Source organism: Bufo bufo, chromosome 6 (assembly GCF_905171765.1).
Source record: "Bufo bufo chromosome 6, aBufBuf1.1, whole genome shotgun sequence".
In the NCBI taxonomy this organism is placed as follows: domain Eukaryota; kingdom Metazoa; phylum Chordata; class Amphibia; order Anura; family Bufonidae; genus Bufo; species Bufo bufo.
In genome coordinates, this window is record NC_053394.1 from 299,227,602 (window position 1) to 299,515,959 (window position 288,358).

Sequence of the window (288,358 nt, forward strand, 5' to 3'; positions counted from 1 at the left end):
ATGAAGACAGGCGTGCAGATGCTTATATGGAGGACAGGGAGTTGCGCAGGCCATTTCCTGAGGGCGGACAGTTTGCTACTGGTCCTGACACCGTGGAAGACAGAGTGCGTCCCAGAGCCATTCCTAACGCACCCAGCAGTGATCCGCCTGGGGTGCTGCCGTCGAACAGCGCAAGTACCCATCAAAGGAACGTCGTGGATCCAGGAGTCGTCCGTCAGGAATCAGGACCTGCGGCTGCCGGGTTCACAGCACCCGGGCAGTTAGGTGAGACATCACTGGGAACACTGTTATCTATATTTAATGTGGCGCCTGGGGCGGGGGGGAGCAATAGTGCTATTATCGGTGGTTTGGGGCGCTTGCTGTGTGGTTTAGCTGGGGTTAGTCAGGATAGGGGGGCAATGGGGGCTACCCCCTTAGCAGCGTGGGGGTTGGGGGCAGAAAATAGCAATGTACCGGCGACCGCTAACAATAGTAATGTAGCAGTGGCCAATAGCACAGGTGTAGCCGAATCAGTGTCAGTGCAGACGCAGGCGGGAGGTGAGGAGGATAGGCCCAGATTAGATGACGCCGCAAAAGGGGAGGTGTATGTTTGCTTTGAGGGTCCCCTGGGAGCGCATTTGAAAACGGAGGTGCGTGAGAAAATTTGGAAGGGAGAGTATATAGAAATTTTTTCGCTGCTTCCGTTGGAGCGGTTCAACCTTGATGTGGTAAAAAAGGACGGAGTAAGAAAGGAGGATGATGATAAGCGTCGCTATCGCCTTATCCCTAGGTCATTTAGTAATTGGCTACAGGCCTTTGCTATTTTGGCAAGTGTGATTGGGGAGAAGAGTCCGGAATGCTGTTCCCCTTTATTTTGCTATCTGGATGCTATTGGGGAAGCCTATAGAGTGTATGGGGGTTCCGGGTGGTTACGGTATGACGAGCAGTTTCGTCAGAGGAAAGCAGTCCGTCCTAATATGAGATGGGACCATAAGGACATTGCGTTATGGATGAGGGTGACAGCGCCAGGTAGGAGTGGTCAGTCCTTTCGGAGTGAGTCAGGGGTTGGGGTACAGCAAGGTACAGGGACGCCCCCAGTTGGAAGAGGATACTGCTTCCTTTTCAATGAGGGAAGTTGCAAATTCGGCCAAAAATGCAAATTTAGGCATGAATGTTCCGTGTGTGGCGGGGGCCATGGGGCTAGCAGATGTTTTAGAGGGGGTAGACAAAGGGGGGGGGATAGTTTTGCAAAAGGGGCAGACCCCAGTGCGAGTGGAAAGGATGGTGGGGCATCTAAATAGATATCCGAACCAGGAGTTAGCTGAATTTTTGTATTCAGGGTTTAAGTTCGGTTTTCATATACCTTCACACCCGTTACCAGTCTTAGAGAAGCGGAAGAATTTGCGCTCGGCATTGCAGTTCCCAGACATAGTGACAGGAAAGTTAGCTAAAGAGGTTTCCCTAGGGAGGATGGATGGTCCGTTTGTTACATCACCCATCAGTAACTTGCGAGTTTCCCCTTTGGGTTTGATCCCTAAGAAGGAGCCTAATAAATTTAGGCTCATCCACCATTTATCATTCCCTAAGGGTGCGTCGGTCAATGAGGGCATTGACCCGGAACTTTGTTCTGTGGTTTATGCTTCCTTTGATGCGGCTGTGGAATGGGTAAGGAAGCTGGGTCCGGGTACCCTGTTGGCAAAATGTGACATTGAAGCGGCATTTCGGTTGTTGCCAGTTCACCCGGATAGTTTGTATTTACTGGGTTGTTTTTGGAATGGCGCATATTTTGTGGATAGGTGTTTGCCAATGGGCTGTTCAATATCGTGTGCATATTTTGAGCGTTTTAGTTCTTTTCTGGAGTGGGTGGTGGTTCAGGAATCAGGTTGTCACTCTGTCATTCATTATTTGGATGATTTCCTGTGTTTGGGGCCGGGGGGATCTAGGGTTTGTTCGTTGTTGTTATCCACATTACAGTCTGTTTTTGAGTGTTTTGGAGTCCCGTTAGCGGTGGACAAAACGGTGGGGCCGGCTACTGAGCTAAGCTTTTTGGGTATTGTCATAGATACACAGCGGATGGAGTGTAGGCTACCAGTAGACAAAGTGTCAGATTTAAGAACAGAGGTGGCGGCGGCATTGACAGCAAAAAAGATTCGTCTGCGGGACCTGCAGTCTTTGTTGGGCAAATTAAATTTTGCATGCAGAATCCTACCTATGGGCCGCATTTTTAGTAGGAGGTTGGCTTCGGCGACAGGAGGGGTGGTGTCTCCCCACCATTTTATTAGACTAGGCAGTGAGTTGAAAGGGGATTTGAAAGTTTGGGATTCCTTTTTAAAACAGTTTAATGGCAGAGCATTAGTTATGGGGGGGGTGGTTGATGCGTTTGATTTCGAATTGTTTACGGATGCTGCGGGTGGAGCGGGTTTTGGGGCGTACTGTGAAGGGCAGTGGTGTGCGGGTCGGTGGCCTGAGTCCTGGGTACGAAAAGGGTGGGTAAAAAACGTGGCATTGTTGGAACTCTTCCCCATTGTGTTGGCAGTCACGCTCTGGGGGGAGAAGTTTCGGCACAAGAAGGTTCGTTTCCATTGTGACAACTTGGGAGTTGTGCAAGCCATCAACAGTGTAACGGCTTCTTCCCCCCCAGTTATTTGCCTATTGCAGCAGTTGGTTCTCCGGTGCTTGTCCCTTAATGCTTGGGTGTTTGCGGTGCATGTGCCTGGTTCCTCTAACTGTATAGCTGACGCACTTTCTCGTTTTCAGTGGGAGCGGTTTCGCCAGCTGGCCCCGGAGGCGAGTCAGGTCGGATTGGTGTGTCCAGAGTCGTTGTGGGAGATCCTGGAGGTACCGTAGCTTGTCTGTTGCAGGCATCATTGAGTGAAGGCACGTGGAGGATGTACGATAGGGCTTGGAGTAGGTGGCAGCAGTGGTGTAATGACCTAGGGGTCGAGGTACTGGACGGGGAAATTCCGTTGTTACTGTTCATTGGCCACGTGAAGGATCAAGGTTGGTCGGTTGCCAAGATCAATGGTTGCATGGCGGGCTTGGCTTTCGGATTCAAGTTGCGGAATTCCCCGGACATTACTAAGTCCTTTTTGGTCCGACAAATTTTGAAGGGTTATAGAAGGTTTCAGCGTGTCAAAGATTCCCGCCTACCGGTGTCCTTTTCGTTATTGTTACAGTTAGGGGAGCAGGTAGCTGGAGTGTGTCGCTCGGCTTGGGAGGTGAGCTTATTTAGACTAGCCTTTGCTCTGGCTTTTTTCGGAGCCTTTCGTTTAGGGGAGTTAGTGTGTGCAAGTGTGCAGCGGGAAGGGGGTCTGAGGAGTGAGGATGTAACGTTATATGACGACAGGGTGCTGATTTATCTGAGATTTTCAAAGACGGATCAGGAGGGGAGGGGTCATTTAGTCTCATTGTTTGAGGTGCCGGGATGTCTAGTGTGTCCAGTACGGTGTTTGCGTGATTTTCAAGGAAGGGCAGGGGTCGCGGCAGGCCCGATTCTCAGACATGAGGATGGCTCCTTTTTATCGCGATTTCAATTTATAGCGGTATTCAAGAAATGTTTGCGTAATCTAGGAATGGACTCTGGCAAGTTTACGGGTCATTCCTTCAGGATAGGTGCTGCCACGGAGGCTGCTCGCTTGGGGGTGCGAGATGAAGTGATTAAGCGTATTGGGAGGTGGGAGTCGGAGCGTTTTCGGCTGTATGTGCGTTTAGGGGCAGTTTAAGGCTGTGTCTAACCATGTTTGTCTCGTTCTTTTTTCAGGTGATGCCCCGTTATTAGTTTGGATCCTGGGCCATTCGTTCGTGTTCTGGGGGGCATTACGAGCGGATGTTCGGCAGAATGGGCGGCAGCTGGGGTTTGATCGGGGGACAGCCATAGTAAGATGGATCGGACGCAGAGGTATGGTGTGGGGTAGTGTTTTGCAGGAGGTTCATCGGCAAGCCAGGTTAGATAGAGTCCCAGATATCTTGGTGTTGCATGTTGGGGGAAATGACCTAGGGGTCCGACCTTGCAGAGAGTTGATCAGGGATATACGTTTTGATTTTTTGCGTTTGTGGTCCCTCTTCCCGTCAGTTGTCACTGTGTGGTCGGATATTGTCCCCAGGAAGGTCTGGAGGGAGGCGAGATCGGTTGAAAGGCTGAATAAGGCTAGGATTAAGCTGAACAGGGTGATTGGGCGGTTCTGTGCCAAACATGGGGCGGTGGTGGTGAGGCACCCCGAGTTGGAAGCAGGAACAGGAGGCTTTTGGAGACAGGATGGAGTCCACCTCAATGCGGTGGGCATTGATTTGTGGTCACTGGACTTGCAGGGAGGTATTGAAACAGCCCTCCGGGTGTGGCGGAACGCGCGAGCTTAAGGGCTGTCAAGCTGCGCGTTGTTGGCGGGGGGAGGTCATAGAAGCTGGGGCTACTGGATGGTAACGGTGAATGAGAGGGCCTCAATGGTGGGGCTGGACTCTCAGAGTTGGGGCACCTGGTTGGCTTGGTATGGCGTCCGTCAGTTGGTGTCCCCGAGCTTGTGGTACGCGGCTGGGGGCAAGATGGAATTGCCGTGGTGGTTTGTGGTCGTTTAAGGTGCAGTTAGGCGGCTTCTAGGACCTCCCTCGTCAGTTAGACATGTATATATTTATATATATATGTCATTGTTATATCAAGTGTTATGTTTATTCATGTTATTTATATTATTTAATAAAAGACGGCTGCTGTGGCCGATTTAATCCAAACAGTGGCTGTGTGTGGTTATTGGGAGAGGAAATGGGGAAGGTTAGTTAGCTAAATGATGGGGTAGTGGACCCGAGCGTAGCCAATAACCCTACTCAAGTGAGGCCGGACGAAGCGGCACGCTTCAGGGGAGGCCGGCATGAGGGGTTTTGTGAGCAAGGGTCAGGGAAGGTAAGGGTTAAGTGGATGAGTGCAGGAAAAGGGGGGAGGAGCTAGAAAGGGGCGGGGAGCGGCAGGCTGAAGTAGTGGTGAGGCAGGTCAGCGCCCGCCATTTTAGGAGCAGAGAGCCAGCATCTCCCTCCCTCCCTCCCGTAGTGTGTACTTGGATGTTTCAGGGCGGCAACGGTATATTATAGAGGGGATGCATATAAAAAAAAAAAAAAAAAAATGTGTATTTTATAAATAAATAAATGTATAAAAAAAAAAAAAAAAAATGGACAAGGGGTGGTGGACGGAGTGTGTCGTTAAGTGTTGCGTTTGTCGCAGCAGTCGTGGCGGGGGGAGGTCATAGAAGCTGGGGCTACTGGATGGTAACGGTGAATGAGAGGGCCTCAATGGTGGGGCTGGACTCTCAGAGTTGGGGCACCTGGTTGGCTTGGTATGGCGTCCGTCAGTTGGTGTCCCCGAGCTTGTGGTACGCGGCTGGGGGCAAGATGGAATTGCCGTGGTGGTTTGTGGTCGTTTAAGGTGCAGTTAGGCGGCTTCTAGGACCTCCCTCGTCAGTTAGACATGTATATATTTATATATATATGTCATTGTTATATCAAGTGTTATGTTTATTCATGTTATTTATATTATTTAATAAAAGACGGCTGCTGTGGCCGATTTAATCCAAACAGTGGCTGTGTGTGGTTATTGGGAGAGGAAATGGGGAAGGTTAGTTAGCTAAATGATGGGGTAGTGGACCCGAGCGTAGCCAATAACCCTACTCATGCATATTACTAAGAGTACTGAGGCTCATAAAATATGTACTTTTTTCTTTGGGTCATATATTGAGATGATTGAATTTTTAAAAAATTCGATTGGCCAGTTCGCCAAATTTTTGGGGAAAAATTTGGTTTGTTCAAAATAAATTTGCGGCGAATTACGTAAAAAAAAACAGCTATTTTCTGGCTGCTGAGAGTCTTTATAGTGGTGTAGAACACTGTGGCTTGCAGTAACACGCATCGGGAGTCTGCTTTGGCAGCGAAACTATACTGTGAGTCCTTATGACATGCAGATGACTGGCGTCGCTCTTAGAATCACTGCACACTTCACTTATTTGGGCAGTCACTGGGCCACAACTGGCCAAATAACCCAAGTATGAACTCAGCCTTACAGGTCGATGTTAGCGCCAAGAAGAAGCGCACTCCTTTTACACCGTCGCCAGCTGATTCCACATAGATGTCTACAGAACCTGTTCTATTAAACGCTTATACAAGTAGAGCCCCCCCAGACAGAGTGGAGAGGGTGTCAGCAGTAAGTTTATGTGGATGTCACTGATTATTTTACTCTTCCTCTGATCCGTCAGAACAATAACCCACAAAAAACTGATCCTGTATGTGGAGCTCGGTCAGCATTTGGTCAGTAATCCATCAATATTGCTAATGCCAAAAAAAAACAGGAGTGGATCCAAAACAGAGATGACACGTGAACGGAACGTCTCCTGTATTTTGTACCCACTCCTGCTTTTGGATACCAAATCACGAGCCAGTTCTGATGGGACCATACAGGCCTTACAGCTGCTACACAGATAGGATCCGTTGTGCGTCTCATTTTACCTTCCTTCTGACAGATCAGAGGAAGGGTCAAATAAATGATGATGTCAGCCAAGCCAAAAAGGCTAAATAGTGGCCCAGTCAGGAAGTGGGGAGTGTGGGAGCAGCATGAGAAGTCCACAGAGTTGCCCTATGACATAGTGGTGAGGTGGAAGCAGCATGAGGAGACCACAGAGTGGCCCAATGACAGAGTCTGTAGGTGGCGGTAGCATAAGGAGGCCGTAGAGTGGCACAATGACAGAGTGTCTAGGTTGCGGCAGCATGAGAAGACCACAGAGTGGCAAGGTGACATAGTGGTGAGGTTAAAGCAGCATGAGGATACCACAGAGTGACCCAATCACAGAGTTTGTAGGTGGCGGCAGCATCATGAGGCCGCAGAGTGGCACAATGACAGAGTGTGGAGGTGGCGGCAGCATCAGGAGGCCGCAGAGTGGCACAATGACAGAGTGTGGAGGTGGCAGAAGCATCAGGAGGCCACAGAGTAGCAAGGTGACATAGAGTGGAGGTAGGAGCAGCATGAGGAGGCCACAGAGTGGCTAGGTGACATACTGTGCTGGTGGCAGTAGCATCAGGAGGCCGCAGAGTGGCACAATGACAGAGTGTGGAGGTGGCGGCAGCATCAGGAGGCCATAGAGTTGCGCAATGACAGAGTGTGTAAGTGGCGGCAACATGAGAAGACCACAAAGTGGCAAGGTGACATAGTGGTGAGGTGAAAGCAGCATGAGGAGACCACAGAGTCTGTAGGTGGCGGCAGCATCATGAGGCCTCAAAATGGCACAATGACAGAGTGTGGAGGTAGCTGCAGCATCAGGAGGCTGCAGAGTGGTACAATGACAGAGTGTGGAGGTGGCGGCAGCATCAGGAGACCACAGAGTGGCAAGGTGACATAGTGTGGAGGTGGGTCGCAATACCAGTACCCGCTGAATATGGTGGGTGAAAGAAGGAGAATTTGGCATCAGATGGGTGGCAGCATCAGAATAGTAGCTGAGGCAGGTAGCCAGAAGAAACCAGCCTCTTTTTTCAAAGTGTTGGTGTGGCACCATGGATGATCTAGTCTGATGCATCAGGAATTGGTGGTTGGAAGTCCTGGCTGATCCACGCCTGATTCATCTTGACAAAGGTGAGTCTCTCCACATTTTTGGTGGACAGGCGAGTTCTTCTTCTAAACACCCGCTCTGATGTCACACTACTGGCCGGGCAGGACTGCTTTTCCAGGGTAAACTCGGCCAGTTGCGACCACAAATCCAGTTTGGCTGCCCCGTAGTCCAGCGGATCTTCAAGGTCAGCTGGCAGGGTGCACTCCAAGTATGCCACCACCTGCTGGTTCAGGTTCTGCTCTATGTCTAGCTGCTGGTGAGTAGTTTCTTCACTATGCGGGTAAAGAAAGCTGCTCATCAGCGACTGTAGACTTAGGCTGCTGCTGATGGAGCTGGTACAGCTCCTGCCACCCCACCCCTCTCCAGCAGGCATGGCAGTGGAACGTGAGCGCAGAGGGCCCCCCCGGTCAGACCTGTGAGAGGATGGACAGTGGCCAACTGACTACATAGGATGTCTCTATAGTAGTTCAGTTTGTTCTCCCTCTCAGCGGGTGTAAAAAAGGCCCTCATTTTAAACCAGTAGCGAGGGTCCAACAAGGTGGAGAGCCAGAAGTCATCCCTCTGCCGAATTGTGAAAATTTGTCTGTCACTACCCAAGCAAGTGAGCATGCAGCGGGCCTTTTGCGCAAAAGACTCGGAAGGATTCCCTGCCTCAATCTCCACTGCATACTGCCACGGTGTGTCTGGGTCCTCTGCCTCATTTTCCTCATTGCCCTGTAGCTCCTCTGCTGCTCCTGCTCCTCCTCTCCTGTCACCTGTGAAGCAAAACCACCCATTTCACTAGACATTGTTTGTGCTCCAATGTCCTGCTCCAGTTCACCCCCACAAGGCTCATGTGGCCGTGAGATCTAGGCGCCGCGTCTCCAGTCCCTTAACCAGTCATATTTACCAGCATCTGATCCAGGACACGAAGCAGTGGAATGACATATTTTATCCCGTAGTCCTGGCGACTGACAAATAATGTGGCCTCCTCAAAGGGCCTGAGCAAATGATGTCACACATGAGCTGCCACAGGGGAATACTCCTGTCCGCTTGGATCATCAGGAAATCGTTGATGGCCTTTCTCTGTTCGTACAGTCGGTCCAACAGATGGAGGGTGGAATTCCATTGTGGTGGAAACAGCCTATGTTGGGGGATGCTGTTCTGCCGCTGCAGCTCAATTGTGTGCTTTGCTGTGTACGAGTGGCTGAAGTACATGCAAAGTTTCCTGGCCATTTTTAGGATGTCTTGCAGATGGGTGGAAGACTTGACAACCAGATTAAACATGTGTGCCATGCAGGGCGCATGGCTCAGCCCTCCTTGTCGCAGCGCCGACACAATGTTCTTCCTGTTGTCTGTCACCATGGTTCCGATATTCAGTGGTCGCGGAGAAAGCCAGGATTCCTCCCCTGTGTGACTCTGTTCGCCCAGGCAAACGAGGTGCGGAACAGCATGACACCGCTATGCCCTGCACATGTCGTATGCTGGAGGGGCACTGTGCATTGTCCCTGCAGTGGAGGCTGAGGACACGGTGGAGGATGAAGAGGCAGAGGCGGACATTGTCGCTGGACCAACAGCGTGGCAACGTGGAGGCAGAAGCGGCGTCACGTGGCCAAGTTGCTGGTGTGGCTGTGCAGAAACAACATTCACCCAGTGGGCCGTAAAGGACATGAATTGTCCCTGACCGTAGTTACAGCTCCACATATCGGCGCTGCCGTGCAGTTTGGCAGACACTGACAGGCTCAAGGACTGGCCCACCTTCTGTTCTACATGTGTGTACAGGGCTGGTACTGCCTTTTTTGCAAATAAATGATGGCTTGGAACTCTCCACCTCGGCTCGGGACAAGCCATCAGTTCTTTGAAAGGTGCAGATTCCGCCATTTGAAAAGGGAGGGACTGCAGCTCCAGCAACTTGGACAGGAGCAGATTAAGCTTCTGCGCCATTGGAGTGCACACATATTGTTGTCTCTTGGCAATTGCTTCGGTGATCGATTGCTGACAGAATGCGTGATGAGAAGTAGGAGGAGGAGGAGCAGGAGCATCAGGACCGGCAGATGATGGGAAGGACAGACAGCTTCCTTTGGCTGAGGTGGTGGAGCCGTGACTGCCAGAAACCGGGTGCATGCCAGTGGGTGATGCAGCGATTGCTGCGGCAGGCTGGACCACCACATCGGAGCCACAGTTCTCTCAGGCTACTTTATGGGGACGCTGCATATGTTGACGCAGGGCCGTAGTGCCAACATTGGCACCCTTGCCATGCTTTACCCTCTGCCCACAGATTCTACATATGGCCACGTTCACCTCCTCCAGTGGCTTAAAAAAAAACTGCCACACCGCCGAGTAGGTGACTTTACCCCCAACACTACGCACTGACTGACTGCTACAGCCGCTGCCTTCTTGAGCCCCTTCACTGCTAATTCCCGGGCAGGTAGGCTTCCGCGAAGTGGGTGGTCTACCCCGACCTCCCACTGCTGCCACCTAGCTGACTCTCGGCCACGCTAGCGACTTGCTGGCTCACAGGCAAGCTGCCACCCTCTTCTCCCAATGATGATGAAGCCCCTTCGTCACCTGGCTCCCAAGTGTGATCAGCTACATCATCATTATCGAGTAGTGTCTGCACGTCACTGATGTCCTCCTCAACCGTCTCTGGGTCAGGAGCCTGACCGCTCTCAACACCAGCTCCCACGCCACTCTCCTCATGACTACTTGCCCGCCTAGTGGTGGAAGCGGCGGATGTCCCCTCCACATCTTGGCTGGGCAGTAGCTGCTGACTGTCCTCTAGTAGCTCTTCCTCGCTAAAAAGTCGAGCAGAGCCTACAGCATATAATACTTCTCGCGGTGAGGGAACAGTAAAGAACAGAGGCAGATTGAGGTCAGATGAGGGCACAGGGCCTGCTCCCGGGCCATGCCAACTAAGGGTTGTGTCTGACTAACCCACTGACTCTTGACTGGGGGTGTCTGATGTAAGTTGCGACGAAGTCGAAGATCGAGTCAATCATTCAAGAACCGCTGGGTTGCTGTTCACGACACGACTGTTAGCTGACACTGGCTGGAAGCTCAGGCCTCTCGAATTGACCCCTGCTGCCACGGCCCCTTACTTTGCTGTGACCTGTGCCTGTGCCTGAAACATTTAGGCCTCTGCCACTCCCCTGTGCAGGGCCTGGCACTTCTCTGCCTGACATACTGTTAGATCAAATAACCAAATGTTAGATCAAATTATTTTTATTTCGCCACTAATACACAGCAAAACGGGCTTTAGAATATATCACTGCACCGCTAAACGGTAAATAGGCTCAAATTTTTTTCTATTTTTACACAAAAGACTTTTCAACAGATAAGTGCAATGATGCAAGGCGAATATATTTGTATTTTGCCAGTAATACATGGCAAACTGGGCTATAAAATATCTCACTGCACCGCTGAACGGCAATTAGGCCCACTTTTTTTTCTATTTTTGCACAAAGGGCTTTTCAACAGATAAGTGCAACAATGAAAGGCGAATAAATTTGCATTTCTCCAGTAATACACGGCAAACTGGGCTGTAAAATACCTCACTGCACCGCAATTAGGCCCACATTTTTTTCTATTTTTACACAAAAGGCTTTTCAACAGATAAGTGCAATGATGAAAGGTGAATATATTTGTATTTCGCCAGTAATACACGGCAAACTGGGCTGTAAAATATCTCACTGCACCGCTGAACGACAATAAGGCCCTAATTGTTTTCTATTTTTACAAAAAAGGCTTTTCAACAGATAAGTGCAAAGATGAAAGGCGAATATATTAGTATTTCGCCAGTAATACATGGCAAACTGGGCTGTAAAATATCTTACTGCACCGCTGAGCGTTAAATATATTTTTCCTTTTTCCACTAATACACGCAAAAAAAGGGCTGTACCGCTAGGTGGCAAAGATCTGTTTTAAAGCGCTCTCTTGCGTGTATTAGTGGAAAAAGGAAAAATATATTTGCCACCTAGCGGTGCAGTTATCTGTTTTAAAGCCCTTTTTTTGCATGTATTAGTGGAAAAAGGAAAAATATATTTCACGCTCAGCGGTGCAGTTATCTGTTCTAAAGCCCTTTTTTGCGTGTATTAGTGGAAAAAGGAAAAATATAACTGCACCGCTGAGCAGCAACTATATTTTTCCTTTTTCCACTAATACACGCAAAAAAGGTCTTTAGAACAGATAACTGCACCGCTGAGCGGCAAATGTATTTTTCTTTTTCCACTAATACACGGAAAATGGACTTTAGAACAGGTAACTGCACCGCTGAGCGCTAAATATATTTTACTTTTGCCACTAATACACGACAAAAAGGGCTGTAATTTTCGCACTTCACCACACAACGGCTAATAAGCCCTTTTTTCCCCACTAATACAAGCTAAAAAATGCTTTAGAACATATAACTGCACCGCACTAGGGCAAATAAAACATAGAAATATTTCCTTGTAATAACCCCTGTTAGGGTACTTTCACACGTTGTAAGGATCCGGCAGGCAGTTCCGTTGCTGGAACTGCCTGCCGGATCCGGAAATCCATATGCAAACGGATATCATTTGTAAACGGATCCGGATGCGCATCCGTCTGACAAATGCATTGAAATTCCGGATTTGTCTCTCTGGTGTCATCAATAAAAACGGATCCAGATTTTTTTTTTGCCTGCACCTGAGGGGTTAACTGCCGCTGATTGCAGCACCCTGTCAGAGGCAGGGTGCCGGCTATGTGATTCTGCTGCTGGCACCTGCCTCCTGTATTAAAGAGGACCTTTAAACATTGTAAACTAACTATCAGGATATGTAGAGTGGTGCCCAGGGATCTCACTGAACTTACTATTGTTCCTGGGCGCCGCTCCGTTCGCCCGCTGTGGCTTCCAGTATATTCTCCAGCTCTGTATGCTAATTGCTAGCATCGGAGCAATAGGTAGGAGACTGCCCTTTTTCTCAATGGGCATTCCTTCTCCCTGGCTGTAGCGCTGTCCAATCAAAGCGCAGAGCATCACAGCCAGGGAGAAGGTGAGTTTTTTTTTCTCTCTGGCTGTGACGCTCTGCGCTTTGATTGGACAGCGCTGCATCCAATTCTTGCTAATAATTTATAGGGTATGTTTTTAGTGAGCGTTCTACACTGAACAAAAATATAAACGCAACACTTTTGGGTTTGCTGCCATTTTGCATGAGCTGAACTCAAAGATCTGAAACATTTTCTACATACACAAAAGACCCATTACTCTCAAATATTGTTCACAAATCTGTCTAAATCTGTGTTAGTGAGCACTTCTCCTTTGCCGAGATAATCCATCCTACCTTACAGGTGTGTTATATCAAGGTGCTGATTAGACAGCATGAATATTGCACAGGTGTGCCTTAGACTTCCCACAATAAAAGACCACTCTGAAATGTGCACACAGTGCCATAGATGTCGCAACGTTTGAGGGAGCGTGCAATTGGCATGCTGACTGCAGGAATGTCTACCAGAGCTGTTGCCCATGCAATGAATGTTCATTTCTCTACCATAAGCCGTCTCCAAAGGCGATTTAGAGAATTTGGCAGTACATCCAACCGGCCTCACAACTGCAGACCACGTGTAACCACACCAGCCCAGGACCTCCACATCCAGCATGTTCACCTCCATGATCGTCTGAGACCAGCCACCTGGACAACTGCAGCAACAATCAGTTTGCATAACCAAAGAATTTCTGCACAAACTGTCAGAAACCGTCTTAGGGAAGCTCATCTGCATGCTCGTCGTCCTCATCGGGGTCTGGACCTGACTGCAGTTCGTCGTCAGAACCGACTTGAGTCGGCAAATGCTCACATTTGATGGTGTCTGGCACATTTGAGATGTGTTCTGTTCACGGATGGGTCACGGTTTTCACTGTTCAGGGCAGATGGCAGACAGGGTGTGTGGGGGTGAGTGTGTGAGCGGTTTGCTGACGACAACGTTGTGGATCGAGTGGCCCATGGTGGCAGTGGGGTTATGGTATGGGCAGGGGTATGTTATGGACAACAAACACAGGTGCATTTTATTGATGGCATTTTGAATGCACAGAGATACCGTGATGAGATCCTGAGGCCCATTGTTGTGCCATTCATCCACGACCATCACCTCATGTTGCAGCATGATGGTGCACGGCCCCATATTGGAAGGGTCTGTACACAATTCCTGGAAGCTGAAAACATCCCAGTCAGGGCCGGTGTTAGGGGGGGCAAACAGGGCAATTGCCCAGGCCCCCCTCTCCGAAAGGGGCCCTCTGCTGTTAGATACTTAAGTGAGCCGAGTGTGGAATTTTTTTATTATTTTTTTTTGTATTTAATTCCTTTATTTTCCTCCTCTGCATGCACTACCATGCTGCAGCGCTCCCTGTAAGAACAGTCACCACTGCTGTTCCCCTCCAGCTCAGTCTCCCCGTCTCACCAGGCCTCAGTGACAGCCCAGCATGCTGTATTATCCACAATCCTGAGCGATGCCACAGACTGGCATCAGGACGTTCTGTGTGGGCGGAGATAGCATAGCTCCGCCCCCATTCTTTGCCTGAACTTGCTCCAGGCTGGAGGCCTAAACTTCATACTGGGATGACTGGGCCTTCTTCAGCATCCGACCACCAGACTGGCCTCGCCTTCTGGACTGCAAGGGGCTCCCAGGACCCTCTTATCAAAGCACCCGGCCTGTTCCCTCTCCAGCTGGTAAGTCCATGGTGTAAAAGGCATGCAGCAGTGTCTGTGGAGGAGGGGGTGCAGGGCTGTTGGGGGGAAGGTCACATTCTCATAGTAGCAACCCTGCACTGCCCTCAAGTACTGATGGTCACTGCCATGTGAGTCCCCACTGTCAGCTCTGTGCTTCCCCTGTGGCCCTCCTGTGCGCTTCCTGTGCCCCCTCCTATGTGCTCCCTGTGCCTGCTGTGTGTGCTCCATGTGCGTGCTGTGTGAGCTCCTTGTGCCCCCTGTGCACTCCCTGTGCGAGTGGGGGCTACACAGACATAAGGTATAATGAAAAGATCTGCTCCTGTTCTGTGTTTTTGACTCACACTTGGTTTTGGCTCACAATAAGGCCTTTTTCACACGACCGTTTTTTTTATAATTTCAATGGTTCCGCAAAACAAACGGAATGTACTCCGTATGCATTCCGTTTTCCCTAATTCCGTTTCGTTGAAAGATAGAACATGTCCTATTATTGCCCGCAAATCACGTTCCGTGGCTCCATTCAAGTCAATGGCTCCGCAAAAAAAATGTAACACATACGGAATGTACTCCGTATGTCTTCCATATCCGTTCCGTTTTGGCGGAACCATCCATTGAAAATGTTCGGCCCAGCCCAATTTTTTCTATGTAATTACTGTATACTGTATATGCCAGTGTTTCCCAACCTGTGTGCCTCCAGCTGTTGCAAAACTACAACTCCCAGCATGCCCGGACAGCCTTTGGCTGTGCGGGCATGCTGGGAGTTGTAGTTTTGCAACAGCTGGTGGCACACTGGTTGGGAAACACTGGTATATGCCATACGGAAAAATGGAACTGAAACACAACGGAAACAAAAAACAGAACAACGGATCCGTGAAAAACGGACCGCAAAATACTGAAAAAAACATACGGTCGTGTGTAAGAGGCCTAACTGATAGAAATAACTGATAAAAAAAACTGAGGTTTGAACAAGGTCTTACAGTGGAAAGGCTAAAGAGAGATGATGTGGAATTCTGCAATAAGCTACTGTGGTTGCAACCGCTGTCTGTGCCTACAAAGTTCTGTCAGACTGCTAGTCCAATATTTCAGGATTTGGGGCTCCACTTTCAATTTTGCCCGAGGCCACACTTTGTCTAAAACCGGCCCTGATCCCAGTTCTTGCATGGCCAGCATACTCACCGGACATGTCACCCATTGAGCATGTTTGGGATGCTCTGGATCGGCGTATACAACAGCGTGTTCCAGTTCCTGCCAATATTCTGCAACTTTGCACAGCTATTGAAGAGGAGTGGACCAACATTCCACAGACCACAATCAACAACCTGATCAACTCTATGTGACGGAGATGTGTTGCACTGCGTAAAGGGCAAATGGTCCACTCCCCTCCCCCCAGTAAGGCAAAACTGTGCACATTTCAGAGTGGACTTTTATTGTGGGAAGTCTAAGGCACACCTGTGCAATATTCATGCTGTCTAATCAGCACCTTGATATGCCACACCTGTGAGGTGGGATGGATTATCTCGGCAAAGGAGAAGTGCTCACTAACACAGACTTAGACAGATTTGTGAACAATATTTGAGAGTAATGGGTCTTTTGTGTATGTAGAAAATGTTTCAGATCTTTGAGTTCAGCTCATGCAAAATGAGAGCAAAACCGAAAGTGTTGCGTTTATATTTTTGTTCAGTATAGAACGCCCCCTAAAAACATACCCTATAAATTATTAGCAAGAATCGTGGGATCTATCAACATGAATCTAATGTGTGAGGGACTTCAGGATGGCCCAACAAACATTGGCATAGTCTTTAGCGAGGACTACTATCATAAGCATTTCTTATGCAAAGAGGTTTGTAGCTTGCCACAGGGAAAATCTCTATACTGAGCCATGTATGGCAGCTATCATCATATGTAGGTAGATAATGTTTATGCCTTGACTCATCTACTCTGTAAAGTCACTAATCTTGTAAACTATAGCTGAGCGCTAGTGTAATGTCTGGGGCTCTCTGATGTAAACCACACCGTATAAATCACAGTTTAGTGGTGGGGAGAAGGCAGTCATTTACCAGTAGTCATTCGCACTACAATCCCATGACACCAACTCACCATTAACCCTGATCACAGTCCAGGAACGTGCAGCAGATAACGTAGGAGGACAGAAAACCACCTAAAATGCTTCTGGGAAAGAAGAGCTTCTGCACGTATGAACCCCAAGCATCTAATGATATTAAATGTTTATCCTTTGATTAAATTAGACTAATACAGAAATAAATCCAGCATTTGGTTCTTGTTACTGAGTGTTATGACCTCAATGTTATGTTTATGTCAGTGCAATCAACTCTTGTATGATCCAGGATGGAATAAAAGTGCAAGCATATCAATGGTGCAACCAATATAAAGCTTATCATATAGCTGTTGCCAACAGAAAAAATGAGCCCATGGAATCTACCCCAAGCAAGTAGAGTTTTGTAAAGACAAATCTTCAGCAAGACATCAATCATATCACTACAGGAACTAAAACTGGAGAGAGGGGCAGTGGAAGGGCCATGGGCAATGAGCGCTTTTATTGTGGCAAAGGGGTTAGGTTAAGGGGGAAGGGGGGGGCGCCATTCCAATTTTCGCCTCAGGCAACAGAAAGGCTAGGTGCAACCCTGCAAAGGTACCCATGAAAAAGGAGGCCTTGGCAAAGACTTTTCTTTCCAATAAGTGCCAGATCCGCTCTTTGAAGGCAACGTACTGTAAATCCAGATTTACATGGGGCAATTGTCTGGACAATTATTGGGAATGAACGTCAGTACGAATGCTCGTTCTCAATTATTGGCACATTTAAAAATGCTTATTCCTCAGGTGAAGCCGCACATTATATAATTGTTTCTGGTCAGTAGATTGTACTGTGTGAAGAGCAATCTGCTGCCCAGAAACAATGAAGCTGTATGAGGTGACAGCAGTAGCCATCACTCATCCCCATATGGTGGCGATGATCGTTGCATGTAAATGCAGCTCTTAACCTCCACAAAAGGGCAGACAATTATTGGGAAGGAAAAGTTCCTTCACAATAATTGACTGCTTAGTCAGCGTGTCTAAATGTACCTTAAAGGGATTTTTTTTTTACTGATGACCTATCTTCTGGTCAGTATCCAATCAGTTGTTTGTGAAGGGAGCAGCACATGTGTGAGCACCACAGCCTTCTCTCTGCTTTTCCTAGGCCAGTGATGACATGTTAATCAATCATGTGGCCTAGGAGCCGAAAAGCCACAAGGCCAAGAGAACCGTAATAATGTGCACATCCATATAATGTAAAATCAATAAAGCAATTTTATTAGACTACAAAGACATACAGACACTTATTTAAAAATTGTGTACAATAAATCATGTGCTGATACAGGTAAGAACAGACACAAACACAGCATCCACCAAAGTCCACAAATAAGGACACAAAGTGTATAGTCCGAGACAATATCAGATATAAATCCAACAATAAATAAATAATATGACATCAAATAACATAGAATAATATCAGAATTGCAATATAAGGCTCGGACTATGTGGGTGGACCTGAGTCAATGAAAAAGAGCCCTAAGTGTATCGCCGGTAAGGTCCAGCTTTCCCAGCTTCCTTGATGTCATATTATTTATTTATCGTTGGATTTATATCTGATATACACTTTGTCCCCTTATTTGTGGACTTTGGTGGATGCTGTGTTTGTGTTTGGGCTCACCCGTACCAGCACATGATTTATTGTACACAATTTTAAATAAGTGTCTGTATGTCTTTGTAGTCTAATAAAATTGCTTTATTGATTTTACATTATATGGAAGTGCATATTATTATGGTTCTCTTGGCCTTGTGGCTTTTTCTTAGTGTCTTAGTATCATATTCGAACCGTTAGTGCACTCCTTTTTACTTGTAGTGTGCCCCCTTCTTTCATTATCAGTAGATCATTCAAGGGAATGGGGTTGAGCTGTAAATACCAAGCACAGCCACTATACAATGTACAGCGTCGTGCTTGGTAAGCTGCGAGAAGGCAGCTCACAGGAGCACTGCTGCCTTCTAAAAGCAGCTGATCGGCAGGGATGTCGGACCCCCACCAATCAGATACTGATGACCTATCCAGAGGATTAAAAAAATCTTTGAAAACCCTTTTAAGCAAACTAAGCAGGAGACCCCAAGGTCAATGGTCATGCAGACCATTGGGTGGTTTGGAAGGAGAACATGTGTGGAGAACGTCTAATCCTGTAAAGAAGCTAGGTGTGAACCATCACTAGGATTAGCATCCTTTTGCTATGTTGCTAATTCATGCAAACTGGAGCCTATATTAATACTGTATGTGGCAAAAATGGACTCCCCAGTGTCTCTCTCTATGAATAATACTAATTACAACCCTATAGTAAAAAGTTAGTAAGCACATGCATGAAAACATGGTCGGAGTGGCCCACTAGGATACAGACACCCATAAAGCCCAGCAGACACCCCAGATGAAGATCACTGTAGAATGGATTACTAGAGAAAGGTTTCTCATTAAAGGTTTGATGCATAAAGCAATGATCGGGAGCAAACTCTTCATTCCCGATCATTGCCCAGTCGTTCAGCTGCAGTAGAGTTGCATTTGCATGCAGCAATCATCCCCATACTCCCCATACTACGATTCTTCATCCCCATACAGTTTCAGTGTTTACACAAGGTGATGTGGTGCTGACAAATGACAATTTTAGGTGCTGCTTGCATTAAAGATACGATCAGCCGGCAGCACTTTTACACGGGGTAGTTGTATGAACATTCATCCTTAACAATTTCCCCGATCCTCAGTCCTTCTTTGTGCATGGGTGCTTGATAACACAATTCCTTGATATGACAACCGTTCCATTATTTGACAGGATGGGAATCTGTACATTCTTCTGCAATGAGCCATGGCTACTGATAAAACGTTGTGGTTTGTAGTAACTATCAATTAGTGGGAGCAGGCAGTGATGTGCTGCTCTCTACCATGCACAGTACATTGATCTCTAGACTCTGGGTTAATATTTACCGAAACAGCAGATCATTATGCCCATGCATAATGAGCTCCGGCAGTCACTTATTAATGGAGCTGATAAGATGGAGGTAGGGTTGGGAAATTGAAGTAACATAATATCTTCATTTCCTAGAAATGACTAGAATTGTGTGAAGTGGCAAAGTCACTTAATTACTAAAACACTATAATCATATCAAAAAAGGGATTATAAGGCTCAATGAGAATAGTTGAGCTAACAATAGAAGGGCATGGTATATACACTCACCTAAAGAATTATTAGGAACACCTGTTCTATTTCTCATTAATGCAATTATCTAGTCAACCAATCACACGGCAGTTGCTTCAATGCATTTAAGGGGGTGGTCCTGGTCAAGACAATCTCCTGAACTCCAAACTGAATGTCAGAATGGGAAAGAAAGGTGATTTAAGCAATTTTGAGCATGGCATGGTTGTTGGTGCCAGACGGGCCGGTCTGAGTATTTCACAATATGCTCAGTTACTGGGATTTTCACGCACAACCATTTCTAGGGTATAAAAAGAATGGTGTGAAAAGGGAAAAACATCCAGTATGCGGCAGTCCGGTGGGCAAAAATGCCTTGTGGATGCTAGAGGTCAGAGGAGAATGGGCCGACTGATTCAAGCTGATAGAAGAGCAACGTTGACTGAAATAACCACTCGTTACAACCGAGGTATGCAGCAAAGCATTTGTGAAGCCACAACACGCACAACCTTGAGGCGGATGGGCTACAACAGCAGAAGACCTCACCGGGTACCACTCATCTCCACTACAAATAGGAAAAAGAGGCTACAATTTGCACAAGCTCACCAAAATTGGACTGTTGAAGACTGGAAAAATGTTGCTTGGTCTGATGAGTCTCGATTTCTGTTGAGACATTCAAATGGTAGAGTCCGAATTTGGCATAAACAGAATGAGAACATGTATCCATCCTCTGATGGCTACTTCCAGCAGGATAATGCACCATGTCACAAAGCTCGAATCATTTCAAATTGGTTTCTTGAACATGACAATGAGTTCACTGTACTAAAATGGCCCCCACAGTCACCAGATCTCAACCCAATAGAGCATCTTTGGGATGTGGTGGAAAGGGAGCTTCGTGCCCTGGATGTGCATCCCTCAAATCTCCATCAACTGCAAGATGCTATCCTATCAATATGGGCCAACATTTCTAAAGAATGCTATCAGCACCTTGTTGAATCAATGCCACGTAGAATTAAGGCAGTTCTGAAGGCAAAAGGGGGTCCAACACCGTATTAGTATGTTGTTCCTAATAATTCTTTAGGTGAGTGTATATACCTATGTACTGGCCACTAATACATAGGGAACATCGCAAATTTTCCCAGGGTGATTAAATTTTGTAAAGATTAGATTTTTCTCTGCACAGGAAAGGGAATTCATTAGATCGCACCATGTACAGGTAGTCTTGAATCCATTGAGAACATTGATGGTGATGGTTAAAGGGGTTTTCCAACACTGTAAGGCCTGTTTCACACTGCTGTTAGGAGTTCTTTGCCAGGTAGCGACCAGATCTCTGCCAGACCCCATTACAGTCATTGGGGCCTGCACGCATTCCGGTAACATCCAGCAATGCCGGATCCAGAGAGCTCCAGCAGGCTGTTTTCTGCAATCTTCCCCATGACTGTGTAGCCTACTGAACAACACCAAGGGACCATGTAAAAGCTTAGGAGATCTTTGCAGGTGTTTTGTGTTGATTAGCTGATTAGAGTGTGACACCATGAGTCCACAACATTGAACTTTTTCACAATATTCTAATTTTCACTTTTGGGTTTTCATTAGCCATAATCATCAACATTAAAAGAAATAAACACTTGAAATAGATCACTCTGTATATACAATCTATAGAATATATCAGTTTTACTTTTTGAATTGAATTACTGAAATAAATTAACTTTTTAATGTTATTCTAATTTATTGAGATGCAAACATACAAAGATATTCTTAAAGGGGTTGGCCACTTTCTGGCTATTTTTGACCAATGTGTTTGTAATATGACTATAGGGCATTTGCTAATATATACTTTGTTGATATTCTGCACCATTTTCTATTTTCATAAGATATTCTCTCTTATTGGCCAAGTCCCTTGTGCTGTCCACAAAGATATCCTGTCCATAATATGGCCACTGATGGAGGATCATGTGACAAGGCAAATCACCTCCATGTGATGTCTCCTCCATTCAAACACACTGCACCTGCAGTGAACTCCCAACATGTGCAAGTGCAGTGTATTTAAATGGAGGAGACATCAAATGGAGGTGATTTGCCTGGTCACATGACCCTCCATCAGCATCCATCTTATGGACAGGGCCTCTGTGTGGACAGCACAAAAGGCTTGGTAAACAAGTGGACATACCTTACAGAATATAAAAAATGGTGCAGAATTTCAACAAAGGCTATATTAGTAAGTGTCATATAATCATCTTACAAATACACTAGTCAACAGTAGCCAGAAAGTGACCAACCCCTTTAATGAAAACTTGATCCAGAGTGTTCTTACCTCGGACTGGGTCGAAGATTTACCTTTCAAAAAATTCAATGATCCTAAGCACACAGCCAAGACAACACATGAGTGGCTTAGGGACAACTCTGTAAATGTCCTTGAGTTGTCAGAGCCCTGACTTGAACACAATCGAACATCTGTGGAGAAACCTGAAAATGGCTGTTGACCAACAATCCCCATCCAGATTGATAGAATTTGAGAGAATCTGCAGAGAAGAATGGTAGAAAGTCCCCAAATCCAGGTGTGCAAACCTTCTGGCATCATACCCAAGAAGACTGGAGGCTGTAATTGCTGCCAAAGCTACTTCAACTAAGTCCCGAGTAAAGTGTCAACTTATGTCAATGCAAGATTTCAGTTTTTCTTTGTCAATAAATTAGCAAAGGTTTCAAACATTCTGCTTTTGCTTTCTCATTATGGGGTATTGAGTGTAGAATGATGGGGGAAAACGTGATTTTTTTTTTTTCTTCACAAGGCTGCAACATAAAATGTGAAAAAGTGAAAGGGTCTACAGACTTTCCGAATGTGTTGTACGTAGGGAGTGCTTCCTCGTCAACAATTAAGGGGTCACAATGTCACTGACTCTTTTATTCCCCTGATCGTCAGGGATGTCAGAGGTTAAACCCCCACCAAGAAGCCATCAATATTACAGTACAGAAACCCCCCTATATACCACTTCCACTGATAGCACATGAGATATTAGGGTATAGGATATACCCATATCTGTTAATAGGATTAGGTATTTATATGAATAAAACTTTAGTTTAGCCTTAAAGCGTACATCCTGCTTTGAAATAATTTCCGTTATTGTCCCAAAGCATATTCAAAATATTCTACCGCTCTTTGTATACAACACGTATGCAGACGGTTCTGCCTCCATTGTTACAACCAAAAAATAACCAGCTTGTGCAGTCTGATTCTGCAGTCTTGTTACTCTTTTCCAAATGATTTGGCATGAAATTCAAATTACATTCTGTTATTTTTAGTGATTTAAGGCAATATAGGCATCTTAGAGGGTGGAAAACTGCTTTAATACATTCTTTGAAATTATTAATAAGCCGGTCCTGGTGGCTGATGCTGATGCACTGCCTACTCAATCCCCACATTTGTTGTGAAATGGCTCCATTACATCATCTTTACATTATGTCTGCCATATAATGGCAGTACTACATCTATGTGGTCACCATACATAGTACTTACATCTCTCAAACAGTTCTGCAGCTCTAAGCTTGTAGCTTTCTGCGTGGCCCTGCTTAAAGATGACTCAGTGCCAGTGAAGATGTCAGGCTAATGAAGACACTGTTTATATCTTGCAGATTTTTTGCTGGGAATATACGTCCAGGAGGCCCAGATAGGGAAGCATTATAGTGTTACTGTCTCAGCTCACTTTGAATTGAGATTTATGCTCCTGTTGGACATATTGTTCCTGATACATTGAAAACCATTTCTGTTTAACGCCAAATCTATAGTTATTTAGAATTATGGCATTTAACCCCATGTAACAGTACATTAACCTTTTTGGGGAAAAGTTTTAAAGAGGTTGTCAAGAATTTGAGAACCTAGAACCATTTTTCTCAAGAGAAAAAAAAAAAAAACTACAACCCTACACCAGAGGTTTGATCTGATACTGGGGCACAGCCCCATTCACTTCAAGAGAGCTGAGCTATTGTACCAGATATAACCCATGGATAGATGTGGTGCTGTTTTTAGAAAAAGGGAGACATGTTTTTCAAATCCTGGACAACATGTATATAGTTTGTATTGTTATGTATTTTCGTTATTTGGCCATATCTTCCAGTAGGGAATGGATGGCAATCATTGGCAAGGAACACAGGGCTAACCACCTTGTTCCTCCCCTCTTGCTCAGAATGGGCTAGTCCTGCTTCCTGCCAGAAGGGGGAGTTCTTGTATAGCCACAGAGGGAAGAGGAAGCAACCTGTAGAGCTCCTGCTCCTAAGAAGAAATCAGCTGCTATTGAATATATTTGATGTTCTACTTTGCACTCAGTAAGGGCTCATTCAGACGGCCGTAAAAAATAGGGCCGCAAAAAATACGGACAGCACACCGTGTGCTGTCTGCATCCGTGGTTCCGTTCTGCGGCTCTGCGGAAAAGATAGAACATGTCCTATTCTTGTCCAGAGAATAGGTATTTTCTATTATAGTTGCAGCCATGTGCGGTCCGCAAATTGTGGAACGCACATGGCCGGTATCCGTGTTTTGCGGATCTGCAATTTGCGGTTCCGCAAAGCACTACTGCCGTCTGAATGGGCCTAAAAGAAACTTTTATACATTTAATTCTGGCCTCATTCTTTATTACAACATTTCCACTGGACATTTCCCGAGGTAGCAACAGCCTGAGGGAGTACACCATGACACAACACTTCATCAGCACCAGCTTGTTTGGGGCTCACTGCATACCCATCTCAGAAGGCCTCTTCCTGTTCCATACAGCCATAGAATACCAGTCATGACCTGATATTGCCTACTGCATTATAATTGCCTTCCCACAAGTCCCTAAGTCCCTGTCCACAGTGGGGCTTACCGTCTAATTTCCTTATCTCAAAGACAACCTAACAGTATGTTTTTTGCATGTGGGAGGAAACTTAGTACTCATGCAAAAACTCATAGATCATTCAAACTCCATTTATATCTTGTCATTGGTTGCATTTAGTCTTTCAAGTTGGTTTCAACAAAGTAAAGACTCTTAATTGCCACCAAGTCTGCTTTAGCTAGAAAATGTCCTTTCTTGTGTTTGGGTCATCAGGCTTCTCACCAAGTCTTCTTCAATTCCCAAAAATATACTGTCTTGTGTTTGGGTCTTCAGGCTTCTCAATCATATTTTAATAGTATCTATTCATATCATCATCTTCTTCTATTAACTTCTTATGGTGTTAACGTTTGCACTTTATTCTAGACTTGTATCTTCAGTTGCTTCTCAGAAAGTTGCCTCTTCTGCCAAACCATTGACCTTGTCTTTCATAGAACATAATGATGTAGACAAATAGTGCTGTTTTTATTATTTGAGAAAGCTGAGAATATTTCCATATTTGCAGAGCTTTGGATATAGGCAATGGAGTGCAAAGGTGTAAGGTGGAAGTCTTCTGGCTCATCCTTCCCATACAAACAGCTGGCATTAGATCTACAAAACTGGTTACAATACCACAGATAGAAAGCAGCATGAAAGTGAAGTACAGCCATTATGAAACTGGGTCTTGACCATTGTATGAAAGAATGTGAATTCCTGACAAAAGAAAAACATCCGCTTCAAGCAATCTCTAGACAGTGTTCTTTGGCACAAACTCTCTTTAAGACATAGAACACGATTTTCAGAAGTTCTTAGGAAGGAATCAAGCTGTGGCTTGGTCATAGCTTCAGGGACTACTGACAGTAATAGGTACAAAGGTGGTAGTCACGGGAAGGGTTTGCAGGAAAACTGTTATTACCATTGAGCTTATGAGGAAATGACAACACCACAAACTCTTAAACTTTCAGAAATTCTTCTTCCAGTCTTTGGACAAGACAATTACAGAAAACTGATCTTTGATCTGCCATATAAATAACATGTTCATGGCACAAATGTTTATCCTGATACAAAAATCTCTTGCTAAAATGTTCCTTTAGATTTTTGGGGGGGCACTTTTAACTGTCACGGATCAGCGGGTGTGAACCCACTATGCCACTAACTGGCTATACTCTGGAGGGGCATGTCTAAGCAACTACATGGTTTTCACTAGAGCCTCAGATGGTGAGGACAGACTTGAGCCGTTAGGGTAGCTGTCAGGGGCTACTCCAGAGGAATCTCTGAGTCAGTGGCAGCTGGTCCAGGCGGGCCAGGAGATACCTGGGTAGGTACCAGAAGTACACATGTAATCATTACCAGGAGCAACAGTGCAGTACCGAAGGATGAGGCAGAGGCGTAGTCAGACAGGCAAAAGGTCAAGGCAGGTACAGGTCAGCAACAAGAGAGACAATGCAAGCAGGCATCAGACGATAAGCAGAGTCCAGGAATGAAGTACAAATCAGGAGCACACGAGAGTATCAGGAACCAGCAAACTCAAGAACCTTGACACCTAGGCAGCTGGGAAGAGGGCCGAGCCACTTAAATACCTGCAGGAGAGCCAGGGTTGGTCAGCGAGGTCACCTGACCTAACCCACACAACCCAGGGAGTGATGCGGTCCGCCCTTATAGCAGTGTAATATGAAACCAGCCGAACTCAGGCTGTGTCCAAGGCTGAGTGGAAGCTGTGGAGCGGAATCCTCAAAAGCAATACCACCTACAGACACAGAGCCCAGGACCGCAGAGGTGAAATTGGAAGCACCGACCACAGGTCACCGGTGAGCACAGTGCCTGGGGCCGTGGCGATGAGCGGGGGAACAGTGGCATACAGCAGCCGCTGTTACATTAACATTATCTTGTTCAGTGTGATTGCATGACTGAATGGCTTTTCAAAAGTCAAATCAGGCAATGACTTCATACCACCATAAAGATCTAATATTCTGATGTAACACAAGCCATGAATAGCCGAATATATGCACTAGTACAATGATAGGACTCAGATTCTCTAATATGTTGACATTCTGCAAACTATTAAGAAAAAATGAAAGGATGGTATTGACATGTCAAGAGGTCTGATGGTGGTTTAATGACCACCTATATTGATCACATATGGTGACCAGGACATGCCATTACAACCAGTTCATATATCTTTGCTCTTTAGGGAGGTGGTGAGCCCAACTAAAACTAATCTCAAAGGAGAATGGTGTACAATTTACCTTTCATAGAGGCCACACTGCAGACTTCTAAATTTTCCAAAACTAGCAATGGGGGGACATTTTAAAATGATTCAGGGTAGCTGCCTAGTGTTAGGTCTTCTTAATTGCTTCCAACATATCTAAGACTGGTCATCAAAATTACCAGGGTTTACCATATTATAAAGCAGTATAGATGGAATCTATACCATATTTTGATAGAGTTGACCGAAACCCAATTACTTTTGTGTCATTCCCTTATATCTCAGGCTGCCAACTCGATTGTTCATTGACTGCCAGGGTGACCTAATAAAGAAGGACCCTCTAAATCACAAGGTGACAGTTAAGATGGCTGACAAGAAGTAGCAGTCAACCAGCTACTTCCTGTCCCTAAAACTGAAGACAGGTAAGGCGTGGAGTGAGTTTATCTCAGAAGAGAAGTTATTGCACAGGAGCAATGTGAATAGAAGTTGAATTCTGCTTTATTACCTGGAAGTGACTTTCATTGAGTGGGATTAATTCAATTCTTTATTTTAACCATTCAAGGATCTCTGCATGAGAGCATTATTTTAGGTTTGACAATATACTCCCCAATTTTTTTTTTTGTTATATGATGGAAGTTGTATTATCTTTGAGCTAGGAAAACAGACATTTCTTTATGGAGACACCAGTGTATATATGAGAGTCAGTGGGTTGAAGAATGAACTCTGAGCCTTATGTAAACACTTGTAGTTCTACATGCAGAGCAGTCCTACCATGAAGCAGTAGACTGAGCTTGTATGCACATAGTAAGATGTCCCTTTAAGGGAGGTGGGGTCAGACAGAGCCTAAATATCACTTCATCCTGATACTGTCCAGGGAAAATGAAGTGAAAGTTGCTCTGAAAGCTCCAGGCTATAAGCGTGCACTGCTGGGAAAGGCAAAGTTTTCCGTCATGTATACTCTAATATGTAGGTAAGTCCAGATTTTGAAGAGCCAACAGAAGATCACAGTTTGGGATATTTATTGGAACATATTGTGCTAAGTATTGCAGTGTCAGGAATGGACAGTATTATAAAACTGCTGTTTTATATAGAGAGGTTATTGAACTGGTGTCCCTATAGTTTACATGCGTGGTTTCTCTGTGTAGTTGGAGATATTATTGTGTGGAAACAGATGGTTAGTACATTTGTGCCAGTGTAGGAAATGTATGAATCTAAAGAAGATTGTTAAATTATACAGGGGTCTGTAACACAAGAAAGTGAAAGAACATATCGTGGGGTGTGTATGTGTATTAGACAGAAGGTAGGGATATGTATCTTGTGTAGTTTGGGTATTAGGGAGAGTAAGAGGTATATATCTAGTGCTGATACACGTGAAGGTGAAGAGCGGTATTTATCTTGGTGTTGATTTGTGTGTCTTGTCTATGTATTAGGAGAACTGAACATATCATTACCATTTATCTCTGTATAAGGTGGAGAGGCATGTATCCTGGTGTCTGGGTATTAGGTGGAGGGGTATGTATCTTGATGCTGATGTATTAGATGGAGAGGTATTTATCTTGTTGCCTGTGTATTATAACAGGAGAATTACCATATTATCTTGTCTATGTATTAGGAGAAAGAAACATATATCTATCATGGTGTCTATCTATCAAGGAGGAGATTTATGTATCTTGAAGGCTCTGTGTTAGGATGAGATAAGAGCATATATAGTGGTATCTGTGTATTATGAGGGGATATGGATCATGGTTTTATGTATCCTGGTGGCCCTGTGTTAGGATGACATGGGAAATGGTTATCTTTGTGCATGTGTATTATGAGGGGACATGAATGTGTCTTAGTGTGTGTATTAAAAGATGGGGTGGTGTAACCATTCTGGTATGTGTGTATTGGGTTGAGGTAAGATATTTGTGTATTGGGAGAAGGTTAGAACTGGTTTAGAAATCAAAATTATTGTTACATTGTGAATATCTTCATAAGAATAATCTCCGAGTGAAAAAGCTCAAAACTATCAATGATAACAGTTTCATTGTTGGTAAATTTGTCTTCCATACATAAAACCGATCCCTATGGTATTATCTAGTGGAAGGAGAACATCATGCTAGTGGTCATACTGGACTTTTTTAACGATAGGATTGAATATACATAAATTCATCTTTAGAGCAGTAAATACCAAACTTATTACCATGGGAAAATCCCTGAATTATTACTACTCCTGGGGGATTCCTACCTCTGAGGAGCAGGAAATGATCCAGTCAAATAGTTTCTCCAAGATTTGTTTCTGTTTTGCTTGTCCCTCGAAAACTTTGAAAAGACTAAAATCCGCATGTCAGGGAACCATGCTTTGGAAATATTACTTTAGAGGTCTGCATCTTAATGTTTTTGTATTAGGAATAAGTATGTATTTTTTTGTCTGTGTATTAGGGAGCGGTATGTACGGTATCTTGGTGTCTGTGAACTAGGAGAGGTATCTATCATGGTTTTTGTCTATTAGGAGGAGAGGTATGTATCTTAATTCTTGGACATTAAGTAGAGGTATGTATCTTTGATAGTGTCTGTATATGTGATGGAAAAGAGAGATACGTATCTTGATACTATAAGAAGGTGGTGAGTGATATATGATCTGGTGTCAGTTCACTAGAAATGGCTGATAGGTATGTAACTTTGTGTCTGGGTATGAGGCTACATTCACACGACTGTATACATTTTGTGGTCTGCCAAATACGGATACCATCAGTGTGCTGTCCGCATCTGTATGCCCATACCACAAATTATATATAATATGTCCTATTATTGTCTGCAAAATGCGGACCAGAGACCCACTGAAGTCAATGGGTCCAAGAAAAAAGCAGACGGCTCACAGACGGTATCTGTATTTTGCGGATCCGCAATCATGTGAATGTTGCCTTAGGAAGAAGTATGTTGTTTGCATCATGAAGGGTAGAAAGTTTTATCCCAATGTCTGTGTATTAGATTGGATGTGTATTTTATTCAAGAGGTAAAACGTATCTATCTCGGTTTCTCTATTATGAGAAAGGAAGAGCTATGTATCTTGGTGTGTCTGTGTAAAAGGTGGAGGGGAGAAGTATGTAATGTCTGTGTATGAGAAAAAGGTGTGAAGTATATATCTTAGTGTTTGTGTATTAGATAGAGAGGTATGTATCTTCATGTCTGTGTATAGTATCAGGTGGTGAGGTACCGTATGTAAAGTATCTTGGTGCCTGCATTAGATGGAGGTGAGAGGTATGTATCTTGGTGTCTGTGTATTAGGTGGAGAGGTAAGTAATTTATCTTGGTGTCTATGTATTAGGTGGAGAGGTATGTATCATAGTATCTGTGTATTAGATGGAGAGGTATGTATCTTATTGTCTATTAGGTGGATAGGTATGCATCATAGTGTCTGTGTATTAGATGGAGTGATATGTATTATAGTATCTGTGTATTAGATGGAGAGGTATGTATCATAGTGTCTGTATTAGATGGAGAGGTATGTATCTTGGTGTCTGTGTATTAGGTGGATAGGTATGTATCATAGTGTCTGTATATTAGATGGAGAGGTATGTATCAGTGTCTGTGTATTAGATGGAGAAGTATGTATCAGTGAGGTATGTATCATAGTATCTGTGTATTAGATGGAGAGGTATGTATCTTATTGTCTATTAGGTGGATAGGTATGCATCATAGTGTCTGTATTAGATGGAGTGATATGTATTATAGTATCTGTGTATTACAGAGGTATGTATCATAGTGTCTGTGTATTAGATGGAGAGGTATGTATCATAGTGTCTGTGTATTAGATGTAGAGGTATGTATCATAGTGTCTGTGTATTAGAGAGGTATGTATCATAGTGTCTGTATATTAGATGGAGAGGTATGTATCAGAGTGTCTGTGTTAGATGGAGAGGTATGTATCATAGTGAATGTATATTAGATAGAGAGGTATGTATCATAGTGAATGTATAGTAGATGGAGAGGTATGTATCATAGTGTCTGTGTATTAGAGAGGTATGTATCATAGTGTCTGTGTATTAGATGGAGAGGTATGTATCATAGTGTCTGTGTATTAGATGGAGTGATATGTATCATAGTGTCTGTATTAGATGGAGAGGTATGTATCATAGTGTCTGTGTATTAGATGGAGAGGTATGTATCATAGTGTCTGTGTATTAGATGGAGAGGTTTGTATCATAGTGCCTGTGTATTAGATGGAGAGGTATGTATTATAGAGTCTGTATATTAGATGGAGAGGTATGTATCATAGTGTCTGTGTATTAGATGGAGTGATATGTATCATAGTGTCTGTATATTAGAAGGAGAGGTATGTATCATAGTGTCTGTATTAGATGGAGAGGTATGTATCAGTGTCTGTGTTAGATGGAGAGGTATGTATCATAGTGTCTGTATTAGATGGAGAGGTATGTATCATAGTGTCTGTATTAGATGGAGAGGTATGTACAAAGTGTCTATATATTAGATGGAGAGGTATGTGTCATAGTGTTTGTATATTAGATGGAGAGGTATGTATCATAGTGTCTGTGTTAGATGGAGAGGTATGTATCATAGTGTCTGTGTATTAGAGAGGTATGTCTCATAGTGTCTGTGTATTAGATGGAGAGGTATGTATCATAGTGTCTGTGTTAGATGGAGAGGTATGTATCATAGAGTCTGTATATTAGATGGAGAAGTATGTATCATAGTGTCTGTATTAGATGGAGAGGTATGTATCATAGTGTCTGTGTATTAGAGAGGTATGTATCATAGTGTCTGTATATTAGATGGAGAGGTATGTACCTAGGTTTTTGTGTATTAGTTGGAGATGAGAGATATGTATTGTAGTGTATGTGTATTAGGTAGAGGTGAGAAGCTTATTAGTTTATACTGAGTATATGACACTGATTAACCATTTAACTTCCAGTTTCCAACATCATCTTCTCTACAGTTTACCCGCCATTGTCCCCACCAAGTGAAGGGTGGACAAAGCTGTGCTTGATGCCTCAGCAAGACAGTTGAGAGGTATGCGCTAAATGTAGACTTTCTTATCTTGTATCAGTCTGGGAGAGTGGGACAGTGCTGCACAACTACAACATTAACCCCTTCCAAACCACAGGGATCAGCGAAGCATCACCTGCTGCATCCACAAGCTGGGATGTGGATAACCATTACTGAGACAATCACATGTAACAAGTTCCTTGTAGAGAGATAGCCAACATACACCTCTAACTATAATCAGACATGTACTAACAACTTTTATAATGGTGCACATATGTGAAACATGCTAATTCACCTGAATTGGCATTCAAAGATTAAAAAGTAAAGGGAGCCTAAAATTCTAACCTCAGATCTGAATTATAACCAACATAGAAATGCATTATAACATTTACTGTAAAATTCGGGGTCTTAACTGATTCTATTCTCTTTTGTATCTCTGTATGTATGGTCTTTATGATAGATCTCCATGCAAGCCAGAAAAGGTATATATACACTTAAGTAATGCTCAAGGTTTAAATCCTATTTTGTGGGCCACAAATGAAAATATATCTTTGGGGTATGTACAGAAATGAACTTGTATTTATAGTTTGATGTGAAAATCATAAACTATGACATTATATATATATATATATATATATATATATATATATATACAGTACAGACCAAAAGTTTGGACACACCTTCTCATTCAAAGAGTTTTCTTTATTTTCATGACTATGAAAATTGTAGATTCACACTGAAGGCATCAAAACTATGAATTAACACATGTGGAATTATATACATAACAAACAAGTGTGAAACAACTGAAAATATGTAATATTCTAGGTTCTTCAAAGTAGCCACCTTTTGCTTTGATTACTGCTTTGCACACTCTTGGCATTCTCTTGATGAGCTTCAAGAGGTAGTCCCCTGAAATGGTTTTCACTTCATAGGTGTGCCCTGTCAGGTTTAATAAGTGTGATTTCTTGCCTTATAAATGGGGTTGGGACCATCAGTTGCGTAGAGGAGAAGTCAGGTGGATACACAGCTTATAGTCCTACTGAATAGACTGTTAGAATTTGTATTATGGCAAGAAAAAAGCAGCTAAGTAAAGAAAAACGAGTGGCCATCATTACTTTAAGAAATGAAGGTCAGTCAGTCAGCCGAAAAATTGGGAAAACTTTGAAAGTAAGGGCTATTTGACCATGAAGGAGAGTGATGGGGTGCTGCGCCAGATGACCTGGCCTCCACAGTCACCGGACCTGAACCCAATCGAGATGGTTTGGGGTGAGCTGGACCGCAGAGTGAAGGCAAAAGGGCCAACAAGTGCTAAGCATCTCTGGGAACTCCTTCAAGACTGTTGGAAGACCATTTCAGATGACAACCTCTTGAAGCTCATCAAGAGAATGCCAAGAGTGTGCAAAGCAGTAATCAAAGCAAAAGGTGGCTACTTTGAAGAACCTAGGATATGACATATTTTCAGTTGTTTCACACTTGTTTATGTATATAATTCCACATGTGTTAAATCCTAGTTTTGATGCCTTCATAGTCATGAAAATAAAGAAAACTCTTTGAATGAGAAGGTGTGTCCAAACTTTTGGTCTGTACTGTGTATATATATATATATATATATATATATATATATATATATATATAAAAATATATAAATATGCTAATAAATATATATATATATATATATATATATATATATAATTTTTATTTTTGTACATACTCCCAAACTACATGTTGACTAACACACACAGATATTTTAATATGTTTTTCATGGTTTATTCACTCCATGTGTGTTCATATTAAGCAATTGTATTTTAGAAAATAGATTACTAATGGTACCGTCAGAAATCTATATGTTGGGGTGATGATATTTCATCTTGGTGTTCACCTAACACAACACTGTGTTTCTTTAGAATTCCCAGTTAAGATATAAAAAATAATAAAAATAGCATTCACTGGCAATATCAGTGTTGACAGTATCACTGAAATCAATGCATTCTAGTTCATCAATTTGCAGCTTCCACACAACATGTGTATTTTGTGGATGTGAGATCTACATATATGGATATGTCCAGTTGAGAAACCATTAAACTACTACTGTATTTAAGTAATTACAGTTCTATATTGATGTGGGAAATAGAGATTTAGGTCTTATTACTTTAATCGTAGTATAATGATAAAATTATTTTATTATTAACTATATAAATAAAATATAAAAATCTAATAAATACATTTGGAATTGTAGATCAATTTAAGGTTATAATCGCAGCCATCGAAATATGGTCTTTGTTCTGGTGGATAATATCAGCTCAGTTTCTGGGAAGTAAATAAAATATAATATATAAAATATTAGAATTGAAAGAATTTGCAAATATAAAAAGATGTATTAATACTGTTAATGTCATTTTGTCCTCTGCAGAACAAGCATCCAGAATAAGATTCGACATGGGGGAGTGGGGCTTCCTGAGCTCATTGTTAGATGCAGTGCAGGAGCATTCTCCCATGGTGGGACGATTCTGGCTGGTGGTGATGCTGATTTTCCGCATACTGATTCTGGCCACAGTGGGCAGCGATATGTTTGAAGATGAACAGGAGGAATTTGTGTGTAACACTTTGCAGCCTGGTTGTCGGCAGGTGTGTTATGACCAAGCTTTTCCCATCTCGCACTACCGATTCTGGGTCTTCCACATTGTGCTGCTGTCAGCTCCAGCAGTGCTGTTTGTTATATATTCCATGCACCAGAATGCCAAGATAGGAAGAGATGCTGCTGAAGAAGAGGAGGCTCAGCATGGACGACAAGCCAGTATAAGATCTAAATTAAAGTCTGAGCAGCGGGGACGCCACATAAGGACTTTTTACATCATCAATGTGGTGATGAGGATACTGGCAGAGGTGGGTTTTCTGGTAGGACAATGGCTTCTCTATGGGTTTAAAGTATCCCCGGAGTATGCTTGTGTGCGCTTACCCTGCCCAAACACAGTAGACTGTTTTGTATCCAGACCAACAGAAAAGACCATTTTTCTACAATTCTACTTTGTGGTAGGGATCATCTCTGCAATTCTCAGTCTGTCTGAACTGCTGCACATTCTGGTGAAAGGAAAATGTCGCTCCAGGGATGGTCTGGGACCTACCCCACCTCCAGCCTATGAGAGGGATAACTGGTCCAACAGAGAACATGAGAGGACAAATCATTTTCTTTTGCAGAGGCAAACTAATGATGAGCGACGGGCTAGCGGAGCTGGTGGCCACCGGCTTTCCATTGCATATCCTCCAGGCAGTGCCTACAAGCTTAAAGTGACCCCTAGCACAGCTATCAGCAGTAAGTCATCCAGACTGATCAAAGGGGACTTAACAGTATAGAGAAGGCATGAAAGTAACAGAGGCACTCCGAAAGATACCATCATAGTGGAGTGATGACCACCATCTTGTCTGTCTGGATGATTTGTGTCCTTGGTTCCGTACACAGGACTCTAAAAACAACTCTTACAGTATTTTGTGTAACCAGTTCAAACATTTAGAGTGTAATCGACTTATATTGTAAGAGAGAGAGACTATTCACAAGGTGCCTTTTTGGTTTTAGAGTCTCATTGTGTGATCTTTATTGCTATTTCAGTAGACAGATGCAAATCTAAACCCTGGTCGTTGAAACTGTCAATGAAGCTAATGAGGCGTAAAGTGGTAGAACACTCAAAAATGTGGTCACCTAGCTTAAAAAAGAAAAAGCACTATAGTTCTAAGCTATAACTGCCTGAAACAAAATGCTGGCAGAAAGCAGCATTATATCACTAATACAGCCTTTGGAAACGCTCAGATTTCCTATACAGAGCAGTATGAATTCTGCACGAGACCAATTGCACTAAACTAGGCAAATAAACTTACTTCACTGGCATCGCCCACACAGATTATAAAAAGGACCAGATCTAATAAAGTGTCAGGATTTATGGTGGGCAGGCTGGGATTTGTATATCATAAGTCTCTATACTTCAGTGGAATGTGTACAGAGAATTCTACCGCTGAGCCTGAGTATCACCAGCACAAGACAAAGATACCATCCGCGTCTCCCTTAAATGGCAAATAAATGGAAAAAGTCAGACGGCTTGTTAAATAGACACATAAAAGTAAAAGCCTTCCACATAAGCAAAAACCGTCATGACGTCTGTATCTTGTACCTTCTCTGTAGAGGGAAACAAGGTACACAAATAAGACATACTCACATACACAGTATAGTTACAGCAAATAGCTGATTACTAGTTAACTGCAGCTTGTTAAAGGGTCCTGAATCCTCTTCTCTAGCGTCCTCCCTGGCATTTTACTAGAGAGTCATTTTACGGCAGTCTATGATATCCCCTGCACCTAATTTATGGCAAGATGCAGGACTCATCATCAATTAGACGTATCCTCCGGCAGTCCGCGCGCCTATACGGAAATCTACGGCAGCTCGTAGTTGAGTTAGATTTCAGTCTTCTTTTACGCCGAAACTGGTATAAAAGAAGACAAATGCGCCGGGCCGGTGGCCCTGTCCCCTTGCCACGCCCCTTCCCTAGATTTAGGTGCAATGGCATTGACACGGGGTTTGCAAGTTTTTTACACCAGAAAACTGGCAAAGAGGGAATGATACATTTCCACCTATGCCTTTGTGAAACTAAATGGCATAAAAAAATAATAATAAAATGATGCCACACCTGTCCACAAATTGTGTGGTATTACAACCCACCCCCATTAATTTCAACAAAGCTGATCTGCAGTGCCAGACACAACCCTTAGACAAGTGTACAGCGATCGACTATTTCCAGAACTGCCATAGAAATGAATGGAGCGGCCTCGCGCATGTGCGACTTGCCGCTGTGCTCATTTCACGGGGGCTGCAGAGGGTACGCAATAGATGTTAAAAGCCTCCTCTCTGGGGTCCTTCCTGGTGTTTCACTAGTAAATAAAGATAATGGGGGTCATTTATCAGAGACCGGTTTTGTACGCCAGTCTTTGATAGCCCCTGTGCTGCTGGAGGAAGTGCCTAAGGCCTTGTCCTAAATTAGGTGCACCTCCGGCAGTCCATGTGCCTGGAGTAGTGGCCCTGGCTGGAGTAGTTTTCATTCCTCTTTTAATACCTGTTTCTGGGCATAAATGTTAGTAAATTTGTGGGGCTGATGTTCCTGTCCAGGCCCCCACCATCGTCCGCCACTCTCATTTGTGAACTGAGGGATTTAGGGGGTCATTTACTAATAGATATACGTCACCTTTTATGCCTGTTTTAGGTGTAGAAAATGGTCTAAATGTTAGACAGCAAAGGAAGCTGGCATAAATTTAGACAGGCGGTGGATATGCCTAAATTATGTAGAGGCCGGAACCACTACATAAATTGGCACATCCACCGCCACCTAAAGGGGTATTAAGACCAGCGTCTAAACTGCCGGCCTTAAATAACCCCCTTAGTTTACAGATGCTGGTGGGCATGGGATAGAGCTTAGGGATCTGTGCAGCCCCTCCTCTGTCGTGTCATCCGCATTAGTGAGAAGAAGTATAATCTAGGGCAATCCACCCCATCCTCACCAGTTATCGTGAAACTACTACTCCCGGACTTGGAGAGCTACGGGTTGGGGACCACTAACACTATTATGCTGAGAAGTCCCCTACTAAAAGTTCTTTTGCACTAAAAATTGATAGATTTGAAAGCAGCGTTTCTAAAATTGCACGCATTGTACATATGTATATATTAGCAGCACAACATTAAACTGGATAGTGTGAGGAATAGCTTGCAGACACGAGGAGCGTAGGACAAGCAATAGCGTTTCTTAAGACTCTGTCATATGAGATTGTCGGTCATTGTGTCTTACTTTGTGATTATTGGCTTTTTATGCAAATACATTTTTTTTTGTAATGTGTTTCAGTATGGAAATCTTTTACAGCAGACACGTAGCAGACATAGGAGTTACTGCATCCACTAGTTATGGCTTCCAATATCATGGGATAACGCCACAATACATATTCTGTAGTAAAAGTATTTAATCTAATCTAATCTGGTAACCACTATTGTTAGGAGATTGGGTGATACCTAGTCCATTCATTACAATCCCAAAGACATGGACATTATAAGCATCACTCTTAGGGTCCATTCACACGTCCGTTGTTTCTTTGCTGATCTGTTCCGTTTTTTGCTGAACAGATCTGGACCAGATCTGGACCCATTCATTTTCAATGGGTCCTGAAAAAAAATCAGACATTGAGCTGTCCGTTTTTTTTCAGGACCCATTGAAAATGAATGGGTCCAGATCTGGTCCAGATCTGTTCAGCAAAAAACGGAACAGATCAGGAAAGAAACAACGGACGTGTGAATGGACCCTTAGGGTCTATTCACACGTCCGCAATTTCGTTCTGCATTTTGCGGAACGGAATTGCGGACCCATTCATTTCTATGGGGCAGCACGATGTGCTGCTCGGACACGGAATTGCGGATCCGCACTTCCGGGTCCGCACTTCCGTTCCGCAAAAAAATAGAACATGTCCTATTCTTGTCCGCAATTGCGGACAAGAACAGGAATATTCTATTAGTGCCGGCAATGTGCGGAATGCATATTGCCGCTTTCCGTGTTTTGCGGATCCGTGGATCCGCAAAACACGTTGCGGACGTGTGAATGGAGCCTTAAAGGGGTTCTCTCACTTCAGCAAATGGCATTTATCAAGTACAGAAAGTTACAAGGCACTTACTAAAGTATTGTGATTGTCTATGTTACTTCCTTCACTGGCTTGATTCATTTCCAGAGGTTATGACTACCCTGCAATCCAGCAGAGCTGGTCGTGCTTGCACACTATAGGATGAGATATAGGCTTTGTCCTATAGCGTGTATGCACGACCATCACTGCTGGTTTGCAGGGTGGTTGTAACCATCAAAATGAGCAGTGTATAATGTGATGGAAAAATGAATCCAGCCAGCAAAGGAGTCAATATGGACAATCACAACACATTAGTAAGTGCCTGGTATTAACTTTCTCTACATGACAAATGCTGTTTGTTGAAGTAAGACAATCCCTTAAAGAAATTACTGTTTTATATGTTGATTTGCACAGTCACGCCCCCTTGTAATCCTCTACATGGGACAGTACAACGGGGATGTCGGCATGTATGAAAAAAGGAATCATGGAAATATCCTTCCCCATATAGCTAAGATTTGGAAAAAGATCTTAATCTTCTGCTGTCCTGTGCTTGGGGACCAGATTGTATAAGAACAAACAGGGTTAAAACATGACTTGTCCTGATTATTACAGAATACCTCTAAAGGGGTTGTGCCACTTAATAACACATTACCTATTCACAGGTCAAAGATCAGACCCACAGCGATCACGAGAACAAGGGTCCACAAGGGCCTCTTGGGCATGGAGCCGTGGTGCGCATACGTGTTCACCACTACATTCACTTCTATGGGACTGCCGAGTACAGTGCTCACAAAAGCCCCATACGCATGCGCACCACCACCACCACTCCATTCTCATGAGGCAGTTTAGCGGCACTTGAGGAGACCTGTTCTAGTGATTTCTTGGGGTCCCAGAGCTTGGACTCCCAATGATCAAAAATTTATCCCCTATCCTGTAGATGGAGGATAAGTGTTATTAGTGGCACAACCCATTTAATCAGCAGCTTTTCCTGACATGTCTGTTTGAGCAAACACTTGCATTCATAACTTGTACAGCAGTTCTGGAACATCTTAACTTAGAAGTCTTCATTTTGCCATTCCTCTGTTATGCCTCCTGTAAATGTATGGTTTGACAACTGGGCGTTACCATTCCTTTTGTCAATGGTGAGTGTCACTACACAGACTGACATTGTCGAGCCAGCGCTGATAATTGTTAACCATTTAAAATCTTTTCAGCATCAGGAACATTAGCCCTGTGTTCGGACACAGCGCTGAGTGTCGGACCCCCTACCTCTGGATAGGTCATCAGTATCTGATCGGTGGAGGTCCGACACTCAGGACTCCCGCCGATCAGATGTATAGCAGCTGTACTTGGTATTGCGCTCAGATCCATTGAAGTCCATCCATACCAAGCACAACTGCTATACAATGTACAGCGCTGTGCTTGGTAAGCACAGAAAAGGCCGCGGCACTCTCAGGGGCGCCGGTGCCTTCTCAAACAGCTGATCAGCGGGGGGTCCCAGGTTTCGGACCCCCACAGATCAGATACTGATGACTTATCCTGAGGACAGGTTAACAGTATCAAAATTTTGGAAAACTGGAGGAATATCTTAATTACCCACTTTACATGACTTCTATGTAAAAAAAAAGTGGAACAAACACTTTATAAATATGCCGCTCATAGCAAACACCCTATTTCTCAATGTCTTTACACCAGACAATTGGCATAAGCACATTGATAAATCCCCTCATACAGATCTGCGCCTCTGCCTCCTCATGCAGTGTGTCTGCCTGAAGCCACCATGTGGAGGAACTTGATGCACAGTAATTTACACAGTTACCGTTAAATGCAATGGAAGCTGCAAAATCTCTTTGTACTGCGCTCTCTCTAGTGGCAGCTGCCAGAAAATGCTGTGTTTTCATGTTGGGAACAGAAGGAGATTGGCGTCCCCCCCCTCCCAGGCCCCATAGCAGTCACGTGGTCTGCCTCCATGAAAGGTACACCACTGGGAGGTACTTTGATTAGGTATTCTTGTCACTATGGGGGAGATTTATCAAAACGGATGTAAAGTAGAACTGGCTGGAGAAAATGAAATATGGAATCTGATTGGTTGCTATGGACAGCAGTTTGATAAATCTCCCCCTATGTGCTGTACATGAATTATTTTGGCATCGAGGAAGTGTTGTCTCTGTTCCCGGTAGTGGCCGGGCCATGCCATCTTCACCCGCTTTCTCTTCTCTTTTGTATATTCATGTTGGGAGATATTATATGTGTAATTTAATAAACTTGGTTTATTTTGGCTAATGTTTGGACAGTTTTTACCCTGTTCTTTCCATGTCTTGGTTGAACTCCGTGTAGGGGCGTCTAATCTATTTAAAGAGGAATGGTAATACCCAGTTTTCAATGTATTCATACATTCCCAAGAGGAATAACAAAGGAACAGCACAATGCAGACCTCTAAGAAAAGATGCACCAGGATCATTATTTCATGGGGAATGCACGTGTTTAGTAACACAGATGTGAGGAAAGCTGACAGGTCCCCTTTGAATCTGTCTTATCAAAGAATTATGAAATGTTATCGTTTTCTATCTATGCACCTTACTTATTGTATGTTATTTCCATGTTTCCGGCTGTGGAATATTTCCTCAGGAAGCACAGACAGAAAACAGGCACAAGGAGTGTTTAATTATCTCTACTGCATTTCCTTAGCTCCAACGGAAACCACTGGGATTTTTTATCACATCAATACTGCTCTAACTGCTTACGTCATGAACAGGGGCGTAGCTAAAGGCGAATGGTGCAAGAGTTCACCTTGGGCCCCTCCCCCCTTCACTCAGCGCTGGTGCACCTAGCTTTTCTGCTGCCCGAGGCAAATATTGAAATGCCCTCCCCCCCTTCCCTTCCCTCCAGTCCTACTGTTAAAGGGGTTGTCCTCTTTTTACTACTGATGTCCTCAGGATAGGTCACGGATATCAGATCAGCCGGGGTCCTCCGGCACCCCCATCAATCAGCTGTTTGAAGAGAGGGCAGTGCTCATATAAGAGCTGCTTTCTCTGTTCTGTTCACCTGCTCGCTGTAGCATTTGCAGGTATGAGCAGGTAAACAGAGCAGAGAAGGCAGCGCTCATACAAAAAAAAAACTGACAACCCCTTTAAAGACATACTTGGAAAACATTACATACAGCGCTACAGAACATACAGGGTCATACAGCCCCACATATATACCTCTTACATCCAGTGACTTCTCTTTGATGTAGACATTCTCTTTCCTCTTCTTCTCCTGTCAGACCAGACCGTCATGGTGACTTCTTTCAGCAGTGCCTCGTCTCTGCAGAGTTTAACAGACATCTTACTTTCCTACTTTTCCATCATCCTTCTCACCTTCTCAACACCCCATCCTGCCACCCCCAATACTGTGCCCACTGTGCTCCCCAATACTTTCCTACAGAAACAGTCCCCCTGAAAATACTGGTACCACACAGAAAACACCCCTTTATATTGTGCGCTAGTACAAAAAAATCCCCCCTTCCTTTCAGATCAGACCCCCATTAAAAAACCCTAAATGAGATCCCCCAATCTCAGACCAAACCCCCTTTAGACCTCTATGTCAGACCCCATATTGGACCCCAGTTTTAGACCTCATATCAGACCCCCATTAGACCTCCAAGTAAGACCCTGACCCAATATCAGACCTCAGATAAGACCCCCATTAGACCTCCAAACCCCCATATAAGACACCCATTAGACCACTAGACCCCCATTAGACCTCCAGACCACTATATCAGACCTCCAGACCCCAATATCCGACCTCTAGAACCCCAATAGACCTCCAAACCCCCATATAAGACACCCATTAGACCACTAGACCCCATTAGACCTCCAGACCACTATATCAGACCTCCAGACCCCAATATCCGACCTCTAGAACCCCATCAGACCTCCAGACTCTCAATCAAACCCCCATTAGACCTCTAGACGACCAATCAGACCCCCATTCGACCTCCAGACCCCCATTCGACCTCCAGACCCCAGTCAGACCTCTAGAGCCCCAGTCAGACCTCTCCAGACCCCCCAGTCATTCCTCTCCAGACCCCCCCAGTCAGACCTCCAGACCCCCCCATAGACCTCTCCAGACCCCCATTGAGACCTCTCCAGACCCCCAGTGAGACCTCTCCAGACCCCCAGTGAGACCTTTCCAGATCCACCATTAGACCTCCAGACCCCCCCAGTCAGACCACCAGACCCCCATTAGACCTCTCCAGACCCCCAGTGAGACCTCTCCAGACCCACCATTAGACCTCCATATCAGACCTCAGATCAGACTGTAAAATAATAAAGTAACTTACCTCTCCTGCCGCCACTCTCCTTGTCCTGACTGTCTTCTCTTTTCAGGGCCCATGCTGCAGTCATCTGACCTCCTGCACCGTCAGGTCAGAGTGCGCTCTGTACGTCCTGAAGCTGCAGGCAGCCAGGACACAGCAGTGCCGGCCCTGAGAAGAGTGAGCAGGAGGAGGGGTAAGTACTGGACAGTGCTCACAGCGCTTCTCTCTCCCTCCTCCTGCAGACTAGTGAGCGCTTCCATTATGGAAGCGCTCGCTAGTATTCCCTTTATAAGATGCACTGCAACTTATTATGGGAAAAGTACAGTACCAGTGGAAAGGGGGGCCGCCCCGGCTTAGGGGCCCGGTTGCAACCGCGACCCCTATAGTTACGCCAGTGATCATGAAGAAACCATGATGACACGTTCATAGATTCGTTCTACATGTCATGGGTTCTGTCTATAATGAAAATCATAGCTCACTGCCGAATGTGTTGCACAGTGCATATTGCCGGAACCCAACAGATCATACTGACTTACATTGGGGTCAGTCTGGTTCTGCTGTAGTTTCCATTTATTGGATTTACATGGTCCACCTGTAGGGCAGATTTTCAAGAACGAATGTTCCTGTGAACGCTCATTCCTATTAATCTGCTCATCTAAATGTGCCGCCGATTACCCGATCAATGAGCGAAACGCTCATTCATCGGGCGATCCTGTCGTTCATGCAGGCACCACCGATCATAGTTTCTGGGCAGCAGATCGTGCTGTCTAAACAGGGATCACCTGCCCAGAAACAACGATTTTGTATGAGGACGAGGGACTGCAAGCAATAGTGATCTCTCGTCCTCATATTGTGGAGGAGATCGCTGCATGTAAATGCGTAGTCTCCTTCACTGAACGAGCAGCTGCAGTACGCAGCCCTGCAGGGTATTGCGATGGTGAGGTCACGGTTACTAGGCAAACGAGGGTTGCTCTTGGTTACTCACAGTTTATAGGAAGACCCTGGGCAGGCGTACAGCAGTGATGGAGAGGCTGGCACAGAAGTCCTCTGGGGCACTCTCAATGTATAGGGACAGGCCGGTGGTAGGTAAGGTGCCCTGGATTTTGCAGGTTTAATGTGCCGGTGGCAAGATCCCTTTAAGTTTGTGACGCCAGTGCCGGTAACGGTGGCACACCGATTTGTAATAGGAATAATTGAGGAACACGTTGTTGTGGTGAACCAGAACTTCCTTTTACTGAACAGTTAACTATTTACAGTCTTAAGTTAAGTTCCATATGACAAAAGCAGTCTCAAGCAGGCTTATATAAAATGGCAGGCACAATGTTCTTGCAAGATACACAGAGGGTTAACACACTTACAGAACAGGCTGCACTTTTCCTCAGAAATCCTGTGCACTATTCCTCAGAACTCCTGTCTGTCTTTATCCCAAGGCCCGTAAGGCTTTATCCTTGGTTAGGGAAACTTCCTCAGGTATATATCCTTGCTTTCGATATGAATCCTTCTGCCCTTCAGCTCTCTTGTCTAGCTGGAAACACTTCTGCTCTGCTCTGCACTTTACTTTGTGGGAACTGCAGGTTTCTTCAGGAGATAACTCTTCCCCTGGGGACAACTAGAAGCCTGGGCTGTCTAGCTGCATGTCAGAAGCTCACTTCAGCTGATGCCTAGCTAAAGTCCACACTCACTTCTGACTCTACACACTTCTCCCTGAACAGGACCTGACTATTCATATTAGGGGTTCCCTAGCTCCCTCTACAGTCTTGGAGGTGGAACTACACCCTAACAGGCCTGATACACTGATAACAGGGGAAATATGCACATAAAAGCATAGCAATACACATTAAAATGTGATGTAAAATACAATGCCACTGTTCCACAGGAGGTGGAGAACAACGTGGCCCAATTGACCCTTGTGTAGTGCCCACATTTACCTAGTGGGACACTACACAGCCATCGGCACTGTCAAGAAGGAAGCGGCTGTTACATGGTGCAGTGTAAACCGGCCTTTAGACACATATGTGAACACTTCCTTACACATGTGCAACGCACGGCAATGACCAGGGGTCCCTTAAAGTAAATGTTTTTCATGACGCCAGTTGCAGTGAAGCAACAAGGGCACAGGGCCCCTTTTTAGTGAAGTAGTAGATTGTACCCATGTGTATGAATGCCAGAGTGGGGTAGGGTAGCCTATAATGTCCCTTAATGTTTTGTGCATGTGTCACAGTGCTCCTATCTGGATACTCTGGAACCCAGGAGTTGTCGTCCAAAGCAGAGCAAATAGGGGGAATAATCGAGGGATTTGAAGAAATAAATTGAGTCCAGACCTTGTGATGACGTTCAATAACAGCTTTACTTGAATAAACGTTTCTCCAACAGTTTCAGGCTGTGTCTTGGTTCCCAGCAGGCGTTAGCATTAACTCTGGCAGGCAAAGTCTACTCTGCTACATCTGTTGCTCTCTGGTTCTGCTGTTCTGACAATCTTACTGTATAACTTTGCTTCTTTCTTTATGCTGCAACTTCTCTCTGTAGTCTGACTCTAGCTTAATCCAGGGAACTATACCTCCTGGCTTCAGAGGCTTCAGGCTGTGGCCTCGATGTCCAGCAGAGCTGAAGGTGCTCTAGCTGGCTAAGGCAGGACACGACCAGCAGGGATGTGGACCTGCTTCCTTCCCCAAGCAGGGGGTACTCTCCACTGACCTCTAACTAACTAAACTAAACTCCTCCTTAGAGGGAGAGAAGAGAATGGAAAGAAGGTTCCATCCTCTGGAAATGTAGCTCTACCATGCTTGCTGCCACCTTCTGGTGAACCAGGTACATTACATGAACAATAACAGTTGCATAGAAAGAGCAATGCACATTACAGTGGACTAAAATAAATGCATATGATGACACTGTGTTAGCCCATAGAAGACAGTAGCAGGGTGTGGAGTGGTAATGGCACTCTGGGTCATTACACATGCTAGCCCTCATGACTGGTGTGGATAACAAGGAGTGTTTTACGGCATTGTATTACCTGTGAGTGGCAGTCCTAGTAAAACTCTCCACAATCTCATGTAGTTAGTCTAGGCTTAGTTGCCAATAGTGCTGAATATGCATCAACTGTCCTTAATTTTCAGAGAAATTTCCAGCAAATTTTGCCCAAATAGGCGTAGGCTTATGTAAGTGCCACCCATAAATTCCCAGGGAAGGGGTTGACATGCTCCAATTTAGCATGTTGGTAAGTATGTCTATGCCATCAGTAACAGATTAACGCGATTTGTTGTATTACTGTAATGTGATTTTGTCACATTAAGAGGTTATGGCAGTCATAATAAAGGTGGCTACATCTGTATCTTCTGCTGCCTCATGACCTACAGGCAAAGCCCCAATCTATCTGTAGTACTTGACATATTTTCCTAACCATTCTTAGAATTCTATGTGTGGATATTTAAATGGGCAGGGGCGCGATGCCAAGGACGAGATGTGAGGTCACTGCCTCAGGCGACGTCATCTAAGGAAAAGCGGTGGGCAGCGGCTGGGCCGTGGGCAAGACTATTAACTAATATTAACTAACTTGATATTCAACTGTATCGCTGTCCTCTCCCTGCCCCACCACCGTTCCCTCTCATTTTTTGTACTGGAACACATTATAAGGGGACATGGATTTTACTGGCATACATTATTATGTGTGCTAGTATTAAGAATTATTACTATTGGAGTGCATTATGGTGGGCTTTATTACTACTGGGGGACTAGGGAGAACATGATTATCTGTATTCTATTGCTGTCTGTATAAGTAAGGATAGGATAGGCTAGGACCATTAGGGTAGTTACCAGGTGCCACTCCAGAGCAGTCCCTGAGTCAGTGGCAGCTGACAAGGGGGTCAGAGATACCGGCACAAGCACCCAGGGGAAGGATGTGGTCAGGAAGTACGAAGTAAGGGCAGGCAGCAATCAAGCAAAGTCCATAAACAAAGTCCAAGGTCAGAGGCAGGCGGAAAACAAGCAAAATTAATTTAAATCAAGATGCAGGGTCCGGTACACAGAAAAGCAGAAACTAACAAAACACCTTCCCTTTAGGAACTAGCAGTGGCGACTCTAGGAACAATATATAGGGGGGGGGCACAAAGATACCACAGTCAAAAATGGGGGGGCAAAAACAAAATGAGTATATATAAATAAGATTACAAAATACGAGAGAATTGTGGTATGCAGGGATACATTTATAATAAAACAATTTACTTACAAAAGAAGCTATTCAGTCGTCTGCTGTGCCGTCCTCTGCTTGCTTCCGCGGATTCTTTCCCCTTTCTGTCTCTCGTCAGTGCGCAGGCGTACTGTTATGGTAGATCTGTGGAAGACACACTGTTATGGGGGCATCTGTGGATGACACTTATTATGCCTCTCATTAGCCCTCATTATGCCTCTCATCACTCCCATATCAGCCCCCATGCCTCTCATTAGCCCCCATATCAGCCCTTATGCCTCATTAGCTCCCATTATAAGCCCATATGCCTCATTAGCCCCCATTATTCCTCTTATTAGCCCCCATTATGCCTCTTATCACCCCCATATCAGCCCCCATGCCTCATTAGCCCCCATATCAGCCCTTATGCCTCATTAGCCCCCATTATAAGCCCTTATGCCTCATTAGCCCCCATTATTCCTCTTATTAGCCCCCATTATGCCTCTTATCACCCCCATATCAGCCCCCATGCCTCTCATTAGCCCCCATGCCTCATTAGCCCCCATATCAGCCCTTATGCCTCATTAGCCCCCATATCAGCCCTTATGCCTCATTAGCCCCATATCAGCCCTTATGCCTCATTAGCCCCATATCAGCCCTTATGCCTCATTAGCCCCCATATCAGCCCTTATGCCTCATTAGCCCCCATATCAGCCCTTATGCCTCATTAGCCTCCATATCAGCTCTTATGCCTCATTAGCCCCCATTATAAGCCATTATGCCTCTTATTAGCCCCTATATGCATCATTAGCCCCCATATGCCTCATTAGCCCCCATATGCCTAATTAGCCCCCATTATAAGCCATTATGCCTAATTAGCCCCCATATGCCTAATTAGCTCCCATATGCCTAATTAGCCCCCATTATAAGCCATTATGCCTCATTAGCCCCCATTATGCCCCTAATTAGCCCCATTATGCCTCTAATTAGCCCCCATTATGCCTCTAATTAGCCCCATTATGCCTCTAATTAGCCCTCATTATGCCTCTAATTAGCCCCCATTATGCCTCATGATAAGCCCCCCATATGCCTCATGATTAGCCCCCCATATGCCTCATGTTTAGCCCCCCATATGCCTCATGATTAGCCCCCATTATGCCTCATGATTAGCCCCCCATTATGCCTCTCATGATTAGCCCCCCATTATGCCTCTCATGATTAGCCCCCCATTATGCCTATCATGATTAGCCCCCCATTATGCCTCTCATGATTAGCCCCCCATTATGCCTATCATGATTAGCCCCCCATTATGCCTCTCCTGATTAGCCCCCCATTATGCCCCCAGCAGCCACATTTTTTATAAAATAAAAAACCACTTACCTCTCCTGCTCCTGGACGCCGCCTGCAATTTTCTTTCTCCTCAGTCTACTGTGCTCTGAACTGGAGCGCACAGCGCGAGGTCACAGAGCGCCCTCACGCTGTGCGCAGCCCTGCACAGCCGACAGCCGAGGGCCAGGAAGTGGTAAGTACAGAGCGTTTACCGCTTCCTGGTCCTTCGGTACCATTATGGAAGCGCTCATTAGTATTCATACTGTTATGGTAGATCTGTGGAAGACACACTGTTATGGGGGCATCTGTGGATGACACTTATTATGCCTCTCATTAGCCCTCATTATGCCTCTCATCACTCCCATATCAGCCCCCATGCCTCTCATTAGCCCCCATATCAGCCCTTATGCCTCATTAGCTCCCATTATAAGCCCATATGCCTCATTAGCCCCCATTATTCCTCTTATTAGCCCCCATTATGCCTCTTATCACCCCCATATCAGCCCCCATGCCTCATTAGCCCCCATATCAGCCCTTATGCCTCATTAGCCCCCATTATAAGCCCTTATGCCTCATTAGCCCCCATTATTCCTCTTATTAGCCCCCATTATGCCTCTTATCACCCCCATATCAGCCCCCATGCCTCTCATTAGCCCCCATGCCTCATTAGCCCCCATATCAGCCCTTATGCCTCATTAGCCCCCATATCAGCCCTTATGCCTCATTAGCCCCATATCAGCCCTTATGCCTCATTAGCCCCATATCAGCCCTTATGCCTCATTAGCCCCCATATCAGCCCTTATGCCTCATTAGCCCCCATATCAGCCCTTATGCCTCATTAGCCTCCATATCAGCTCTTATGCCTCATTAGCCCCCATTATAAGCCATTATGCCTCTTATTAGCCCCTATATGCATCATTAGCCCCCATATGCCTCATTAGCCCCCATATGCCTAATTAGCCCCCATTATAAGCCATTATGCCTAATTAGCCCCCATATGCCTAATTAGCTCCCATATGCCTAATTTGCCCCCATTATAAGCCATTATGCCTCATTAGCCCCCATTATGCCCCTAATTAGCCCCATTATGCCTCTAATTAGCCCCCATTATGCCTCTAATTAGCCCCATTATGCCTCTAATTAGCCCTCATTATGCCTCTAATTAGCCCCCATTATGCCTCATGATAAGCCCCCCATATGCCTCATGATTAGCCCCCCATATGCCTCATGTTTAGCCCCCCATATGCCTCATGATTAGCCCCCATTATGCCTCATGATTAGCCCCCCATTATGCCTCTCATGATTAGCCCCCCATTATGCCTCTCATGATTAGCCCCCCATTATGCCTATCATGATTAGCCCCCCATTATGCCTCTCATGATTAGCCCCCCATTATGCCTATCATGATTAGCCCCCCATTATGCCTCTCCTGATTAGCCCCCCATTATGCCCCCAGCAGCCACATTTTTTATAAAATAAAAAACCACTTACCTCTCCTGCTCCTGGACGCCGCCTGCAATTTTCTTTCTCCTCAGTCTACTGTGCTCTGAACTGGAGCGCACAGCGTGAGGTCACAGAGCGCCCTCACGCTGTGCGCAGCCCTGCACAGCCGACAGCCGAGGGCCAGGAAGTGGTAAGTACAGAGCGTTTACCGCTTCCTGGTCCTTCGGTACCATTATGGAAGCGCTCATTAGTATTCATACTGTTATGGTAGATCTGTGGAAGACACACTGTTATGGGGGCATCTGTGGATGACACTTATTATGCCTCTCATTAGCCCTCATTATGCCTCTCATCACTCCCATATCAGCCCCCATGCCTCTCATTAGCCCCCATATCAGCCCTTATGCCTCATTAGCTCCCATTATAAGCCCATATGCCTCATTAGCCCCCATTATTCCTCTTATTAGCCCCCATTATGCCTCTTATCACCCCCATATCAGCCCCCATGCCTCATTAGCCCCCATATCAGCCCTTATGCCTCATTAGCCCCCATTATAAGCCCTTATGCCTCATTAGCCCCCATTATTCCTCTTATTAGCCCCCATTATGCCTCTTATCACCCCCATATCAGCCCCCATGCCTCTCATTAGCCCCCATGCCTCATTAGCCCCCATATCAGCCCTTATGCCTCATTAGCCCCCATATCAGCCCTTATGCCTCATTAGCCCCATATCAGCCCTTATGCCTCATTAGCCCCATATCAGCCCTTATGCCTCATTAGCCCCCATATCAGCCCTTATGCCTCATTAGCCCCCATATCAGCCCTTATGCCTCATTAGCCTCCATATCAGCTCTTATGCCTCATTAGCCCCCATTATAAGCCATTATGCCTCTTATTAGCCCCTATATGCATCATTAGCCCCCATATGCCTCATTAGCCCCCATATGCCTAATTAGCCCCCATTATAAGCCATTATGCCTAATTAGCCCCCATATGCCTAATTAGCTCCCATATGCCTAATTAGCCCCCATTATAAGCCATTATGCCTCATTAGCCCCCATTATGCTCCTAATTAGCCCCATTATGCCTCTAATTAGCCCCCATTATGCCTCTAATTAGCCCCATTATGCCTCTAATTAGCCCTCATTATGCCTCTAATTAGCCCCCATTATGCCTCATGATAAGCCCCCCATATGCCTCATGATTAGCCCCCCATATGCCTCATGTTTAGCCCCCCATATGCCTCATGATTAGCCCCCATTATGCCTCATGATTAGCCCCCCATTATGCCTCTCATGATTAGCCCCCCATTATGCCTCTCATGATTAGCCCCCCATTATGCCTATCATGATTAGCCCCCCATTATGCCTCTCATGATTAGCCCCCCATTATGCCTATCATGATTAGCCCCCCATTATGCCTCTCCTGATTAGCCCCCCATTATGCCCCCAGCAGCCACATTTTTTATAAAATAAAAAACCACTTACCTCTCCTGCTCCTGGACGCCGCCTGCAATTTTCTTTCTCCTCAGTCTACTGTGCTCTGAACTGGAGCGCACAGCGTGAGGTCACAGAGCGCCCTCACGCTGTGCGCAGCCCTGCACAGCCGACAGCCGAGGGCCAGGAAGTGGTAAGTACAGAGCGTTTACCGCTTCCTGGTCCTTCGGTACCATTATGGAAGCGCTCATTAGTATTCATACTGTTATGGTAGATCTGTGGAAGACACACTGTTATGGGGGCATCTGTGGATGACACTTATTATGCCTCTCATTAGCCCTCATTATGCCTCTCATCACTCCCATATCAGCCCCCATGCCTCTCATTAGCCCCCATATCAGCCCTTATGCCTCATTAGCTCCCATTATAAGCCCATATGCCTCATTAGCCCCCATTATTCCTCTTATTAGCCCCCATTATGCCTCTTATCACCCCCATATCAGCCCCCATGCCTCATTAGCCCCCATATCAGCCCTTATGCCTCATTAGCCCCCATTATAAGCCCTTATGCCTCATTAGCCCCCATTATTCCTCTTATTAGCCCCCATTATGCCTCTTATCACCCCCATATCAGCCCCCATGCCTCTCATTAGCCCCCATGCCTCATTAGCCCCCATATCAGCCCTTATGCCTCATTAGCCCCCATATCAGCCCTTATGCCTCATTAGCCCCATATCAGCCCTTATGCCTCATTAGCCCCAAATCAGCCCTTATGCCTCATTAGCCCCCATATCAGCCCTTATGCCTCATTAGCCCCCATATCAGCCCTTATGCCTCATTAGCCTCCATATCAGCTCTTATGCCTCATTAGCCCCCATTATAAGCCATTATGCCTCTTATTAGCCCCTATATGCATCATTAGCCCCCATATGCCTCATTAGCCCCCATATGCCTAATTAGCCCCCATTATAAGCCATTATGCCTAATTAGCCCCCATATGCCTAATTAGCTCCCATATGCCTAATTAGCCCCCATTATAAGCCATTATGCCTCATTAGCCCCCATTATGCCCCTAATTAGCCCCATTATGCCTCTAATTAGCCCCCATTATGCCTCTAATTAGCCCCATTATGCCTCTAATTAGCCCTCATTATGCCTCTAATTAGCCCCCATTATGCCTCATGATAAGCCCCCCATATGCCTCATGATTAGCCCCCCATATGCCTCATGTTTAGCCCCCCATATGCCTCATGATTAGCCCCCATTATGCCTCATGATTAGCCCCCCATTATGCCTCTCATGATTAGCCCCCCATTATGCCTCTCATGATTAGCCCCCCATTATGCCTATCATGATTAGCCCCCCATTATGCCTATCATGATTAGCCCCCCATTATGCCTCTCATGATTAGCCCCCCATTATGCCTATCATGATTAGCCCCCCATTATGCCTCTCCTGATTAGCCCCCCATTATGCCCCCAGCAGCCACATTTTTTATAAAATAAAAAACCACTTACCTCTCCTGCTCCTGGACGCCGCCTGCAATTTTCTTTCTCCTCAGTCTACTGTGCTCTGAACTGGAGCGCACAGCGTGAGGTCACAGAGCGCCCTCACGCTGTGCGCAGCCCTGCACAGCCGACAGCCGAGGGCCAGGAAGTGGTAAGTACAGAGCGTTTACCGCTTCCTGGTCCTTCGGTACCATTATGGAAGCGCTCATTAGTATTCACCTGGGGGAATCAGCGGGAGGGCACCCGGGGTGGCAAAGAACAGCATAGGGGGGGGGGGGGGCGATTGCCCCCCCTTGCCCCCCTCTAGCGACGCCACTAGGAACTAGACAAGCTAGTGACCAAGATTGCTCAGGCGCCTTCCTGGGGCAGGAAGCGCCTTTAAATACTTCCTGCAATCCAGCCATAGGCTGTGGAGATAGAGGGTGTGTACGTGCTGCCTCACAAGGGAGGAGACACACACCCATGCAAGCTCTAACAAACAGTACAGAACTCAAGCAGAAAGTAAGCTCTGGCATGGAGCACAGATACATCAGTTAAGCACGGCGCATGGCAGCAGGAGGGAAAGAGGGAGCCCGGCACCCATGCCCACGGGTAGGGGCAGCACCGCTGGCATGGACCGCTGGGCTAATAGACAATATACTAATCCACGCATAAGGATATGGGGTAGATTCCCATTTGCGTTTAAAACTTCAGGGAGGCTGCTCCAGCAGAGAACAGCCTGCTAGAGTTCACCAGATACTGCTGTTCAGCACCAGATCTCATTTACTATAATGGGATCCGGCGGTGATCGGATGCATTCCGGCATAAGTGCCAGTTTTTGGCTGGACAAAACATTGCATCCAACGGTTTCTGTCTGGCCAAAAGCTAGCATTTTACCAGAAAGTGGAGGGGTCCATGATGGATCTCATTTTTGCTAATGGGGTCTCGCAGTATCCTTCTAGCTTTGAACCTACCCTAAAAAAAAATATGTGTGGAAATTCTTATATTGAAAGTAGTGTTGAGCAAAGCAAAGCATTCGAAGCGGAATTTGGTTCAAGGTTTAGGAAAACTTTGATTCGCAACAAAGCCGAATTTCCTTGTGCTTCATGGTAACGAATTAGGTTTTCGCAAAATGACGGCTGCACGTGTTACAAAGTGAAAGTAAGAAGCTCAGGAATGCAAGATCACCCATAATGCCATGCAGCCATCCAATGCGCATATAGCCATCCCCTATGATGTCACAGCCTTTAAATCCCTCAACCCATGCAGTCGCCACCATTTCACTGTGAGCTGAGCATAGGGAGAGATGTGGCAGGCTCTCATGCACTAGGGACAGTGTTGCTGAAAACTGTTTTAAAAAGGAATAGTGGAGAGGGAGAGTGCAGGGAGATTGTAGGGATAGTTTTTTGAGACTGTAAGGCGACAGCAGAGAGACTGCAGGTTGAGTGTAATGACCGTGTGCATCACTTTGTAGTGCACCCACATTCAGAGTTAATCCCTTATTTTAGTGATACAGTTAGTGTCCCTGAGTATAAAAGGCAGTTGTAATCGCCATGTGCATCACATTCTAGTGTACCTACATTCAGAGTTAATCATTTATTTTAGTGGTACAATAATGTTGCGTCCTTATTACAGGACAATGAAATTGTTTGCCCTGTATATGTGTGCAGTGGAACGAAATTGATTGTAGCAGATGCCTTCTGTTAGCTGTTGAATTACATAGCGTCAGTATTAGGCCATCGTTACATATTTTGTCTTGTACATGTGTGTGCAGTGGAGCAAAGTTTATCACAGCGAATGTCTTCTGTAAGATGTTGGTTACATAGCATCAGTATAAGGCCACGGTTAAATACTTCGTACTGTACATGTGTGCAGTGGAGAAAAATTCATCACAACGAATGCCTTCTGTTAGCTGTTGCGTTACATAGCGTTAGTAGTAGGCCACGGTTAAATACTTCACCCTGTACATGTGTGCAGTGGAATTAAATTTATCATAGCGAATGCCTTCCATTAGCGACACAGTTGCCTGAGTCCTCCAAAGGAACGTGCAGTGGCAAAAATATGCTGTAGCACAGGTAGCAGCAGAAGAAGGGGTAGTGGTAGCAGCAGTCGCAGTAACAGGCCAGAGGTGCCACTGTTATCTAGTGTCGTGTTTTGACCAACAATCCAGCTGTACTAGAATGGGTGACTCGTTCTTCACAATCATCTCAAGTGGGTTCCTCTGACACGTCTCTTAGTTTACATGGCCCTGGAACTGCGCTATGCACTCAACCTGTCCTGAAACTGCTTCTTGCTTTTGATGCTCTGTCTGTTAACCAAGTAATGTTTGTCACCGGCTCTGCTCTGCTTTTCAGCAACAATGACCTTTGTGGGGACAGTCAGCAGGTACAGGCCAGCACAGACTTGGAGGAGAGGTCCACTGCAGACTCCTTTAGGCATGCAACTACCGATGATTGGAGCACATGTGGGAGCATATGCTGCGAGAGGTCAGGGTCGTCTGAAAGAGACAGATGAGGGTGACACAAGTAACTCGCAAACATATGTAGATGATAATGTAGCTGATCACATGTGGGAGCCGGGTGAACGGGGGGCATTGTCATCATCAGGGGGCGAGGGTGGCAGCGTGCCCGTGAGACAGCAGGGTGGAAGCAGTCGGAGATCTGGAGCCAAACTCGTCTGCTACTTGGGAGACAACCTGTGAGGACCACACTAGAAGTGCACGGGTTCATAAAAGCAGTGGCAAGCAGGCATCACGCAGTGTTGGAGGGAAAATGCTATACTCAGTAGTGTGGGAATATTTCACACAGTCACTGGGAGACGTTAGTATGGCGGTATGCAGGATGTGTAGGCAAAAGGTATGGACCAGATAGGGTGCTGATGTTGACACAAAATTTTTGACCGTTTTCCTCTCCTATTTTATCGGTTCGTTGGATCCAACTTCCGCTCACCGGCTGTGCCACGAGGTACTCTTCATATGTAGTTTCAGGATGCACTACTTTAAAACAAATCTAAATTTTCTTTGCATCACCAAGTAAAAACTGGAACTTCACTTCAAGGTAGTTTTCTACACATAAACATAGCTTGAAGCTACTGAAGCCTAAATCAAAATCTACAAGGTTGTTCTGTCTTCATACACGTTCACACAGTGTGCAGTCTGACATTCAGTATAAACCATTCCTGTCTTCCAAATAAGAGGACTGTTTTCTGAAGTCCAACTTGTTTATTGGTGAACAGGATTGTGAGTTGATAAAACTACAAGAATACAAATGACATGTATAAGTATAAGGCATATAAGATAGCATGTACAGCAGAAAGAATAGAACAACATGTACAACATTAACTCTGAGCACATGTCCAAAATGGCTGTCGATACATTGGATTGCATAGCTAACATCTAACAGCTACAACATCTTCCCTGAGTAACACTACAGCTAGCTAATCATCACTGCATAACAGAATATCCCTGAGACAAGGTAGATCTCACTCACCAGATATACTTGCACAAAGATGGTGGAGTCTAAAGGGAATCTGTCACCTAGTTTGACCATATAAAACTGTTAACATAGCAATGTTCAATAAAGTACCTTCATTCCAGCATGGGTCTTCTTTCTTTTATTCAAGTTGTCATTTTGATAAAAAAGCGATTTTTCAGATATGCTAATTAACCTTCAAGTTGCCCAGAGGGGCGTTATTCCTCTCCTCTAGTGCCCAGTAACGCCCTCCCTGCAGTGCCCAGCCGCCTTTATTTCAAGCCCAGCATGCCTCCTCATAAATAAATTTACTCCCACAGCCGAGCCGAGCGGCGCCCCCTCCGCTACATCATATAATTTATTCACCACACGATCCTTGCATCCTCCTTCCATGCCCATGAAATCTCGCGCAGCCGCAGTATCGCCGACTGCCTGCGCCTGTCCTATCGTACGGCTCCTGAGGGCAACAGCCTCAATAGTGTCACTGGGCATGCGCCAAGCCCAGTGACGTAATCAGAGCGCTGTTGCCTCTGCTGCTGCGCAAGATTTCATGGGCATGGAAGGAGGACGCAAGGATCGTGTGGTGAATAAATTATATGACGTAGTGGAGGGGGCAGCGCCGTTCGGCTCGGCTGTGGGAGTAAATTTATTTATGAGGAGGCATGCTGGGCTTGAAATAAAGGCGGGCTGAGCACTGCAGGGGGGCATTACTGGGCACTAGAGGAGAGAAATAACGTCCCTCTGGGCACCTTGAAGGTTAATTAGCATATCTGAAAAATCGCTTTTTTATCAAAATGACAACTTGAATAAAAGAAAGAAGACCCATGCTGGAATGAAGTTACTTTATTGAACATTGCTATGTTAACAGTTTAATATGCTCAAACTAGGTGACAGATTCCCTTTAAGAAGGAGAGCTGCATGGAACAGCTCTGCTGATGTCCTGTAGACTGTATGTAGACTGAAGACTGGGCTTCTCCTGCCCAGAATGCATTGCACTCACCACACTACGATAAACTTTAATAACAAGAAAACAAAACGCAGTACATTTTTTCCACCTCTAGATGGTGCTGTTACCTAACTAATAACTACAGGAATACAGAAATTGCAGCAGAATGAATTAGAACTGATATAGACATGAGTCATGACCTGAAATGAATCTCCCTCTGCTGGAGGCAGAACAAAGGTCATTGATACTGCATCTTAGGCCTTATTCACATACAGAATGCATAGTACAATAGGGCTGGAGGGGTTAAAAAAATAATAATAATTTTTTAACTCACCTTAATCCACTTGTTCGCGCAGCCGGCATCTCTTCTGTCTTCATCTGTGAGCAATAGGACCTTTGATGACATCACTGCATTCATCACATGGTCCATCACATGATCCATCACCATGGTGATGGATCATGTGATGAGCGTAGTGACGTCATCAAGGGTCCTATTGCTCACAGCACAAATGAAGACAGAAGAGATGCCGGCTGCGCGAACAAGTGGATTAAGGTAAGTTAAATTTTTTATTATTTTTTTTTAACCCCTCCAGCCCTATTGTACTATGCATTCTGTATTCAGAATGCTATTATTTTCCCTTATAACCATGTTATAAGGGAAAATAATAATGATCGGGTCCCCATCCCGATCGTCACCTAGCAACCATGCATGAAAATCGCACCGCACTTGCTTGCGTGCACAGCCCCATAGAAATGAATGGGTCAGGATTTAGTGCGGGTGCAATGCGTTCACCTCACGCATTGCACCCGCGCGGAATACTCGTCCTTCTGAAAGGGGCCTTTGGCTTCTTTCACAATGACGGCCTAGTTCCAGCAGGCTGTTTGGGCAGAGAACAGCCTACCGGAGATCTATGGATCCATGATTGCCAGATGTTACTGCAATGCCCTCTGGCCCAATTGACTACAGTGGGGGTCCGTTGCAGATCCTGCCGCTACCCGGCAAATATTCCAGGATTCAGATGAACAAAAACCATTGCAAGCATGTGCACTGCTAGGTCAAAAAGGGAATTTCTAGGGTGTCTCTTAGCAACGGTCTGCGAAGCACGTACTGAACATGGATGGCAAGGGTGCATTCACACCATATTTCTGGTCCACAGCCCATCTGCATTTTTTGCAGATCGCATGTGGCCCATAAAATTTCTATGGGGCCGCAAAAAAAAGAAGATAGCACACAGATGTCATCCATGTACGGTCCGCATCCATGCAAGTCATCCTCAAATTATAGAACATGTCCTATTCTTGTCCATTCTTGACAAAAATATGCATTTTTTAAATGGGGCCCGCGAAAAATGTGGGATGTACACAAACTGCATCCATATTTTGTGGATTTGCGGACCACAAAACTGATACAGTCATGTGAATGCACCCAAATATACTTTATTCGGCATGTTTGGTCCTGAAAAAAATGGTCTGAATATACCCATTGAATTCAATGGATTTGTGTGCTGTCCGATTCACTGTTGCTCCTAGAGGCTGATTTTCATATAATAAAACATAATTTTTCTCAGCAATGTGGGCAATTACTGTATGAACATGGGACCAACACAGATGCCTTCAGCTGCCAAACACACAGTTACAAATCTGCTGACAGATGCCCTTTATGGCAGATGACCACCTCAGGCGCCAGGGTCTAGGTGCAACTACACCCCCATAGTTACACTCATGTTTTCTATATGTACCGATGTCCTTTTCTGGTCCAAGCAAATGCATTATGTGATTCATTTTAGTCTGTAGAACAAAACCACACACTTCAGTGCACCCACTTGGCAGCTTGTCCACTCCGAACCTGATCAGTGATCACATTAGTCTGGCACAAATAACGAATAGGAATAAAGTTTCTGAAGTTAGGCCTCTATATCTATCATTTCTTGGCTACAGACCGGGTCAATTTTTTAAATATTGTTTTATGCCAGTCATGCAGCTGACACTGTCAGTGGCGTCTCTAGCTTTCAAATTTTGGGGGGGGCACACTGGGGCCAGGACAAAAGTAGGGGGGCAGCTATAACAACGATACATTTACACAAGTACGCTTAGGCTACTTTCACACTAGCGTTCGGGTGTCCGCTCGTGCACTCCGTTTGAAGGGGCTCACGAGCGGCCCCGAACGCATCCGTCTGGCCCCAATGCATTCTCAGTGGAGGCGGATCCACTGAGAATGCATCCGCCTGCCAGCGCTCAGCCTCCGCTCCGCTCAGTGAGCGGACACCTGAACGCTGCTTGCAGCGTTCGGGTGTCCGCCTGGCCGTGCGGAGGTGAGCGGATCCGTCCAGACTTACAATGTAAGTCAATGGGGACGGATCCGCTTGAAGATGACACTATATGGCTCAATCTTCAAGCGGATCCGTTCCCCATTGACTTACAATGTAAAGTCTGAACGGATCCGCTCAGGCTACTTTCATACTTAGAAAATTTTCTAAGTTTTAATGCAGACGGATCCGTTCTGAACGGATGCAAACGTCTGCATTATCGAAGCGGATCCGTCTGATGAAACATCAGACGGATCCGCTCCGAACGCTAGTGTGAAAGTAGCCTAAGAAATGCTGCGATATTTTACCCAATACCTAAAACCGCAACAGGGAAGAAAAGTCCTGTTGTCTGTGATTTAAAAAAATAATAAATCACTCAGATTTCAACATGTCCTAGCTGCCTGTGGATGACACTTTTATAGGGAGGGGGATCTGTGGATGATACGTACCGTATATAGCATCTTATGCTATATGTGTCATCCACAGATCCACCCCATGACAGTGTCATCCCCATTTCCCCCTCCATAACAGTGTCATCCACAGATCTCCCTCCCCGCCTCTCACAGGAGTGTACATTTGACATTTCTAAACTGGGGCGGATCCAGAGCCTGGTCTCGAGAGGGGCACTTCCAGATAATTTTCTGTCCGCCACCACAGAACAAGGGTGCTTATAGAACAGACTACACAGTGTAGAGGTATACTGTACATTGTGCGGCACAGTGTAGAGGTATACTGTATATTGTGCGGCACAGTGTAGAGGTATACTGTATATTGTGCGGCACAGTGTAGAGGTATACTAGATATTGTGTGGCACAGTGTAGAGGTATACTGTACATTGTGGGGCACAGTGTAGAGGTATACTGTACATTGTGTGGCACAGTGTAGGCTATATGTGTATAACATAAACCTATTTCACACGAAAACTTACAATTACTTGGCTTGGCCCTTGGGGATCTCGGACGCCACTTCAACACTTTGGCTTGGGGCTCTGCGGAGCTGATGTTGTGCTTTATGCTAATGAGAAAGATTTCATAATAAGGATTTGGAGAAGGGGCAGTGGGTTCACAGAGCAGGGAGAGGCTGGTGCTGCTACTAGGGGGTCATACCATGGGGGAGTAATAAAGCCCACAATAATGCCCCCCCAGTAGAAATAATTCTCCTTATAATGTGACAATGCAAAAAATACCCCCTTGTAATGCCCCCAGTTGAGCTAATGCCTCCATAGTGCCCCCATAATGTGCCAGTATAAAATACCCCTATATAGTGCCCCCAGTAAATGCCCTCAGTGTCCCCCATAATTTGCAAGTATAAAATACCCCTTCTTAGTGCCCCCGTAGATGACTCAATAGTACTCCTCTACCCCTTCCCCATAGTACCCACCATGTGTCCCAGTATAAAATGCTACTGTACAGAGCCCCCCATATAAAATACCCCTTCTTTGTGGCCTCAGTAGATGCCCCTATAGTGCCCACCAATAACGTGCCAGTAATAAGTGCCCTCAATAACGTGCCAGTAATAAGTGCCCCCAATAATGTGCCAGTAATAAGTGCCCCCCATCAAGTGCCAGTAATAAGTGCCCCCATCACGTGCCAGTAACAAGAGCCCCCCATCACTTGCCAGTAACAAGAGCCCCCCATCACGTGCCAGTAACAAGAGCACCCCATCACGTGCCAGTAACAAGAGCCCAGCCCCACATCACGTGCCAGTAATAAGAGCCCCCCAATGTTCCAGTAACAAGAGCCCCCCAATGTTCCAGTAACAAGAGCCCCCCATCATGTGCCAGTAATAAGCCCCCCAATGTGCCAGTAATAAGCCCCCCCAATGTGCCAGTAATAAGCCCCCCTAATGTGCCAGTAATAAGCCCCCAATGTGCCAGTAATAAGTCCCCCAATGTGCCAGTAATGAGCCCCCAATGTGCCAGTAATGAGCCCCCCAATGTGCCAGTAATAAGCCCCCCCAATGTGCCAGTAATAAGCCCCCCAAATGTGCCAGTAATAAGCCCCCCCCATGTGCCAGTAATAAGCCCCCCAATGTGCCAGTAATAAGCCCCCCCCAATGTGCCAGTAACAAGAGCCCCCCTTATTGTGCCTGTAAAAATATTGTAAAAAAACCCCAAAAAACACTTATACTTACCTCCATGTCAGCGATGCGATGCAGGGCTCTTCCGGCCTGTGTCCCGCGCTGTATGGCTCAGGCGGCGCGATGACATGATAGTGCCTCCTGCGCAGGCCTCTGATAGGCTGCCGGCCTAGTGCTTGCAGCCTATCAGAGGAAGGGGAAGGGACACGCCTTTTCCCTCCCCTGCACCGCCGCAGCACAGGAAGATGACTATGGAGATGAGCGCAATGGAAGTGCTCATCTCCCTGTGCCTGACTGCGGCAGTGCGGCGGCGGCTCACTTGGGAGGGGGGGTCATTTTAGTTGGGGTGGGCACAGCGTGATGTAGGGGGGGCCGTGGCCCCCTCTGGCCCCCCCCCCCCTGGCGACGCCACTGGACACTGTTAAGAAGAGATTCATATATAAGAAATAAGATGTAGAATAAACTTGAATCCTTTAGAACACGTAAATTGGTGCCAACTGTGCCCACTGATTTATGAGTCTTAATCCTGTTTAGACGTATGACCACTTCCTCTGGACTTAGAAAATGAGATGTAACAGTAGCAGAATTCACCAGCTAATATCATTCGCTTTCTGTAGATGTAAAAATTAGAAAAATGGATTTGGGTTAATCCTATTTTGGGGTGCACCATGGTTTCAGGGACAGAGTAGCATAGCTGATAAATGACATTTGCATGAAACACTAACACCATGGCATTAAAGGCTATGTGCAGCTTTACTGAGCTTTACATGGCAGAATGTAGGACATTTGGGGTTTGTGTGCTGGGTCTAGAGGAAGACTACACCACTGCTGTGTTATGAGAGGGGTCGGACACAACTACCTGAAGCTTTTTTTTAAATGATAAAATGGTTTACCCGCAGCCCTTACTAGATGGAGCTCACCATACAGAATTATGCAGAGCCTATTGAGTTGACTGCTCACCTATATGCCATGAGCTCCACCTAGTGGTAGCTTTAGGCAGCAAGTATCCTATCACTTTACTTCCATCATCTTACGTAGTAAAGCAGGGGCCCCCTATAAAGATATATCATGAAATTAATCAGCCCAAAGTTTTAGACTTCTTTTTGGGTTATATACCATTCTGAACCTTACTATAGGGTCCTATGATTTCTGTGTGTGTAGGGTGGGAGGGGCCGGGTTATATTTTGCAACTTTGCTTTGTTTACCTGTAAGGATCTTGAGTTACTATATGACCTCTTATCTAGTCACATCATAAGCCACAGCAAAAAGTCTGATGCCGGCCATTTTGACTCACTCGCACTCTTCTGATAAAACACAGCTGAAATTCTACAAGACGTGGCATAATGGTACTTTTTTTTTCACCTTGTGTGGAGACTACATCTTTGGAGACACTGAACCAGCAGGAAGATTTGAGGTCACGCTGCATGAAAGTTAGTGGTAAACAATAAAATTTTGAAATGCAGCTTTGGGGGTGACTAGAGAATAGGGCACGATAAAAGTCAACATAAGTACCATATAAGTATACTGCTACACTAAGATATAGTCAAGATTGCTAACTGAAGATAGACACCCAAATTATTTAGCTACTGCACCTAGGCGAATCTACTGTGCATTGTGGTCAGAAAACGGTATGACTTGTCTTTTTCTAACCATTTATTTCTGTGAGTTTTACATATAACATTATTATGTGGGAGAGGTCCAGTAATGACATACATGGCTTAAAGGAAACATCTACTTGGCACAAAATTGGCACAACTTCATGAGACCCTAATATAGAAAGTCTCTACATGCCTGACTTCTTTCTGCATAGATTAATACTGGCACGTGAAGGAATGAAGACCATTCTCAACAACCTTAACACAGATTTTTATCACCAAGTCTCACGGTTTATTCAACACAGAAAAGCCAAGAAGTTATTTTTATCTTCATCACATTGTTTCCATAGGCAGAGGAAGAACAGTGACCCCTTATAGCTTGGCCCCTTATTACTTCATTACTTCTAGATACAGTGCATTTGGAAAGTCTTCACACTTTTTTCACATTTTAAGTTGTGGTCTTGTGCTAAAATAAAGGAACCATTCAAGTTGTCCCACATGAAATCTGCACTCAATACCCCTTAATGTGAAAGTGAAAACATTTAAATGTTTGCAAATTTATTAAAAAGGAAAAATTCTGACCCTTTACTATGACACTTGATATTTAGCTATTTAGCTCTGGGTCCTCTCATTTCTCTTCATCTTTGACTGGAGTCCACTGGTGGTAAATTCAGTTGATTGGACATGATTTAGAAAGCCCTGTCTATATAAAGCTTCTTTGACACTTCCATTTGCAGTTTCGGCAAGCGGTTTCTGATATTACCAGAATGCCTGCCGGCTCCATTGACTATAATGGAGTCTGGCGGAGATCCAGCCGCTACCCGGCAAATATGTCAGGATTGGGACACTCAAAAAACTTTGCGTGCAGTTGAGTTTAGATATTCAATCTGGATGAATATAAGCTTCAGAAGTTCTTCAGTATGTATGGATTTAGTATGTGTAACTAATTTTATCATATGTTTCTTCTATAATATAATGTTTATATACTCCTTTCCCGGTTTTTGTCAATCACGGAAGCTGAGAGTGGGAGGGGAAAATGTTGCCTCTTCGAGTCTTTTTCCTGTCCATGGCAGAGGTGAGGTCAATCTCAGTGGTGTTGTCTTGGAGAGTTCCAGGAAACCGAATTACCAGTGAGCTCTATTACGCTTGTCTTGTGTCTAAGCAGTTCAGCCTTGTCACTAAAATATCAGTGTAATTAAATATGCCCAAAAAACTGTCATCATTGATGTGAATGGTGACTTTCATTACAACAATAGGGCATATAATTAGAGCACAATTGTCATACTAATAGACACAGTGGAGTCAGATTATTATGACCACCAGCTAATATCTAGAGCAGCTAGACGGGCTGGGGGTGACTCAGTAAGGTCCTGGTAGGTTGTCACAGGTATCTGGAGCCATGCAGACTGCAGTGCATCCCACAGCTGCTGGAGGGTGCGTGGGATCCATAGAGTGAACACAACGATCAAGGTGGTCCCACAGATGCTCAGTTGAGTTAAAGTCTGGGGAATTAGAAGGCCAAATATTGGAGATTTCTAGCTGTGCGACAGGTTGTGTTGTCTTTCTGGAAAATCCCATCCGCCCCAGGGAAGATAATCAGCATGTATGGGTGTACAGAATCTGCAAGGATGGATTTATATCCAAATCACTTGAGAGTGCCTTACTCATGGATGAGTGGGCCCAGAGAATGCCATAAAAACATTCCCCAGTCCATAATGCTGCAACCACCAGCTTGTTCCCTCCAGCAGTAGTTGAAGGGTGTTAGTTCTCTGATGTTCCTCACCTGACCTGCCAATGTCCATCAGTTCGATGAATCAGAAAACATGACGCATTCGAGAAAGCAAACATTTGCCAATCAGTGGAGATCCAATTCCAATACTTCCATGAAAATTGAAGCCTTTTCTGCCGATGCGACTTTGTTAGAAGAGGTGAAATGACTATCCGTCGTTTCATAGCCCCATACACAGTAGGGTTTACTGAACTGTTGTTTCAGACACACATCTAGTCGCCCCTGGTTAATTTTAGCTATGAGCTGGTCCACTGTAGCATGTTGGTCCGTCCTTGTGAACCTTTGTAGCCGATTTTCACCTATTTCATCGATGGCAAGTGATACTCCATAGTTTTCATGTTGCTTTTTCGCATTGGTGCCATTTGTCCACTCATGATATGCTTTAAAGGGCATCTCTCATCAGATTTGTACCTATGACACTGGCTGACCTGTTACATGTGCGCTTGGTAGCTGAAGGCGTCTGTGTTGGTCCCATGTTCATATGTGTCCGCAATGCTGAAAAAAATGATGTTTTAATATATGCAAATGAGCCTCTAGGAGCAACGAAGACGTTGTCATTACACCTAGAGGCTCTGCATTCTCTGCAACTGCTGCACCCTCTACATTTTGATTGACAGGGCCAGGCAGTGAAAACATCATAATCGCTTGACCTTGTCAATCAAAGAGATGAGTGCGAGGCATTACAGAGAGAGCGGAGCCTTTAGGTGTAATGGCAACTCCCCCGTTGCTCCTAGAGGCTCATTTGCATATAGAAAAACATCACTTTTCTCAGCAATGTGGACACATATGAACATGGGACCAACACAGATAACTTCAGCTGCCAAGCGCACATGTAACAGGTCAGCCAGTTTCATAGGTACAAATCTGCTGATAGACGCCCTTTAAGCACAGCAGTCCACAATTGCAGAAATACTGCCACCCTTAGCCTGAAAGCCAATAATCATCCAATTTTACAACTGAAAAATCGCCCCTTTTACCCATGACAGCAATTAGGGCTATGAGTGCAGTCAGCCTATCACACACCTTATATACCCACAAGGCCAGCTCACCACACGTGGTGCACTAATAATAGTATTAGTGGTGAGCGAATCAAACTTCAAATCAAAGATGCGAAGTTGATTCGTTCTAACACTTTTAATGCTGTATGAAAATTTTGCCTCCGTTGAAATCGGGTTTGGTAGCGAGGTACCGAATTCATTCACCGAAGTCTCATGCGACTTCGGGTGAACTGAAATTTGCTTTCATGGAGACAATACATTTATATGCTGTACGGAGACAGGTCTCCTCTGTACATCATTAAAACAAAGTGTTTGAACAAATCGACTTTGGATCTATGATCTAAAGCTCGACTTGCTCAGTGCTAAATAGTATCATATGCTGGAGAACTTCAGAACAGTTGACATAACATGAGGCAGAGCTCTTCTGACACCAAGTGGTAGATTTTGTGCATTGCATTCATCAAAATGTATAGCAATACCAAAGCAAGGATAACATCACATTTCAATTAGTGACCTCAGTATTTTTATGTTAGAATAAAAGATGCAATTAACAATAAACCTGCAAAAAATCGTTTGTCATTCGTTCGCTGCATGTTTACACTCACCAAAGGTTGGGAATGATTGTGATTATCACCCTGTTTAAAAGCCCTGAACACAATAATCATACACCACACCGTGATGTTCCTTGAAAGGTAAATGATTATAGTGCGTTTACCCTCTAAAAACATGGCCTACAAGGGTCAATGCCAACCAGGCTCGGACAGGCCCACGGGGGTAACAGGTGGGCCGATGAGCAAGGTGGGCCCCTTGTCTTCTACCCCCCGCACAAGTGGCACATAAGACAGTAGACTTAATGCACTACATATAGATAGGCAGTGTGCAGCCTAAGTTCATATGAAAAACTGGGGAGAATATTTAAGAAACTGCCCAGTTTATTATTATAGACACGTTCCTAAAGCTGAGATGACTTATAGGAACAAGGGCAGGACAGCCCTTATTCTCCTTTCCCAGAGACCTGCCTTCTCATTGTTGCTTCACGGCCCCAAAATCAATCATCTTTTAGCGTCTTACTGCATTATCACTGTTGGGGGCACTGTAGGGGGCAGTATTACTAATAAGGGCATTCTAGAAGGGAATTACTATTGGTGGGACTATAAGGAGCACTATTACTATGGGGGCACTAATGTTTCTTCAGGAAAGTATTTAGAGGTATTGGGGAGCACAGTGAGCAACAGGATAACACTGTGGGGTCTCCAGGTTGGGGGATGATGATAGAAATGTGAGGAAGCTAAGATGTCTGTGTGTCACAGTCTGCAGAGACAGGGAGCGACTGAAAGAAGTTGTACGGACCAAATAGAGAAGATGATGACAGAGAAGATCTACATCGGAGGAGGCGTCACCTGGGAGGCCCTGGATGTGAGAGGTATGTGCTGCTGTATGGTGAGTATAGAAAAATGTGTTGTGTGTGTGTGTGGGGGGGGGGGGGGGTCGATTTAGAGAACTGGACCATATTCATTGAGGCTTGGGCCCCGGATCTTTTGAGACTCTAGCAACACCCCTGGTGGGCAGGTAATATTTGGAAGTATCTATATGGTAGGCCCCAAAATAAATTTTACTGGTGGGTCCTAGACAGCATCTCTGATGGTCTACAGGTAGTTAAAGGGGTTTATGCCAGCATTAGTTAAAGGCGTTGTCCGGGTTCAGAGCTGAACCCGGACATATCCCCATCCTCACCCCTCCGGCCCCCCTGATATGAGCATCGGAACATTTCATTCTCCGATGCTATCCTTTGCCCTGCGCTGAATCGTGCAGGGCAAAGGCATTTTTGGGACATCCCATGACGTACTGAGCTGTCCATGGGGACTGCTAGGCGGATGTTTCCGCTTAGCAGTGAGCCCGCTGACGTCACTGTCACTAATGGGCGGGCTTTAGCGCTGCCCTAGGCTGTAAAACGGCTAGGGCAGCGCTAAAGCCCGCCACCGGGAACACTGCTGGGCGGAATCCTCCACCTAGCAGTGTGCCAATGTGAACAAAAAAGCCCTTGCTCCGATGCTCATATCAGGGAGGCTGGAGGGGTGAAAATATGGGTATGTCCAGGTTCAGCTCTAATACCTGTCCATGAGTCTAGTGCAGCCAGGCCCTTCAATGGAGGTCTCCAGCAGACTAACAAGTGACAATAACTTTGTATGGCTTTTACAGTACCCAGAAGAGCAGGAACTACTATTATTTTATTCATTTATATAGTGCCAGCATATTCCCAGTACTATACAGAGATTGTCATTCCTAACTGGGGCACACAATTTAATTTCCATATACCGTAATAACATGTTTTTTTGCAGGGAACATTACAGTATATTTGCCCTTGGTCAGAATCGAAGCCAGGACACCCCCTCACGCTGTATAGGAAGGCTTGCTTGGGCATTGGTCATGACCGCCACTCACTAACAGGTTGTATGTTGCTGTTCCTTCAGATTTCAAACCTTTCCACCTTAACATATGGGAGCATGACCTTGGGCTTTCATTCTCCCCATCCCAATTTGAGCTTGCCTACAAGTCCTCTATTGCCAGAAAATATCAAGCAACATGTTATAAGTTATTGCCCCGATGGTTTCACATTCCTTCTAAATCGTGCAACATATTCTCATTGACTTCTCCACTATGCTGGTGACGCGGTGCATACTTCATTTTTTGGGGATTGTCTGAGAGGTAGGAAACATCATACGGTCTCCGAAATTTCTCATACTCCTGCATTTTACCTTTTCTGTCTTTCAGACATCTCCTTCAAAGCATACCGTAAGTGTCAAAAACATTGGGGCAGATTTATCATACGTCTCTCTTCAAAAAGTCACAAAATAGGGTTTTTGCAACTTTTTGCAGTTTTACACCACTCACTCCAGTTTTTAAATATGGGTGGGAAGTGGGCACAGTTAGCTACATTAATGAGTTTCACTCCAGATTTATCATTGAGACTTTTTAAAAAGTCACAAAAAAAGTCGCAATCTCACTTCAGTAGCAGGGTGGAGTAGGAAAACTGGAGTCGTTTTTGTAGGCAAAAGTGTTAGGTTTAAGGATAAGACAAATTTATTAAACAAAACACATCATAAATGTGGCATAAAGTACGCAAGCAAAACTGACTTCAAATGCTGACCGATCCTGCATCCCAGCCCTGTAGAAATCTACCGACAACTTTCCTTGTGGGTTCAAAAGGTTGAAGATATTCAGAAAATGGAGGAGCTTTCTGCATCCCTCCAAAATACCCATGGGTCGCTTGGCTCAGCCTGGACTTTTTGGATCCTCTTTCAGAGCTCCTGAGATTGCCGGGACCTTTTGGATTGTAGATGAGTATCTGGTTGTAGATTGCACGTTCTCCTGTCCACGATGGGACACTGGGTTGGATCCCAGGGCAACTGTTCTGGTATTTAAAAAAAAAAACCACTGACGCAATTTTGTCGCAAGTGACATTTCTACGCCATACTTGCCACTTTACAAAAAGAGGGCGTGACAAGAGGGTCTAGCATATTTATCTTTATTTATGCCAGTATACTGGCTTAAGTAACTACAGAAATTTATAGCAGCTCGGTAGCTACTTTAGATTTCTCTTTATGTGCAAGGATTGCTGGAGGATGTGCCTAATATATGACAAGGCCTGTGCCTCGTCATAAAGTAGGCACGTCCACCGGCAGCACAGCGGATGTTGTAAAATGTCAGTCTGTGATAAATGTCCTCTTTGGTCTTTGTTGATGGTTTTCTTGTTGGGATCTGCTATGTCTACCCTAGCACTGGTTTATCTCTGATGACTGTATCAGTAGTCTTCTGGACACTGTGTTTTGTCCTGTAGGTTTTGCTTCTTTGTGTGCTGATATATTGTTTGTTTTTTTGATTTTTTTTTTAAAGATGTGCCATCACATCAATCAGTAATAAAGGAGCTCCTTTAAAGTTTTCCTAAAATTTCTTCAAGGACAAGAATGGTTTCACGTATATTCAAGCACATGGTTTACTAATATTTGGCAATACTTATGTTTTGCATGGAGCTCCCTTTTAGTTTTTTGCTTTTGGGACATGCAAAACTGACATGTGATTGGTTGCTCTGTGTTACAACAGTTCTTGCTCTTTAGACAATATCATGACACAAGCGCTGAAGAAGCTCCGTAATGTTCCACCTTTATCTCCGACAAACAGGTCATTTTTCCTGCGCCTCCGCCTGTTGACATCTCAATCAGCAGGAAATTGCAGCTCATCACTCTCGATCATAACCCAGGTATCGCAGTAACGCTTTATGTGGAAAGCTGAAAGCACATTTAGTTGGGAGTGATTTTCAGGGTTCCATTATCCACATGACTCATCATACAAGGCTCCTTATGTGACACTGCTCTCATGTTAGCTTAGTAAAAGCAATAAGCAGCTGCTAGGTGAGCCACTTACTCTAACAGGATCACAGGGGCTCATGGTCAAGTGCTAAATTATCCTTCCAACAAGACTTAAAGGGACAATACACTTCAATATAAAAAGATTCATTGTTCTCAACACAAGCGACTATAAGGCTAGGGCTACACGACGACACATAGGGCACAACTACACTGCGACATGGATGTTGTGCGGCAATTTTTATAATGACAGTCTATGGTGGATGAATTTTTTGCTACTGTCGCGTCGCAGCATGTCGCAGTGCGACACCATAGACCAGACATGGCCAACCTGCGGCTCTCTAGCTGTTGTAAAACTACAACATCTATCATGCCCTGCTGTAGGCTGATAGCTGTAGGTAGTCTGGGCATGCTAGGAGTTGTATTTTTTGCAAATCTGGAGAGCCTCAGGTTGGCCATCCCTGCCATAGACTATTATTATAAGAATTGTTGTACGGCACATGTCGTCGCGTTGTCCTAGCCTAAATGCTATACAGAGTTGCGTGCCTTCCTCCTGCTCTTGCTATAAGGGATCACACACATGAACGTGTGCAGCCCGTGTCCGTATTGCAGCCCTTGAATGGGTCTGCAATCCTCAAGATACAGAGCGGAGGCACGGAGCGGAAGCTCTACAGAGCTCTTCCGTGGGATGTTCTATTTTTTTTGCGGTGCGGGCTGAATCTTGCAGATCACAGACCCATTCACTTGAATCCACATTCACAAATGGCGGCCACACAGCTGTTACCCATGCATTGCGGACCGCTATTTGCAGTCCGTAGCACGGGCACACAGTGGTCTGCATGAGCCCTAAGCCAGGGATTGTGCGAACACCCATCATCCTACTGCCATGTATTCATACCTAACAGAACGTATATCCTTTAGTACTAGACCAAGCTCCAAAGCGGTTTATTGAGGATTATCACACCTAACTAAATGTGACAATGGAAACAGGTAGCAGTATAAGGAAGAAAAACAAGGGTGCTTAACTCGGCTCATGAAGTATCTAAGAATTCCTAGTACTGGTAAAAAAAAATCCTATAATAAATGTAAATCGCAAATTAATAACAATTTTACATTGTGTGCGAGTCTTTTTCTGGGGCAGATCACTAATAAAGAGAAGTAGCAGCCTAGGAAATTAAATACAGCCCCATTCAACTGAATTAACTACTGCAGACTATGAGGGCAGAAGTAGCGGGAAGAAATTCAAAGAGGAGTACAGAGGGTTGCCTACACTTGAAACAACTGTAGCAAAACTTCACCTGTGAGAAGTGCTATACCTGTAAGGTATATCTGTAAAGATATACCTTACAGGTAAGACATGGTATACAGATATACCATGACCTGGATAAATGAGAACCTTCACAGATATACCTGTAAGGCCTCTTGCACACGAACGTTGTGTGCCCATGGCCGTATTGAATGGGTACGCAATAACGGAGATGCGGAAGGGAAGCACGGATCGGAATCCCACAGAAGCACTACGGAGTCCTTCTGTAGTGTTTCTGTCCGTGCCTCCGCACCACAAAAAAATATAACTCATTCTATTTTTTTGCGGTGCGGACGGATCACAGACCCATTCAAGTTGAATGGGTCTCGATTCATCCCGGCCGCCGCACGGACGTTGCCCGTGCATTGGGGACCATAAATTGCGGTCCCCAATGCATGGAACGGATGCACAACGTTCATGTGCAAGAGGCCTTAGGCTTTTTAGCCTCTAGCTGTGCAGTTCCCCAGAGGACGACAACAATGGGTTAATTATTTCTAAAAGGGCTAATTTAATGGGCAAGCAAATGGTTAATATTAGCAGACTGGTTAGGTTACCTGATTGATGGACCAGGTCCTCCCCCTGGTTAGATAGTCACTCTAAGCAGAGACAGTCTAAGAGCAGAGCTACAGGAAGGACGTGTGTGTGACAGTTCCTGCAGACCAGGCTAAAGTCCTGAGAATTTCCGTCTCTGAGCCTTCAGGCACCAAAGAAGCAACTTTGCCATCAGAGTACCCCTGAGAGAAAGAGATAAGCCATCTTAGAAGGTCCACAACTAGGGTTGAGCGAACCTGAACTGTAAAGTTCGGGTTCGTACCGAACTTTGGGATTTTTGGACCCCGGATCCGAACCCGAACTTTTCTGTAAAAGTTTGAGTTCGAGTTCGGTGTTTGGCGAGTTAATGGCGCTTTTTGAAAGGCGTTGGTGGCCATTTTGTGCAAGTTCAGTGCACCAGCAAAGCATATGTGCATTTGTGACAGTCAAATACAAGGTTTAAATACTGCAGTTATATTCAGGGTTTAAAAAAACACCCAATTTTTGCAAGATAATACATTTTGGGTCCTTTGCTGAATTTGTTACAGTCAAATACAAATTTTAAATACTGCAGTTATATTCTGGGTTTAAAAAAACACCCATTTTTTGCAAGACCCTACATCTGGGGTCTTTGTTGCATTTAACACAGTGAAATACAAGCTTTAAATACTGCAATTATATACTGGGTTGAAAAAACACCCATTTTGGGCAAAATAATACATTTGCGGCCTTTGTTGCATTTGTGACAGTGAAATACAAGCTTTAAATACTGCAATTATATTCTAGTTTTTTTTAAAAACACCCATTTTGGGCAAGACCCTACATCTGGGGCCTTAGCTGCATTTGTCACAGTGAAATATAAGCTTGAAATACTGCAATTATATTCTGGGTTGAAAAAACACAAATTTTTTGCAAGACCCTACATCTGGGGCCTTTGCTGCATTTGTCACAGTGAAATACAAGCTTGAGATACTGCAATTATATTCTGGGTTTAAAAAAACACAAATTTTTTGCAAGACCCTACATCTGGGGCCTTTGCTGCAGTTGTCACAGTGAAATACAAGTGTTAGATACTGCTGTTATATTCTGATATTTAAAAAAAACACCCATTTTGGGCAAAATAATAAATTTGCGGCCTTTGCTGCATTTCTGACAGTCCAATACAAGAGTTATATACCGCTGTTATATTCTGGTATTAAAAAAACTCCCATTTTGGGCAAAATAATACATTTGTGGCCTTTGTTGCATTTGTGACAGTCAAATACAAAGTTTAAATACTGCAGTTATATTCTTGGTTTAAACACCAATTGTTTGCAAGACCCTACATCTGGGGCCTTTGCTGCATTTGTCACAGTCAAATACTAGTGTTAGATACTGCTGCTATATTCTGGTTTTAAAAAAAACAACCATTTTGGGCAAGACCCTACATCTGGGGCCTTTGCTGCATTTGTCACAGTCAAATACAACCAGTCAATACTGCAGTTACATTGTTGGTTGACAAATTTAAATATTTTGTGACCGTAAAGTAATTGTATAAAATTCGCCTGGCACACTGTTGTGTGACCTCAAAAATGTTTTCCTGTTTATAACACCGGCACTGCCTTACTCTCAGTGAACTTAATTGTTGACTATTGGCGGTTACATTGTCGCCTGACATAAACCATCTGTTAGTTTGGTGGGTGAACGCAAAGAATGAGGAGAGCGTCAAATAAGAAACGTGGCCCTGGTCCAGCTGGCTGCCCCACTCAGATATTGCCTTTGCCACCCACGTGGAGGCGAACATGGGCCTAAGGGCTGATCCTGAAGCAGCAAAGAGGGACTTAGTCAAGGATTCCATCCGAAGGTCTTCAGAGGTCTGAAGGGAGGATCCATCGGCCACAGGAATAGCCGTACTTTTGGCAAGACTTTTGCCACCCACGTGGAGGCGAACACGGGCCTAAGGGCTGATCCTGAAGCAGCAAAGAGGGACTTAGTCAAGGATTCCATCCGAAGGTCTTCAGAGGTCTGAAGGGAGGATCCATCGGCCACAGGAATAGCCATAAGTATTTTTCGGCGGTGGTTTCTAAGGCTTGGGATCATCCAGACATAAGTTTTTCCACCCCAAAAAAGCTGGATGTTCTATATCCATTCCCAGCGGATTGTGTGTGCACGTGGGCAACCACTCTTAAAGAGGACCTTTCACAACTGTAGAAACTAAAACCTAACTAGATCGGTGGGCAGAGCGGCGCCCAGGGGTCCCCCTGCACTTACTAGTATGTTTGGGCGCCGCTCCGTTCGCCCGGTATAGGCTCCGGTGTCTGCGCTCCCTCTGACTGATTTCTTGTATGAGGCGTGTCTTGCTGCAGCGCTGGGCCAATCGCAGCGCACAGCTCATAGCCTATGTCTGGATGATCCCAAGCCTTAGAAACCACCGCCGAAAAATACTTATGGCAAGGAAACATCTTTGAGGCCTGTTTTGGACGGCAAAAAGATACCCCCTGCTGGTCAGTGGGGGGGGGGGGGGGCTAATCATCCTGCACCTGGAAGGTGTCATGGATGGCAGCAATGAGGCTATCTACAGTGGAGACCAACTTGGAAGGCTGCTCCGTATCCATGTCCAAATCAGAATTCTCTACCTCTCCTTCGGATGGCACGTCCCCAGGAGAAGAAAAACCTGAGTGAGATCGTACACGGGGTGGAGAGGGAGATGCGTCAGAGAAAGAGACGCGGTCTACTCTGGGACGCTTTTGTGAGGGAAGTGACCTAGGGGGGTCACCCGAACAAGAAGCCCTGGAGGGTGCATCCGAGGGAGGTGCAACCTGCGCTGGTGGCAGATTCTCAACCAAGCGACCCACTATAGATAGTGCAGATTGGGAGATTGTAGCAAAGTTTTCCACCGCCTGAGGGTTCTGTTCCAATCCGGCAACTCAGATGTCAAGGGGGGAGGCAGCAGTACGGGCTGAAGGGGGGCCCCCTGCCTGGGTGCCTGACAAGCAGTGCAGACAGAATCTGGTTGCCTGCAAGGGAATTTTGCCTGACATATGGAGCAGGCACAATGGACAGCTATTGGCAGCTTAGGATGAGCGCCCGTGGGGTCAGATATGATGGAAATCCAGGAAAGGACACACCTAAGGCTTGAGAGGGTACAGGGACCTGAGGAGAGGAGACAACAGTTCCTACCAGAGCCAGGAGCGAAGTCCGCAGTCCCAGAAGGAGTATCTTGAACGCTGTGGCAGGAAGAGAAGGCCCTGTGATCTCCCGCTCAGCCTTGCGGCGGCGGTGCGCGTGCATGCACGCGCCGAACTGTAACCCCCACATCGGGCTCATCTGGCTGAATCGATGTGTGACAGCGCTCCGCCCGCAGGCTGCCCTGTGGAGCGCCGCCCATCTTGTAAGCGGGAGCTTGTGCCGCTTTCTCATGAAGTCATGCCCGGACCGAGCGCCCGATAGCCCCGCCCCCTCCCAGCCCGAATCTCTGCTGCTACCCTCTACTGCAGTGGCAATGTCTATCGAATTAACCCCCCGTCGTTCGAGTCACACGGGGTTGAAGGCCGGGAGCAGGCATCACTTATCTGTCCTGCCGCCATCTTCACTCTTCCTCTTCTCCAGCAGGGTCACCCCTTCAGCTACTGGCACCGTAGTGGCAGGATGCTGGAAGAGGGACTTGAATGGGTGACCCTTCTGCTGGCGGGATGCAGGGAAGCGAGGCTCCCCTGGTCCACCGTGTCTTCTTGTGGGGGAGGAGGCAGCGTGGCGGCCCAACGCTGGCGTGCTCACCCGGTAGAACAGGGAGGCTAGGCGACCACTGTTCCCCACCTGAAAAAGAAGGAAAAAATAAAAGATCTTCAGGAGGTCTTGCCTATTGACACTAGAAAAAACTGAAGCTCTCTCTCCAGGCTGGAGGGGGTATAGCTGCCAGGGGAGGAGCTAACAGCTTTTACTAGTGTCAACGCCTCCTAGAGGACATAGCTATACCCACGGTTCCTGTGTGGCGAGAATATGGGCGAGAAGTGAAAGAGTCCGAAGATTTTCCGAATACATTGTATGTACTACTATTCCTATCATCAATCCAGTAGAGAAAGACTTTATTTATTGCAACCAACAGGTCTGGTTATTGACTCTACCATCTATTCATGGGCCTCTGCACTCCTGCTTTGCACCCAGCCAAACTGGTCAAAGGCACCCCAAATACCACCAGGCAGGAGACCTAACACCAGGCTGTGACTGTACGTAAGAAAGGGTGCGCCTGGCCTTAGGGAGCTCACCTTCAGGTCATTACAGCTCTAGACAAGAATGTTGACATTCAAGCAAATATATTGAAAATGGTAAAAAAATTTAAGTATATTAGAAAGTTTTATATATAAGTAAATGGTTACTCTAACAAATGACTATCCTCAACAGCACAGTGGCTCAGGGGGTTAGCACCTTGCAGCTCTGGGGTCCTAGGTTTGAATGTGTCCAAGAGCAAAATCTACATGGAGTTTTTATGTTCTCCCAGTTTTGCATGGGTTTCCTCCCACACTCCAAAGACATTTCCAAATGCCACATCTCTCAAGTGCCACTCTTAAGTGCACTGACTGAATTATACCAGAATGTAATATTATGGATTTTGAATCCTCTTTGTCATCACTGCCTACTGACCATCACCCAACTCTCTCATCTCCAGGTATGTCTGCATTGAAGCTAACTGCTACACCCAGCTTTTCCACAGTCTGATCTTGTCCACCCCTCTCATCTCTCCTTCTAAATCCTGGTATATCTGCATTGAAGCTAACTGCTACACCCAGCTTTTCCACAGTCTGATCTTGTCCACCCCTCTCATCTCTCCTTCTAAATCCTGGTATGTCTGCATTGAAGCTAACTGCTACACCCAGCTTTTCCACATTCTGATCTTGTCCACCCCTCTCATCTCTCCTCCTAAATCCTGGTATGTCTGCATTGAAGCTAACTGCTACACCCAGCTTTTCCACAGTCTGATCTTGTCCACCCCTCTCATCTCTCCTCCTAAATCCTGGTATGTCTGCATTGAAGCTAACTGCTACACCCAGCTTTTCCACAGTCTGATCTTGTCCACCCCTCTCATCTCTCCTTCTAAATCCTGGTATGTCTTTTCTGAAGCATTAATGTCTCCTTCCCTGCTAGATTTATTGAGTATTTGTTTGCATTGACTATTTCACCCCTGTATCTGGTCCTCCTTGATTAGGCCATATGTAGCTCCCTCCCCTCTTGGTCACACCTGATTGAACACTGAGTGGTATAAATCTAAGTCCTTTGGTCTACCAGACCTTGGTGTTTCCAAATGCCACATCTCTCAAGTGCAAGTCTTAAGTGCACTGACTGAATTATACCAGAATTGGACCAGAAGGGGATCACAGGTAATTACAGACATAGTTAATGCAAACAATGTTTAAATTTTTCCTCTTACTCTTCCCACTTTTCCAACACCTCCTGAAATACCCACACATCCATTCACCCAGCAAGGAACTATTCATCTCTTCTTACATTTTACCTTCTCATCTGATCGCTTGCACAAATCTGATTGCCAACATAAAACACTTCCTTCCCAAACACACACACACTCCTCATGCCCTCTCTTATTCTCATCTATTAACACTTTCTCTGCTTCTCCTTACTGCTGGTGATATCTCTCCAAATCCAGGACCCCCTCAGCAAATCCCCACTATCACCTCCATGTCCCACCACAAATCTCCTTCTACAAATTTCTCCAACCCCTTAAACCTAATAACCATTCCTCTGACCCCTGCTCCTTTGGTTCCTCTTGCAGGAGCATTATGGAACGCGCGCTCTGTCTGTAACAAACTGTCATACATTCATGAACTGTTCATCTCTCAAAACCTTTCCTTTCTGGGTCTCACTGAAACATGGCTGACACTCTCAGACACCTCCTCCCCTGCTGCACTCTCTTATAGTGGATTTCAATTCACTCACACCCCCCGCCCCGGCTGCAAACATGGTGGAGGAGTTGGTCTCCTCCTATCAGACACCTGCTCCTACAGCCCAATTCCACTGCCACCCTCCATTACGCTCACCTCATTTGAAGTACACTCTGTTCGCATCTACTCTCCCTCCAACCTTCAAGTAGCCGTCATTTACCGCCCTCCAGGCCCAGCCACCATCTTTCTTGACCACTTTAACACCTGGCTACTACACTTTCTTTCTGCCGACATCCCCACTATCATCATGGGTGACTTCAACATCCCTATTGACACATGCCACTCGGCCGCCTCTAAACTCCTGTCACTCTCTTCCTCCTTCGGCCTATCACAGTGGTCTTCAGTTCCCACCCACAGAGATGGTCACACTCTGGATCTGATCTTTACCCGCCTCTGCTCCCTATCTAACCTTTCTAATTCGCCTCTCCCCCTATCCGACCACAACCTACTCACCTTCTCTTCACTGGTCTCTTCTGCTGCTCCCCCGGTCCACACACTAACACACCCCCGCAGGAACCTTAAACATCTCGACTTTCACTTGCTTTCCGACTCTCTTCTCCCACTCTCTACCATCTGTTCCCTCCTAGACCCAGAAGCTGCTACCACCCTATATAACACCACAATAAGTACAGCTCTGGACACTGTTGCCCCCCTCACACACAACAAAACCCGAAAAATCAACAGACAACCCTGGCACACCAACCTGACCAAAAAACTCAGACAAGCTTCCAGGGCTGCTGAGCGGCAATGGAAGAAATCCCATTCAAATGATCATTTCACCGCATACAAGCAATCCCTCCTCATATTTAAATCCTCACTCGCTGATGCAAAACAGGCCTACTTCTCATCTCTCATATCTTCCCTGTCCCACAGCCCTAAACAACTTTTTAGCACTTTTAACTCCCTTCTCCGCCCCCCAGCGCCCCCACCCTCTCCTCTCTTCTCAGCTGAGGACTTTGCCAAATATTTCAAACAAAAGATAGTCAACATCAGAGAAAGCTTCACCACTCAGTCCCCACAGACCCTCTACACAACGGCTCGGTCCTCTTCTCCCAAAACCCGCTTCTCCACCATTACAGAAGAAAAACTCTCCACTCTACTCTCCAAATCTCATCTGACCACTTGTGCACTTGACCCAATCCCATCCCACCTCATCCCTAACCTCACCACAGTGTTTATCCCAGCCCTAACTCATCTCTTCAACCTATCACTAAACTCTGGTGTCTTCCCCTCTGCTTTTAAACATGCTACCATTACACCCATCCTCAAAAAGCCTTCACTTGACCCATCTTCCTTGTCCAGTTATCGCCCCATATCACTTCTTCCGTATGCCTCAAAGCTACTTGAACAACATGTCCATTCAGAACTGTCCTCCCACCTCTCCTCCTGCTCCCTCTTTGACCGCCTACAATCTGGCTTCCGACCCCACCACTCAACCGAGACTGCCCTTACCAAAGTCACCAATGACCTACTGACAGCCAAAACCAAGAATCAATACTCTGTCCTCCTTCTCCTTGACCTGTCCTCTGCCTTCGACACTGTTGACCACTCCCTTCTGTTGCAAACTCTCTCATCTCTCGGCATCACCGACCTGGCCCTCTTCTGGATCACATCATACCTCACAGACCGGACGTTTAGCGTCTCCCACTCTCGCACCACCTCCTCGTCTCATTCCCTCTCTGTTGGTGTCCCGCAAGGCTCTGTCCTAGGACCCCTGCTCTTCTCTATCTACACCTTTGGCCTGGGACAGCTCATAGAGTCCCATGGCTTTCAGTATCACTCCTACGCTGACGACACACAAATCTACCTCTCTGGTCCAGAAATCACCACCTTACTATCAAGAATCCCACAATGTCTATCTTCTATATCATCCTTCTTCGCCTCTCGCTTTCTAAAACTTAACATGGATAAGACAGAATTCATAATCTTTCCCCCATCTTGTTCAACCCCCTCAACAGATCTATCTATCATGATCAATGGCTGCACACTCTCCCCGGTCAACAAAGTCCGCTGCCTTGGAGTGACCTTGGATTCTGCACTTTCCTTCCGACCGCAAATCCAAGCTCTTTCCACCACCTGCCGCCTCCAACTCAAAAACATCTCCCGCATCCGTGCTTTCCTTAACTTTGAATCTGTGAAAATTCTTGTACATGCCCTCATTATCTCTCGCCTAGACTACTGCAACATTCTCCTCTGTGGCCTTCCATCTAGCACTCTCGCACCCCTCCCATCTATCCTCAACTCTGCTGCCCGACTAATCCACCTCTCTCCCTATTACTCCTCTGCCTCTCCCCTCTGCCAATCCCTTCACTGGCTCCCCATTGCCTAGCGAATTCACTTCAAAGTACTAACAAATACATACAAGGCCGTCCATAACCTGTCCCCTCCCTACATCTCTGAGCTACTTTCCAGATACATCCCCACACGCACTCTTCGATCCTCACAAGACCTCCTTCTCTCCTCTCCTCTTATTGCCTCTTCCCACAATCGACTCCAAGATTTCTCCCGTGCATCCCCCATACTCTGGAACTCGCTACCCCAACATATCAGACTCTCACCTACATTGGAATCCTTCAAAAGAAACCTGAAAACCCACCTCTTCAGACAAGCCTACAACCAGTGACCCCGCTGCCTCTATACCGCCATGACCAACTTAACTCGCACCTACTGTGTCCTTCACCCATACCATATAGATTGTAAGCCCTCACGGGCAGGGCCCTCTCTCCTTCTGTACCAGTTTGTAACTTGTCTTGTTTATGATTAGTGCAATTGTCTGTATTATGTATGTGCACCGCTCATCATATGTACAGCGCTATGGAATGAATGGCACTTTAATAATAAATAATAATAATAATACTAATAGGCGATCTAGATTGTGAGCTCCGCTGATGACAGCGAGTGATGGTAATGTCTGTGGAATATGTTGGTGCTAAAAAATAAATTTCATTACTGCATGCCAAATACAGTATCTGAGGAAGCCATTCTCCAATAGCTACAACATAATGGGACCGCTATGGTCTCTGGTAGCGGAATCCATAACGGAATTCTTAGATAACCCGAACCTTGTACGCCGAACTTGAAACACATTTTCACTCAACACTACTCTATGCCATAAACAAAATGAGGTTTATAAAGGCACGAGTATAAAGCTTGTACAGTGGCACAAAGTCCCACTCCTGGGAAGTGTCTCCCCTTTAGAAGCAATGTTTCTAGGGGAAAATATCTCTATACTGGAATAAGGCTCCTTAATATGGAGGCAAATAAGTGCCTACAGACATCTATAGGGGTTGTGTTATAATGTACCAGAACTTGTATAAATTGCTTGTAAATTATTATTCCTGCTAAAAGTTATGACTTAATTACCATCAGGGTGTTACCAGTTAGGGGTGTGTTCCATCACAGTCTGATACTATTCAGTGCTGCCAGTGTCAGACTGTGCAGGGACACCCCCCACCCCACTGGTAACACCCATCTGAAATTTTATTGCAAACTGCTAGCAATTCATTCAGGGATAATAAAAGAATGGCACAACATAGGGCCATAAGAATAGATGCTCCACAATTATTCCATGGAGGATACAAGTAGTTACTAAAATAGACATGTCAAGGGAGATTGCAGGTCCTCTTTAGGTGAGAACTATGAACAGGGTCGGACAGGCCCACCAGAGATCCTCCGGTGGGCCCAAGTTCTGACAATAATGGACCTCTAATAAAACAGGACCCTTAAATGGGTTCTGCAGTTAGTTTTAACTGATGATCTATCCTCTGGATAGATCCATCAGCATCTGATCGGCAGGGGTCCGACACCCGGGACCCCCACCGATCAGCTGTTTGAGAAGGCAGCGGCACTCCAGCAGCGCCGCGGCCTTCTCACTGTTTACCGCAGACCCAGTGACGTCACGACTAGTATCAACTAGCATGGGCAGGGCTAAGCTCCATTCAAGTGAACAGAGCTTAGCCCCGCCCACGCTAGTTGATACTAGTCGTGATGTCACTGGGCCAGCGGTAAACAGTGAGAAGGCCGCGGCGCTGCTATAGCGCCGCTGCCTTCTCAAACAGCTGATCGGCGGGTGTCCCGGTGTCGGACCCCGCCAATCAGATGCTGATGATCTATCCAGAGGATAGATCATCAGTTAAAACAAACTGCAGAACCCCTTTAAGGTCCTCTATACATGGAGGGTGAGCGTTCAGAATAATTTCCTCTGGTGGGCCCAAGGCACTTCAGTCCGTCCAACGCTGAGTATGGAAGGTTGCGACAGGATACAGCTATTGACTACTGTCACTGCAGAGCCACTTCAACTAGTTACCAGCTATAAATATGATCAATACAGGACTACATGCTCTTGTGCCAGGTGTTGGATGCCATGAGCAGCCATCTTAGATCTTTCAAGTGTCTAGATCAGTGGTCTCCAACCTGTAGGGAGGCTGGAATTTGCACAACAACAGCTGGAGGGCCACAGGTTGCCGACCACTGACCTAGATAATACGTCAGCAGCCTCTGAAAGCATAGTCGCTACAATCCAGAAGTCAAACAAACAAGTTTGTTTTAATATAAAGATAAACGTTTGTGCAGAAGTTAGACAGAAACTTGAGGAAAAAACCTTCAAAGTAAAACAAAAAAAACTTTTTTTTCACATAAAAAAACTTTCACATCTCATTTATTTATTTATTTTTCTTTTTTTTTTCCAATTTCGAAGAAAAACACCTCTCCCCCTCTGCTGGTGTGTAGAGGTGTAAAAAAACCTGCAAGTTCTGTGGGGGAGGGGGTATAAGGTGGGGAGTAAGGGAGATCGCAACGTCTAGTGGTTAAAAGAAAATATGTAAAACCAGTGATACTGTGCAGCTGGTGTATAATAACTAGAGATGAGCAAATTTCATATTTTGAAATTCATTCACACTTTATTTGTTGGTAAAAGGTGAATCGCGTTATGGATTCCGTTACCACGGACCATAACGGAATTCAATGACGGAATGCATAACGGAATTCCTTTAGAGGCATTCCGTTATTCATTCCTTCATAATAGAAGTCTATGGGCTGCAAAACGGATACGTCCCGTTTCCGTTATGCAGGGGACGACTCCCCTGCATAACGGAAACGGGACGTATCCGTTTTGCAGCCCATAGACTTCTATTATGACAAAATGAATAACGGAATGCCTCTAAAAGCATTCCGTCATAGAATTCCGTTATGGTCCGCGGTAACGGAATCCATAGCGCAATTCACCTTTTACCAACATACGAAGTGTGAACGAATTTCATAAGCGGAAATTCGCTCATCTCTAATAATAACTATGGATATGGCTTCAGTCCCCAAGGTACCAAAGTAATAGGGCTAGCCATTTAATTGCAGTTCAATCCTTTCGGGTGGTCAGCAGCAGCGGGCTGACCATTGAGGCCCTCCACTTCCATGTCACCCAGTAGAAAGCACTCTGCCATTAAACACACTTTGCACCTGTGTAATGAAAGCGTGTTGATGCTTCCCACTAGGATGCCCAACATCCAAGCGAACAGCCATCATTTTCAGCCTAGATGTGCATACGTACATTTTAAAATATCTTAAAAGGTTCCGGCATGGAATAGACTCAAGGGGTGGGGTGGGGAAGTAGCAAAAATATATATATATATACACAATTTTTCTTCTTCTTCTTTTTTTTTTTTTTTTTTGCACCAATTTATATAAGATCCTAAAATGCATAATTGTCTTTCCAGTTACAATTCCTCAAGCTGCACAGGTATTATCCTATGTAAAGATCCAAAGACTACTGTAAAAACAGCAAAATCCATTTTAAAAGCAGAGTGCTTTTGGGGTGCAAAATGGCAGTGAATGGAGTTAATGAACCAGCATAATTCTCCTGCGTGAAGCGGCTTTTACATGGTCACCTCTTTAGCGGGCTCAGGACATCCCTTAGGCCGCTCCCCCCACCCCAATCACGTGGACACAGTGCGAGATTCTGCTCAATCTTAAATCTATTTTTGAGTCCGTTCTCCATCCAGTGAGACGTGTACTGTCCAGAGGCACAAGGCTGAATCTTCAAGAAATGAGGGGACTGAGGGCTACACGTCCATGCCTGGATCATCCCCTCTCCTGCAGAGACTATGTCCCAAGACTTAATATAGCACAGTGATGATTCCCGGTTGAGGTTTAAAAAGAGTAGAGTGGAAAGTTAAAGTATGGTACAGTGAAGGGGATCCAAGGGTGGACAAAAGGATGAAGGAGATGAAGGAGAGAAAGTAGCGGTTTGAGAGAAGTAGGAAGTGAGGAGTAGCAGAGAAGTCTGTGCATGAGCTGGTGAGTCTCTGTGCCATGTTGCCATGCTGGCTGGCAAAGGGTCAGGGTGACTGTGTAGATGGACTGCTGTGAGTGGAGCTGGGAGAAAGGCTAGGACTGCAGCTCCCTGGGGGGACAGGAGTAGGAGGCACCGTAGTAGGAGATGCCGTTCCATTGTTGTCTAAGCCTTCAGAGTTCTCTAGCATCTCCTGGATGAGAGGAGGCATGGATCCTGGGATTTCCATCTTCAGAGTGATCACACGTTCAGCACCTGCACAGTTAAAGGGAAATGTTACTCACATGATGTATTCACATTACGCTCAGATATGCAGAACTGACCTGACATTATGGGGCATATCTGACCTTCAAGTCATGTGGTTGGATGGGAGACACCTACAGCTCCCTAGCTGCAACAAGGATGGGATTAAATGGGACTAGCTCCAATCTGAAAAGTCAGTGTTTGCTAGTAGGGTCCCAATACAATAAGTTCATCACAGGGTGTAGCACTTCTAGGAGACCCAGCCATCAGCTGTAATCTCTAAGCAAGTTCCCCGTATTGCCAGCACAGGTGAAGTGAAAGGTTCCATTGAAATCAATAAGCTACATGGACATTCAGGTCCTCCAGAGTCAGAGATGGTCTTCTTAACTGCTCTCTGGAGTTATCCTGCTTAGGTCAACCCTCTATTAAGGAAGCCAAACGGTGCTGGAGGACCCATGGGGTACGTCAAACAAGTATAGTCTGATTGTATACTTCTCACAGAGGCAATGGCTGCATAAATTCAAGGCAACACTATGGCTTCTCCCATAGGTCACAAGAAGACTGCACACATAGAACAACTGCACCTATCGTCATGTAATAAGTAGGCGTCCTGTCTGAATGATGGAGCTGCCTTTAACTATACATTAACTTCTAAAATGCCAATATAATTATTGACCATTCTGACCACTCACCCTTGGCACTGATGCTTCGCAAGTCTGTGATCTTCATCAACATTTTGGGGAACATGTGGGGTTTTTTGGGTCTTCTCCTCCTGACATAGATTTTAAGCGCCTCTAGCAGTGGTTCCTGTAACTTGTCCACTTTATCCGGCTGCTCCAGGTCCTGTCGATCTGATTAAAAAAACTCTGCTTTATTCCATGATATCTTATGTACGAGGCCCTATAGTCACAGAAAGCGTATATGTGCTAAATTAAAGAGGATCATGTTAGAACACGAATGCCACAACTGACCACTGGGTGGCGCTAATTACTCACTTACTACCACTGGATTGCTTACAAAAGCTAACCTTGCTATATACTGTATGATAAATCTGCAAACAGATAAATAGGTTATCTATAAAACTTGCCATTTACACCTTTAAAGCCTTAGGCCTTATGCACACAAACGTATATTCTTTCCATGTCCGTTCCGTTTGTTTTTTTTGGCGTCTACGGAACCATTCATTTCAATGGGTCCACAAAAATAAAAAACGGAAGTTACTCCGTGTGCATTCCGTTTCAATATATGTCCGTATTTCCGTTCCGCAAAAAAATAGAACATGTCCTATTATTGTCCGGACAAGGATAGTACTGTTCTATCAGGAGCCAGCTGTTCCGTTCCGCAAAAAACGGAATGCACACGGACGTCATCCGTATTTTTGGCGGATCTGTTTTTTGTGGACCGCAAAATACATACGGACGTGTGCATGAGGCCTTAAACAGAGAAAGAAAAACTCCTTACATTTGTGGGAAAGGAGGCCATTTACCTTTGAAGACTCCTTATAACTCACAGTGTTCATGCAGTAATGCGCCTATTTGTGCTACAGACAAGACTGCAATGGCTCAATAGCTATAATGTGAAGTTAAAGGGGCATGAAAAAAACCACACCTTACAAGTCTGTACAAAATGTCAAGATTCATTGCTTTCTCCTGGTGTTGCTAGTCTACTAGTTTTATGTCTTTTTCTTCATATGGTGACAAATCTGCATTATTATGACTTCACTACAGTTGAGCAGCAATATAGAATTGTGATAGCACTCTGCATCCAGCACTCTGCCCTGCTCCATTCCCTGGACTTTGTGTGGCTGTCATGGCTTATAAACAGGTAGGAACTAGTGTTAGGGACCACTCAATAGAGGCGACCTTGACGTGGTGAGTGGCTTATTACGCTTTGGCCAAAATGTACTCCCAGAGTGCTGGATGCAGAGTGCTATCACATTTGTATTTTCCGTTTGTATATGTATTTCGCCATAGTGATGTGCACCTATATACAGGTTGTGCTGACTCAATCCCCCACATTTTTTCTTTGTAGTATAGAATTGTATAGGATATATTTTATTTCTTACTAGAAATGTAGCTGATAGCTATTACGGATCATGTAAGGATGGCCGTGTACATTCAATAGCTGTCGGACAAACACATTTCCCCGACTACTTCCCGGCGTTGCCAAACATGTATAAGTATTCAATGGGGAGAGGAGAGAAAGCCGCTGTCAGACACCTTTGAGAGTTGGGAGCTCCCCACGCACATTAGACTGTCGGCCTAACCCAACTTTCTTGGCTGGTTCAGCCAACAATACACTAATGTGTATGGGAGCTTTAAGAACGGCTGAAATAAAGTTGAAATTTTAAGGTGGTCTTCATCAAAATGTATTTTCAGGAATCTGCAGTAATCGGAGACTGGTTGCTAGGAATATTCTTTCGGACAACTCAGTGGTTGTAGTTGTCAGGTGTATTCTTAGACTAGTTTCACGCCAGCACTAAAATCTTCCCCTGCCGGAGTTCATTGCACCAGGAATAGTCAGAAACCGCCGGCGCACCACAGCTGTAAGCAACATTTCTTGTCCGGCCAATCCCAGTACTAATGCTGGAAACAGACCGGATTCCCGCCAGGTCCCATTATAGTCAATGGGCTCCAGGGGAGAAAGGTAGTATTTGGCTATTAATTAGCAAAGAGTGCATTTGAAAAATGGATGGGCACTGTGCTGACAGCAGGGGAGAGGAAGCAGCAGTCAAGATATCCCACTTCCCAGAGGCTGCTTTAATAATCAAGGTTTTTATAGAAAGGCACAGAAGCTACAGAGTTCTAGATCTCTTACCTCCAGAGATGAGACAAATAGCGCTCAGGAGACCAGTCTCTGCGTCGTCCATTTCTAGCGGTAGCAGCTGGTTGGCGAAAGCAAAGACTAGATCTGTGAGAGGCCCAAAGCCAGCATTGTGCATCTGTGTCCGGTTAAGTGTCAAGCCATCTGAGAAAGTCATGGTGTCCTGGTCGGGTGTGTAGCGTATACAAATTCGTAGGATCTAAACCAATACAGAATGTGGAAGAATTAGAAAAGAATGGAGAGAGCGTAAATGAAGAGGGGCATAGGACACAAGGTGAAAGCAAGCGAGAGTGTCCACACCACTACTGACCCCAAAGAAGGGAACATTCATGCATCAAACTGTAAATAGTTTATACAAGTGTATCCTCCAAGTGTCCGATAATAGCCCTGAGCCTCAAGAAACAATAGGACTTACGTAATAAGAGAGTGCCAGCAGAATGGGTGCTAGAGCTCACAGGAAACAGATCGCTTGCTCATCTACATTTCTTTCCCTTGACTGGGCTAAAAGCTTATTGAAGATGGTTACTAAGGATGACAGTACAGTTCAGGCAGGCTCTGCTTGGTTTCGTAAGCAACAATTGACCTGATAGCAACCTGATTTTACAACCTTATAATCCTATAAGTGTGCTAGATGCTGACACAGATGCGCTATATGGCATGTATGTGTGTGACTGTGCCCCTATGAGTGCAGATTTCTCTCTAGAGCAATGCCGCCAGCTGCTGCCCACATTATTGTGCATGAGACAAACACAACTTCTCACAATTAAAAAGCTGAGCTGGGTATTTAAGTGTACAGACAGCTTAAAGGAGTTGTGCCAATTAGACAAATTATCCCTTATTCTGGATGAATGTCTGGTCGCCGAGGGTCTGACTGCTGGGGCCCCATCTGATTATAAGAACGAAGGCCTGTGCACCCCTGATGGAATGCAGCAGTGGTCACACATGTGCATTGCTGCTCCATTCAGCTGCTAAAGATAGTTCCCATAGAGTTGAATGGATTGGCACACACACACATGCATGTCTGACGCTCCATACAAATGGAGAGAATGGGTCCCCCCGTTCTTTTGATCGGCTGGGGCCCCAATAGTCAAACACCAAGGCTGGTTTCAGACGAGCGGGTGTCACGCTGCGGACTCACAGCACAGCTCCCGTCCTGAACTTCCAGCACTGCCGGGGTGAAATAGCATTATATTGATTTATGATGTATGTAACCCTTACAGTTGTGGAATGTATTGGATAACACTGACAAACCTCTAAGGGTTACATAGCATCATAAATCAATATAATGCTATGAGACCCCAGCAGTGCTGGGAGTTCAGGACGGGAACTGTGCTGCGAGTTCGGAGCATGACACCCGCTCGTCTGAAACCGGCCTTATCCTCTCTCCTGTAGATCAGTGTTAAGTTGTCTTAATTGGACAACCCCTTGAAGATATGTCGAGCATTAAATGCGAGGCAAAGGACGACCTTTCATTATACTATTCTCTAGTATACAATCAATAGCCATGGGCCTTTGATTCTGCCCGGTCATTGAAACCACACTACAAAAATACAGGTGAAACTCAAAAAATTTGAATATCGTGCAAAAGTTCATTTATTTCAGTAATGCAAATTAAAAGGAATTGCATTAATGCAGCTTAATTAAAGGGAACCTGTTACCAGGATTTTGTGCATAGAGCTGGGGACATGGGCTGCTAGATGGCCGCTAGCACATCCGCAATACCCAGTCCCCACAGCTCTCTGCGCTTTTATTGTGTTAAAAAACCGATTCGGAGGACGCGGGGCGGTGCTGGGCTCCTTTCCGCTTGACTCATCTCCGGATACAGGACTCATATCAGGTCATTTGCATATTGATCAAAAAGGTTTTTTAACACAATAAAAGCGCACAGAGCTGTGGGGACTGGGTATTGCAGATGTGCTAGTGGCCATCTAGCAGCCCATGTCCCCAGCTCTGTGCACAAAATCCTGGTGACAGATTCCCTTTAAAATTAGAATATTGTGAAAAGGTTCAATATTCTAGGCTCAAAGTGTCACACTCTAGTCAGCTAATTAACCCATACCCCCTGAGCAAAGGGGACCTCAAAATTGTGACTTTGGGGTTTCATAAGCTGTAAGCCATAATCATCCAAATTATAACAAATAAAGACTTGAAATATCTCGCTTTGCATGTAATGAGTCTGTCTCATGTTAGTTTCACATTTTAAGTTGCATCACTGAAATAAATGAACTTTGCACGATATTCTAATTTTTCAAGTTTAACCTGTATTATTCAAACCTTGAGTCAAAGTACATGCCCTCATCATCTTACACCTAGACTACTGCAACATCCTTCTCCGTGGCCTCCAATCCATTCCATCCCCGACTCCACTTCCCGTTTAATACACCTCACCCCTTGTTTCCCCTCCATCTGCCAATCCCTTCACTAGCTCCCCATTGTCCAGCAAATTCAATTCAAAATATTAATAATGATACAAAAGGCCGTCCACAATCCCCTCCTTACGACTTTGACCTAGTCCTTGAATACATCCACACATGTAATCTCCGATCCTCCCTATACCTCCTTCTTTGCTCTCCTCTTGCTTGCGCTTCACACAATTTTTCTCCAAGATTTCTCCCATGCATCCCTCATACTATGGAACTCACATCAGCAACCTGAAATTTCCAGGAAAGACTACCACCTACAATACCCCTGCAGCCACTACAATACCATCCAAGTAGTTTCTATCCTCACCTACCGTCTCCATCCCCCTTTACTCCTAAATTGTCTTGACTCTTGCAGTCTCTGTACCTCAGGTAATGTTTATTGTACTTGTTTATAAATTTGTTTTATACTTAAAGGGGTTCTCCAGAAATGTGTTATAATGGCCGCCTGCTATCTAATTGTAGAGCAGAGTTTGATAGAAGTGATGCGACCCATACCTGCAATATGCCATCAGGCTGAGCAGTGTGATGGCGACAGAGAATGATAGGTAGATTTTTGCCGACTGGCACTGTACCATTGTAAAAGAACATTCGCAGGGAGTAGTGACAGTACGGCAAGGAGCCTCGTGTGACTACTACTAACAACGTGGTATAAAACCAGAACTTACCAGGATGTCCAGGCAGGCAGCTTTAAGGAGGGTTATTTGATCAGCTATGGTGAGAGTGGTAAATCCCGGTAACTGTTTGGCAAATTCCACCGTCTTAATTATGCATTTGGTGGACAGCTCACTGAATTTGTCCCATAGATCGATGTCCAGTGAGACTCGCTCTTCTGAGCTGAAATTCTGAAAGACAGAAAGTAAGCAATGACTGCGGAGAATGGAAGGTGTAATGTAAATGAACCGTCCTTCCCTGTAAAGATGGGTGCAGATACTATGGTGGATTATGCCAGTGTTGGACTGGCCCACCTGAGTACCAGATGATCCTCTGGTAGGCCTGGGCTCTGATACCATACAGGGCTCCAAAGGTCCAGGAGACAAAAAAAAAATCATTTGGAGCTTCCTTTGGGGCCATTCACTAGGTGTTTTTTTTTTTTTTTTTTTAATCAAAGCCTATTACACTTATATGGGGGTTTGAACTCAAGAATACATTTCCTCTGGTGGGCCCAAGGAACCCCAATCCAATACTGGATTATGATAATAACTGACATATGCTCTGATAAACATTCATTTTTGTAATATAAGTAGATGGGCATAAGTATTAATTTGCCACTCTTCAAGGGTGTACACCCACAGATTGCGGACACTGTTACACACTACTTATGTGCTGTGGTCCAGTATTCTCACTTTTCATGCTGATATATGACAATGTAGGGGGTGTCCTCTGCTGTAGGTGCTTAATACACTGCAGAGATATTGGGAGATCCCCATAAACAGAGGCTTAACGTTCCTTTACATGGGACGTAAGAGCAGCAGATTGTTGGGAGGGAAGCGCTCCTTCCCAACAATCTGCTGCTCGCTGGTGGAGGAGACCGGTGTATTTACATGCAGCGATCTCCTCCAGAGTATGGAGGGAAGCGATCACTATTGCCATCGTTCTAATCCACACTGACTTGTTCTTTGCCGGCAGCAGAACATGTTTACTCAGCACCATCTGCTGCCGGTAAAAGACGATTTTTTTTGTGTATGCACAAACTATGGAATTACCCGCGTTTCGCTCGTTCATCGGGTAATCAGCGGTACATTTACACTGACAGATAATTGCTAATGAGCCTTCCTATAAACTCTAGGATTCTCTGCCGGTGTAAAGGGCCCTTTAGTATTAGAGGGGAAGGCGTTTGCAATTACACCCAGTCCCTGGTGTCTGAGGGGGACCTCAGCCCCTCTGCCACATAAGAAGATACCAATATTATAAATGTCACATGGTAGGAGTGACAAATTTTGCATTGGGACTTCGAGTTATGTCTCTGCCCATAATATATTTCTGGCTGGACTAGATGATGCAGGAGGAGGGTGCCACTCACTGTAGTGTATTTGCCTAGCTGACACAGTGAAGGAAAGGTTTCCTGGTGAGCTTTCCGCACTTTCTCAATCAGGTTCTCAGTCTCTGGGCTCAGCACATAGCTTTCTGTTACTTCAGGCTTTGGGGGATCCTTCTTTTTCTTGTTCCGGTCGTTGCGTACAGCTGGAGGAGGAGAAGGGGAAGAATTAAAGATCACAGATCTGAAATAGTGACATGTAGATGCATTAAATGTCATCTGCTCTCCCTCCGAATACAGGATTACAGGATGGCAAAATAAGATCTAGGTCTTAACCGATATAAATAGTCACAGCTGGTAATAGAAAGCACAAACCAAGTTCTCCTTCAGTCTGTGTATGAAATGTAGACCGATACATACTGTGCTTTTCACCTTCTGATATCCAGTGTTAGGCAGGATTCATAGACGGTGTGACTACTTGTCTGCCATTAACTCCAGTTTGGCCATCACTTGAAGACCTCACTAGTGTTGAGCAAACTTGTTCGGCGTACAAGGTTTGGGTTCAGCCTATCTAAGAATTCCATTATGGATTCCGCTACCATGAAACATAACATATGGTCCATGGTAGCGGAATCCATAATGGAATTCTTAGATAACGCGAACCTTGTACGCCGAACTTTAAAACAGAAGTTCGCTCATCCCTAGACCTGACCAATGTGAGACTAATCTACAGCCATGGACCAGGGGCTAGGAAACAAGGTCTGTCTTGTTCATGTACACACATACAGGCTGTGATATCTTACTACATGGTCAGCCCCATGTAGTGACTCATACGTGTTCTGAATAGCTGATATCCACAGTGATATAATATACATAAACGTATATGGCAATGGAGATAATACAGACATGTTGGAGATAACAGCTTCTATGAAATGATAAAGAAACTGCTAGAAACTGCGGTCTGTGGTCCAAGTAACGTGACAAAGAATGAGGTCTCATTGCTAGCCAACCCTTCATGCTTTCCACGTCAGGACTGGAAAAAGATTACATGTTGGAGCAGAAGTTATTCCAGCACATCGTGGCAGAGATTAACACTCTTATCTCACACAAACTTAAAAGGATTCTCCAGGATATAAAATGGCCGCCTCCAACCTGTCCTAGAATGCGAGCAGGACTGGCTGCCTACACTTTCAGAGTTGCCTAGGAGGGTAAGGGGCCGGGGCCTCACTGCTCACTACACTACTCTACAATAGGTGGTAATGATGTGAACCTGCCTATGATACGCCATCATGGCTGGGCAGCCTGACAGGAACACCCACCCATATGAAGTATATAGAAGTACCAGAGTGTAGTATGTAGTGAGGTCCTGCCCCTTTACTTCCCTACGCAGCTCTGCAAGTGGTGACAACCAGTCTTGCTCATATCCTAGGACAGATTGCTGGCGGCCTTAAAATGTGTCCTGATGGGTCTAAAAGAGCACTGGTTAACCTCTTAATTTTTTTATAATTTTTCTACACACACAGCTTTGTATATAGTCCATATAGGTCGCACTTGAGGCTAAAATCTGATTAAAAAATCCAGTTTTCATGAACTCTGGTTCAGCACATTTTCCATTAGATTCATCCAAATTATTGGCTAAATGATCCCAAACCGACTGTACTGATGGAGTGGGATTTGTTTGTGGCAGTAGGGTGGTCCACCAGAAACTGGCATCTTGAATTCAAAGAATTAGCTAAGAAGACAATTAAAATAAAAATGGCAGATTGTGTGGGCATTACTGTGACACAGATTAGGATAGTACCCACCAGTGTCGGACTGGGGTACCTAGGGCCCTCCAGTAAAAGTAATTCTGGGGGCCCACTGTAAAGCTATATGCATATACTACCTGCTCACACTACCCAGTTTTTTATATGGGCATAGGCAATGTACTGTATAGCATCTCAGCCAACCTAACTATATGTCAGTCTACTTTGCCATGTGCCACTTGAGCAGGGAGTAGGGGACTAAGTGCCCACCTTGCTTAGGGGCCCACTGGGGGATTCACCTGTTCCCCTGTGGGCCAGTCTGAGCCTGGTACCCACTGCTCTTGATCAGTCAATTGGCATATGCTGTATTTTGACTATGGTGACAGTGTGGACAGGTAGGAGCACGGCTTAAGCTGGCCATACATTTTAGATGGACGTTTTCTGAACCACGACAATTGGGCCAAAATGATCAGTCTGTGCCTTGATCTGTGGCCTTCATGAATGGGATGCAGATCTGTCATTTAGAATGAGAGATGAGAGATATCTGCCATCGGTCAGCGATTGTTATGATGGTCGGGGTGGAAAGTGCTGAAAATCGGCTGTTCCAGCTTCCAGAATGTACTGTGTATGTGTATGGCTACCTTCAGAATCCGTATTGCTGCGATGAAGGTCTTCTATTGTCACCGAGTCTGTGGAGCATGTTAATGAAGTCAAATTTTTGACAATGATTTGTTCCAAAGCTACAGAAGTGGTGCTGGACAGTGTCACAAATACTGTATTATGCAGGTACACCAACCGAACAGAGATGCCTATTATTTCAAGGGTCCCACTATAATGAACTGAGCACAAGTGGGGGTGTTCTGTTTTCACTAGTGGAAGAAACTGACAGGTTCACACCATTGAAATCAATGGGGAGTCTGCTTTTTGGCTAATAGAATGGGAGTCCCACATGAATAGGGGATTCACAATCATTAGTAGAAATGAATGCATCAATCTGCCAGCCAACAGAATACAATGGGTGAATTAGGTCACTCACTAGGATTTCAGACGGTGAAGTACATGCCAGATCGGCTCACCCAGCGTACCCCAATAAAGGGCCGGTCAAAAACAAATTCCCTACGAAATTGACTCCTGTAAAAACTCAGTAATCGGACGTATGTACACTTCACTCACATTCTTTGGACATGCCAACCTCGAAGCATTTCTGTAGCCGGCAGTACTGGCAGCGGTTCCGCGTCACTTTGTTTATGATGCAGTTCTTGTCTCGGTGACACGTGTACACCATGTTTTTCTGTATGCTGCGTCGGAAAAAACCCTGAGAAGATACCGCGACATAAACTGTTATCTACATATAATCCACCTCTACACCAGCAATTGTAATATTAGAAATCACACTCATTTTAAGACATAATCGGCAAACACTTTTTTTTTTTTTTTTCCCCCACTGGCTGATAAGCACAAAAAGGGGGGTTTTCTTAAATAATACCTGAAAATATGTGTGCATGCAGAGCACAGGGCCAGATCAAGGCAGAGCGGAGCTCATCAAATATGGTGTATTCCCCATGAAATTAATATTCTGGAGCATCGCTATAATTCTGTGTTGTGTGGGGTCCGTCTGTTATTCCACCTGGAGAAAAATGAATAATCTGACAACTGGGCGTTACCATTCCTCCTGTTAATGTCCCTACAAAGACTGATATGCCAGTATCGGTTGGCCCTTGTCAGAGTGTGTTGGAACTTGCTTCATTGACAAGTGGAACAGTAACACCCAAGCATCAATGTATTTATTCTTCTGTGGAGTGGCACATTGGAGAGTTCCCAGAAATGATGCTCCAGAATTTTATGGAGAATGCAGTTTGTACTGACAGGTTAGTAGAAATGAGCTCTTAACGCCAAACTCCCCCCGAGGTACTTGCATGTAAACAATGGTAATGCCGTCACATACTGACTTCATAATATTCCTAGAGCTCCAGCCTAATTCCTCTTCTTCTATTATTGGGGTTTTGCTGTATGGCATAGTGCAGCAGATGTCGCATCCAGTAAAAATACCATACACCACATTATAGGTTTGTTTTTTTTAAACTGAAAAAGCCTATGGGCAAAGTATGCTGCGATAGGCCTATTCCATGTCACCTGTTGGGCGGTATACGTGTTCTTGACAAAAAACAACCAACAGTGCAGCAAAATGCCCCACCGTATATTAATACACGTAGTATCCAAGTAATGCAATGTCACACAATGTAATAGATACAGTATATATCACACTACATATACATACGATGTATACATTTCCACCTGCATTTGATGAATCTGCAGGTGCTGAACCGAGACAACCTGAACAAGGCCACCGTGACAAATCTCATTACAGATAACCAGGGGTGTACCTAGCCTTTCTGCTGTCTGAGGTGAGAACTGAAACAGCGATCCCCCCCCCCCCCCCTCAATGCCAATTTCTTAACCTAACCCCTTTGCCACAATGAAAGCGCTCATTGCCCATGGCCCTTCTGCTGCCCCCTCTTGCCCCTACCTGAGGCGATCGCCTCACCTGGCCTCATTGGTGGTGCACCCCTACAGATAACATATGGAGCCATTATGAATCTGTGCACCATTGTGTCCCTATCCTGTGATTCCACGTACCATGCTGAGTGAACATCACTGCAGCGGGAGCAGGCGGACTCCTCCTATGTGGAAGGACCTCTTATCCATGCTGAATAGGACCACAGCTGGACGGTAAGAGGTGTCAGACGTAAGCATCTATAGGTATCTGTACTGCTGCGGGTCACAATACTAGGACGTGTGTGTCACTGGGCATTTAGGAAAGTGATGACCTGGGATTTACGTTGCTCCACTAAAGCAGATCCTCAGCAATCCTTCTTAATAGCCTTAAGGTGCACTGTAAGGAGCCATCATGGCTGATAACAGGGAACGTTAGCAAATAGGCTTCAGCTTTAGTGTCCCTTTAATGTGTATGGGACTTTGTCACATGCTGTGACTGCCATGTAATTACTGTAAATCATTTATGTGACCACCACTCTGCACTGACTCAGTGGTTGCTTACCTTACAACCTTCGCAGGCACTGACCCCATAGTGATAACCAGAACTCTTGTCTTGACACACAAAACAGGGTTTGTAGATTCTGGGGAGAGGTGGTGGGGAGGGAGGGCTGGGGACAATTTCCTCCGAACTGGTGCTCTGGGTCTCAATAGCTGAAGAGAAAAAAAAAAAGAAGACAAGAATAAGAGATTATTGTACATTAAACATAAAAAACATGTATTCTTTGGTTGCATACAGTAAACCTATGAATGGCCCTGTGTCATGACGACAATCTAATTCACCTAGCATATATCATTAAAGGGGTTGTCCCACAAAACGTATTCTATATTTTTCAAACCAGCCTAGATCTGAATACTTTTAGAACTGCGTGTAATTAAAAATTTAGCATAGCCAGTGAGTTATTCAATAAAATGCATTTGTATAGCGCCACCTGCTGTTTGTTCTTTTTATTATTTCTTTGTCCTGCTCACTGAGAAGGCCGCACATGCTCAGTTTCATCCTTCAACTGCCTCCTGAGCTGTGATAGGGAGAGCATGGACACGCCCCCTTATCTGCAGTAGAAAAGACACTCCCCTTGAGCTGTCAGCTTGATATAAATCTACCACAGAAATGAATGAGGAGATCTCTGGATCCATGTGAGGTACAAGGTTGGTTCTAGCTTTATTAGAAAAAGACTGTCATGCACTATGTGATGTCTGATTTTCATACTTTACATTCGTTATGGGATAACTCCTTTAAGAAAAATCATATAGGAAGCCAAATTGTAGTGGAATAGGGGACCCATGAATATATACGGGGTGCCTACCAGTGAGTACATGTTTAAAGGAAACCGTGGACCATAGGAACCATCTATGCTGCTGGTTTTGTATCACTGAACATGATGCCCCGCAACTGCAAAATGAGAGTGAGGTCACTTTAAAAGGAGTTGTCCAGGATTGCAAAGATATAACTGCTCACTTCTACCACACCTGTCCACAGGTTGTGTCTGGTATGGCTGGTTATCTTCACTGAAATGAACGGGGCAGTGATCCTATACCACACAGCCTGTGGACTGGCGAATCTCCACCTCTTATCACTACGTCACTTTTAGGTCCAAAATTCTAAAATATCTTTATAACAGTCAGAACATCGTTTTTCTGATACCGAGCTCCAAACACATTGCATAGTTGTGCAGCTCAAAAATAAATTCTGATTGCCCACAGCCACCACTAGAGGAAGCACAGGAGCTTACTGAATACTAGGGGAGATTTACCAATCAAAATTTGGGAGAATTCTGGCACCAGTTACGAAAAAAATAAATAAAAATACTGTCACACGTGCTTTATACATTTTTTGTTTTAGACTTTTTATGAGACTCGTCTGGCAAGGGAACGTGGCTTAAAGGGGTTATCCGAGACAAAAAAATGTCCCGCATATGCCTGGGCCCCTCAAACTTAATCTACTTACCTGGCTCCCTGCTCTCGCACCACCACTGCTGCTGCTTCTCCCCGTGCACGGATGAAAACATCCGGTGTTGGGGGGAGCAGCCAATGGCAGATGGGGACGAGTCTCCCTAATGTCACCCGCGATGCTAGGGAGGCTCCCCCCGAAACCAGATGTTTTCATCCGCGCACGGGGAGAAGCAGCAGTGTGGGTACCAGGAGCGGAGCAGGTAGCAGGGAGCCAGGTAAGCATTTCTACACCATAACCACACCAAAATCTGCAATTTCAAATTATGGATCTTGGTGTGGATTAGATGCGGTTTTGCCACAGATCTCACCCTTCCATTGAAAAGGGTAAAATCCGCACGGCAGGTCAATTTCCGCAAAGAAACAATCCGCAAAGTGTACATGAGATTTGTGTAATCTCAGATTCTTTGCTGGTAACTGTACTACTACTAAGCCTATGAACGCGCCAACACATTATATACACTGACCAAAAATATAAACGCAACACTTTCGATTTTGCTCTCATTTTGCATGAGCTGAACTCAAAGATCTGAAACATTTTCTACATACACAAAAGACCCATTACTCTCAAATATTGTTCACAAATCTGTCTAAATCTGTGTTAGTGAGCACTTCTCCTTTGCCGAGATAATCCATCCCATCTCACAGGTGTGGCATATCAAGGTGCTGATTAGACAGCATGAATATTGCACAGGTGTGCCTTAGACTACCCACAATAAAAGACCACTCTGAAATGTGCAGTTTGATCACACAGCACAATGCCACAGATGTCGCAACGTTTGGGGGAGCGTGCAATTGGCATGCTGACTGCAGGAATGTCTACCCGTGCAATGAATGTTCATTTCTCTACCATAAGCTGTCTCCAAAGGCGTTTCAGAGAATTTGGCAGTACATCCAACCGGCCTCACAACTGCAGGCCAACCCCTTCCCCCCCCCCCCCCCCCCCCCCCAGGCCTCATGCACACGACCGTATTTTGTTTCAGTGTCCGATCCGTTTTTTTTTTGCGGATAGGATGCGGACCCATTCATTTCAATGGGTCCGCAAAAAACGCAGACAGCAAACCGCGTGCCGTCCGCATCCGTATGTCCGTTCCGTTGTTCCGATAGTGCATGTCCTATTTTTTTCTAGTTTGTGGACAAGGATAGGCATTATTACAATAGATCCGCAAAAAAAAACGGATCCGCCATACTGAACGTCATCCTTTTTTTGCGGATTCGCAATTTGCGGACCGCAAAACACATACGGTCGTGTGCATGTAGCCTAAGGCTAATGCTAATATTCATGCTGTCTAATCAGCACCTTATGCCACACCTGTGAGGTGTAATGGATTATCTTAGCAAAGGAGAAGTGCTCACTAAGGCCTCATGCACACGACCGTTGTTTGTTTCCGCGTCCGTTCGGCCGATTTTAGCGTATCTGATGCGGACCCATTCATTTCTATGGAGCTGTTGAAAATGCAGATAGTCCACTGTTTGTTATCCGCGTCCGTGGTTCCAGTCCGTCAAAAAAATATAACCTGTCCTATTCTTGTCTGCGGAAAACGGTTCACGGACCCATTCAAGTCAATCGGACCGCTAAAAAATGCGGAGGCACACCCAATTGTCATCCGCGTCCGTTTTTTTCCTATCATTTGCATGGCAAACCTGTCTTACACTTTTTTTTTCCTTCCTTTTTTTCTGGTGGTCCTCCAAAAAAAAACGGAAGACACACGGGAACACAACGGAAACGAATCACGGAACAACGGAACCCCAATTTGCGGAACGGAAAACGACAACGGTCGTGTGCATGAGGCCTAACACATATTTAGACAGATTTGTGAACAATATTTGAGAGTAATGGGTCTTTTGTGTATGTAGAAAATGTTTCAGATCTTTGAGTTCCTGCAAAATGGGAGCAAAACCTAAGGTGTTGCGTTTATATTTTTGTTCAGTTTATTAAATCTACATCTGAGACTCAGCGAAAAACGACCGCAATGGAAAAACCACACAAAGTAGCAGATTTGATTCTGGAATAATTTAGCATTGGGGCCGATTGCTGAAATTTGTCCAAATATCTGGGTTTACCGGGTCCCCCGAGTGTCGTAGCAGGAAACAATGAGGCACAGCTATTCTGGACAGATCTGAATATATTCATGAAAACGATTCCTATTTGAAGAAAGGAAAAAGTAAAAAGCCGTCATTTATACCAACGGAAACAGAAATGAGTCAGAGGCAAGTCTGTGTCTCCCCGGCAGCGAGCACTGATTCAGCGTCATCGTCATCTAGCAGCCACCATAACGGTGAATGGGGGCAATAATATGGCGCGATTTTATACTCGTCATCTATATTCTCTGCTGATGGTTATTACAGTGGTCAGCGGTAAATTCGGCATTCAGGACACTGGGAAAGCTGGATAATCACAAGCAATTTGTACTGATGGCCACATTGGTTGTTATCAACCATTTGAGTCTCCTGAATGGCCTATCTGGCTGACTCTGGCCAGGACTCTTAGCTACACCTCTGCTAGATGGTATTTGTATCGGTAATGATGAGTCTTCTTAACCAACCATCCCAGATTCCTGAGCGGCAGCTATGTATAGTTAGTGACACATCTCAAGATCCTTTAAGGGCTCATGCACACAACCGTATGTATTTTGCGGTCCGCCAAAAATACGGATGGCGTCCGTGTGCATTCCGCATTTTGCGGAAAGGAACAGCTGGCCCCTAATTAAACAGTCCTATCCTTGTCTGTAATGTGGACAATAATAGGACGTTCTATTTTTTGCGTAACGGACATACGGAAACGGAATGCACACTGAGTAACTTCCGTTTTGAAATTAATGGTTCCACATAAAAAATGTAAAAAAACGGACACGGAAAGAAAATACGTTAGTGTGCATGAGCCAGAATATGAGAAAAGCTGGGTGACAACCGGTGTGCAAGTGGAGGAGCTAGCGGCCATACATGATAAGCTCGTCTTCTCCCAGCAGAAGGGCGAATAAGGTCAGATTTTTTTGTCAGTTGGGCAAATCCCCAACTTCATTGGGGTCCGAATGGAAAGCAGATGGGGGGCGGGGGAGGGGATGACAAAGTGAGCATTGTTATGTTACTATGCGGAAGGGATACAAAGAGAAGAGGCGCGGCGCGCTCCCACTAATACCAGTCTCCTTATCAGATACACTGTTATGGCAACTGCTCCAAACAATGGGGGGGGGGGCACAGAAATGACGGCTTTACCCATGACGACAGTCAGAAATCTCAAAACGCATCTGCCCACTAAAAAAGTTTGATCTGATCACCATTATCGTGCCGACACATCATATATTTTTATATAAATGCTTCCTATCCATACAGATGTAGCTGAGCTGAGTTGAGCGGTCACAATTTCACGCTTGGGGTCTGTGGCTTCTCATAGTACTGCACTTTATTGCCGCAGACTCAGCTCTGCTACATGACTGGTGGTTCATACAGAGATTTTAGTGTAGATTCTAGGATTCCGAGTACAATCCTATCATTTCCGTCTCGCCGAGTGTAAATGTTCAGTCGATGATAACAGCTTCCACTGTAAAACACGGAGGCTCAGTCATCGCAATCATAATAATTGAACCTTGGGAAAATCATAGCAGGTGAACGCAGCCCAAGTCTCCAGACTAGAATGGGAAGCCATAATTACAGCCGTCTGCTGCTTGACCTTTGCCCTGGAAGCAGTGTGTCGAGATGGCAAATACCACAGCCATACACGGAAATAGGCAGGATCAGTAGATTTACTGACATAAGAAACGATGGGGGCAATTACGTATCCCCCAGGGGTTTCCTTTACTCCAGAGTGAGAAATCTAATTACACAACAGTACATACTTGTGTTCAGGAGTCTGGGAAAGATGGGTGACAACGTCCATAGGAGCCCAATGAGTGTAACTTTCCCAGAAAGAAAGCTAGAACTGCTTAGAATAATTCCATTTAGGGATCCCTTTAAATGTATTTGAAGGGGCAGTATTTTTTGTCAGCTTACTTGGACGTATTACATAAAACACGAGCCATTGTCTAACTATATAGAAGGCCCGAGGTCGTCCTGTGTCCACAGAACTGTTAAGACTGGGCGTGAGGGATGACAAACATGGGCATATTTATGGCTTTGTACAATCCTAAAGGGGTTTTCCGAGAATTTAATGTTGATGGCCTGTCCTGAGGATAGGTCATCAATATCAGATTGGCAGGAGTCCAACACCTGGCACCCTCGCTGATCAGCTGGTTGAAGGGAAGCGCGGCGCGCTCTCTGCCAGCGCTGCCTTCTCTTCATTGTTTAATTACGGTACATCTTCCGTCCCATTCACTTCTATGGGACGGCTCCTTCCTGTACACTTGAATAGGAACGAGCTGTCCCATTGAAATGAATGGGACGGTTTAGGTGTAATTACACCTGCTCACTGCTGCGGATGCGACAGCGAGCAGGTAAACAATGAAGAGAAGGCAGCGCTCGCACGGAGCACGGCCTTCCCTTCAACCAGCTGATCGGCAGGGGTGTTAGGACCCTGCCAGTCTAATATTGATGACCTATCCTGAGGACAGGCCATCAATATTAAAATCTCGGAAAACCCCTTTAAGCACGTTGGTATAATGTGGCATCCATGACAGGGCCCCACTGTACCTATACATGACTCTGATTTTATGGCTGGTTCCTTAGGTCTCATGCATACGATTGATGGCTGTTTTGCGGTATAAAACACAGATAAAACACAGATACCGGCCGTGTGTATTCCTCATTTTGCAAAACGGAACGTCCTCACCTCTATAGAACTGTCCTATCCTTGTCCATAAAAGACAAGAATAGGACATGTTCTTATTTTTTATTTTTTTTGGTGGGGCCACAGAACGGACATACAGATGCGGACAGTACACGAGTGTGCTCTCCGCATCTTTTGCAGCTCCATTGAAGTGAATGGGTCCGCATCCAACTTGCACAAAATTCAGATCGGATGTGGAACAAAAATGTATTGTGTGCATGAGCCCTTATAGGGTATCTTTTGTGTACATCAGCCTAAGGCAGTGCTTCTCAATTATTTTCTGTCATGCCCCCCCTAGGAAGAAGAAAACATTTTGTGCCCCCCGTGCGACTGTAAATAGTATCATTTCTCTATAAAATTGTTATAAGTACACCTCTGCATAACACTGTATCCTTATTAACGTATAAGAGAATAAAAAAAGAAAGAAATGTGGATCGGACACACACTTATGGGGGGATCTGTGGATGACGGACACTTATGGGGGGGATCTGTGGATGACAGACACTTATGGGGGGGATCTGTGGATGACAGACACTTATGGGGGGGATCTGTGGATGACAGACACTTATGGGAGGATCTGTGGATGACGGACACTTATGGGGGGGATCTGTGGATGACGGACACTTATGGGGGGGATCTGTGGATGACGGACACTTATGGGGGGATCTGTGGATGACGGACACTTATGGGGGGGATCTGTGGATGACGGACACTTATGGGGGGATCTGTGGATGACGGACACTTATGGGGGGATCTGTGGATGACGGACACTTATGGGGGGATCTGTGGATGACGGACACTTATGGGGGGGATCTGTGGATGACGGACACTTATGGGGGGGATCTGTGGATGACGGACACTTATGGGGGGATCTGTGGATGACAGACACTTATGGGAGGATCTGTGGATGACGGACACTTATGGGGGGGATCTGTGGATGACGGACACTTATGGGGGGATCTGTGGATGACGGACACTTATGGGGGGGATCTGTGGATGACGGACACTTATGGGGGGATCTGTGGATGACGGACACTTATGGGGGGATCTGTGGATGACAGACACTTATGGGGGGATCTGTGGATGACAGACACTTATGGGGGAGATCTGTGGCTGGCACTGTTACAGGGGGATCTGTGGCTGGCACTGTTACAGGGGGATCTGTGGCTGGCACTGTTACAGGGGGATCTGTGGCTGGCACTGTTACAGGGGGATCTGTGGCTGGCACTGTTACAGGGGGATCTGTGGCTGGCACTGTTATATATGTGCCATCCACAGACCCCCCACCCCATAACAGTGCCATCCACAGTGCCCCCCCAGCCCATAACAGTACCATCCACAGACCCCCACCCCTTAACTGTGCCATCCACAGATTCCGTGTGCCCGCCGCCGCCGTTTAAAGTTATTAAACATGCCCCCCTCACTCCTAATAGTACCGTATATCCGAATTTCTTTTGTATAATACCGGCAGGCGGGCCGGGCGGCCGGCGCGTCCCTCAGTGACGTCACTTGTCTGCGCCGCCTGCTTCATTCATAAAGCAGGCGGCGCAGGCACGTGACATCACTGAGGGACGCGCCGGCCGCCCGGCCTGCCTGCATTATACAGAAGAAATTCGCACACCCCAAAGGCCGGCCCTGAACGAGCCCCACTATTTGAGAATCACTGGCCTAAGGCTACATGCACACGACCGTATGTGTTTTGCGGTCCGCAAATTGCAGATCCGCAAAAAAAAACGGATGACGTTCCGTATGGCATCCGTTTGTTTTTTTGCGGATCCTTTTTTTTGCGGATCCATTGTAATAATGCCTATCCTTGTCCGCAAACTAGAAAAAAATAGGACATGCATTATTTTTTTAGCGGAGCAACGGAACGGACATACTGATGCGGACAGCACACGGTGTGCTGTCCGCGTTTTTTGCGGACCCATTGAAATGAATGGGTCCGCATCCTATCCGCAAAAAAAATGGAACGGACACGGAAACAAAATACGGTCGTGTGCATGAGGCCTTAAGCAGGACACTGACTAGTTAAAAGGGATTATGCCACCATTATATGTTACTTTAATATTACTTATTTAATTTAGTTATTTATAAGGCACCATGAAAACTAGTTATTTTCGGAATTAAAGGGGTTATCCAACCCTATAATACCCCCCAAAATGCCCAGGCCCCTCATACTGGTCATACTTACTCTGCTCCCTGGCACCCCGCTGCTTCTGATGCCCGCGCGGCCGTCGCTGTTCGCCTCGTTGCGCCGTTCAAAACATCCAGCAGCGGTAGGGAGCAGCCAATAGCAGGTCACGACGGGGACAACCCTCCTTAGCGGGGTAAGTATGACCAGTATGAGGGGCCCGGGCATTTTGGGGGGCGTTATAGGGTTAGAATAACCCCTTTAAGGCTAGTTTGACATCTGCAGCTGTCTTCTCCGGATGCAGCATTTCCACATATTGCTGACTGCCTGCTGGACTAGAATGGAGTGCGGCAGAGATCCTGCGGCCACCCGGCAAATATGCACGCAGCGGTTTTTGTCCGGCCGATTCACGCCATTCTCTGCCATAACAGCCTGCCGGAGAGGATAACCACAGGTATGAATCTAGCCTTACTTTGTTACAAAGATCCTTACTTCATTATAAGCTCCCTGGTGTTCAACTGCATACTAATGTGCATGTCCACCTACTGAGCTGGAAGACTATGGTCACACATGCTCAGATCCATCCTTCAACTGCCGCCAGCTGGATCTACTGTGCGTTATGGCGCTGCCACACATTCAGATTTTTTTATGCAGTTTTTGAAGCCAAAACCAGAAATGGATTTATAAAAATAGCGAAGTTGTATTTGTCAGTCCTTTTTTTTATGATCTACACCTAATTTTGGCTTCAAAACTGCATACAAAACCAACATGCGGCAGCACCCTTACAGGGATCAGAGAGGATGCTCCCCCGCGTCAGTTTCCCTCAGAGATCAGCTGCGCCAAATGATTCTTTTTCAGAAAAAAAGAGCTTAAAAAACAGCTTTTCAGCAGCTAAAAAAAAAAAGTTTGGGAGTCATATAGTAAAAACGTATACAAGAAGACTAATTACAGCGTGGATGCAGTCACACAACTAAAGGACGCCACTTCTGACAACAGGGATAACAAATGTGCAGATCTTCCTCCCTAGGCCTCGCTCAATTAAAGAGATGGAAACAAAGGAACATTTTTTCTGATGTCGTCTATAACTTGAGGGTAACACTGATGAGTCAGAGGATGGGTCTTAATTACTGTCCGCGCTAATTGTGAAGCAGAGCTAATCGCATCTGACAAGTGTAATAATATTATACTGCGATCATACCGAATCCACAGGAGCAGGTGCAGGGAAACGGATATCCCTGGGGCATCATGGCCTCTGTTCACATCAGTCCTTGTTTGTAAGTGGCACAAGGGCATCTAACCCCCGGGTGGGGACCGCTTTAGAATTCTAATACCATTAGGTGTCCCTTATGATAATGTCATTTAAATTGGATGTTAATGTCAATATATGCAGCAATCAACACATGGAATGTCCACACATCCATCTATATATTCATGACCTAATATCTATTATATATACTATGTATGTACCTAACATCTATAATATCGATTATATATCATATCAATCTATTATCCATCTAATATCAATAAGATCTATCTATAATATCAATTTATTATCTAATATTTATAATATCTTGATTATCTATCTACTCTCTATAATATCTATTATCTCACATCCATAATATTTAAAATCCATAATATCTATCTATATATCCATCTAATATCCATAATATGTCTCTATTATCTGATATGTAATGTATTATCTGGCTAATATCCATAATATCTATAATATACTGTATATCTAGCTATATTCTATTATTCATCTCGTATCTATAATGTCTATCTATTACCGTCTATCATCACTCTAAAGGCTCACGCACACGGCCCTAGACGTTTTTGCTGTCCGCGCGCAAATTTCCGCAAAATACGGATACCGGCCCTGTGCGTTCTGCATTTTTCAGAAACGAACATCCAGCCCATAATAGAACGCTCCTATCCTTGTCCATAATACGGACAAGAATAGGACATGCTCTATATTTTAGCGGATGCCACGGATAGGACATACGGATGCGGACAGCACACGGTGTGCTTTTTGCATCTTTTGCGGCCCCACTGAAGTGAATGGGTCGGTATCCAAGCTGCAAAAAATGCGGATTGACTGTGGACAAAAATTATGTTCGTGTCCATCTATAATATATATGAGGCGATGTCCACATCACTGCCATTAAGTTCCATCGTTCTGCTCTGTTCTAGATAAGAATGAAAATAGCGGAAGTCCTGGATTCAGCATCGTTTTTCCGAATTTAAACGTCCTGCATGCAAGACTTTTCTTCCCTCGTAATTTTAAATGGAATCTGCAAGGAAGGCCACAGGTGGAGCCTCCGGAAGATGTGAACTCAGCCCAATATCTGTAATATCAGCCCAATATCTAATTTCCCACCTTAGTAGAATCAAACTGTGATATCCCCACCAACTTACAAACTCAACCCTACTGCACCAAACATACTCAGCTCTGCTACATCTGTACACTAGAACAGCTCCAAGCAGAGTTATTATGGAGGCAGCTATTAGGAACCCCTCACACAATACACCAGGATATTTACACAAAACACAATACAGAAATGTGGCCGCCATCTCCCTCCCCCAGCGGATCATATTAATGTCCTCACATAACCTCAGCCCAATTGTCAGTTGATCCTGAGTCACTACCTAATCTCTCAAAGTCCTGTTAAAAAAAGAAGAAGCCGTGACGGCCGACACCCTGCGGCATGGCACATACAGAATTTATAAGGGGAGCGTGACTAGTGCAACGTACACAGTCCTGTACATAGCAGTGATACACTTCACCTAGGACATGAGAACGAGGCCCCTCAGCATACAGTGCACCTATTTATAGAGGTCGGCACACCATCGCTCTATGTGGACCGAATCAGACCCCTGTGCACAGATACAGATCCAAAAAAATTAATCACAAAAATATATAAGTACTATTCATTACACAGAAACACTTGAAGGGCATCATATAAATGCGTACATTTTACAGTTTTACTCGATAAATGAGTTGTAATACCAGCTATGGCCAATGAACAAGGGTGGCGCTATTTCTGGAGACCCCAAAAAAATAACAGACCCACAAACTGAGCATTGTGGTTCCTGGGTATAGATACTAAGGACTATATATATATATATATATATATTATAGCAACGGGCTCAGACATATGGCTATATGGCCGTAATACACACCCGTAGCAGTCTATGGTGTCATACTGTACTTCCATATACAGTTTGCGCTACTGGACAATATTGCAGAGGTATTCTTCCCAGAAACATTGCCTGAGGAGAATATATCTATAATACTGTACAGTAGCACCATATGGCAGCACAAGACATACTCATAGGTGAGCAATTTAGGGGCACATTTATTAAGACCGGTGTTTTAGACGCCAGTCTTCATAAAGGCCCATAGCTCGAGGAACTTCCGCCGAAGTTATGAAGAGGCTCCGGCGTCCCCATAACTTTGACGCTTCCAGCGCCAGTTCTAAATGTAATACTGCTTCATAACGGTCTCACATTTAGACGATGTTCCACACCAGGGGCAGAAAATGGTAAATGAGACGGGCATGTCGACTCTTGCATGCCCATGCCACACCTACAGTTTTAGACCTGGTGTGAGTGGGGAAAAGTCGCAGATAGCGGTGTGAGTGGGGAAAGTGGAATAAAACGATGTCAGAGACCTCTGGTGGTGGCTTATCTACATTGGGAGAAAAAAAATCATTTGGACTGGACACGTTAAACTCCAACAGCCTGATCCTTCCTTCCCTGGAGAGGGAAAGGTGGGAGAACCCCTATACACATTAGATGGTTGGCCAGTGCTGCGCAAAAATCTTATTGTGGGAGTAGGGACTCCGTGGGCCTCCGTATAAAATCTGTGCAGGCATGAATGGGCATAAATCTGGTGATCTCCTAGCTAAAAATAGAAAAATTAAAATCACTGTGTTTTCACCATATCTTATCAATCAGTGAAAGGGGGAGAGATCGCCATCTTCTGACAGGTCAGTAGATAACACTGGAGGGTCACTTTAAGGCCCCTTTCACACGGGCGAGTATTCTGCATGGGTGCAATGCGTGAGGTGAACGTATTGCACCCGCACTGAATCCGGACCCATTCATTTCAATGGGGCTGTGCACATGAGCGGTGATTTTCGCAGCATGTTCTATATTCTACATTTTTCAGGCAACGGAGGCCCCAGAAATGAATTGGGCTGCGTGAAAATTGCATCGCATCCGCAAGCAAGTGCGGATGCGGTGCGATTTTCACACATGGTTGCTAAGGAGACAAGGGATGTATGACCTGGGACCCCATTTAATTAATTTTTTTCCATTATAACATGGTTATAATGGAAAATAATAGCATTCTTTAATACAGAATGCTTAGTATAATGTCAATTGATGGTTAAATAGCAAAAACATAACTCACCTCATCCACTTGATCGCGCAGCCGGGATCCTCCTTTTTGTTCTTCTTGAAGGACCTGCAAAAGAACCTTCGCTGACGCCATCGCGCTCACCATGTGGATCCTCTTCTTTGTTCTTCTTGAAGGTCCTGCAAAAGGACCTTTGCTGACGCCATCGCGCTCACCATGTGGATCCTCTTCTTTGTTCTTCTTGAAGGACCTGCAAAAGGACCTTCGCTGACGCCATCGCGCTCACCATGTGGATCCTCTTCTTTGTTCTTCTTGAAGGACCTGCAAAAGGACCTTCGCTGACGCCATCGCGCTCACCATGTGGATCCTCTTCTTTGTTCTTCTTGAAGGACCTGCAAAAGGACCTTCGCTGACGCCATCGCGCTCACCATGTGGATCCTCTTCTTTGTTCTTCTTTAAGGACCTGCAAAAAGACCTTGGCTGACGCCATCGCGCTCACCATGTGGATCCTCTTCTTTGTTCTTCTTGAAGGACCTGCAAAAGGACCTTTGCTGACATCACCGAGCTCGTGACGCCCGTGTGAAGGGGGCCTAAGACTCTCCAAAAACCGGAACATCCTGCTGCTTGGATGATGCGACACAGAGCAGGCCCATGGCAATTATCAATCAACTAACATACCCGAGCTGTACGATAGCTGGATTATTAGGGTGCTTTCAGGTCACACCGGCAGCACTATACTGGCAGGTGCGGCACACGTAATGCCAAGTCACAAGCTCATTATGGCAACTTAGACATAATATGGCTTTACAAGGGTCAAAGGAGGCGGCATGACATACAAATGTAACCTCTACACATTAGATCAGACCCCGACCATCATGTATACTGGCAGATTTTTTGCTGTTATATTGGCTCTCTCTTCCATTGCAAATGTCAGTCTTCACTGTCGTCTTAGCATTCTATTCCTGAAACAGGAACATCAGGATGAATAGTGCATCTGGATTGGAGTGCGTGCTGCTCAGATAGGCAGAAGTGACCAGGAAATCTCAATGATTAATACTGACAGTATTGACCTGGCATAAAAGTAACACGCGTGATGTGTTGTCAGTGAATGACAGCTATAAACACTAATCGATGCACTATCTCCGCACAATGGTAACAAGAGGAATGGGATGTTTACCCTGATCCTGCAGGATCGGCGCGCTCCCGCTGTCAGGCACAGTTTCAACTTACGTTCAATGAACTTCAAGGAAGTTTTCTGATAAGCAGAGGAGACAGCGCTTTCCTGCAGTCTAATCAACAGCACGAAACACATGATGACCAAATCAGGGCCGCCCGACCTCTGGGCAGCGGTCACTGCAACCAATCAGATCACTGCTTTTAATTCGGCTACATTGGAAAAATTAAAGATGGAACCCGACTGACTCCTTATTTGCTAAGGGCAACTACTCCATTTGATTTTTTTTTACTGAATTAGACCTTATACACAAATACCACCCAGCCGCGCCGAGTTAGGGCTCATGCACACAACCGTATGTATTATGCGGTCCACAAAACACGGATCTGGATGATGTCCATGTGCATTCCGTATTTTGCAGAACGGAACAGCTGGCCCCTAACAGAACAGTCCTATCCTTATCCATTATGCGGACAATAATAGGACATGTTCTATTTCTTTGCAGAACGGACATACGGAAACGGAATGCACACGGAGTAACTTCCTTTTCTTTTTATTGCAAACCCATTGAAATGAATTGTTCCGTACCGTAGAAAAATAGAACATCTCAAGTGAATGGGTACGAACCTGTGGAGCGGGGTGCACACAGCCGATGCCTGTGTATTGCGGAATTACTTCAATGGAGCCGTAAAGATGTGGACAGCACTCCGTGTGTTGTCCACATCCGTTGCTCTGTTCTGTGGCCCTGCAAAAACATAGAACACGTCCTGTTCTTCTCCATTTTGCAGTCAAGAATAAATTGCGGAATGCACATGGGCGGCATCCGTGTTTTGCGGACTGAAAAACACGGCGTGAGGCCTTACATATTTTTTTTATTCTATTTCCTGAAACATGATTCAGGGGCTGCCATCTTGCCCTAACTTCTCTTAACAACCACGTGCTGTCCGCATTTTTTGCGGACCCATAGTAATAAATGGGTCCGAATTCAATCCGCAAAAATTGGATGCGGATCGAAAATACGGTCGTGTGCATGAGGCCTAAAAAGGAGGCTGAAAAAAAGTTAACTCCTTCACAGAAGAGGACAACTGAAGGACTTATGTGATGCCTCACGCTCCTTGTAAACAGCATATAAACACAAACAGTTGGTACACATGGCACTGGCGCCAATGCCAATTTGGAAGCAGATCTGTCTGAAAAGATGAAAACACAGGCGCTCGGCGCAGATGGCAGCCTATACCCTGGCCGCTGCAGCCAACGGGCCCCAGAGTAAAATGTCGATGACACAGGATTTTTCATATGGTTGTAGTACGTGGCTTCCTGCTGCCCACAGGACTCAATGAATAACGCAGTATAAACAGTGAATTCTGGACGCAGCCCAAATTTTATAACCTACGTCGAAACTCGAAAGCACAAAACGTTTTGTCGCTCGCGCTAGATAAACAAGAAATAGTTTGAGCGTGAATAATAACTTATTTCTGGCGCAGACTTTCAGCCATGCAGGTTTGGATCGGTCTGGATGACTCTCTCTCAGGTGATCACATTGGATCTTATTGCTGCAGCGATTTGCATCAGGGAATGTCTTTACTCAAGACGGCTTTCACAGCAGTGCAGTAAAGCGTGAGGTTTCCTTTAAAGTCAATGGCCTGCAGCGAATCCCACTTAGCTAAACATGCTGATCCCCCTCACTATTAGGACAACTTGCTTAGCCCACGTTTTCACACAGACAGTGTTTGATCAGTGATTGTGAAAACCAGGAGCGGAGTATCCACAGAGTAGGGCCAAAACGATTACTCGAATTAACTCGACACCAAAAAATCCTCAATGCAAATTTTTTGCATCGATGAGTCATTTGTGCCATGTGACCACGGAGTGAAGAGCTTGCTATTACTCATGTTCCGTGTTCACCCGCCTGCCCTGCACTGGATCCTGATGTACACACATCATAAGGACACAGTAAGCACGCACTATGACCTGATGCTGTGTGATGTCAGGTCCTAGTGCAGCGCGTGAAGAAGAGGGTGGAAGATCACTGGAGTGTCGGCAGTGCCCCTACAGGTATGGTAAGTATTTTAGTTCACTGGTGCTGCGGCTGGGCACTGATGGCTAGGAGGGGGAGTGGTAGCAGCTGGTGGCACTGGGAGAAGTTCATTGCACTGGGGGGGAGCTAATGGCATTGGGAGAGGAACTGGTGGCATTGGAGGGGGAGCTGATGGCACTGGGAGGGGGAGCAACTGATGACATGGGGAAGCTGGTGGCATTGAAGGGGAAACTAGTGGCATTGGAGGGGGAACTGATGGCACTGAGGGAGTAATTGATGGCACTGGGGAGGGAGACTGATGGCAGGGGAGCTGATGAGTTTTTATAGAAAATGTTTTTTTAATTAGCTTTTTTTGTATTAGAGTACTCAATTAATTGTTGGATTAATCAGTAAAATACTTGATTACTAACATAATCGATAGCTGCAGCCCTACCGCAGAGATGAGGTATAATGGAAAGATTTGCATCTATTCTGTGTGTTTTAGCCATACCTGGTTTTAGATCACAAATACTGATGAAAATCACTGATCGAGCACTGACCAAACACTGACTGTGTGAAAGTGGTTTTAAAAAGGACAAAAAAATTATATATATATCTATCTATATATATATATATATATATATATATATATATATACACTGCTCAAAAAAATAAAGGGAACACTTAAACAACACAATGTAACTCCAAGTCAATCACACTTCTGTGAAATCAAACTGTCCACTTAGGAAGCAACACTGAGTGACAATCAATTTCACATGCTGTTGTGCAAATGGGATAGACAACAGGTGGAAATTATAGGCAATTAGCAAGACACCCCCAATGAAGGAGTGGTTCTGCAGGTGGTGACCTGACCACTTCTCAGTTCCTATGCTTCCTGGCTGATGTTTTGGTCACTTTTGAATGCTGGCGGTGCTTTCACTCTAGTGGTAGCATGAGACGGAGTCTACAACCCACACAAGTGGCTCAGGCAGTGCAGCTTATCCAGGATGGCACATCAATGCGAGCTGTGGCAAGAAGGTTTGCTGTGTCTGTCAGCGTAGTGTCCAGAGCATGGAGGCGCTACCAGGAGACAGGCGGGTACATCAGGAGACGTGGAGGAGGCCGTAGGAGGGCAACAACCCAGCAGCAGGACCGCTACCTCCGCCTTTGTGCAAGGAGGAACAGGAGGAGCACTGCCAGAGCCCTGCAAAATGACCTCCAGCAGGCCACAAATGTGCATGTGTCTGCTCAAACGGTCAGAAACAGACTCCATGAGGGTGATATGAGGGCCCGATGTCCACAGGTGGGGGTTGTGCTTACAGCCCAACACCGTGCAGGACGTTTGGCATTTGCCAGAGAACACCAAGATTGGAAAATTTGCCACTGATGAAAGCAGGTTCACACTGAGCACATGTGACAGATGTGACAGAGTCTTGAGACGCCGTGGAGAACGTTCTGCTGCCTGCAACATCCTCCAGCATGACCGGTTTGGCATTGGGTCAGTAATGGTGTGGGGTGGCATTTCTTTGGAGGGCCGCACAGCCCTCCATGTGCTCGCCAGAGGTAGCCTGACTGCCATTAGGTACCGAGATGAGATCCTCAGACCCCTTGTGAGACCATATGCTGGTGCGGTTGGCCCTGGGTTCCTCCTAATGCAAGACAATGCTAGACCTCATGTGGCTGGAGTGTGTCAGCAGTTCCTGCAAGACAAAGGCATTGATGCTATGGACTGGCCTGCCCGTTCCCCAGACCTGAATCCAATTGAGCACATCTGGGACATCATGTCTCGCTCTATCCACCAACGTCACGTTGCACCACAGACTGTCCAGGAGTTGGCAGATGCTTTAGTCCAGGTCTGGGAGGAGATCCCTCAGGAGACCGTCCACCACCTCATCAGGAGCATGCACAGGCATTGTAGGGAGGTCATACAGGCAAGTGGAGGCCACACACACTACTGAGCCTCATTTTGACTTGTTTTAAGGACATTACATCAAAGTTGGATCAGCCTGTAGTGTGTTTTTCCACTTTAATTTTGAGTGTGACTCCAAATCCAGACCTCCATGGGTTGAAAAATTTGATTTCCATTTTTTTATTTTTGTGTGATTTTGTTGTCAGCACATTCAACTATGTAAAGAACAAAGTATTTCAGAAGAATATTTAATTAATGCAGTTCTAGGATGTGTTATTTTTGTGTTCCCTTTATTTTTTTGAGCAGTGTATATATATATATATATATATTTATATATATATATTATTATGCATGATGTGACATGGTACCCTATGGTATATTTCCCATTAATTTTATTCATTTCAAATAGTTTTTTTTGTGCCTCATACCTGGTGGCACTTTCTCATACGCTCCCATAAAACTACTGCTTCTAGTAGTGAAATGCAAGAAAAAAATAATAAAGGTGTTTTCCAGGATTTTTATACCGATGACTTATCCTCAGGGTATCAGTATCTGATCAGTGGAGGTCCGACACCAGGGATCCCCGCCGATCAGCTGTTTTGTGAGCACCGCAGCCTTCTCAAAGCTCCCCGCCATTGTATAGCGTCTGTGCTTGGCATCGTGCTCAGTCCCATTTACTTGAATGGAGCCGAGTTGCTTCTAGGCCACATGACACATAAATGTGTTGTCACCTGGCCTAGAAAAAGGCGAGAGAAGCCTGCGGCACTCACAGTTCTCAAACAGTTGATCGGCGGGCGTCCCGGATGTCGGCCCCCCACCAATCAGATACTGATCATCTATCCTAATCAGTATAAAAATGTCAGAAAACCTAATTAAATTGCAGGAGGATTTAAAGAGGTGCTCCTTTGGTTATTAATGCATTTTAAGAGCCCCCTTCACATGTCCTTTAATGTCTGTGTACAGGCTGCCTCCGAGTCCATATCTGACTCCATACTACTGATCTCTGAGCAAATAGCATTAGAAGAAGGTATCTGGTAGCACAGGAAGTGGCGCCATCCCATCCAGCAAGAAAAGCCAAGGCACAGCGGCATTTTCCCTTCAGCAGAACGCTGTCTATGGCTATAAATTAGAGCAATGAGAGCGTGACCTCAGGAAGCAGGATGTCACTGGAAGATGACAGCATGAATCCAGACATTCGGACAAATTCATTATAGAAATGCCTCCGGGCCAGGGGTTATCTGTTTACAAGCCGGATCTTCTAAACAGACTTCTTAGAGCAATTCCGAAAAATAAATTGTGTTTTGTGGATCCATTTTTTGGAGAGAGAAAATCTGTTCTTATCTCAGTGTTTTCCATGATGTAGGTCCCTTTTACACCAGCGAGTTTTCCGCGTGGGTGAAATGCGTGACGTGAACGCTTGGCACCCGCACTGAATCCTGACCCATTCATTTCAATGGGTCTGTGTACATAGCTTTGTTTTTCACGCATCACTTGTGCGTTGCGTGAAAATCGCAGCATGTTCCATATTCTGCGTTTTTCACGCAGCCCTGACCCCATAAAAGTAAATGGGGATGCGTGAAAAATGCATCGCATCCGCAAGCAAGTGCGGGTTCGATGCGTTTTTCACTGATCGTTGCTAAGAGATGTTGAACCTTCAGTTTTTTATCACGCGTGTAAAAAACGCATCAAAACGCATTGCACCCGCGCGGAAAAAACTGAACAACTGAACGCAATCACAGAAAAACTGACTGAACTTGCTTGCAAAATTGTGCGAGTTTCACTGAATGCACCCTGAACACATCCGGACCTAATCCGTCACGCTGGTGTGAAAGGGGCCTAAGGCTTGTATGGGTGCAATGCATTTTAATGCGTTTTTAACACGAAGCCCCATTCACTTCTATGGGGCCAGAGCTGCGTGAAAAACGCAGAATATAGAACATGCTGTGATTTTCACGCAACGCAGAACTGATGCGGGAAAAACAACGCTCATGTACACAGACCCTTTGAAATGAATGGGTCAGGATTCAGTGCGGGTGCTATGCGTTCCCGCCACACATTGCACCTGTGTGGAAAACTCGCTCGTTACAATGGCAGATAGTCGGCCAGATCATTCGAAGTAACGCTCGTCAGCAATGATCTGATTACCCGCCGATTACCTGATGAACGAGCTCGTGCATCGGGAAATCCAGATTTTTGGGAAAAATATAAATCATCGTATGCTGGTGGCAGATTGTGGTGTCTAATCACGATCTTCTGCCGGCAAACAATGATTCAGTATGAGGACAAGCGATGCCATTAGCGATAGCTGCTCCCCATACTGTGGAGGAGATCACTTCATGTAATAGCAGTAATTTCCTCCACTATGGAGCAGGTGATTGCTGGGAAGGAACGCTTCCATCCTGACAATTGCCTGCAAAATCTTTTAATGTAATACAGCCCTAAAGCTGCTTACAGATAGATAGACATTGACCGTAATCATTATGTCTATGGAGAAAACTGGACAGATGGAAATATGTTCCATCAGTCACAACGATTGTGCCGCCAAACAATGAAGATCATCAGCTACATATACTTTCATAGTATAGGTCCCATTCATATCAGGTTTTCAGACTGCAACATATCCCGCTGGATCGACATATGGTTGGATATACTGTCTATAAGGTCTCATTGTAAAATAAAAAGAATACATATGTTTTGGGGTGGTCTACTGCGCTATGCCTTCCTTTTATTGTGGACCCGGTGTAGGCCAAAAGGACACTGTTTTGGCCTTGACCAGATAAATGGATATGCCTAGTGTGTAGGTTGGGAGCTTCTCCCAGCGTACACACTAAATGTACATCACTTAGGGGAGCAGGGACTCATCCGCCTCCTCACTGACGCTGACTGATGGCACTGACCACTCATCGTTATGACTGCTCGGAAAGAAATTGTATTAATAATTGGCCAATGTGAATGTGGGTAGTGAGCAGTCAAACTAATACTGGAAGATTAGCTACCCTCATAATATGGGCAAGGACGCTCGGCGGCTGCTGGCTTCCTCACTGCGCCTGCGCCGAATACTGAACGGCGCGAGATTTACACTGCAGACACGGCCAGCGGGAGGAGAGCAGCGCTGCCTGGGCCTGTCAATCAAGAGAAGAAGGACGTTAAAAGAGATGGGCAAACGGAGCCTCTAGGAGCAGGTTTAAACACCCCCCCCCCCCCCCCCCCCCCCGCTCCTTGAGGCTAATTAGCATATTATAAAAGTTCATTTTTCTCAATAAAGGCTTCAGGCGTGAGATGGCACTAATATAGTTGTGTTTAGCTGACATTAGCACATCGCGAATGTCAGCCAGCTTAATACCCATTTTTCAGGTGACAGAAACCCTTTAAGGTCCCTTTACACTGGCTGAACATTGGCCAGATAATCCCCGCAGCCGATCACCCGATGAGCGGGCGAGCGGTCAACAAAATCATTGCTGCCGGCAAACAATGATTCTGGATGGAGATGAGCAATGGCATTAGCAATCGCTTAGGCGTCTTTCACACTACCGTATGGCTATTTCAGTGTTTTGCGGTCCGTTTTTCACAGATCCGTTGTTTCGTTTTTTGTTTCCATTGTGTTTCCGTTTCGGTTCCGTTTTTCCGTATGGCATATACAGTAATTACATAGAACAAATTGGGCTGGGCATAACATTTTGAATAGATGGTGCCGCAAAAAACGGAACGGATACGGAAGACATACGGATGCATTCCGTTTTTTTTTGCGGACTCATTGATTTTAATGGAGCCACGGAACGTGATTTGCGGCCAAATATAGGACATGTTCTATCTTTGCACGGAACGGAGATACAGAAACACGGAAACTGAATGCATACGGAGTACATTCCGTTTTTTTTTGCGGATCCATTGTAATAATGCCTATCCTTCTCCGCAAAATAGAAAAAAAAGGACATGCACTATTTTCTTTGCGGAACAATGGAACGGACATACTGTGCTGTATGTGCTTTTTTGCAGACCCATTGAAATGAATGGGTCCGCATCCTATCTGCAAAAAAAACTGATTGGACACCAAAACAAAATACGGTCGAGTGCATGAGACCTTAGAGTGTCAAGGTGGCATTCGCGTTGCACCCGCGCGATAAAAACTTAACAACTGAACGCGATCGCAAACAAAACTGAATGGACTTGCTTGCAAAATCACACTGTTTTCACTGAACGCATCCACAAAGCATCCGGACAAGCTCGTCTGCAAGGGGCCTTACTGTTGAAGTAGACAACGCAAGCAATGCAATCTGAAAGAGGACAACCACTAGCTAAACAAAGATAATAATAATAATGGGCAGTGGTCAGACAGTCCAATGATCTGGTCAACAAGTGGCCGACTAGATCTTGAATCTGTGACCGTGATTTAGGAGCTGCGCACTTTCTGTCCTGTCATGAAGCAATGAAGATGTGACACCAAAGAAAATGGAGTCTATCCTCTAAAGCAGGGATGCCCAACCGGCGGCCCTCCAGCTGTTGCAAAACTACAACTCCCAGCATGTCCGGGCAGCCTATAGCAGGACATGATGGGAGTTGTAGTTTTACAGCTAGAGGGTCGCAGGTTGAGCATCCCTGCTCTAAAGGCAACCAGCCAGAGACACCCATGCCCATCCTCTACTTGAGACGGTGAGGGAGTCAGTGGTCAGCCCTTGAGCTAGGGTTGCCACCCGTACGGGAATGACCCGGACAGTCCGGGTTTGTAATCCTGTGCCCGGGCACAAGCCTTTCTCAGACCCGGGCACAGCGATCAGCTGGGAGTGATGCGATGCTAACCCACGGCGGCGCTGACTTCAGACACGCCAACCCTCCCTCCCTTCTGTTCGGGTTTGGCTTTGAGAAAAGGTGGCAACCCTACCTTGAGAAATTCAACATGTCAGACGTATATCTGTAACCTCAACAGTATCAGACCCATGTACAGGCGTATTACAGCTCCATACAACCGCCAAATTGTACATAGCCATAATACGGTACCCAACAAAGTCAATGGGGCCATTCTGTGCCATCCTACGCCTCTAATTTCATACAGAATCCAATATTTTTTTTAAAAAATGTCTCCATAATAAAGTGCTGACTGACCATATGGTATACAGGCTCCACAACAATGACACCAAAAAGGATCAATTCAGACTGGTTGCCATGGTAGGAGATCTTTACGTCTAATGCGTCAGCGCTCGGGACTGTGGTCGGGTTAGTCCTGTATAGCAGTGATTTGTCAGATTATGTAACCTGCGCCTCTTGTTCTGGCCATATCTACCAGCAGCTTCCATTAATGCTCATCTAGATAAGCACAGAAGGTCAGAGGCCACACAATGCAGAGATTCCTGTGTTATCTGTGCCTGGGAGGAGAAGATCCTGCATTACAAAGGAAGGAAGAAGGTGGTATCTGGGGAGGAGGAGGGGTGCTGGGAAGAAATGGACATGTGGCTAAGCGACACCTAAAGGGCTATTTTTTTTCTGTGCATAGAAGCTCTTACTGTGCAGAGTCTGTACTGTGCTAATCACTGCTAATCCTATCAGAAAGGTCACATGCTACAACTACACCACCAGAGCTAAGCAGCCTAAATGTATATATATACACACAGCATATATTCTGTATACAGTGCAAGTGAGCCCAGGGGAGAAGAAGACCATTACAATTAAAAAAATATTCTCCATTTTTCAAACCAGTACCTGGATCCAAATACTTTTGTAATTGCTTTAGTATAGCTAATGAGGTATCCAATAACATGCATCTGTATAGCGCCACCTGCTGTTTATTTCTTATTTCTCCATCCACCTCACTCAGGTGGTCGCACATGCCATGTTTAAATTTTCAACTGCCACCAGCCATATCCTCTGTTAGAAGTTGTGGCAGTTACAGGGAAAGAGCTACAGCAGAAAGGACACACCCCATGAGAAAGGATCCGCCCACTGAGCTGCTAGGCTGGAATAAATCTAGTAGAGGGCTGGTCCTAGCTTTGTTAGAAAGAGATTGTCACGATTTCATTTTTTTTACATCAATCATGGCATAACCCCTTTAACGTGGCACCATAGATATGAACCATCTGTGATCATGATCCTACTGCCGGTATGATGGGGATACCTTGGGATATATAAAATGTGTATTAAAGGGGATTATCACATGAAAGGTATTACCATGCAATGAATAGTGCATTTCAAATAAAATATTATTGCAATATACATGCAAGAAAAATAAAGTTCTTTTTAGTGTACATTATATTTTCCTATCTGATAGCGCCCCCTGCTGCTAATCCTTCTGGTCCACCTTGTCCTACCTTCAGAGGTGGACTATCATGCTCGGTAGCAATCTCAAAGAAAACCTGGTGAGGTGGCACAGATAACTTTCATTCATTCACCCATCGCTACTTCTAAATGTATAGAAATATGAAGCTATATCTCTTACAAGACGGTGGAGAGGGACATTGTGTAGGCACCGCCAACCGTCGGTATCTCTGGGGCCAGGCTGGGAGTCCTATTACATTCACTCAAGGCTCATGCACAGGACCGTATCTATGTCTATGGACCTATGTGAGACCTTAGATATCAAATGAGGCACACAGAACTTGTATCTCACCCCTCACGTGTGTTCCACTGTATGCCACGTTAGGCTACGTTCTCAGTAGCATTTGGAATCCAATAGTCTGATCCGGCTGAGGATCAGGCTACCGCAGCTCATCCTATATGACCGCGTACTGCCAGATCCCCTTTGACTATAATGGGATCCAGCAGTGATCCAGCTGCTTTTCTAACATAAATGCAGGGTTTTGGCTAGACGAGAGCCGTTGCGCGCAACGGTTTTTGGTTCGGCCGACAGCCACCATTTGTGCGGGATCGGCATTCCCCAGACGTGAACCCAGCCTTACAGATGAACTTGTTCCCATTTTAATTAGGGGAGAATACAGGGCATGATGGACGCACTATAGAACCAAACTGACTATCTGCTGCTGGAAAGCCTAAAGTAGGATTCGGAACTGCATATTAGGCCTCATGCACACTACCGTTGTGTGTTTTGCAGTCCGCAAATCGCGGATCCGCAAAACACGGATGGCAAAACGCAGACAAGAATAGGACAGGTTATTTATTTTTTTGCAGACCACGGAACGGAGCATCGGGTGCGGACAGCACACGGAGTGCTGTCCGCATATTTTGCGGCCCCATTGAAGTGAATGGGTCCGCATCCGAGCCGCTAAAATCTGCGGCTCGGATGCGGACCAAAACAACGGCCGTGTGCATGAGGCCTTAGGCCTCCTGCACACGAACGTGTGCTTCCTGTTGCCGTATTGCGGACCGCATTTGCGGATCCGCAATACATGGGCACCGTTCCGTGTGCATTCTGCATCACGGATGGGGACCCATTCACTTCAATGGGTCCGCCAAATCCGGAGATGCGGAATGGTGCGGAACGGAACCCTACGGGAGCAGTACGGAATGCTTCCGTGGGGTTTCGCCCCGTACTTCGGTTCCACAAAAAGATAGAACATGTACTATCTTTTTGCGGAACAGCCGGATCGCGGATCCATTAAAGTGAATGAATCCGCGATCCGCCGGGGCTGCCCCACGGACGGTGTTCGTGCATTGTGGCCTGCAATTTGCAGGCCGCAGCACGACCACGTAGCGTGTTTCACGGGCGTGTGCAGGAGGCCTTACCCTCATATAAAATGGTCTGTAGTACGGACGCAACAGCCAGACACAGCATCGATACCTCCAGGGTACTACAGTATATGTCTGGGTCAGCAGAGACAATGATTTTTTTTTTTTTAAATTTGTTTTATACCATTGAGGTCTACACATTATGAATTGACAAACTGATGGAAAACTGAGATTTATTTGCCATCATTGGCAAAACATTCTGCAAAAACACATCTGGGCCCAACGGCTTTCTTTTCATCCCGGCTCTCCGGTTATTTTTAGGCAGATATAAATATCATCTGACAAAGCCGTTTATTATGGTTCTTCAGAGATGAGATATAGCTCTGCTGCCTTAGAGACAATTGTGTACAAGTGACTCCAGACAACAGGAATAAAACTGGTTTCTGTACTGATGGAGACTCATTCCAAAAGAACACAAAAACCACTACTGGCTAAATCAACACTAAACCTAGACGTGACTCATAAAAGTAAACACTAAATATAGTGGCCCCCACCGTTTTCTGCATGATCCTGATAGAAATGATAGAAATGCGGCAGAGAACACAGGGTCTTGTAGATCGCTTCAGTCTTGGGTTGCTGCTTAGCCAAGGAATAACGGCTCAACAATCTTTTCGTTCTCCTCCAAGACAGGGCAGAGAGCGGAGGCTCCTACGGCAGCCAGTTGTCTTACAGTCAGCCACAAGATTGCTCTATACAAAATTGGATTAAGGCCTCGATCACACGACCATATTTCCGGTCCGCATCTGATCCGCATTTTTGGCAGATCACACGCAGACCGATTCATTTCTATGGGGCTGTGAAAAAGGCAGGCAGAGCACTGATGTCATCCATGCGGCCGTGCCACAAACTATAGGACATGTCCTATTCTTGTCCGTTTTACGGACAAGAATAGGCATTTTAGCAATGCGGCCCATAAAAAGTGCAAGGAAGAGATTAGGACTACCTAACCACAGTGCGGCTTATGAGCAGATAACATGCAGCGTATTACAGTACCAGCAAAGTGTTTGCTTTTTGGTTCCATTAGGAAATTGACCTGCTGTGCGGATTTTGAAATCTGCCGTGTATCAATTCTTTGTGCGGTTCTTTTGGGAGGATTTCAACCTTTTCAATGCAAGGATGAGACCTGAGGCAAAACTGCATCAAATTCGTTCCCAAAACCGCGAGTAACATTTGCGGTTTTTGGTGCAGGAACGCACAGAAGACCCTGTGCAGGTAGGTAGCCTAAGGGAGGATGCTCTAGACGTGCTAGAATATTTTTTTGTAAATTTTCTGTGTTTAGTGTTCCTTTAATAAAAAGTGCAGGTTATAAAAAAACTAAACAAAAAAAAAAAAACAACCAATAAATTAAAGAGGTTCTCTGGTCATTTAACCTAATCGGTATTTGTTACTAACCTGTGGAAGGAAAATGTTTTATATAGTAGACCGGTTCCTCGCTCTGCCGATGCTGCTGTCTCCGACGTGCTGACCCAGGATGCGGGCTCTTCCACCCGGGTCCTGACCGGATGTGGCTTCTTCTTTTCCTGTTGCACTGTAGTGAATGCAGCTGAACAGGAAAAGAAGCGGCCAAATCCGGTCAGGACCCGGGTGGAAGAGCCCGCATCCTGGGTCAGCGCAGTGAAGACGATGGCATTGGCGAAGTGTACTGTACAAAACATCTTCCTTTTAAATACCGATTAGCTTAAATGACCAGAGAACCTCTTTAAAGCTTCTTTTTCTATGTACAGCATGATTGGATGGTGTCAGACTGCAAGGACACCTCCAACTGGTAACAACCATCTGGACCTTCACTGACAACTGCTAGCAAATTATTCATAACTTCTAGCAGGAATAATAAAGGGATGGCACATGATAGAGTCACAAGAATAGATGCTCCAGAATTGTTATTAGGCTACTTTCACACTAGTGTTAGACATCTCCAGCAGGCTGTTCCGGCAGGGAGCAGTCTGCCAGAGATGTCTGGATCTGCCACACTGCCAGGCGCTACCTGACACCTGCCGGCTCTATTCACTATAATGGGGACCGGTGGAGATCCGGCCACAATGCTGAGAAGCAGTTTTTGCCCATCCAATGTTTGCCGGGTTGTGGCCAGATCTCTGACAGTCCCCATTATTGTGAATGGGGTCGGACAGCAATGCGGTAGCCTCTGGAAATGCCGAAAAATCTTCACAGCGTAAGGGCGCTCTGTGACCTCACGCTGTGCGCGCCAGTTCGCAGCAAAGCCGGAGGCAGGAGGAAGAGGATCGCGCTGGAGGAGAGGAGCGGCGGCGTCCGGGAGCAGGAGAGGTAAGTGTTTTTTTTGTTTTGTGTTCTGTGACTGATGAGAGGCATGGGGGCTGAAACATGGCAATGGAGGCTGATATGGGGGCTGAAATATGGCAATGGGGGCTGAAACATGGCAATGGAGGCTGATATGGGGGCTGAAAAATGGCAATTGGGGCTGAAACATGGCAATGGGGGCTGATATGGGGGCTGAAACATGGCAATGGGGGCTGATATGGGGGCTGAAATATGGCAATGGGAGCTGATATGGGGGCTGAAATATGGCAATGGGGGCTGATATGGGGGCTGAAATATGGCAATGGGGGCTGAAACATGGCAATGGGGGCTGAAATATGGCAATGGGGGCTGATATATGGATATGGCAGCTGAAATATGGCCATGGGGGCTGAAATAAGGTAATGGAGGCTCACGAGAGGCATGGGGCTCTTATCTGATTGGGGTCATTCACATTAGGGTCTGACTGCTGGTCTGACCTGAGGTCTAATGAAAAAAAAATTATTCTTATTGTCCTCCTCTAAAACCTAGGTGCGTTTTATGGCACGGAGAGTCTTATAGGGCGAAAAATATGGTAGTTACTTAAACAGACCTGTCAAGAGAGTTGACTGACCCTGTTTAAAAAGTTGGCTGCTTTGGACAATCTCTTTTTGTTTGGAGGGTCCCCCAATGATAAGACAGTCATAGTGTGTACCACTGCTTGAATCCTGACAACCCCTTCAACCCATATGGTCATTACAGCTCCCACAGGGTTTCCCACACTGCTTTCCCAGGCTCTTGAATGGCAGTACCACCTGGTTATGTAAGAATGTGGAGTGGGGACATGTACCTGGGAATATATATTTACTCTCTGTAGTAAACTAAGCCAAAATATTTGCATCTTCCCACCAAAGGAAGCAATTTACTCATGTGAGTATAGATAGTTAGCATTACCGGTTGTATTTTACGAGATATAAATGAGGCCAGCATAATATACACTGATAGAAGCCGAAATAATGGCTGGTGACATAAATGATGCGACTGCATTATTTTCAAGAATCCCTCCAGGAATATTCAGCAAAATGCCTGAATGCACATATGCTAAATGTCCCCCAGTAGTGTAAAGTGAAACAGGCTAATTCATTTTAGATGTGGTGTGTTCCCCTTCTACAGGTTTATGTAGAATTGCTTTTCATCTCAGTACTTAGTACTTCCCAGCACGTGCACGCACACCTTATGTCACACACACAACATATGTCATCTCTCGAAACCCGCAGTCCAGGAATACATATTGCAAACGTATTTAAAGGGACAAAAAAATAATTCTATCATATCTCCATTTGATTGTTTGCGGTCATTTCTGTCTGGGAAGAGGCTGACTGCGGCATTCTCCACTCCGATGATCACCCATGTCTAGTTCTGGGAACCTCCAGAAACCTTTCTTTTCATATGTATTAATGGGTCATGTAATTGCGCAAACTGATGCAGAGCCTGAGTGGGCGGAGCATGGCACAGCGATATGGCCATTGACGTTCTCTTAATCTGTGTCATGCTCCGCCTCCTCAGCCTCTACACTAAGCATCACAAAGTATGTCAGCTCTGCTCACGTTGTCCCTTACAAAAGTATCTATGAGCCTTGCTTCTATAAACCTTGATAATCCTTTAAAGTAGAGGTGGAGAGAGGTGGCCACATCAGAAATAAAAGAGGGTTGCCTTTCCTGGTGCTAGTTCATTGCTACTATGTTGCCACCCATCCTCGGGACGTGAGCAACTAAGGCTACTTTCACACTTGCATTTACCGTCATAGGATCTCAATACCGGAGAAAAACGCTTCCGTTTTGTCCTCATTCATTGTCAATGGGGACAAAACCTAACCGAGCAGAACGGAATGCCCCAAAATGAATTCCGTTCCGTTTGATTGCCCTCCCATTGCGATCCGTCTTGGCTATGTTAAAGATAATACAACCGGATCCGTTCATAACGGATGCAGAGGGTAGTAGTATCAGTAACGGAAGCGTTTTTGCTGATCCCTGCCGGATCCAGCAAAAATGTTAGTGTGAAAGTAGCCTAAAACTTTTTTGCCCCCCCACCGCCACCTCTTGTAGGAGAGAAGGGTGCAATGACCCCCTTCCCTAGTTCTCCCTGCCTCTGTGGACAATGGAAGTCCAATGCAGTTGGAGATCCCCCACCATTTTCAGACACTCCCCTATGTTCCTCCAGCATTTCATATAGACTCTTCTTCCTTGCACGTTACAGGCCTTCATCACCCTGTATGGCAAATGTATATATGGTGCATATGGGATGAATTTAGCATTTCTTCTGGTATGCCAACATTTATAATGGCAGCAAGCTACAATAAATATTGGCTTTATACGTAGTGACAGTCGAAGAACGCCGCTCTGTGCATCTCCTCCAGCTCCTTCCCACCCTTTGTCTTGCATTTCCTATACTTGCAAGGCCATTTGGACCAGGGCAGGAATGAGAGTTGCTTGCCCTGGCCTATATGTATATATTGATGGCAATACACAATATGTTGGTGTAACAATAATAATACTAAATAACCACTACAATTCTGCAGTGGCTAGAAGTAGGCAGAGAGTCTCTTTGTATCTCCTTGAACATAAACACATGAAAACAAACACTTTCCAGGAATGCAAAGCCCATTGTTAACACACATGCCCCATACTAAACACCCACCCACAGACAAGTGTACAGAAAGTGCCGGGGGAGGTGTCATTGAGGCCAGGGTCTCCTCTCTGATCTCTTGGCCCCTCTGTGTACACACAGTGGGGGGGGTTAGGGTCAATAAATACTAGTATTTAGAAGAAACCTACTCCTCCTCCTTAGGCCTACAGATAAAGAGATAAAACACAAAGGTAAACCACTTATTTCATCTCTGTCACCCTGCAAGGTAGGTGCTACCCCCTCCACACACAACCGCCCAAAACAAGCTATCTACTGCTCCAATCTGGTTGATAAGCAATTTCCTCCATAGCCACAAAATACCAGCAGTGCAATGTACAGAAAAAACAAACCGTCTGCATGAAAAAAAGTTAAAACCAGTTTGTACCTTGTGTGGACAACGGACCATACCTAAGCTTCAGGATGTGTTAATGTGGTCATAGACTAGCTAAAAGATTATTCACATGACTGTGTCCATGAAAAATGGATCACACGTGGATGGATTAAAAAAAAATTCTCACTGCCACACATTGACTGGTTGAGTCGGATAGGACATGCACCAAGTTTCTCGCATCGGGCCCACAGATCCTTAAAAAAAAAAAATAGTAGTTTGAATATCCCCATTGAATTGTATGTGTCCACGTGCTGTCCATTTTAAAAACAAGGAAGCACAAGGAAGAGTAAAACAGATGTGTGAATAAGCCCTAGTTGATTGTCTACCGACAGCTATTTTCCCCGACTCTGCCATAAGCATGCGTGTTCAGCTCAGATGGCCATCCCTTGTTTCTACCGTCAGGGCACAGTCTTGCTGCCCCCATACACTACCCCCATATTAGTCAATGGGAATGCTTCTCTGCAGTCACACTACAATATTGGTTTCATAAGTAACGCGCCAATGTTATAACAGTGTCAAATTGCAAAAGCATTCCAGTGACCTAAAATTTTTGTGGGCACATTGGGTTGAACATATGTCACTCAAGGTGGTCCTAAGGGATGAAACTTTCACACGAACGTTATTGTGCACCACTAGCCTAACTTAACCTCAAACCTCTCGTTTTTTCAGGACCATAAGTACCAAGACTAACGATCAACCAGAAACCCCCATCAATTCAATACAAATAGCATAAATGGTGAATAAAAACACATTATATTAGAGAATGGTAGATAATGAATATAATTCAATGAGATAATGCGCATTCATTACTGAACGGTGGTTGAATAATGTAAGATTGGGAAATCATCAAATGCATATATTGCCATATTCAACCAGTATTCATTTCTTATACTTAAAAATATTCTTCCTGTGAAATGTCAAAGGATATCCAAGTATCAGCTATAAAACTGTAAAGTGGTTTAATCTGTTTTGGCAGAAAAACCACATATACCTAATGGGCCACAAAAATATCAGCCTCCAGGAGTGAAAGGGTTAAACCCGAGGGCACACTATAAGATCATCTTCCAAACAGGATCTCAGAAGAGAAATATCTTCACTTCTCTCCTATGCCCAAGTGAGGGATCCTTATTAAAGTGAATTTTACCCAGGCCCAAAGAGAGAATGGGTACGCTAATACAAGAGGAAGAATTGTGCTATCCTCTAAAACCCTGGGCTACGAGCCTGTTTAGTGAGGCTGAGAATGTCTTTTATTTCTTACTAGCATAATGGCCCTATTGTGGAGAAAGACCAGGAAAAGTGCTATCGTACTGTAGACGAGAGAGATACTACAATAGCTTCCAGGGTGTGTGGAATGAACTAGTGTTTGGAGAGGACAAAATAAAGAAAAAGAAAAAAAGGTTACAAAAACACTCCCAAGTCACCTTAATGCGATCCCACAATACAATACTATCTACAATATAATAAAGAGCTACATCACAAATTTAGGTTAGTGAGTACCGGACATCTTTAGGACTCCTAGGCCAACGTAAATAAGCTTACGACCAACAGCGAATTAATAAAGTACATAAAAAACTATAATAACACTAAGCTTCTCTATTCTAGAAATAGACGCAATCCTCAATAGCAGATTTTCCAAGTGCCTACGGAAAGCATAAAATCTGACAAATATGCATACATTCACACACACATATAAACATGGCAAAAAAACACCTTTAGAACTAGTGCGACAGCATTTATCCTATGTTTAAGGATCTAGGTCAAGCTTCATGAAAGGAACAGCATCATTTTTTTTCCACCTACGTACAATGGTTGGAATGACTCCAGTGCTGGTTTCGGATCGGTGTCCCAAAAGGATGAATTGTCCCAATTCCTTTATCCGACATGATACAGGCCCTGTTCTGTCTGTAGAAATCCATCATGTGATAGTGCGTTGGGCTGGTACCCAACCCTGGTACATCCACGTTTTCGTACATCGTAAATAATGCCACCGGAAGACCATAAATGTGCTAAAAATAGGTTTCAGATCTTTTTTTTGTTCGTAAAAAAAAATAAAAAATATATGTACAGTATATATTTAAAGGATTAAGAGGATTTAGGAGAAATCCCAGAAGAACAGCATATGGGGTTTATCAAACCAGTGGGAAGAGTAGGGTTGAGCTTCTGCAGACAGATCCAGAGGTAATATCTGATGGGAGATTCCTTTAACTCTCTGCATGGATTCCATCAAATGGCTGAAGAGGGGGGAGGGACATAGTGCAAAGTTTAAAACCCAAACCCCCTGGAGATGGAGGTAGACTGGCTTGTATACAACCTTCTCAGGTTGCCTAATGTATTATAAAATTCCCTTTGCCCAGCTCCACATGGTAGAACCTCTTATATCAGTTTTATCTCAGAGTCTTGATGGCACGGAATCCTCGGAAATCCTTCAGAGCTGGGAATCTACTCCATTAGCAGGAACAGGAGGGGTAGGTCAATTAGAGAGAGTGGCTGTGGATTAAACGGGTTGCCTGGCATGGTCAGCTCGTGTCTAAATAGAAAGTCTTAAATAAGGAAAATCTCTTTAGAGCAAGTGGGTGTCCATCTAATTCTCATGTCAGATGCAGTCCTCAAAGAAGAGATTACATATGGATTTGGGGATATCCAATGCTATGGGAGATACGAAGCTTTTGATGAAGGTTTCCGAGATTTAAACGATTAGGAATCTCCTTTTGATGCTGTCTTTAGTTAAAGCATGCCAGTTGTGGGAGAAGGGAAATCTTTAATAGGTACAATCCCGGATGTAAATACAAAGCGCTGGCTTCCAGGATTCAGTTGTAGGTCAGATCTCCTTATACAGAGTCCAGCAGGATCATTAAGATTTACTTGGATTCTCCAGAAAGGAGGTTGGTGTTGTAGTAACTCTCAATGATATAGAATGGAGAAAGGTACCTGATGTGAGGAGAACCAGGTCCGGTAGCATATGGAGATCCCAGATAACGAAGACAGGCTGGTTGCTGAATTCTAGACTAGAAGATAGGGGATCCTGGATCTCATGTGGGAATGTCGATGGTAGGTGGGTGCTATCGCTGTATCTCTGGAGGCTCCTGGGTGTGCAGATCCTGCGGTTTCCTCCGGTAGTACTGGGGATTCCGGCTTCTTGGATTGTAGTGTCACATATGCACACTGCTCAGTGCTGCAGACTTCTCTGCTGTCTCTTCCCCCCTCCCTTTTCCATTCTGATGGACCGAAGGCAGCTGAGCCCTGGAAGTCAACACCCTCAACCCCCCTCCTCCTAACTCTTAACCTATTCCCTGCCTGTAGTGACACACCAGTCAGACCCAACAAAGGCCTGTCCTTCCCAAATCCCAACCTCATATGTATTGTTTGGGAGCAAGCAATGATCTAAATGCCTTTCCATCACTACCCCCTTCATTTGCCTAATATCATGCATGTGACCTCTCCCTGAACCTCTGTCCTCACCTCCAAATGACCCAACCAGCTTCTTCTCCCAGCTCATGACGTCACAGACTTTCCCACCCCCTACTGCATATTTTGAAATGGACTGACCACTCCTTCCGTGACCCCTCTGCACTACTAGGATACTAGTCTGGGATACATCACATTGATGGTCTTGTCAATTATACACACACAATTCTCAGACTTGATAGATGAGGAATCAGAGATAAGCACATGTAATTATGCACATAAGAAAAAGCACAGATTGTAAGCTCTGTAGACAAGGCATGCATCTGCCCACAATAGTAGATAGCTAATTGATCATCAAATAAGAACCTCAGGAATCACAAAACATGGTGCCTTGTAGCACTGGGGTCCTAGGCTAGAATCCAACAAAGGACAGCATCTGTATGGAGTTTTTATGTTTTCCCTGTGTTGGCATAGGTTTCCTCCGATACTCCAAAGACTTACTGATTGGGAATTTTGATTGTGAACAGCAAGCAATGATAATGTCTATAAAGCACTGCGGTATATGTGAGTGCTCTATAAGTGAGTAAAATACAACAATCTGTAAAGTATGTTCAAGGCATTAGCTACATAAGTGACTTTCAGCAGGTCCTACCATTAATATTACTTGTGAAGAATAATCATAATCTAGGCTTTCTCCCCACTAGGGGCTGACCTGGCATGTTGAGGTACCATGGGACCCTCATGTGGACCAAGGTTCCTACATAGTAATATTCATCTACAACAGAGCCCATGAGATCCACCTCATACAAGGACAAACCCACTTGCGGATCACTTATTTCTATGCTCAATCTCTTTTTAGGTTATTTCATAAAGGGGTTGTCCACATTAGACAATCCCTACTTGTTAGGCCTCTTTCACACTATAGTATGTCGATTTCAGTGTTTTGCGTTCCGTTTTTCACGGATCCGTTTTTCCGTTTTTTTGTTTCCGTTGTGTTTCCGTTTTGGTTCAGTTTTTCCGTTCCGTTTTTCCGTATGGCATATACAGTATACAGTAATTACATAGAGAAAATTGGGCTGGGCATAACATTTTCAATTGATGGTTCTGCAAAAAACGGAACGGATATGGAAGACATACGGATGCATTTCCGTATGTGTTCCGTTTTTTTTGCGGACCCATTGACTTTAATGGAGCCACGGAACGTGATTTGCGGCCAAATATAGGACATGTTCTATCTTTCAACGGAATGGAAAAACGGAAATACGGAAACGGAATGCATACGGAGTACATTCCGTTTTTTTTGCGGAACCATTGAAATGAATGGTTCCGTATACGGACCGTATACGGAACGCAAAAAACGGCCCGCAAAACGGAAAAAAGAAACGGTAGTGTGAAAGAGGCCTTAGAAAGGTCTCTTAAAAATTACTTGATCAAAGAGAATCCCCTCCTGCTCTGAACCCCCGGTATCAGCTGTAATCTATTAGGGTATGGGAAAATGGGTTTTCTACCTAGACAATACATATTTAACTGTGTACAATGATAACTGCATATCAACTTCCATCTCAAAGTCCCATTGATGGGTCTAGTGTATCTCAATCCTGCACTCCTCCAGTTAGAATTAAGATCTCGGTGTGTACTACAATGTTCCAACGTCTGCCACAGAAACTATTCCGCATAATTGTACTTCAAAGCATGGCTAACAAGCTGAATGAGGATGTAAGTGGCTGGAACTGAATGAGAATATCACATGACTCTTGGTTCAAGCGCCAGTCAATTTAAGATTATTAAGTGCTACACTAAGGCCCCTTTCACACAGGCGAGTTTTCCGCGCGGGTGCAATGCGTGATTTCGGACCCATTCACTTCAATGGGGCTGTGCAGATGAGCGGTGATTTTCACGAATCACTTGTGCGTTGCGTGAAAATCATAGAAATGAATGGGTCTGCGTGTAAATCGCAAGCATCCGCAAGCAAGTGCGGATGCGGTGCGATTTTCACGCATGGTTGCTAGGAGATGATAGGAAGGAGCAACCCCATTAAAGTCTAATCACTGTATTATTTTCCCTCATAACATGGTTCGGGTCTGGGTACCACTACCACATTCAGTTTTTTATCACGCACGTGCAAAACACATTGCACCCGCGCGATAAAAACTGAACAACGTTACTCCCACATATGGTCACCCTATTCAACTCCTTTTTAGCAGGAGAACCAATTCCGCAAACTATGCTTCACTCTTCTATTACAGTCATACCTAAACCAGGAAAGATCCCTCAGACTGTGCCAGCTACTGCCCAATTAGTTTGCTAAATTCAGATCTTAAGATTTTTACCAAACTACTTGTGAATCGATTAAGCTACTGGCTCCCTCAGCTGATCCACAAAGATCAGGTAGGGTTTGTCCGCCAGGCGGGGGATAATACACCACGGGTGATAGACCTGATTGATGCGGTTAATGCGGAGTCGACTGAAGCCTTACTCCTCAGCCTTGATGAGGAAAAGGCCTTTGACCGTCTTAGCTGGTCTTTTATCTTTCACACTCTGCAGAGATTTGGGTTCACAGGCCCATTTCTGCAAGCACGTAGAGGACTTTACTCGGCTCCTATGGCACATATCAATTTACCCCATGCCTGCTCCTCAGTGTTCCCTATTAAAAATGGGACCAGAAGGGCTGTCCCTTGTCCCCGCTTCTTTATATACTGAGTATTGGGCCCCTGGCCTCTCAGGTCTCGCCGGTCATAGTTAATATTAATACGCTCCTCAATAAGTCGAGACCCCTGCATATATCCTTACTGGTTCGTATAGCAGCAATCAAGATGTCGATCTTACCCAAATTGCTATACTTGTTTGAAACGCTCCCAGTTAGAGTACCGGCAGGAACTTTGCGCCAAATTCAATCTGCCTTCCTAACTTTTGTATGGCACAACAAACTATACCGTATTGCTAAATCGGTCCTGACCTCAAAGAAGTCTCAGGGCGGCCTCTCCCTACCAGATATAGCCCTCTACTACCAGGCCACACATCTCAGACATTTATCCTCCTGGACTACATTAAATTCCTTTAATAAATGGACAGAAATAGAGAGGCTTTGGTTAGCCCCGATACATATGGGAGCAATGATCTGGGGCCATCCAGCGGATATTACACCCCAGACACTGCTAGGCCCCATGACATTTACTAAAAACCTATGGTTGACCTGCAAAATTAAATTTGGCCTCTCTACATTATACTCATCTCTTACACCGTTTTTATTTACCCCACAACTGAGCAATAGAAGTGAATCAACTATGGCGGGCCCCTGGATCAGAAGTGGACTTTTTCGTCTTCATGACTTACGAAATCCCCTAACGAACCATCTTCTGTCTTTTACAGATTTACAAAATAAATATGATCTACCCCCCCCCCCCCTCTAATTTTCACTACCACCAAATAGCCCATTTCTGCCATTCGTCCATCAACTCAGGATCATTACTACTACATTTGAGAAACTGTGTGTCTGAGGCCCATCAGTCAGAGGTCTCATCTCAGATATATACGATCTGCTTATCACCCAGACTTGCTTACTAGTGTGGTCCAGAGCTTTTACTAGTTCATCCTGCATAACTTATAAAGAAACTCAACTGAAATTACTGATGCACTGGTACCACACCCCGGAGGTGCTACACAGTATCCCTAATGTCTGTTGGAGATGCTCAGCCAGTGGTGCTTCCATATATCGTATATTCTGGATGTGCCCTTTAGTTGTGCCCTTCTGGAGTATGGAAGCCTCTGTGCTGCAGGACGTTCTGGGCCATTCGGTGAGGTTAGACCCCCTTACATACCTATTGAATCTCCCACCTAGGGATGTTAGAAGTCACATATCCAGGCTGCTCTTGCATCTTCTCACTGCGGCGAAAGGTTTGATAGCCCTCTTTTGGAAAAAAAACACTCCTCCATCTAAGGCGGATTATTATTCCCGCATCCAGGAGATTCGCTCATTAGAATATTATACAGTCGTATCGCAGGGGACTGTAGACAAATTTCTGTAGATCTGGTCCCGCTGGGATACCCACCATGATGAGCTGTGCTTGTAACGAAGGAGAGAACTCTGGGCTAACTACTTTCTTTTCCCTCCCCCTTACCCTTCTTTGTTTCCCCCCTTTTCTTTTTACTTTCACCCTTTTTTCTAAATGGAATATGGATCGGTTTCGTCCATTTTCTCTGGCAGCTGATATTCTGTTATTCTGTATTTTAGATGTAATACCAAAGACATGATGTCTATAAAAGTATTTTTTCTTTTGCTGCACATGTTGATATATGGAAAGTGAAAAATGTTTAATAAACAAAGTTGAAAAAACAACAACTGAACAACGCAACGCAACAGCAGTCAAAACTGACTGGAATTGCGTGCACACTCGCGGGGGTTTCTCGCAATGCACACACGGCGCATCCGGAGCAAATCCAGGATGCCCATGTGAAAGAGGCCTAATAAAAACCAGGAAACATTCTTAAAGAGGTTGTCCAACTCTTGACTCAAAATTAAGGGCCAAAATGTGTTTACGAAAAAGTTAAAAGGCCACACACTTCTTCCAAGCAGTAGCATTCCAGCACTGATGGTTCTGTCCCTGCTGCTTACAGCCCCCTGTGGACCAGAAGCGTGACCTCCCATCAATAGTCACATGTACCACTGCAGCCATTCACCGGCCTCAGTGGCTATGTGCCACTTAAGGATACGTCTCCACTGAGGCCAGTGAATATTTGGAGCGATGAACGTGACAATGGACAATATACGTCACACTTCCATCCACAAGAGACAGGAAGCAGCAGGGACATGACTGTAGGTGCTGGAACAGAGCTGCTTGGAATAGGTGGGTGGCTTTTTTAACTTTATTGTAGGCACATTCCGGATCTTAATTAGTTTTGACTTGTGGTTGGACAACCTCGTTAAGCATTTTGTTATGTGAATGTGCTTGGCATACATATCGGGAAAGTACACGCTGCATATACCATCGGGGTGGTATATTGGCCAAAAAACTGGTTTACATTCCTTGAATCACATTTTTTATGTATGTCACACACTGTGTTTGGCTCGACAAGGTGTTTTGCGGGTCCGCAATACACGGGCACCAGCTGTGTGCATTCTACATCACGGATCGTGGACCCATTCACTTAAGTGGGTCCTCAATCACGGAGATGAGGAACAGAGGCACGGATCGGAACCCCATGGAAGCACTACGGAGTGCTTCCGTGGTGTTTCTGGCCGTGCCTCTGCAACGCAAAAAAGTAGTGCTTCCGTGGGGTTCCGATCCGTGTCTGTTCCGCATCTCGGTGATTGCGGACCCATTCAAGTGAATGGGTCCGTGATGCGGAATGCACACAGCCGGTACCCGTGTATTGCGGACCCACTGTATGCAGCCGCAATACGGCCACACGGTCGTGTGCATGTAGCCTAAAGGAAAAGGACATGGCTGAAATGGGGCAATGCGCACCAAAACTGCAACAACCTATTAGTAAAAGGAAAGCCAACCTATGGGTGGTGTTAAAGGGGTTGTCCGGATTCAGAGCTGAACCCGGACATATCCCCATCTTCACCCCTCTGGCCCCCCTGACATGAGCAATGGAGCATTTCATGCTCCAATGCTCTACTTGCCAAGCGCGATACAACAAGGGCTTTTTTATTTAATTTGGTACACTGCTAGGCAGAGGCTTCTGCCAGCAGTGTTGCCGGTTACGTCACCGGCTCTGATGGGCGGGCTTTAACGCTGCCCTGGACGTTTTACAGGCTACGGAAGTGCTAAAGGCCGCCCCCATCAGTATTGATGCGTCACCAGATCTCCTAAAAATGCCATGCTCCGATGCCAAAGGAGACCATCGGAGCATGATGCTCATGTCAAAGGGGCCGGAGGGGTGAAGATGGGCATATGTCCGGTTTGAACACGGACATCCCCTTTAGGAGGCACCAAATTCATCATAGAGTGGTCCACTGTAAAAAATTTACCGCATCTTTAGACTGCCTTGTCTGACCTTACACTAATTTATTGGACAGGATTAGTAAAATCTGCCCTATAGTCCGGAGCATATTTATTTTTTTATTTTAAACACTGAGGCTAATGGACAGCACATAGCCATACATTGGCATGTATTGGATGCGTCCACTGGAGGTATACATTGAAGAATACTCCAAACGTATACATCCAATGTAAGGCTCTCACCAGATCTGAACAGAGCCTAAGCATTTATGACCAATGGGTAGATTTTTTGTAGGTTGGCACCAGTCATTCGGGGGCACCACCTCTGGCTGAAGATTTTTCTCTCATCCACTCCATACACATGTACACTTGGTTCAGCCGAGAGTCTATGTTTTCTCAATGGGGTGTTAAAAGGGTCGTATGAAATAATTAAAAATCTCGGGAAAGCCCCAGAATGGTCCAAAATAAAAATAAAAATGATGTTATACTGTACTCACCTCCCTCTCCAGCACTGTTCTCTGTGCCACTGGTCCGGTCCTCCTACTGCTGCTTACATCATTTTAGAGCATCATTCAGGGGGCCAAACATCTAATACACATTAGATGGCCAGCCGGTCCCGCCAAACTGACCAGAATCGCCAGACCTTAGACTAATGTTTTTTTCATAGATCAAACATTTATCAATAAAAGTAAAAATCATTTGGATCATTAGTGATAATCACTACATCTATAACCAGCTGAAGAAGTTTTAATTTTCTAAAAAGTAGATACAGACATTATTTTCTTAATGACTATCATTAACCCCTTCCCGACAGCCTAATGTAAATTTACATCAGCAGTTGGGTATTAAACACCTGGGGCTAATGTATGCAATCGACAAAAAATTAGTTGTTTCCCCCCCAAAAAAAAATTCTCCAGTATTAAAAAAAAACAAGAAAACCATACATATGTGGTATTGTTGTAATCATACTAACCTGGAAAATGAAAGTTACAGGTCAGTTTTACTGCATAGAAAATGCTCTAAAACCTATAAAACTGTGGCGGATTATTATTATTTTTTTATAATTCCACCCCATTTAAACACTTTTTCCCGCTTCCCACTACATTGTTTGCAACTGTAAATGGTGCCATTAGAAAGTACAACTTGTGTCGCAAAAAACAAGCCCTCATGTGAATAGAAAAATAAGAAAGTTATGGCTCTCAGACAGACGGCTGGGAGTAAAAAAGGACAGAAAATGGTCTGGTCCTGAAGGGGTTAAAGACCACAGTTCAAGAAAATGTTACCATCTTTGGGACAATCTGGACCAACTCTCATGATCTAATGAACTGTTGACAGTTTTCAGGTAATTGTTAGGCGTATATGGGGTATATTTGGGGGGATTTGGACACAGATAATGAGTAAACATTCAGAAATATGTTTTTCTTTATGGTGATTGTTATATAATCCAAACAGCATCAGCTCATGGACCCAGTAACATCACAGTGATCATCTGTTTGGCCGGCTTTGGGCCCAGGATTCATTGTTTATTAGTTTACTCTGTTCTCCAAGATTGTACTCCTCTGACGGACGTCCTGAAGATGTACCAATAAACAAAGGCTATATTTATATAAATGTATGATTACATACACAAACATGTCTACAACACAAAAAACGACAGCAAAGATCAGAGGTTCCACATCCCTGATGGACCTCTTTGGTTTAGGGCTCATGTACATGACCGCATGTATTTTGTGGTCCGCAAACAATACTTCTAATGTCCGTGTGCATTCCATATTTTGCGGAATGGAACAGCTGGCCCCTAATAGAACAGTTCTATCCTTTTCCATAATGCAGAGAGTAAGGCTCCATTCAGACGTCCGCAAATGGGTCCGCATCCGTTCCGCAATAGCGAGAACGGGTGCGGACCAATTCAATCTCAATGGGGCAGGAATGGATGCAGAGTTTTCTGGGACGCGGCTCCGCCAAAAAAATAGAACATGTCCTATTCTTGTCCGCAATTGCGGGCAAGAATAGGCAGTTCTATGGGGGGTGCCGGCCGGGTGTATTGCGGATCCGCAATTTGCAAGACATACGGAAACGGAATGCACATGGAGTAACTTCCAGACACGGAAGGGAACTACGTTCGTGTGCATGAGCCCTAAAGCAACACTCAAAGCTAATACTATTGTGAGGACTGAGGAGGTAGCGCATGAGACTGAAATCCCTGTGTCATAACCATGTCCTACTCATTACGCAGTCTATATTAGTTTTGCCGATTCTGTTCATTTAAAAGGGGTTCTTCTTTTTTTTTCTCCCCCCTGTCAGCAGTATCTGTGGAGAAATCCATAGTCTCCTGCTCTCCAATGCTCTGTGGCTCTCTTCACTGGACTTTGGGCTCCAGTCTGTTAACTTCCATATGGTCGGGGTCACATGCGCAGCTGCAGCCAATCACTGGCCTCCGCGGTGATGTGCTCCCAAAGCCTGGGGGACACAGCACCACTGAGGCCAGTCATTGGCTGCAGCAGTGCATGTGATCAGTGTCGGATTGGGGTTCCTTGAGCCTACCAGAGAAAATTATTCTCAGGGCCCAACCCCTATATTATCCAAAGTCTAATAGATTTTGAATCAAAGAAGTAGACATCAGTGGCAAGTGATTAGCTCTAAAGACCGCCCCAAATGCAACTTTTCTCCTGGACCTTTGGACTAGTTTGACCCCGCACACGATCCTCTCTGTGTTGAAGTTGCCAGAGAGGGGACTGGAAGCCAATGAAGAGAGCCCAGGGGCCGGAAGGGAACCGTAGGGAGCAGGAGAGTATGGCAAATGAAAAAACTAAACACAACCGCTTTTACGTTTATGTGGCAGCCTACACCCTACATGATAGAGATACTCTGTAAATAGTACTTTGAACACAGAATGTCATGTTATCTACATAAGATGTAAGGTACAGGTAAATGAGAAAAAAATATATCACAGATTTGGCTAAACAATAGCAAGATCTACATGATTTATATGCAGATTGTGCTGGAGAATTCACACTACACATTCCAAAATCCACAGTGTTAGGCCTCATGCACACGACCGTTGTTCCGTGATCTGTTTCCGTGTGTCTTCCTTTATTTTTGGAGGATCACCAGACATGAAGGAAAGTAAAAAAAAGTCTAAAGTCAAGTTTGCCATGCAAATGATAGGAAAAAAATGAACGCGGACAATCTTGTGTGCCTCCGCGTTTTTTCACGGTCCCATTGACTTGAATGGGTCCGCGAACCGTTTTCCGTGAAAAAAATAGGACAGGTTATATTTTTTTGACGAACTGGAACCACGGATCACGGACGACAAACGGTGCATTAGCCGAGTTTTCAACGGACCCGCAGAAAATCACGAAAAACGGAACGGACACGGAATAAAACAACGGTCGTGTGCATGAGGCCTAAGGGTACATTCACATGACAGTATGTTTTGGTGTCCGCAAAACACAGATTCTGGCCGTGTGCATTCTGCATTTTGCGCAATGCACACGCCAGGCTTATGATAGAAATGCCTATTCTTGCCTGAAATTGCAGACAAGAATAGGACATGCTCTATTTTTTTTAAACTGAAATGAATGGGTCCACATTTTTGCGGAACGGATGCGGACCCATAAATACGGTCGGGTGAATGTGAACCCGTCTTCAAAATGAATTGACATGGAATGATTTTAAATTTCCACGGATTTTGTACTGGTTGGCTAAAATCTCATCCACTGTGCTGCTACTGTAATGTGCTGCGACATATTCTTAGGGTACATTCACACGAAAAAACAGTTATCTATCCGCCTTTAACGTCCATTAAAAAGGTCGTAGTTCATTAGCCTTTCTTTTAAATACAACCAATGCAATGCCCTCCGTATACATAATGCCCCCATAGTGCCTGGTGGACATCGAATAGCCCCTATAATGCTCCAGTATGTCTCCATGCCCCCACATAGTGACCCAGTGTATCTAAGTGCACTCAACAGTGACCCAGTATATCTAATTGCACCCACCTAGTGCCCCAGTATATCTAAGTGCCCTCATATAGTGCCCCGGTATATAAATGTCCCCACCCCCCCCCCAGTAGAGCTGGCAGATCCTCTAAAAAATAAATACTCACCTTACCATTTGTACATGTAGGTGCAGGACCTGACGCTCCATTAAAATCAATGGGAGGCAGATTTGAGGTTTTCTGAGCCGATTTTCAGGCAGAAAAAGCATCAAAATCGTCTGCAAAAAACTGTATGAATGGCCCTTTAAAGTAAGTCAAGAGGAGGAACTGTTACTAAAAACCACATCCCTACCTCATCCATGTGATTTTTGATACTACAACACCCCAAATATGTATATTTTAAAAATAGTAAAGTATAGTACTATTGACAATGAGTAACTGATATCTTCCAGTCTCTAAAAGAGGTACATCACCCTAAAAGCAGACTAATGGCAATCCTTGTAATGTTGATATAGGAATCTACAAAGACTATGAGGTTAACATCCATGCAGATGAGCTTTAAGGAGCCACATTGCCCACTTGTAGGCCAAAAGCCATATAACAGCTATTGCCGCCTACTATGCCACCAGCCCACAAGAATATTGATGAGAGATGTCATGAAGTAATGGAAATATTTATTGCATATTTAAGTTTTCAATAAAAATATGGCTACTCTTGTGTATGATTTTAACTATTTTGGTTCAAGCAGAGGAGTAGCTAAAGGCTCATGGGCCCTGGTGCAAGAGTTCAGCTTGGGTCCCCCTTCCCTCAGTGCTTAGTGGCCAGGGACAGGGGAGAACATAGCCTTCATGCTGCCTGAGGCATAAATTGAAATGGCACCCCCTATGCCAAATTCTTGACTTAACCCCTTTCTTCTAGCCAGAGGTTTAACTTGACCAGTACGCACTTTCCATAATACCAGTGTCTTCTTATGTGGCACAAGGTTCTTTGGGCCCTCTCAGGCTCCTGGGCCCGGTAGCGACTGCAACCTCTGCACCTCCTATAGCTACGCCCCTGGGTTCAAGGAGATTCATGAATGGTTTCCTCTCTATGATAGGTATGAGAACAAAGAGCAAACAAGCGGTGGACCCTATTCTTCTAGGATAGGAATGTGTAGAGTTGTAAAAACCACACCAGAAGTGGGACATTGTGTTGATTTTTGTTGTGGGGTCCTTACTGCACAATATATGTCCTTGAGTTTCAAGCTATAAATTGTATCCTATTATAAACTTGGGTACAGAGAATATACTCAGCCCCAGGACAAATAAAGCATACGATGGATTTGACCAACTATCTAATCTCATGGTAGTGAATGCAGACTCTAAAATTCTCTAGACCTTGTTGAAAAAGACAAGCAAACAGCCCCCTAAGGTGGGTACTTCCCATGCTTCTTGGAACAATGTATAGTACCTACCATGATATACAGTATATTCTATGCAAATTCCATTCACAGCAAAGACTGCCCAGGGTTTGTGTTTGTTATGGAAAATTACCACTAGGGATGAGATCTTTTTCAGACAACTCTTGGAGAAGGTTACCGGGTAAGGGCAATGGGTGGAGAGAGGGCTTTATATGCACATGAAAGTCCTTTTATAACCCCTATAGAATTAGCTAGCTTTAGATCCCAGGATGAGGGCAGCAAGGAAGCTGGGTAATAAAATAAGGAGGGGATGGGGGATCCCTCCTGGGATGAAGCTGTCCAGGATTTATTACCCAAGCTCAAATGGGACTTCTGGCAACTCCTCCCAACACAGCTGGTCAAGGGAATGAGTTAAAATTTAGCTCTGAGTTATTGTTGGGAGAGTGGCTGCAAACATGTTCTATATGTATTTGTGTTGATGGCCACCATCTAATATTAACTTTCTTTATACAGAAGATGAAACAAATGACATACATGATTAAATGGCTGAGGAACAAAGAAATCGATAAAAGACCTCTTTAAGACGACCACTGGAAATTTAATTGAAAGTGGTCTTCTAGGAGGTGGTTTTCTTAAGGAAGATAACCAATGTGCATGATATATAGCTAAAATGAAAATCTATCACAGCCAAGAAATCTGGTCTGGATAGGGGGGTGGTCTTCTTTTAGAGGTTTCAATGTATATGAAAATGATAGAAACTTGGCATATCCATCCATGACATAAGAGCAATCTATGGGTTGTGGTTCCCAATTCTCTGTTGTCCTCCCTGGCAACGCATGATGACAGAGACGTCGGCAGCAATTCACCCTCTTTGTAAATGATCTGACTTTTGTGTTAATTCAGAGTTACATCTCGTTTTCATCGTCGTTAGTGTCTATTCAAAATTTTGCTTGCTACCAACCTTAGAGATGTCTATTGTGGGAGCTCAATACAATATGATTTTAAAGAGATCCGCCATAAGAAAGCCCAATGTAGTGTTAACGTTTTCAGCTGTTTCAATGCTATGAACTGCGATCCCTATAAATTTGGTCAATGACGTGACATTGTATGATTGATTTGGACCTTTTTGGCTGGCAGCAGTGACTTTTTGTCCATGGTGATGTCACTGCTGCCAGCCCACAGTTGATGTCATTTTCCAGCTTGTAAGGACCAGGACCTTGGAGCAATCTGTATACTGTACTGTTATAGCAGACTGGAGTATTGGGGGGGGTCTTGAAAGGCCACATAGGAAGGCAAATTCCTGATCACTGACCACTCAGTAGCTGCATTTAGATCCAATGATCACTCCTGCATGGGGAAGAATGATCACTCATCCATGTACTGTTTTATTGCTTGCTGGAAGCAAATCCCAAGTGTATTGAAATCCATCAGTATTCTGGCTCTGGATTCTGCACGTATCCCTGAGGATATACCATCAGATTTGCCTTAGAATTCATCAGGATTTACATGCGTATTCTTTCCTCCCTGCATTTCTGATGCACTCCCATAGACTGTAATGTTCGTATGCACAAAACTAGGACATGTTGCGGATTTCTAATGCTGACGGACTTTATACGCCAATGTGAATAGCTCTATTCATTAACATGAGCAGCGGATTCCGGTAAATAAAATCCGGGCCATATATACGCATTGCAAATATGCTGTTGTGAAAGGAGCCTTACAAGGGGAGATGTGCTGCCAACAAGCAACGATTTTTTTGTGTGGATAAGCCAAAACATTTACATGGGCGAATTATCAGGAATGAACATTATTGATAACCGCCCAGACCATCTGCCGGTGTCAATGGACCTTAAAGGGGTATGCTGTTGTCAGGCGAGCCATTTGATTTACCCATTACATTTAGGTTTGGATTAATTGGACATGCCTATAACACCGAGGGAGTATAGATTCTGTGTAATCTAAAGATTTGTGGAAATTCATAAAAATAGAGCAAAGGAAAACACGACCGTTGTTGTGTTCCGTGTCCGTTGTTCCGTTTTCCGTGATTTTCTGCGGACCCATTGACTTTCAATGGGTCAGTTGAAAACTCGGAAAATGCACCGTTTGTCATCCGCGTCCGTGATCCTTGTTTCCAGTCCGTCCAAAAAATATGACCTGTGCGATTTTTTTCACGGACAGCGGTTCACGGACCCATTCAAGTCAATGGGTCCGTGAAAAACACGGAGGCACACAAGATTGTCATCCGCATCCGTGATCCGTTTTTTTCCTATCATTTTCAAGGCAAACTTGACTTGATTTTTTTTTCACTTTTCATGTCTGGTGATCCTCCAAAAATCAAGGAAGACACACGGAAACAAAAACGGAAACGGATCACGGAACAACGGAACCCCGTTTTGCGGACCGTGAAAAAATACTGTCGTGTGCATGAGGCCTTAAGGTGGATTTACATGGCCCGATTGTGGGGCAGATTATCGGGAACGAACATTCATGTGGACGCTCGTTCCCGACAATCTGCCGCCAATCATCTGATAAAGAAGCGAAACGCTCCTTCATCGGGTGATCTTGTCGTTCGTGCAGGCATGCCTATTACCGGTTCTGGGCCGGAGATCGTGCCATCTAAACAGCCATCTGCTGCCGAGAAACAGTGCAGCTGTATGGGGATGAGTGATCGCAATAGCGACCCCTCGTCATACCGTGAGGGAGATTGCTGCACATAAATGCACGGTCTCCTTCACTGAAGAAGAAGCAGACTGTCGGGAAGGAACGCTTCCTTCCGTAGTAGCAGTTGTATTGGTCACCGGAGCGATTTTAGAGTGAGATCCCTTTAAAACGACTGCGATGTGATTTTCGTCTACTTGGCCGTTCTCCATAACACACATACTTACTGACACAATAAAGCATAGCGGTGAGGTGTGTTAGGGAGGGTCACGAAGCTCACATTTCTTAGCTGTAAATACTGTAAAATGACGTCATGTTCCCAGTAAACTTTACTTTGCCCCTTGAGGCACATCATAGATACCAGCTCATACTGATTCTTCACCATCACACTCCTGAATCATGTCCATCACATAGCTGAGATAGCCTGAGCTGTCCATAGACATGAGTCGCCCATCAGATGGATGACTGTACTGTCATCAATCTGTGATAGGGGAGTCTGATCATTGGGGTCACCAGTGATGCCCCAAATCTATCTCTCCAAACTAGGGTGATTTATGTAGTGTACCCATCCTTCTTGGGAATTGTAAGAGCAGCGGAGACTAGACTCCCCAAATTAATCACAAATGAAAGCCCCCCGATCCGCACACACATCAGATATCTATATGTAACATAAGCTTCAGATTACAACCAATAACCAGCCAGAAACCTTCGCACGGCAGCATGAAGTTTCGGCCTGGTGATTGACCTCCACAACAAGCGCCACTACAGGGGAACGCAAAGTTCTACAATACGACAGATTGTGTGGGTGGAAGCAGATTTTTTCCATTCAGGTCTCTAGGAAAGCTGGGGGACACCCCTGAGGGCGTGTGGTGCGGTGGCGATATTGCTTGTCATTCAGCTTTTCCAGAAACAGATAAACTAATGTAAGAAAATACTTTTTAAAAACTTTATAGAAGACGACATTTACTGCTGTACACCACATCATTCTTCGACGGATCAGGTATATAGAAGAATAATATACAAACTATGTACTAAACTAGTACTAAACTGATGTACTTGTGGGAATCACTGATTGGCTGGTATCACATCTGACATGTGGAAAACCCTGTAATATGTGCAGATTTTTAACATTTTTATTTATCCCCAGTACAATAAGATCTGAATTAAAATTAAAAAAAATGTAACCAGCGTCACCTCCCTCTCCAACTACCCCCCCTTCCCCATCTCCGATACTATTCTGTACAGCTCAGCACATAGCGCAGGCCGTGATAAATGACAATACAAGGTTATGTGCTGAGCTGGGGAGTTTTTTCTCTCCCCTCTCTAACTTCTTTATTTAGCAGAACAAAAGCACTGTAGAAAACATGATAAATATATCTTTATAGGAAGGCCTGTTATAATGGGGTTACAAACCCTTTCATCAACAATTCTGTGGACAAAGGCACGACAAATGACACGGGGTGGGGGTTAGCCTAAGCCTGTGTGAAATAATATTTATCTCTATGTAATATATATATATATATACACACATACACAAACACTAATGTAATAAATATAAACATGTAAAAAATAAAAACATATGTTACAGCTAGAAACTTTCGACAAAATGAATAATTAAAAAAGACAATCAATAAATCAATATATATATAAATTGTTTTTTTTTTCCACCTTTGTTTTCTATGTACCACGGGCGATTGTTTCGTGAATAAATGTGAAGCTTTAGCGGTTTACAAAGATTTATTTTTTATAGACGCTGATTTCGTAAAAGGGTCTGAAGCCAGCACCCGGGCAGCGCCTCCTTCTCACGATGCTCCCAGCTATGCACTTCAAAAGAGAGTCATTTATTCTGCTGGGGATATAAGTAGGGGACCAGCTCAGAATAAATGGTGACAGTGTGACACTGGATCCAGAGACCCTCCAGCCGCCAGAGGGGCCCACCACTGCCCCGATAAATGATAGATCATAATTAATCTTTAACTGCAAGAGAGGAGGGGTTGGAGGGGGGGTAGAAGAGAGAGAGAGAGAAGACAAAGGAAACACTGGAATGGAGCTGGGAGTGGTGGGAGAAATTCCACGGGAAGTTGTCCTAGAGAAAGTCAAGGCGGTGCGGTCTTCTGTAGATGAATGAATTGCAAGCTTTGCAGGCCAGCCATAAAACAGGAAATATGTTACTGCAGAACGCTAGGAAATGTATGTCTAATTTACTAGATAAATGTGACTGAAGCCAAGATAACGCTCTGAAATAGTGCAGTAGGCTGGTGCAATGTAGCCCCCACCCCAACATGTGTTTATAGATGATCCAGAACAGCTGGGTGCTTTCTATTAGTGAGAGCTGCCTAATCTCACCATCAGGAGGCCTTAGTGCTATTAATACAGTGTACACAGCAAGGGAGAAATATCCACCAACACTCACTAGGGGCATTTTACACAGAAATACGGATCATGAGGGAAAATCACCGAAACATAGGAATGAACATAAGGCAGATGTACTAATACTGCACTGTCCAAGACTTAATGCAAACTCGGACTAGACAGCCTAAAGATGCGCCAGATTTATCACAGTGGCTGCTGATGGAGGATAAATCTGGCGTACCCTTGGAGAGTCTAGTCTAAGTTTATACCAACTATTAGGAATTTTGTGCCGAAATTCTGGGGCAAATTGAGCACCTTAAATCATTCCCCTTTCCCATTAAGCCACATCCTCTTTCCCCACTGAGCCACTTCCCTCATCCAGGGCAGTGGGGGAAAAAAGTGTATAAAACCCAAAGTGGTGTAAAAATACCCCAAGCGCAAGGGCCCATCATGGCAATGTCATGATGCAAGCAATGCTGCTGCAGTTCATATAGGTAGTGACCCAGGTTTACGCATCATGCATACAAATCGTATTTTGTATCCGTGTCCAATCTGCATTTTTTGTGGTTTGCACACAGACCCATTTATTTCTTTGGGTCCTCTAAAATGTTTTTTTAAATAAAGCAGACAGCACACGGATGTCATCTGTAGAACAGTTCTTATTCTTGTCAGTACGTTTCTAGTAATCGGAGTGAGAAAATGTGGATTGAACACAGAAGGTGTCCATATTTTGAGAATCCAGCTTCCGGCCTGCAATACGGACACGGTCGTGTGCATGAGGCCTAAACTGTCACATGTGGAAGAATGACTAAGGCCCCTTGCAGACGAGCGTGTCCAGATAAGGTCCGGCAAACCCGCGCGAGTAGGTACCCAATTGCAGTCAGTTTTGACTGCGATTGCGTTCCGTTGTTCAGTTTTTATCACGCGGGTGCAATGTGTTTTTCACGCGTGTGATAAAATACGGAATGTGGTACCCAGACCCAAACTTCTTCACAGAAGTTCATGTTTGGGTTCAAGGTTGTGTAGATTGTATTATAACATGGTTATAAGGGAAAATAATAGCATTCTGAATACAGAATGCTTAGTACAAAAAAATGTTTTACTCACCTTAATCCACTTGTTCGCCCAGCCAGCATCTCTTCTGTCTTCTTCTTTGAGGAATAGGACCTGTGATGACGTCACTGCGCTCATCACATGGTCCATCACATGATCTTTTACCATGGTGACGGACCATGTGACGAGCACAGTGACATCATCAAAGGTCCCTTTTCTGTGCACAGCAAAGATGAAGGCAGAAGAGAAGCCGAGCTGCGCGATCAAGTGGATTAAGGTGAGTTATATTATTTTTTTATTTTTTTTTAACCCCTCCAGCCCTATTGTACTATGCATTCTGTATTAAGAATGCTATTATTTTCCCTTATAACCATGTTATAAGGGAAAATAATAATGATCGGGTCTCCATCCCGATCGTCTCCTAGCAACCGTGCGTGAAAATCGCACACCGCATCCGCACTTGCTTGCGGATCCTTGTGATTTTCATGCAGCCCCATTCACTTCTATGGGGCCTGCGTTAGGTGAAAAACGCAGAACATAGAGCATGCTGCGATTTTCACGCAACGCACAAGTGATGCGTGAAAATCACCGCTCGTGTGCACAGCCCCATAGAAACTAAAGGGTCCGGATTCAGTGCGGGTGCAATGCGTTCACCTCACGCATTGCACCCGCGCGAACAACTCGCTCGTGTGAAAGGGGCCTAAAGGGAAGCCAAGTGCATAATAACCATTTACACAGGTCCCTGTTGATAACTGAGCAGCATATTGTCCGGTGCCCAAATTCCACTAGGGCAACATCTGAACTGAGTTTCTGTGTTTCATTCCACGGTCCTTATTCAGGTTCACTGGCTTCCTGTGAAACTGTCCACAGGCTTCTGAAGGGCATGAAACGGACACATTTTAACATCCATATTAGGCCGGGTTCACACGAACGTGTGTGACCCGTGCCTGTGAAGCGGCCCGCAAATAGCGGGCCGCAATGCTTGTTCGCCGGCCGTAGGTCAGCCGCTTCGGATCACGGACCCATTCACTTTAATGGGTCCGCGATCCGGCCGTTCCGCGAAAAGATAGGACTTGTTCTATCTTTTAGCGGAACGGAACAACGGGACGTAACCCCAGGAGGCACTCCGTAGTGCTTCCGAGGGGTCCCGTCCCGTGCAGCCGTTCCGCGATTCCGGATTAGCGGACCCATTGAAGTGAATGGGTCCGCATCCGTGATGCGGAATTCACACGGAACTGTGGCCGTTTATTGCGGCCCGCGATTTGCGGGCCGCAATACGGCCACGGATCACACACGTTCGTGTGAACTTAGCCTTACAGCCGCAAGACCACACAGTTCTGCTGCCCTGAACCCAGATCACCATAGAACCGTATAGGATGGACATCCAAAACTGGTCTTAGGCCTCGTTCAAGTTTCCGTTTGACATTTGTGAAAACAAAATCAGTCCGTGAAGATGTCTGTGTTTGGTCCGTGTGTCCGTTTTTTGCCCTCCGTGTGTCAATAGGTACGTGTCCTGTCCGTGGAAAATTCAGACAACACACATCAGTGAAAAAACTGAAACAAACCGTGGTGTGTTTTGCGGTTCGCAAATTGCGGATCCGCAAAACATGAATGGCGTCTGTGTGCGTTCCGCAATTTGCGGAACGGCACGGACAGCCATTCATATAACTGCCTATTCTTGTCCGCAAAACGGACAAGAATAGGACAGGTTATATTTTTTTGGGGGGGCCACGTAACGGAGCAACAGATGCGGACAGCACACGGAGTGCTGTCCCTTTTGCGGCCCAATTGAAGTGAATCGGTCCCACCGCTCGGATGCGGACCAGAACAACGGTCGTGTGCATGAGGCCTTAGACTGTGTGTGGAGCCATATGCATTTGCTTGGGAATTAAGGCAGTGAGCTCCATCAGTCCAGGGTGTGAACTGGCTAGGTGTAGTTTGCTAGTGGTGCCTATCTTTGGGTTGCATTTTGTAGATCTATTTGACAGGTTCACCGAATAAAGTACCATTGGGTCCTACAATCTGCAGTATTTCGTCCACCCAATGTAATTGGTCTATCAGTTTCATTGAAGGGAATGCCAAAGATTAGAAAAACGTAGCTGATTGCTTCCAAAAAAACGCACCAAACCTGTCCATAACTTGTGCGTGTAATTGCAGCCTAGCCTTATTCACTTCAAGGCAACTGAGCTGTAATACCACATGTGACCCATAGACAGGTGTGGTGCTGTTCCTGGAGTAACTCATGTTTTCCTAAGGGGGCAATCACACAACTATATCCGTTATGTGGTCTGAAAATCACAGAGCCACAAAATAGGATCCACATGCATCCTGCACTTTTTGTGGGCCCCATTGTAACCATACCTATTCTTGTCCACAAAATCTTTTTTGGCAGGAAGCGGAACGAACATACGGATGCAGCGAGCACACAATGTGCTGTCCGCATTTTTTGAGACCCCTTTGAAATGAACGAATCCAATCAGCAAAAAATGCGGATTGGATGTGGAGCAAAAATAAGGTCCTGTGAATGGGGCCTAATACTGCACGTGAATAGGGATGGCATCATGAACGGAGATGACCAGCTGTACCACATCAGATTGAGAGAATAGGTCAAGTAACATGGGGTCGGATCCACCTGTACAATATGTCAGAGATGGCTACAAACATGTCTAACCAAAATGAAGTCCTAAACATGATGCCCCTACGGGTCCTTTGGATCAATGGACCATCATTTTCCTTTTGGCAAAGTGGAACATCACATGCGAGAAATGTCAAGTATTCATGAAGGTAAAATAGGCAGGAGAATCAGAGGCTCCTACCACAGCGCAGCGAGCGCTGCTGCGCGTTTCCTCTTTCCTCCTCCAGCCCCTTAAGTCTTTTACGTTGGGAAATCAAAGATTAGCATCGCACCTATAACCAGTCTTCAAGTGCTGAAGTCTGTGAAAAACATGTCCGTTTCTTCTGTTCAGCTCCCTGCTCTGCAGAGAAACTGCGCCCAATTTGTATTATTTAAGATCTTACAGAGCCAGGAGCACAAACAGTGCGTGAAATTTCATAGAACGGTATCCAGGGCTGCTCTTAAAGGGGAACAACCCTATTTTTCCTCTATGATGTGTATGCCAAATTTTCCATCTTTTCTGATGCTTTGATTTTCAGCGTAGTCCGTCCTGGCTACGCAATACGCAGGTGGTGTGGTGTATTGGCTAATACTGACTGGAGAGGAGTGGGTCAAGTTGTATGAATCGATTCGTTCATCAGAGTTCTTGAGCAGTGAGCGGCTGTCCCCGCTGCTTGATTGACAGGGCTGGACATCGTGCTATTCGGGGCAGTGGCGCAAGCACAAAGGCTCTGCTCCTGCTACCGGCGCAGCAACTGTGCATGCGTCACTACACTTCCTGCAAGTGGCACATGCACAGTTGCTGCTCCTCAGCGCTTGCGATGCTACTCAGAGCAGCGGCACTGGTGCGATAATGTCAGGTCCTGGCGAGATGTCGGGCCCTGTGATTCAAGCGGCAGGGACAGCCCCTTACTGGTCAAGTACTCTGATGAGCAAATCAATTCTCTAATACAGACCACTTCTCACCAGATAGAAATCTGCATTAGGTTTGTATGCCCTCCATACTTGCCCTAGTTCGCTCGCATGAACCTTTTTTTTTTGTATTATGGAGCATTACACAGACAGCCCATTGGTTTCAATAAAAAACTGTGCAATGCTTCATTTGCCCTGTTGAGGCGCTGCAGGGAAGTTGAACACAAGTTGCCAGATTCCCCTACAGATTACAGGTGATTGCTGGGGATCCAGGTAGCTGGATACATTGGGCCAGATTTATCATGACTCTGACAGCTCACTCCACTTTCACATATGGCTAAAGTCAGTTTTAGCCAAGTCAGATTAAGGCCTATTGCAAACGACCGTATGGCTTTTTCAGTGTTTTGCGGTCTGTTTTTCACGGATCTGTTGTTTCGTTTTTTGTTTCCGTTGTGTTTCCGTTTCTACGTTCCGTTTTTCCGTATGGCATATACAGTATATACAGTAATTACATAGATAAAATTGGGCTGGGCATAACATTTTCAATAGATGGTTCAGCAAAAAACGGAACGGAAACGGAAGACATACGGATGCATTTCCGTATGTGTTCCGTTTTTTTTGCGGACCCATTGACTTGAATGGAGCCACAGAACGTGATTTGCGGGCAATAATAGGACATGTTCTATGTTAGAACGGAAAGGAAAAATGGAAATACGAGGACGGAATGCATACGGAGTACATTCCGTTTTTTTTTGCGGAACCATTGAAATGAATGGTTCCGTATACGGACCGTATACGGAACGCAAAAAACGGCCAGTAAACGGGGGAAAAAAAACCTCCGTGTGCAGGAGGCCTTATGATCGGCGCTTTAAGACTGTAATAAATGTGGTTTGACGGTAGCAGTTTATTTGTCAGTAAGCAGTTTTACAAAGGTCGCACGTCTTTACGAAAAAGTCGCATGTTCTATCATAAAGTCTCATAAGATAAGCATGGTCCTCACTGGAGTGAAATTGCACATTTTTTTGCGACTTTTTAAATAGTCGCAATAGTAAATCTGTCTAGAGATTCATTTACATAAGAAAACACGCCCACTTTTAGAAAACTGGCGAGCATAGTGCAGAGCAGAAAAAAAGTCGCAAATTCTTGCGCAGTTTTAGCGATTGCGCAAAAATTTGCAACTTTTTCTCTCCATCATTCTGACTTGAGCTAATGATAAATCTGGCCCCATGTGATCAGCTTATAGTCGGAGAATCCTTCCACAGTGATTTGGTCAGTGATTGGGAGTCAAAACCAGGAGTGGGTCAAAAGCACAGACCAGGAGCAGATCTTTCCATTATACCTTAGGTCTGTGTAGCCTCCACTCCTGGTTTTGGCTCACAATTTCTGATGGAAATCACTGACCAAATCGCTGAAGTGTGAACTAGGCCTTGTGGTGAGCACCCCTGGAGGACAATGCAAAGAACAGGTGCTGGATGGGAAAAATAAATAAGAAGGAGGACAAACAGGCATCTGTGAGGAAAGCAACTGCTGAAGCATAAAAGGTATAAGGTAAGTGCAAGTAAGTGAGTACAAAGTAAATGAAACTGCAGTAATAAATGTGCCATGAGTATACAAGGAGACAATGGAGAACATTTACAATGCTATGCCGGTTTTTGGCATAAAAAAGGCACAAAACTATTTTGTGCCCTTTTTTTAACACCTGTGCAATATTATTTTGTCACACAGGCATTTTTTTTTGCCATGTTCGCCACTTGGGAGTGATGGGAGTGTGGAGGAGCCCAGGGCAAGGACATTGGGACCAACATATTTACCATCTTTCACGCCCGGAAACAGGTGTAATAGCAGAGTGAAAACTACTCCAGTCAGGGGCTTAAGTCATTTTCAGTCCAGGCGCATGGACTGCCAGCGGTGTGCCTAATTTATGACGAGGCCTGAGTCTCGTCATTAATTCGGCGCCTTCTCTTCCAGCACAGGGGAGAAACAAAGACCGGGGTAAAACACTGGTCTTTGCAAATGACCCCCAAATCAGTGAGATACCCTTTGACCGGTATGTTGTTGGGAATCCTTGTAACCAAGGCCTCTTGCACACAAACTTTTTTTTCTGTTTACGTTCCGTTTTTTGCGTTCCGTATACGGAACCATTCATTTCAATGGATCCTCAAAAAAAAACGGAAGGTACTCCCCGTAGTATGCCTTCCGTTTCCGTATTTCTGTTCAAAGATAGAACATGTCCTATTATTGTCTGCATAACGGACAAGGATAGTACTGTTCTATCAGGGGCCAGCTGTTCTGTTCCACAAAAAACGGAATGCACACGGACGTCATCCGTATTTTTTGCGGATCCGTTTTTTGCGGACCACAAAATACTGAAAAATCCTTACGGTCGTGTGCAAGAGGCCCAAAGGAATGGAAAACCCTTTTAACATTCAGTTTTGCTAATGCAGCTTGTTCAAATATACTGATATCCCAATACAAGCGCAGACAGAAAGGTGAAGTGGCTTCCAATTACACTAGCCCTAGTGTATGTATGTGTACATTAGATTGTCAGCTCCACTGGGAACAAAATCACTTAAAAGTGAAGAATAATTAATAATGACAGTGCCACCTAAAGAACAACTAAGGCCTCTTTCACACTTGCGTTGTCCGGATCCGGCGTGCACTCCACTTGCCGGAATTACACTCCGGATCCGGAAAAACGCAAGTGTACTGAAAGCATTTGAAGACGGAACCGTCTTCCAAATGCGTTCAGTGTTACTATGGCACCCAGGACGCTATTAAAGTCCTGGTTGCCATAGTAGTAGTGGGGATCGGGGGAGCGGTATACTTACAGTCCGTGCGGCTCCCGGGGCGCTCCAGAATGACGTCAGAGCGCCCCATGCGCATGGATGACGTGATCCATGTGATCACATGATCCATGCGCTTGGGGCGCCCTGACGTCACTCTGGAGCGCCCCGGGAGCCGCACGGACGGTAAGTATGCTGCTCCCCGCTACACTTTACCATGGCTGCCAGGACTTTAGCGTCCCGGCAGCCATGGTAACCACTCTGAAAAAGCTAAATGTCGGCTCCGGCAATGCGCCGAAACGACGTTTAGCTTAAGGCCGGATCCGGATCAATGCCTTTCAATGGACATTAATTCCGGATCCGGCCTTGCGGCAAGTGTTCCGGATTTTTGGCCGGAGCAAAAAGCGCAGCATGCTGCGGTATTTTCTCCGGCCAAAAAACGTTCCGTTCCGGAACTGAAGACATCCTGATGCATCCTGAACGGATTTCTCTCCATTCAGAATGCATTAGGATAATCCTGATCAGGATTCTTCCGGCATAGAGCCCCGACGACGGAACTCTATGCCGGAAGACAAGAACGCAGGTGTGAAAGAGCCCTTAGTGCATTTTCAAGATGATTAAGACTCACAGATAAAAGCCGAAAACATCAGCAACACAAACAAAAAAAAACAAGATATAAATTGGTGAGTGAAGGATAATTACCACCAGGCAAATACTGTATACAACTTGTTACATTCAGTCTTATGCTTTGTAGAGGCTTCGGCAGCAAAACTTGTCCGTGGACCCTTCTAAGCAACATTTTCACACAAAACATAATATAAACTGCTTTTGACAACTAATCTGAATTCTGCTTCATCCTGCTCCACCATAAAAGGTACCCATACGCTTTAGTTTAAAGTTTATAAAAATTTAAAATTTCATCAAAAATGATCATTGAGTGAAATTTAACAAGCAGACCATCATCTGGCCTTGGCTAAAATTTTCGTCCGATAGCCAGAGGAAAGAGCTTTCATTAAAAGACAGATTGTTCATGAAAAAAAAAGCTGTTTCCTTGAAAGAACATTCCTAGAAAGACCTTTCCTCCATCTCCTGGTTTTATTGAATGTGTATGGGCAGTTTGAACAACTGTAAAGGTCAATGTGGACTAAAATGTGTATGGCCGTGTATGAGAACAGATCGTTAATCAGCCGTCTATCTAATATGTATGGTCACCTTTATGCTTTTTATAATCTGGTCATAAAGTATGTAAAAATAACCGATTACAGGAAAGGATGTGGGTGGGTAGGTCTGCAGATTGCAAAAACTGCCAGACCAAGCAAATGGATAACACGTGGAGCCATAACTTGTTTCATACTTTCATAGAGAGAGGAGAAAGGAATGAGATAAAACTTGAAAGATACAAGAGGGCATGGCCTGCAGCTAGGGATGAGCGAATCGACTTCGGAAACAAACAGCCAAAGTCGATTCGCATAAAACTTTGTTTTATTACTGTACGGAGCAGGAGCTCCGTACAGTATTAGAATGTATTGGCTCCTATGAGCTGAAGTTATTGCTTTGCTAAGTCTCATGAGACTTCGCGCAATAATTTCATTAATTAATTTGTACTGTAAAAAAAACATTTCCCGAACTCGGGTTCGGTTCCAAGTGGTACCTTGGAAGTCTTCTCTATGCATTTGACAGCCAGTTTCTGGGCACATAGCAGGGCAATGGGGTGAATATCAACATACAAATTACTGATCTGGAGGCAGGCAGGAGTTCTAGACATATAATATTTCATTTAAAGGGGTATTCCGGTTTTGCAATTTTCAGCATCAACTGACAGGATGTTAACACTTACTGATAGTTAATGTTTATCTGTAACTCCCCGTTTTCCTCAGTGTTGGTTTGTATCCTGATGACATCACATCTACATCTGAGGCGTGGTAAGACTTGTAAGGTTGTGCCTGGTCGACACAACAACATCAATGACCTTGATGTTGCCTCCCAGGACGGTGTTCCGCTCTTTCTCCTGGACCCTGCCCTGTAGACATCAGCAATGATGTGTCTTGGGGCGGGGTTTTTCCACAAGGGCTCCAAGCAAGCTTGGATCTATCCTATCCGAGCTGGGAGGGTAAGGAGAGTCAAAAACCTGATGCCACAGACACTCCTCCTGAGTCTTGTGTCAGGATGTTAACAGAGGGTGCGGATGACAGATTACAATTATACTGGAGGAGTCAAAATGCCCTCAGAACTTCGTCATCTGAATTATATAATGCTGTAAGGTTGAATGCTGGTGTTATTTATTTTTTGAAACCGGAAAACCCCTTTAATAGGGCTTGCCAATCCCTTTTTGCTAGAAGAGTCTCCGATCATAAGCTGATCACAGGGTGTCCTGCTACCGGGCTCCTCAGGGATCAGCTGTAACCAGAAGCAAATGCTCAATTCCCCTGTAGCACCACCACAAATAAAGTGAAACATTACACATTTCCCAATTAAATTAGAGGGCTGTAGGATTTCCAGGTCCTCCAGCATGATAGATTCTCTTTGTAGCAGTTCTCCTCTCTAATAAAGAAGAATTCTGAATGGGGGTTCCTTTGTATTAAAGGGGTATTCCGGTTACCATAAATATAACTTATGTTTTAGACTAATTCATCAGCAATAATTACCTAATATAATGTAAATTTCACATATTTACCGTTCAGTAGTTATAAAAGTAGTTTTCTTCCTCTGCTACCCACTGTGTTTCCTCATAAATTACCATGGCATCGACCTGTAGTTCTGAGCCTTTGTTAGGTCGAGCATGCTCAGTGTGTTTCTATCAATTCTCTAGCTTAAAGAGGACCTTTCATTACAATAAAAAATCTAAACTAAGTATGCTGAAATGGAGAGCGGTGCCCAGGGATCTCCCTGCACTTACTATTCTCCTTCTCAGGCTCTCAGGCTATGAGCTGAGCGCTGCGATTGGCCAAACGCTACAACCTGGGAGAAGGAGACGCCCAGGAGAACTAGAGCAGGCTCCTCCCAGTTGAGCCGAAAATCTGAAGATACCGGAGCCTATACCGGGAGAACGGAGCGGCACCCAGGGATAATAGTAAGTGCAGGGAGATCCCTGGGCACCGCTCTCCATGTCAGCATACTTAGTTTACATTTTTTATTGTAATGAAAGGTCCTCTTTAATGTCGTGTGAAACAAAGGGATTGTCAGTGTGCTGGTGATTGGTGAGTAGAGGAGGTGTGGCCAGACTGTAATATCAGGCAGCCAATCAATGAACATCAACACTCACAGCAGGAAAGCTAGGGATTGTGGGTATTGTAGTTTTATGAGGGAAGATCAGGCGCCATGATATCTCAATGTGTTACAGGCTCACACAGGAGCTAGACAAATGGATTGCAAGGTAAATTGAAACTCTGGTTATATGTAGAGGTATGGGTTCTGGTTGGGTCACAGCTTGCAGCCTTAATGAAGTTTTTCAAAAATTAAGTTACTTTATTGAAATACCCCTTGAATCAGAATAACCCAAAATCTAAAAGTCAGGGAAACACCTACAGACATGGTCACAAAGGATGTCACCCAGCTGAAACAGATATAACTAAGAACCAGGAGAACAGAATTCTGAGATATATATACACTGCTCGAAAAAATAAAGGGAACACAAAAATAACACATCCTAGATCTGAATTAATTAAATATTCTTCTGAAATACTTTGTTCTTTACATAGTTGAATGTGCTGACAACAAAATCACACAAAAATAAAAAAATGGAAATCAAATTTTTCAACCCATGGAGGTCTGGATTTGGAGTCACCCTCAAAATTAAAGTGGAAAAACACACTACAGGCTGATCCAACTTTGATGTAATGTCCTTAAAACAAGTCAAAATGAGGCTCAGTAGTGTGTGTGGCCTCCACGTGCCTGTATGACCTCCCTACAACGCCTGTGCATGCTCCTGATGAGGTGGCGGACGGTCTCCTGAGGGATCTCCTCCCAGACCTGGACTAAAGCATCTGCCAACTCCTGGACAGTCTGTGGTGCAACGTGACGTTGGTGGATAGAGCGAGACATGATGTCCCAGATGTGCTCAATTGGATTCAGGTCTGGGGAACGGGCGGGCCAGTCCACAGCATCAATGCCTTCGTCTTGCAGGAACTGCTGACACACTCCAGTCACATGAAGTCTAGCATTGTCTTGCATTAGGAGGAACCCAGGGCCAACCGCACCAGCATATGGTCTCACAAGGGGTCTGAGGATCTCATCTCGGTACCTAATGGCAGTCAGGCTACCTCTGGCGAGCACATGGAGGGCTGTGCGGCCCTCCAAAGAAATGCCACCCCACACCATTACTGACCAATGCCAAACCGGTCATGCTGGAGGATGTTGCAGGCAGCAGAACGTTCTCCACCGCGTCTCCAGACTCTGTCACGTCTGTCACATGTGCTCAGTGTGAACCTGCTTTCATCTGTGAAGAGCACAGGGCGCCAGTGGCGAATTTGCCAATATTGGTGTTCTCTGGAAAATGCCAAGCGTCCTGCACGGTGTTGGGCTGTAAGCACAACCCCCACCTGTGGACGTCGGGCCCTCATATCACCCTCATGGAGTCTGTTTCTGACCGTTTGAGCAGACACATGCACATTTGTGGCCTGCTGGAGGTCATTTTGCAGGGCTCTGGCAGTGCTCCTCCTGTTCCTCCTTGCACAAAGGCGGAGGTAGCGGTCCTGCTGCTGGGTTGTTGCCCTCCTACGGCCTCCTCCACGTCTCCTGATGTACTGGCCTGTCTCCTGGTAGCGGCTCCATGCTCTGGACACTACGCTGACAGACACAGCAAACCTTCTTGCCACAGCTCGCATTGATGTGCCATCCTGTATAAGCTGCACTACCTGAGCCACTTGTGTGGGTTGTAGACTCCGTCTCATGCTACCACTGCCAGCAATCAAAAGTGACCAAAACATCAGCCAGGAAGCATAGGAACTGAGAAGCGGTCTGTGGTCACCACCTACAGAACCGCTCCTTTATTGGGGGTGTCTTGCTAATTCCCTATAATTTCCACCTGTTGTCTATCCCATTTGCACAACAGCATGTGAAATTGATTGTCACTCAGTGTTGCTTCCTAAGTGGACAGTTTGATTTCACAGAAGTGTGATTGACTTGGAGTTACATTGTGTTGTTTAAGTGTTCCCTTTATTTTTTTGAGCAGTGTATATTGAGAGAAGATGAGTCAAGGGCTTCAGGTATAAATATCTGTCATTACTAGCTGACTAAAGAAATGGGGAAAACGGAAGAGAATATTTGATTGCAAAAACAAAAAAAAATGGGGAACACGGAGGATCTCAGTTCATGACTTTATGGTTACGTCATTTTATGAACAAAATAAAGCAGTTCCTTATTTCAGGTGAGTTGCAACACCGGAACACAGCGCAACAATGATGCTTCAGAATTAATCATAAATTGTGGTTTGTAATGAAATATCTTGAAAAAAATCCAGGTCATGTAAATGCTGTCGACTGCGAATTACCTCCTACAAAAGACACTGTATGGTATGTAGGCAAATTTATGATATATCCTTATAGCCACCGGGGAACATTTTTCTGATATGAGCAAAAAAAACTAGACTTCCTTCACAAAGCCATAGCGTTAAAGGGGTTTCCGGGATTAGAATATTGATGACCTACCCTAAACACCGCCACTAATTAGCTGAAGAGGTTGCGGAGCTCCAGTGAGTGATGCGGCCTCCTCACCACATACCAATCACCACCACATACATTATATAGCGGTTGTGCTGGTACTGCAGCGCATGCACATACATTTGAATAGGACTGAGCTGCACATAGGCCATGTGACTGATGAACGCAATGTCAATGGCCTAGTAATAGGCCACAGCACTCAGTAAAGCCTCTACAAACAGCTGATTGGCGGGGGTGCCAGGAGTCAGACCTCCACCAATCCTGAGGATAGATCATCTACACCTGGAAAACCCCTTTAAATGATTAAATTCTGGCAGCCTTCAGCTGTCACTAGGGGGAGCTCACTGTAAACAGACTTATACAGTTCCCATATATGTAGGTCTTGTTAGATTATTCTAGGGCCAGTGTCATTGACTTGTTACTACTAGAAATCCATTTTCAAGTGAATATTTACTTAAACATCAAAAAGTTGAGTGACTTTGTAAATACACTGGATTCTCTTGTACTGATCCTGAATTGCAGCCAATATTAGACTCCAGAGCTGCACTCACAAACTCAGTGCTGCACACATCTCTAATAGCTTAGGCTAGTTTCACATCATTGGCTATCCTCACAGTCAGATTACAGCCTGCCAGAGTCCTCTGAATCCGGCATCGCCAGATAATGAGGCCCAGTGGGCAGGTGCACTAACTATAATGTGATTTGACCCTCCCTGGCATATATGCTGGGATTTGGCTGCACAAAAGCTGCTGCACCAGCAGTTTTTGTCTAGTCAATTCTCAGCATTCTCTGCCAGAACAGCCTGCCGGAGAGGACAGCCTTAGATGGGCTCCTATTATGTACTTTAATGCTCAGTAAGTCATTCTGGGATTGTTCTGTTATAGTACAGTACCCAGTATAGAAACATACACTTGCAAACTCAGCAGCAGATAAATGGATATTTAAACTCAGAATTATAAATGCAGCTGTACGTAATGCTACTTATCTTTCCTGACATCTATCGTAGGGAGAGAGTCATCTTAGATGGACAGGAGATCCTACTGAAATCGGCAGATTCATCCGAAATACATCTAATGTCTATGACCAAAGTTGTCCAGCTTTTAGTAAGTGATGACACCCCATGATCAGCTGTTTGGGTGTAGCTCTGGCACTGGAACTACACAGCTCCATCAACAGTATACTGGACAGAGCTCATCACTGCAGCTATCTATGACTTCAAAGGGAGCAGTGCTGTAGTAACAAGATCCGCCTACTACACAGCTGATGTAGATGCTGGAGCTATACTCGAATATCTGATCTGCGGGGCTGCAGAGTGTCAGACAGTGTCACGGACGTTCCTGTGGGAGGTACCAGGATATCGGAGAGACTGGCAACTCGTGGGTTAAAATTGACAAGTTTCCTGTGGATCTTATTGTGTCTGTGTTTTGGTGAATGCCACACCCCTTGCTTCAGGTGTTGCTTGTTGGTAATTTACCTTTCCCATAAGTAGCCGCTTCTCACTCTTGGAGGTGCGGTTTATAGGTTTTCTTCCTGCCTTCTAACTAGCTTGTCGGTTGTACTCTGTGGTGCTTCTGGAGTTGCCAGTTTTCTACTTTCAGCTAAGTCTTGTCTTTTCTTATTGCATTGTGTTTGTTATATTCCCTGTTGTTTGTATCTGGGCCTGAGACAGAGACTTCCATTCGTCCATCTGGGGAGGAATGGGTTGTCTCTGGTCCTAACCTCATTCCAGGGCATTATAGGGATATAAGGGCCTAGTATACAGCTTATGAATATTCCTAACCTCAAGGTCTATTCATATTGATAGGTAGTTAGGGCCCGGATTAGGGTTGTTTTGGAGGTGACCCATTCCATCCCTAGTTTCCAGGCCCAGTTACTGTTCCCCTTCCCTCCCGTGTTCAGTGTGGAGTTTTCCCCCCACACCGATTGTGACAGACCGCCACTGATCATCTAGTGATGGTGAATCCTGAGGATAGGCCATCACTTAATAAAAGCTGGAAAACCTCTGTAAGAGAAACTCCTGCTCTGGTGGACAAGACCAAATGGCCTGTCCACCTACTACATAGTTGGCTATTCACTTGAATAGTAATGTAATGGTACACCTCCCTTGTAGTGGCCACTGCAAGACCTCCCCTGTCACCTGATAATCACTTTCTGTCAACCTAGTCTCAGCGTTCATGAGAATGGTCACCAAGCACTTCACAGATCCTGAATGATATGGGGCCAGCCTTAGGGGAGTGCAACCTCTCTGCGGCTGTACAGAAGGTCTGGCACCTGTGTCTGGGGAACACCTAAATCTTAATATTAATTGTACATTAGAATTATCAATGCTGGGTTCACACTCTGCAGAAGGACTATACCGTGCTGCAGTTTCATTATTAATGGCCGTGCAGTTATGCTCCTAAATTGACGTTTACTGCACAGCCATCAATGACAAAACTGCTTTTAGCTTCAGTCAGTTTGAAATCTGCATTGATCGACATGTTGGACCTGTTTCGGCCGCAGTGTGTCTGCAACTTATGAACCCAGGCATTATACAATTATATGGATTGGTTATTAGGCCAACCTATAACACTGTTATGTGGGCACAACAGAGTAGGGTTCTTACAATTAGGCACCGCATGCCAACTATATAACAGTGCACTATCTGGAGGGCGGCACCAACAGTAAGTACTGCATAGGGCACAGTGCAACACCACTTCAGGTCACTTTTGTTGTACCTTTTTTCCTATTGCTCTAGTATCATAATTCTATGAACCAGGAGGCTCAGGGTGATCAAGTCAGACTGAGTTTTAAACCATGCAACTGCTGGATCTGCAACGGAGATGTAAGCAAGCACAAACAATCAGTTAATACTGCTGCTCCCGGAGCTGACATTCATGAGGGCTTCTGAGAATTAATGTATATTATCTAATTGTCTTTCCATTCTTTTTTATTGTGGCGACACTGGGACAAACACTTCTTCCCACTATCATTCATCTACTGCTGAAACCCAATTCTTTCCCCAAGACTTGTATTTCAGGCTGCGGTCATTCTGCCTCCTGTAGATCTCATCAGTACCAGGAACTAAAATCTAAAACGGATCTCAAATCTCTCATTTCAGAGCTCACAAAGTCTTCCTTTTCATTGCTCTCTCCAGCGCTCACATTCTCTCACACACACTGAACCGGACGATCACTTCCCATTGTAACCAGTGTAACAATCCTCCCCCTGTAATTACAATCCACACAAAACTCTACAAATCATCCCAATTTTTCTTATAAACAATCTCCCGTCCAGGTTGTAAGTAGCAGTTACAGCACGAGGAAAAGCTTTAATGACGCTTAATAAGACTTTAATAATTATGGAAATGGCTAAAGGCTCTTTTATGGGACATCCATATTGCTTAGGTGCCATTTGCGATCAGTAATTAAGGGAAATATAATAAGTGAGTGCTGCATTCTCATGACTTGTGTGTATTCCTCCAAGACATCCACTTTATATAAGAAGGAAAACTGGGGCGTCTTGTCCTTATTGGACCCGATTTCACCTAATTTCATGTCTATAGCAAGGCTGTGGCAGAAATATCGCCACTGAATCGAATTCTACCAAGAACCTGCATTCTGTAATTCTACACAAGGAATATTCCTGGATGTATATAGCACTGGCCTAGTACATACAGCAGTCCTAGGAGCTGGCAATCTAAAATCAACAAAAATCAGTCCATACAGGCCTAGATTCACATGTCAGATTCTGTAATGGCTGGAATTAGACACATAGCACCAAAATGGTCAAGCTATCCTCATAAAAAAAAAATCTGCAACAAATATGGCCGATGAGAAGGAGAGCCCTGTGCAAGTTGACCTAGCCCATAAAAACGGAGGATAAGTCCCAGGTGCAGAGTGGGCTCAACCTTGTCCATGGGCCATATACTATCAGTATAGGTTGCCTCTATGCTACACACACCCTCTGAGCAGGAGGTATGAATGACTGACTGACACCCCTCCACTTACTTTGGTCAAAACCTGGCAATATAGGATAGGTAATACATTTCTGATTGGTGGAGACCCCCACCAGTTACGAGAACAAAGGTCCCATGTCCCCCATGGGACTCTATGGGATTACAGGAAATAGCTGGGAACTTTAGTTGGCAGTCCCACAGACTCTGAACAGAGACTGCTGCTCCATTCAACAAGGTCAACCGGACCCCCGCTCATGAGTCAGACCCAACTGATCACCCTACCCTGTAGGTAGCTAAGCAGTTGCCATTCTGGGATAACCTCTAAAACCCCTTTTCAAACCAACCTATTAGACATCTCTGATCCCTTGTTGAGACCCCCACCGATTAATTGGAGCAGCGAGAAGCTACAAAGAGAGTCTCTCTCTGGAGGACACAGCATGTCTAAGGATTACACAAACAGTCCATTGACTTCAGCGGACACCATTGCCCCTGCTTGCTACAGAGTTCCCCGTAGGTTCCCCGTAGCAGGACAACAAGCTTATTTACAGCGGGCCCCTTTGGAAAAAGCATTCAAAATATGAACAATCCCTTTAGGATCCCAGAAAGTACTATGCTAATCATTGCTACCCTGTGACCTTGAGTGAGATGTCGATCTATGTACTGTACACTAAGCTTTCCTTAAAGGGAACCTGTTACGTTTAACATGGTGTATGAGCTGCAGGCAGCATGTTATAGACTAGGAGAAGGAGCTGAGCACATTAGTTTGTGAGAAAAGAGTCAGTACAACTCAGAACTTATTCATTTCAATTCATGCTCACTCTGGGTGTTTGAGTCAAGAAGGTGGTCCTATCAGTGATTGACAGCCTTCCTTGTATGACCTGCACATAGAGATAGCTGTCAATCACTGACAGGACGGTCTCCTTGACTCCAAAAAACAAAATGAGCAGGAATTTAACTGCATGATATACAGGTTATATTGAATATTTTCCCTCAAATCTGTACATCAATCTGCTCAGCTCCTCCTGCTCTATAACATACTGCCTGTTCAAAGGGCCTTTTACACGGGGAAATTATCGGCCAAAAAGAACATTCCTTGCCGATCACGGGCCTGTGTAAAAGGCCTGCCAATCAGCCGGCAAACAATTGTTTATTTGTCGGCTGATCAGATCTTTTATGCTAGAATAAAAATTATCTTTTGTCTGCAGCTCATGTGTCGTGTAAACCAAAGATGCGCTTCAACAATAATATAAACCAACAAGCATGCAAACAACCTGATCCTTCATGCGGCTGTTCATTCAGGCAACATACCCCTGTGAAGGTATTTAAACAAGCGCTGATCAACATGCTGTTTCGTTAATTGGTGCTCGTCTCACGGATGCCATGCATGTAAAGATATATACGGTGAAGTCTGTTTATTCCATAGCACTACCATTTGACAAGGAACAGGTTACACGCCTAAGCCTCCAGGGACTTGTTATGGCAACAGCACAAAAAAGCCTCTTAAAAACACAATTTTTCAATTATCATTTTGACACCTAAACTTGAAAACGTCTCTCTAGCGAGCTGTCCTTTGAAGTGGGCCTCTGAAGGTCAGTTAGGTAAGTGTTCTTCTCACATTTGTAAGCAAGAGGGATGTGTCCTGAACATCTGCACTTTCCAAGTTGAAGAAAGGGACTTGTCCTTATGTTTTAGAATCAAAAGGGACATATCCTTTTCTATTTCATATCAGGAGATGGCGAGAATTATCCTTGTGTGTAATCTCCTGAGTTAGGTAGGTGGTGATGGTTTGATGTTGGGATTTTTATATCCATGAAGGTGGTCAGGGCCAGATTGGCCCACCAGAGGACCCTTCCCCGATGGGCTGACACAATCATAGCCACTTATATAGCATGGCTCCAGAGATCCATCAGAACATAACTCCTTCTGGAGCCAATCACTTGTCACTAGAGTCTATTTCTCATGGGTTGATTCACAAATAATCTGTAAAATCTCATTGAGAATATATTCTGTGTGTGCAATGATACATTATGTAACTATATGTCCACATGTTCCGTATAGGGGGAGACAGGGGTGTTTGATTAATATCTTCTGGAGGAGCCAAAAGCCTCAGTCTCTATTGGACCTGGCAATCGTGATCGCTGTGTGTTCCTACACATGGCAGAGCTACTATACTGGGTCTTATTGGCTCCCATGGATGTCCCAGTTACAGTGGAAAAGTGAATACTAAAAAAAATATATAGCTCAAGATAGTGGAACCGCACACCTTGGGCTTGTGGGTGATCTAGCGGAATCATTCTCAAATCCACATCTAATAAAAAGAAGAACTGCTGTAAAGTTAGCTCAAACTTATTGTGGATTGCAAGAGAGTTGTGTGCAACTGCACATTAAGTGAATGATCGCTAGGTTATGCTACCATTGTCACATAGGTGCAGGTCCCACCTCTGGGACCCTAACTCTAGAACATGGCTTCCAAAGCAAAGGAGAACACACCGCGCATATTCAGACGATAACGATATTAAGAAATTTATTGCGATAACGATATATATCGCGATAAATACCCATTTTGCTACTTTCACACTCGCGTTTTAGCTTTCCGTTTGTGAGATCCGTCATGGGCTCTCACAAGCGGTCCAAAACGGATCAGTTTTGCTCTAATGCATTCTGAATGGAAAAGGAATGCATCAGTTTGCCTCCGTTTAGTCTCCATTCCGCTCTGGAGGCGGACACCAAAACGTTGCCTGCAGCGTTTTGCTGTCCGCTTGACGAAACTCAGCCAAACGGATCCGTCCTTGCACACAATGCAAGTCAATGGGGACGGATCCGTTTTCTCTGACACAATCTGGCACAATAGAAAACGGATCTGTCTCCCATTGACTCTCAATGGAGTTCATGACGGATGAATGCGGTTGTATTATTGTAACGGATCCGTTTTTGCAGATCCATGACGGATCCGCCCAAAACGCAAGTGTGAAAGTAGCCTAAAAGAAAAAAAAACACAAGGTGACATTATACTGTATGGGGCAGCCACAAGGACACATTATACTGTATGCGGCAGTCACAAGGAGACGTTATACTATATGGGGACAGGGACAGCCACAAGGAGATGTTATACTGTATGGGGGCAGCCACAACTAGACATTATACTGTATGGGGGCAGCCACAAGGAGATGTTATACTGTATGGGGGCAGCCACAAGGAGATGTTATACTGTATGGGGGCAGCCACAAGGAGACGTTATACTGTATGGGGGCAGCCACAAGGAGATGTTATACTGTATGGGGGCAGCCACAAGGAGATGTTATACTGTATGGGGGCAGCCACAAGGAGACGTTATACTGTATGGGGGCAGCCACAAGGAGACGTTATACTGTATGGGGGCAGCCACAAGGAGATATTATACTGTATGGGGGCAGCCACAACTAGACATTATACTGTATGGGGGCAGCCACAAGGAGACGTTATACTGTATGGGGACAGGGACAGCCACAAGGAGATGTTATACTCTATGGTGGCAGCCACAAGGAGATGTTATACTCTATGGGGCAGCCACAAGGAGATGTTATACTCTATGGGGCAGCCACAAGGAGATGTTATACTCTATGGGGCAGCCACAAGGAGATGTTATACTGTATGGGGGCAGCCACAAGGAGACATTATACTGTATGGGGGCAGCCACAAGGAGACGTTATACTGTATGGGGGCAGCCACAGGGAGACGTTATACTGTATGGGGGCAGCCACAAGGAGACGTTATACTGTATGGGGGCAGCCACAAGGAGACGTTATACTGTATGGGGGAAGCCACAAGGAGACGTTATACTGTGTGTGGCAGCCACAACTAGACATTATACTGTATGGAGCAGCCACAAGGAGACGTTATACTGTATGAGGGCAGCCACAAGGATACGTTATACTGTATGGGGGCAGCCACAAGGATAAGTTATACTGTATGGGGGCAGCCACAAGGAGACGTTATACTGTATGGGGTGTAAGAAGGTACCTGGAATCATCGTGGATGGAAGGTAAGTGTCACCGAGGTTCCTGGTCTCGGTGAAGTAAGAGCCGGTATTTTATGTGTCAGCAGCAGCTATTGCTAATTGACACCTTGAGATTTAGCATGGCTGTCATAGCTAAACCGGGACGGCTCTTACTGGGAGTAGTCAAAGTGCTGGGTGGGTGACTACTCCCCATGTTCCGGGCCAGGTTTGCCAGGCATAAAAACCAGCCAGCACTGCCAGGTTTGTGGATTTACCTCCCTCTGACAGTGGAGCTCAGGAGTCTGTGTGCTGTGAACTGAGGGCTGTGCTGGGATTTGAGGTTTGAGCCGGGCTGGAGGACTCAGGCCCCTCTAAAGTCGAACAGGCCGCCTATGGACTTGATGAGGCTGAACTGCTAACAGGGTGTGAATTAACACCCAGGAGAAAAGGTGACTTTTATTGTTTATGGACTTTCCTTGTGTGTGAACAAACACCAAGCCACCTGCGTTTTGTGATCCACCTTATCTGCATTTGGTTATACACCAATGTGTGAATAAACACCACTGTTTGATTCAAGAACTGAGTACTTTGCCTCCATACTGCATCCGCTAGTCCTAACTACCAGAGCTAATCCCCACAGGGGGCAGCTACGTGGAGGCGTTATACTCTATGGGGGCAGCCACAACAAGACATTATACTGTATGGGGAGCCACAAGGAGACATTACACTGTATGGGGCAGCCACAAGGAGACATTATACTGTATGGGGGCAGCCACAAGGTGACGTTATACTGTATGAACAAGTTTTGACCCCCCCTCAGTATAATAATGTCATGTTGCTCATGTATGGAGGACTCATTATTCCCTAATATTAGGCAGGAAGGAAGGACCAGGCCACAGGGCCACAAAAGACAGAAAGACATAGCACCTTTATGTATGACACCTGGGCCGGTTCTATTCTATATTTAAGGTCTCGTCTCTCACTCCTCGCAGGCCAAACTCTGTGTGTGGGAGTTGGAGAGACTTTTCCCGCCTGGCTGTTGCGCTCGCCTCTGCTGTCATCCGATTCTGACGTTGGTGGGCGGAGACATGAATATGGGGAGCTAGAAGTAGCCGGGAGCGGCCTCTGCGGGAAGTAATGTGGTTGTGAGTACTGTTATGCAGGATGCAGGGGAGGGCGCACACAGATTTAGAAGTTGTCAGCGCACATGTGACTGCTTCTATGACGTCACAAAATACTGCGGTTATTAGGAAACAGCGTTTCTTAATACCGCGGTATATCGCTGACACCGGTTTACCGCTCAACCCTAGCGCGGCATGCTCTCCCTTCAATGAGAGTTTAGTAAGGAGCCGAGTGAGCAAGCTCCACTATTTCTGGAACTCCGACAGAAGTAAAGAGAGAGCGCACCACGCAAGCATGGTCTCCTTTCCATTCACCTTTATACAAGTTCCCAGAAATAGCTGAGCATCACTCTCATAGAAGTTAATGGAGGGTGGCGGCACTACCTAGCAATATGCCACCAATGTGTGAGAAGGGCCAACCCCTTTATCTGGTGTGGGATCCGCCAACTATAATGTAATGTGCAGAGGAAGCTCTATAAGGTGTCGATAAAAAAGGATGGTGCCCCAAGGTGAGAAACATATGACCCGCTGTGGGTTTATTAGGAAAAAGATCTGGTACATGTCCTGTTGTCAGTGTATTAGGAAAAGATAAGACGTATCTGTTCTGATGCCTGATCACAGAGCACACTCTGCATCCTGAAATATTCATGCACAGTCATCTGATCCTGGATCAAGGACACCTTTATATACCTGAACCAAAGGAATATAGATCAGGGCAATGTTAAGAGAGTGCAAATGACGCCAGAAGGGTCTTATATTGGGGGTTATTAGAGGAGATATGTAGTAATAGTGTAATAGCTCTAAAATCAAGGGGTTTACTCAGTCCCCCGACACCCAGACCGGTCCCTCTCCCCAGAAGCAGCTGATTATTCTGCTGTGATACACAAGCTGTCAGTAGCAAATGTAATCAGGGACAGGACTGAGAATTTATCATCCACCATTGACCTGCCGCCTCAGGATGGGAAAATAACAGCTACTCTGTAACCCATTGTGTGCAGTGGCAAAATAGTCTGCTCACATTACCTTTATAATGAAAAATATGAAAAATGAACATTACATCAACAGGAAACCACGCAAAAACATAGGGAAAATGTGTAGATGCATAGGATGTAGGATGCCGACACTGTGACCCAAGAATATTCTTCACTACATATTTCCGTCACATTTGGAGCCAGACTGGGGTCACCAGACAAAGCCCTTGTCTGAAGGCCTCATATGTTCAACGACAGCCCCCATGTTATCACTAACATCATATGTTTCATCATTATTTATGTAAAATCAATGCATTCATTTAGAGACGGTCAAGTGCCACCGCAATTATATATTTGTGAACTTTAATATGGCGCCAAGACATCTATGGCAAAAACGCGAGCTATGGACAATTCCATAAAAAAATTTAAGGGTTGACGGAAAATACATTCTCTGAAAGACAGCCATGCAAACAAAGGAACAACAGACAAACTCCACCTAGATGTTGCCTGGTTGGATAGGAGCCCAAGGTCCACTGCAATTTTATGGGAGACCACTTTAACTGTCAGTAAATATCTGGGAAGTAGAAGGGTATTCACAAGAATACAGCCATCAGGCCAACGGTGAACCATAAAGGCACATTAGGCAATGAAAAACACAAATAAATGATCCTAATTATTATAGACATGAAATAAATTCGGATTATTCTAGACACAGGTTAACAGTAACGTGGCTATTCCTATCTGTGATGTAGCATTTTGGCTCACAAATGCTCCATAAGGACCTCGAGGACACAAAGACCTCAGATGGCCAAAAAAGAAACCCATCAATCTTGCAACAAAGTTGCTCAGCACATATAATCCCAAAACATTGCAAATCTCTAAGCATGCACTGAGGAGAGGAGGGAGCAGCGAAGACTTAAAATTTAAGGTACATTTATGAGGCCGCGTTGTTAAAATATACTGCAACACATTTGGAGTAATGGTCTTTCCGAGACTTGAATTTTAATGAAAGCCAGAAGATTTGCACTTTGTGATATGAAGGCCTGTGGAGGCGGAAAAAACTCCTTCCAGCTATCTATTCCATACACCCCCAACCAGAGCAAATGTCCTGGGATCAGGCCCCCTGAGCAGAACAGGTAAATCAATCAAACAGGGAGTCATTCAGATCTATCTCTTGTAACAACAGAGCCATCTGTGTCCATGGGAGGACGAGGACACCCTGAGATCTGGTCCAATCACACAATGTCTCATTTAAAAAAATAAAAATAAGCTGAGATATTGGGAAACAGCCTTTAAAATAACGTAATACAAAGGCATCTCAATGCATAAAACATAATGCTAAAAAATAGCAAGAACAAGAAAAAAAATGTTATAAATGCACATTCATTTTAACAAAAACATACAGACTGCCAATTTAGGACGTTGTCATTTTTTTTCAGATTTATTCACTTGTTTTGAAGCATTGCAATTTAAAATGCAGTTCTATGCAACTTTTAGATATGGTATTTTTATGATGCAAGTTGCATACGTAAATGCAAAGCTAAAGGCGGAAAAGCATAAAATATGCTCCCTGTTCCCACATGCTAATAAAGCTGAGACACGAGGCCCCGCTGCCTTTAACTGTACCGTAACCTGTAAATTATTTAGTAATCTACTGGAGGAAATATAATGAAACCAATATAGTGTAACATTTAAGTGCCGGCCTTCTTTTTTCTCTACGCCACCTGTTTATGTGCCATTGTATATGTATAAGCATGTAGTGAAAACTGGAAGAGTACACAAGGAAAAGTAGTTTTAACACAAGGAGAAATTATATATATATATATATATATATATATATATATATAACCAAATACAGGGAAAATATTATACTTCGGTGCCTATATACACAGAAATACATACGGTAAATACTTTTCACTCAAACTACAAACGGCCCCATGAAGTTTACTGGCTGAATCCGAGCAGTGGCAGGGATGAGCTACATAGACCATTTCTAGAAGTGCATTCATTCTACTAGAAGTACTACTCAACTGAATGTTCTTAAAACAACACACCATTTAGTCTTTGGCATGCTCAAAAGTCCAGCTGGTCAGTTTTCCTACATTTGTGGCGCTTTCCGCCCGCTCATGATCAGCAGCACATTGAATGGAGATAAGCACAGTCCATGGAAAATAGTGGATGGCATTCAAACTTGGCTCAGTGAGCCACAGGAACTTTGCGGCTTGTCAAAGTCTAAGGCCCCTTTCACACGGGCGAGAATTCTGCGCGGGTGCAATGCGTGAGGTCAATGCATTGCACCCGGACCCATTAATTTCTATGGGGGTGTGCACATGAGCGGTGATTTTCACGCATCACTTGTGCGTTGCGTGAAAATCGCAGCATGCTCTATTTTGTGCGTTTTTCACGCAACGCAGGCCCCATTGAAGTGAATGGGGCTGCGTGAAAATCGCAAGAATCCGCAAGCAAGTGCAGATGCGGTGCGATTTTCACGCACGGTTGCTAGGAGACGATCGGGATGGGGACCCGATCGTTATTATTTTAAATAATAGCATTCTTAATACAGAATTGCTTAGTAAAATAGTGATGGAGGGATTAAAAAAATTAAATTTAAAATTAAACTCACCTTAATCCACTTGTTCGCGCAGCCCGGCTTCTCTTCTGTCTTCTTTGAGGAAAAGGACCTGTGGTGACGTCACTGCGCGTATCACATGGTCCGTCACATGATCCATCACCATGGTGATGGACCATGTGATGAGCGCAGTGACGTCACCACAGGTCCTTTTCCTCAAAGACGACAGAAGAGAAACCGGGCTGCGCGAACAAGTGGATTAAGGCGAGTTTAATTTTTTATTTTATTTTTTTAACCGCTCCATCACTATTTTACTAAGCATTCTGTATTAAGAATGCTATTATTTTCCCTTATAACCATGTTATAAGGGAAAATAATACAATCTACAGAACACCTAACCCAAACCCGAACTTCTGTGAAGAAGTTACCAAACATGCAGATTTTTCTCACGCTCGTGCAAAACGCATTAAAACGTTTTGCACTCGCACAGAAAAATCGCACATTTTCCCGCGACGCACCCGCATCTTATCCGGCCCAAATCCGTGACGCCTGTGTGAAAGAGGCCTAAGGACGTGACCTCCCAAGAACTTGCTGCAATGCTGCAGCGAAAAATTCACTGGATTTCTCCCTCTATATTGTGGAAATCCACAATGCTGCAGATTTAAAATCCTCACGGCTGATCAATATACATGGAGGATAATTTTTACACAGCAAATGGAGATTTCTTAAAAATATCGTAAATTCATACCTCCACACGTGCCATGTGGACATTCCCAAAGGGTACCTGCACACTTTGCAGATTACATGCATTTTTTTCTGCACAGATTCTCGGACCGAAAAAACGCTGCATAATACAGGACCATAAAAGTGAATGAGACTTGACAAATCCCATGTACACATGCGAATGTTGTATGTGTGGAAACTGACCTGCTGTGTGGATTTTAAAATCTGCAGCATGTAAATTGTTTGTGCGATTCCAAACCTTATGTACAGTGCTTTTCCACATAAACTTTAATGGGGTTGTAAAAGTAGAAAATCAGCACCAAAAACTGCATTAAAAATGTGATAAATAGTGCGGACTTATGTGCCGCTTTTATCGCATTTTTGGTCCTAAAGGATTCATGAGCAGAAACAAAAGTGTTCTGGATGCGGACTGTTTCAGCAGGGATAAACCACTTGTATCATGCACCACTCTTCTTGAGCCCATGATGTACAGTGCCTTCAAAAAGGTTTCATACCTCTTGAACTTTTCCACACCCACAAACTTAGATGTATTTTAATAGGATTTTATGTGACAGACCAACACAAAGTAGCAAGTATGTGTGAAGTGAAAAGAAAAGGATACATGCCTTTAATAAATAAAAATCTGGAAAATGTGGGGTGCATTTGTATTCATCCCCGCTGAGTCAATACTTCGCAGGATCACCTTATGCTGCTGCAAGTCTCATGAGGTATGTCTCTACCAGCTTTGTAGAGGCTGAGGCTGAAATTTTTGCCTATTCTTCTTTGCAAAATAGCTCAAGGTCAGTTAGGTTGTATGGAGAGAGTCTGTGAACAGCCATTTTCAAGTCTTGCCACAGATTAACAATGGGATTTAGGTCTGAACTTTGACTGGGCCATTCTAACACATGAATATGCTTTGATCTAAAACATCATTCCATTGTGGCTCTTGCTGTATGTTTAGGGTCATGGTCCTCCTGGAAGGTGAACCTTCGCCCCTGTCTCAAGTCTTTCCTTCAGGATTGCCCAGTATTTAGCTCCATCTATGTTCCCATCAACTCTGACCAGCTTCCCTGTCCCCGCTGAAGAAATGCATCCCCACAGCATGATGCTGCCACCACCATGATTCACGATGGATGATATGGTGTGTTCAGGATGATGTGCAGTGTTAGTTTTTCACCACACATAGCATTGTGCATTTAGGCTAAAAAGTTAATCTTTGGTCTCATCTGACCAGAGCATCTTCTTCCACATGTTTGCTGTGTCCCCTACATGGCTTGCGGCAAACTGCAAATGGGACTTCTTATGGCTTCTTAGGATTTCTAAAGGCCAGATTTTTGGAGTACATGACTAAGGCCTCTTTCACACGGGCGTCGCGTGTGAGGGCAGGATAAGATGCGGGTGCGTCGCGGGAAAATGTGCGATTTTTCTGAGCGAGTGCAAAGCGTTTTAATGCGTTTTGCACGCGCGTGAGAAAAATCGGCATGTTTGGTACCCAAACCCGAACCCGGACTTCTTCACAGAAGTTCGAGTTTGGGTTAAGTGTTGTGTAGATTTTATTATTTTCCCTTATAACATGGTTATAAGGGAAAATAATAGCATTCTTAATACAGAATCCTTAGTAAAATAGGGATGTAGGTGATGGATCATGTGATGGACCATGTGATGAGCGCAGTGACGTCACCACAGGTCCTTTTCCTCCTGGGCATCAAGGAAGAAGACAGAAGAGAATCCGGCCTGCGCAAACAAGTGGATGAGGCGAGTTAAATTATAAAAAAAAAAATTAACCCCTCCATCCCTATTTTACTAAGCATTCTGTATTAAGAATGCTATTATTTTCCCTTCTCATGTTATAAGGGAAAATAATAATGATCGGGTCCCGATCCCGATCGTCACCTAGCAAGCGTGAAAAATCGCACCGTATTCGCACTTGCTTGTGGATGCTTGCGATTTTCACGCAGCCCCATTCACTTCTATGGGGCCTGCGTTGTGTGATTTTCACGCAACGCACAAGTGATGAGTGAAAATCACTGCTCATGTGCACAGCCCCATAGAAATGAATGGGTCCGGATTCAGTGCGGGTGCAATGCGTTCACCTCACGCATTGCACCCGCGCAGAAATTTCGCCCGTGTGAAAGAGGCCTAACAGTTGTCCCATAGACGGCCATGTCTTGGTAGGCTTGCAGTTGTTTCATACGCCTTCCATTTTCATATGATGGATTTAACACTGCTCAGTGAGATGTTCAGAGCTCATCAACTTTATCCATGACCTGTCTGCTGTGTTCCCTGGATATTTATGATGCGGTTAGGTCACTAATTTTCTCTAAAAAACCTCTGAGGCCTTCAAAGAACAGATGTAGTTATACTGAGAATAAATTACACACAGGTGACTTTTTACTAAATTAGGTGACTTCTGAAGGCAATTGGTCACACTGGATTTGATTTAGGGGTATCAGAGTACAGGGGGCACATACTTACTACTTTGTGTTGGTCTATCACATCAATCCCAATAAAATACATTTCAGTTTGTGGGTGTAATGTGAAAAAAATTGGGAAAGTTCAATGGGTATGAATACTTTTTCAAGGCACTGTATAAAAGACATCCTCTTATGTAAAACAGTTTATATATATGCATATATTGGTATATTAATCAGCATTACCCTTTTGATTAGTACCAATCTGATTAGAGCCAATGCTCAGCTACATGAGAAATATAGAACATATGAAATATGTTATTTCTATTTTCCGAAAAATCGTTGAGGATACAAATGAATGACACCACGTATGTATGTGTACAGAGAAGCATATAACTAAATGAATTTACCATGTCAATAAAAAAGTGCAGGCATGAACATAGCATTGCAATTTAATAACATGAAATGAAAGGCAGCAATACTCACTTGCTGGAGATGGTGTGCTATATCCACTGAGAGGAAGCTGGTGCTGTACTCCGGGCAAAGCTCCTGGAGGGGACACACCACCAAGCATGTGAGGAAAGAAAAAGGCATAGTGGGGAACAGGGTATCCATTCATGTGACCTGGCCCAGATGGTGGGCAGGGAGAATCGTTACTAGTCATTGCCAGGCACCCAGCCTACCAGACTGGCTCAAGCCCTTCGAATTTCCATTTATGGCTGTCACAAAGAGGGGATACACCCCCCAAAATCAAGTGGAAAGGTGTGGTAGATCCAAGATTCAAAGTTGAGATCCAACAAGAGATTAACACACTTCTAGGATTGCTGGCCAAAAATCCTGGTGAACGTGATAAAGAGTTCTGCAGGCATCCAGAGTCCTATGGACCAGAGGTAGAGCAAGCAGACCGCTTGGTGATGTGATATGTACTTGACACAGCAGGAATCACTGCAAGACAAAACATGAAAATGTTACAGTCTCACTAAAAGAAAAGAACAAACAGAGGGTTCATAGAAGGAAAAAAACTATTGTACTGTGTATTTTTGCATCCTTCAGCCAGTAGATCTTGATCCTTTCGTCTTTAAATAAAAACTGCTATCATCCCTTGTTCCATATCCTTAACAATCGCATCCCAGGACCATCTCAAATGAACTTCCAGGACTTTACTTGTCTCCTGTCACCATCTCAATCTGCCAATAGCACCTCATGTCTATCCCACTGTCTCCATCCCTTAATCACCGGTTTTGTTCCTACCTATGTGTACCACCACACCTCAGCCTAAAACCTATATCAATTCTCAAAACCTTGAAATTTCAAGGACCTGCTCATAAACGAGAACCTTCACAGACAGACCTATAAACGAGAACCTTCACAGAAAACCTATAAATGAGAACCTTCACAGACAGACCTGCTCATGTAATGTATTCCTGTCCCTCAGGTTAACCACTTTATTTAACATTCCCATTATTTTTTTTCATCTACCAATGTTGTGGCTACTTATTCCCCATCTTTCCCTACCTATTGCCTTCTTTCACCATCCCCCAGTCCATTTCTTCATCATCAACCTCGTCATTGCTTTCCCTGTATGTACAAATGGGGACAGATGCCTGCAGTGTGGGATGCAGTGGATTCATCACGCTGATTACATGCCGGCCAGGAAGGGGGATTTGGGAGGATTTTTTTTTTATTCTGGGATTCGAGGGTCGTAAATCTCAGCGCGGCGTGAGAAAAGACCCGTCCTTACAGTTCAATTACACCAAGCTAATGAGCCACCCAAGAAAAATGGGGCTATCGAAGATCTGTACAGGAGTCAGAACAAGAGAACGGAAGGGAGGGGGAGAGATGCACTGCAAAGCCAAGACAAATCAAGAGATTGTCAGAAGAGACATTCGGGAAGAAAAAGCGGGACAGACAGTCGGATAAGGATGCGGAGAACAAAAAAGGGAAAGGACAGAGAGAATAAAACGAGAAAAGGACAAAGAACAGTAAGAAGAATGTAGTGCAGACAGGTAGAGAGACACAAAGCACAAAAGACACCAACTCACATGAAATAGAGAGTCAAATATCAACGGAGTAGATGGGACAGACCTGTACAGTGGCACACATAGAATACACATAGAGAGGATACGAGACATGCACATTGGCACACAGCTAGAGACACACACAGAGAAAAGAGAGACAGAGTGGCATGCAGCTAGAGAAATATACAGAGAATATACAATAAGAGACATGCACAGGGTCATAAAGCTAGAGACACACAAAGAGCAAAGATAAGAGAGAATACATAGTAAGAGACATGCAGTGGCATATAGATGGAGTCTCACATACAGAGAGGATACATTGGAAAGGCTAATTCACACAACAGTCCAATCCAATCACTAAACTGTCTACACGTTGACCCTATAATAATAAATTAATCTATTAAACGTTTTTTCTGAAAAAGACACACAAAGTCGGATGCTGCAAAAGTAAAACCACAGCATGCACCATCAGATGGCATATTGTGGGCGAAAAATTTCCATTGAAGTCCTGTAAACAGAGACCCCAAATAATCACATTGGTTACTCACCCATACTTGTTGGATCTGTAGGAGATCCATAATCAGTGGGTTGGGACAATAGAGTACTGTATTTCGGATCATATCTAAGAATATCTGAAGGTAAGCCAAAGCCAATAATACGCACATATAAGAAGGACAGGTAGGCAGTGAGACACAATAATACGCACACAAAAGACCCGCAAGCAAAAATGGCCAACACACAAGTACATAGAGGATGCTCAGATACAGAGCATACCCCATACAGCATAACCCAGACATTTCAACCATCAATGACTGGTTAGAACTATTATCTACATGTCTTTATGGAGACAAAAAGATAGGTTCTTAGCTAAGGAAATCTACTCTAATGGTCAGAAAACGTAGCAGATTTATAATATGTGAATATTAGACATTACTACCACCACATGGTTTAACAACAGCTGGCACAGACATTCCCACAGAGGGCAATGCGTAAGTCAAATGTCATGGTCAGCAGGATCCTCCCATGGGAAAAACTTTCCTATTGTAACCCAACATCTCTGTATGATGGGTTTAAAAAGAGTCACTAGAGATATGTCATGGGTCTACCATATATGAATACGCGAATGGATGCAAGAGAACCCACATCAATGGGCATGTAAGTACATGCTATATGTAAATGCCAGTCAGGTGATTCCTCTCATCTGGTCAGCACAGAGGAACTTGATGATCTACATAAAGCATGCACTTAGGTAAAGGCTCATGGGCCCTGGTCCAAGGGTTCAGCTTGGGCCCCCCTTACCTCAGTGTTTTGTGGCTAGGGCAAAAAATGTAAACACCCCCATGCCAAATTCTTGACCTAACCCCTTCCCTCCAGCCAGAGCTATAACTTGACCAGCATGCACTTTCTATAATACTGGTGTCTTTCTATAATACTGGTATCTTCTTATGTGGCACAAGGGTCTTTGGGCCCCCTCAGGCTCCTGGGCCCGGTAGCGACTGCTACCTCTGCACCCCCTATAGCTACGCCCCTGCGTATGTCCATCTTTTGGTAGGAGGCTTGTTTGCTTCCTCACGGGCATGGTCACCTGATCTGCTGCAGCCAATTTCTTGCTTAAAGAGGTTCTGCACTTTGGTTAAACTGATGATCTAGCCTCTGGATAGATCATCGGCATCTGATCGGCGGGGGTCCGACACCCGGGACCCCCGCCGATCAGCTGTTTGAGAAGGCAAATATTATCAGTCCTTGGTAGCCCCTCGACAGGACTATCTTCCACAGTTTGTGGCTAAATGGTCCCAAGACCTGGGAGCGAACATCCCCCCCGATCACTGGTCAAAACTCTTCAGTCTGCTCTACAGGTCATCCATAGCGAGTAGGTTCCAGGAGGCGATAATGTCCAGATGGTACTATGTTCCAACCAGATTGCAGAAAATGTTCCCATCCGCGTCTCCTATTTGCTGGCGCTGTGACTACGATATGGGCTCCATGATGCACATTTTCTGGGATTGCCCAAAAATTGGTCCTTTTTGGCAGTTGGTCCATAAGACTTTGTCCTCAATTTTCCGATTTACGATACCACACACCCCTGGTTTCTTCTTATTATTTCTCTCGGATCTGCCAATGAGTGTGCTTCGGAAGTCATGTTTGTGCTCCCTGGTGATAGCGGCTAGGTCATGTATCCCTGCGAGATGGAAGCTCTCTGCGCCTCCGACAATTAGTTGTTGGATCCAAAAGGTGGAGGAGATCCGGAGAATGGAGGAACTCACCTCGCAGCTGCGAGCCAAGCATAAAGCCTTCCTTGATTCATGGGCCCCTTGGTTTTCTTTTCAGGAGTCTCAGGAGTTTCAGGACCTTCTGGCCTAAGCTGCGGATCTTACTCTGTACTCTATGGGTTTACCCCCTCTCCAGTACCCACCCCCCCCTTTAGTGTCTATTGTTTGTGTGTATTGTTTCCCTCCTTCTGTTGTTTATTGTCTAGTGGTTGCTCCTCCTAATCTGTGTGCATTTATGCTGCTTTACTCTTCCTGGTAGCTTTGTTTTAAGGCCAGGATTATGTTTTTACTATTTTAGCCCGATGTGGTTATGGATCAGTCGAAAGGGTTTCTGCTCTGGCGAGGTTCCTATCATTATACCACAAGTGCCATTAGATATTGTTATGTTAGTTGAGGTATAAGGTGATATCGTTGTTGTGCTATATCTTTGATACAATGGATGTACTGTATTGAATTTGCTAATGCACGGTTAGACTTCCGTATTCATTTAAATAAAGAATAAAAAAAAATAAAAAAAGTTAGGTATTCAAGAACAACCCCTTTAAAGGAATGGTCTAATCTTGCCATTACAAAGGCAAGATGAGACCATGCCTTGACCACCAGGTGGCTGGGAAACAGTGGAGCGGGCCTTCACTGCAGTGCATGGGAGCTACAGAAACAGCAAACTATACTGCTGCCCAACTTGGTCTGTTCCTCTGTTTACTGGCCACTTGGTGGTTGGAACTTAGTCTCATCTCGCCTCAGTAATGGTTAGATGAAACAACCCCTTTAAGGCTCCTGTTGTAGTAAATGCATGTTATTGTGTCAGAACCAGGGACTACCAGAGGATTCTGGTACTCACCAGCTGTCACATTTTGTGAGGGGAAAAAAGGATCGACTGGGTTGGGTTTTATGGTCAACTCTCTAAAGTTCTTTCCCCAGGGAAGACAAGCAAATGGGGACCTGTCATCTCAGGGGAGCATGCACAATAAGTGACTGTCGAGTAAAGGAAACCGGCACTACTACTCCAGTTTACATACATCATAGCATCTTAAGGATTCTTCAAATTGCAAGTAAATATCCCGCTGATAATTTTAATTATTGCATATCCATAACCAAGTGATTAAAAAAGCCTCTCATTTACCCCAGGCTTATTACCACTACAAATGATTATTGTTCTGTTTTTATGGTCCGCATCGGACCAATAATGGCTGTGCACGAATGGGCCCTAGGAGACCAACAGACATGAGATGGGTAAAAGACTCCTATTATGATCGATTAGGTTCTAGAAATACTGGATACATCAGGCAAAAGCCAAAAATATTTTCATCAAATTTTATCTTTGTACAATCCTTAGTAAATGTTCTATTAGCTGGCATGAAGTCAGCACACTCTCCAGACAAGTAAGGCCTCATTCACATTTCTGTTTTTCACCGACGTGTGCTGTCCGCATTTTCCATGGACAGCACACGTACCCATAGATTTAAATGTGTCTGTTCACATTTCAGTTTTTTTTTTCCTGACTGTGGGTCAGTAAAAAAAAATCACGGGGACATGCACTACTTTGATCCGTGATACGGACCAAGCACACCCATTGAAGTCTATGGGTCAGTGACACAGTGTCCGTTTTTCACTGAAGACTAATAGGAGATTCTTTGAAAATTTATTTTCAGCTGAGCAACATCAGTGAATTACGGATGACACATGGATGGTAAAAACGGACACACGGACCAACCACGGATCCTTCATGGACAGCTTCACGGATGAAACGTGTACGCTTTTTTTTTACAGACGTGACACTGACACGGAAATGTGAACGAGGTCTAAGGAGTTAAAATCTCATCTAGATAACCTAGTTAATGACATGTTGATATGAAGCCTACAACTACCGTAAGTGCTTCTGCTACTTTCACTTAAAAGGGTGGTCCCACAAAAAAAATATTCAAAATTTTTCAAGCCAGCAGCTGGATCTGAATACTTTTGTAATTTAGATGCAATTCAAAATTTAGTTGTTCAATAAAATTTATCTGAGCCACCTGATGTTTGTGCTTTTCTTTATTTCTATGTCCTCCTCAATACCATCTCTGAGGTGGTCGCACATACTCAGTTCCATCGTTCAGCTGCCACCAGGTACAGGGAGCCGTGTTAGAAGCTGTGACAGGTGTGCTGCTCCCCCGCTCCCCACTACACTTTGCCGTGGCAGACAGGACTTTAGTGTCCTGGCAGCCATGGTAACCATTCAGAAAAAGCTAAACGTCGGATCCGGTAAAGCGCCGAAACGACGTTTAGCTTAAGGCCATATCCAGATTGGTGCCTTTCAATGGGCATTGATTCCGGATCCGGCCTTGCGGCAAGTGTTCAGGATTTTTGACCGGAGCAAAGAGCGCAGCATGCTGCGGTGTTTTCTCCGGCCAGAAAACGTTCCGTTCCGGAACTGAAGACATCCTGATGCATCCTGAGCGGATTTCTCTCCATTCGGAATGCATGGGGATAATCCTGATCGGGATTCTTCCGGCATAGAGCCCCGACGACGGAACTCTATGCCGGAACAGAACAACACAAGTGTGAAAGAGCCCTAACATGGTGAAGTCATCAACATTGTACCTGCCAGAATGTTTGCTCATACAATTGTTCTGCACATACAATTGTTCTGCACATACATAATTATGGTCGGCTGCACATTCCTTATTAAACAGTTTGATGAGTTGCAGACAAAAAAAAAAAAAAGAAGCTGTGACAGGTACAGGGAGAGAGCTGCAGTAGAAAGGACACGCCCCCTGAGAAAGGACACGCCCCCTGAGCTGCCAGCTTGAAATAAATCTAGCTGGACAATTAGAGCAATGAATGGGGAGATCTATGGATACATGTGAGGTACAGGGCTGGTTCTAGCTTTGTTTGAAAGAGATTGTCATGTACTATCTGATGTCTGATTTTGATTTATTTAAATTAATCAGGAGCTAACCCGTTTAAGGCTCCCATGCACATTAGCAGAAAGGCAGATGAACAAGGTAATTTCTACACTGATGAGTGTGGTGTAAAATGGCAAAAGGTAGCGAATTCAATAAAAAAACAAGGCCTGCGCAAAAATTAGAGACTTTTTTCACAACAGAAAGCAGTCAAAGAACGCTTAACGGGGCTGTCTCGCTTCAGCAAGTGGCATTTATCATGTAGAGAAAGTTAATACAAGCCACTTACTAATGTGTTGTGATTGTCCATATTGCTACATTTGCTGGCTGGATTCATGTTTCCATCACATTATACATTGCTCTTTTCCATGGTTATGACCACCCTGTACTCCATCAGTGGTGGCCGTGCTTGCACACTATAGGAGAAGTGCTGGCCTCTCTGGTGGCCGGGACCGTGGGAACACACATAGACTGGTGCTTTTCCCTATAGTGTGCAAGCACGACCACCACTGATGGATTGCAGGGTGGTCGTAACCATAGAAAACCAGCAGTGTATAATGTGATGGTAAAATGAATCCAGCCAGAAAAGGAGGCAATATGGACAATCACAATACATTAGTAAGTACCTGGTATTAACTTTCTCTCCATGATAAATGCTATTTGCTGAAGTGAGAGAACCCCTTTAATAAATTGCCCCTATTATGTATGGGACCATCGACCACGTTGGGCACATTGGAGGTGTCTGATGGTGGCTTATTCCCTTTTGGACACAAAACCTTTCTAGAACTCACCTATAAGTGGAGTCTATACTTTTTGATTAAATTTAGGCGAGTCCGCATTTTTTCACTGCTCTTAATAGAAGTCACCCACGAAAATCTTGTACTGCGTGTAAAAGGGCACCGCAGCAAAATCACTGCATATGAACATAACCTTTACTAGCTTGTGGTTGACTATTGTCGTCTGCCATGACCAGGCAATCACAATTCTATTTGACTGGCCCGAGTAAGGGCTCATGCACACGGCTGTATCCATTTTTGCGGTCCGCAAATTGCGGATCTGCAAAACATGGATACCAGCCGAGAGCCTGCCGCCATTTTTTTTTCAAGTGTCCTATCCTTGTCCACAAGAATAGGACATGTTCTATTTTTTTGGTGGGGCCACAGAACGGACTTACGGATGCAGACAGTACACGGTGTGTTGTCCTCATCTTTTGCGGCCCCATTGAGATGAATGGGTCGGCAAAAAATGCGGATCGGATGTGTACCAATGGCCTCATTGCCTGGGCTGACACCTTCATAGCCAGTGCTAGTTTTTTATGTACAGAGCCCACTACCTACCTCTTCTTGCTGCACTGAGAAGGACAAATCTTTATGTGGCAAAAAAAACAAAAAAAATAAACTAATGACATTTGCAGAAAGAGAGAGAAACATAATGGTCAAGATTTCGCCAAAAAAGAATGCGGGGCTGATCTAAGGAAGGAGGATGGCTCGGATACAGAATACGCGTGGAAATAAATATATAAATGCGACAGGAAGAGAAGCATGTAAAGTGCAGGCGAGAGACGAGAAACTGGAGCAGACGTAAAGTGACCAGGCTGCCACTTTCATACACAATGCCAGGCTGTGCTTGTCCTAAAATGGCCTTGCAAGACACATTTTAATAGGTTCTGCATGAAAGCCGAGTCTGGAAACACAACCCCAATCCTCAACTGCTGGCGCCGGGCCAGCCTTTCCCAGAACACTGCCGTTTAAAGGGATACCAAACTATTTTTTCCATCTTTTACACAGCCTCTTAAATGTAAGAAACCAATCGCTGAACGTTACTAGCAACATTACAAATATGGACGCAAGAAGCCGTGATGACTTGTACGAGCTATAAAAATGCCGATCCCGGGGGTGGGGGGATTATTTGCTGAATTAGCTACAATGCAGGGAAAATACACAAGTGTACTCCAATGTAAAACATGCATCCCCGACACTGGGGTTACAGTCTAGGGCTTTCCCCAGAGAGATGACAGAGTACTAGTTGGAATGTATAATGCAATACCCGAGGACGCTAAACTGAGAGAAATGGGAAAGAGCAGCTTGTAGGAGGAGTTGCACATATTCGGCTTCTGCAAAGAGCGGACACCTTTTCTAACTCCCATCAATAGAAATGACTATTCTCTTCAGTAAGGGCTCATGCACACGGTTATTTTTCTCCTGTGCCCGTTCCATTTTTTTGCGGCCCGTATGCAGAACCATTCACTTCAATAGGGGATGCAAAAAAAACAAAAAACTGAAAGGACTCAGTGTGCATGCCCTGTCCGTAGGTCTGCATGGCCGTTCCGGAGAAAAATAGAACATTGCCCGCATTATGCACAAGCATAGGACTGTTCTATTAGGGGGCGGAATGCAGAATGCACGCGGCCAGTATCATTTTTTTTGTGGATCCGCAATTTGTGGACCTCCATCTGTCGTGTTCATGAGCCCTAACAAGGACAAGAATAGGATATGCTCTATAATTTGCTGAACAGCCACATGGACCCGCGAAAAAAATATGGTGGTCTGCATGGCGTGCATCGCGCGAGTGCAACATGAGCTAACTTGCTATTCCGCATAAACATGGCAGCCAAGGCTTAAAGCTGGCCATACGCATTACATTAACGTCGGCTGAACCTGCATATTTTGGCGGAACTAGCCCACCATCTAGTGTGTATAGGGGGGGGGGGCCTCCTGACTTCACTGACAGCAGATATTGGGGAAGAAAAGGATTGGCAGTGGGATATCAACATGCCCAATCCTATTGTTTTCAGGACAATAAGCCACCAGGAGGGCATGGGGTGGCATCGACTTACTCTACTCTCCCCATTCAGCCAAGCTGAGTGTACTTGTGCATGAGGTGGGGGGGTCAGAAGGAATAGCCGTTCGCCAGACATTAAGCATACCAGGCTATTTTTGGACCTCCTAAAGAAGTCAATGGAGAAAGCCAAGCATGCAGGCCCCCTCTCCAGTCACGGAGGTTTGACACAGGGCCCTGTTCTCAAGATAGGTGCAGGACCCGCATGTATCCGGCATCTAGGACATACCCTGTCCGTTGTAGGACAATAATCACTTGCAGTGGATTTCCCACCATTGCCTTGGCATGACATTTGTCACCTTGACACACATTTTGCTGAAGCCACTGGAGAAACCACGTGGCGGTCATTAATTAAGGGACTTGCGACTATTTTAGAAATAAGTCCTTTTTTTTAACTGACCACGCAGCAATATTTAATCACACGGTCACGGCATGTGGACGGGACATAACGGAGCGGGGGCGTGTAGGGAGGCGTTATGGCGGCCTTGTCATAAATTAGCTGGATCTTTTGGCAGTTCAGGGGAAAATCTTAGTAAATGACCCCCTGTGACTGTAAGGCAATATGGAAATCAGTATACTGACTTATGGGGAGGCTTTTTCTAAACTGGTAGACAATGGCTGATTGGACATGCTAGGACTTGTAGTTCCATCCCAGCTGAACAATGATCATTTCGGTCCCTGGGATTGGATTGTGAGCTATTATGATGCACTGGTTGCCAAGCACCCGGTTACATATAATCATGAAATGGTGTCACTTCCTTTTACGTATAGCCGATTGCACATGTTCCTTTTACTTTATAAGATTTACGCAAGAAGCCATGAATTCTTACACACATCTGACCAATGTAGCGTGATGTACTGCTTGACATTTACTGTACTGTATCGATTTCTCTAATGCACATATATTACCAGCTCACTAGGGGACAAAAGAGTTAAGTCCGTCTGCCTTGTAATACACCCCCCCCCCCCCCCGTAAAATTTAAGGAGATTCCCCATAGACATAGCAAACTTACAAATACATACACTAACTACTCACACAAAAGGGCAGGGAGCCTTTCTTCTGCTGCAGTTTGATAGCACAGACGGCCCCCCCCCCCCCCCGCCCACGGCTGTAACCCTTTCACTGCCCTGTCGGCGGTATGAGTGGAAGAACAGGGCCATGCTTGGCCCAATGTTACCTAAAATTCAATCTGTGTTTAGGAGATGTAAGGAAAGCAGCCAGACATACATACTGAAGGATGGAGGAGGGTGGGCAGTAGAAAGGAGGAGACCCAGAGGGTGGAGAAAGGAGTGAAGAATGGGACCTGGAGAATAATATATTATGAAGAAGACAGATGCTGCAGCCTCTGGAATCTACACCGTGTTAATAAGCTTGCCATGATGCAGACGCTTACATCTGTGCAGTGCAGACGCCTATAGAATATACAGCATATCGTTAGTATACTCATATAGTACACAGTATGAAGCAGTGGTACCTGCCACTAGACCCAATGCAGCATTGCCATTGCAATATGAATTGTAAGCTCTGTAGACAAGTATTGTGGAAAAGAAAATCAGCGAGTCCCCCCCCCCCAGATGTGGAGCCAGATGCATTACTTCCATAACATACAGTTAAAGCCATAAGTGGGAATACATGTGTGCATGATTAAAGCTCCTCTCTCGCCCTCCACCCGTCTGCTCTCTCCCCACTCTCCTTTCTTGTTTTCAGATGTTTGGCCTGGAGATTCTCTCCAGGAAGTTGGTGTTCCTTCCCCTCTAGAGAGAGCCAAAGAGAAGGGGGGTGGGAGAGAAAAAGGCAGAAAGAGAAAAGTGGGAGAGAGTTGGCGGAAAGTGGAGCCGGAGAATAATAAATGGAGACGTTAATAGTAAAGACAAAAGAAGAAGGATAGATGGGGCAGTAAGATGGGGCAAATGTGCTTTATTGGGGGAGTTAATGGGGCACCTGGGGCCTTCGCAGGACTGGCGCCATTTAAAAGATATTTCATTTTCATATTTTAGATATTTCATTAGATTCTTCTGCCACCCACTTTTTCTTTTGTCCAGATATCCCATGGAAGGGCATCTTTTTAGGCTCTTTCCTTTTACATATTTCTGTTATGTTCTGATATAGGCCAGATTTACGGTGGGTTATTTATCATTCCCCCCACGTCCCTTTTCGGTTGTAAAAAAAATAAAAATCTCAAATCCCATGTTTGCAACTTTTTAAATGCAACCGCGACAAAATTTTGTCACAAGTGGTGTCTACACCTCCCTTAGTACTGTCCTGAAAAGAGGACATGGCAAGGGGGCAGGGACAATGAGCCCAGCACATTTATCTTCATTTACGCCAGTTTTTGGGCGCAAACGAAGACGGAAATCTATAGCAAATTTTCTGTAGATTTCTGTTTAGGGTGATGCCCCACATCGCGGCTGTGATGCATTTCTGGTGCATTTTTTTGCCCTTATTGCAACAACCTATCTGCGTTTATTGAGCGTTTTGTTCCAACAAAGGGAAAAACACACAGCAAAACTGAATTACGTTAATTACAAAATAGACGTACATTAAGGTAATTTAAGTCTGCTGTGCGTTTTTCTCTTGGCTTGAAGAAAACAGACCATAAACACAGGAATGCTGTCGCAGAAATTGCATGTTTTTTGGTGGTCTTGGCAGCACCCTACGGCACATAGACTGCTGGAGGATGTGCCTAATTTATGACGAGCCCTGCGCATCTTCTGGCAGCTCAGGGGATGTCATAAACTGGGGTAAAATTCTGGTCTATGATAAATCTCCTCCCAAGACTCTAGGAACAAACAGGCCTTGTTTACGTACGTCTTGTCTGCAAAGCTGTTCCAGACATGAGATACACGTAACGATAGCAATGGACATATCCAGTACGTACAGCAGACTTGTGAACATGGCATTAGCAAATAATTCTTTCCTGCAGTTTTCAAGATAATCAGGAGAGACTATATTAGGATGTGTGATCATGACTGGTGCACTATTATTGGGGTTCCTGAATAACTGGAGAGTCTTCAATGAAAAGAAAAAGACTGCACAAGCCAAAGGTTGGCCGAACCCTCTAATTTTGAAGAGCGGCCACCAACTATGCATGCTGTACCATATTATGGAGATATTTTACCATTGAAACAATGCTTATATACAGTACTTCCATAAAACAACATGCCATATAGAATGGGACATTTTTTTTCTGCTGGACTCTTATTTAAAAAAATAATAATAATAATCTTTCTTTATGCCTCCATATAAATTGGGAGGGCGTGTGTGTTCGCATTTTTTGAAAATAATGAAAACATAGAGAGGCAAAGTACATGCATGAAAATACATAATAAAGATTTTAAATAGTATAAAGATGTCTAAGACTAAAGCTGGATTCACCCATCCATGTTCCAGCCATGTTAACCAGTCATATTTCTTACGACTGTCGCGCCCCGACCTTGGGTTTAACTGACCCAAACTCACAGCATCATTGTGATCCGGCCTTATGCTATATCTGTGGTATCCAACCTGTGGTTCTTCAGCTGCTGTAAAACTACAACAACCAATATGCCCCGACAACCAACAGATATAAAAAGGTGCAAAGAAGAACAATCCATTACAACTTCCATAATCTAAGTTAACTTGTCACTGCAGACAAACAGCAGCACTCAGTAACACTATAGTCGGCACTTTAACCACTCTACAGACGCTCTCACTTCCCTTCTCTCTCTGGTCTCTGTTTCCGCTGTGCACCCACCACCTCCCAGCCAACCAACTCAGACATGCTGTACTACAACCCCCCCCCCCCAATCATTGGCTGACCTCATACTTCCTGGCGTGACTACCAGCTTTGCCAGGCAAAATGCCACTTCCTGTCACTAGTACTCACGGGCAGACAATTCAGACTCTCGCTTCCTGAAAATTACAACCCTACTTTTTGTATTAAACGCACTTTTTCTCATTGACATAAAACTTGAGAATGTTAAAGTCACAGTATGTGTTTTTTCTTTTGCAGGCCCAGGGCTAAAATTTCCTGAAAACATACAGCGTGAAATGAACCTCAATGACTCAAGATTCTAGGAATTCCTCCCTAAAACAGTTGAAGAAAAAAAAAAAGGGCACAGATGTGACAACTACAAACAACTATTGTCACTTCTATAGACTAAGGGGGTCATTTATTATTAGATACAGTATACGCCAAGGGGATTTGCGGCTGAATCTGCAACTTTTCCCCCACTTACACTGGGTCTAAAAAGTGATGGAAGGAGAGTGGAAGGAGGGCCGGCCCGTCTCATTTATCATTATCTACTTCTGTTTCAGGAATAGAAAATTATCTAAATCTACGCCAGAAAGGGAGCTGATTTATGCCAGCGGTGGATGTGCCTAAGTTATGTAGAGGCCTGCGCCTGTACACAACTTAGGCGCATCATGCGCCAGGGGTATTAAGACCGGCGTTTAAGACTACTTTCACACTTGCGGCAGCCTGCTGGATCCGTGTTAACGCTAGCCCACTGTGCTGCCGGAAGTCGGCATGCCGAGAGGCGGCCAGACAAAAACTACAGCATGCTGCGGTTTTTGTCTGACCGTCTCTTGGCTTGTTTGCCGTGCTGTGGCCAGACTTCCGGTCCGCCCCCATTTTAGTGACTTCCGGCAGCATGGTGGACTAGCGTTAGCACGGATCCAGCAAACTGTTCCCCTGCCGGACCATTCTGCCGCAAGTGAGAAAGTAGCCTAAAACACCTGCCTTACTAAATGACACCATAAGCTAGATTTACATGATGTATCTGCCACATCGTTCATACAGGTTTTTTTTATATCTGTTTGGTTGGATCTGGTTGGTATTCACATAAAAAAACTGTGTGATCTTGTCCTGATAATCTTCAGTCAGGAGATCACTGTACATTATATAGAACCCAGCGCTGTGTGATCCCGTCCTGATAATCTTCAGTCAGGAGATCACTGTACATTATATAGAAACCCAGCATTGTGTGATCCTGTCCTGATAATCTACAGTCAGGAGATCACTGTACATTATATAGAGACCCAGCGCTGTGTGATCCTGTCCTGATAATCTACAGTCAGGAGATCACTGTACATTATATAGAGACCCCGCACTGTGTGATCTTGTCCTAATAATCTATAGTCAGTAGATCACTGTACATTATATAGAGATCCAGCATTGTGTGATCTTGTCCTAATAATCTATAGTCAGTAGATCACTGTACATTATATAGAGATCCAGCATTGTGTGATTCTGTCCTGATAATCTACTGTCAGGAGATCACTGTATATTATATAGAAACCCAGCACTGTGTGATCCTGTCCTGATAATCTACTGTCAGGAGATCACTGTACATTATATAGAAACCCAGCACTGTGTGATCCTGTCCTGATAATCTACTGTCAAGAGATCACTGTACACTATATAGAGACCCAGTACTGTGTGATCCTGTCCTGATAATCTACAGTCAGGAGATCACTGTACACTATATAGAGACCCAGCGCTGTGTGATCCTGTCCTGATAATCTACAGTCAGTAGATCACTGTACACTATATAGAGACCCAGCGCTGTGTGATCCTCCTGATAATCTACAGTCAGGAGATCACTGTACACTATATAGAGACCCAGCGCTGTGTGATCCTCCTGATAATCTACAGTCAGTAGATCACTGTACATTATATAGAAACCCAGCACTGTGTGATCCTGTCCTGATAATCTACAGTCAGTAGATCACTGTACACTATATAGAGACCCAGTACTGTGTGATCCTGTCCTGATAATCTACAGTCAGTAGATCACTGTACATTATATAGAGACCCAGCGCTGTGGGATCCTGTCCTGATAGTTTGCACCACGGTGAACTGTATAGTAACCAGCAATGACTCAGGGGCTGGTGCATGGCCCTGGCCCACACACGCTCACACACCAGGACACAGAATAATTTCCATGTTCTCCGCATGTGTGGGGTTTTACTACAAGGACTGTGACTCTATATTTAGGTATAAACATCAACTAGGCTCCAAAAACAGATCTGTGTGCTTCCAATTAACACTTCCAGTGGGAAGATGTAACTCATTTTATGCCACTGTGCCAGAAATCTGCTGGTGAAGGCAGTTCAATGCTTCCCCTCCCCAGGAACCCCCCAAAGTTACAAGAAGTCTCTGGGCCAGACTGCACTCGGCTTGACTGACATTTTCAAGTTTGTCTCCAAGTATTACTAAAAGGACTTGTGGCGGCTGAAATCCTAGCTGACAGCAACATGGAAAAAACCTGTGCGTTTGGTGAGGAGTCACTGCCACCAAGGCGAATAACATAAAGGAAAGGAAATACTGGGATTCTGTTTACTTCCATTACTCTTGCGTGTATGGGGACCAGAAAGGGGGAAATACGTATGTGATCTAGGCAATGCTCTGTGAGCTAAAAGCCTGGACTCCAGAATGATACATTGTAGCAAACTACCAGACACATGAATACAACTGCTGCTGATGTATCTAGTCTTGTATGCAGGTCTCTGAAGGTAGCACCGTTTTCACTTTCAAATGTAAGTATAGGTGTTCTCGTTCACTGACAGCAAACTACTATCTTAGGGCTCATGCACACGACCGTATGGCTTTTTCAGTGTTTTGCGGTCCATTTTTTCCGGATCCGTTGTTCCGTTTTTTTTTTCCGTTCTGTTTTTCCGTATGCCATATACAGTAATTACATAGAAAAACTTAGGCTGGGCATTACATTTTCTATAGATGGTTCCGCAAAAACGGAACGGATACGGAAGACATATGGATGCATTTCCGTATGTGTTCCGTTTTTTTGCGGACCCATTGGCTTGAATGAAGCCAAGCACCGTGATTTGCGGACAAGAATTGGACATGTTCTATCTTTTCACGGTACGAAAATACTGAAACGGAATGCACACGGAGACACTTCCGTTTTTTTTGCCAAATCATTGAAATAAATGGTTCAGTATATGTACCGCATACTGAACTCAAAAAACGGCCAGTATACTGAACGCGAAATACTGTCGTGTGCATGAGCCCTTAGAAAGGCCTCATGCACATGACCGTTCCGTTTTTTCTGCTGTCCGAAAATTGCGGATCCGCAAAACACGGAAGCTGTCCGTGTGCCTTCCGCAATTTGCGGAACGGAACAGGCGGCCCATTGTAGAAAAGGACATGTTATATTTTTTTTGTGGGGCTACGTAACGGAGCAACGGATGCGGACAGCACACGGAGTGCTGTCCGCATCTTTTGCTGCCCCCACTGAAGTGAATGCGTCCACACCCGAGCCGCAAAAACTGAGGCTCGGATGCGGACCAGAACAACGGTCGTGTGTATGAGACCAAATGGTGTGGAATTGAGCCATAAACTATACCGTATTAGCTTACCGTAGTTACTTTCACACTTGAGTTGTTGGATTCCGGCAGGCAGTTCTGTTGCCAAAACTGCCTGCCAGATCCGGATCCATCTGACAAATGCATTGAAATACCGGATCCGTCTCTCCGATGTCATCTGGAAAAACAGATCCGGTATTTATTTTTTTCACATTTTTAAAGGATCCGTCAATGCAGCAATTTTCTTGGTACCGGATCCGGCATTAATACATTTCAATGGAAATTAATCCCGGATCCGGCAAGTGTTCCGGAATTTTGGCCGGAGAAATACCACAGCATGCTGCAGTATTTTCTCCGGCCAAATATCATAAAATGGACAGAACGGAAGACATTCTAATGCATACTGAACAGATTGCTTTTCATTCAGAATGCATTAGGACAAAACTTTGACGGAACTCAATACCGGAAAACTTAAAGGCTAGTGTGAAAGTACTCTTAGGCTATTTTCACATCTGCGTTGTTAATTCCGGTTTTGAGATCTGGAATGAAATGGATCCATGACATTCAATACATCCGGATGCATCTTTTTCGGCTGCATCCGGTTGTATTAAATCAAAACGGAACAAAACATTGAAAGTCAATGGGCGACGGATCCGGTTTTGTTTTCGCTAGGATTCAGGAACCCTTAGTTTAGTTCCTAGAACACAGCAGTTTTACCATAGACTGCAAAGTTAAACCATTGCAGCCTATAGTAGTAGAGAACAAAAAATAATAGAACAAAAAGAACTAAAAATTCAAATCACCCCTCTTTCCCCAATTTACTGATAAAAATAAACAATAAAAAAATAAACATAATTTGTATCCCGTGCCCAAAAATCTCTGCACTATTAAAATGTAAAAGTATTTATCTTGTATGGCAAAACGTAAAAAGGAAAAAAAAATTGCCTAATCAGCATGTTTGGTCGCTTCGCCTCTCCCCCAAAATATGGAATAAAAAGTGTGTTCAAAAAGTCATATACACCCCAAATGGTATCAATAACAAATACAGATTGCTGTGCAAAAAACAGCTCAGTAGACAGAAATAAAAAAAACTAAAAACTAGTGAGTGTCAGAATGTGGCAATACAAAGACTTTTTTTTACATATTAAAACATAAGAAAACTATATAAATTTGGTATCACTGTAATGTACTGACCCGCAGAATAACGTTAAAATGGCGATTTTACCACACAGTGAATGCTGTAACAATGAAACCCATAAACAGCTGAACCGTTTAGTTTTTTTTAAATTTCACCCTATTTATTTCTGGTTCCAGCTTCCCACTACATCATATTGAATATTAAATGGTGCCAAGTACAACTTGTCCCATATAAAAATAAGCCCTCATATGTGAACGAAAACATTTATGGTAATGGCTCTTGGAAGGTACAAGGTAAAAAAAAAAAGGAAATGGAAAAAACAACAACAAAAAACAACTGAAAATGGCTGCATCAGGAAGGAGTTCATTCAAGTCACCAATCTGTTAACAGCAGAAAGAAACAAACTCCATAGTTCAGAACAGATCCTATTATTAACATACACATGACTCCGGGGCACCTTGTTTGGTCGATACACCTCTGCACTCATTTTGCACCTATGCCTCATGTATATTGACTTAGTGCTATACTGTTATTTTGTGCCTGAGGACTTGGTTAGAGTCATGTCACGCAAGTTGTAGGTTATTGTCCACTGTTAGACTTTGCTGACTTTTTAACATAGAGGGTGGTCCCACCTTACTAGACCGCAGGGTCATAGGTGTGCATCTGCTTTTATGTGTTTTTGTACAGTTTGTTTTATTCAGATTACCCAACAAAGATGTGATATTATGAGTACTTTGTGCATCATTTTGGTCAGTTAATAGGTCAAGATGTCTTCTTAAAGCAATTCTCCTCACACTACACTTCTCTAGCTGACTTTTGAATAAACATTCAAAAATAGGGGTGCAACACTTCTCACCATGCAACCACAGGGCGGCCCCCAACCAACATCAGACTAAGCTCTTCACCTTTTTTTTATAGGCTGCTGTAATCACAGCTAAAGTTACTGCAGGTTTCCACTGTCGGATGTAGTATTGTGGGCATTCTGCCTTTTAGGCTTGCCAGAATCCTTTCTCTTTCTGGACAATGTTGTGCTATGAAGTCTAGAAGATTCTTGTTAAGCAGTTTATCTCCACAGGGTTTCTACTCGCACCACCTCTTGACACTAGTAAGCTTTTTGAATATATAAGTTCTTTTCTCTCCACTTTAGCTGATGTATAAGCTTTCTCTGGCTGGCTTTCCCCCAGGGCTGTGCTATGCTGCCTCAGCACACACTACACTGCAGAGACTGTCCACTGTCTCTACACTGAATGTTCTAACCACATCCTATGGGGAGGGTGACAACAGCCCACCTAGGAACTGGTTGCTACGGTCTGTTAACTGTTGACAGCTTTTACAGAATATTACATAATAAATCTCATTTTTTTTATCTTGTTTCATACATTCAAAATTGCACGTAAAACCCACTTGCAGGGGAACCATTGCCTTAGCAGTGGTACATTGTATGTATGTGTATATATATGTGTATATATACACACATACATGTATTTATATATATTAAATTAGCATAAATATTAGGGCTCATGCACATGATCATTGGCCATTTTGGGGTCCCCAAATTCCAGATCCGCAAAGCATGGATACCGGCAAGCCCCTAATAGAACAGTCCTATCATTGTCTGTAATGCGGACAAGAATTGGAAAAGTTCTATAATAAGGAGGCACAGAACGTACATGCGGATGCGGACAGCACACAAATTGCTGTCCGCGTCTTATGCAGCCCCATTGAATTGAATGGATCCACATCTGACCTGCAAAAAATGCAGATCAGATGTGGACCCAAACCACGGTCATGTGCATCAACTGCTTCCCCCTTACTTAAAACACAGTGCCCGTTCAGCTTTTGTCATAGTCGTCAGGTGCCTGCTGTTTTACACAGCACACACCTGAAGCTAATGTCTGTGATGGGAGATAATGCCAATCACAAATATTTAACCCCTCAGATGTTGTGGTCAATTGTGCATTCTGCACTCCAGGGGACCGAATAGCTCCCCGTGCTAAGATTGGGGGTGCCATTCATTTGCGGTGGTAGCATCAAGCCATCTACAGGCTACCATGCCTAAGGCCCCTTTCACACGGGCGAGTATTCCGCGCGGATGCGATGCGTGAGGTGAATGCATTGCACCCGCACTGAGTCCCGACCCATTCATTTCTATAGGGCTGTTCACATTAGCGGTGATTTTCACGCATCACTTATGCGTTGCGTGAAAATCGCAGCATGCTCTATATTCTGCGTTTTTCACACAACGCAGGCCCCATAGAAGTGAATGGGGTTGCGTGAAAAATCGCAAGCATCCGCAAGCAAGTGCGGATGCGGTGCGATTTTCACGCACGGTTTCTAGGAGACGATCGGGATGGAGACCCGATCATTATTATTTTCCCTTATAACATGGTTATAAGGGAAAATAATAGCATTCTGAATACAGAATGCATAGTAAAACAGCGCTGGAGGGGTTAAAAATAAATAAAAAATAATTTAACTCACCTTAGTCCACTTGATCGCGTAGCCTGGCATCTCCTTCTGTCTCCTTTGTTGAATAGGACCTGTGGTGAGCATTAATTATAGGAACAGGACCTTTGATGACGTCACTCTGGTCATCACATGGTACGTCACATGATCTTTTACCATGGTGACGTACCATGTGATGACCGGAGTGACGTCATCAAAGGTCCTGTTCCTGTAATAAATGCTCACCGCAGGTCCTATTCAACAAAGGAGACAGAAGGAGATGCCGGGCCGCGATCAAGTGGACTAAGGTGAGTTAAATTATTATTTATTTATTTTTTAACCCCTCCAGCGCTAGTTTACTATGCAGTCTGTATTCAGAATGCTATTATTTTCCCTTATAACTAGGTTATAAGAACACCGATCCCAAGCCCGAACTTCTGTGAAGAAGTTCGGGTTTGGGTACCAAACATGCACGATTTTTCTCACGCGAGTGCAAAACGCATTACAATGTTTTGCACTCGCGCAGAAAAATCGCGGGTGTTCCCGTAATGCACCCGCACGTTTTCCCGCAACGCCCGTGTGAAAGAGGCCTAACAGAGTGATGTTCTCATAATGAAACTCCCATAGCTGCAACAGTAATTCATTGCAGTCTATAGGAGCAGCGATCAGATGATCGCATGTTCAAGTACCCTAGGAGTAAGAAAAAAAAAAAGGAACATCTTTTTAAAAATATCAAACATTTCAAATATATGAAAAATAAAAGTAAACTGTAAAAAAATAAAATAAAGGTCATAGGTATTGCCAAGCACTCTTACTATTAACATATAAATGTATTTACCGGAATCTTGCATGGCGAGCAGAAAAAAAATAAAAAATACACCCTAAATTATAACAATAAAAACTACAGACCGCCACACAAAAAAAATTAGTCCAGACAGCTCTCTAGACATAACTATAAAAAGGTTACAGGTGTCAGAATATATCAGTTTTTTCAAAGATTTTATTTTTTTAAGTATCAAAACACAAAAACTATGAACATTGGTATTGCTGTAATCCTACCGACCAGGAGAATGATGGTAATAGGTCAGTTTTACCGCGTAGGGAATGCCATAGAAATGACACCATTAAAACTGTGTCAGTAATGCTTTTTTTTTTTTTCAATTCCAACTCATTTGGAATTATTTCCAGCTTCCCACTACATCGTAAGCAATATTAAATGTCAATAGAAAGTACAAGTTGTCCCACAAAAAACAAGCCCTTATAAATCTATGTAAACGGAAAAAGAAAAAAAAATTACGGCTTCCAGAAGGCAGAGAGTATAATGAGTAAAAATGAAAAAGAAAAAATGTAAAATTGCAAGGTCCTGAAAGGGTTAAATTACTTACCATTTTCAAAATATTTGTTAGCTGTCAGTGAATGAGATGGGAACATAGTTTTTTACTTACATTGCACTGCTCTTAGAGGAGTAGTGGATCCTATTGTATTCTGTCTAGGAAACGCCCAATATGCAGGCAGCGTGTTAGGGCTCATGCACACGAACGTATATTCTTTCCGTGTCAGTTCCCTTTTTTTTGCGGACCGTATACGGAACCATTCATTTCAATGGGTCCGCAAAAAAAATGAAGTTACTCCGTGTGCATTCTGTTTCCGTATGTCCGTATTTCCGTTCCACAAAAAAATATAACATGTCCTATTATTGTCCGCATTACGGACAAGGATAGCACTGTTCTATCAAGGGGCCAGCTGCTCCGTTCCGCAAAATACGGAATGCACATGGACGTCATCCGTATTTTTTGCGGACCGCAAAATACATACGGTCGTGTGCATGAGGCCTTATAGAGCAGGAGGAGCTGAGCAAATTGATGTATTGTTTTATGCGAAAAGATTCAGTAAAACATATCATTTACACATTTAAATACCGGATAAGACTGCCCACTTGGCTACTGTGCTCAGAAAGAGATTTATTACGGGAGATTTATCAAAACCAGTGTAAAGGAAAACAGGCTATGTTGCCAATTGCAACCAATCACATATCACCTTTCATTTTTCAGAGCTGTTTTGAAAAATGAAAGACTCGCACTGATTGGTTGCTATGGGTTTTTCTGTGCACCAGTTTTGATAACTCTCCCCCATTAAGTTTAAACAATATATTAATCTGCTCAGCTCCTTCTGTGCTACACTGCATTTCATAGCCACAGGTTCTCTTTAAATAACCCTCCTCCCCTACAGTCCTGAAAACAGCAGCTCTGAAGGTGAACATGTGATGCAGCCCGTGACTCCAGTTCCTTATGTCACATGATCCTTCTGAGCTGTGGAATGTCATAAATCTGTTGTATAAATCTGGAGTTTTCCCATAACAAAGGTATTTTCCAGTCCTGTTATTACGTATATGGGTATCTTCTGGGCCCATAAGAAGCATAATGAAGGCACATAGCAGGTGGGGGGCCCCGTTACACATTTTGCATTGGGGTGATGGCTTCAATTTAAAACTAGAGACAGTCCCAAAGTGACAGATGAAAACTTTGTTATACCAGCCATATACAGAAATGTCTAAAGTTCAAGAAAACAACAGACAGTATTGCTCCATAAGGAAACCTGTACCTGTTGTGTCAGCACCCAGGGACTAACCATGTGATATACATGGGAGCCGTGCATGGTGAAGTATTAAAAAGGTTCTCCTCTTTGGGCAATCTCTACCAGTGATCAGCAGTAATCTGTGGGGAAACCGGACAGTAAATGTTGAATATATTTGTAATCCCATCACTTGGGAAACTAAGCATTGCACGGTGCCCGCTGAGAGTAGTGGGTTGTCTGCGTAATGCAGGCTCTGAAACTGGTCAAGAGGTGAGGATCCTGAACAGAATAACTCCCTCAGTTAAATCCAAATCCCTAATGGGGTATATCACAATGGTTTACCTAAAATGGAGAACACTTTTAAAGGGGTTGTCCAGGTTCAGAGCTGAACCCAGACATACCTCCATTTTCACCCCGTTAGACCCCCTGACTTGAGCATCGGAGCAGTTCATGCTAAAACGCAAAGGCATTTTCAGGAGTTCTGGGGACGAAATGGTCTCTCCATGGGGCTGCCAGGAAGCCCGGGGACGTCACCGGCACTGATGGCAGTAAAATGGTTAGGGCAGCGCTAAAGCACGCCAATCTGAGCAGGTGACGTCACCGAACACACTGCCGGGCGGAAGCTTCCGCCCGGCAGTGTGTTATTGTAAAGAAAAGAGCCCGTGCCCTGCGCGATCTAGCGCAGGGCAAGGGAGCGCATCGGAGCATGAGATGCTCTGATGCTAACATTAGGGGGGCTGTCTGGGTGAAAATATGGGTATGTCCGGGTTTAGCTCTGAACCCGGACAACCCCTTTAAAAGGAGTTGTCCCAGGAAAAATATTCTACAGTTTTCAGACCAGCACCTGGATCTGTATACTTTTGTAATTGCATGTAATTAAAAATGTTGTATAGCCACTGAGTTATTCAATAAGATGTATCTGTATAGCGCCACCTGCTCTCTTTCTTATTTATTTGTCCTGCTCACCGAGATGGCCGCACATGCTCAGTTTCAACTGCTTCCTGAGCTGTGATAGGGAGAGCATGGACACGCCCCCTGAGCTGCAGTAGAAAAGACACTCCCCCTGATATAAATCTAGCAGAGCAATGAATGGGGAGATCTCTGGGTCCATGTGAGGTACAGGGCTGGTTCTAGCTTTGTTAGAAAGAGATTGTCATGATGTCTGGTTTTCTGTTTACTCATGGGATTACCCCTTTAATTACCAGTCACACGTCTGCATGCCCCCATACTTTACACTGAAAACCACAATGACCTAAAGTTATTGCACAACATATAGCTTCTCATAGTCACACCACTATTAGCTGTGCCAAGAGTGTGCAGCAACAAGGGAACAGCACAATCAAATGGTATAATAGGCAAAAAGAGAAACAGCCAGCAATGTTCAAGTGCTGTGTAAAAGGACTATACAATACCATGGCTTCATTGACTATGCACTTGACTATGTCTAGTCAAGGCTGAAAGTGTGCTTCTGTATACTGAGTGCTGTAGCAATAATACTCAGGGAGCTGCTGGGGTTGTTAGCTCTCATGTCTCCACAAATGGGACCCAACTCAAGATCCCTTTAAGGCTCAGGCTTCCTTTAGTGGCTGTCCACTTTAAGATGAATTGGTTGCTGTGATCAGCCATTATTACATAGGAGCAGCAGCCATTAGAAAAACATGTTGCCCACACATAGGTCTATTTTTGTCAAAAATTACACATATCAAGTAGATTGGGTCAGAAAAAACAAGATTTTAGGTCTATATTCTGTATCATACACAAGTGGTACTCAAACTTTCTGACAAGCACTTCCAGGGAAAGTTCTGTCCCTCGCTCTATGTGCAGACCTACTTTGCCAAGCTTCTTAATAAACAGCACAAACACTGGGCACCATGGATGGTAATGTGATGGCACTGGTAAAAAGCATCATGTGAATAGCCAACCAATGACCATGCCATAAATGTATGTCTATAGGTTTATCAATTGATACAGAGATCCTATCCTTCAGTCTATGCAGCTATCCATCCATAGTGAAATCCTGACACTTGAGCTGGATTGGGACAACCGCAAGGTGTCAGATGTCGGACCATCAGCACAACAATGGTGAGAATTAGACCTCAAGTTCAGTGCCTGAAGATGAGTAGAAAGGACCAGAGAAGGTACAATATCATGTCCTGCAGTTGACGTCTGATGTCCCCTACTGAAAAGCCATAGTGGGCACTGTAAAGGTGGCCATACACATTAGTCTAAAGTTGATCAATATGGAGGATTTCAACCAAAACGAACATTTGTTGGCTGAAATGTAACAACAAATTATTCTTTTAGCCAATGATAGACCATTGTAGTTCAAAAAGAAGTCGGTGGTGGTTAATATTTTTATACAATAGTTGGACATTTCATAAAAAAAAAAAAAAAAAAAAAAGATCTTTATTTGAAAGAGCATTCCTAAAAAGATATTTCGTACATCTTCCGGTTTTTATTGAACGTGTATGGGCAGTTTTAACAACTGTAAAGGCCAATATGGACTAAAATGCGTATGGCCGTGTCTGTGAAACAATTATTCACCAGATGATTGATCAACCATCTTCTATGTAATGTGTATGGTCACCTTATGATCAGTCTTTTACAAGTGAAAAAAGATTCCATCTTTCTCATTTGGCCTGCTCTGTTTCACCCATCTTTCCGTGAGGCTTTACAGTGAGTGGTGGAGGGAAGATAGTTCAGGAAACCTGACCATACATCCTACAAGGAAATTTCCTGGTGGGCTGATGTTCAGGGGGCCGCCAATCCCTCTTACGGATGCTGGTTGGGTACATAAAAATCTGATGCTCTCAGCATTAATTAATATTAGAAGCACCAGATACTTATGCCACTGGCCGGCATCTACAGGTGCCCTCTTGAATTCAACTGTATTACTATCTTAAAGACAGTGATTCAGTTGAATACTGCGACACGGGCAGCAGTATTTTATGCTGCATTGTGGTATTTGGTTCTACTGTGGCAGTATTTTATGCTGCATTGTGGTATTTGGCTCTACTGTGGCAGTATATTGTGCTGCACTATGGTACTGCTGCACCACCTACCGGTACTTGTGTTGTCACGCCTTCTTTCAATACGACATGGGCCCCACCACTTTTAGATATTTTTCCAGGACCACTTTAAGTTCCCAGTCCGTCCCTGAGCCTGACGGACAATGCGACATTGAGTCTATTTTGACCAATGTCAGATTACCAGGAATTTAAATTAAATAAATGTAATTATTATATTAATTAGTTGTAATGAAAGCTGGAATCAGCTTCCTAAGGCTCCATTCACACGTCCGCAAAATGTGTCCGCATCCGTTCCGCAATTTTGCGGAACGGGTGCGGACCCATTCATTCTCTATGGGGACAGAATGGATGCGGACAGCACACAGTGTGCTGTCTGCAGCCGCAATTGCGGAGCGCGGCCCCGATTTTGGGTCCGCAGCTCCGCAAAAAGATAGAGCATGTCCTATTTTTGTCCGCAGCTTGCGGACAAGAATAGGCATTTCTATGGGGGTGACGGGCTGGTGTGTTGCGGACCCGCAATTTGCGGGTCCGCAACACACCACGGACGTGTGAATGAAGCCTAACCTGAACCTGTTGTTTTACTGTGTATGGGGGTAAAGAATGGGGAAGCAAGAACATGTAGATGCCACTTTTCCTTAATAATTAAGATCTAAAAAGCACTGTGCTTTTATTCCTTCCACAGAAAACATATCCCTAAGAACCTACTGGTGATAAAACAAATAAGTCAATGACAAAAGTAACATATGTAAAAGGATACGCAAACCAACACCCAGTGAGAAGGTTCAGATCTTCTGTGCCTAGTGGATCTTCCCGCTCTCCCATTTTACAGTGTAAGTCCCTTTTCCACCCACCCTCTCTGGACTTTATGATGAGGGCAAAGTTCCTTGTGCTACAGTATATAAATAGTGCCCTTTTAACTAGTCAATGGCAAGAAGCTTATAAAATACAACACTAACTCACCCATACATACACCTAAGGCCTCATGCACACGACCGTTGTTGTGTTCCGTGTCCGTTGTTCCGTTTTCCGTGATTTTCTGCGGACCCACCGTTTGTCATCCGCGTCCGTGATCCGTGTTTCCAGTTCCTCCAAAAAATATGACCTGTCCTATTTTTTTCACAGACAACGGTTCGCGGATCCATTCAAGTCAATGGGTCCGTGAAAAAACACGGAGGCACACAAGATTGTCATCCGCGTCCGCGCGTCCGTTTTTTTCCTATCATTTGCAAGGCAAACTTGACTTAGATTTTTTTTTTTTCACTTTTCATGTCTGGTGATCCTCCAAAAATCAAGGAAGACACACGGAAACAAAAACGGAAACGGATCACGGAACAACGGAACAGCTTTTTGCGGACTGCAAAAAAATACTGTTGTGTGCATGAGGCCTAACACATATGCATGGCACGACCCCTTGTTTTAACAACCAGGGGAGGGGTCTTCCTGGAACTTTTTCTATTGCAATGCATTTAAAAACTGTATTTAAAGTCAATCAGAAATAAGACTCCATAAAAATGCTGCCCAAGACTTCTTTACAGGTCACATTCCGCCAGTGTCAGGTCAACGGTTGGACACACAGGGTATTCTATGTATTTATTATGTATGTAAATGTAGGAAATGAAAACCAACAATACAACACGAGAAGTGTATAGGAAAGCAGCTTTGAAGAAGAGAAGACCATGTTTTCCACTCTTTCACCACTTCTCAATAACCTTGTGAAACAACCACCCCTTCCCATAAACCTTCCAACTAGTTCCAGGCATTCACCTGTCATTTTTCTCATTATATTGATCGACATTTATATAATTACCATAAGTCCCTGCTCACCTTCCTATCTACTGTATGTGACTCAGTTCCCTTGATTTTGAACTTGATAAACTTCAGGTTTCTCTCCCTTTCAAAGTTAATGTGGGGCACACTGCTCAAAGGTGAGATTAAGTTGATAAAAGTGGATTATAGAAGGGATAGAGAAAAACGGAATCATATGGAGGTAGTCAGGCTAAGGAAGTGCTCCATTCCTACGTTACAATGGGGCATTCTTGTAATGCCTCCACCTGATTGTGGACTTCAAGTCATACACAAGATCATTTAGGCTACTTTCACACTAGCGTCAATATTTTCCGGTATTGAGATCCGTCATAGGGTCTCAATACTGAGGGGAAAAAAACGCTTCCGTTTTGTCCCCATTCATTGTCAATGGGGACAAAAACATAACTGAACAGAACGGAATGCTCCAAAATGCATTCCGTTCCGTTCTCATACCGGAGAGCAAACAGCGGCATGCTGCGTCCTGGGATGCGGAGCAAAACGGATCCATCATGACCCACAATGCAAGTCAATGGGGACGGATCAGTTTTCTCTGACACAATCTGGCACAATAGAAAACGGATCCGTCACCCATTGACTTTTAATGGAGTTCATGACGGATTCGTCTTGGCTATGTTACAGATAATACAACCGGATCCGTTCTGAACGAATGCAGATGGTTGTATTTTCTGTAACGGTAGCGTTTTTGCTGAAACCTGCCGGATCCAGCAAAAACGCTAGTGTGAAAGTAGCCTTACATGGTACAATTCAAGTCTAAAGTATGCAGGACACAGTTCAGCTCCTTCCAAGATTCACCTTCACAAGTGGTTAAAACCTCTTCTTTATCAAAAACAGACCAATGAAAGAGGCCATACAACTCGTTCAAAGGCGGCCATACACATTCAATAGCTGTCGTTCAGCTGACAGCTATGTCTCTCAACTCCTTCATGCACATATGCTGTTGGCTCGGCCAAACATGAAGGTGTATTTGATGGGAAGAGCAGAGAAATCTGCTGCCAAACACTTCTGCCGCAACGTATCTCCCAGGAGACCAAAAGCATCAGGTTAAAATATTTATTTTGTCTAATACCTCTCTCCCCCGACGCCATCTGTCGGGGAAGAGTCAGGAGCTCCCCATACACATTAGACTGTTGGCCAAACCCGCCGTTGACTAATGTGTACATGGGCCTTAAAGGGATTGTCCGGTTTCCAATATTGATGTCCACGGCCAGCAGTGAAATTTCAACTCCTCCGCTTCATTCACTTGAATGAGAAGGAGCCATTGTAGTTCCACTATATTAGCTTACATCCAAACAATGGATCTGCAAATCACCGACCAAACGGGCTCCATTACCACCAAAAAAATAAACTAAAAAGTCTGTAGACTATCACCCTGCTATTTGACTGTCAGTGTGCCCAGTACAACACATGGGTTACTAATATTTCTATACAGTCAGTTGAAAGGCATCTGTAAATAATTGTACAATGCAAATTCTTTTAAACCATGTCCAACACTGGAAAAAACAGATTAAAAGGAATCTCAATGCAACTTACTCCTAGAGAAACCAAAACCACCTTGAGCCACGTACAGAAGATCAACAACACTCAAACACTCTCATGATCGCAGCCACCAGCATCTGAAAATCCCTGAAGAAACCAGTCGATGCTCTTTATTCCCATTCCTAAATGGAAGTTATGAACGGCAAGACCTTTCACGGTCATTGCTCTCTGCTGTAAAGAAACACAAGCATCATTATAGGTAGGTGCCCATGCACCTTTAACGGTGGTCAGCTGAACACTATTCTTCACGAATCCCTTATATACATGCAAGTTCGGCCAAGCATGCATGTGATCTGAATTGGGTGATGGGAGCAAGGGCCGCCACGGCTTTTTTAATTTCAAATTCTCTGTGTATACTGGAATTACCTGTGCCGGTGGGAGAGTGTGCAGCAGCAAATACTGTGGTCATTACAAGCGAGTGCGGTAGTTATGCACCAAGCCAAACGGTATTTGGCGAGAGGCTCTCCTACCACTGAGAATCCACCGGTTATTCCACATATGCGGCTCTCCTATATTCTTTTATAGCATCTACATTATCTGTTGGGAAGAGTCATCCTGTCCTACAAAAATCGACTTGTTCGGCTCATGCGTATGGGCACCTTGAAGGTTTACTTTGGCACAATATCTCAAGACTTTGCATCCATCACCACAAAAGAATACAATGTAAGTAAGAAATTGGTTGGGTCAGTGTCTGTGTAGAAGCAGATCTGATATCGTTCTCTCTGTCTCCTCTGTATGTGATGTTTGTGTCATTTCTTTGTTTACAGTTAACTTTATTAACAACACGACAACATCACCTACAGACCGGCAGCCATTTTACAAATAACCTGGAAACCGACAGCCATGTAAACACACAGACAGTGAAGTAGATGTTGTAATTGCCATAAGGGTCTCCTGTGTGCTGACCCAGCACATATATCTTATGTAACTCTGTTGCTTATTGATTGTCAGTGGGGTGACTGATCCTATGTTTTAGTTAGGCCAGTTTAGTGTTCTCATTAAGGCCTCATGCACACAACCGTTGTTGTGTTCCGTTCCGCAAAATGGGGTTCCGTTGTTCCGTGATCCGTTTCCGTTTTTGTTTCCGTGTGTCTTCCTTTATTTTTGGAGGACCACCAGACATAAAGGAAAGTAAAAAAAAGTTTGCCATGCAAATGATAGAAGAAAAAAAAACGACGCGGATGACAATCTTGTGTGCCTCTGTGTTTTTTCACGGTCCCATTGACTTGAATGGGTCCGCAAACTATTTTCCGTCAAAAAAATAGGACAGGTTATATTTTTTTGACGGACTGGAACCACGGATCACGGCCACGGATGACAAACGGTGCATTAGCCGAGTTTTCAACGGACCCATTGAAAGTCAATGGGTCCGCAGAAAATCACGAAAAACGGAACAACGGACACGGAATAAAACAACGGTCGTGTGCAGGAGGCCTAAGGCCTCCTGCACACGACCGTTTTTTTTCCCCGTTTACTGGCCGTTTTTTGTGTTCCGTATACGGAACCATTCATTTCAATGGTTCCGCAAAAAAAACAGAATGTACTCCGTATGCATTCCGTTTCCGTATTTCCGTTTTTCCGTTCCGTTTAAAGATAGAACATGTCCTATTATTTCCACCAAATCACGTTCCGTGGCTCCATTCAAGTCAATGGGTCCGCAAAAAAACGGAACACATACGGAAATGCATCCGTAGGTCTTCCATTTCCATTCCGTTTTTTGCGGAACCATCTATTGAAAATGTTGCCATACGTATGCCATATGCCATACGGAAAAACGGAAGAGAAACGGAAACACAACGGAAACAAAAAACGGAATAACGGATCCTTAGGCCTCTTGCACACGACCGCTGTGTGCATCCGCGTCCGTTCCGTCATTTTTCACAGTTTAGCGGAGGTCCTATTCATTTCTATGGGGCTGTGATAAAAAACTGATAGTCCTCCGTTTTTTCTCCGCGTCCGTGATCCGTGATTCCAGTCCGTCCAAAAAATATAACCTGTTCTATTCTTGTCAGTGGAAAACGGAGGACGGACCCAGTCAAGTCAATGGGTCCGTCAAAAAAAACGGATGCACAACTGGTATGTCATCCGTGTCCGCGTCCATTTTTTTCTACAAGACCTTGGTGCAATAAAATTACACTTTTCATTAACATTCCTTTTTTTTCTCTGTCAGACAAAAAAAAAGGAAGACACAAGGAAACAGAACTGAAGCAAAATCGGACACGGACCACTGAAGCCAAATCACTGACAGTGAAAAAACACTGTCGTGTGCATGAGGCCTAAGAGAAACAAAATACGAGTCTTGCAGGTCTGATACCTTTCAGGGCTCATTCAGACGACCATATTTGTTTTTGCAGTCCGAAAATTGCAGATCCACAAAACACGGTTATTAGCCGTGCGCGTTCCACATTTTGCGGAACAGAACAGCCAGCCCTATGATAGAAATGCCTACTCTTGTCTGCAATTGCGGATAAGAATAGGACATGTTCTATCTTTTTTGCAGATGCCACGGAACGGAAGTATGGATGCGGACAGCTTATGGTGTGCTGTCCGCATCTTTTTTGGCCCCATTGAAGTGAATGGGTCTGCTTACATTCTGCAAAACTGGATCGACTGGTACCCATTTACCTCTATTGGAGCAATTCTTGGTAGTGCGATTGTTCAGGCACATACAGTTTGACTATAGTTGGCAGGACATCTCTCATTACACAAGAGGATGTTGATAATTTTTACGGCCGCAGAGAAGATGCGATCAAAGACCAACGGGCACCTGTTCAATGTCAGCTGCTTGCTAGACATGTCATGGACAGTGACCAGAAATGAGAGTTTGAAAGTGCGACGGTTCCCCCGATCATCGGCCTATGTAGATGGACAATTCTAGTGGCTCATTGGTACCCTCCTTTGCACCAATGACCAAGGGCAGATCTTCAAGAGAGTGGTAACTTCTACAACACAGCTCTTGGAGGGTAGCAGCCACATGAACACCTTCCGGTTCAGTCCTTTGGTGAGGACCACAGGTACAGCTCTGTCAAGTATCAGTCTTTTTGTGTCTCCTGCTACATGTGACACTGGTAAACCAGTGACATCATCATGACAACAAGTATTTCCCTAGCAACATGTATAGGCCATCGCTTATGCATTTGGGACATAACGCAGTTGATCTGAGCTCTGTTTAGTGGTTTTAGTGTCGGGGAACTGACAGATTGCTGCTGGGATGTCGATAAACCGACCGGCAGCAGAAATTGGTCACTGAGATATACATATTAAAACTTCTTAGAAAATCAAAGTCCTCTTTTTGCCATAAAAAACAATCACAGTGCCGCTTCCATTTTCTAAACCGTGCTGGACAAAAACACTAATTTGATGGATTCTTGTAAGAGGTAAACTGAGGAATATGATGAGTAAGGTATGGAAAAAATGCGCAGGCTGAATAGGGGGCCAAAAAAGACTCTGTAGGGACTCAATGGAGATGTTGCCAACAAGGCTGAGGAACCGATCTGAGGAACAGGCCAGAAAGTGGAAGTTAACTATATGATTGTTTACAATTTTACGATAAATGATCAATTTCAAGACAGAAAAACGATTTATCTTTTAGTCTTTCACCCTATTGCTTATTTTTACTTTTGGTCAGATTGCAGAGAAAACGATCTGGATTGCACTTGCCATGCACTGATATATTGCGCTAAACATGCACACGAGGCACTTTGTATATGTTTTGATGAAAACGCATGGGACCACGACAGGGTGGTCTCTTTTAAGTGGGCCCCTACACTAACTGCGCGCAGCGTCACATGGCAACCACAACACAGCGGGTGGCGATATCATTTTTGTTTGATCCTCACTACAGAATTTCTAGGATTAGATTTCTGTCAGATATGCTCCAAGTTCATGTATGTCAGTGTCATGTCTTCCCTCAGTCCGGTGGGATGATGTCCTACGTGCCCAGTGATATTTTCCAGTCTATGTGGTCAATATGTGCAATCACATGGAGTTTTCATTGCCCCCTATTACATGATCAGTGCAGTACATTCTAGTTCTCCCACATAGTCCAGGTTGACACTCGGGCACATTACAGCAGATCCTGTAAATACATAGTACATAGTCCAGTATGACACAAATTACTAGTATAGTTTGTACTTTCTTGTAGTCCAATCTTCCTGCCAGTAGTATGTAGAACATTTCTTGTGTTATCACATGTAGTCCAGTATTCCATGTATAATTCCTAAATACGCACACGGTGTGATCCCACGTAGTCCAGTCTGGCATGGACAAGTATGTGACAGAGACGCAGAGGGCCATCTTATGCATTCCAGTTTATGTAGTCTATGGATGCAGTCCATACTGTGTTATCTACAGTCCAATCTTGCATGTCACTGACCATGTAATCAAGTCTTGTATGTATGATTGTTTTATAAGGCCTATTGTGTTATCTCATGTAATAGAATCTTTTAAGTAGGCATAATTCATACACCCACATTGTCATATGCCATGTAGTTCAGTCTAGTGTGTAGGAGAGTATACATACACATGCATTGCCATACACCATGTAATACAGTCTTATATGAAAAAAAGTATTGCATACCCATGCATTATAATATCCCATGTAGTCCCGTCTACTATTTAGAAGAGCGTTTCATACACCCACATTGTCATATCCCATCTAGTCCAGTCTTGTAAGCAGGAAAGTATTTCATACCCAAGCATTATTATATTCCATGTAGTCCAGTGTAGTATATCATACACATGCATTTCTATACTCCATGCAGTCCAGTCTTGTATGCAGGAGAGTATTTCATACCCACGCATAGTCATATGCCATATAGCCCAATCTTGTATGCTGGGGTGTATTTCATACGCACACTGTCATATTCCGTGTAGTCCGCTCTTGCATGTATCAGTATTTCGAGCATGCGTATTTTGTTATCCTTTGTGATGTATCAGTATTTAAAAAATCTTCCTTGGTTTAGTTTTTTTTCGTGTAATCCCATTTCGTATGTTCCTGCATTCTCCTATAAACTCCAGTCTCAGGAAGTACCATTATCCTCTGTGCAAAATCGCATAAGGTCCAGTTTCACACCAGTCAGTATTATATCCTGCATGTGCTTCTGTATCATATACAGCAGTATAGGGTAAGGTATGAATCTATAATGCACTACTGTAGTGTTCTGTATATCTGCATCATACATATTAGCACAGTTCCCAGAATGTTTTCCCAAGTAGTGTCATATGTATAACTAAGTACATAACCTTGTAGAAGTATACAGTAATCTTTCTTCAATAGGATGCCATGTCTTAGGTGAAGATGTACCTCCAACATTATATAACGGAGATGATCCTCGATAGATAGATAGATAGATAGATAGATAGATAGATAGATAGATAGATAGATAGATAGATAGATAGATACTGCATGCTACTGTCATCCCTTATTTTTAAACACTATAGTAACAATGATGTATGTACTATATGCAGGAGAAAAGAGCATGTAGCATATACCATAGAGACCTGCAATGTCACAGATGTATATAAGGTGAAGGTTTATCATACAGCTCAGCAGTGCTGCCCATATATACTTGCTGTACACAGTGCACCTAATACAGACCCACACATACTATTGTGTATATGATATCATTGATTATACTGATCAGGGCACAATATGGGCAGGCTTTTCACTGTATTCTACTCCTAGCACATGCCGCATGTACCCATGCCCACCCTTACCTGGTTCTGGGGGTATGCTGCAGCCTTCAGACAAAGTGGAGACAGGCTGAGTGTGCTGGCCGTGTGGTGTCAGCCTCCTCTCTCTGCAGCCATAGCGGGTATATAGTGAAACTTTATCCTACAGCTCAGCCTCTCCGCCGGTACCTCCCACAGCTCCCCACCCCATAACCAGCTAGACCTGCCACCCTCCGGCTTAACCTTTCCACTGCCAGGCAGCAGGGCATACAACGCTGCCCCCTGACAAAGCAGGGGTTAAAACATAAGCTCCCAGCCGTGCAGACTCTTCCAGTACTATAACAGAGACCATGCCACTCGTACAACCATCCACCCGCTTCAAGGAGGGACACCATCTCTGTCAGTGCAAGGGTTAATACGAGGCTTTAACCCATCCATATCTCCAGGTCTGGAGTGTTTGTTATGGAACAGTCCATGCTCAAGTAACCCTTTCAATGGCGACTAATTATCTACATGAATTCGACCGGCGGGCAGGGGCTGTACACAGCTTGATTAATGGCCTTTGTCTTGTTTTGTAATCATTAGTCTGTTTTGCCAAGTCATGGCAACCCAGCGACCCTATTAATTTCTGGCCCCCCTCACCCGCCATACCGTTATGTAAGGCTGGCAAAGATGGCACTGCCAAAAACTGGATTTTTTTTTTGTTGATGTCTCCCAATGACAAGGATAGGTTAATTGGCTTTGCGTGACTTTGACCCTAACGTGTAAGTATGAAAGGTACTTAGATTGTGAGCCCCATATGGAATACCGGTGGCAATCTGTGTGCCGCGCTGTGGAATATGTTAGTGCTATACTGTCAAGTATATCCACTTTATTTATTTTTTACATGTTGCGCCTTAAGCTGGATTTACACAGCCCGATGTCTGAAAGAACGCTTGTTCACGATAATCTGCCCGTCTAAAGGTGCAGCCGATCACTCAAATGATTTGGGGTGAAATGATCTGAGGTGCAGTCGCCTCAATCACCTCTCCCAGGCAGCCCAGGGTAGTAGCCATTGCTCGTCCTCGTACTGTGGAGGAGATCGCTGCATGTAAATACATTGCTTCACCTCCACTGTCGGGAAGGAACGATTCCTTCCCGACAATCGGCTGCTCCACGCAGCAGCTACCTGCGCCTTTACTGGTTACTGAAATCCACGACCTGTATGTCCAAGGCTGCTCAGACTGCCTATAGGCCATAAACACCAAAGGCACATAGCAGTCCTTGAAAGCTACCAACCTGACAAGTTCCTAGAAGTGCAGGAACATAGAAGTCGCTTTCCTGTAATCAGTAGCAAAGTTCACTGCATATTCAATAAGACACCTCATAAAGCTGCGGCAGGTAGGTGGACCTGGAGGTAGCAGCTGCTGGTGGTGGAGGCCTGTAGGGACCACATAAGAAAGGTCATTCTACTGGGTTAATATAGCTGGGCACAAACTGCAAAGGGAAAGACAAGTGTGGGAGGGCACAACGCAAGCATGGGGTAATGTGGAATGTCTGCTGATGGCGGATTGTGGTTTTGCCTCTCAAATCCATGGCATCGCTCTACAGCTATCCACAGACAGTATATGACTGCAAGCCGGTACGGTCCAAGTTAGTGGAAGAATCGTCCTGTTTTATAGTCGGCTGAAAGATCTTTTGGTTGCTGATCCTTCCATGGTAGTGGGATGTAACACATCAGACCAACCAAAGCGCTGGCAGACTGCGATGGAAGCCGCTGAATCATTCGGACAATGCGCAGCGATGCATCACATGACCATGCAGCACCTATAACGTGTACTGATTCTGTAACCAGCGCTTTTATATCATGCCATGTTACAGAGCTATTGCCTCTAGGGGAGTATGTAAAGAGAGAGAACCATCTCCCTATTGCCACCTATTGGAAGTGGCTTCCTATGAGTCAACATCTGACTTTCCAAAAACTTTTCGGATTTGACAAAGGAATATTATAGTCAGACCCTTGTCAAATCCCAAGGCTTCTCAGAAAGTAGTATCTTGACTCGTAGGGAGCCACTTCCAATAGGTGGCGCTAGCTAGATGGTTCTCTTTCTTTGCACACTCATTTCCCATGGCGCACTGACAATAAGTCTCCATACCATGGAGTAGTTCCAGTAAGGCTACTTTCACATATGCGTTTTTGCTGAATTCGTCAGGGATCAGCAATAACGCTTCCGTCATGATAATACAACCGTCTATGAACGGATCCGGTTGTATTATCTCTAAAATGGCCATGACGGATCCGTCACTAAAACCATTGGGGACGGATCAGTTTTCTTTTGTGTCCGAGAAAACAGATCCGGCAACATTGACTTGCATTGTGTGTCATGACGGATCTGTCTTGCTCCGCATCCCATGACAGCTTTTTTCTGTCCGCGATGGGGACGCAACATTCCGTTTTGTTCAGTTTTGTCCCCATTGACAATGAATGGTGACAAAACTGAAGCGTTTTCCTCCACTATTGAGATCCTATAACGGATCCAATAGCGGAAAGGGAAAGCGCAGATGTGAAAGTAGTAGTAGTAGTAGTAGTCTCCATACAGGACTGATCTCTTTAAGAAGATTCAGCACCCTGCCTAAGCCGCTTCTAGGGGAGAATAGAGTGCCCCATAAAAGCACTATATTGGGCAAGTAGACCTGTAGACACAGGGAAGATTTATTAAAACTGATGCAAAGGAAAACTGGCTTAGTTGCCAATAGCAACCAATCAGATTCCACCTTTCATTTCTCAAAGGAGCTCTGAAGAATGAAAGGTGGAATCTGATTGGTTAGCCAGTTTTCCTGTACACCAGTTTTGATAAATCTCTTCCGCTGTGACTATACAAGGCACAAAGCTTTGTTGAGTGCATGAACCCTAAAGTTGCAAAGGAAAGGACTTGTAATTGTAACTTTTTGAATCTATGCATGGAAAAAATTCTGGTGACTGTGCTATTTCCTTGTCATTGTAGCTTTAAGGAAAGCAGCACATAGATTTAATCCTTCCTATCCTCACCTGTTACACAGACAGGGCAGGTATGTGGGCAGGCCCAGAGGCCCCATCAGCCAATTGGTCAGGTTGGCAAGTAGCCAAGCCCTGCCCACCCAGACATGGTTCAGATATCTGGGAAGCTGAGAATACTAACATTACGTTCATACACAAAGTCACGCACACTTATGTAGCTGACAGAAGATTCAGAGCTGAGGTCTGTTCTGTGTTCAACATGGGTGTCACCAGTCATCTCAGCTGCTATAGAAAGATCAACTTCTGTAAATGAAGACATTTTCTAAGAAGCAAAACTAATGTATCTGATAAAGTTTTGGAGTCCCTTCAGTTTCACAACTATGGCGATTAAATCAAGTAGTATTTTCAGAGGAAAGTTTTGTGGAAGACTGACTCCTGTAAGAACAGAAACACAGATCATTAAAGTCTACTCAGTCTTCTCTTAGGCCACGTCCACACCACAACAGATACTTTGTGGATTTTTTCTGCATCGAATCTACACTTCAATGGAAGTCCAAAGCAGCAAGTCTACATCACATTGTGTGATTTGATGCGGAATATAGTGTGAATTTTTTTTACTGTGGATTTTCCATCTGAATTGCAACGATGACGGAGAAAGACAGAAGTCAATGAAGAAAAACAGCAAAAGAATTAGACATGCCAACATATAGAAGGAGTAGGATACGGCACTAACCAATCAAAAACTGAGTTTTTTCATCACTAGACTCACAAACCACGGACATTTGATTCTGATATCACCGTAGAGATATTCTATCAGATCTTACAGTACATGAGTGTAAGACCCCTGATGTAATAAATTAGGATTAGGGGTGCACAACCTGTGGCCCCCAATGCCCATCTGGTCACAGACATGCTGGCCTATGTCTGCTCACACAAATGTTTCATGTCAGAGAGTAGTGATGCTTATTGCAGGAACAGGTAAGCACTAATAGACTGTGTGGCCATCTCTGATAGTCCTATAGATGGACAAAATGGAGGTCATCTGACCGTTGTGTGCCAGGCCAAAGAGGAGTTGATGAAGTGGCGAGGTGACGATGCATGAGACTATCTATCTTTATTATAATATAAGGGAGTAGTGAAATATTCAGTTGTTTTAGTAACTCACAAACTACCATGGAGAAAGTCCAATGAGTATTGTACATGGTTTCTGGAGTGTCAACAGGAGAGAAGAACCTCATACATGTGGAAGTCCTGTAACATATGTGCAACCAGCACCTCAGTCATCTATGGCATATATCTTCGATATACCATAAATGTTTCAGTAAATATCGTTTGGTTGAGGCCCTTGGGATTGGTACAATCTGACAATGTGGCCTTCATACAAGAAAGGTTGGGCATCCCTGCTTTTCTCTGATCAGAGGAGCAGGCAGGGGCAGACTGGTCATAGATCCAACCGAGAAGCTTCCCTCTTCTTGGCCGACAGCCAGGTACATGATGATCTGATGCCCTCAGCATTAAAGACTAAACTTTTATAAAACCTTTCTTTAAAATTTCTAAATAGCCTAAAAATGTTTTTTGTAATATACTTTATTAATCAGAATTATAATTTTGCTGCTCAAATAGACACCCAAGTCCTAGGTGACTATCACGTCTTAAAGTCATTATTCTGATATGTCAGCGCTGTACTGGTGTACGGATTTCCCAGGGGGCCGCAGCGAATGCTGCACAGATTGTAACTCCTGCTTGTGTGCCCCTCAAGCTTGGCTAAACTCTGGCACAGCATATCTGTACCCTGTACAGATGTGCTATGATGGGATTTAGCTGAGAGGGCTCCTGGCTAAGCCCACTCCGCTCAGCTCAAGGCTCTCTATAGCACATTGCTACTCCATACTCCAGTACAGCACCGACATGCCAGCGCTGTACTAGAATAATGATTATAAGACGCAATAGACACCCAGGACTTTGGGTGCCTATTTGGGCAGGAAAACTATATTTCTTATTAGTAAAGTATATTACAAGTCATATTTTTAGGCTATTTAGACCATTTTAAAGGAAGGTTGTAGAAAAGTTTAGTTACTCTTTAACTAATGTCGGCGCATCAGGCACTTATGCTCCTGGCCAGCGGCCACAGCAACTGTATTGATGTCCTCAGGACAATTATACAGTTCCAAACTGTGGCTTAGTGGCAGTATTTAGTGCTGCACTGTGGTATTTGGTTTTGCACAGGTAGTATTTTGTGCTCTATTGTGGTATCTGGTTCTGCTGGGGCGGTATTTTGTTCTGCACTACAGTATTGCGGTCCCCGCCTAATTCTGTTGTCCTGCCTTCAGTCAATCTGCAACATGGAGACACTTTCTAGTTTTTTTTTCCGGGCCCTTTAAGTTTCCAGTGCAAACCCTGAATTCAGTGTTCGGTCTGGGAAATTAAGCCATCAAGCAGTGAACATTTTCCGGACCAAACACTTTTGTGTGAAAATGGCCTTAGATGAATGCTGGCTGGCTGTATGAAGGTGTCTCAACATTCTCCCGACAGCAGATGTCAGGGGAAAGAAGGTTTAGTCATTTTGACTTACTCTCACTTACCTATCGATAATGCACACCTCATACAGCCTGTGTATGAGGAGTCAGGGACAATAGTTGTTGACCAATTGAGCTTTTAGCCATAAACCATCTAAGGTGTATGGCCAACATTAAATTAAAGCAGGTCCCACAAAGTAGAAACATAGAATGTGTCGGCAGATGAGAACCATTTGGCCCATCTAGTCTGCCCAATATACTGAATACTATGAATAGCTCCTGGCCCTATCTTATATGAAGGATGGCCTTATGCCAATCCCATGCATGCTTAAACTCCTTCACTGTATTTGCAGCTACCACTTCTGCAGGAAGGCTATTCCATGCATCCACTACTCTCTCAGTAAAGTAATACTTCCTGATATTATTTTTAAACCTTTGCCCCTCTAATTTAAAACAATGTCCTCTTGTAGCAGTTTTTTTCTTCTTTTAAATATTCTCTCCTCTTTTACCTTGTTGATTCCCTTTATGTATTTAAAAGTTTCTATCATATCCCCTCTGTCTCGTCTTTCTTCCAAGCTATACATGTTAAGGTCCTTTAATCTTTCCTGGTAAGTTTTATCCTGCAATCCATGTACTAGTTTAGTAGCTCTTCTCTGAACTCTCTCCAAAGTATCAATATCCTTCTGGAGATATGGTCTCCAGTACTGCGCACAATACTCCAAATGAGGTCTCATTAGTTAGTGCTCTGTAGAGCGGCATGAGCACCTCCCTCTTTCTACTGCTAATGCCTCGCCCTATACACCCAAGCATTCTGCTAGCATTTCCTGCTGCTCTATGACATTGTCTGCCTACCTTTAAGTCTTCTGAAATAATGACCCCTAAATCCCTTTCCTCAGATACTGAGGTTAGGACTGTATCACTGATTTTATATTCTGCTCTTGGGTTTTTACGCCCCAGGTGCATTATCTTGCACTTATCAACATTAAATTTTAGTTGCCAGATTTTTGACCATTCCTCTAGTTTTCCTAAATCCTTTTCCATTCGGTGTATCCCTCCAGGAACATCAACCCTGTTACAAATCTTTGTGTCATCAGCAAAAAGACACACCTTACCATCGAGGCCTTCTGCAATTTTGCTGATAAAGATATTAAACAATATGGGTCCCAGAACAGATCCCTGAGGTACCCCACTGGTAACAAGACCATGGTTTGAATATACTCCATTGACTACAACCCTCTGTTGTCTGTCCCTCAGCCACTGCCTAATCCATTCAACAATATGGGAGTCCAAGCACAAAGACTAAAATGTATTGATAAGCCTTCTATGTGGGACAGTATCAAAAGCCTTACTAAAGTCTAGATAAGCGATGTCTACTGCACCCAATCAAAAAAATCAATAAGATTAGTTTGACATGATCTCCCTGAAGTAAACCCATGCTGTTTTTCATCTTTCAATTCATGGGATTTTAGATGTTCCACAATCCTCTCCTTAAGTATGGTTTCCATTAATTTCCCCACTATTGATGTCAGGCTTACTGACCTATAGTTGCCCGATTCCTCCCTACTACCTTTCTTGTGAATAGGCACAACATTTGCTAATTTCCAATCTTCTGGGACGACTCCTGTTACCAGTGATTGGTTAAATAAATCTGTTAATGGTTTTGCTAGTTCACCGCTAAGCTCTTTTAATAGCTTTGGGTGTATCCCATCAGGCCCCTGTGACTTATTTGTATTAATTTTAGACAGCTGACTTAGAACCTCTTCCTCTGTAAAGACACATGCATCAAAAGATTCATCAGTCTTCCTTCCTAACTGAGGTCCTTTTCCTTCATTTTCCTTGAACTGAACAGAAGTATTCACTGAGGCAGTCAGCTAGTTCTTTATCTTCTTCCATATACCTTCCTTCTTTTGTTTTTAATTTGTTAATTCCTTGTTTTAGTTTCCTTTTTTCATTTATGTATCTGAAGAATGTTTTATCGCCTTTTTTTCACTGACTGAGCTAATTTCTCTTCTGCCTGTGCTTTAGAAGCTCTTATAACTTGTTTGGCCTCTCTTTGCCTAATCTTATAAATTTGCCTGTCATCCTAGTTTTTTTTTTATAATTACTAAATGCAATCTTTTTGTTTTTAATGATTTTGGTCACTTCTGCTGAGTACCACAGTGGTCTCTTCCCTTTTTTTGCTTTTACTGACAAGCCTAATGCAATTATCTGTTGCCTTCAATAGTGCCACTTTTAAGTAGTCTCATTTCTCCCGGACTCCATTGAAACTGTTCCAATCTGATAGGGACTCGTATACCACTAATCTAATTTTAGAAAAGTCAGTTTTTCTAAAATCTAAAACTTTTGTTTTTGTGTGGTGTGACTCAGTAACTGTACTTATAGTAAACCACACTGACTGGTGATCACTAGATGCCAAGCTTTCCCCTACAGTAATATCAGATACCAAATTCTCATTTGTGAATACTAAATCTAAAATGGCCTCCTTCCGGGTTGGCTCCTCAACTACTTGCTGTCGAGATAATCCCAGTAGGGAATTTAGAATATCTGTACTCCTGGCAGAACTAGCTATTTTGGTTTTCCAGTTTACATAAGGAAGATTAAAGTCTCCCATAATTATAACTTCCCCTTTCAATGTCATTTTAGCTGTTTCCTCAACTAGAATATCATCTAATTCTTTGACTTGGCTAGGTGGTCTATATATCACACCTACACAAGTTACCTTATGATTATCAAGCTGCAAGGTAACCCAAACTGACTCTAAATTGGTCTTGCTAACTTGTATTAAATTCGATTTTATGCTATCTTTCACATACAGGGCCACCCCTCCCCTTTCTTGCCTTCTCTGTCTTTCCTATATAGAGAGAACCCTGGTATTGTTATATCCCAGTCATTACTCCCATTGAACCATGTCTCAGTAACAGCCACTAAATCTATATTCTCAGATGGCATTATAGACTCAAGTTCATTGATCTTATTCCCTAAACTGCGAGCATTTGTAGACAAGACTCTGAGCTTGTCATTTCTTAACCTATGTGCTACTGGCATCTTCTGGCATTGTTCCGGGGGGGGGCAGTCGGACTGCTGGATTATCACTCTTTTGTTCCCCTTTCCTAGTTTAAATTCTCCTTAGCAAATACTTTGAACTGTTCACTGAGGACATTCGTTCCCTTGAGAGAAAGATGCAAACCATCTTTCTTGTACAGTTCTTTTCCATTCCAACGAGAGCTAACATGAGACACAAAGCCAAACCCTTGGTTCCGACACCATTCACCAAGCCATACATTGAATTCATGAATGCGCATCTTTCTGTCATGCTGAAGGTTATGCACAGGCAAAACTGCAGAGAATGAAACAGTTAATGCAACCTCCCGTATATCATTACCAAGTGTGTGAAAAGCTTCCATCACCTTTGTAACCTCATTGCAAGCCAGACCATTTGTCCCAAGATGGACAAAAGCATCCACCTCCCTTTCCTGCTTTGCTTGCCTAACAATATTAAGGATACGTCGTCTATCCCTGCTAGCGGTAGCACCAGGGAGACATCTCACAAAACCATTTTCCTTAAACTTCACACCTCTTATGATAGAATCGCCCACCAACAGCTGCCTACTATTAGTCCTCACCTTATCCTTTTAGTCTTTGGCTGCAGTCTTGCATACTTTAGGCATGGGAGATGATTGTTCCTTACCCACTGTGCCTGAGCCATCCTCCATGTTGCTCTTGCGCTCTGAAAGTGCTGCAAATGAATTATGGAGAGCCACAGACTGTGGGACATGTCTTCTATCAACAACTCTCCGTCTACCAGAACCTGCAGTAAACCATCTTCCATTTCTAGGGGGCCTCTGTGGCAGTGGCATTGCAACATTCCCAGCATAAGTTTATTTAACAGTTAATTTAAAAATCTCAGATTTCAAAAATGCTATTTCCTGCTGCATTATGGAGAGCTGTCTACAGATCAGACGCATCCAAACCTTCGAAGAGATGAACCTGAAATAAAAGCACAACAATTCTTGCACAGAACCAGGTCTGCCATTTTAAAGAGGGGAAAAATTTTAAGCAAACAATTCTTACTTTTTTAGATAGTATCCACCTCCAGATTACCTCCTGAGTATCTCCTGAATATCTCAGATGCACTTATAAATTGAGAATGCTGCAAGCTATAATTAGGCAAGCTAATACTATGTTGCTATATATACACACAAGTATCCATGATATAATCAGAAAATGTGCTCTGAGGATTGCCCTTTACTGCATTTGTGTCTTTTCCACCAGGTTTCAGAAGCACAAACCTGTTACCTTTTAAATTGACTCTGATCTTTCCTTTGTTCCCCATATTCAATCACTTGCTCTTGTCGTCTGCACCTCAAGAATATCGCCAGAATCCGCCCTTTTCTCACGGTGGAAATGGCAAAAACTCTTGTTGTTGCCTTGATTCATTCTTGTCTTGAACTACTGCAACGCATTACTAATCGGTCTCCCTCTTACTAAACTCCCTCCCTTCAGTCTGTCCTAAATGCTGCAACCAGGCTCATCTATCCATCCAAACACTACACTGATGCTGCTAGCCTGTGTCAGTCACTTCACTGGTTGCCCATCCACGACAGAATACAGTTCAAACTTCTCACCCACAAAGCTCTCCACAGTGCTGCACCTCCATATATCTCATCTCCATCTCCCACCCCACTCGTGCTCTCCGTTCTGTTAGCCACTTAAGACTAATAACCTCCATAATTCGTACCTCTCACTCCCATCTTCAAGACTTTTCTCGAGCTGCTCCTACTCTCTGGAATACTCTGCCCCGGAATATTAGGTCAATTTACAACTTCTCCACCTTCAAACATGCCTTAAAAACTCATCTTTTCAGGCAGGCTTAGGCTACTTTCACACTAGCGTTCGGGTGTCCGCTCGTGCGCACCGTTTGAAGGGGCTCACGAGCGGCCCCGAACGCATCCGTCTGGCCCCAATGCATTCTCAGTGGAGGCGGATCCACTGAGAATGCATCCGCTTGCCAGCGCTCAGCCTCCGCTCTGCTCAGTGAGCGGACACCTGAACGCTGCTTGCAGCGTTCGGGTGTCCGCCTGGCCGTGCGGAGGCGAGCGGATCCGTCCACACTTACAATGTAAGTCAATGGGGACGGATCCGCTTGAAGATGACACAATATGGCTCAATCTTCAAGCGGATCCGTTCCCCATTGACTTTCAATGTAAAGTCTGAACGGATCCGCTCAGACAACTTTCACACTTAGAAAATTTTCTAAGTTTTAATGCAGACGCATCCGTTCTGAACGGATGCGAACGTCTGCATTATCGGAGCGGATCCGTCTGATGAAACATCAGACGGATCCGCTCCGAACGCTAGTGTGAAAGTAGCCTTATCAAACTACCTAAAATGACTTTTCCCCGACTAAACCTCCCCCCATCAACTCCTCTGGCCTGAACTCGATCCTCTAACAGTCCCAAACCCGAAGCAGATCCGTCGGCACCACTCCTGTCATTCAATAATGGCTTGAATCCTACTTATCACAATCAACTACCTAATGTGTCATCACCAATTCCTCATAGATTGTAAGCTCTTGCAAGCAGCGCCCTGACTCCTAGTGTTTCAGTTGTACAGATGAAACTCAAAAAATTTGAATCTCATGCAAAAGTCCATTTATTTCAGTAATGCAAATTAAAAGGAATTGCATCAATGCAGCTGAAAATTAGAATTTTGTAAAAAGGTTTAATATTCTAGGCTCAAAGTGTCACACTCTAGTCAGCTAATTAACCCATACCCCCTGATCAAAGGGTACCTCAAAATTGTGACTTTGGGGTTTCATAAGCTGTAAGCCATAATCATCCAAATTATAACAAATAAGGACTTTCCATCCAGTGTTGCATTAATTTTTAACCAAGATCTTGCATTGATGAGGGTAGAGTCTGACTGCTGTGCAAAGCCTTCTCCAGCACATCCCAAAGATTCTCAATGGGGTTAAGGTCTGGACACTGTGGTGGCCAATCCATGTGTGAAAATGATGTCTCATGCTCCCTGAAACACTCTTTCACAATTTGAGCCCGATGAATCCTGGCATTGTCATCTTGGAATATGCCCGTGCCATCAGGGAAGAAAAAATCCATTGATGGAATAACCTGGTCGTTCAGTATGTTCAGGTAATCGGCTGACCTCATTCTTGGAGCACATACTGTTGCTGAACCTAGACCTGACCAACTTAATCAACCCCAGATCATAGCACTACCCCCACATGCTTGTACAGTAGGCACTAGGCATGATGGGTGCATCACTTCATCTGCCTCTCTTCTTACCCTGATGCGCCCATCACTCTGGAGCAGGGTAAATCTTAACTCATCAGACCACATGACCTTTTTCTATTGCTCCAGAGTCCAATCTTTATGCTCCCTAGCAAATTGAAGCCTCATTTTCTGGTTTGCCTCACTGATTAGTGGTTTTCTTACAGCTACACAGCTGTTCAGTCCTAATCCCTTGAGTTCCCTTCGCTTTGTGAATGTGGAAATGCTCTTACTTTTACTATTAAACATAGCCCTGAGTTCTACTGTTGTTTTTCTTCGATTTGATTTCACCAAATGTTTAAGTGATCGCCGATCACGATCATTCAGGATTTTTTCCCCGCCACATTTCTTCCTCGAATACGATGGGTCCCCACTGTCCTTCCAGTTTTTAATAATGCGTTGGACAGTTCTTAACCCAATTTTAGTAGTTTCTGCAATCTCCTTAGATATTTTCTCTGCTTGATGCATGCCAATGATTTGACCCTTCTCAAACAGACTAACATCTTTTCCACGACCACGAGATGTGTCTTTCGACATGGTTGTTTAAGAAATGAGAAGCAACTTATTGCACCAGTTGGGGTTAAATAACTTGTTGCCAGCTGAAAGAGAATCGCCCATGCAGTAATTATCCAATAAGAGGCTCATAACTATTTGCTTAGTTAAATCCAGGTGGTGACTTTTTTTTTTGGACAGGCAGTGTATCTTGCTTTGCATGTAATGAGTCTATCTTATATATTAGTTTCACCTTTTAAGTTGCATTACTGAAATAAATGAACTTTGCACGATATTCAAATTTTTCGAGTTTCACCTGTATATTAGCCAGTTACTTATGTACATGAACCCTATGAATTTGTAAAGCGCTGCGGAATATGGTGGCGCTATATAAATAAATATTATTATTATTATTATTATTATTAAATGATTTTCAAAGCTTCCTCCTTAAGGAGAAAAACAAGGTCATCCAAATGATAAAATATGGCACATAGACCGGCAGGCTTACTTACATAGTAACATAGTAACATAGTACATAAGGCCTGTAACGGACCGTTTCAGCAGACAAGGGGTTAAAATCCGTTTAGGCGATGTGCCCCTTTCTGAGAGACAGGCACAGCTACTGCAGGATACACCAAACTCCCGAACTGGATACAAAATAGCACTCCAAACTGGAACCTCACGAATAGCTGCTAGCAGACGAACAGGAATCAGCTTACACTCCTGGCAATCAATCTCTAAACAGCATACAGCGGATCCCCCCAATAACAAGACAAGGCTCCATGTTGAGGGTCAAGCAGTGGTCTGACTGTACTTCACGTACAGCCTATTTTATTCATAAACCACAAACATAGTACTGCCCACAGGGGTTTGAAATATAACCAATCAGTAATTTACAACACATACAATGTAACTTCAGCAACCAATCGTTCACGCCCCCAGAGGACCAGAATGAAGACTGTGACGTAGGACAGATACAACATATCCCCACAATGCATCATGGTTCCCTCCTCTCTGTCCCGGAGACAACCTGAGGAGCAATCCAATTATCTCTCAAGACAAAGAGAAGTCACCAATACACATGTGCAGACAACAGAACAGACATCACCCTTTAAACACACAATGGGACAATGGCACAATAGAAACACACCCAGCATTTCCTCCCAAGCTGACAAGTTACACTTATTATAAATTGTTACAACTTTGTGAGTTTACATTGGCCATACATATAACTAACATCAATTTAAACAGTATAACTTGGGGACAAACCTATTCAAAATTCACTTGAATAGGTCCAGGGGTTTAAAAGTTAGTATATCGCCCATAATCCAGGGGCAAGAGGCCAGCAGCCAGTCCTCTCCAAAACCCAGTGGCGAGGTTGGTTTCGCCACAAGGCCGAAAAAAGACATCTGTCCATCCAGTTCGGCCTGTTATCCTGCAAGGGGGAAAGACTCATACTTAAGGGAGAAAACTCATTCAAAATGTATTAAACTATCTTGGTGTTTGAGCTGACAAACGACTGCTTCATATCTCCATTTTTCACACATGATCTTGTATTACACAAAAATCTTCAAACAGATATGAAAATATCTTACTCGAAAGCCCAATAAACATTTTCAGACTGATGGTATTGGAGCCTAATCCAAAATGATTAAACGGGTCGGCTACTTTCTGGCTACTGTTGACCAATGTGCATGTAAGATGACTACAGCAGAGCTCACTTCTGCACCAGAACAGCCAGATACCTCCTGTCACTCAGCCCTCTTGAACTAACTACAAAGCTCCAGACCCATAGAAGGGCTCGTCTCCTTCCACCAAGCAGGGCAACATAACTAAAAGGTGTTCCTATTTCAGCTCATGGATTACAAATATCACATAGATAAAGTGCACTATCATTAACAATGGACATTAACCAGCAAATTAACCCATTTGCAGTAGTCCTCTTGGGTACTGCACTGATACAGTACAGCCCATACACCTTTGTTAGCTGTTGATGATCGCTCATTTACACCCCCATACACCAGTACTTGGCCAGGCCAAGCGTGTATGTGCTTTCAGTGGGAATAAGGGCTCATGAACACGGCTGCTGCTGTTTTTGTGGTCCCAAAATTGAGCATCCACAAAACACGGATACTGGCCGTGTGTGTTCCGCATTTTGCGGAATGGAACAACCTGCCCTCTATAGTACTGTCGTTGCCTTGTCTGTAAAACGGGTGTGCTATCCGCATCTTTTGCGGCCTCACTGAAGTGAATGGGTCCGCATCCGACCCGCAAAAAATGCAGACCAAAAATACGTTTGCGTACATGAGCCCTCAAGGAGAAAGTCACTGATGATGCCTCTGGCAGCAGTTTATCTCCCAGAAGAACAAAAGGATCAAGTATTCAAATTCAATGTTGAAATTCAATAGTCCTTCACGAATAAGGTTGGTGAAGTTTTTGAAGCACCCCAGTAAAAAAGCGATCTGCTGCTCGCTGGTGGAGGAGACTGCTGCATTTACATGCAGCAATCTCCTCCAGAGTATGGGGAAGAGCGATCACTAATGCCATCACTCTTCCCCATACTGACTTGTTTGCCGACAGCAGATTGTGCTTACATAGCATGATAGAATGCCCGCAAATGATGATTTTTGCGTACGCACAAAGGATCAGATTACCCAATGAACAAGCAATTCGCTCATTCATTGGGTAATTGATGGTACAATTGCAACGCCAGATAATCACTAACAAGCGTTCCGACAAACGCTCGTTAGTGATTATTTTTAAGATTCTCGACCCATGTAAAAGGCCCTTAATGTGTATGGGTGCCTTAAGAATGGTCTATTGACTATTCATCTGATTGGCCGGCATTTCCCTTTCAGCGGTCACTATAGAACATAACCATACTTCCTCAAGATTAGATTGCTGCTGGCAACAGCTGATCGGACTGCCAGGGCCAGACCTGTCGCAAGTAACTATATTTAAGAGGTGGTCTTTAACTTCTGAAGACAGCATGCTTTAAAGAGTTAAAAATAAAGCCAACTTGCTACAAAAATCTACAAACTGTCATAACAAAATCATGAGTTCTCAGAAATTATATATTTTTTGTATTATACTTGTGCCCTTTCCTCGCTGTGTAACACTACATTTCAGGTGCATTCTTCCTTCAGAATAACCTTGGCTCCAGAAAGACTGCCCTAACCAAATATGTTGTCTGTAGCAACAGAGCAGACTCCAGATTTTACATATAATTCATTGTAATCCTGTCTGTGATGTAAATGAGGTGACTACTGATCTGTACAGAATAGGAAGTGCTTGCCTCTGGCAACTGCAGGATTTTTTTTTATATATATTTTTTTACGATAGGTACAATCACACCTTAAGAGTGAATTCACAAACGGCCAATTTGCTGCATTAAATTTTCTGCAACTAAAAATCCATTCCATTCATCTGAATAGGGTTGTTTCTGCAGCATGTGCACGGCTTTTTACAGTTGCGGACTAGCCAGAGACCCTTTTGCCAGGGCCACTTTAAGTTTCCAGTCCGTACCTGCGGTATGCACGTGGCCGGTATCAGTACTTTGCAGATCTGTGGTTTGCGGGCTGCAAAATACATACGGTTGTGTACATGTAGCCTAAGGCCTCATGCACACAACCGTTGTGTGTTTTGCGGTCCGCAAATTGCGGATCCGCAAAAAACGGATGGCGTCCGTGTGCGTTCCGCAATTTTCGGAACGGCGCGGACAGCCATTGATATAACTGCCTATTCTTGTCCGCAAAATGGACAAGAATAGGACAGGTTATATATTTTTTTTCGAACCACGGAACGGAGCAACGGATGCGGAAAGCACACGGAGTGCTGTCCACAGCTTTTGCGGCCCCATTGAAGTGAATAGGTCCGCATCCGAGCCGCCAATACTGCAGCTCGGATGTGGACCAAAACAACGGTCGTGTGCATGAGGCCTAAGGCTAGGGCTACATGGAGATGTGTGTCGAGCGAAAAAGGGTGCAACTACATTGCGACACGTGGGACGCAGTATACATGTCACACAACATTTTTTATAACGATTGTCAATGGTGTCGCAAGGGGACATGCTGCAACTGCGACACGACAGTCGCACAAAAATGCAACGTGCGTTCAGTGAAACTCGCACCATTTTGCAATCAAGTTCAGGCAGTTTTGTCTGTGATTGCGTTCAGTTGTTCAGTTTTGTCCGCGCAAGTGCAATGCGTTTTGATACGTTTTTCACGCGCGTGATAAAAACTGAAGGAACATCTCCTAGAAACCATCTGTGAAAAACGCATTACATACGCACTTGCTTCCGGATGCAGACCGTTTTTCACTGAAGCCCCATTCACTTATAGGGGGCTAGGGCTGCGTGAAAAACGCAGAATGTAGAACATGCTGCGTTTTTCACGCAACGAAGACCCATCATGTACACAGACCCATTGAAATGAATGGGTCAGGATTCAGTGCGGGTGCTATGCGTTCACTTCACGCATTGCACCCACGCGGAAAACTCGCTCGTGTGAAAGGGGCCTTATTGTTTCAAACAACTCAAGTTTAATTTCTTAAACACAGCTTCTCACATGGTTGCCAAGCAGTCAAAAATACACGCAATGATTTACACCTGTCTTGTGGGTGTGAAAATGATATCTGCTCTTGCACTTTATGATAACTCAACTTACATCTGCTCAGAAGAAATGTGACTGATAAAAAACAATAATTTTAGTATTTGTGATATGAAAAATAACACACTGCGACAAAAATTAAAGGGACATTATGGAGGTCATTTATCAAACTGGTGTAAAGTAGAACTGGCTTAGTTACCCATAGCAACCAATCAGATTAGTCCTTTCATTAAAGGTGGAATCTGGTTGCTATGGGCAACTAAGACCCCCTATATCTGCTAATAAGAAATGGAAACCAATTTATCAGCCATAGTGAAAGGGGTCTATCTACTCCATAATTATCCAAAATGGCTGAAGTTTAACAAGCTGGCAGCATAAAGATAGCTCGACTAGTTTCCCAGTGCAGAAAGAGCAATGGGAGAAGTCTGACTTAAAGGGGTTCTCTGGGAATTAAGAAAATAAGATTACTGAAAATACTTAAAGGGGTTCTGCAGTTTTTTTTTAACTGATGATCTATCCTCTGGATAGATCATCAGCATCTGATTGGCGGGGGTCCGGCACCCGGGACCCCTGCCGATCAGCTGTTTGAGAAGGCAGTGGCGCTGGCAGTAGCGCCCCGGCCTTATAGCTGTTTACCGCAGGCCCAGTGACGTCACGACTGGTATCAATGGCCTGGGCAGGGCTAACCCCTTTAAATATTACTATACAAATGTATTCCCAAATACCCTTCATTAGTTATAATAGCTCGTTTTCTCTGGAAAGCAATCATCAGGGGAAATAAAATGTCCGCCATCCTATTAGTACACACAAAACCTGTCCTAATGACACAGGAGGACAAGTTACTTAAAGGGGTTATACACATAATTTCACCCAGGCAGCCCCCCTGACTTGAGCATCGGAGCAGTTCATGCTCCGATGCTCTCCCTTGCCCTGCGCAGTGTGTTCGCTGACGTCACCGGCTCTGATGGGCAGGCTTTAGCGCTGCCCTAGCAGTTTTACAGGCTAGGGCAGCGATAAAGCCCGCCCATCAATGCTGGTGACGTCACCGGGCTCACTGCTGGTAGCCCTAAGAAGAGCCCGGTTCGTCACCGGAACTCCACAAAATTCCTTTGCCCTGCGTGATTTAGTGCATGGCAAAGGAGAGCATCGTGCAGTGTCCCACTCAGTGATGGTCATGGGTCCCCCTATAATTATAGTATGCCTATTTAATGCATTTCTGTATATAGCTGTAATTCCTCATAACAGGCTGTTAGTATTATTACCTTTATTCACCCTGTGGGAATTTGCTCTGGTAGGCAGCTTATAGAGGCAATCACAAAGTCTTTAACTTAAATGGTTCAGTGTTTATTCACACAAAAAGCAAAACAAAATAACAGTTTGCAGTATTGGTGTATGTTCACACCATGGAAAGTCCACAGAACACAAATGTTCACCTGGTAAGCAGTTTTTCATCAGCCATCCACTGCAGGCTTTAGGGGGCCTGTTTTCCAGCAATGCGGCTCTCAGCCCTTTAGCACGGCACACCTCATGCAGATCCCAAAACCACAGAGTCTCCAAAGCTTCACTGTGAAGTGGAGGATAATCCCCACAGCTGAGACTGCCGGCTGGGTTTTTATATCCCAAACCAAAACCCGGCCTGGAACGTGGGGAGCAGCCACCCACCTGCACTTTGGCTGCTCCCAGTAAGAGCCAGCCTGGATCGGCTCTACAGCCATACTAAATAACAAATAGTGTTAGTCAGCACTAACTAACAGCACTGACACGTAAAATTACCGGCTCTTACCTCACTGAGGCCTGGAATTTCGGTGACACATACCATCCATCATTGACGGACCCTTGCACCTTCCGACATACCTCACCCTTTGTTCAAACCTGAGGGGGTGAACACTTGCCAGACAGTGTACACGGGATAGGGCATCCGCGTTTCCCTGTAACCTGCCTGCCCTATGTTCCACGGAAAACTTAAAGTTTTGTAAAGACAAGAACCACCTGGTGACCCGAGCATTCCTCTGTTTGGCTTGGCTCATCCACTTGAGAGGGGAGTGGTCGGTCACCAGACGGAACTTTTTCCCCAAGAGATAATAGCGGAGAGAGTCGAGTGCCCACTTGATGGTCACGCACTCTCTCTCCACTATACTGTACCTAGTCTCGGCTGGGGTAAGCTTTCGGCTCAGGAAAACAACAGGATGTTCCTCCCCATTGATGTTCTGAGAGAGTACAGCTCCGAGGCCTACTTCAGAGGCATCGCTCTGTACCACAAACTCCCTCTTGAAGTCGGGCGTCACCAATCTTTTAGGTTGAAATTGCCCGAGTCTTTCCACATCCATGACGTCTTCCACAAATCTCTGCTTAAGAGACATGTTGCACCTGTTGTTCCTTCACAGTCCGCTCCGCCGCCGGTACTGGTTAATGATTCCGTGGAGTTTGTGGTTAGAAGAGTCCGTAACTCTTTACAGTACCTGGTGCACTGGAAAGGCTATGGACCGGAGGAAAGGTCCTGGGTACCAGCTAAGGATGTTCATGCCTGTAGACTTGTCAAAAAATTTCATGTGGAACATCCTGCGAAGCTGTCGCCTGGGGCCTTTGGTCCGGTGGCTCCGCGTAAAAGGGGGGGTACTGTCACGGTGTGCTCTGTGCAGAGGCGGGGACGGCCGGGGCGCGCTCGCGTCATCAGCGCGACCGGCGTTCCCGTGGTAACCGCAATGGGGCTGAGCACCGAGCTGCTCTCTAAGTGCTCGGCTGTATTAGAACTCAGGAGTCATGTGACGCTGGCCACGTCACATGACTCCACCAGCGCACTATTTAAACAGGCAATCTGCTGGCCACAGATTGCCTGTTATTGAGGTCCTTCCTGAAATTACTTACCTGGTTTGCTGTTCTCCTGCTCATGTTAGACTTCCGTCCGTCTCATCCCTTGGTCATGGCGTTCCCTCCTGGTTCTGACTTTGGCTTCCTCCTGACGATCTTCTGTTTGCTCCTCTGGTACCTTGCTGCTCTCCAGGTTCTGACTCGGCTCGTTTGACTGCGCTGTTGTGTGTTTTGTCCATCTTCCCTGCACTTATCCTAGTTGACGGTTTGTCGACCAGTTGTCCCTTGTCACTAGGACTTGCGAGGCAAGTAGACAGGGACAAGGATGCGGGTTGAGCTCAGTGGTCACTTCCCTATCCCCTGTGTGTGACACTATTCCTACTTTTTGGCCAGTATACTCGGCGGGCCGCACCAGAGCAGCTCTTACCAGGGACACTAGGCTCCCTGAGTCCAGCAGCGCCACTGCCAGGGTATCTCCTACTTGCACCTGGCACAGGTGACTATTGTCTATTGTCTCGGGGTTACCGGATGCACACAGCCTCCTGGCATACATTGAGGGGCGGTAGCCAAAGTTAGTGTCCATGGGTTCACCCCGATGGGGACAGTTGGCCCTTATGTGTCCAGGCTTGTGACACCGCCAGCAGACCACTGGGGCTGGGTCTGCAGGGGGTATGTCCGCGGCGGTTTTGCCTGGCACCAGCCGCCGGGCATGGGGTGGAGATTTCTGGGGTTTGACTGGCCCCCTCCAGATTTCTGGTGGCCTCGTAGCGTTCCACCAGGTCGACCATCTCTAGGGCATTACCAAGAGACACCTGGCCGATCCAGTGCTGGAGAGGGTAAGGCAAAGCCCTCCAGAACACATCCGCCAACAGGTGGTCCAGCATAGCAGCGGGAGTATGTCAGGCTGCAGCCATTTTTGCAGCCGTTGTAGCAAATCATAATACTGCGGTCTGGCGGGTTCAGCTGGGTTAAATTCCCACTGACGCACTCTCTGGGCCCGGACCAATACATTCACCCCCAGTCTTGCCAGAATCTCACCTTTTACGGACAGGTAGTCGACCGCTTGTTCAGCTGGTAGGTCGAAAAATAACTGCTGGGGTCCAGATGCCAGGAACGGAGCGATGACCTCAGCCCATTGGTCTCGGGGTAACTTCTCCCGCACGGCCATCTTTTCGAACACCACCAGATACGTCTCGACGTCATCCGATTGGGTCATCTTAGGGATCGCCGCACAAACAGCTTTCCGGGCATCGTGGACATTCTGGGACGCTCCTGACGCTTGTAATGCCATCACATGCTGTAATAGCAGCTGGTTGGTTTTCTGCTGCTGCTTGTTTGCCTCCCGCTGCTGCAAGTTAGTCTCCATGAGGGCTTTCACGACCGCCTCCATTTTGTCAGGGGATACGAGTCGTAACCTTGCCGGCTTGATAAAAGACATATACCCGTGCCCGGGGAAAAAAACTTTTCGGCCTTCAGGACAGCCTCACTGCATTTGTCCGCATCCTCCACCAAATGTGGGGATTTGCTCTGGTAGGCAGTTTAGCGGACGCAGTATAGAGGCAATCACAAAGTCTTTAACTTAAAGAGGACCTATCACTAGAATAAAACATCTAAACTAACTATACAGACATGGAGAGCGGCGCCCAGGGATCTCCCTGCACTTACTATTATACCTGGGCGCCGCTCTGTTCACCCGGTATAGCCTCCGGTATCTTCATAGTTAGGCTCCACCCAGGGGAACCTGCCGGCGTCTCATTCTCCCATGCTGTAGCACTGGCCAATCGCAGCGCTCAGCTCATAGCCTGAGAGAAAAAAAAGCCTCTCAGGCTATGAGCTGAGTGTTGCGATTGGCCAGCGCTACAACATGGGAGAATGAGACGTCGGCAGGTTCCCCTGGGTGGAGCCTAACTATGAAGATACCGGAGGCTATACCGGGCGAACGGAGCGGCGCCCAGGTATAACAGTAAGTGTAGGGAGATCCCTGGGCGCCGCTTTCCATGTCTGTATAGTTAGTTTAGATGTTTTATTCTAGTGAAAGGTCCTCTTTAAATAGTTCAGTGTTTATTCACAAAAAAAGGCAAAACAAAATAACAGTTCGCAGTATTGGTGTATGTTCACACCATGGAAAGTCCACAGAACACAAACGTTCACCTGGTTAGCAGTTTTTCATCAGCCATCCACTGCAGGCTTTAGCGGGCCTGTTTTCCAGCAATGCGGCTCTCAGCCTTTTAGCACGGCACACCTCATGCAGATCCCAAAACCACAGAGTCTCCACAGCTTCACTGTGAAGTGGAGGATAATCCACACAGCTGAGACTGCTGGCTGGGTTTTTATATTCCAAACCCAGGGCCGACGCTTCCATATAGGCAAGGGGGGCAATTGCCCCCGGGACCCCGAGTGCTTAGGGGCCCTCAAGCCCACCACCTGACAGCTGCGCCGGCCCGCAACTAACGGCAGGTCACAGGGAGCTGAACACTTCCATTGTGGAAGCGTTTATCTCCATAGTCATCTGTATCGCCGTCCCCAGGACAGCGATACAGATGGCTGTGCTGTGGGGCAGGGGAGGGAGAGGCGTCTCTCTTCCCTGTTCCTCTGATAGACTGCCGGCACAAGGCCCGCAGCCTATCAGGCCGGTGCAGGTGGCACCATGATGTCATTGCGCCGCCTGAGCCGTACGGCGCGGGACAGAGGCCGGAAGAGACCTGCATCTCATCGCTGTGTGATGGAGGTAAGTATATGTTTTTATTTTATTTATACCGGACTATCTGTTACTGGCACATGGGGGTGGGGGGTGGGTTTGGCACTTGATACTGGTACATGGGGGGTTTGGCACTTGATACTGGCACATGGGGGGGTTTGGCACTTGATACTGGCACATGGGGGTTTTGGCATTTGATACTGGCACATGGGGGGGTTTGGCACTTGATACTGGCACATGTGGGGGTTTGGCACTTGATACTGGCACATGGAGGGGGTTTGGCACTTGTTACTGGCACATAGGCGGGTGGAAGAAAGGCACTTGTTACTGGCACATGGGGGGTGGAAGAGAGGCACTTGATACTGGCACATTATTATGGGGCACTCTGAGGCCACAAAGAAGGGGTATTTTATATGGGGGGCTCTGAAAGGAGAAGACGAAGACAGAGAACATCTACATCAAATGAGACGTCACTGGATGTAAGGGGTATGGGGCGCTGTATTTCTGTAGTGATGGGGGGGACGTTAAAGTCAGCATCATGTGGGGGGGGCCCTTATGGTTTTTTGCCCCAGGGCCCCATTTCACCTAGAACCGGCCCTGCCCAAACAAAAACCTGGCCTGGAACGTAGGGAGATGCCACCCACCCTGCACTTTGGCTGCTCCCAGTAAGAGCCGGCCCGGATCGGCTCTAAATAACAAATAGTGTCAGTCAGCACTAACTGCCGCTGACACTTAAAATTACCGACTCTTACCTCACCGAGGCCAGGAATCTCAGTGACACATACCTTCCGTCAATGACGGACCCTTGCGCCTTCCTACAACCCCTAGGTGGTGCTGGTATATATATATATATATATATATATATATATATATACAGGGAGTGCAGAATTATTATGCAAGTTGTATTTTTGAGGATTCATTTTATTATTGAACAACAACCATGTTCTCAATGAACCCAAAAAACTCATTGATATCAAAGCTGAATATTTTTGGAAGTAGTTTTTAGTTTGTTTTTAGTTTTAGCAATTTTAGGGGGATATCTGTGTGTGCAGGTGACTATTACTGTGCATAATTATTAGGCAACTTAACAAAAAACAAATATATACCCATTTCAATTATTTATTTTTACCAGTGAAACCAATATAACATCTCAACATTCACAAATATACATTTCTGACATTCAAAAACAAAACAAAAACAAATCAGTGACCAAGATTGCCACCTTTCTTTGCAAGGACACTCAAAAGCCTGCCATCCATGGATTCTGTCAGTGTTTTGATCTGTTCACCATCAACATTGCGTGCAGCAGCAACCACAGCTTCCCAGACACTGTTCAGAGAGGTGTACTGTTTTCCCTCCTTGTAAATCTCACATTTGATGATGGACCACAGGTTCTCAATGGGGTTCAGATCAGGTGAACAAGGAGGCCATGTCATTAGATTTTCTTCTTTTATACCCTTTCTTGCCAGCCACGCTGTGGAGTACTTGGACGCGTGTGATGGAGCATTGTCCTGCATGACAATCATGTTTTTCTTGAAGGATGCAGACTTCTTCCTGTACCACTGCTTGAAGAAGGTGTCTTCCAGAAACTGGCAGTAGGACTGGGAGTTGAGCTTGACTCCATCCTCAACCCGAAAAGGCCCCACAAGCTCATCTTTGATGATACCAGCCCAAACCAGTACTCCACCTCCACCTTGCTGGCGTCTGAGTCGGACTGGAGCTCTCTGCCCTTTACCAATCCAGCCACGGGCCCATCCATCTGGCCCATCAAGACTCACTCTCATTTCATCAGTCCATAAAACCTTAGAAAAATCAGTCTTGAGATATTTCTTGGCCCAGTCTTGACGTTTCAGCTTGTGTGTCTTGTTCAGTGGTGGTCGTCTTTCAGCCTTTCTTACCTTGGCCATGTCTCTGAGTATTGCACACCTTGTGCTTTTGGGCACTCCAGTGATGTTGCAGCTCTGAAATATGGCCAAACTGGTGGCAAGTGGCATCTTGGCAGCTGCACGCTTGACTTTTCTCAGTTCATGGGCAGTTATTTTGCGCCTTGGTTTTTCCACACGCTTCTTGCGACCCTGTTGACTATTTTGAATGAAACGCTTGATTGTTCGATGATCACGCTTCATAAGCTTTGCAATTTTAAGAGTGCTGCATCCCTCTGCAAGATATCTCACTATTTTTGACTTTTCTGAGCCTGTCAAGTCCTTCTTTTGACCCATTTTGCCAAAGGAAAGAAAGTTGCCTAATAATTATGTACACCTGATATAGGGTGTTGATGTCATTAGACCACACCCCTTCTCATTACAGAGATGCACATCACCTAATATGCTTAATTGGTAGTAGGCTTTCGAGCCTATACAGCTTGGAGTAAGACAACATGCATAAAGAGGATGATGTGGTCAAAATACTAATTTGCCTAATAATTCTGCACGCAGTGTATATCTTAGAGTGTGCCAAGGCAAGGGAAGAAGGAGGAAGTTAGCTGGGAGAAGGGAGGAAGTTGATGGAGGAGCAGAACAGCATAAGTCCAGTATGTAGCTGCCACTTTACCCCTTTGGCCCTGGCCAAGCTGAGGGAGTGTGGACAAATTCCTTACAGCTACCTAGCATAGACCAGAGAACGAATGTATGGAATAGAGAAAGTCTAGTGGAGATAGAAGCAGCATTAGCTTATGGACTCCACAGCACCAGTGACCGGGAGAAGCCTAAAAGCACCTGCACAGCCGGACGACTAGGCGCAAAGTTGTCTATTACCAGATGCCTCTATGGACATTGTGGACAAGAGTTTATGATAGCATCCTGTACAAATAATGGAGCAGAGGATTTTGCCTGCCGTTAGGAAGACCATCCCGTGGATTGCTAATTACAAGTAAGAAGTTATTTTATCCAGTACCTGGCTGCTGGAGTGTGGACATAGTGTAGACAGATATATGAAGGAATCTCTCCCACCAGTTAGAAAGGAAACTCTGCAAGCTATTTCTGCCAAGCCTGTTACAAGGATTACAGCTGAGCTAATATTTGGATTATTACTTTTGCTGATTACAAATGAACTGTACTGACTACCCTGAGACAACTGATTAAGTAAAAGTTCCGTTGTTCACAACCATTGACTCCTCATTAGAGTTGAGCGAACACCTGGATGTTCGGGTTCGACGAGTTCGGCCGAACTTTCGAAAAATGTTCGGGTTCGGGATCCGAACTCGACCCGAACTTCATCCCGAACCCGAACCCCATAGAAGTCAATGGGGACCTGAACTTTTGGGCACTAAAAAGGCTGTAAAACACACCCGGAAAGGGCTAGAGGGCTGCAAAAAGCAGCAAAATGTAGTTAAATCCCCTGCAAACAAATGTAGATAGGGAAATGATGAGTTAACATAAAATAAATAAAAATTAAACAATATTAATTGGAGTGAGGTCCCATAGCACAGAATCAGGCTTCAAGTCACCCACCAATGGAGAAGGTCACTTACTATTATTTTGACCACAGCACCCAGACAAAGGAGAGAGGTCCCACAGCAGAGAACCAGGCATCATATCACCCACCACAGGAGTAGGCCACCATTTAGTTACTTTGACCCCTACACCCAGACGGAGGAGAGAGGTTACACAGCAGAGAATCAGGCATTTAGATCACCCACCACAGGAGTAGGCCACCATTGAATCAGACCCCGGCAACCATGTCAGATGGCACAAGCATAAGCTTTATATCAATCAGCACAGGAGAAGGCGACTTTGACAGACTTTGACCCCTACACCCGGACGGAGGAGAGAGGTTTCAAAGCAGAGAATCAGGCATTTAGATCACCCACCACAGGAGTAGGCCCCAATTTAATGGGACCCCGGCAACCATGTCAGATGGCACAACCATCAGCTTCATATCAATCAGCACAGGAGAAGGCGACTTTGAAAGACTTTGACCCCTACACCCAGACGGAGGAGAGAGGTTTCACAGCAGAGAATCAGGCATTTAGATCACCCACCACAGGAGTAGGCCCCCATTGAATCAGACCCTGGCAACCATGTCAGATGGCACAACGATCAGCTTTATATCAATCAGCACAGGAGAAGGCGACTTTGAAAGACTTTGACCCCTACACCCAGATGGAGGAGAGAGGTTTCACAGCAGAGAATCAGGCATCATATCAACCACCACAGGAGAAGCCACCATTTAGTTACTTTGACCCCTGCACCCAGGAAGAGGAGAGAGGCACCACAGCACATATTCTGGCATCATATCAGCCACCACAGGAGAAGCCACCATTGAGTTACTTTGACCCCCGCACCCAGAAAGAGGAGAGAGGCACCACAGCACATATTCTGGCATCATATCAGCCACCACAGGAGAAGCCACCATTGAGTTACTTTGACCCCCGCACCCAGGAAGAGGAGAGAGGCGCCACAGCACATATTCTGGCATCATATCAGCCACCACAGGAGAAGCCACCATTGAGTTACTTTGACCCCTGCACCCAGGAAGAGGAGAGAGGCCCCACAGCACATATTCTGGCATCATATCAGCCACCACAGGAGAAGCCACCATTTAGTTACTTTGACCCCTTCACCCAAACAGAGGAGAGAGGTTCCACATCAGAGAATCAGGCATCATATCAACCACCACAGGAGTAGGCCACAATTTAATGGGACCCCGGCAACCATGTCAGATGGCACAACCATCAGCTTCATATCAATCAGCACAGGAGAAGGCGACTTTGAAAGACTTTGACCCCTACACCCAGACGGAGGAGAGAGGTTTCACAGCAGAGAATCAGGCATTTAGATCACCCACCACAGGAGTAGGCCCCCATTGAATCAGACCCTGGCAACCATGTCAGATGGCACAACCATCAGCTTTATATCAATCAGCACAGGAGAAGCCACCATTGAGTTACTTTGACCCCCGCACCCAGGAAGAGGAGAGAGGCACCACAGCACATATTCTGGCATCATATCAGCCACCACAGGAGAAGCCACCATTGAGTTACTTTGACCCCTGCACCCAGGAAGAGGAGAGAGGCCCCACAGCACATATTCTGGCATCATACTAACCACCACAGGAGAAGCCACCATTGAGTTACTTTGACCCCTGCACCCAGGAAGAGGAGAGAGGCCCCACAGCACATATTCTGGCATCATATCAGCCACCACAGGAGAAGCCACCATTGAGTTACTTTGACCCCCGCACCCAGGAAGAGGAGAGAGGCACCACAGCACATATTCTGGCATCATATCAGCCACCACAGGAGAAGCCACCATTGAGTTACTTTGACCCCCGCACCCAGGAAGAGGAGAGAGGCACCACAGCACATATTCAGGCATCATATCACACACCACAGGAGAAGGCCTCTTTCAGTTATTTAGGCCTTTGGACCCAGACAGAGGAGAGAGGCACCACAGCACATATTCTGGCATCATATCAGCCACCACAGGAGAAGCCACCATTGAGTTACTTTGACCCCTGCACCCAGGAAGAGGAGAGAGGCCCCACAGCACATATTCTGGCATCATATCAGCCACCACAGGAGAAGCCACCATTTAGTTACTTTGACCCCTGCACCCAGGAAGAGGAGAGAGGCACCACAGCACATATTCTGGCATCATATCAGCCACCACAGGAGAAGCCACCATTTAGTTACTTTGACCCCTTCACCCAAACAGAGGAGAGAGGTTCCACATCAGAGAATCAGGCATCATATCAACCACCACAGGAGTAGGCCACAATTTAATGGGACCCCGGCAACCATGTCAGATGGCACAACCATCAGCTTCATATCAATCAGCACAGGAGAAGGCGACTTTGAAAGACTTTGACCCCTACACCCAGACGGAGGAGAGAGGTTTCACAGCAGAGAATCAGGCATTTAGATCACCCACCACAGGAGTAGGCCCCCATTGAATCAGACCCTGGCAACCATGTCAGATGGCACAACCATCAGCTTTATATCAATCAGCACAGGAGAAGCCACCATTGAGTTACTTTGACCCCCGCACCCAGGAAGAGGAGAGAGGCACCACAGCACATATTCTGGCATCATATCAGCCACCACAGGAGAAGCCACCATTGAGTTACTTTGACCCCTGCACCCAGGAAGAGGAGAGAGGCCCCACAGCACATATTCTGGCATCATACTAACCACCACAGGAGAAGCCACCATTGAGTTACTTTGACCCCTGCACCCAGGAAGAGGAGAGAGGCCCCACAGCACATATTCTGGCATCATATCAGCCACCACAGGAGAAGCCACCATTGAGTTACTTTGACCCCCGCACCCAGGAAGAGGAGAGAGGCACCACAGCACATATTCTGGCATCATATCAGCCACCACAGGAGAAGCCACCATTGAGTTACTTTGACCCCCGCACCCAGGAAGAGGAGAGAGGCACCACAGCACATATTCAGGCATCATATCACACACCACAGGAGAAGGCCTCTTTCAGTGATTTAGGCCTTTGGACCCAGACAGAGGAGAGAGGCACCACAGCACATATTCTGGCATCATATCAGCCACCACAGGAGAAGCCACCATTGAGTTACTTTGACCCCTGCACCCAGGAAGAGGAGAGAGGCCCCACAGCACATATTCTGGCATCATATCAGCCACCACAGGAGAAGCCACCATTTAGTTACTTTGACCCCTGCACCCAGGAAGAGGAGAGAGGCACCACAGCACATATTCTGGCATCATATCAGCCACCACAGGAGAAGCCACCATTTAGTTACTTTGACCCCTTCACCCAAACAGAGGAGAGAGGTTCCACATCAGAGAATCAGGCATCATATCAACCACCACAGGAGTAGGCCACAATTTAGTTTATTTGACCCCTGCACCCAGGAAGAGGAGAGAGGCCCCACAGCACATATTCTGGCATCATATCACACACCACAGGAGAAGGCCTCTTTCAGTGATTTAGGCCTTTGGACCCAGACAGAGGAGAGAGGTCAGAGATTAGCTTCATATCCCCCAGCACAGCAGAAGACCGCTTTATTTGACTTAGGCCTCAGCACCCAGACAGAAGACAGAGGTAGCATGGCAGAGGTTATGGCTTCATGTCACCCGTTAGTTTAACCGGCCACTTTCATCTGGTTAGGCCCCGGCGCCCAGACAGAGAAGAGTTTCATTCAACTGTGGGTTTCATAAAATTTGTATCAAATAAAGAAGTGGCCCGTAGCACAACAAGACATGTTTTAGGCAGTTAATAAGGACTACTCTGCACAAGGGAGGGACAGGTCCTGTGGGATCCATGCCTGGTTCATCTTTATGAAGGTCAGCTTGTCCACGTTGGCTGTGGACAGGCGGCTGCGCTTGTCAGTAATGACGCCCCCTGCCGTGCTGAATACGCGTTCAGATAAAACGCTGGCCGCCGGGCAGGAAAGCACCTCCAAGGCATAACATGCTAACTCTGGCCACGTGGACAATTTCGAAACCCAGTAGTTGAATGGGGCCGAACCATCCGTCAGGATGTGGAGGGGTGTGCAGACATACTGTTCAACCATGTTAGTGAAATGCTGCCTCCTGCTAACACGTTCCGTATCAGGTGTCGGTGCAGATAGCTGTGGCGTGGAGACAAAACTTTTCCACATTTCTGCCATGCTAACCCTGCCCTCAGATGAGCTGGCCGTGACACAGCTGCGTTGGCGACCTCTTGCCACTCCTCTGCCTTCACCTTCCACCTGTTCCCCTGTGACATGTGGGAATGCTCTCAAGAGCGCCTCTATCAGCGTGCGCTTGTACTCGCGCATCTTACGGTCGCGCTCCAGTTCAGGAATTAAAGTGGGCACATTGTCTTTATACCGGGGATCCAGCAGGGTGGCCACCCAGTAGTCTGCACACGTTAAAACGTGGGCAACTCTGCTGTCGTTGCGCAGGCATTGGAGCATATATTCGCTCATGTGGGCCAGGCTACCCATGGGTAAGGACAAGCTGTCCTCTGTGGGAGGCGTATCGTCATCGTCCACCGTATCCCCCCAGCCACGCACCAGTGATGGGCCTGGGCTGCCACCCCGCTGTGAACTTGCGTCATCCTCGTCATCCTCGTCCCCCTCCACCTCCTCCTCCTCCTCATCCTCCTCGTCCTCCAGTACAGTGCCTTGGCTGGCGACTTGTGAACCTGTCCTCTGCTGCTTAAACAAACCTCCCTCTGAGCCACTTCGAACAGACTGGCCCGAAAGTGTTAGAAACGAGCCCTCATCCTCCTCCTCCTCCTCCACCTGGGCCACCTCCTCTAACATCATTGCCCTAAGTGTTTTCTCAAGGAGACATAGAAGTGGTATTGTAACGCTGATAACAGTGTCATCGCCACTGGCCATGTTGGTGGAGTACTCGAAACAGCGCAGCAGGGCACACAGGTCTCGCATGGAGGCCCAATCATTGGTGGTGAAGTGGTGCTGTTCGGCAGTACGACTGACGCGAGCGTGCTGCAGCTGAAACTCCACTATGGCCTGCTGCTGCTCGCACAGTCTCTCCAGCATGTGCAAGGTGGAGTTCCACCGGGTGGGCACGTCGCATATGAGGCGGTGAGCGGGAAGGCCGAAGTTCCGCTGTAGCGCAGACAGGCGAGCAGCGGCAGGATGTGAACGGCGGAAGCGCGCACAGACGGCCCGCACTTTATGCAGCAGCTCTGACATGTTGGGGTAGTGGTGAATGAACCTCTGCACCACCAAGTTCAGCACATGCGCCAGGCAAGGGATGTGCGTCAAACCGGCTAGTCCCAGAGCTGCCACGAGATTTCGCCCATTATCGCATACCACCAGGCCTGGCTTGAGGCCCACCGGCAGAAACCACTCGTCGGTCTGTTGTTCAATACCCCGCCACAACTCCTTTGCGCTGTGGGGCCTGTCCCCCAAACATATGAGTTTCAGAATGGCCTGCTGACGTTTACCCCGGGCTGTGCTGAAGTTGGTGGTGAAGGTGTGTGGCTGACCGGATGAGCTGGTGGAAGCAGTGGAGGAGGAAGCCGAGTAGGAGGAGGAGGCTACAGGAGGCAGAGAATGATGCCCTGCGATCCTAGGGGGCGGAAGGACGTGCGCCAAGGAACTGTCCGCCGGGGGCCCAGCTGCCACTACATTCATCCAGTGTGCAGTTAGTGAGATATAGCGTCCCTGGCCGTGCTTACTGGTCCACGTATCTGTGGTTAGGTGGACCTTGCCACAAATGGCGTTGTGCAGTGCACACTTGATTTTATCGGACACTTGCATGTGCAGGGAAGGCACGGCTGTCTTGGAGAAGTAGTGGCGGCTGGGAACCACATACTGCGGGACAGCCATGGCCATCAGCTGTTTGAAGCTGTCTGTGTCCACCAGCCGGAATGACAGCATTTCAAAGGCCAGCAGTTTAGAAATGCTGGCGTTCAGGCCAAGGGCTCGAGGGTGACTCGGGGGGAATTTGCGCTTCCTCTCTAAGGTTTGAGATATTGAGAGCTGAACGCTGCTGTGTGATATAGTGGAGACGCTAGTTGACGGTGGCGGTGGTGGTGGTGTCGGTGGCACATCCTCTGTTTGCTGCTCGGCAGGTGGCAACATTCCTCTCGAGGCGGAAGCCGAGGCAGCAGCGGTAGAGGGAGCAGGGGGAGCCTCAGCGAGTGCCTGGTTTTTAAGGTGTGTACCCCACTGCAGTTCATGCTTTGCATGTAGATGCCTGGTCATGCAGGTTGTGCTGAGGTTCAGAACGTTAATGCCTCGCCTCAGGCTCTGATGGCAGAGCGTGCAAGTCACTCGGGTCTTGTCGGTAGGACATTGTTTAAAGAAGTGCCATGCCAGGGAACTCTTTGAAGCTGCCTTTGTGGGGCTGGGTCCCTGTTGGCGATGTCCAGTAGCAGGCGAACTCTGGGGGCGGCGGCTCGTCTGCTTTGGCCCCCTGCTCCCTCTTTGGCTTCGCTGTTGTCTCGGTCTCACCACTACCTCTTCCTCTGAACTGTGAAAGTCATCGCCACGACCTTCAGTCCATGTGGGGTCTAAGACCTCATCGTCCTCTGCATCGTCTTCCACCCAGTCTCCCTCCCTGACCTCCTCCTGTTCAGTCTGCACACTGCAAAAAGACGCGGCAGTGGGCACCTGTGTTTCGTCATCATCAGAGAGTCGGTGACTCTGCTGTGGTGGTATTCCCATGTCCTCTTCATCTGGAGACATAAGTGGTTGTGCGTCAGTGCATGGTATGTCTTCCTCCACTGGGGAAGGGCTAGGTGGACGCCCCTGGGAAACCCTGGAAGCAGAGTCTTCAAACAGAAGAAGAGACTGCTGCATAACTTGTGGCTCAGACCGTTTCCCTGATATGCTTGGGGGTGATGTGACAGACTGATGGGCTTGGTTTTCAGGTGCCACCTGTGCGCTTTCCGCAGAAGACTGGGTGGAAGACCATGTGGTGAACGTGCTGGAAGCACTGTCGGCCACCCAATCGATTAATGCCTGTACCTGCTCAGGCCTTACCATCCTAAGAGCGGCATTGGGCCCCACGAGATATTGCGGTACATTCTGCCGGCTAGTTGAGGGAGTTCGTTCCCTACTGTGTGCGCCTGGGGCCGAACGGCCACGTCCTCTACCAGCAACAGAGGCTCCACGGACACCACCACGACCGCGTCCTCGTCCCTTAATAGTATTTTTCTTCATTGTTGCGATTCAACTCGCACCACAATGAAATATATTATTTTTTATAAGCAAAATCCCCTCACTGGAATACTTTCAGTCTTTTGACTGTATGGATTACAGATGGAATGACTGTTATATGTGAGTACCGCTTTCTTTGACAGATTCTAGTATGGGTACATATATGTTTTCCCAACCCCAGCACATTAGTTTGCTAATTCCAGATGTATGAAACGCAGGCCTAACTGTATCTAGTATATTGAACGCCAGATAAACTAACTTGGCCTTTTTTAAATAAAAAAAATTCCCTCACTGGAATACTTTCAGTCTTTTGACTGTATGGATTACAGATGGAATGACTGTTATATGTGAGTACCGCTTTCTTTGACAGATTCTAGTATGGGTACATATATGTTTTCCCAACCCCAGCACATTAGTTTGCTAATTCCAGATGTATGAAACGCAGGCCTAACTGTATCTAGTATATTGAACGCCAGATAAACTAACTTGGCCTTTTTTAAATAAAAAAAAAATTCCCTCACTGGAATACTTTCAGTCTTTTGACTGTATGGATTACAGATGGAATGACTGTTATATGTGAGTACCGCTTTCTTTGACAGATTCTAGTATGGGTACATATATGTTTTCCCAACCCCAGCACATTAGTTTGCTAATTCCAGATGTATGAAACGCAGGCCTAACTGTATCTAGTATATTGAACGCCAGATAAACTAACTTGGCCTTTTTTAAATAAAAAAAATTCCCTCACTGGAATACTTTCAGTCTTTTGACTGTATGGATTACAGATGGAATGACTGTTATATGTGAGTACCGCTTTCTTTGACAGATTCTAGTATGGGTACATATATGTTTTCCCAACCCCAGCACATTATTTTGCTAATTCCAGATGTATGAAACGCAGGCCTAACTGTATCTAGTATATTGAACGCCAGATAAACTAACTTGGCCTTTTTTAAATAAAAAAAATCCCCTCACTGGAATACTTTCAGTCTTTTGACTGTATGGATTACAGATGGAATGACTGTTATATGTGAGTACCGCTTTCTTTGACAGATTCTAGTATGGGTACATATATGTTTTCCCAACCCCAGCACATTAGTTTGCTAATTCCAGATGTATGAAACGCAGGCCTAACTGTATCTAGTATATTGAACGCCAGATAAACTAACTTGGCCTTTTTTAAATAAAAAAAAAATTCCCTCACTGGAATACTTTCAGTCTTTTGACTGTATGGATTACAGATGGAATGACTGTTATATGTGAGTACCGCTTTCTTTGACAGATTCTAGTATGGGTACATATATGTTTTCCCAACCCCAGCACATTAGTTTGCTAATTCCAGATGTATGAAACGCAGGCCTAACTGTATCTAGTATATTGAACGCCAGATAAACTAACTTGGCCTTTTTTAAATAAAAAAAATTCCCTCACTGGAATACTTTCAGTCTTTTGACTGTATGGATTACAGATGGAATGACTGTTATATGTGAGTACCGCTTTCTTTGACAGATTCTAGTATGGGTACATATATGTTTTCCCAACCCCAGCACATTAGTTTGCTAATTCCAGATGTATGAAACGCAGGCCTAACTGTATCTAGTATATTGAACGCCAGATAAACTAACTTGGCCTTTTTTAAATAAAAAAAAAATTCCCTAACTGGAATACTTTATGGCTTTTCACTGTATGGATTACAGGTGGACTGGTATTAGTAGGGGTGACACAAGCACACCCAAGTCCCTGATGTAGGATTTCTATGGCACAGACCACTATTACAAGTGATTAATGGACGTTGGGAGAGATTGTGCTGCAGCACTAGTCCCAAGATGGCCGCCGCCTATCAGCCCAGTAACATGTGCCACAAAATGGTCTGCACAACCTTTAAAAAAAATAGCCTTGGACTGTGCTGCTAAATCGCTATTGGTCTGAATCCCAGGTGTAGATGTCTGACTTGTTTGGAGCTTTGGAATGCACACTGTGGCAGCTTCTGCTGCAGCACTACAAGTCGCAAAATGGCGGCCGGCGGTCAGCCCAGGTACATGTGGATGGAAAAATCACTCTGGCCACTCTAAAAATAGCCAATCCCTATCAAAAAAGCAGCTCAGCTGCAGTTGTTCAGATGAATCACAGGTGGAGGAGAGAAATTTGCTTCCAGTTATTCAATTATCCCTGCCTATTCTCGCCCTAGCATCAGCTGCGTCTATCCCTGTTCTATTCACATCGGGAGTGAGCACGTCCCGACGTGCGCACAAGCTTATAAAGAGGCTGAGTCACATGCTGCACTTGGCCAATCACAGCCTTGCCAATAGTAGGCATGGCTGCGATGGCATCTTAGGGCAAGTAGTATGATGCATGTTGATTGGCTGCTTTGCAGCCTTTCAAAATGCGCCAAAATACATGCCGAACGACGAACCCGAACCCGAACTTTTACGAAAAAGTTTGGGTTCGGGTCCGTGTCACGAACACCCCAAAATTCGGTACGGACCCGAACTATGCTCGAACTGTTCGCTCAACACTACTCCTCATCCTTTCTACCACCTTCCTTTGCACCTAACGGTGCTTGCGTCACGGACACCAGGGATACTGCCTCCAAGGCACCTTAAACCATTCCACCAATTGCACCTCAACCACCATCTGGAGGGAGTCCCTGGACAACAAAGTGTGCCCCGAAGGAACTGGTGCTCTCCACTGGTTCACTGCACACCAGCCCAGGGAACTCTACAGAACAGTGAGTAAACAACTACTACCACCATCGGCCCACCAACACTCACATATTGCCCATGAGGCCCGGTCGCTGCAATCGGAGCATGAACTGCTTCGATGCTCAAGTCAGGGGGGCTGCCTGGGTGAAAATGGGGATATGTCCGATTTCAGATCTGAACCCGGACAACCCCTTTAACAAGTCTGAGCTAAAGAGCTTGCTCAGCCTCCTCTCTGCTCATCAGGGATTATGAGCTTAAATACAGTTTAATATGATCTTCAGTTGAATCTCTGTAGGAATGGAGCTCATGAGGAGACATGGAGAGTGGGGATGTGGATAATGATCAGCACTTGTATGCAGTTTCCATTACCACAGCCCCACATAACTACAGTCTGTCCTGTCCATCCTCTCTGTACTTCATGTCTCCTCATGAACTCCATTCCTACAGAGATTCAGCTAAAGGTCTTGTCATCTGTATTCGAGATCATACTTTATGACAAGTAGAGCAGAGAGGAGGATGAGGCAGCTCTTCAGCTCAGTGTTCTTAAGTATTATGACAGGGTTTGTGTGCACTAATAAGACAGCGGCCATTTTATTTCTCCTAATGATTGCTCCCTAGACTCGGACATATCCCCATTTTCACCCAGGCAGCCCCCCTGACTTGAGCATCGAAGCAGTTCATGCTCCGATTGCAGCGACCGGGCCTCATGGGCAATATGTGAGTGTTGGTGGGCCGATGGTGGTAGTAGTTGTTTACTCACTGTTCTGTAGATGAAAGGTATTTGGGAATATGTTTAGAATAAAGTAATACTGAAGAGTTTTATATTCTTAATTCCTAGAGAACCCCTTTAAGTGGGGAGTAGGGGACAATGGAAGATATATAGGCTACTTGCCTGTATGGTTGATGGAACACAAGCCACACAAGGATGTAATACACTGAATCCAATGTTTGGGCAGTGCAGGCGTCGGTGTATTATGACACATCTATCGAAGCTCATTTGCACCAGCCTGATTACACAAGCCAATGCAAACTGAATGTGGAGGGTATGATTACACCGCAGTCGTTCCTCCTTCGTTATGTTCTATTCATTATCATCAGAACTTCCCTGAGTACACAGGGAGATATGCTGCTGATAATTGGGAATCTTTCTTCCTGATGATGTCACCTGTCCGTGATCCAGTGGCTAGCCTGGCATCTCTGTTGCTGTGACAACTAGCCCCACTAACAGTCAGGCTGGTCAACCAATCAGGTTCGGGGTTGGTGTGACAAGCTTCCTGTCAGTAAGAGATCTAAGGAGACAGCTGCTGGCAACAGGCGCCTGTGAATGGTGTTCATTGCCACATTAGCGTTTGTACATTTTTAATCACCTGGATCTTGAATTCTGCTTTGACTTTCACCTTGACCCTGACTGATGATTATATTTCTGATGTTACCTCCTGGTATTGACCCTGCCTGTTACTTGTCATTATATTCTTAGTTTTTTTTACCTTCTGGTTCTGTCTTGACAGCCGGTATTTGTATATCATTTTGTTAAGGCCCCTGTACTTAGTTAAGTTAGGGATCGTCGACCAGATGGGGGTCATAATTCAGGACGGATTGTCCAAATAGGTAGGGATAGTGGTGTGTGTCAAAGTACAGGGCTGCACTATACCTAACACAACAAATGAAAAATGCCCATCTGCCGATCTAAGAGTTCATTTGTTGATCAACTACACCATACAGACCTCCAGATTTCTTTGCCTACAAAAAAAAGGCCAAGCAAGCACAGTCACCCTATATGCATATGCTGTATTTAAAGATGCATGGGGCCACAATCAGATCAACCACAGTTTTCTCTGCCCGATTTTTCAAAGACTGCTTGTTCCAGAAGCTTGCACACTCTATCTTAAGGCCCATTCACACGGGGTGATATTCACCCGAACACTGAAAGAGCAGATACCAATTCGTTTTAGTTATTGGTTCACAAACAAAGGCGATAGCTATAAATTTAGCCCAATGAATCGATGTGGAATTACAATTATGCCATAGTCTCCCAGAAAAAAATAAGTCACTCAACACCATTAGATCAATAGGGAATATTTGACAAAGCAATGGAAAACTTCGCTCTTTCGTTACAATGTTTATACCTACATTTTCTATTTTATTACTCACAGACTTTTAACTTGGAAGAACAAAAAAAAAAAAATGCTTGATTTATAAAGAACAGATACTGATTTCTACAGATGGAGCTTTAGCAACCCTCTAGGCCGTGATAGATTTGCAGCACATAAATCTACCCACCCCCCTTCAGTGCATACAATATATGTCTAGAGGATGTGAGATGTTGGCAGGTCTTCTCCCAAATGACCACGGAATAGACCAGTGACCCATAAAGAGACATCAATACTTTTCTCACTTTAGCTGCCAATTCTAAGTTCTATAAAATCTACCATGCTGGCTTCCCCATTATGTATCTGCTGCCACTGAAGAGGAAATATTTTGCTGAATTAGTGACATTCCACTACATAGAAAACACTTGGCATTGTAAAATGCTTTCTTATTCTAGGGTTGTTGAAGGTAAAACAAAAAGAAATAGGCATTTTGGATCTGTTAAAGCAGCAATAATTTTAAAGGGGTTGTGTCATGATACAACCTTTTAACATGATAAAATTGCAGTGAGCAGCTTATTTCCCTCTCTAGGGCCACTACAGGAGACATGTAATTTTACATGCAGATATTCAAATATAAGAAGTACGGTACATAGACCGGGTCTGCCAGGGAGAGGCACTGCGTGTTAGCAGCTCCTAATCAGGAGTTGTCAAAAGCATATTAGGCCTTATTCAGCTATCTGTGAGGTCCATGAAAGGTTCATGTTTGCTCCATATGTCTTTAGGATGGTCGTAACTTTTGGATATGAGCAGTGTATAATGCAATGGAAAATGAATCAAGCCGCAAAGGCTTGTATTAACCTTCTCTACATGATAAATGCCATTTGCTGAAGTCAGGCAACCCTTTTATTTATTTATTTAATGCACTTATATAGCGCTACTATATTCCACAGCGCTTTACAGACATTAGCATCCAACTGTCCACAATTGGGCTCACAATCTAAGGTCCCTATCAGTATGTCTTTGGAGTGTGGGAGGAAACCGGAGTACCCGGAGGAAACCCATGCAAACACGGGGAGAACATACAAACTCCATGCAGATGTTGTCCTTGATCAGATTCGAACTTAGGACCCCAGTGCTGCAAGGTACCAGTGCTAACCACTGAGCCACCGTGCTACCCACCCATTTAAAGGGGTTCTCCAGGAATTAAGAAAATGAAAATACTTAAATATTCCTTTATTTTAAATATATTACCAAATACCTTTCATTAGTTATAACGACTCGTTTTGTCCAGGGAGCAATCATTAGGAAAAATAAAATGGCCGCCATCCTACCAGTACACACAAAACCTGTCCTAATTACACAGGAGGATAAGTTAAAGAGCTGCGCCATCTTCCTCTCTTACTTGTAAGGGATTCTGATCCTGAATACAGTTTTGTCACGGCGGACGTGCACTCAGACTAACAGATAAACCACCAACCAGGCTCTAGGCGAGAGGCAGGGGAAGGGTCACCTCCTAGCTAATCCCTGACCTCTCTCCCTGCACTGCTCAGTCCACATGCAGACCTTGGTGGTAGGTATGATGTGTCCCCGTGCCTGGGCTGAAACACCCTAAATTCCCTGAGATGGTGAAGAGGGTAAATAGGAGCAGCCTGCTCGCACAGAACCTGGATGGGAGAGATGACACAAAACAAACAAACTTGAAACCACACTTATCTTTCTGAGCTGGAACAGACAACCTTCCTTCCTAGCTTCCAAGACCAAAGTGATTCCTATAATCCGCTCAGAGCACTGGGCTGGAGTGCTATTTAAACTAATGACCCCACCCAGTGGACCTGATGGGAGGCGGATCCAGCACGGCTCCAAAACAAAACACTAAACTCGTGCTGCTATTCTGGCCGACCTCCGCACATAGTCAGGGCGGGGCATGACAAGTTTATTATGATCTTCATCTGAATCTCTGTAGGAATGGAGTCCATGAGGAGACATAAAGTACAGAGAGGAGGTGGGGGTGTAGATAATGAGCAGCAGTTCTTTTATGCAGTCTCTATTACCGTAGTCTGTCCTGTCCTTCCTCTCTGTACTTCATGTCTCCTCATGAACTCTACAGAGATTCAGCTAAAGATCTTATTAGCTGTATTTAGGATCATAATCCCTGACAAGTAGAGAAGAGAGGAGGATGAGGCAACTCTTTGGCTCAGTGTTGTGAAGTATCTTGTCCTGCTATGTGACTAGGACAGGTTCTGTGTGTGCTAATAGGACGGCCGCCATTTTATTACTCCTAATGATTGCTCCCTAGACAAAATAAATCCATTATAACTAATAAAAGGTATTTGGGAATATATTTATACTAAAGTAATATTTAAGTATTTTCATTTTCTTAATTCCTGGAGAACCCCTTTAAGTTAGCAAAGCTGCACATGAACAAAACACAAGACTTCTACGTACATCATAGACTCATCTCTTGTCTGTTTGGTTTTATAATTCAAAGTCACAGGAATTGAAGCCTACACAGATCATTTTATAACACACATATATGCAAATATATATTTTTTCAGATATCCAACATAAAAATGTAAGAAGGCTAGCCAAAAAGAAATGGATGGCATGATCAGACTACCTAGTCTGGTACCATGGAAATACATTGATCTGCATAGTAGCTGCAGACACAAACCAAGATATTTTTTTTTTCTCATTAAGACTATTTGCAAAGTTGCTTGATTTTTCATTTTAGCAGCAGTGAAACAATTAATATACAAAATTTGGTTGCAAAATTGTATAGAACGTTTAAAACATAGTTTAAGTAAGCAAATAAGAATACATCACATGCATTAAGGTCCCTTTACACTGGAAAATTTAGCAGGCGATTGTTGGGAAGGAAGCGTTCCTTCCAGGCAAGTGCCTGCTCGTCAGTTAAGGAGACTTACATGTAGCAATCTCCTCCACAGTATGGGGAGGAGTGATCGCTAATGTCATCGCTCGTCCCCATACAGAATCATTGTTTGCCGGCAGCAGAGGCTGTTCAGATTTTGGTTTCCACACAAACAATCATATTACCCGATGATCGGGTAATCGGCAGCACCTTTACAGCAGCAGATAATTGCTAATGAGCATTCCTATGAAAGCTTTTTAGTGAATATCTGGACAATTCTCAGCCAGTAGGCTTGAACGAATCGAGCTTTGGATTATAGATCTAAGGTCGATTTCTTTAAAACACTTTAATGCTGTACAGAGACCTGTCTCCGTATAGCATTAAAATGTATTGTCACTGTGGAGGCAAAATTCATTTCACTCAAAGACCCGCAAGACTTCGGTAAATGAATCCGGTATCCATTTCTGCATCTTTAAAAACATTTTAAATTCGGAATTCAGTCGGTTTTGGTACCAGTTGGTACCTTGGTACCAAACCCGACTTCGGATTGATAATGTTAAATGTTTTTAAATATGTAGAAATGAATAACGAATTAATTCCCCGAAGTCTCACGTGACTTCGGGTGAAACTAACTTTGCCTCCAGGTCTCTGTACAGCATTAAAACAAAGTGTTTGAGCAAATCGACTTTGGATCTATGACCTGAAGCTCAATTCGCTCCACACTATTGGCCAGTGTAAATGGGCCTTGAGTCATGTGACGCCCCTAATCAATAGTAAGTGCTATTCATGCAGACTGGGTACAATAAGGACATGTTCTTATATTCAATTACCCCTGTACTATTTAAGCTTTTTGCACCCTGTATAAAGATCTACCATTTCTAAAATTACTATGCCTCCTTACGCTGTGCTGGACATTGGTTGCTATTTAAGAAAACACCTTTAAGGACACATAATGGCAATCTATGGGCACGCTGCCTATGTATATTGGCTAAATGTTTTTGCGGTGACGTTTGTAATAACTCCGGTCCACATTCTTCGGTGACAGCTCCAGAGTACAATGCCTCTCCACCTTCTGCTGTCTGCTTGTGCCTCAGTGAAGGGCAGAGCCTCCCATAGAACTGTTTCCTCCGCTTCCTGCACAACCCTTGGATATAGAGGCCTCTTCTTGTATAAATATCACATCTATTTGCATCTTTTCTTTCTTTTTGTTGGTAAAGGGATGTGTTTGTTTTGGGTTAAAGCCAGAGAAAGAGACAAAAAAAAACCCTCAGAACTAGAAAAATCCAGCTACATATTTAAACGGAAATGACCCAGAATGCCTTGCTTGGCAGACCGATGATATCAAGGGAGGGAGAAGCAGAAGAATAAAGATCCCTGACAGTACAACAGGACTTAACGCTATCGTGCACAGTATATTATATGCAGCAGAGCGCGTGGACTGATTACAATTACACAAATCAATGTTTCTATAGGAAAATAAAACACTAAATGTGCTAGAATTGCATCTTTCACTGTGATTCTGTGCTCTAATATGTTGTGTGTTACTGTAGAAATTACTGCTGTCTACGCATAATGGAGCCAGGTACGGTTATGCTGCATTTGATTTGGGAGGATGGCCCCATTAGGAGGTGGAGGATAAACCTTACTAAGAAGGGAAGCAAACCTTAATATTTCTCCCTTCTCTGTAAAACAGATGCTCAGTGTAATCTGGCCAATTTACATATTAAAACTTTTATTCCACTTGATTTTTGTGAAGGGGAAAAAAATGCCATTCTGTGCAACAGGTCCATTAGACTTATTGTAAGAAGATATGTCTGGGGTATAAAGATCATCAATTTGTAAACCTTGGCAAGGAGGTATGAACTTTTCAGGTGGAGTCTCCAGGTCACATTCCCCCAAAATGCCCTCAATAATTGCGAGAATAAAATGGAAAACATACACGGAGGAGGACATGCTACGTTTGTTCACAGATGAATAGAACAATAATGAAGACAGGAATCAGGTTTGTAACAGGTCTAAGCACAGGACAGAAACAAGGAGGATCTTACTGCTCGGGCCCTAGAACATAAAGGAGCAGGCTAGCACTGGACTGGCCCAACAGAATCTCTTCCATTGGGTCTAACACAATAAAGGGCCCCTATTACAACAGGACCACAAATATTTTCAGCTGGCCCTATAAGATTAGGACCATGGTTCAGGAAAAGATTCTATACAGGGGAATGGGACAAAGCACATCCGAGGCCTGAGTGGACCCTCAAACCAGATAATGCATATTTAAACCTGCAGAGGCACACCATAATCACAGTGGTGATCTCAGCAGATGACAATGCATTCCGAACGAGCAAGCATATATGCTGCTAATTATCTACGATGACAAAGTGTGCAGCAGGTTATGGAGGGGTCGCCAGGTCTTCATAGCGCAGAAGGTGGAAACTGAAGGCCTGAAAAACCTACCGCTGGGCTACCTCCTCCTATATATCACAACTGTACCACTGAGTTGCCTAACAATGCATCCCAGCACCAATGGCAAAATACGAAGGCTACTGGGGCAGAACCAATACCGTGTGTAGGCGTGGGGACGGTGTAGTGTGGTGCTCGTCATGTTAAGGGAAGATAAAACATATTTGCATTTGTTCCAAAATAGAATCGACTTATCAGTGGAAGGACTTTACCACATACCGTAAGTGAGCCCTGGGACCACTAGCTACAACACCGGTTTCAAGGAGTGCCACTTTTTTAGCAGGTCTTAAACAAGATTGTAAAATAAGCCTTCACTACAGATGTGGAGCAACCCCATGGACTTACTTTACACTGCTCTACTTTGTAATGTGAAGTCTACTATTAGGACCCCTTCACATCATTTAGGGTAACTCCTCAACAGACCCTACTGTGCTGTATTTGTCTGATAAAAACAGCTGCTTATTGGTGTTCCCACAGCCCCTATTTAAGGGGTTGTCTCATCTCGTCATTACTAAGGCAAGATGAGACACAGTTCCGACCAGCTCCCAGCTGGGAAACAGCAGAGCGCTCCGACGCTGTGCTGTTTCAGTAGCTCTCATTGCCATGCATGAGAGCTACTGAAACCGCGTAGCACAATAAGCTATGGTGTTTCTGAGTTAGGGAAACAGTATTGCTTGTTGAGCTATGCGGTGTAGTGTGGTGCTCGTCATGTTAAGGGAAGACTGGGGTACATAGGGCCCACCAGTAAAATGTATTTTGGGGGCCCACTGTATGGATACATTCAAATATAATAAATAATCTAACACGTTTTTTATATGAACATCGGCTGGTTGAGGTGCTGTACATTGAATATATGTATGTAGTGCAGTAAGTCTAATGTGTCATGTGCCACTCGTGCAGGGGGTGGGAGACTAGGGGCCAACCCTGCTCAGGAACCCACCAGGGATTGCCCTGTACCCCTGTGGGCCCGTCCGAGCCTGGTCGGAACTGTGTCTCATCTTGCCTTAGTAACAACGAGATCAGACCACCCCTTTAAAATTGGAGGCCGTATATTGTATGGAAATAGTTATTGTCTAGTTTGCCAGATGTGGGACAAGTGTTTCATATTTTCGTGGTCATGTAAAAAAAAATTCTTAGTGTTAAATCTCGCTATGGATCCATTATTATAATATTAAATTATTGGAGATATTACAAACATTGTTCCCATAGTTAATTTGCCCGGAAATGAATTGTTGAATGATAATGGGAGGTATTTCTCCAACTGCCTGTCACTGGCAAGACTGCACATAAAAAGTTCTAACATATTAAGAACCACAGTAATGTGGATTCTGTCAAGGCCAGAAGTGACAAAGTCTGAGCAGTGATAACCAATCAAGATCATAAGATCCATCTAATATAAAAGCAAAGGCAGTAGCAGATGTAAGGCTCATGCACAGCATTATTTATGGCTCCACATGATCATAATATAGTGCCCACAGACTTCCACGGAGCCCTATTGTATATACAAAAGTCTCTGATTTCATAGAGTTTTTCTGTCAGATCACAAATCAACAAGAGGCCTATATGTTTGCACTTTATTCTATGCAATCCTCTTGGAGGTCCTCTACCCTTTAGGCCTCATGCACACAATCGTATTTTTGGTCCGCGTCCGATCTGCATTTTTGGGGATCACACATGGACCCATTCATTTCTATGGGTTTACAAAAAAATAAATAAAAAGAGGACAGCACACGGGTGTTATCTGTGTACAGTTGGCATCTGTGCAGCATACTACAGACTCGTCCCATTCTTGTTCATTTTGCAGACAAGAATAGGCTTTTTTACAGTATGACCCGTGAAAATTGCGGGATGCACAAGGATTGCATCAGTATTTGTATTTTGCAGATCTGCCATTTGCGGACTGTAAAACGGATACGGTCATGTGCAGGAGGCCTTACACGTCAATTTTATATAATACAACCCCTATTCCTAAACATTTAGGAAACTGAATGATGTAACGGACAGTGGGAGTGGACCCACTGTGCCAACTAACCAGTTTGGCTTTGGGCTATACCTAAGGGTTTTGTCCTATTGGTCCCCTGGTTTTCACCCTTTAACCCAGGGGTTGCAAAACCTTTTTTGGTCTGAGGGCTGCACTGTCACATTGCTCTATTTCAAGGGACAGTAAAAATAAATTTTCCAATTGCAGCTCATTTGCATCGGCCTATTACACAGGCTGATGCAAAGTGAATGGGGAAGAATGATTGCTGCCACAGTCCTTCTTCCCTCAATCAGTTCTATTGATTATTGGCAGCCCAGTCCTCATTACACAGGAAGATGTACTGACAATAATCATTGTGATGAAAGATGCAAATCGACAAATGAGTGATTGCTCGCTTTGGCGACATGAAAATTGTGCAGTCTAAGTGTCTACATTTCCTTCCTTCCCGCCTCCTATTCATAAATGAGCGTTCTTCTTAACTGCAGTGGTCTGCACTCCGGTCCCCAGCTTATACATTACATCCGTGTGACAGTCGCCATGCAATAGCTAGAAGGCACCAGATACTTTTTAGTGATTTAGTGTACATGGTGGTTTAAAATTTGTAACTTTTTTATTTGTTAGAATATCAAAATAATTTTTGCAACATTTGTTTACGTGACATAGGGCTTTTTTATTACATATTTTTTTAGGGAAACTGTACAAGAAGTTTTGAAAAACCATTTTTTTCAAACTCCTTATTCTTCAAATATGCAAACTGACACCAAAATAAAGCATTAAAATTAGTTCCCTATAGAGATGAGAGGATTTCAGGTTATGAAATTCGTTCATGCTTCGTTTACTGGTAAAAGCAGAATTGCGTTATGGATTCTGTTACCACGGAGCATAACGCAATTCTATGACGGAATGCCTTTAGAGTGGACTTCCCTGCATAAAGGAAATGGGACGCAGCAGCCCATAGACTTTTATCATGACGGAATGAATAACGAAATGCCTCTAAAGGCATTTCGTCATAGAATTGCGTTATCGTCCGTGGTAACGGAATCCATAACACAATTCACCTTTTACCAGTAAACGAAGCGTGAATGAATTTCATAATATGAAATTCACTCATCTCTAGTTCCCTATATTATGTTGGTGGTTTTTATATATAATATGTATAGTTTCACGTGAAAGTGGTGATAATGGCAATGGTTTGGGCTGGAATGGGTATTTTATTTTTTCCTTTGTATTTTATGTCCCCCAAGAATTCATTAAAAGACCTCTGAGGGACACTGACACTTTTTTTTTATTTTGCACTTTTTCCTTTTTTATTTGTATTTTATTATATTTTGTATTTTATTATATCCTGTCTCCCAGGAGGTCAGTGAAAGACATTTCCAAAAGAGCCCAGGCCCAATAGAAGAAGTGACATAGCAGTGTCCTCTATTCATTGCCTAGCACTTATGGAGTGCAATGCACCTATCTGAGGAGAAGGCAGAAGCAGTAATAAACTGCTTATGTCTTCTTCTTGGGTCCTTGGGTCAACTGGGGACCCAACCAGCTCCTGCTAGAGTGCAGGAGCAGGGATTTAAATCCAGCATCCTACTGCACTCCAGTCAGGAACCCATCTGATTGCAAGAACAGCTGTGTTTCTATCAAGCAATACGGGGGCCACAAACTGTGACTCTACGGGCCGCGTGCAGCCTGTGCAGCGACCAGGCCGCATGGGCAATATGTGAGTGTTGGTGGGCCGATGGGGGTAGTAGTAGTTTTACTCACAATTAGCAGCCCGGTATTGGATATAATAACTTCTTACTTGTAATTAGCAATCCACAAAACGGTCTCCCTAACGGCAGGCAAAATCCTCTGCTCCATTATTTGTACAGGATGCTTTCATAAGCTCTAGTCCACAATGTCCATAGAGGCATCTGGTAATAGACAACTTTGTGCTTAGTCGTCCGGCTGTGTCCAGGTGCTTTTATGCTTTTCCCGGTCACTGGTGCTGTGGAGTCCATAAGCTAATGCTGCTTCTATCTCCACTAGATTTTCTCTATATCCATGCATTTGTTCTCTGGTCTGTGCTAGGTAGCTATAAGGAATTTATCCAGACTCCCTCAGCTTGGCCATAGCCAAGGGGCTAAAGTGGCAGCTACTGTCATGGTCCTTCCCGTGACAGAGGTGAGAAGATCGTATAGACTTGCTACACGTGAGGCTATCTGACAGGTCTTTCTGTTATAAGTGATGAGGCTCTATTTAGGTCCGCCTCACACTGCTGACCATGCGGTTGATATTTTCTCCTTGGAGTTTCTAGAGCTTGTTTGTCTTGGATCTCCTGCTTCTCCATACATCCTCAAGCTAAGTACTAGTTGCCCACTCTGTTTGTTGTTCTTTGGTGTGTTTTTGTTCTAGGCCTCAGGGATACGCGGGTTTCTTCATCTGGGAAGGAACCAGCTGTCTCGTCTCCTGCTACCTATACTAGGGCTCTTTAGTTTTAGCAGGTAGGTATAGGTATCCGGCGTATGAGCATTTCCACCATCAGGATCTGCTCATACTGGCACGAGTTAGGGAAAGGCCTAGGAATTACTAGGAGGTCACCACCCCTCTTCCTTAGCTTTTGAGGCCTAGACTTTTGTCTATTTCTTTTGTGTGTATCTGGTGTTTCCCCATTACCCGTGACAGCTACATACTGGACTTGTGCTGTTCCACACCTCCATTAACTTCCTCCCTTCTCCCAGCTAACTTCCTTCCTTCTCTCTCTTGACTTGACACGCCTTAAGATATATATATATATATATATACAGTTGCAAGATTCTTCTTCACCTTATTGAGCAGTCTGTGCTGTGCTCTTGCAGTCATCTTTACAGGACGGCCACTCCTAGGGAGAGTAGCAGCAGTGCTGAATTTTCTCCATTTATAGACAATTTGTCTTACCGTGGACTGATGAACAGCAAGGCTTTTGGAGATACTTTTATAACCCTTTCCAGCTTTATGCAAGTCAACAATTCTTAATCGTAGGTCTTCTGAGAGCTCTTTTGTGCGAGGCATCATTCACATGAGGCAATGCTTCTTGTGAAAAGCAAACCCAGAACTGGTGTGTGTTTTTTATAGGGCAGGGAAGCTGTAACCAACACCTCCAATCTCATCTCATTGATTGGACTCCAGTTGGCTCACACCTCACTCCAATTAGCTTTTGGAGATGTCATTAGTCTAGGGGTTCACATACTTTTTCCACCTGCACTGTGAACGTTTACATGGTGTGTTCAATAAAAACATGGTAACATTTAATTCTTTGTGTGTTATTAGTTTAAGCAGACTGTGATTGTCTATTGTTGTGACTTAGATGAAGATAAGATCACATTTTATGACCAATTTGTGCATAAATCCATATCATTCCAAAGGATTCACATACTTTTTCTTGCAACTGTATGTGGTGCCAGCACCACCTAAGGGTGGATAAAGGTAATTACACTAACAGCCTGTTATGAGGAATTACAGCTATATACAGAAATACATTAGATAGGCATACTAAAATTATAGAGGGCCCCACGACCATCACTGAGTGGGACACTGCACCTGCACGTTGTGCACCTCTACTTTGACCCCTACAGGGACCTGACCTTACCTGAATGTAGGGGAAACAGCAGGCTGCTACCTCTTGGAATAGGTCCAGTATAATTGGCAGCGGACCAACGGGGATTAAAAATTCAGATGCAAAGCACCAAGGGTTCAGGCAATACTCACTGTCAAGAAACAGGCCAAGGCCAGGGCAGAGAGACCTAGATCAGTGTAGGTAACTGAGGGTCAATATGGTAAACAGGCAGTAGTCAGGACAGGTAGGTGAGGATCAGAATTAGCAAACAGGCAGAGTTCGATACACAGGCAGACAGAATAAGCACACCTTAAAGAGGTATTGAATGTGGCTGTTCCATTCATTTCTATGGGAATTCTGGAGATAGCCAAGTATGGCACTTGGCTATCTCCGAAACTCTCATAGAAATTAATGGAGCAGCCACGTGCATGCCCAACAGGTTGCTCCATTAATTTCAGGGGGCTCCATGGGGTATGGAGCTGTGTTCTGGTGATCAGTGTGGGTCCCAGGGTTAGGACCACCACTGATATAATAGTTATCCCCAATTCTGTGGACAGGGGATAACTTAATGTAACTGGGAAATCTCTTTAAATAGTAATAGTAAAGTAGGAAACCTAACATTCACGCACCTTTCTCCTGGGGAAGATGCCTTAAATAGACATAGGTGGCCAACCATAGACTAGAACAAATCTGGGCACGTGCTGTCCGCAAGGGCACACGCACTAAAGAAGGAAGAGGGCTTGGCAGGAGCAGGCTGTGGCGCGCAGGAGGGGCGTATGGAATGACAGCATCTGGGCCCACTGCCTGCAGCAAGAGAAGGAAAAGAGGGTCCGGACCAGCATGATGGCAAGGCCTGGTGACTACTGTGGCACCCGATGGAGTAGGGCAACGGTGGCCAAAGGCCGCTAATATAACAAAAGTGATTATTTGCAAATCTCAGACACATTTTATTCACAATAGTTCATAGAACACATATCCAATGTTGAAATTGAGATATTTGGCCATTTTACCAAAAAAACATTTATAAATTGATGGATGCAAGGTATCTCAAAGAATTGGGGTCACGGCCATGTCTACAATTGTGTAGCATCCCTTCTTTTAACAACAGTCTGTAAACATCTAGGAAGTTAGGAGACCAATTGCTGAAGTTTTGGAAGAGGAATGCTGTCCTATTCTTGTCTGATGTGGGATTCTAGCTGCTCAAAAGTCCTGGGTCTTCTTTGCCGGATTTTCATTTCATGATGCGCCAAATGTCTTCTATAGGTGAAAGGTCTGGACTGCAGGCAGTCTAGTTCAGCACCCGGACTCTTCTTCTGTGAAGCTATGCTGTTGTGAAAGATGCAGTATGTGGTTTAGCATTGTCTTGCTGAAATATGCAAGGCCTTTCCTGAAAGGGACGTTGTGTGGATGGAGCATATGTTGTTGTAAAACCTCTATATACTGTTCAGCATTGATAGTGCCTTTCCAGATGTGTGAGATGACCATGTCATAGGCACTAATGCAGCCTCATACATCAGGGATGCAGGCCTTTCAACTGTGCACTGATAACAAGCTAGATGCCCCCCCCCCCCCCCCTTCCCCCCATGTCCGCTGGAAACGGCATCCTTGGTTTCCAAAAATAATTTCAAATTTTGATTCATCTGTCCATAGAACAGTTTTCCATTTTGCCTCAGAGAAGATGGCTGAGTTTCTAGATTGTGTTGACATACGGCTTTTTCTTTGCATGATGCATCTTTAACGGCAACCAACTATGTGCACAGACAATGATTTCTGGAAGTGTTCCTGAGTCCATGAAGTGATTTCTAGTTCAGAATCATGCCTGTTTTTATTGCAGTGCCGCCTGAGGGCCCGTAGATCACAAGCATCCAATATTGACCATTGGCAGTGTCCCATGCGCACATGGATTTCTCCAGATTCTCTGAATCTTTTGGTGATATTATGTACAGTAGATGGTGGGATATTCAAAGACTTTTCAATTTTATGTTGCGGAACAATTTTTCTGAAATGCAGTTTTTCGCAGATTGGTGAACTTCTGCCCATCTTTGCTTCTGAGAGGCTCTGTCTTCCTAACATGCACTTTCTATACCCATCATGTGACTGTAAATTGCTCCTCCACTTACTCTTTCAGCCTTTTGTTACCCTTGTCCAAACTTTTTGAAAATGCATTGCTGCCATTAAGTTCTAAATGAGTAAATTTTTTCAAGGAATGGTAAAATGTCTCAATACCTGATATGTGTTCTATTGTGAATACATTATGGGTCACCGACATTTGCAAATCATTGTATTCTGTGTTTATTTACATTTTACAGTCACAACTTTTTCCTTTTTTTTTTAATACCTGCTAAACAATCAAAAACCTTACAACTTCCTGTTAATTTCAGATTACGTAAACCTTTACTGCATATGCAACTAAAATATCACTAGTCAGTGTTTCTTAAAGTGGACCTATCAGTATTTCTGACAAGTCTGCTATGAAATTCCTCTGCTATCCCTGCTGAAAATATATAACTGAATTGGCTACTGGGCATTACCATTCCTCTTGTCAATAAGGTTTTGTCCCAACACAGTATGTCACTAACTGTGTAGGGACACAACCCGCTGTCAAGCAGAACAGTACCAACCAGTAGTCAATTTACTTCTACATTTCCAATAGGCATAAAAGATGAATGTCACAGTTCTCAGAAAGGATGCTAACACATGGTTATTTCATAGGGAATACATGTTCTTACTACAGCACACATCAGGAGAGCAGACAGGTCCTCACTGACTATATTTCACCCACTAGAGTGAAATGAAAGTTTTTTTCCAAGATATTTTAACTGATGACGGTGACGATATGGATAGGTCATCAGTATCTCAGCTTACCAAGCGGGGCGTTGTACATCGTATAGTGGCTGTGCTTGGTATCACAGCTCAGCCTCATTCATTTCAGTGGGGGTGAGCTGCACCTAGGCCAAGTCAAAGTCTGGCATAGAAGACAAAGAATCCAAAAACACATTTCCGTAAGAGTGCAGGTTCCAAAATATATTGGCATCCAAAATAAATGAGGTGGCCATGTATCGGGGACATGTCTGTGGTTTTAATGACACATTTATGACTAAGTGTGAGAAGAATTTCAGCGCTTATACTTAGTTGTATGTTTGAGAGTAGATATGACTGATCTATAGTTAGCCAAAAGATGTGAAACTCTCACCATCCTCCACCCAATACTAAAGTGGCAACACCCTGATCCTGAGGTCATTTTTTTTTTTTTACATGCTACGAGTTTTTGTTGGTAAAGGGACTGGCGTTTATCTGTGACATGCCACCAAAAACCACACTGGAAACATCACACACAATGTATCTTACTGATTGCATGTGAAAAACAAGATGTATCTTTACATATCATATTCTCACAAAACATTAAAAATACATTTTCCTACACTAAACTGGTTTCCTAAATTAAACAACTACAAATGGCAGACATTGCAGTGCCTATAGGGGTCCACACTAGGGCTGCAGTAAACTATTATTTTAGTAATCGAGTATTGAACCGATTATTTTTACGATTAATCAAGTACTCTTGTAAGAAAAATGAATTAATAGACTGTTTTCCTTTATAAAAACTCTTCAGACCCCCTGCCATCAGTCCCCAACACCCTTCGTTCCCCCCTGTGTGATCAGCCCAAGTGCTTCAGTTCCCCCCAGTGCCATCAGCTCCGTTCCCCCAGTGCCTTCAGCTCCACTATCCCCCAGTGCCATCAGCTCTGTTCCCCCAGTGCCTTCAGCTCTCACCCACCCCAGTGCCATCAGCTCTCCTCCACCCCAATGCCTTCAGCTCCACTCCCCCAGTGCCATCAGCTCTTCCACACCCCAGTGCCATCAGCTCTAACCCACCCCAGTGCCATCAGCTCTCCTCCACCCCAATGCCTTCAGCTCCACTCCCCCAGTGCCTTCAGCTCCCCCTCTAATGCCACCAGCTCCATGTCATCATTTGCTCCCCCAATGCCATCAGTTCTCACACTCCCCCTCCTAGCCATCAGTGCCCAGCCGCAGCGCCAGTGAACTAAAATGTCCTGACGATGAGTGTACGTCAGGATCCAAAGCAGAGTTGTGCAAGCAGGCGGGTGACCACGGAGCGTGAGTAATAGCAAGCTCTTCACTCACACTCTGGTCACATGGCACAAACGAATCATAGATTTTATTGATTGGAGGATTTTTTTGTGTCGAGTTAATCGATTAATTCAAGTAATCTTTTCAGCCCTAGTCCACACTCAGTGTTATACAGACTCTGAAGGCTTAAAGGGGTTGTCTTACTTTAGCAAAAAGCATTTATTGTGTAGAGAAAGTTAATACAAGACACTTCTCAATGTATTGTGATTGTCCATATTGCCTCATATGTTGGCTTCATTCATTTTTCCATCACATTATACACTGCTCATTAATGGTGGTCGCGCTTGCACACTATAGGAAAAAGCACTAGCCTATGTTCGATGCTATGGTCCTGGCCACCAGAGAGGCCGACTTTTTTTTCCTATAGTGTGCAAGCACAACCATCACTGATGAATTGCAGGGTGATCACAACCATGAAAAGAGCAGAGTATAATATGATGGAAAGATGAATCCAGCCAGCAAAGGAAGCAATATGGATAATAACAATACATTGGTAAGAGCCTTGTACTAACTTCCTCTACATAATAAATGCTATTTGCTGGAGTGCGACAACCCCTTTAACATTCTGCTAGAAAGTTAAACAAAGTTAGGCCAGCTTAACATGTCTGTAAAATGACCCAATTACTAATGTAATAACTGGACCCCTTGCAGTACTACTGAATCAGACTTAGATCACCGGCTAGTTATATAGTCATCTAAGAAAGCTTCTATAGAACCTGCGAGGAAAAGGGGGGTTTCAGGGCCTGGCAGCTGTGGTGCACATGGGACCCAAAACCCCACAAAATAAAAATGTGTGAATAGAAATTGCAAAATTTCAATTTTACTCATAACTAACACCTGGATGTTGTGTTTTGATACAAAAAAGATGAAATACAAAATGACACTGCTTTTAATCAAAGTATATTATACAATACCAGAAAATGAAAAAACCCACCTGTAAAATGTAAAGTGATTGAACTGACATTGACAACGTGTAAATTGCTAGTGGTGCTTGGTCAATGATCACACAACCAAGGTGGTGAACCCTTTATTTTGGGTTCAGGCAGGGTCAAATAAATTCTGGGTGGCATCTCTCCTTGCCCATGGTAAGGCCAGTTTATCTTGTGGGAACACCACGTCTCCTATTGAACTAAAAAAAGCAGTAGGACTCGCTCCATGATGTCCTGGACTTACCAAACGCTGGTCAATGTTCCCTCCATGAATAACAGACGGGAAGGGTCATGGTAGCTAATGGTGCCCCACATCATGACACCCGGTGATGGCCCTATGTGTGTCCGCACTATGCATGATAGCAGTAGGCACTCTCCAGTCCTCTTGCAACTCTGATGTGGCCATCAATGGAAAACAATAGTGTTCAATGATGAAAGCAGATTCTGCCTTGATACTAATAATGGCCACATCAGGGTTTGTAGGAAGGCTGTAGAGCGCCTACTGCCATCATGCATTGTGTGGCGATCCATAGGACCAACACCAGATGTCATGGTGTGCAGGGCCATCAGTCACTATGGTCGTTCCTGTCTGGCATTTGTGGAGGAAACACTAACCAGCCTTTAGTATGTGCAGTCCTACTGCCTTTTTTCTGACTCGGTTAAGAGCTGTGGTGTTCCAACAAGATACGCCCCACATACTACCCACACTATACTATGTGTTCCTCAGGGTGTCTAGCAGCTCCCCTGGCAACTCGATCACCAGATCTCTTCCCCATCGAGAATGTCTGGGACTGGATGGGGTGATGGATCTCCCATGCACAGCAGCCAACAATGACCTTGGCTGATCTACGTGTTCAAGTTGAAAGAGCTTGGAATGACATACCACAGGAGGATGTCCAGCATCTGTAGGACGCTTACTATGCCAGAGAGGCAGCCTGTATGAGGAGATTCCACCCAGTATTAATCTGACCTTGCCTCAACATATACCCTGCTGAACCCAAAATAAAGGGTGCACCACCTTGGTTGTGTGATCACTGACCAATCAGCACTAGTAGTTGATAGTTTGACAGTCTCAGCTCAATCACATTAAAGGGAACCACCAGCAGTACCTTATTGCAGCCTGTAGCATGATTACAAAGGCGTCTGTGTCTTTTCTGTGCAATGCGGCAAAGGTCTAAAAAAACCTTTTATTTAACTGACCATGCTATGTAGACTATAGTCTTTAAGTCAAGGGGGCAGCAGCCTTCTCGCCTGAAGTCAAGCGTGCCCCGTCTCCTTTTCCTCCCCTTAGCGTTTGATTGATAGTATTTCCTTCGTTACTGGACGCATGAATGTAGTCTTGCGCGTGCACCGTGTCCCTGCAATACAGGCGCCTGCGCTGTGCATGTTCCACTCCTCTATGAGGTATTGTTCAAAAGCTCAATGCTCAGGCGCACGAGAGCCTGGGCATGTGCGAGACTACATTCAAGCAACCGGCAGTGAAGGAATCGGACATCTTATCAATCAAACGCTTTGGGGAGGTAAAGGGGGAGGGGCGCGTTTGACTTCAGGCGAGAAAGCCGACTATCGTTTACATAGCGTGGCCTGTTGAATAAAGGTCTTTTTTCAGACTTTTGCCGCATTGCACAGAAAAGACACCTTTATAATCATGCTACAGGCTGCAATAAGGTACTGCTGGCGGTTTAATATGCATTTTCTAGTTGACAGGTTCCCTTTAAGTTTTCCAGGTATTCTTTTTTCATTTTCCAGTAGCATATTTCTCAATAAAAATACATTATTAACCCATGTCACACTTGCGACCGACCCAAACAAGTAAACGGAATGAAAAACTAAATCCTTCTATGTGCCTATTCAAAAGGACACTATCAAAGAATATGCTCAGCCGCCACGTGTCCGTTGTTCACGTGTGCCAGTACAGGCTGAAACACTTTGTGAACTCTGTGGCTGCGCTATTCTTATTATTGAGAGCTCAGCCTGTATTATGGTGGAGTCACAGAAGAGTCAGTGCTTTATGTGCAATAATCTAGTTGTCGTAGAAACAAATACTGACAGATTGGCAGATTTTCCGAAACAGCGTGGACCCAATGACATCTTAGTTCCTCCATACACATTGTTTTTCAAGTAACATCATTATTCCAAAAATATAAAGAGCGGTTAGAAGATATGTGCAGATCTTTAAGAGCCCTTACAAGTTGGTTAATTTCATAGTATATAAAAGGAACTAGAGACTTCTGAATCATGCTTAACTTCATACAACCATAAAGTTAAATGATGTATTTTTTATTTTATTCACTTATATAGCGCTACTATATTCTGCAGAGTTTTGCAGACATTAACATCACTCTGTCCCCAATGGGACTCACAATCTAAATTCCCCATCTGTATGTCTTTGGAGTGTGGGCGTATACTGGAGTACCCGGAGGACACCCATGCAAACTCCAGATAACATTTTATCATCCAGCAGCCACCACTAGGGGGAGCTTACTAAAGTCAGATTTACACAGCTCAAAGTTATAATGGGAAGATTTTTTTTTTTTTAGCCAAATGCTACAGTTGGCAAAAAGCATAAAATACACAACAAAATTGCAGTGTTTGAAGAATGCATTAGTGAGTGCCTGAGACTCAAATAAGCAATCTACAATCACTAATCATGCTACCCTGTGACTAAATGTGCTTAGGCAGCTACCTAGTTAACAGACCCTAACCAGTGATCACTCTGGATTCCCACGATCTTATTATCACAGTTTGAGTGGAACACTATGGAACAAATGCTATATGAGTTAAGATGAGAGAAAATATAAGGGGAAGAAGGAACCTGCCCTAGACTTGTTGGGACTGTTGCTGTTTATGTTTGTTCCAAAAACCATGCCACCATGGACAATATTATTGTGCACTCTAGGCTTTCACCTCATCACAGAACTAACTACTTGTTTTTTGTTTTAGGGCACAGTACTTCACCAGTGTATTCTGCTGTGCCCAACCAACATGGTGCTGGGGAAATCTGGACTCTGAACCCATTATTGCTGGGGAGATACATGGCAATTAGTCAGGAAAGGCGTGAGAATGCATGGGCACTGGCACACTGGATTCCCCATGGGGATTTTGTGTCCTTCCTCCCAAAGGGTGGTTTGGGTGTATGCTGTAAGCTGCGTAGTGTCCTGTCTCAGAAGCCAAACAATCTAGGTGCGTGCCGCAACCGCGAAAGAGAGCTGGCATTACAGGTGTCTCAATTAGAAACTGTGGGAAAGACTACTGCAGGAGTTTTAGGGACACACTGCGGAGATGACCACTATACCCCCATACCTGGAAAGCATCTTCATATATTCAAATTTGGTACACCAAAAGGAGACACCATCATTGCAGTACCACCTTTGTAAGCAAACTGCTCAAAACCAGGGCTGTGGAGTCGGAGTCAGAGGCAATTTTGGATACCTGCAGTCGGAGTCGGCAAAAATGAACCGACTCCGACTCCTACTAAATTTAAATTGGAATAAAAATTAAAAAAAAGCAAGTTTAAATGTCCCAATTCACAAAAAGTTATAATTAATTACTTCTCTACTGTAAGAATAAAGGCCAATGCATGCAGCGCGTCACGTTACCGCAAAACGAACACGTTAAGTGACCATTAAGAAGCATGCTTTTCATATGGTTCACTATATGGCACGCAACGCACAGTAAAGGAGCGGCAATACTTATACTTTCCATTGTTTTGTGTTCCGCTGTTACAGGGAACGCAACGCCCATGGTTAACCTAGCCTCACTGATAACTGATTAAGTAAATATGTTTTTTGCAGGACTAGAGACACTTGTATAACTGAAGGGAATGGGTAGTCAATAGTTCAAGACTAAAGCTGTAAACCATTTGAAAAACTGCTGTCATTCAGCTAAGGCTATAAAAACGTGTAAACTCAGATTGTTAGCTTAAACTTTAAACATGACTATGGAATTCTACTAGGGAAATCATGTTTTACAATAAATGCCCCTTCCCCTGCCCCGTCCTGGATCCCCCCACTGCTCTATCTTCAGCAGAAGATCAGCACACAAAGGAGAAGGCAGCAGCTTCTGCCCAGAGGAGTTGAGGAGTCGGAAGTACCAAAAACTGAGGAGTCGGAGTTGGAGCATTTATCTACCGACTCCGCAGCCCTGCTCAAAACATTCCAAAGCTGTGTTCACATCACATTTCTGCCCTATGTACATTTACAATTAACAGATACCAGAGTTGCATTGTAAAAAACAAACAAAACAAAACGCATCCATGTAACGTATGCATTTTTTATTTATTTTTTGCTGGACTCTGCAGAATGGAAAAGCAAAGTGTACTATGCTTCTACACCCTTTCTTTCTTATCATACATGATATGTTAAACATGGACAAGACAAAAATGTGATGGGAATAGTCCCTTAGAACAGTACCTCTTAATAAGAAAATGGAGGAGATTTGCCCATAGCAACCAATCAGATTCCACCTTTCATTTTCCAAAGGAGCTGTGAAAAATGTATTATTTTATTTTTTATGTGAAAAGTCAGACTTGTTCCTAACCGTCAAACTTATTTAACTGTACCTGAGTCCTCATTTTCCAAGATGTAAGGGAGACAAGTATGTCTGGTGTATGTATGTCTTCATATATTATATAGATGTATGTTTATGTCATTACTAGCTTCCTACCAAGACTGTCCATCTTTTAGGTCAAGCATATTTAAAATAGCAAATGTGAACAGCTTAAAAGCAGCTGTATAACTGGCAGGAAAGTGGTTAATTCTCTGTTGCCATAAATCGGATGTTTTTATCCCTCTTAAATGCTGTAATTATCACCCAGCGCCGCAAACCCTCAATTTTAAGCAATTAGGGCCAACTGAGTCATATCAACACCAGTTTATTCCTATGCGCTGAATAATTACTTGATACCTACTTAGAGGTAATAATGCTTATTCAGTGTTTGCCTCCAGGGAATGTGGATTTCCCAGCGCACGTGCCAGAGGTGGAGCCCTGTATTCCTGGTGCATTATGGGGTGTTTGGTTAATTGAGTGTTTAAGTTAATATCAATGGGGAAAGCTTTTTGTGGCCAGGAGGATATCACTATCATGAATGCAAAAAGATATGACACCCAGCTATTGGGTATATCAGTGGACTGACTGTACATGTTGGAATCTTCATATTACTTATTATTAAGAACTTGATAAAAATGTATTAGGCTATAAAACATACATATATAACAACATGCTACTAAAGCTATCACATCCATAGTCATATTGTGCATCAGTAATACATAACGATAATTTAAATAATATATCAATACGGAGACATATCTATCATCTCTATTCATAAGCATTAAAGACATTGTCCAACCCTTCCCAAGTGATGGCCAATCATCAGGATAGGTCATCCCTATCTGATCGGCAGCGGTCTGACACCCTGCACCACCACCGTTCAGCTGTTCAGCAGTAGATCCAGCACTGGAACCACATACGGTAGTTCTGTCCGTGGTGCAGTGGACGCAGCTGGTTACTGCACTGAAGTGAATGGGAGCAGCTCTGCAGTACCATCTCAGTCCACATTGCGATTGCGATGCTGGCGCAGAACAGCTGATCGCTGGGGGTGTGGGGCATTGCATAGATTGTGATGGCCTATCCTGACACTAGTACAATAGAACTGTTCTATGTCAATTCCTAATGTTATCTCGGCACTTGTATTTCTACACAAATAGCAGATTTCTGTTGAGTTATTCTGAGAAATTATTCTTGACATGCCCTTACACCTTCATTAGCTGTCAGCCGAACACTCTCCCAAGTCCCTCAGAGATGTAAACCATGTATCGGGGTGGGCTCCCCAGGATACAGCGAAGTCACAAACAAGGAAAGCAACCCCAATACCAGATTTTGCCAAAACCAAATTTTACTTAAATGTGGCAATAAACCCAACCACAAATGCTGGGGACATACAATAAATTAACATACACCCAGCCCAAAGGCTGAGACCCTTGTGCTGCACAGCTCAGCACCCTCCGATGGATGCAGGAGGAAAGAGCACTAATTTACCTACTGGCAGGCACAACGAAACTGCCACACCTTACCTGTTATTACCCTAAAAGAACAAGAATCACTGTATGGGTGTGCGGTACGGGCTAGCCTGCGGTGCAGCACAACAGCTTACAATCTTACAAAGCTCTACAGTAGTTCCCCTTCCATAACTGGTCCTGTAGCACATGCCTGAGTATTCCTTCTGAGCAAAACGCCAGCCTAGCTTGAGTCTGTGGGAATTTTATCAGCTCTCCAATGTGAAATGTCACTTTAAGTTATGGAGTCCTTGCACTGAACAGTAGTAACACTTGTGGCCTGACACAAACAGAGACCCTAACTAACTACAGGCCTGGTCTCAGTTTCTAGGCACCAACACTGTATGATGTGTGTGCACGATCTTACCGACCCGGGTCTAGTCTGCATCCACTGGTGACTCTGAACAGAACAAATGCCTCTCCAACAAGCATGCGGTCCCGCAGTGTATGTAGCTTTGCTCCTCAGCTCTCATCAGCGTTCCTGGAAGCAATCCTTGTTTCTCTGGACAGGATCAGGGTCTTGAACACGATCAGCTTCACTTACAGTCTTGTGAAAAAATTAGGACACCCTTTGAAAGCATGTGGTTTTTTGTAACATTTTTAATAAATGGTTATTTCATCTCCGTTTCAACAATACAGAGAGATTAAAAGTAATCCGACTAAACAAAGAAAACTGAAGAAAAGTCTTTTCAAGATCTTCTGTAAATGTCATTCTACAAAAATGCCTATTCTAACTGAGGAAAAAGATAGGACACCCTTGCCCCTAATAGCGAGTGTTACCTCCTTTGGCTGAAATAACTGCAGTGAGACGGTTCTTGTAGCCATCTACCAGTCTTCGACATCGGTCTGAGGAAATTTTACCCCACTCCTCAATGCAGAACTTTTTCAGCTGTGAGATGTTTGAGGGGTTTCTTGCACGTACAGCCCTTTTCAAGTCACCCCACAGCATCTCAATGGGATTCAAATCTGGACTTTGACTTGGCCATTCCAGGACTCTCCATTTCTTCTTTTTCAGCCAATCTTTGGTTGATTTACTAGTATGTTTTGGGTCATTGTCATGTTGCATGGTCCAGTTCCGCTTCAGCTTTAATTTTCTAACTGATGGTCTCACATGTTCTTCAAGCACCTTCTGATACACAGTAGAATTCATCGTGGATTCTATGATGGTGAGCTGACCAGGTCCTGCTGCAGCAAAGCAGCCCCAAACCATGACACTTCCACCTCCATGCTTCACAGTTGGTATGAGGTTCTTTTCTTGGAATGCTGTGTTTGGTTTACGCCAAACATGTCCTCTGCTGTTGTGTCCAAATAATTCAATTTTGGACTCATCTGTCCAAAGAACATTATTCCAGAAGTCCTGGTCTTTGTCAACTTTATCGCTGGCAAATGTCAGTCTGGCCTCGATGTTTCTCTTGGAAAGCAAAGGTTTCCTCCTTGCACACCTCCCATGCAAGTTAAACTTGTACAGTCTCTTTCTGATTGTAGAGGCATGTACTTCTACATCAACAGTAGCCAGAGCCTGCTGTAGTTCTCGAGATGACACTTTAGGGTTTTTGGATACCTCTTTTAGCATCTTGCAGTCTGCTCTTGGGGTGAACTTGCTGGGGCGACCAGTCCTGGGCATGTTGGCAGTTGTTTTGAAAGCCCTCCACTTGTAGACTATCTTCCGGACAGTGGAATGGCTGATTTCAAAATCTTTTGAGATCTTTTTAAATCCCTTCCCAGACTCATAGGCTGCTACAATCTTTTTTCTGAAGTCCTCTGACAGCTCTTTTGCTCTCACCATGGTGCTCACTCTCACTTCAACAGTCAGGAGCACACCAAACTAAATGTCTGAGGTTTAAATAGGGCAAGCCTCATTCAACATGCAGAGTAACGATCTACTAATTATGTGCACCTGGTGTGATATACCTGTGTGAGATCTGAGCCAATTTAAGAGGGAATACATGTGAGGGTGTCCTATCTTTTTCCTCAGTTAGAATAGGCATTTTTGTAGAATGACATTTACAGAAGATCTTGAAAAGACTTTTCTTCAGTTTTCTTTGTTTAGTTGGATTACTTTAATCTCTCTGTATTGTTGAAACGGAGATGAAATAACCATTTATTAAAAATGTTACAAAAAACCACATGCTTTCAAAGGGTGTCCTAATTTTTTCACATGACTGTAGCTGCAGCTCTGGTCACTGAGGGATGCTGTCACACCTGGATGCTGTCGGACTCTCTGCTCACACAGTTCCTCAGTGTCTCTCACAGCTTCACTCTAAGATGGGAAGGTGGCTGCTGCCTTCCTCTCCAGACTTGTAATTCCACCCCCTGAGAGTTCCCAACATAACATGAAATGCAGTCTGTTGCTGTGTTTAGGAAACAGCGGCATCTTGTGGCCAAACAGCAGAATGTCAGCTCAGATCATTTAACTTCATTTAGGGTACTTTTACACTTGCGGCAGAGGATTCCGGTAGGCAGTTCCGTCGCCGGAACTGCCTGCCGGATCTGGCAATCCGGACGCAAATGGATGCATTTGTGAGATGGATGCGGCTGCGGATGCGGATCCGTCTCACAAATGCATTGCAATACCAGATCCGTCTCTCTGGTGTCATCCGGAAAAATGGATCCGGTATTAATTTGTTTAGCATTTTTAAAGGTCTGCGCACGCTCGTTCAGCGTTGTGTATACAGCGATCTAGAAAGCAGGGACACCCAGAAACAGTCCCTGCCTTCTCTCTGGGATGCCCTGCTGTCACTGACAGACATAAACCTGACTGCCCAGGACGTTTAAAGTAAATGGGCGGTCGGGAACAGTTCAGGCAAGATGGCCATCCCATATTCATGTTCAGAAAATAGAATAAATAAATCTACAATCAGAAAATTTTGAAGAAAAGGATATGTGCTACTATCTGTTTTTAACTGGCAGAAAAAATACATTTTGGTGACACATTTCCTTTAGGGCTCATGCACACGAACGTATTTTCTTTCCGCTTCCGTTCCGGTTTTTTTGTGGACCGTATGTGGAACCATTCACTTCAATGGGGCTGTAGAAAATACGTTTGTCCGCATGGCCGTTCCGCAAAAAAGTAGTTCATGTCCTATTATTGTCTGCAAATCACGGTCTGAGGCCTCATTCAAGTCAATGGGCCCGCAAAAATTACGGAACACACACGGAACACATCTGTATTTTGTGGACCCATACTGTAGAAATGCTATGCCCAGCCCATATTGCTCATGTGTTTGGTGATTAATAAATTAGTTTCCGTTCCGCAAAAAACATATTAAATACAGAAACCATACGGATATGTTTTGTGCAATAACGGAACGAAAGAGGACTTAAATCAGAGAAGAAAAAAAACTCAGATACAGAACAACGGATCAGTGAAAATGGACCGCAAAACAAAAACGGTCGTGTGCATGAGCCCTTAACATCGTGTAGGTCTACGTATTATCTTATTGTTTAAGGCCCCTCCTACATATGGGCGTTGCTGATTGGGGCCGGATGCGTTCAGGGTGCGTTCAGTGAAACTCGCACCACTTTGCAAGTAAGTTCAGTCAGTTTTGTCTGCGATTACATTCAGTTGTACAGTTTTTTCCGCGCGGAATGCGTTTTGATGCGTTTTTCACGCGCATGATAAAAAACTGAAGGTTTACAAACAACATCTCTTAGCAACCATCAGTGAAAAACGCATCGCACCCGCACTTGCTTGCGGATGCAATGCGTTTTTCACTGAAGCCCCATTCACTTCTATGGGGCCAGGGCTGCGTGAAAAACGCAAAATATAGAACATGCTGCGTTTTTCACGCAACGCAGAACTGATGCGTGAAAAAAAACGCTCATGTACACAGACCCATTGAAATGAATGGGTCAGGATTCAGTGCGGGTGCTATGCGTTCACGTCACGCATTGCACCCGCGCGGAAATCTCGCCCGTGTGAAAGGGGCCTTACTGCAACTTTCATACTCCTCCTTGGCTAAAAAAAATACACCTCAAAATGATAAGAAAACAGCCTGCGGAGTTCTCTGAATCTGCTATAGCTGGAAAGTGCCGCCTGTCTGCCGGACTATGCGGAAATCTTCCAGCTCCCCTGCATATATGCCAGGATTGGGTCGGACAAAAGTTGCTGCACGCCACGGTTGTTGTCCGTCCGAATCTCGGCATATATGCTGGATCTCCACCAGTTCCCATTATAGTCAATAATGTCCAGTGGGCTGGCAGCACTATCTGATGATTCTCTGGTCGAACAGCCTGCCAAATGTCTCCCAACGCTGGTGTGATAGCTTTAAACTGTAAGCTCTAGGGCAGGGATCAGAAGCCTTCAGCACTCCAGCTGCTGTAAAACTACAACTCCCAGCGTACACACTTACTTAGCTGTTCTCATAACTCCCATAGAGGTGAAAGGAGGATTCTGGGAGTTGTAGTTTCAGCTGCAGTCCTGGAGGGTGCTAATCCCTGCTCTAGAGAGTAACGTCCTCTGAAACAGTTCTGTTCTTCATTATTTTGAAACATGAAATCTTTGGATTGTCATCTTGATTATATGACATGCTCCGTGCCTGGCTTTTAAGTGAAAAAAAAAAAAACCAACCAACCAAAATGTAACATGTGATCTCTGCTGTGTTCTGATCCTTCACTGGCGAAAGCATTACGAGAAAACGAAAATCATTATGTCTATAGCAGTATGATGGGTAACACTAGCAGACTGACACGCTGGCATTGTATGTTCTGTCCAGGAGACACACTCATGGTGACAACATCACCCGAATAAGTAGTTATGATGCTGTGAGTTCCTGCCGATCATTAGTCTCCTGTGCTGTACTCAGATAATGCAGCGGGTACAGTATTCCCGAGGTCAGCAAGGAACTCACAGCATCTTCAGATCAAAGGAGCAATGTTCAGTCTGGGAAATGTGGCCATCACACAGTGTTTTTCCTGGACAGAATATTATGCATTAGCATAAAAAAAATTGACTGTGTGTAAAGATGAAAGAATTGTTCCTACTAAAGTCACTGGTAAATGAACAACCATTTCTTAAAATTCCATTTAATTGAATGACTGACCATCATCTTCTGATGGCAGCCGATGCAGGATATGCTACTGCCTCTATAGCACCCAATGGTCAAATGATCACCGGTTGTCTTCTGGCATTGCAGAGCTGCTAGGTTTTGACAGAACCACATCTGCTCTACCAGTGACTGTTGTCACCACAGGGGCTCCTATGGAAGTTCTAATTACAGTGGAAAGAAAGGTGCAAAATAAAGCAAATTATAAAGGGTGAAGGAGTCTTTTATGACTTCATGATGGACATAATATATACATTTACAAGTTAGGGTACTTTCACACTTGTATTTTTCTTTTCCGGCACTGAGTTCCGTCAAAAGGGCTCAAAGCCGGAAAAGAATTGATCAGGTATATCCCCCATGCACTCTGAATGGAGAGTAATCCGTTCAGGATGCATCAGGATGTCTTCAGTTCAGTCTTTTTGACTCATCAGGCAAAAGAAAAAAACGCAGCATGCTACGATTTTATCTCCTGCCAAAAAAGCTGAAGACTTGCCTGAATGCCGGATCCGGCATTTTTCCCCCCCATAGGAATGTATTAGTGCCAGATCCATTCAAAGTACCAGAATGCATGCGCAGACCGAAAAAAAGGTGAGAAGAAGAAAAGACGGATCCAGCATTTCAATGCATTTTTCTGACTGACCAGGCATTTTTAAGACTGATCAGGATCCTGATCAGTCTTACAAATGCCATCAGTTGGCATACGTTTTGCCGGATCCGGCAGGCAGTTCCGGCGACGGAACTGTTTAGCCGGATCACTCTGCTGCAAGTGTGAAAGTAGCCTTAAAAACATGATAAAATGAAATATAAATAAAATAAAATGCTCAGGCATATTATTTAGCAAACCACTGTAACACAATAGGAAATCCATGTTAACATATTATTTTGGTGGTAATTTGCTAATTAAAAAAAATAACTAAAAAAGATTGTACAGTTTATCCTGAATAAAACGAAAAAAGAAAAACCGTATAAAAAAAGGTGTTATTAAACAGTCTTGTGTGTCATGAAAAAAATTATCTCAAATTATTTTGGCAGCCCAACAAATAAGCTGGGACTATTAAACCACCATATGTGCGAAATGCTAAAGAATTTTTGAGGGTTTAATCAAGTTTTTTTATTTAATTATAGCTATAACCTGCCGACTGCATGTCAAAATAATAACCCCCCCCCCCCCATCCAGTGCCGCTCTGTCCTCTTCCCTGGGCTCCAGCAGTGACCGCCTGTAAACTGCTGCAGACAATCACTGCCTCAGTTGTCTTGGGTTGTACCCTCCTAAAGACAGAGATCGACAGTGCTGGATAGGAGGGTGGGCGAGGGAAGGGTAAGTTTTTTCATTATTTCAACAGGCTGCCGGCAGGTTACAGGTATACTGTACTATAAATGTACTGATGACGGCACATTATCCTTACACTTGTCAATGGGACACACCCTACTGACAAAGAGAATGGTAAAGCCAAGTTGTTAATTTCATCATAAGTTTCCAGGAGGAATAACAGAGCAATGGCACAACATACAGTGCATGGGGAATAAAAGTAGTTATTACAACATCCAATATGTATTGATTCATTCCCTGCTCCCGTATTGCTTCTTGACTATGCAGATTTGTCATCAAGACTTTTAGAAAGTTGACTGACTACTTTATGAGCTGTAATAAGCACCATATTAGCTGTTACCCGTCTTCCCGAAAACAGCTTGGCAGACAAGGAAAACTGAAGAAAATGAAGTATGTTAATACTCAATTACCTGGTGATATAAATGAAGCAAGAGGTAACTTGCATCTCCAGGTTCGGTGGTGTTCCTGGTGAAAATAAAGGCTGCTTCCACTGTATAATAAGGGTAAAATGGGTTAGATAAATGGTATTCTCACTGTACATATCCCCAAATTCCTAGACAGTGAAGAGGTGCATAAACTGAAGAATGCAGAAGGATATGGTTACTGCACCCCTAAAACCGAACACTTTCGGACTGAAAATCCCCTTCGAGCAGCTGAAGGATATTACTGGTACTGCAGCAGAACAGCTGACAAGCAAATCTGATAATCCAACCACAACCTACCCCCTCCCTAGTCTATATCAAGATGGTAGTCTTATGTTACAGACGGGGCTGGTGGCAAATGATAGGCGCTCACCCCAGTATACAGAATCAAATATCTGCATTTATGAACGAGGATTAGAACAGACACTGTGCAATGCCTAAACGGTGGAACATGTCTGCCATTAAAGGGGCTGTCTCACTTCAGCAAATGGTATTTATCAGGTACAGAAAATGATTACAAAGCACTTACTAATGCACTGTGATTGTCCATATTGCCTCCTTTTCTGGTTTGATTCCTTTTCCCATCACATTATACACTGCTCCTATCCATGGGTTACAGCCACCGCTTTAGCGCAGATACAAGTTGTCCGGCACAGGACCTGCTGCGCAAAAGTGCCTATGAACGCTCCCACAGTCCCAGCCACCAGAGAGGGTGGTGCATTTTCCTATAGTGTGTAAGCACGACCACCGCTGCTGGATTGCAGTGTGGTCATAACCCCTGGACACGAGCAGTGTATAATGTGATGGAAAATGAATGAAGCCAGCAAAGGAGGCAATATGGACAATCCCAATACATTAGTAAGTGCCTTGTATTAACTTTCTCTACCATGATAAATGCTATTTGCTGAAGTGAGACAACTTCTTTAACACTGGATATTAGCTGGTGGTCATACTAATCAGGGGCGGACTGGCCATAGACCCTACAGGGAAATTTCTTGGTGGGCCTGAGCCCAGTGGGCTGCCAGAGCCCTCTTCACCGCCGATGGTCGGGTACATAGTGATCTGATGCTCTTAATGCAAGGAGATTCTGATACTTATACACCTGGCTGGCAGAAGAAAGTGTCCTCCTGAATTCAACTGTATTGCCATCCTCAGGACGGTGATAGAGTGGAATACTGCAGCGGGGGTGGCAGCATTTTTTGCTACACTGTATTTTGTTCTGCCGGGGCTGTATTTTGTGCGGAACTACAGTATTGCTGGCGCCATCTACTTATGTGGGCCCTGCTTTTTGTCAATTTGGACTCGCCTACAACATGGGGCCACTTTAAGTTTTTTTTCCAGGGCCACTTTAAGTTCCCAGTCTGCCCTTGATAATAATGTGCCTCGACTGTGTACATATAAAAGCTATGGTTAGCTTAAGCACTTAGTAAAGACTTATGGGGCTGCAATATGCATAAGCCAGTCACAGCGAAGATGCGGCTCTTATTCCATCTCTGCATGTTACGGCTGCTAGCGACATATTATATTAGCATAAAAGCTCAGTCTCGCCACCTCTTCATGAGAGCCTAGAACCTGATATATGTCCCCTCAATGCATGGCTGAGTCTATCTACCCATCTACATAGTGAATATTTCCCCCACGTGCTCAGACTGACTAATCAATGGACCAGTCACAAATCCTGACGCTTCCGAAGTATTCATTGTGGATGGCTGGAAGCATACCAATTTCAGAGGTTCATCTCAGTGAGAGCCCCACTCCATGAAGATGGCAGTACCGTGATGAATTTCTAGCCGCACGTATAACTGTAGGCCATTCTAATGACGGATTGCTTTTTAGGGAATAGTATACATGGGAATGATGAAAGCAACAGAGACATAAGCGGAGGGTAAGGGGAACAGAACAAGTGACATGCTGATCTTTTACTGGTTTACCATATTCTTCACCTTATTATAAAGAAGCTATACCTGGGAGGCTTGAGGTACGACCAGCCTCACGGCTCTCACTAGGTTTTATAGTATTTTCATCTAAAATTCTAAATGGTTTTGGTTGCTGCTTTGTTATATCTGAACCAGAGAAAGCTGGATAAAGACTAACATGGCTGCTATGACAGCTGACATGCTGTTACAGATCTACCATGGGTAACCTGGCCTTTAGGAGACTGGACTAGCTAGATGAAAACCCCAGTGGAAGTAGTAACAGCAGCCATGTTGGTTTTCTGTAAATCGTAGGGTCGGGCCTACACAGACTTCTGTTTGGACTTCCTTGGACGTTCTTTCCACAACTATACAAAAAGTTGCATGTACCTGCTTCTCAATGTATTCCTATGAAGTGCAGCCCCGGCCTGGAGCAGTTGTGAAACACTCAATCATCGCACTCGTGGTCTTTTACGAGGGGCACCAGTCACCACCACTTATGGCTTTTGCTGGCTTCATATGTTGCATTACATGTTCTCGTTCCTAGAAACAAAACTGCAATAACTTGTATTACAGCAGTTAAGATGCAGCTGCTTTATATTTGCACACATTTCCCCAGACATGTCCTCCTTCTCCCCATCCTTCACACTCTCCTCTACCCTTCCCCTACGCTGCAGATTGATTCATGTCTCAGTAACCCCCTTCCTCTATTCAATTTCCCCCTCCCTTCCAGCTGCTCTCCCCTGGAATGCTGCAGATTGATTCATTTTTCAGATAAGCCCTCTGTCTACCCCTATGTCTCCACCCCTTCCCCAATCCCTCCCAGCCCTCCCTCTCTTCCTTGTATTGCTAGATCGCCCCTTCTACCCCTTTATCTCCTCTCCCTCCCCTGTCTGTCAGATGAAGTGATTCCTCTTCACAAATGCCTCCCGCATTCCCCATGTTGTAACCTCCATGGAATGTTCAAACTGGTTGCAGATGTGTTCCCACTCTTCCTGCCTGGCCATCGGTTTAACCCCTGCAGCCCCTGGGCTGAGCACATTGTCAATCTACCCTCGAAACTTAGCATGACCAGGTCTGCAACTTTTAACCTCCTCGCGCCAGCATGCCCAGCTTGCATAGACATAGTCTATAAGGCATGTCCTCCATGGGCGCAGTCGCCATCCATACACACTGGCCTTGTGCTAGTTAAGTCCTGTTGTGATGCCATTCCGGCAGCATGTGCCTTGTTCACATTTATATCAACATAAACACTTGTGAATATTCATGTGGGGATCAGATGAGGGATTTTAAAGCTTTCCTTCCTCACTAGAAGGCGCAGCGGGATACTCCTTGTGAGGCGTGCGTCTTAGGGCGGCGTCATTAACAGGGGTTAGCCTATGCTTCCTGCAGGGACATAAACTGTGTTTTGGGATGTGTAGTACAACTTCTGGCACACATGTGGAATCCCTTCCTCGTCCTTACATGCTAAGGCGGAGTGTGTCCTGCTATCTACACAGGGAGGTTAACCCTTGTCAATCCAAGGCTATGCTGGGTGGAGGGGTTGTATACAACAATTCTGCAATAAAAGTTACCAAGGTCTTACTATGCTTTGTTTCGCAGTGGAAGTCCCAGTGTTCTCTTCATGTAAACTGTTGTATGTGTTAACAATGTATCAAATGCAAGAAATTGTGGGATTAGTAGTGCTCTTCCCTGTTACATTACTTTCAGAGAAATAGAGGGCTACAACCAAAGCAATAAATGATGCTGCTGACAGTCGTGAGAGCACATTCACATAGGGTAAGCGGTGGGGAAGACAGATGAGAGCAACTTATTGTCCAAGGACCCGACCCTCCGTACCAGTAGGGGAGAATTGGCCATAGACTCTACAGGGAATCTTCCCGGGAGCCACCTGAGCCCTCCTAATGTCCGCCAGTCATGGTAAGTAGTGATCTGACGCTCCCCTTTTGACTCCTGATTTTAACGGTACTGCCATCTTAGGCAGGGGTGCACTTAGGCTTTCTGCTGCCTGAGGCAAAAACTGAAACAGAGTCCCCCTTCCCCAATGCCAATTTCTTAACCTGACCCTTTCCCTTGAACCCATGGCCCTTCCGCTGTCCCACTCTTGCCCCTACCTGGTTCTGCCTGAGGCAATCGCCTCACTGGTGGTGCACCCCTGATCAAGGGCAGACACAGACAGGAGAGGGCCCCTGTGCAAGACCAGCAAAGGGGGCCCCTTGCTCTCAAACTGTTCACTATAGAGAACCACAATGCCTCTCTAGCCATCCACAGATGCCTGAGAATGAAATTCCTTGGCTCAGTCCATTACATACAGTCTAACAAGCAGCAGAAAGCAACTTTCAAGATGATAGTGGGCTCCACTACCTCCTGGGCCCCTGTGCAGCGGCACAGCTTGCACATATGGTATGTGCACCCCTGCCCCTGATCCTAGAGCAACTGGAGTAGGAGGACAAAACGTGTCAGCAGGTGCTGGCCACCACAGAGGGGCCGTGTTTGCGGAGGTATTTTGTGCTGCTGGGGTAGTATTTTGTGGTGCACTGTGTATTTGGCTCTGCTGGGGTGGTATTTTGTGCCGCAATATGGTATTGCTGACTCCACCTATTTGTGTTGCCCTACCTTCTGTCAAATTTGGAAACGGCTACAAAGTGGGGCAGCGTTTAGTTTTTTTTCAGTGCCTCTTTAAGTTCTCAGTCCGCCCCTGGTAGGGATTGTCCAAAAGCGGAACCTCCCCATTATATACTACAAGATACTGTATGAGATGTGAAGAATTGTAGTAAAGTCAAAATAGCTATGGCATGTTACAGTTTTCAGCCACACTGTGTGAACAGGACTAAACCGTAGTCACTAACACAGCACAGCGGGTTTCTGTGGTTAAGATCAAAATGCAAAAAAATGTAGTACATGTGAAATTAACCTTGAATGCTATCCTACGCTTCCTGTAAGTAGTGTTCTCCCAACCAAATCCATATAGTTACCTTACAACTAACACTAAAACGTGAAATATATGTATATATTAAAAAAGTACTATATATAAAGGTCGAAGCTCTCTTTTCTCAATAGATCTCCAAAGCCCCCGCATAGCCAGTTAAATGGTAAAATAGTTGATGCCTTCCACTAGGGAGCGCTTACTGCATATTGGTTTATTATTGAGTACAGTGTAAAACAATGTATACAGCAAGCTCCTTAGCTCCCTCTAAAGGAAACTACAGGTAGACAGATTTTATCATTTAAAAGGGTTTTCCGGGAGTACAATATTGATGACCCATCCTCAAGATAGCTCATCCATAGCAGATCGGTGGGGATGTGACTCCTAGCATCACCACCAATCAGATGTTTGAAAGGAATCCAGTTCTCACGGCACATTGTATAGTGGCCGTAGTTGGTATTGCAGCCCAGGCCTATTCACTTGAATGGGACTGAGCTGCACATAGGCCATGTCACTGATGAACATGATGTCACAGGCCAAGGAAAAGGCTGCAGCACTCAACAGCGCACCATGGCCTCTTCAAACAGCTGATTACCACCTGAGGACAGGTCATCAATATTGTACCCCTGAAAAAAAAACTTAAACTCTGTCTATGTAGAGGCTCTGAAGCTGTATCAGACTGGTATAGGATATATTTAATAATGAATCTGCACCATATGGTGGACAATTTTAGTGTAAAGGGTGATAACTCACTTTAAGCTATGTCAAAAAATCTAAACTTCCTCAAATGCAGTTTTTAAAAAAAAAAATCATTTTTTAATCCTAGGGTGACAGTGTTTCTTTAAAAAAGACAAAGGGGAAGCAGTTGTACGGGAAAAATGGTAACCTGTTATCAATCAGAAATCCTTCTATTGTTACCCTGGGATACAACACAATACACAAAAGTATGCAAAGCACAAAGTATAGCAAAACCGTAGTATCTCAGAGGAGGGAGACCAAGATGTGTTTAAAACAAGAAAAACTGCGTATTCTGATATCAATAAGTCACACAGAAAGCTGTATTATCTATACTCATTAGTATATTGTATTGGTCTCTTCATCAGTTCTGACTTGTGGTGTGCTACCCATGAGCGGCAATCTACATCCAACTCATATGCCCCCCCCCCGCAGTCTGTATTATACAGCTGGAGGGTCAGTGAGTGCACCACCAACATCAGCATGCTATCTATGCACGTCATAGATGCTTGTGTGTGCTGGGGGCTGCTGCTTTGTGAAATTCAATCAACAGAGTCAAGGATAGAGAGTGTATTACCATTGCTACAGCAAACATACCGAGAGAAAACAGGAAACGAACAACACAAGTCAGAACGACTTAACACAAGCAAATATAAGACCCTAAAGGACCTGGCAGAGCAACAATCTCTGTGTGTTATTGGCATAAAAGTGGTATAGTGTGGCTGGAGAAACATCACTTTATGCTTTCATTCATGTGAAAATGAATTGAGTACCCAAGTGTTAATAAGTAAAACTGACCAAGAGACACAGATGAACAGATCCATCAACAGCAGGTTGCTGACACTTTCTAGGTAGCATAAGATCTTTTTCTATACTGTCATTGGAAATACAGTACTTTTTACTTATAGGATGTTGGTTAGAACTGATGTACAGTTGTGTTCCAAATAATAGCAGTGTGTTTAAAAAAAGTGAATAAAGCTCAAAAAGGCATTAATCCGGATCCGGCCTTAAGCTAAACGTCGTTTCGGCGCATTGCCGGATCCGACGTTTAGCTTTTTCTGAATGGTTACCATGGCTGCCAGGACGCTAAAGTCCTGGTTGCCATGGTAAAGTGTAGTGGGGAGCGGGGGAGCAGTATACTTACCGTTCGTGCGGCTCCCGGGGCGCTTCAGAGTGACGTCAGGGCGCCCCACGCTCATGGATGATGTGTCGCATGGATCACGTCATCCATGCGCATGGGGTGCTCTGACGTCATTCTGGAGCGCCCCGGGAGCCGCACGGACTGTAAGTATACCGCTCCCCTGCTCCCCACTACTACTATGGCAGCCAGGACTTTAATAGCGTCCTAGGTGCCATAGTAACACTGAAAGCATTTTGAAGACGGATCCGTCTTCAAATGCTTTCAGTTCACTTACGTTTTTCCGGATCCGGCGTGTAATTCCGGCAAATGGAGTACGCAAGTGTGAAAGAGCCCTAACTAATATTTAGTTGTATAACCACTGTTTCTGAGAACTGCTGTACATCCGTGTTGCATGGAGTCAACCAACTTCTGGTACCTGTGAACAGGTATTCCAGCCCAGGATGATTGGACTACATTCCACAGTTCTTCTCTATTTCTTGGTTTTGCCTCAGAAACTGCATTTTTGATGTCACCCCACAAGTTTTCTATTGGATTAAGATCTGGGGATTGGGCTGACCACTCCATAACAATAATCTTGTTGGTCTGGAACCAAGATGTTGCATGTTTACTGGTGTGTTTGGGGTCGTTGTCTTGTTGGAACACCCATTTCAAGGGCATTTCCTCTTCAGTGTAAGGCAGCATGACCTCTTCAAGTATTCTGATGTATTCAAACTGATCCATGATCCCTGGTATGCGATAAATAGGCCAACACCTTAGTATGAGAAACATCCCCATATCATGATGCTTGCGCCACCATGCTTCACTGTCTTCACAGTGTACTGTGGCTTGAATTCAGCGTTTGGGGGTCATCTGACAAACTGTCTCCGGCCACTAGACCCAAAAAGAACAATCTTACTTTCATCAGTCCACCAAATGTCTCTTTAGGCCAGTCAATGTGCTCTTTGGCAAATTGTAACCTCTTCAGCACGTCTTTTTTTCAACAGTGGGACTTTGCGGGGGCTTCTTGCAGATAGCTTGGCTTCACATAGGCATCTTCTAATTGTAACAATACTCACAGGTAACTTTAGATCTTCCTAAAGCTGATTGTTGGCTGAGTCCTTGCCATTTTGGCTATTCTTCTATCCATTTGAATGGTACTTTTTCGCTTTCTTCCACATCTTTCAGGTTTTGGTGGCCGTTTTAAAGCATTTGCGATCATTTTAGCTGAGCAGCCTATCATTTTCTGCACTTCTTTATATGTTATTCTCTCCCCAGTCTTCCCCTCTTTTAATCAAGGTACGCTGTTCTTCTGAACAATGCCTGGAACAACCAATTTTCCTCAGAATTTCAAAGAGAAATGCACTGTAACCAGCATGTACAACATTTGCTGCCTTCCTTCCTTAAATAAGGTCATTAACTGCCACTTGTTTTTCAAAGAATGAATGACCTCACTCATTGAACTCCACACTGCTATTATTTTGCACATGCCCCTTTCAATAAGTGATTGAATTACAGAGAATCAGCAGCATGCATGTCATGACTGTTGGGTTTCTATTACTCTAGTACACCTGCTAGTAAATTATTTGCCATGTAGAAATATCATTTCTACCAAAAACAGTGATTGATCAGGTTAGTGATGTCTGACTGCTATTATTTTGAACACAACTGTACCTGTTACTTTTTTAAACATCGATTGTGTTATCCACAGAAAATGGTTCTGGTAAAATCATCAAGTTACAGGGGTATTCATTCCCACAATTGACATTTATCAGTTATGAGATAAATGTCTAATACCTGGGGCAGAGGCGTAGTCAGGGGTACAGTATGGAAAGGGTGGCAAAAATAACCCAAGAAATAATACAACATAACCACTAACAATACAATTAAATAGTGACAGAATAATAACACCATACCTGATGACAATAATGTACATACACCAATATTATCAATAATACCACCATACAACTCCCACCACACAGTAACTGAATTTTACCACCAATATTACCCCCATACAGTGACGGATATTCATAGGCACTCTACAGACCATATATGTGAATGCAGCGCAGTAAAATCCAATAACTTACAGCTGACATACATGTTCGGAATAATTAACTTTTTCCATCTGGCCCAGACCAACATGATGACTTCTTTCACCCACTACCTGTGTCTGTAGAGTTTGAAACAGAGACATCTTTGACTGCTCACTTTTCCAGAAACCTCTCATCCTACTGATACCCTCTAGAATAAAATAATGCCCCTGATGTACCCCCTAGAAAGTAATTGTCCTTCCTGTTTGCCCCATACACAGTAAAAATGCCCCTGGTAAGGTAATAATGCCCCAAGTGCCCCCAAAAGTAATTTTCCCTGCCCAAATGCCTCCTAAAAAATGATGTACTCCTGAGTACCACCTTAAAATGATTGCCCCATTTAATAAAAAAATAATGCCCCATGTGGCCCCCAAAAAGCAATAATGCTCCCTAAGTTTCACACATGGAATAATTGCCACCTTTCTGTCCCAGGAATAAAAAATATAAACTTATACTCATCTCTCTTTGATCCTCCAATCAGTGCTGCAAGGCATCCTGTTGCCTACATAGTTGAGGTCCCAGCGCAATTCTGTGACAAAACTGACCTGCGACCTACATGACAGAGTAGCAGGACAGGGTCATTGGCGGACTGGCTATAGACCCTACAATTTTTTTTTCCAGGTGGGCTGATGCTCTGGCTGCATGGCCCTAGCTTGCGGCCCCGCTACCTACAATGGCATGGAAAAGATTGGGTTCCTCTGGTCAAAATTACTGTCAATGTAAACAGTTAAGCACGTTGAAGGACAAAAAATAAATAAAAAATTTATTTTCATCTACATTTTCAGAATAAGATAAAAAAGAAAAGGGCCCAAAACATAATTTTGGGCACCCTGCATGTTTAGTGTCTTTGGCAAATATCACAGCTTGTAAACACTTTTTGCAGATATCTATTCTAATCTCATTGGTCCACAGGACTTGTTTCCAAAATGCACCATGCTTGTTTACATGTTCTTTTGCAAACTTCTGACCCAGAATTTTGTTGTGAGGCTGCAGGAGATTTTTTTTTCTGATGACTCTTCCATGAAGGCTACATTTGTGTAGGTGTCGCTGAACAGTAGAACAATGTAACACAACTCCAGAGTCTGCTAAATCTTCCTGAAGGTCTTTTGCAGTCAAGCAGGGGTTCTCATTTGCCTTTCTAGCAATCCTATGAGCAGCTGGCTCTAAACATTTTCTTGGTCTTCCAGACCTTCTCTTGATCTCCACTGTTTCTGTTAACTGCCATTTCTCAATGACATTTCAAACTGAGGAAATGGTAACCTGAAAATGCTTCTCCTGCTTTGTGGGCCTCAACCAGAGTGTTAGCCAGCTGCTTAGAAAAACCGATAGATGTTTTTTTTGGGGACAAGGTTAAAAGAGACTTTGTATTTATAAAGCTTTGAAAACGGCATCACCTAGCCTTTCCTAACAACGACTGTGAACAAGCCTTGATCCTAATAGGCTATTTAAGGTCTGAGACCTCGCTCAAATCTCCTTGGGTTACCATATGTTTGCAAGGTACTCCTTCCCTTTTTTGTTAACTGTAAAATTGTACAAAACAAAAATAATACACTCTTATTGCTTAAAATGTTGAAAAGTGTGTTTCAGCTTTAATTTTGTGCCTTCTGGGGATCATTTTATCTTCAACTTGCTTAACTGTTCACAGTAACCGTAAATTTGCCCAAACTTTTGCATGCCACTGTACGCCTCTGTCTGAGGACTCTGCCAATCACTAAAATGGGGATCCCAAGGCCCCCAAACATCAAATGCGAATTGTTATTTTTACTATCATACAGTGTTAAGTACTTACAATCGGAGACAACCCTTATGCCACATGAACACAACGTTTTGCAGTCTGGGATACACAGCCCAAGTGTAAACTGCATCTCCCAGGCTGACGGTGGTTCCCCGGACACAAACTCATTGCATCATAGTGGTGTAACATGCAGTGAGTTCCTATCTGACCCTGGGTCTATTGTACTGTACTCACATGATCATGTCAGTATAGTGCAATAAATCTACTCACTGCATCGTACATCATTATGATGCAAGGAGTATGTGATAGAGGAGCTGCCGTCTGTTTGGGAGATGCAGCCAACACACTGACATTTAAAGTCGTTGT

At 44.6% G+C, this 288,358-nt stretch overlaps 3 protein-coding genes and 1 long non-coding RNA gene across 20 annotated transcripts; 3 read left to right on the top strand and 1 right to left on the bottom strand.

Annotated features, from left to right (window-relative positions):
• Nucleotides 1-267: 267 nt before the first annotated feature.
• LOC121004189 lies at nt 268-4,465 on the top strand. The gene is made up of 2 exons (XM_040436337.1): nt 268-2,817; nt 3,740-4,465. Exons 1-2 carry the CDS (start codon nt 1,105-1,107, stop codon nt 3,755-3,757), a joined length of 1,731 nt encoding a protein of 576 aa, XP_040292271.1. The 5' UTR covers nt 268-1,104; the 3' UTR covers nt 3,758-4,465.
• A 22,837-nt stretch (nt 4,466-27,302) lies between these two features.
• Nucleotides 27,303-37,570, top strand: GJD3 (gap junction protein delta 3). 16 transcript variants are annotated; one of them, XM_040435066.1, is made up of 5 exons: nt 27,303-27,448; nt 28,900-28,977; nt 31,391-31,488; nt 31,925-31,946; nt 33,875-37,570. In XM_040435066.1, the coding sequence occupies exons 4-5, from the start codon at nt 31,931-31,933 to the stop codon at nt 34,813-34,815; spliced, it is 957 nt and encodes a 318-aa protein (XP_040291000.1). In that variant the 5' UTR covers nt 27,303-27,448; nt 28,900-28,977; nt 31,391-31,488; nt 31,925-31,930; the 3' UTR covers nt 34,816-37,570. The 16 variants fall into 16 exon arrangements, with proteins under 16 accessions (XP_040291000.1, XP_040290999.1, XP_040291012.1 ...); XM_040435065.1 differs by having other exon boundaries at nt 31,415-31,488; XM_040435073.1 differs by having other exon boundaries at nt 27,345-27,444.
• A 29,245-nt stretch (nt 37,571-66,815) lies between these two features.
• Nucleotides 66,816-69,157, top strand: LOC121003033. Its single transcript, XR_005779406.1, has 3 exons — nt 66,816-66,867; nt 67,784-68,237; nt 68,609-69,157. It is a non-coding gene; the product is annotated as an uncharacterized LOC121003033 (long non-coding RNA).
• A 14,220-nt stretch (nt 69,158-83,377) lies between these two features.
• On the bottom strand, nt 83,378-211,076 carry RARA (retinoic acid receptor alpha). 2 transcript variants are annotated; one of them, XM_040434576.1, is made up of 9 exons: nt 210,940-211,076; nt 175,842-176,300; nt 96,129-96,277; nt 94,244-94,385; nt 91,371-91,531; nt 90,016-90,192; nt 86,922-87,126; nt 84,797-84,955; nt 83,378-84,116 (listed from the first exon to the last, which is right to left on the bottom strand). In XM_040434576.1, exons 2-9 carry the CDS (start codon nt 176,017-176,019, stop codon nt 83,908-83,910), a joined length of 1,380 nt encoding a protein of 459 aa, XP_040290510.1. In that variant the 5' UTR covers nt 176,020-176,300; nt 210,940-211,076; the 3' UTR covers nt 83,378-83,907. The 2 variants fall into 2 exon arrangements, with proteins under 2 accessions (XP_040290510.1, XP_040290511.1); XM_040434577.1 differs by lacking the exons at nt 175,842-176,300; nt 210,940-211,076 and adding an exon at nt 128,734-130,083.
• Nucleotides 211,077-288,358: the final 77,282 nt, after the last annotated feature.

Bases quoted from the DNA above. Each gene is read 5' to 3' on its own strand.
- LOC121004189 (XM_040436337.1), top strand. From the start codon at position 1,105: ATGAGGGAAGTTGCAAATTCGGCCAAAAATGCAAATTTAGGCATGAAT.
- RARA (XM_040434576.1), bottom strand. From the start codon at position 176,019: ATGACTAGTAACGATTCTCCCTGCCCACCATCTGGGCCAGGTCACATG. The intron at 87,127-90,015 runs GTAAGTTCTGGT...GTATTGGTTTAG, and splicing joins CTGCCTGCCTGGACATCCTG to ATCCTACGAATTTGTATACG. The intron at 84,117-84,796 runs GTGAGTGGTCAG...TTAACTGTGCAG, and splicing joins GCGAAGCATCAGTGCCAAGG to GTGCTGAACGTGTGATCACT.